This window comes from Erithacus rubecula (assembly GCF_903797595.1).
Source record: "Erithacus rubecula genome assembly, chromosome: 1".
Lineage (NCBI taxonomy): Eukaryota > Metazoa > Chordata > Aves > Passeriformes > Muscicapidae > Erithacus > Erithacus rubecula.
The window spans coordinates 66,621,225-66,909,582 of record NC_136658.1 but is presented as its reverse complement, the minus strand read 5'-3'; the positions used below and the strand labels follow the sequence as shown (position 1 = coordinate 66,909,582).

The window sequence follows — 288,358 nt, the reverse complement described above, 5'->3', positions numbered from 1 at the left end:
CATTAAAAACCAAAGCCCCGCAAAACTTCAGGTGAAGTCAGGGCATCCCTCCCGTCCAACCTAGCGGCGAAGCCCTGTACCCCAAAAAGCACCCGATGCTCGGAGCGCTACCTGGGACCCCTCGCCCTGAGCGGCTCCAGTGACCAGGAGATGGCACAAGCTGGGCAGGGCACTGGGAGCGCATTGGCCCGACCCTTCTCAGAACTGGATCAACTTCAGAGACACTAAGTGTGCTCTAAAACTTTTTGTTTTGTTTTTTCTTTAATAAATCGCCTCGATCGCACCTACACGAGGGCCTTCCCCCCTTCTGCAGGGTGCGAGGCGGCCGCACTCGCCGCAGCGGGAAGCGCCCGCGCCAGTCCCGCTTACCTGCGCTCGGAAGTAGAGGAAGAGGGCGACGCTGCAGACCACCTGCCCCAGCCCCAGGAGGACGAGGGCGGCCAGGAGGGAGCGGGACGCGGGCGGCGGGTGCGGGTGCGCGGGCGGCGGGGGCGGCGGCGGGGCCGGGGCGCTCTCGTGGGCGGCGCCGCTGCCCAGCTCCTCGGAGCCGCGCAAGTACTTGGTGTAGTCTCGGCTGGCGCGACGCATCGCAGCTCCGCTCCGCTCCGACGGCTCCACACGGGCTCCGCCGAGCTCCCCAGCGCCGGCAAACAACCTCGCCGCCCCGGCCGGGCACCTCTTATAAACTGGGCGGCCAATCAGCCCCGGGCGGCGCGCCCCTGCCGCCCTCCTCCTCTTCCCTCCCGCCCGCCGCCGCGCACATCACCGCGCCCCCTCCTCGCCTCGCCTCCCCGAGCACAGACCGGCCCCCGCCGGCCCGGGTCGGGTCGGGCCGGGTCGGGCCCGCCCCTGCCCCTGCCCCTGGTGCCCCGGTGCCGGGCAGGTCGCCCGGGGCTGGCGGTGGGGCTGCTCCGCCCCGCGCTGCGCTCCGCTCCGTGGTGAGCGCTGCGCGGGCAGCGCTGCCTCCGCCGCCTCCTGTCCCCTCCTCACCTCTGCCCCGCTCAGGTCTGCGCGCCACCGTCAGCCGAGGCTTCCCTGAGCCCCTGGTTGCATCTGGAGGGTCCCTTTCCCCTAAATTCTCGGTATCTGAAATCAGCGTGCGCCTCGGGTGCACATCCCCCGGCCCCTTTGGTGGGTCCATTCCCTCGGGACCAAACGCCTGTCAACTCCTCCCTGTCTCTCTCCTCTTTCAAGCCAGGCTAAAACGACCACAAGTGCTGTTGGCTTGCGCTGTCCAAAGAAGCAGCGCAGTTCACAATCTTTTTGAAGGAATGAATTAAAGACATGGCAGAGGTGTGCTGGCACCTGGCTGCCCGTGAAACCAGCTCAGAGCCTCTCATCTCCCACATGCTGCCAGCCTGCTACACACACATTTCTGGACCCTTGGTTAGGAACATCTGGTGCTCTTCATGTCTCAGTTTATTAATACCAAAACCTCTTCTTCATAAAGCCATGCTACAGTTTGTAGGCATTTTTTTAAACTGATGTTTAGCACTGAAATAATGCAAATGGCAATTACTTCACCAACAAGACAGCACCTGAGAAATGATGATGAGAGGTCCTGCATCTCAACATCACCCACCACATAGTCATTGAGAGGAATAACCAAACCTTGAATATCTACCACTATTTCTTCTTTTTAAATGCTTTCTTTTATTCTCGGAATTGTTTGGAGCATTGGTCTGTAGTCCAATTGGAGGAAGTGTTCCCGTAACAGTGTCTCAACTTTGCTAGGAAAAAAAAAAGACAAAATAGCCACTATCACCTGTAAAATAACTATGAAAATAATCTCATGTTAGAGTGAGCTGCACCCTCCTAAATCAATTTTACATTGGTCTACAAAAACAAGTCTTTCAGAAAGAATTTTTCTAAAAGGTACAAATGGGATTTTTAAAGGATCGATATAGTTTTTAAAATCCAGTCACCACTTGGTTATTAAACAATTGATAAAGGAGGAGTTAGGATAGTAAAGGAGGAGTTAGGATAGTATCAGTGATGCTAGCACGTGATTTTCTAAGTTTTCCTGTGAGAAGGAACTCAAAAAAGACCCCTGATTTTTTACTCTGGAATTAAAATTTCTTTCTAAGGAAGATGGAAAGAATTTATGTCAGCTCCTACCACCTTAAGGTGCTCTTCTAGGTTCTTGCAGAAGGAAATGGAAGGAGACTTTCAGTGAAGAGCTATGAGGATCTGCAGACACCATCTTTAAATACTTTGTCACTTTCTCTGGACAAACATGCTTCCTCCAGGATCACTGATGCATTCACTATCTTCTGTACTGGCACCATCTTTAGTATTGCCATCGTATGCTCCACCAAGGAACCATTACCTCTAACCCTATGCCTAAGTGTCTTATATGTGCCAGTCTCTTGACATTGAATAACCAAGCCCATCTGTTTCATGCTTGCCCAAAACCATTCCACCCTCACAAAATCTCAGATGCAACTGCAAGCACCCAGGTACTCGTATCCAAGCGCCAGGACATCAGGCTCGTCGGGAGTCACCCCGCGTAAAACACGAACCTTCCCACCCAACCAACATGGGTTCCTAGGGTATGCTAGGGCTACGTAAATCTGTACTGAAAACTTAGATTCCCTTGTTGATTTTTACCACCAATTCAGCAGCCAGAATTGCCCATCAAACTCTTTGGAAAACTTACATCAGCATCAACTTTCTAGACACCAAGGTCAACATAAAAAATAGCAACCGTCAAAATACCATATGCAGAAAATCCACAGACCAACACACCTCCTTCCACAAACCATCAGCTATCCAAAACACACTAGAAAAACTGATATAGCCCACAGACATCACCTCATTTGCTCTGAGGAAAGCACTCATGACACGCCCTCAGAAAGCTAAAGATGATGCTCATCCAGCACTGACACTCTGCTAGGATCGCATATTTGAAGAAGCCACCTAAACCTTTTCCAAACTTACTATGATACAGAGAGGAAATTCCCTACTGGGTATCATATACCACAATATGCAAGAAATGTATACTGGAAAATGTTAACAAGTTGTAGCTTATATTGGAAGAAAATCATACCTTAAAATTATTTTTCCTAGAAACACCCATCCTTCCCTTCAAACCACACTCATTATCATTAGCTCCATCACTGAAAGCAGATTTTGGCAGACCACGCTGGCTAGAGACAGATAGCTCAGGAAAATCATACCCAAATATTGCTACAGCCCTCATGATAAACACATGCTCCAGCAGAACCATCCAAATATACAGATCCTACTCATGGGCATTCTGAAACACCATAAGCAGCATGAAGTGCATTCACTGCTCCTAGGGAGCTCTGTGGGTGAAACCAAACATCCACCACAGGACACCTAATTAGGAAAGAACAGTGACACCCAGTTACCAGTTGGAAAATTATATTCCCAAAACAACTACTCAATCTCTAACCTTGCAGTCCTGACACTGCAAGACCAAACATGGGCCAGAGAACCAAAATGTGCAACTCTGTCAGATGAATTTGACAAAGGCTTCTGAGTTTCCCTGTTTCTCAAGTCTTTCTGGTCTTTGATGACTGTTTGATCTGATCATTTAGCTTCTGTCACCACTTACACTCTTAATAGGGTCAGAATCATCCTTTGCTTCCAAAATAGAAAACAATTTTCTCTCAAATGTTTGACTGATTAAGATAATCAAATGGAATTCAAAGCAATGAGCTACAATTGTTTTCATATTTCCTCTATACTTTGGACTCAAAGAGTAGTTCATATGCATGAAAATTAATCTGCTTTATCTAATATCTCATTTACACAACTCTATCTGTGGCCCTAATAAAAACACTTTTTCTTAAAATATGTGGCATTCTTTGGGCTGTGTGAGGTCTAATGACATACACGAAAGTTCCCAAAAACCAAGTCCTGGCTCTGTAATGTGAACTCTTGGCCCCTGAGCAGAGCACAGCTCTTTCCTATTGTCTACAAAATATTTGTGTTGCAAGAGATGATCACAAGAATAGTACCTGTTGTGATAAGACTGCATAGCTGCTAGGATTTTTTGTTTTTTTTTATTATGAACCACGACAGGAAATTGTGTTTACATAAAAATGTTTTGTTGAAAGTAGTTCTCATTGCGAGGCTGATTCTCATAGCAAAGTTGAAAGTCTTGAAAAATCTGAAAATGTCAAAGAGTAACAAACCTGCAGGTCAAAGTAAAACATTGCAGGGGGGGAAATTTAGTCTTTTTAATTTTAGTTTGCTCACTTTCAAAACACAGAGAGTCACAAAAAGTTCTTGTCCTGACCTACACTTCAAATAATACAGTGCTTTTTACCTCAAGAGAGATTATGCAGCTGAAATATTCCATTTTGGTAAAGCAGTTAAACAGGAATTAAATTCTTACACCAGAAAGGTTTATTTTTTTCTTGTGGACATATGTTTGTAGCTAAAGTTTCTGGTATTATTATTGGTTGGAATATTGTCTGTGAAATTATTTCATCAGCCAAAGGTTGTTTTTGACCTAACACAAATGTTTAATTGGGTTGTATCAATTTTGAGCATGTTTTGGACAGTAAGGGTTCCAAGGAACAGCACAGACTCTTTAGGGGATATAAAGAGAATCCTGTACTAAAACTCTGAGCTACTCAGTGTGAATAGGGATGAAAGTAGTGAAAATAGGTAGAAATTCTATGTATGTTGGGAGGGGATGAAATTCTACAACTTCCAAAGTTGTCATGAAATGAACTTTACCTTTTTTTTTTCCAACTTCTTGACATGCTATGCAGTGGTTAATGTAAGTAAATATGTGAGTGCAAAGAGAAGGATGGCAAAATATGACCAATAACAGAGAATGATTTAGTGAAAACATAGGCTTTCATTTAAAATACTGTTCTAAAAAAGTCTGGGAAACAACAATTGATACACTGGGAAATAATTACTGTATTTTAAGAGTGGAAAAATGTATTAAAATGTCATTTATTTTTCCCAGCAAATTGCCATTCCGCTTCTTTCCAGTCTAGTGGGTATGACAAGGGTCAAAACAATGAAACTGATTTTGAAATATCAACAGAAATAATTAGTGTATTAGTCTTTTATGTCAATGTAAAAACACTTAAATTAAGGTAATAGAATCAACTTTGTCCCTGATCAGGAAAAATTGTCTGAAAGGAAATTGTAGGAACATTCTTACATTATTTTAGAGCTAAAAACAGCAATAGGGTGTAGGGGACAATACTGGGAGAAGATTTCACGTCTCTCTAGGTTTGGTAAAACCAGAAAAACCCACACTACTTGTCAGTAGTTAAAGTCCTCAGAGTCTGTTTAAAAGCTCAGAGAAATTGGTGAATATAATTTTCAGGACTTCAATAAGTTTTGGATCAGGTTTCTCCAGTAAGAGGGATTGAGGTCACCTCATATGGATTTGCACAGTTTATTTCTGTGTTGTACAGGTTTCACACATTAGGATTGCAGCACCTCGAGGAATCTTTGCAGAAGAGAGACTTTCTGGATAATTTTTAAGCCAGATATGCTGAAATTTTTCTGAATATAAAAGATTTCTTTAGTGTCACTTGACTGTCACAGCACATTTCTTCATGGTGTCTGAGTTGCAAGTATCCTAGTCTGTGTCCAAGTTACAGGTGACATGCAGAGCTGTGAAACTCCTGAGATGGAATCAAAAGACAGGTGAGAGTTCAGCCCAGTGACAAAATCCATACCAGGAGCACAAGCAGTAAAGCACTTCGGTCAGAAGAGTTTGATATTGAACAAGGTCTCTCTGGTCAAACTACACATTAAAAGTGTTTAAATTTTATTTTCCAAATAAAACAAATCTAAACATAATACAATGCAATAAGCTGAATATATTAAAAAATTGCAGAAATAGTATTTTTCCTTAAATGATGCTATGAGAACTAGTTGAACACTTTCTGCCTTATTTCACTGAGCAGTGTTTCCTTCTCTGTGATTTTATGTTGAAATGCACACAGGCCTAAGTTTTTATTGACCGTCTGCCCAAATTTAAATAGTTCAATTTACATTGCAGCTCGGAACTGTATAACTTTGTAACTGTCTAACTTTACCTTCTTATGGCTGTCTTTCAAGCTGCTGGTCAATATCTACTGCTTTCAGCACTACCTAGAAATGGTGGAATTGCTCTGATGCCAAGGAAGAACCTATTGCTGAAGGTATATGCAAGTGAAAACAAATTGTTTTTGGAAGGCAGCTGTGCCGCAGGACAGCTTTCTCACACGGGAGGGTAAGAGCAGCACTGAGTCAGACAGGGCTCCATCAACTCACACTGGCCTGTGTGGGTGGCAGCTGCTGTAGATTTGGAGTAGCCATGTCCAGCTGTGGAGAGCAGTGTGGCTAGCCCAAGCCCTGCTCTTTGGAAACCAGACTGCAGCTGCCTGGAGCCTGTCCTTCACAGGGACGGTTTTGTTAATCAAGTGGAGTCTGGAGCTCCAGCCATGCTGGAATTTCTGGATCTGAGACTCTTGAACTGGCTGGTTCAGGGAAAAAAAAATACTCCTAACCCAAGATTATGCACTAGCACCAGCAGTTCTGCACTCACAGTGACAGGGAGTAGAACAGCTTCATGCTCATTCAGTATCCAGACTCCTGCTGCCCAAGAAACCAATGGCCGCAAAATCAGTAGTGAGTAAACCCAGCTAAGACAAGAGACTAACGTTCTGATTTCAGAAGTAGGAGTGGCCAACAGTTTATGCCCAGGAAAGAAATAAAAGAACAGGGCAAGCATGTAATTAGACTTCCCAGTACACTCCAGCAGCTTGTGGCTCAGAGCTGCCCTAAGTCAGTGGTGGTAGTTTTTGGTGTTTAAGTTTGTGCCTGAAGCTGTCTGAAGATTCTGATGGTGTGTGATGGAGCCTTGGTGGGACCTGAGTCTTGGATGGGGCAGGGACAAGAAGATGTGACACAAAAAGAAAAGGCATAACCCAGCAGTGATCACAACAAGGAATATGAGTCAGAAGCTGTCAGACATGCCCAGCAGTACTTGTGGCTCACAAGAGGGAACAGAGAGTACCAGATGATGTAGCAAAGATCCTTTAGAGAGGATATTGAACAAAGGAGACCTGGAAACAAGGAGTACTGGATGAAGATTCACGATAAAAGAGCAAGATGAAACATTTGGAGGTCAACAGAAAAAAAAAAAAAAACCAAACAGCCCTCCTTCTTAAAATTAAAACTTGGGTTCAAAAGGCCCTTTAAGATTATCTGCTACAAAGGGATATTGGAAAGGAAGTTGACTGCAATAAATTATGTGTCCACTTCATGTTGACAAATCTTCATCTTACAAAAGGGATGTGCCATTCCAGGCCATATGGGAGGACAAAAGAGGATCTCCTTTTGGAAGAGGGAAGGCAGTGCCTCCACACTTCCCATTAAAGTTTTGACAGTGCTCTCATCAAATCCCATCAAATTTCACAAAATACTTTATTCCCACTCATCTTGGTGGTGGTGGTCATGTCTGTAGGTGCTCTCTGGGCTTGGCACAGAACAGCCATCAAGGAGGGGATGCTGGGCACTCCCACAGTCACAGGATGTGGGAGACGTTCCTTTACATTTCTTTTTCTCCAGTGGGATTCAAGCCCACAAATATTCCAGGATCCCTAGGAAGAAATACTAACCACATATCTGTGTGTTGGCTGAAGGATTTACTCTCCCAATTTGCACATTTTTAATGATTTTGAAGACGAAGGAATTGGGAACAAGAATAATATGGGGAAGGGACATGGTGCTTAGGTGTGTTCCCATGGAAAGCAATGTTTACCTTAGAGATAATATCTATCTATCTGGAATATCTGTCTTCATCTCACACTTCCTCTTTTCTCCACATATTTCAGTGGTTTAAGCATAGGGCAAGAGCATCTGGTTTCAATTCTGCCTCCATGAAGGCACAGAAGCATGTCCCACGTCCCTAAAAAGAATCACTATCATCCGTTCTGACGTAGGAGCAAATGTGTTTCCGTGAGCCCACCTGCCAGAACTGTTCCACATTGCTTGGAATGGTTAGAAGGAAAACAAATAGGGATCTTCCAACTTAGCAGGATGCTGAATGCAGAAAGGAGATGGCATGGACTGGAGAAAGGTTAAATGCAAATTATGATGTTATGTTGAATGTATACCGTGAAAGCAGCGATGCAGGTCTGAGGCGTTTCGCACTCATCACTGAGCCTTGTGAGCTTCACTCCAGGTACCTTCCATGGAGATCTGACTGCAGACCCAGCTCAGGACACGTTCCAGTGCTTTGTTAAAGACAACATGAATTCTGGTGTCACGGTGGCCAGCATGCCAGTCCCAGTGCACTGCAGATGATCAAAGCTTGCACAGTAGCTGAATTTACCTGCTGAAATGTACATTCAATAATTTTTTCCTGCTTTATCACCTTATTTTATCCTGCAGCCAGTAGCACTTAACAGTTTAAACAAATTCTGTGGTGAAAGATGCCCAGGAGCATTATAAAGCAGAGGCAGGTTCCACAGTCTGAGGCCACCTAACATAGTATAGACTGTAGCACAGTCAATATCAAAGAAATGCGCTTATACTTTTTTTGCATTGCTCAGTTACCAGTAAGGCTGTAGTGTTAAAATTTGTATAAACCTTCAACAAATGCATCAGATCTGCACAGAAACAGCGGTGGTTTCAGGAAATATTCAAGTAGAAAGCAGCAACTGCCACAGCATCACTTGGAGCCTGAAGAAATAGGATAGTTTCTTCATTAATGATTTCTTGCAGACGATTACACCATATTCAGCTTCATCATACAAAAGCACAATAAAAGAATGAACTGAAACAGGGAACAATGCTGTTTATTCTGCCACATTTTTGAAGATCTCAGTCCTAATTACGTATCATAAAATACTTTGATGTCTCATATAAAAGCAAAGTGTGAAAATAATATTTTTCTTGTTGAGAACTTCCTACTAATTATAGTTTGAAATGTTTGCATTTGCTTTATTTCCTCAAAAGCAATTACCAGCAAGCTGGTGAAGTTGGGTGACTCCAAATACAGTGCTCTTGTTCCAGATCTGTTTATGCATGGGGATAAGGATAAAGCCCTGATGAAAGCTCACAATCTATCCTAATCTGGTACCCACACTGAAAAAAAAATTCAAACAGGAAGCAGAACAAAGATGTGCTATCAGAATATCAGAGGAGTGAAAAGCTTTCAGTCAAGGCTAAAGGGGTATAATTACTTGTCCCAAATACATTAGGTATATCCTAGTGGAAAAGGATCTTATTTAAAGTAAAGATATACAGACAGACAAATCAGTATAAATTGTCAATTATTATTTAAGCAGGAAATCAGAAGAAGGCTTTCACAGATTCATAGAATACTTTGGGTTTAGAAAAACCATTAAGATCATTGAATCCAACCATTAACCTAACACTGCCAAGTGCACCACTAAGACATGTCCCTAAGCACTACACTTGACTTGTCTTTTAATACCTACAGGAATAGTGACTGAAGCACTTTCCTGGGCAGCCACTTGACAATCCTTTTGTTAAATAATTTTTTTCCTGATATCTAGTTTGAACCTCTCCTCTTGCAATTTGAGGCCATTTCCTCTTGTCCTATTGCTAATGCTTGAGAGAAGAGCCTGTCACCCACCTCACTACACCCTCCTTTCAGGCAGTTGTAGAGAGTGATAAAGTCTCTCCTGATGCCCCTTTTCTCCAGGCTAAACAACTCCAGTTCCCCCAGCTGCTCCTCATAAGGCTTGTGCTCCAGACCCTTCACAATCTTTTTTATCCGTTTAAGGAGAAATGTTCTGGAATTACTCACCAGTTAGAGTAAATGGAGCAAGGAGTTTCTCCAGAAACCTCCCTAGACAAACTTTATCTGTGAAAGGATATAAGTGTTTTAGAAGTCTTGCAATAGCAGGTGTCTTTCTTGAAAATCTTTTCCAGTTCTCCTGCGGTGACTTCTGCTTCTAGATATCAAGAACTTCTAAATACAAAAGAGAAGATGATCCTCTGCTTGTGCAAGGTGTGAGTACCTTGAAACATAGAGGAGTTAAGTGGTTTCTTGCTTAGATCTATAAAATAAGGCTATTTCTCATGCAGTTTTAAAATTATAATAGTAAATAGTTTTATGGGAGTAAGGCTTAATATCTAGTTACTGTTATCAACATGAATAGAGAGGTTTAGAGAATCAAACTGTAATACAAGATTTCAGTTTTAAGTTCTGTGCAGCTTTTTTCTCAGACACAAGTACCTATAGTGGCTGTAATTAGCAGAAAACTGAATCCCTTGAAGAAAAAGGAAAAAGAAAATTTCAAACTCTTGCAGTAAAATAGATTCCACTGGTAGAAAGACCTCCATGCTTCTCAATTCTGCAAACTGAGAAGTGAATCTGGAAAGGAGCACATATTCTGCTCCATGTTAATGCTCAGGCATTGCAGCCAACATGCACTGCAAGTCCTTGAACTGTTTATGCAGGTGATGGCTTTATCTTCCTGTTTATGGAGCAATACCTTCCCTGGTAACAAGTCAATGAATTTTATTTATTTTTTTTTTGCTCTCCAGACATCTTGTAATAATAATTAAGCAAACACAAAGCCAAAAACAAAAACAAAAAAATGAGCACTTGTCCCAAGGTTCATTCTAGCTACAAGACTCATCATTAATTAAATGGCAGCTTTTCTATCCCATCACCACACTTATGGACAGCAGAGTTCAAGAAGTTCATGAACTGGTTCCCCACAGTTATCTTGAACATGAACTCACTGTTTAGTCAATGGCTTAGAAAAACAAGGTTGGACAGCTGGTCTCTGTGCTACTTACCACAGTCTCAGGGCAGGGACAGAGGAAATTTAGAGAATATTTCCAAATACATTCTGCCAGATTATTCAAATCTACAATGCATCCACATAGATGTTAAGTATTATTTGCTCTGGAATTTAATGTTCACTGTAATATGCTCTCTGTTTTATGGGGTGTGAGGTCTGACATTTGAAATTAGTGCTGTTTCATAGCCTGGTATCTGGTTGCTACATCTGGCTGTGTCATGTAGTCTGGGGAAGTGCTCTACCACAAGGACTTGAGCCGCAGAGGATGGTGAGACAGATGAAGCTAGATAATCTTTTTTATGTCCATGAGGGTCAGTGTTTCAACACCAAGAAGAACTAAAACAAATAAACAGAAACAGGACTCACTGTAATTAATGGCTCCAGAACACAATAAATCCAAACAGCTTCTTATTTTCTATCCGTGGCTTGCTTCAGACTAATATGAAAATTTAGAGGGCAAAAAAAAAAAAATCTTTCCTCTTAACTATTGAATTGGAACTTTCTTACAGAACCCCTTTCAAACTAAATATGCACACAGACAGAGCTCTCCCCCCACCTAAGGTCTCTGTCTCTATGTATGCATGTCTGTGCCAGCATGTCTTTTGAGAGGGTTCTTCCTTTCCCAGTGTTTCCTAATCCTAAGAAAACACCATGTCCTCACATTTTAACTGTGCAAGAGCATTTCAAAAATGTTGCCACGTGGACTTAGATATCAAATACAATTTATACCTTCTCAGTTTTTTCATGTATTTTCTGGTGATCCAAACCAATTTTCACTTTAAGGTCCTTAAGTATTAGTCTTGAAGTGAAGATGGCTGCAAAGATTATTTTCAGCACAGATTACCAGATTCTTACACATTTCACTGTTGATGTATAATGTGACAGGTTTTGCCTTATGAAAATTAAAGATTCATCCAATGGGTTGTTAAGCATGATTTATTAGTACTGTTCCTGGCCCCAAATACATGCACACATGCACAAACACACACATGAAAACTGCAGTCTGGACTCAGAATCCCTTTAATCTTCACACTGAAGTCAATGAAATATTTCCATTTAGAATCAGAGACTGCCTCCTTCTCCTATAAATGCCACCTCCAGCACCCCAAGGCATCAACTCTCCTCCTCTTTGTCTTTGTCACTGGAGAAAGAAAGGAGGAAATGCAGGGAAGGCGTAGGAGGAACAAGGTGAAATTCCTGAGAAAAGCTGTGTTTCTTGTGCAAGCTTCATGTTCTGATGCCTGTTCAAATCAAGCCTGCAATTCTGCACATTATCTGCTAAACATATACTGAGTGATTTGAAGAAAAATGTCTGGTTTAACATCATTCCTTGAGGCTGCTTCTTTACAGCTGATTTTGAAGCAGTTTATCTCCTTTTATTAGGAAAGTTCAGGCAGTATCTCTTTATGAGATGTGTTACATCCCCACGCACACAAGTTTGGGGGTTTTAAAAATTTATTTTGAATGGCTGCACTCATGTGGATTGTCAGTGTGCCAGCCCTTGTTGCAAATAGCATGCTGTCCTTCTGTGCCCTGGGCCTCCTGGTTGGTCTGGGAAATGCAGTGTGCTAGGAGTTTCTGGCCTCCTTTGGGGTTAGGTATGACAAGTTGTGCGTAAGCAAGTGGTTTGAATCCTTAATTGCAATGGGGAAGTGGTCAGACAACATACAGTCCTGGCAGGATAATGGCAAAATGTCTTGGAAGAAGACCAGAAAATAGCAAATACATTACATATGAAGTGAATATGTATTTCGAACATAACCTGGAAAATGTGTAACACATAGGAAAGCAAAACACAAATATGTTTTTGATAGTTTTTCTTTGAAACTTATGCTATTCCCTTATTCCTCTTTACAGAAATTAAGGAAGTGATCTAAAGGTTTTCTTCTTACATCACAAGTACACAAATTCAAACACTTATGAAGAAATGGATGTGGGTTTTGACTATAATTATGAATTGAAAGTGAGCTGTCAGTCACCAGCAGTGAAGTACCAAATTACAGAATTTTGCTTTGTTTTAGCTAGGAGATAGATTGCTTCATCACATATGAGCACTAATACCTTGCACTAGACAGCTCACCTCTTCCAAAGAAACAGGAAATCTTTCACAATGTCATTTTGGTAACTTACTACATCCTTCTGAGATATGTTTTACTTTGCTCACTTTACAGAGGATTAAACAGAGACATGGAAAACTTAGCAGCTCTAAGTCTCTCTATAATTCAACATGACAGTTGGGAATTGCTTCCAGGAATTGTGTTTCCAGTGCTTTCTTACAATCACTTTAGTGATTCTCTCAAAAATGTTCTAGCCAGGATGAAAATCCAGTTTTTGCTCCTAGTCTTGTCTGTGAAACTGATTATCTGAATAAACACTAATTATCATGTACATCCCTGAAGGAAAAAGAAAAAAAAAGCCAGCCAGCCAACCCAACCAAAATCAAAACAAAACCTAAAACCAAACCCAAACAACAAATAAGGAACAACCTCTCATCTGAGAGTTTCAAAGTGAGCTTTTTGGCCTTCCAGCTCCCACTGCTACTTTCAGACAAGGCTGCACATCACTTACATGCAGACACTTCTGTGCTTTACCTGGGATTTTCTTGCAGGTGTGGATGCATTCTCCCACCTGCTGACTTTACCTTGCACCCATGTATCCACACAGACAGGAAGGTGGCAGGACATTATGTGTATAAGGTAGAAACAGCACTGAAGGTGCTGATGCCCATTTCTCAGCTTCACCCTCTGAGGTGATACACAGGAGATTTGTCCTCTTCCCACTCCTCTTGCAGCTGCTTTTCTGCTCTTTACCTAGTGAAGCTCATGCACATACATGAAAAATCATACATCCATGAACAGCATCTCTGGTTTTAGGTCATAGACTTTCCTCTCTATGTAATAAATCTTCCCTCTTGTTCATTAAAGGTGGAAGTCCATTTCTGATTTTATAAAAGTTTTTACAGGAAAAAAAGTTTTATTTTTTACAGAAATAAAAGTAACTCCTATCTGGTCCCAGTCCAAAATAAAATATCAGTTAATACCACTTATTAATCAAAGACTCTTTTTACAAGACAATAGAAATTACTTCTTTATTCTCTTATATATGCACAAAAGCAAGCATAAGGGTTGCAGCTTAATTCAGCAAGAAAGGTTTTAGCTTACATTACCTCAGAGGTAGTGATGACAATTCTTACAGAGCAGGCCATGGTCTCATCTTAAATAATTTCTGTCTTCAGAAATAGCAGAGTTGGCATCAGATGCTCATGGGACTGTGGAGTCATCCTCCTCTACCAGAAGAGGGGTGTGTAAGCCTTCAGCTTTTCCAGGGCAGGTTTTGCTCTAAATCCACTTTGATTCTGGAGGATGTGTGTGGATCTTTATAGATAAAAATATTTATGGTACCCTGTGTTACTACCTGTTGCCTGCTCATCTATGACAACATGAACAGCATATCTTGATGTACCCAACATTACTCCAGGTACTCCAAGAGAAGCTAAAACCTGAAAATTACCTTTCCTTAGTCAGTCTGGTGCTGGGTAAAACATCCTTCCACAAGGCAACAGCCTAAGACACTATAAAGCCTGGTATGTGTGTAAATGACTACTTCCAGGGATGGTTTGGGTCTATTTCCCTGTTTCTCTATGCACCTAAAGTTTATAGTTCACCTGAGGTTCACTGATATGTTTGAAGCTCGGTCACCATCATGTGGGGAGAAAGGAAATATCCATTTAAACAGGCTCTTTGTCTCCCAAATGCCTTTGCTGATATTGAGGGGGTCGCACTCACAGGCTCTGTTCAGTCTGACCAGAGAATGGCAAGTGAATGAATTGCAACTGCAACTGTTATGTCTACATAAAGAACAAAAATATATAGAGGAGAGGAGGGTGTTTATTACTTTAATTATATTTCTGAATTTAAAATACAGTACTTTTAATGCAGTATTATTAATATTTAAAAATTATTCTTTTAGGAAAAAAATCCTGAAACAACATCTATATATTGTTGGGGAGTGGGGGGAGGGGGGAAAGACCTGTTCTACTGCAGACACTGCTTCTGTTTTTTGTAACACTTCTCACTTAGGATTGACCAAGTATTGCACATAAAATATCTTGGGGAAATATCACTGCCATTTTCAATATATTAAAATGGTTTCAGATGGCTAGAGAAGACTGCTGAGACATTTTCAACCCAAGATGACATTCAGAGCTCTGAAGCATGAGTGAAAAGTGCAAATTGTTTTGTGCAGTTTCCATTTGCTCTTTTCACTTGCTTTCAATACACCATTTTCTGTATTAGACCTCAATACCTGGGGAGTTAGTTATCACAAAACAAGCATATCTCTCCATTCTGGTAAGAGCCTCCCAAAGGTTGAGAGTTGTTCACTCTAAAAACATGTTAAAATTCAAGTTTCATGTATGGTTTATAGAAGTTGAAATACACAGTCTGTATTGGAGTCCCTATCGGTTGAGTTTGGGGGATAAGAGGTGAATTATGCTTAAAATTAACCTGAAAGGAGTTCTGCAAGGTACAGTTAACACACTAAAAATATAAACCAAAAACCAACAAACAAGATGGAGTGGGCAATTAATTTTCCCTGATACATTTAAAATTAGTGGAATTTATCAAAGAAATTAACTAGATCTGTTTTTTACCAGCACAGAATATCTACCTGTCCATATGAAGAATACCCATCTGCCAAAATGAGGAAATATTACTTTCCCAGGTAGTGACCAAATTCAAAATGCTGAAAACAAACCCAGAAGGAACTAAGTAAAGACAGCAGCACCGCTGCTTTTTTTTTGTGGCTCTTCGTAACTCAGTTTCCTGTTCTGCAATAAATTGCTTAACCTCTTACAAGATTAAGCTTATTTTCATCATTAACCTTGTCCAGTAAAAGTGAAAGCAGATTGGCAGATGCAGGTTAGTCTGTTCCCACAGTAACAGGTAATCCACTCCCGGTGAATTTGCATAGCGTCGATGAGCCTGCAGCCCAGCACGTCTCGTCTCGCAGCACAGCTGCAGGAGCCAGCTCAAGGACAGCTGGCAGCAGGGAGGAATTGTGTGCAGGAAAGCTCCCATTCTCCAAGCACAAACCAGAAGGAGAGGAAGGGGTGGTGGGAAGACAGCTGATTACCTAAAATGCCCAAACACAGCTTCCTTTCTAGATGTCATCCTGAGCTTGCTGGTTTAAAAGGCTGCATAGAGAAATCAGCTTTGTCTACACACCACAAAGATGCAAATATTTGAAGTCTAGGCTACAGTTTTTTGGTTCTCAGTGTGAAGTCAGTGCCAAGTCGGGTACCTGCAGTAGGGGTCTGTTAACACCTTTCTGTTTCTTGAATATAAAGTCATAGTTTGGCCATCTTAGGTAGCAGCCTAATCACACCTATTGAGCTCATAAACTATGGTCACTGCTGCACCAAAATAAGGCAGCTGTACCAAGAAATCTGAATGTGAACCACAGTCACCAACTCCAGCTTTGTAATCCGGTTTAAAATATGCTGCAATGATTATCAAAGAATTCAAGAGAACAGAAGTGAGAGAGGTCAAGAGAAAACAAGTAAACAGGGTCATTGAGATTCTTGCACAAAACAGCATCCTTGTGACTTAATGCCAAATTTGGAAGTGCATTTGGGTTTGTTTCTTCACCTAGGTAGATGTCAAAGGTGGTTCTGCCTATCTCTAGTTTCACTCAATGCTCTTTGTTCTAACATTCAGATCTAATTTAACTTTTTATCAATCAGTAGATCTTTCATTGTCCAGGTTGAAATTGTTGATGTTGGATATGAGAAGGGTAAGTTTAAAAAAAAAAAAAAAAAAAGTCAAAACCATTTATTTTGGACTTGGTTAGTATGATATCAGCTGGCAGACAAGAAGTCATTTTGCACTACAGATGTTTCAGTATCTGGCTTTAAAGGGTTTTTTCCCCTGCAATTATGTTACACTACCCACAAACACAGTTTTTTCCTTAGTTCAAATGGCAGAAGCCCATGTACTGGATTGAAATGTTCCAGTCCTTCAAATGCACATTGCACAATGCTTCTGAGCACTGGGACTTCTATCCTTTCATTTTCTGCCTTTAAAGATCTAGGAGGGAGACACACAAATCTGTTAAGAACACAGAAAAGATAGCAAAGGAAGTTAGGAAACATGGTGGGCATATATACACTATAGTATGTTTTGTATATATCAGAATCATACACAAATGTCATATCTAGAGTATTTTGTTATTGTTTATTTTCTGGCAAGCCTTATTTGGAGATACAAATATTTTGGGCAAGGCATCAAAAGACAGTGTTGCACAGAACTGGCCAAACTCTCTCTCTCTAGAGTCTCAAGCAATTCTAGACCAGCTCCCACAATGAAAATGTGCTGTGTGACCCCATGGAAGTGGGCAGAAAAGTACCTCCACGATTTTTTTAGTCCTCTGAGCCTCAGCTATGCTAAATCGGAGTCAGAGGGGGGATATCTGATTATCTCATAGCTATGGCTCCTAGAGGTCCTTTCTTTTTCCTTTTTCTTACCTTGCCTTCTCTTGCCACCAGACTCTCATTCTTTTAATGTTTTTCTACTACATTTTGCTCAAAACCTAACAGAAAGATAGGCTATTTTCCTAAAGTGTAAGTTTTGTCTCAGTATATATTGTCCCCAAAATGTTTCAAGATCTCAGGAAAAGAGATTAATGGCAAAAGAGAATATGTAGTCCCATAGCTAGAGGAATAGGGATAAAAGATGGAGCACGGTAAGGAAGACAAGGTTGAGAGTGAGAAACAGTGATGACATTTGTTTTCTCAGATGAAAAGCTGTCGTCCTTTGAGAATACTTAGCATATTTATCTTTTAAGGGAGGAAAAAGAATTCCCACTAGATAGACTGAAAATTTGACAACGGTCTGAGAAATAGGATCTTCTCAGAAGATCATTGTCTGTAGGTGGGTAAAGTCATAATAGCTCTGTTTTTCTTGGTTTTCTTTACATGAGAAAAACTGAGTAAGAATGCCTTACTATGCATAATTGTAAGGATATTCATTTCTCGGAGTTCTTTCTTACCCTGCATCTCTGTCAATGGAAAGGTCAATTTAGTTATTTTTCCCTCCCTCACATCCTATACTGAGGGAAAAAAAACCAACATCAAAACATGTAGACAGGTCTTTCAGATTTCAATGAAAATAACAGCTGTTACCCATACAAGCAGCTTCTACCCAGAGCAAGGATGACATAGCTGCAGTGACTGAGATTTTCCTCCCAACAGGCAGAGACAGGCACTGCTTTGCTTAGCAGAAGCAATTGTCACGATTTCACTGTCAAACATCCTCTGCTTTGGGACTGAAAGGAAACCTTTGATCTGACTGCATCTCCCAAGTTATCATGTAGATAATGGAGCATATTGACTGCAAAATCACTATGCTCAGCATTTGTTTGTTTGGTGTGGCACATGCAGAAACTTTGGTTTCGTATTGTTCTGGTCAGATGTAGGTTTTACATTCCCTTCTTATTGCCTGATCAGTGCACTGGGAAGACCACCAGTCTTTTGGGTGGGCTCTACAACAGTCTCTTATTTCCCAATTTATTTAAATTCAGGGTATGAAATCATTGCAACAAAACCACAAAAGCCATGGCTTTACAGACAAACTAAAGTCTCTTCTCTAGTGACTTAGATGCAATTACAGTATAATACTAAGCAAGCAAATATTGTTTAGCAAGGACTTAGTTTCTCCCCTAAACCAGTGCATAGCTATGAAGACAGACATTTCACGTGTGCCAAATGGCAGGCCAAGCATGGATGCAGTAAAACAGTGAGTCAAATTCAGCAGATAAGCTGGAAACATCAGGGACTTCCATACTGACATTAGTCCATCAGCGTGTCTTGGGCCAGATGTGAAGATCATAAAACACTGTAGGGCAGAGAAGCAAGCACTGTGTTCATCAGTAGCTTGGGACTGTGGGAGAGGTGGGACTCCTTGAGTGTGCATGGAGTTTGGTGTATTTTGACAGCTCTAGAACTCCCTACACTAAGTCACCATGCTGGAAAATAGGTTTGATAAGAACATTTCAGCTAGAAAGGTGTTGTGTTTCCCACTGACACTCAGTAAAAGAGTCTTAGGTTGAGAGTAGTGAATTGCATAAGAGCCATAAGAGATACAGAGTTTTAATAACTAACTGGGGGTAGACCCCTCTATTAAAAAAAAATCTAGCACTAGTTGGAGGTGCATGACATGCTTGAAACTGTGATCAAGGTTGTTAGAATGAAAGTTTTGCTATGAAAGGGATGGGGGATGGCAATAGACAACCCAAGGCCAGCCATGAGTAAGGACATTTATCTGTGTAAAAAGGCAGCAGCACCTTTAATTTTTTCTCCAGCTGCTGGCTTTCAGACAGCCTTCAGCAGCCTGGCAGTGCACATTTGGGTCCTGGAGTGCACAGTGCTGTTACTTCTGTTCACAGGCAGGGCATCCCCCAGCAGAACTAACATTTCAGATCCAGAACAGCTTTCACTAATTGAGCTCTGCACATTAAGTGTGCAGCATTAAGGGATAATGTTGTGGCTTTTTACATTGTCTGCAAGTATGCAGAGCTGCTGTGCATTACCAGGGCTTCTCAAGAGACCTGTTAACTGCTTTTTAATATTTCAACCTCTGACATGGGTGTTAATGTGGTGTTATAATTGGAAAAGTCTTTCTCCCTTACTCAGCAGTTTCACTCCATGTGTGTGTTCCAAGACTTACTTGCTGACTTTATTGACACACATAATAACTTTATTGCTTCTCCTCTTGCTCTATACTGTTATTGCCAAGTCCCAGGCATGCAATCTTCAGTCTTGATGGAAATACATAAGCTAGAAAAGCATAAAGTCTGACTTCTTTTATCCAGGCCTGGGGTTGCAAAGTTGTTAGGTAGCAAAATGAAGGGGGGGGGGGGGGGGGGGGGGGGCGGGGGAAATTCAGCATTTCAAAACCAAAAAGAATTGATCCAGCCCAGAAGTCTGTCAATACAGTTTGACAGAATACTGTTTCTTGGTCTGCCTCTGGCCATCAGCCCATTTATCCATCGGGCTATCTCTTAGTTAATTAAAATTAGATTTGTCTGGTATTTTATACTTTCCTGGTTTGTCCACAAAAGCCTGAACCAGAATTCAGAGGAACAGAATCACAAAATATCTTGAGTTAGAAGGCACCCCTAAGGATCATCAAGCCCAACTCCCTGCTGGTAGTTAGGACTACCTAAAACTAAACCATGTGACTCAGAGCATCATCCAGACACTCCCTGAACTCTGACAGGCTCAGTGTTGAGATCACTTCCCTGGAGAGCCTGTTCCAGGGCTGACCACTCTCAGTGAAGAGTTATTCCTTGCCTTGCAATCTGGCCATGCTGATTTCTGATGAAGCATGGCCAAAAGTAGCAAACTGGGCATGTGCTCTGAACACTTAGGTTTAGGAGGAGCAATGTCACCTTGAATAAAATGACATTTTAAGAAGGGAAAGAATAGAAGAGTGGCTGGGAATAGTTAGGATCAGTAGAAGTGGCGATTTCCTACCGTCATCCAGAGAGCAGTAATTTGAAAAGGATGGATTCAATAAAAAGAAACTCATTTGATATAAAAATGTTAGCACATCTCTAGACAAGTAACTTACTACTGAAGCACATTTCCCTGCACTCATTAAGATCTTCTTTATTTTCTTCTTTTTATGCTCCTTTTTAGGATTTCCACAAATTGACTTCAACATCAGCTCAAGTCTTTCAGCAGAGTAGGGAAAACTGAGTTTGGGGATTTGGAAGCTGAGAGCAAGGCTAAACCTAGGATCTGGCCAGTGTCATGACAAAAATAAGGCAAAGGAAGGACTGGTACAAAAGAGGCAGAGGAGGGGGAAGTCTTGCAAAGCCAAGTTTGTGGCTTGTGTTGCTGCTTAGGAGAAACAGCTGTAAAATGATGACTTGTAGGGGGTTTCTCTCCAGCAGAAGTTGCCACACAACCATGCCAGTTCAGATTTTAGTTACATCAGCTTCCTGAAATGACTTGCCACTGTTCACACTCAGTGATAGCAGCACTGGAAATGGGTGGGAAAGGACATTCAAGGGCAGGGGAAGAGGAGCTGGACCACATCATCTTCATCTCACATGAGCTTCAGCTATTACACAAACATAGTGTAAGAGCTGTGGCTGTGGGAGAGGCCTTATAGCAAGGCACACACCTGCATCACTCTCTCCTAGTACATCATCTGGCCATGAATCTCGTCTGATGAATGTCATATCTGATTAACCACTCTGAGGGCAAGGTGCAATTTTTAAACAATGAATTTCATGCCACACTTACCTACACTGGTAAGACCCACAGATTACTCTCTAGGTTTCATTTCCTCTGTGTGGTCATGGATTTTCCAGACAAGCTCAGCACCTTTCTGTTCAGCCCAATCAAGCAGTACTAAAATCCCACAACAGAGATTGACATTGTGCTCTCCCTCCAGTTCAGCTTCCATTTATCCCAGCAGTGATTCACTGTGGGGTTTCTAAGCAGTGGATGGGTCCTCAGGTTCACTTTGACCATGCAGAACTGGGCCCCATAATCCCAGTATATGTGCAGAGCAGTACTGCAGCATGAGCCATCTTGGCACGGCTCTCATGCTAAAACACTGCCAACATCCCCCAGCAGCCTGCAGGAGACAGCCACATTCCCTTCCCACTGCAGTGCTTTGACAAGGATAAAAGGAAATACTCAGATGTCCTGTGGGAATGTGGGTGATCTCAGATGTGAAGGAGTGAAGTGTTAATCAGTCATTGCATTTTCTTAATGAGGAACAGCATTAACTGTGTCATTTGGTATTATTGCTTGGAGGGCTGGGGAGCTGTGTTACATCCATTCAGCTCTGATCCTGCACACAGTGAACATTCTGTGCAACTGCACACCTTGCCATAAGTCTGCTTGAAAAATGCTGTGATTGATTAAGAGTGGTCTTGTTAACTAGAGACCTTCCCAAATGGCAACATCTGTTTTGATAAACCATGAGAAATATAAGTACCAGCAAAAACAATAATACCAAACTCACAGCAGCAGGTGCTGACTTTGGAACCGTTGTTTTTTTCATTTTTAGAATCTGTTACTAGTTTGCCAATGTTCTATATGTATGCCGGATGACTCAATTCTCCTTTTTTTATTATTTATTTTTGGCAAAGTGAAATAACATGATAATTTTTAATAAATCTGACTAAAATAAGAAATATGCTGTGAGTAAAATGTATGTTATAGAACTTATGAAAAAGTTGAAGGTCTAGTAGGAGTTTTAAACAAAATATTTTTGTTACAGGAGCTATTTTTATTTTAACCATTTTTGTTAGCACAGCAAAAATAAAAAGGACAAACAAATATTTTCATGCTATTCCACATGCACCCTTTTTCTGCATAAAAATAATTATTTTAATCACTCAAAGATGCAATGCTTTGGATCTCTATGCAGCTCTCAGAGTATCAGTCTACTTCTGATTCCAAAGCACTGTGCAGCAAAGGGGAACAGCACTTTTCTGGCCTCTTTCTGCTCTGTGAAGAGCTGGGATTTACTGCAAAGCCAGGTAGCACAGAAGTGAAATAATTTGGAGAAATCCTCTGCCAGGATGCTGGCTCAACATCTGCCCAAAGTCTCCTCTGTCACTGAGAAGAGGCTGCTCCAGTCAGAGGCAGCATTTCCACCCTGCAAGGATGAGCTGAGGGCAGCAGACTCTGCCTGCAAGAAGGTCTGGCTACCACATCAGCCTGAAGATTGAAGGTGGTGGCTTGCTGCCAGGAGGAAAAGGCTGGGAAAAGCTGATAACTTTGGGAAAAGTAGCTTGCTGTCAAGTGAAGAGCACCACTCAAGGCCCTGCCAGCTGCAGCCCATTGCTCGGTGGGAGCTGCAGTGAGGGGAGGGACATTTGAAGAAGGGCATTTTCTCACTTCCCAGGACTGTTTCCAGTTAAAGGAAGTCACCACTTGGTAACTAGATGTTTCATGTTTCCTGGGGGCCCAGGAATATCCTCTGTCCTTCCAGAAGGCAAGGATGCCCACACACACTTGGGCATGTTCATTCAGGGAGATCAGGTCCCTCTTGGGACTTTGTCATATGGCTTTGCCCCCTTTTTTCTTCTGGCACCAGGCAGAAAACTCTGAGTACCTGTAGCCATTATATATTTGGTTTGTGGTTTGGGGTTTTTTCCCCAAAACCATGGTGCCATTCTTTTCAGGAGACCCTGCTGTGATCCCCTGATGGTTTCACACTGATGCGGATGAAATCATCAGATGTGCCAACAGCCTGACTCAGCTTGTGGGTGTGCCTACAAGAAAGGGACTGCTGCCCTCTTAGTCTTGGGCACACCACAGGCAGGGGATGGGGCATGGTGGCACAGTTTTATAGGGCAGAACAGTTTCAGCCAGGCAGGGTTGAATCTGTGCCCTTTCAGCACAGAGACAAGCAGGAGGTTTGTTGGCTCCTCTGTTCTTTTTCCTGCCACTGAGTATAATCTAAGAAGTGGGAGACTGAAGCTGAGCATTGATCTTTGGGTAGAAGCCTGGGTGTCCAGGAGCCTGGGCTGAGTTCTGTTTTCTCAGCAGTTAGTTAGCTGCATCTATGAAATGATGTTCTGAACAAGGAGAAGTCATACTCTCTATTTTTAGATATTTAACTTGGCATGCTCTGAATGGCTCTCAAACTAAATAATGAAGATGCTTTCAAATAAAGATGTTGTGCACTGACTGGGAAAATTCATTAAGAAAAAAAAGTCTCTTTAAATATGCCATAATACAATACTGCTCTGCAACCATGCAGGAAATACTTGCATTTTCTCTATTACCAAACAAGCAGAAGGAGAAGCATAGAGGAGGCTAAGTCAGTCTGTTTTTTATCTTACACACTATTTGGGAAAAAAAAATCCTACAATTTGGGTATGTTTAATCTTGGAAGCTCTTAGCCTCAGGCACAGACAAGAAATACGTATGTATGTATGTATGTATATATAAATTACAAATTGAGATGAATTCAGGTGTCATTTTTATTTTCTCTCTCTGTTTGGAAGATTAGCTTGCTAAGCAAAACACTTCTGTATATTTGGGTAACAAAGCAAGATTTGGCAGTTCTTCAGGATTGTGGATATTCACTGTGGATTTTATACACACATTCTTGTGCTCTTTATGGGGAAATTGTCTTAGTGTGGGATGGGCAGAAAGACTAAGAAGCCACTGATCTTGTGTGTAATTTTTTTTTTCTATGTTCCATTTTCACTTTACAGCAAAATAGTTATTTTGCTTTTGCTTGTTAATGAACTGAGCACTGCCATCTTGTGGGGACTTTCAGCAAGTGAAAATATTCTTGAAAACCTGCAAAGGGCAGGAATAAATGCTGTCCATGAAGATCTTGACAATGGAGTCCTTTCCACTTCTATTATGATGCCTCTGTTTACATCTATAGACTTTGGCTGTATAAACCTAAAAATGCAATTAATAAATCTATATTAAAAGTAATATAATTTTAAAAACTGGTTTATATCTCTTCCTACATTGCTTTTTTTTCTCATTTTGAATGGAGATTTACCAGTACCATGTGAACTTTGCAATCAGGAGCATCAGTATTTATCTGGACATTTCTGAGACCACTTTCACAGACCATGAATTCAAAAACTAGTAATTGTATTTAAAGTTTATTGACTCATGGAGTCATGGTGGAAGGATGATTCTGTGAAGATATCCTGGATCCAAACTTATCAGCTCTTTCTGACAGGTATTAATTGAAGGGCCATTCTTTGAATTCTCCTTTAGGCAACAGCTGTGAGACAGCATAATTGGAAACACTGTAAGGTGAAACCAGGAACCTGAGATATTTCAGTCTCAGGACTGCTTGGCATGGTTCTCCAGCACCACAGAAAGATGCCAATGCAGCCTCCCTTTATGAAAATCTTTGGGTAAAGCATAAATTTAAAGGGACAATTTCTCTTGGTGTCTAATGAATTACTTTTTTACACAGGCAGATAATGATGGGACAAGGGAGAACAGTTTTAAAAGAGAAGTGATTTAGATTATCTATTAGGAAAAAAAATGTTTACCCAGAGGAGGGTGAGGCACTGTCACAGTTTGGCCAGAGGGGCTGTGGATGCCCCATCCCTGGCAGTGCTCCAAGGCAGGTTGGATGGCACCCTGAATCACCTGGTCTAGTGGAAGGTGTCCCTGTCCATGGCAGGGGGGTTGTAACCTGATGATCTTTAAGGTCCCCTTCAACCCAAACCATTCTATGATTCTTTGAGTTTAGAGAAACACTACAGGGAGAATTGTCAGTGTAAGAAGATCAAAGCATACCTACACAGTGGTGCTAGAGAAGTCAAAATACCTTATAGAGGGTCAAGAATATGAAACATACACACTCATTAGAATTTCTTCTCTCCAAAAGGCATTCACAATGAAAGCATATCTACATCAACACAGGCAAATGTATGGCAAGAATGGGCATTGCTACTTCTGCATATCATAATTGAAAAAAAAAGGATAGTTCTCCTACATAACACAGAGATTGCTGAGAGCAATTCAAAATGGGGAGGCAAAGCCATGTCTGGTGCTTCAGGTAATGTCTAGACCACAACAAGGCACCAATTGGCTCAAAAACCTGACCATTGCCAACAGCCTAGAACAACAATGGTGTTGTTCAAGGCAACAATATTTCTTACCTCCTGCCAGGAATAAATTGTGTGTCATTTAATGGTGAGGGACTTTTCCTCTGACTCAATGCCTGAGGTAAAATCTTCAGTGACCAAAGTCCCCCGCTTACAATCCCTCAGCCCAAGAACAGTGCCCTCACACCTGTCTTTCGGGCTGTGTTTGGGCTTGTGGTGAATACTACAGATCCCAGACCAGCTCTATGGACCATTTCCAAAGAGAAGACCTTCAGACTTGAGGCAAAAGATGAAAAGCTGGATGGAGCTCCCCATGTCCACCAAGCAATCCTACTCCCAAAGCCTTTGGAGAAACACAAGATAGATGGTTGAGGTACATGCGTATGTCCTTTTATTTAAGTATATAAATACACACACACACACACACACACACATACACACACATATATATATAGGGATCTGTGTGTACATATACGTGTGTGTGTATATATATATATATATATATATATGCATGTATGTGTGTATGTATGTATATATATTTTGGAAGCATGTCAGCCCTGAAGAAATTGGTGCAAGGCTCTGTCAGTACCAGAGGCCCTATAGGAGAGATGTGCAATGCATGTGGGCTTCCACTGTAGTGAGAATGTGTGCAACAGACCAATGTGAGGACATACATGGGACTGTCAACTTTGGGATGTGCTCCCTGAACAGGTTCTTGGAAGCAGCCTAAAAAACCCACACTGACATAACCACAGGAAGGCTGCTTCTCCTCCACTGACCTTCCAGTTCTTCCTGTGAAACCCCCCCCGACTGGTGAAAGCATTTGCACAATGTACATGATGCATGTGCATGGCATAAATATCATTGCCTATACATCCATCAGTCAGTCCTGGTTCTTTTGAAAGCACTCTTCATCTGTAAAACATGACTAATAAAAAAAAGCTTTGGGGTTTGTTTTTTTTTTCTTTTTTCAAAGAACATGGGAAGCCACAACTCAGAAGTCCTTCATGTAACAGATAAAAGCTATTAGCAGTGTCTTCATGGATCCAGCCAATAGAGCTGAAATAAATTGCTTAGCTAGAAAGTATTATGAATAGTTTTATTAACATTTGCAAAGTGCTTTGAGGCTCTAACATGGAGAGTGGAAACAAATATTGTATAAACATGCTGCTATTAAATGACTGCTCATCTCTGGGAAATGGCATGGGAGCGGTTTTTCCATATTTGTCATGACTCAGTAATTCCAGGTAAAACACACGCGTTTCACAAGTTAAAAAAAGAGAGAACTCTCAACTGTCAGCTCTGTCAACACATCCGAGGAGTCAAAAGCCAAGCCATGTTTTTCCTGGCTTGCTGATTAACACCACTAGCAGCGATGTTACAGGGGAAATGCTCCTTGCCATTGCCTTCCATCCTATTCCAGAGGATTTTACCCGAGCATGTGAGTATTCAGCCTGTAGGTGAAGGGCTGAGACACTGTCAGTCATTGCTTATTTAGCAGTGCTTCTGACAGGCAATGAATCTAAATGCCTTCAGCTCTCCCTTCTCATTCAATTCTGGCTCAGCAGAGTTTCTACATGTAAAACTGTCAAACATTTCATTCAATTAATAAAGGCAGCATTGACTAAATTCACATTGAGGATAAGTTGGGTGAGAAACACCATTTTCACATAGTCACTCTGAAGAATGCAATTTGAGGTACTAAATTGCACAATTATTTTTTGCCAAAATACTGAAAATTATTCATTTTGTCCCTGCCCTAACAACCCACCAAAATGTCAGTTCTTTTTCAGTGCAGCTTCTAACCAGTGATACTTAACACAGGTAATTATGCCTTTTCAAATGCAAAGGGGTCAAGTTTCGTAAAGCATGATGCAGGAAGCAGTTTCACCAGCTGTTTTCCCAAGCCTGAACTCCTGAGCTAGGCTGATATATTGTGATCCTGATGCAGGACTTCTGGTGGTTTCATGAAAAGCATCGGCAGGCGAAAACATTGTTGTATTGTATTTCTACTGTGTTTGGATGCTGGCCCATGTGGGCTCCAACACCCCCAGAAGCAAGCTGAAGCTGGCCTTGTGGCCATTGACACTGCTCTGAATATGGCTTATGGAAAAGTTTCATTTAGTTTTACACTTGCAATAACATTGTGCCTTGTGTGTTGTTGTTTCTCTTTTTTTTTGGTTTTGTTTTTTTTTTTTTGTTAGCTGAAAAGCATATGTTTTGGCTTTTCCCATCAATGTAGGAGAGAGGGCTTGTATTTTAAGTCATGGGACAGAAAAGGAATAACAAAGTCAAGGCTTTCTTTCCAAGCTGCTTCACCTACGCAACATTTTTATAAGCTTTTTTGTTAATTTGCATAATTGCTTTTTGCAATTTTTTTACTCACTTCTGCTAATTATCATCACTCAATTTTTGCACAGAATTAACAGCTTGTGAGGACATTTTCATAGCACAGAAGAAAATTTTCTCTGTGAGGGTTTGTAATTATTCAATTCTAGCCAAAAAGTGCTGACATGCATAAAACGCATCAAACATATTACCCTCTTCACTGGTCCATAGAAAATCTAATAAAATCAAGAGGCACAGAAAACTTTTTGCAAGGTGTTCTGAAACTGGAAGATTGGGTTTCATAGTTTATATGGATTTATTAAAGACAGTTGATTACCTATGAATTGATTACAACTAACTCATGTCCAATTTTACATTAGTGACCAACAGTCATCACTCTTCAGACCTTGCCAGCTGATGCACGAAAAGCAGAAATTTGCTCTGATGAGATCAGCTGTGAGGCAAAAACCTACTCAAACTAGTAAGGGTATGAAGACTCAGCACTGGGTATAAATGGCATCTTGTTACATGCTGGACTTAAGGTAATGTTCATCCAGTAAGTGTGAAAAATATCAAAAATGTACCCTTTTTTTCTAATACTAACATCATACTTTTTGAAAAAATAATTACTCCAAAATTGAATAGCTTTAGATTTTACTAGCAGACTCATCAGCTACTCATCTCTCATTACACCAATTTCTATTATGATTGTAAAAGCAAGCACCTTCATGATGCTGAAGCATAAATAATTCTTGGCAAAATGCTAGCAAAACCCACAAGATGTCTAATAGATCTAATTCTGGAAGTATACTTACTTGACAGTCAAGTAAACTTTTGATGTGAAGGGAAGGACTTTTAAGCGTGAACTGACTAGCGTGATTCCATTTTATTTAGTTAATGACAATCAAAATTTAAAAAAATTCCCCGAATTCAGTGCTGGTGTATTAATACATGCTATGACCCAGCCTGTCTTTTTGAAACCACTTGGGGTGACAGCTTGATTCTCTGAATCTCTCCAGAGGTACTTTCCTCTTCTTGGTGAACTGTAGAGAGAATTTTAAAACCCGGTTAGGAAAGAATGTTTCATCAAGCAAGTCAAATTTAGATACCCTGCTAAGCTGAGCTGTGCCCACTGTGCAGGCAAACCAGTTCAGAAATCATGAACTGGCTTCCTCCTAAACTAAAGAGATTGAAGGTGTTGAAGGTGTCATCACATTCAACAGAACAGACACTGGAATACTGACACAGGAAAAGACAGTGATTCTTTTACCTAGCAGCAGGGAGCTTTTTTTGGAGAAACCATCCATGTGCAGAACGATTTGCACTTAAAGTTTTATCCCCAGTGAGTATTCTTGGTTTTGTTCACAGGCTGCAAGTAGATAATACCTCTCTCTTAGTGACACACCATACTACACGCAGAGGAGTCAGACACAGCGGTGATTATCTTGTGGACAATCCCTTGTTTCTCTTGGAAACATTTCAGGGATGAAGTAACAGTAACCACACTGAAAAAAAGTCAAATAAACAGTACAGTATTATGGCAACTGATTACATCTTGTTCAAAAAAACATTAAGGGTCCTGCTCTATCCTCTTTTTTTTTTTTTCTTTTTTTTTTTTTTTTTTTTTTTTAATATATGTACTTGAACATGCATATTTCCCAATCCCTGTCCTTCATCCAGCATCACCTCTCCAAAATCTTCCTGCTGGGATTCATGTACGAAACAAAATAGCCAAATTAACTGTTCAATACTGTTCCCAGAGGAGATCCAAACTGCAGGATACACACTGGTTTAAAGGCTGCTAGTCAAGTAGTGAATTTGACTGTGAAATTAAAGATGGCCCTGGGGATTCCTTCTGTGGTCACACAGATGAGTAGGGTAAATTTCAGTATACAATACATAACATTCAGAGCAGGATGATCACTAAGGTGGTAGTTAAGGAAAATTAATGGTCAGGCAAGTAAAAAAAAAGATTGTCATGATCATGCAATGATCACTTATCACTTCTGTAACTTCACAGATTGTTCCAATTCCTAAACAAAGCACTTTAGGGTATCCCAAAACTTAAATTCCACCAATAATGAAATCATTCTTGGAAATAGCCACAAAAATATTAAATTCAAGGCTAGCTACCATGTTCTACCACAAATTATCTAGCCTTAAGTACACATCTGCTTCTAAACTCCTGGAATTTATACACAAATGTATAAATATGCATTTACCCTAAAACTATTTGGTCTGGGAAAGGAAAAGCTCTAATTTAGAATACAACATGAAGAATGCAGTTCTGGAAGCTACATTTCTTTAAGTCAGGATAGCCTTGGTTAAATGCTTCCTCTGATTGCAAAGCAGTATGTTATAAATCAGGAATCCATTTTTTAATAGACCAAATCAAACCAGAAATATAGAGTTAACTATACTGGAAACCATAAACTCTGGGATGAATGACTGTGAAACACCATTGTCACGAGCTGGCACTAAACTACCCCATGTGATGATTGTGCTTTGCTTCATTTTCTGGAAGAGGTGAAAGTACAGTTTTATGGCAGGAGGGCTGCCTAAACTTCAGCTGGTGTGTACACAGCTCTTGGTATATGAGTCTAGACTCAGAAGCAGACATAGCCTCCTACCCAGACTGGCTGAAAAAAAATTACTGAGCCACTGCCACAGGGATGAACATCCACCACCCACTTATGTCCATTTGGTAGTGCTTGGGCATCACCAGATCAAGCCACAGCTTGTGTCCTCATTCCCTTCATGAAGAATAATGAAAAAGAAAGGGAAAGGGGAAGGGAAAGGGAAAGGGAAAGGGAAAGGGAAAGGGAAGGAAAGGGAAAGGGAAAGGGAAAGGGAAAGGGAAAGGGAAAGGAAAGGGAAAGGGAAAGGGAAAGGGAAAGGGAAAGGGAAAGGGAAAGGGAAAGGGAAAGAAAGAAGAGGCAAGGGAGAACAAGAAACAGAAGATAAAAACTAGAAATAGCTGTACTTCTAGTCAACCATTTCTGAAGGTAGCCAGCACTTTAAAAAATAATACATTATTTGAATGCTTTTTGTCATCTATGTTTAAATCAAATTTCACTTAGAGCAGCAGATTTCTATATTACTAATATTTTGCTACAGGGCTGCCCGCTAAACCAAGGGCTGCTTTCCAGCAGACCCCTCACTCTGCCACAAATTGCACAACAACACAAGCAAACATAAATAATACATCTAGAAATACATTACATATTTCAAACCTGCAATCAAAGAGAGCCCAATGGGGAGCAAAGAGCCCTGGTATAGGCTCTAAAGCACTTATATAGCATGGACCCTTTGCCCCCGAATACAATCTGCCTGATCCATGCTGGAAAACCTCACCGGGCCAGCCCTTCATTCCTGATTGCCCTCGGCACAGATCCAGGTTTAACCATGCTGGCTTCAGCCAGATAGACTACTGAGGGAATGAGGGAAGATGGATAAATTCACCCTCTGGTCTGAAGGCCAAAAACATCTGCTGGAGTCATGGAGTTGTTGGCTGGCTGAGTTGACATAAAGGAAGCCCCGCTGGGAGTCAGTACCAGCTCTTTTGAGTTTTGAGGGCTGTCCTCTCAGACCGCAGCCTTCTGCTACCTAGGGGCAGCAGAATGTCAAACTGACCAAGAAACCTTGCAGGCTATTAGCACAGCATGACACAGCCAAAATGCTCTTTGTCAATATCAAATAGACGTTAAAATCGGGAGGGATTTTTTAAAAGAAATCCTTAAGTCTGCACACAACCCAAAGGCTGAGCTCACTCCTCTAAATTAAAGGTTTCAGATGTGCAAAGACTTGTAGTGCATCCATCTTGGGAGATGTGAATGTGGCACCAATGTGATGGGCAGCTGCACAAGTGCTGAAGGCAGTTAAAATATAGCAGCTTTTCTTTTTGAGTAACAGGACCCAAACAGAATTAATACCAAGATTAAGCAGGAAGATCGTTTCTCTGTTAGGAAATTTTCAGAGGAAGTTTCTTATCCCAGATATTTGGTAGATATTTCATGTGATGGTGTTTGGCAACAGTGTTATGTCAGATTGTCAGATTCATTCATGTGATTTGCTTTCCCAGATTTTGGAATCAATGAGTGCTACAGAAATAACCCACTAATCCACAACATTGTGGATTGAACAAATCTTAGAAACATCTTAATCTTCAACTCCTAGATAAGATTAATCTTAAAAATCCATATGTTAAATAAGGAAATTAATAATCCAAAAGCTGCATACTGTGACCCTGAACCAGACTTTACAACTGAGTTTCACCAGTCTCCGATGACTAAAGAGTTGCAATAAGTGTTGTCCTTGTGGTATAAATACAATTTCCTAGCAGTCTGCTGTGTCTGAGTCATCCCAAACACTAAAGGAATAAAAAGACTCTCCCTTCAGTTTTTGCTTCTCATATCTGAGCAGGAGGCACAGAACATTTTTAAAGACCATTCCCTGGTTCAAAGCCATTTGAAATCAGTAGGAGCTTTTCTGTTGAATTACTTAGTCTTGGATCAGAGCCACCACCCTCTAATACATTAAACAGTGAAGTTTAAAATTTGCCTCCTTCCATTACTCATCTCAAAATATGGAGATGTTTTATAACAGTTATCTTTATAATTTGAGATTGCAAATCCCATTAACCTGGTCACTAATACATATATAGGTATGAGGTAAGAGCCTGATCCTCTACAAATATTAACTCATTTTCAACTAGAAGTTATGCCTTTGGCACTCGTACAGATGTTTCAGGTGGGAGTTAAGGCAGGAGTTAAATGTGCATTTTAGATGTGCATGCTAGAATCTTTTGAAGAGTAACAGCACTCTGTAGCATGACAAATTTGCTGCTGTACATTAAGACTGCTATTGCCTGCCAGATAGAGCACAAGCCATAGAAGTGCCACACCTATTTTTCCTGGGGTTTGCACTTCACTGGCTGTGAAGCATTGGGAAATCTGCAGCATATCTTGTGGTTCAAACTCAAGCCCCTTAGCAAAGAGATTGAAAAGCAGGAGCTCAGATGTTTGGACTATCATCAAACACACTCTCTCTCTGCACATGAATTTCTACTTCTGTAAAAACGGAACCTCTTCTGAGTATGGCAGAAATAAAAATTTTGTTAAATGCTCTGTGAGGTTTCTCAAATATTCTTTACAGAAAATAATTTAATTAAATGATTTAAAAGTATAACTTTATTTCACATGTCAGATTAAAGATCAGACTGGATTAGAAGGGGGCTTTTGTTCACAGACATGTTCTCATTAAAACTTCACTCTCATGCTATGACATAGACAGCAAGAGTGATTTTCCCAGACTTTTAGAAGAATAGGAACGAATTCTTATTACGTATTCTTTTAATAAGGGAGGGAGAAGATAGGACATATGATCTGTCCTTCGTAAATTTACTATGTGGTTAAAAAAAATGTGGAGAAACAATCCTATTTTAGTGAAGTGCTGGCTAAATACTGAAACACTGAAATACTAATTCCACAGCATTTTTAAGTTACTATCCATCCTATTTCTGTAAAATGTCTCCTAAGAATTATAGTGTTGAATCCTGAAATATTTATTGAAGCAACACTATGTTTTCCCTGGGTAACAACTAGTAATGACTTCAGCACATAATTTGTATTATTTAAGTCATATGCAGCATCCATATTTTAAGCAGTATGTCAGCTCCTTTAAATTGTATCAACACTGTGTTGTATAAGCTTGTGGCAGGAATAGAAGCAGCTTTTGTTTGAAGCTACTATTTAAATTTTCACCAGAGAAAGAGAAGGTAGTAATTTATCCATGGAAATAAGATGTTTCTGAATATTACAAAATAACCATTATTTATGGTTAACTGCATCCAGAATCTTTTCTAAACTTGATGTGAACTTCTACAGTCCTTCCAAAGAATGTTTTTAGTCAATCCTGTATGACATCTATAGCCATAATCTGGGGAAAGCAGAGTAACTGGATACCAGTATTTAGTACCAGTAGGATCTACTCTGTCTCTTCCTATTTATCTATTATGTTTATAATGCCCAAGTAGCCAATGCACACAATGAAGACACTGATTTCATTCTTGAGAAATGAGACTTTTAAATTGTAATACTGAACTGCTGAGCTTACAAGCAGACATATAAAGAATCAGATGAATATTAAGGAAGAGCTTTATTATACTGTGATTAAGATGTGATGCAAGAAACTATTTGCAAGCCAAAAACATGAAAAAGTTACCACCAATATTGCTTTTTCATTTGTTGAAAGAAAATAGACTGGATTTTTTTCTATTAAAAGTGAAGTAAAAATCTTATTTAGTTTGGGATGAGCATATGAGCACAAATTAACTGATTTTTAGGTCTATGAAGATTTGTGGTGGCACTACTCATGACATTCCCATCTGTCAACAGGAGTAGGCATTATTTTCACTGTGTGCATGTGTGTCATTTTCCTGGGCCTTGTCTAAAAATATAAATAAATCCAGGTGCTTTTGAGAGTTAAAAGTCAAAGATATGAAGAAAGATAATGTTCCTGAAAAAAAAAACCCAAACCACCCAGGGTGATTGCATCAGGCTTTCATTTTTAACATGGCCATGGTTTCATCACTCTGTGGCTGGCTAGACAGATCACTAACATTTTTGGTAATTAACACCTTTTTTTGTCACTTTGTGGAATTGTTTGCAAATCTATATTTACATAATTGCTTCTCCAAACTGCAACAGAATCTGGCACAGGCGTGCATCACGGAACGAGCTGGTTTTAGACCCACTCATTGTCTGACCTCTCTGATTGTAACACATACAAGTTTTTACCTTCATCATCCTAATTAGCTGGCCCATGTTGTGTTGAGGTCTCTCACAAAATTGAAAAGAAGTGGCTTCTGTTTCCTGGTAACCAGTCTTTAACTTTAGAACTGTCACAGACATTGCAAAAGAGATTTCATTTTGAGCTGCAAAATAACATTCATGCAGATATTTATCTTGTTTATCTGTTTTCTGTAGTCACTCATAACAGTAAACCTGTGTGTAAACTATGCATTGTCAACAGACCAAGCCAACACCTCCAGTGCTAGTCCTACTGCAATCTGCCTGGGTGGCATTAAGTCAAGGATCAAGGCATTACTGGGGTGCTCAGTTTCACTCTTATTTGAAAAATGACTGTATTTTTATTCAAAGAGATACCCTCAGTAATGAGGAACCACATATATGGCACTGAGCTTTGGCCTTCTCATGGCCTGGAGACAAGTGCTCTGAAGGTCTGGAGACATGGTGAGAGCACTAACACAGAAAATACATCCTTTGGAAAATCAGAGTTGTCTTGTCTCAGAAATTGCCTGTACAGTCTCCTGTTATGGATGTAAGCTTTTCATGTTTCCATTCTAAAGTCTATTGTGAATGTTGAAATCCTGTCCTTCTTTCAGTCCTAATGCTTTCTGTAAGGCAGCTACAGAAAGGAAATTTCAGGCTGTGCCTACTTCTTTCTATGTGAACAGAATATTAAACTGTGAGAGAAAAATAACACCAGGGAATAAAAAAAAAAAAAAAAAAAAAAAAAGCATTGTGAGAAGGAAAAAAATCCTTGCTTTTAGTCTTTCTATTGGTAACAGTCATACAACAGTAAATTTAACCCACCTTTTCGAGGTCTCATTGATGGGTCTGTCATGTTTCTAATCATATCTCAGTCTTTCACAAAGTCTGGCTCCCTGTCCACTACACAAATAGAAGATGCATTAATCCCAATAGCAGAGTGTTAAATTTTGTGTTCTGCTTCTTTTCACAGCTGCTTGCCATGGAGGTACTTTTACTTAAGGCACTTTTAAAGCTTGGAAAGAAAAACTCTCAGGGCATAACAAGATGTTTACAGGTCTTCCTGTGCCTTAACATCTCATCACCACTTCCACTCCACCCTTACACGACTTTTTATGGCACTCCTGGCACATCTGAAATTACCACGAATTATCAGACTGTTTGCTCTGCTCTTCCCACCATGTGAAAAATCATGTAGGATGCAAATGGCCATAGGGCAGATCAGGAAGCATTGGAGTAGTTGCCACACTGACATTCAATATTTCCTCCATTCCCAGCTGCAGGGTCCTGGATGAAAGGCTGTTGAGGGGGGAAATTCCACATTTCTTTATTTGTTCAATGTGTTCACTTATGTCAGATGTGCTGAGAGGTTTCTTAAACCACTTAAGCAAGGGTTATCCTGTTTCTCAATATCTGACTGGTATTGATGCAGATGTATCAGAAAAGTATTTTAAAACAACAAATTTAGTAAAGAGTTATGGTTCAGTATAAATTAAAGAGCAGCCTCTCTTTGGAGCATTGTCATTCCTCTGCTGTCTTTTTCTCTCTTGATTTACCTGGGCGTGAAAGACTTCTATTTTGAGGGGCATGAATTGCCCATTCAAGGAGCCTCTAATAAATGTACATCAGGTAAAAGAATGTTCTAGCTTCCTCTTTGTAGTTGGTCATATTAAATTTCTGGCTTTACTGATGATTACATAACCACTTCATATGGAAAATTTGGAATTTGAAAAAAAAAGGAAGCCAAAGGAAAACTAAACAGAAGAGACAGGATGAGAAGGTATCTGTAAATGTGAATTATCACTAAAGGCTCAGGTCTGTTGCTCACACAAAGATATTTAGAGGTACTTGATGTTCCCTCAGAGCCCTGTCTGCACTCCATCTCCTGGCCCACAGCTCCCTTGGAGTCTTTGTGTCCTATCCCTAAGTACACCTTGGATGTCTCAAACACCACATAGCATCTATGTTTAGGCAGCCTAATCTCTAAGCCACAAATGTTTGATATTCAGGTTCCGACTGTAGATACATAAATATACTTTCTAAATGTGGGTGTTTTCATGTGATCCAGCTCCTTTTATAGCAGGTGGGGCAGGGGAGTCAGGAGAGCTGTTCTTCCCTCCCTAAAGAATTCACCTGTGCCTGGCTGGTTGAGCAGCCCCTCTGACTCTGAGGATGGGGCTGATGAGTCACTTCACCCAGCCAGCAGCTCGTGCATGGCTGGGGGATCAGTGCTTAGATGGAGAAAGTGTTCACAGCCAAGAACTAAATCCTTCCCTGAAAACCCAATCAGCATTCGTAAGAAGCTCTTGGTGAGAAGGAAGGTTCCAGACTGAAACCTTTATTCCACACAGTCTCAGAGTTTTCTGAATTTCAGTGACATTGGCTGTGATGAGCTGAGCCCCTGAAGAAGTCTCTAGAAGTATTGCCTGAGATTATACCTGGTGGGCTTTGCAATATGCCACACACATAGAGGTAGAGGGGCAGGGAAGACCTGAGATGTCCATTAAATCATCCACTAGTGAATGACCCTCATGTCAAACACGGCAAGGCCAGCAGAGAGGAAGCACCCTGGACAACACGGTGGTACAGTAGCTCCAGGGGTTTTGGCTTCAGCTGCCATTTACAGAGAATTGCAGACCTGGCAGGGGCCAGAGAGAAAAGCTGCTAAAACCTATTTTCCACTCTGTCTGTTCTTCAGGGCTCTTCAAAGTTGCACTGACCTAGTGCAGTGCACCATACCTGCAGGGTCCCTGTCAAAAACTGTATTAGCTCTATCAACACCACCAAGAAAGACCTTGGGCAAGATGCAACAAGTTACAAAAGCAAGTCATTGCTGTGTTTTGCATATAACAACTCTCCACAGGACCAGGTAAGATTTCTCTTCATTAATCTCCTACTGCTCTGTGTCTAAGAGGGTAATTTTTTAAAATCTGAGATACATTTAAAAGCCCCAGAAAATTAAGGGCTAACCCACGACCCAAAGTAAAAAATGTTTATCGCTAACTGTAAGCTAATTCAAAACCATCACCCATGCTCCCATTTTCAGAACAAGTACTCCAAGGAACAGCAAGAGACATTGACATCAGCAGAACAACAGGGACAAAAAGGGGGAAAGCAAAAGAAAATGTTTCCTGTTGTTCATCTCTTGCTGCATAGAGTGAAGGCTTGCAGTATTGGTGCTAAAAAATAGTCAGTGCCTACCATTAAATGTGCAAAGAGGAAAAACATGAGAAGTAGCTGGGGAGAATGGGGATTTTTTCCTCCTTTCCCTTACTAGTTCACATGATTTATATGTCTTTGTAGCCACTTGAAACTAGCCTGAATACCAACATTCAACTCCTGCATATCAACAATAAACTAAACAGTTTTTGAAAAGCTTCAGCAAGTCCTCTGAAATTCAACATGACAATATCCAGGAAACAAAACAAAACAAAACAAAAGGGAAAAGGGAGGAAAGTGTATTTTCTCCCTATCTTATTGATTTCTTAGCTAGACATTCTTGTGGACTCTTCACTGTGACAGAATGTTGTCTTGTGAATTCTTTCCTCTATTTTGATAAATTCAATACAATTTTCACCTAGTCTAACGATATTCCTAACACCTATTTACTTAACCTTGTTTTACTTTCTTTTTTAAGTTGGTTGTTTTTTTGGGTTTTTTTGGTTTTTTGTTGTTTTTTTTTTTTGTTAAGGTAGCTTTAAATGGAAGGTTTATGAACATTTTTATTAGTGGGGAAAGGAAGTTTTGGGAGGTTTCTACTGCCTTTGAAAGTGCCTTTAAAATATATCCCACATTTGAGAATAGAGCAGCCAAAGGAGAGCAAAGTACATTTCTGATCTTGCTCAGAACCCAGGGGAATGCCTCATATGCTTTAAGATGATCCATATTCTGTGTTTGGCTGGTTACTGAAGCATCCAATTTGCAGAATGAAGCTGCCACAGAAAATAGGTGGATGACAATACATGATATTGAATGCATATGTATTAATTGTTTTGATATTACATTTCTTTTAAAATAATGTTTCCAGAACTGGCTGTTTCAGTATTTATTCTGAATACCACATGCAGTGTTTAGCCAGGCAGACACTGAGGCATCAGTATCAAACTGAATAGATGAATGTCTGCTCCACATATTTCCTTTCCTCTGTTTCACATCTTAGACATGGGCACATGCTTACTCAATGTTCACTATGGTTTTCTGACATGTCTTTCTAAAGTCCCAAAAAGTAATTGATGTGAATTTGCTGTTGAATACTGGTTTCCTTCCTATCAATAGAGAGGCCTCTAACTCTTCCTAGGAAATACTGGTAACTACGACAATTAAATAATCATTTTGGTTATGCTTAATTCTACAAGAGAAAACAGAGAGCATACAGAGAAAACTTTTTAAGGAAAGAGGATCTGAGTAGTCTCAGCAAAGTTTGCACATTGTTTAAACATATATATTTCTACATTTAAAAAGTCATTCAAAGCACCTCGGCTAACAGTTTGCTGCCTGGTTTGAGGCAGTTTAACCTTAAGGTGTGGCAAGCTCTGGAAACTTAGTGACTCACTGAGTAATAACCAGCTACAACATAAAACATCAGCCTACACACAATTTTCCAACCTCATTCTGTAAATCTTTTACTTGAAAAGAAAAATAAAACAATTATCTCATTTAGTCTGTTTTTAATCTTTATGGCAAAAAAGTAATATACTTAAGGAATATTATTCTTTCTTGAAAACATACTAAGATACTAAAGAAAAACACAAACAAGGCCTTGAAAACTTCTTTGAAGCTTTGCTCTCCATTTTTTTCATTTTAATTTTAATTCAAAGTGATATAATATGCAAGTATCTACAGCACAGAAAAAATAAATTTGTAATATCTGTGGCATTATTATTATTGGCAAATAAAACAAGAATGGGGCACATGGATTTTTTAAAATAATAATGCAATAAAAACCCACAGAAAATACCTATTTTCTTTATTCTTCCAGACAGAATGTGTTATGTTGCCCCCCACACACCCTCATGTGAATAATCTTTGTTTGCAGAAATATTCCAGATAGGACCAGATGAAGAATGCCATTAGTTCTCAAAGGTTTCTCCTCACTAAATTTCCTTTTTCCAGTGGAAAACCAACATTTCTGAGGAGTGAGAAGGAGGAAGAGACACAGAAAAGGCAGAAAATCTCACCCAAAATTGTAGTCAGGATGTGGCTGGATGCACATCTGGATCTGAGAACTTCAAAGTGCTCCTAGAGTTCTCTGTTCAGGATTTAGTGTCAACAAACCTAGATGTATAATTCCATTAAGCCCCAAGTGAGTATGGAGTAAGGGTACCCCCAGGCACAAATATTCTCCATTTGCTAGAAAGCAGTCAGGTAGCAGTGACATTCAGGATATGATCTTCCCTCCTGGAGCTGCTCTAAATGCCTTTGCCAAGAAAAATAAGGTTGTTCAAAGGTAAGAGAAGATGGGTCTGGTGGGAAATATCCCCACAGCTGAGGGACTGTGGTGAGTTGCCCCTGGCTGGATGCCAGGTGCCCACTCCATCACTCCCTTCCTCAGCTGGGCAGGAGAGAGAAAACCTAACAAATATAACACTCATGGGTCATGGTAAGGGCAGGGGGAGATCAGCCACCAGTTATCATCATGGGCAAAACAGGCTCAGCTTGGGAAAATGGATGGAATTTATTACCAATCAAATCAGAGGAGGATAAAGAGAAATAAAAGAAAATATTAAAATACCTCACTCCTACTCCTCCCTTCTTCCCAGGCTCAACTTCACATGCAAATACTCTCCCTCCTCTTGCCCCACAGCACAAGGATATGGGGAATGGGAGTTGTGGTCATTTCATCACGTTTTCTCTTCTACTCTTTCTTCCTCAAAGGGTTGTACTCCTCTGCCCCTCCTCCAGCATAGATCCCTCCCACAGGAGATAGTGCTCCAAAAACTTGTCCAATGCACATCCTTCCCAGCTCTAGCACCTGGAGCACCTCCTGCCCCTCCTTCTTCAGCAATCTGTGTGTGTCTGCAGGGCTGCTTCTCTCATACTCTCATTCCTGCTCCCAGCTGCTGCTGTGCAGCATTTTCTCCTCTTTATCACACTGTTGTCCCAGAGGCACTGCCACCATCACTGATGGGCTCAGACTGGGCCAGTGGGGTGTCCATCCTGGACCCACTGGGCATAGACTGTGGGACACAGCAGGAGCTGCTGGCAGCTTGCCACAGAAGCCACCCCTGTAGCCTCCCACTACCAAAATCTTATTTTGCAAACCAAATACAAGCACATGCTTTGCAAAAAGACCTGAGAAATGATTGAAGGGATGTCTTTCAAACTAGAAGCCTTTTATCAATACTGAAGCAGCTCATCCTACTCAGAACTAAACTTAGACACGAAACCGTGAAACATCAGTTTTGCTTTTCTCTATGACCTTGGATACCACAAAATATACTTATTTTTAAAGACTCTGGGATATAATTCACTGTTGTATTCTCTATCCCTTTCCAGATGCCAGGATGAATGCAGCCATTTCCAGTTTCTATTCCAGGATTTAGATGAACAGGTCTGGGGAGGCAATTTCCTTTCAGGTAAGAGCCTCACCTCTCTTGGCTTGACTTCCTTTACTGACAAGCCTTTGGTTCCTGTCTTGGACAGCTTCTTCTACCAGATTATACCAAATGAAGGGATTAATCAGTGTCAGAAAAATAAATAAGCACAGAGCTCTCCGCAGAGTTTAAATTCTTTTTTAAAAGGAGAGTTTTGAGTCCAACATCAACTGCCTAATTTTGGTAGGAAGCATGAGGTTACTCCAGAGAGGGGAGGCAGTAAACCATGTATTTGTGGCATTCAGATTGGTGATACAATCATGTAGCTCCAAAACAGGAATAATCCACACTGCCAAAAGCTACAGAATTAAGTGTGGTGCAGATGATGGACAGAGATGCAGAAACTCAGCAGACATCATTTCCAGTGCTGCTCCATTATGTTCCAAGTGTACAGGTGAGGTAATACTGGAGCCCAGCACTTTCTAGAAAGAAGCATAAAGGCAAAGTTTGCCAGTTACAAACTGGGAAGTATTAAATACACCAAATTATCATACTGATCCTTTTGTTTGTCTCACAAATCACCACAGCTTTTCCAGTTGTTTGTTAAAATACCAAGTGAAATTGAATGGCTAATTTAACGAAATTGCCTTGGCATGTGTGAACTAGGTGACTATGTGTGCAAAACCCCTAAACCAGCCAAGAAGCCACAAAGGTGGTCTGCCTATGCCTGTAATTACTTTAACAGCACAGACACAGTCTGCACAAGCTGTCTTTTGTCCTTTGGTATTTACTTCATGAATGTTACATATTAAAAGAAATGAAAAAAGAAAATAAAAAAAAAAAAAAACAAAAGTAAAAAACCAGAAGTTTTCCAAGCCTATGGAATGACTTACATAAGGGTTTGGGGGATTGGGCCCCAAATGCAGGAAACAATGTTATGTTCTGGTTGTAATCTTAAAAAAGAAAAAGGAAAAAGAAAAAACAACTCAAAATATTCTAAATGTATAGATGGCACAGGGTATTACACTCTGCAGCACCTCACATGGATTTTGCTTGTGGCCATCTTGAACACCTACAGCTCCAGATACTCTGTAATTACCCCAACCCATGTGATGCCCCGTGTGCTTTCCTCTGCCAAAGGATAAATGTCTTTTCCATACAGCAGTTTCCTAGCAGTATGTTCCACGTGCCAGAAAGCTCATTTTCAATACAGTAGGAGGATGATAGGACAATGCAAAAAGAAAGCAATTAATCTGGATAGATTCAAGCCTTCGAATTTGCTAGACATATTTAATATGAAGCTTACATAAACACTGTAAGAAAAGCTAAGCCATTCCCTACTTGCTCATATAAAATAAGTCCTTTATGTGTGCTCAGTGTAAGAGCAGCACAAAACCCACATATTCAGTTAGAATGGCATTAAAAAACAGATTTATTAATACATTAAAAAGGAATTAAAATATAGTCCCCCAAGACTGTAGGTAAATGCTTAAGAGAATCAAATCTGTAATCGAAATTGAAATGAAAATTGCTTTGCCAAGCATGATAAGCTTCAAGGATTTAATGGCAATGATCTTAAGAAAGGAGAAGATGTGCTCAATAGTCCACCTTTCCTCAGCCAAAGAAAATACAGACAAAGGCAACAAGCCACAGTACAACATAAAGTCAAAAGATGTAAAGAAGCCCATGCAAATATTTACTGCTGAGCTTGAAAGAAAGCCACTGAAAATTGCTATCAAATACAAGAAAGTTTGCCCCAAAAATCCCAAGAGTCTTAATTCTCTAGCTAAGCAAGGAAGATTTCCAGTCCCAAAAGTGTAAATATTTTTAAGTGCAGTGAAAAATGCTGTAGAATTATATTGGGTTTATTTTTATAAATGACAAGTCACTGTGGTTTTCAAAATTAATTAATGTATGCCTAAAAAATGTCCATCATGCTTAAATTGAGCAGCATGAAATAGGTCTGTTGGTATGTAATATCTGGAATCTGCACTCCTAGTGGGGCTTTGTTGCCTAAATGGATAAATTCCATTCAAACATTTTTAGCTATTCATTGTCCAAATTTTGGCTCAATGAAATATTAAGGAGCAAGGCAATGAGTAATTTTATAGGTACATGTTTGCATTACAAGAAATAGACCATGGGAGTAAAGTTTTATCATGGATGTCAAATTCATCTATGCTACTCAGTGAGGCTATGTTTTGATTAACTGTTTAAATTTCTGAAGCTTAAGCTATAGGACAGCAGCTTTACCATAACAACAGAACAATTATAGGAGCAAAAAAAAGAGTGCCTAAAGAGGATTTGCAAAACTGAAAATAGTTATATCCCCTTCATAAATGCACACACAAATATTTAAAAGCACAGGAAATGATCAGTTGAGGCACATGCACATTTAACCTCTGCTTTTCTCAAATATGCAATTGCAGATGAGTCAAATCTCTTTATTACTTAAAGCTGCAGTTGAAAAATCAGTGTCCTCTGGGATATGTGACAAAGGGCTGAGAGAAACTCCACCACTTTCAAAACATCATACAATTTTTTTTTTCCTATTTTTTAAATGACATCTTTCTTTCAAAAGGTACAGACACACTTGTGGGGTTTTTAAGTAATTGAAAAGGGTGTGTAGCATATGAAACTTAACACTGTAGTATGTATAAAACATTTAAATTGATGACTAATAATTCATTTATTTAAAAGTTCCTCTTTTCACCAGTAAACAAAAAGAAAGAAGAAAACCAAAGCCATCTTTGCCCAAGCTTCCTGTGGATGCACATTCATGTTTTGCCTGCTTGTTTTGAAAAGCTGTCCATAAATTCTGTCCAAGTGGCATTGTGGCTCCAGGGTTCCTAGAAGTAAGAGATAACAAAACACTCCTAGATCATGCAGTTCATCTCATTGCTAATGTCAGACAAAATAACAACAAAATAACAGCTCTTACTGCCAGGAAGTTTCTTACCAGCTACCAATGGCATTTTCTTTCCCTGTTTCACTCCCTCGTGTATGCCTCATGCACAAGCTTGAGTTATTCCCTCATTTTCTGATATTCCACCCACCCAGTGACTTGTGGCTGTAAAGTAAAGCTACCCTCCACTAGGCACTCATAACCTGTTAACCTCAGATATTCAAGAATCATAAGGTGTGACCCCAAAATTACAACAGGTTAAGAAGAAATGCAAAAATTTTTAAAAGTTATCTAGCTGAATTCTCTTTATGCAGCATTCAGGCTCTTGGGGCTCACAGTTTAAAATGTTTTTTATTTAGCTCTGAGGGCTTGGTCTTCCTAATATGTTTCTAATTGAAAGCTTTGATTTTGTGCATTTACTCAATGGAAATATTAAAATTATAAAGTTAAATGTGTGAATTCTTAAGATCTGTAAAATACTTACCAGTTTTGAAAGTATCTTACCCTTTTTTTCCACATCTTCCCCAATACTTTTGGATTTATCAAGAAATACGGCGCAATCCTCCTGGCAGATACAAGGACTGACATATAAACTTTGCACTTTACTCTGTGTTTCCAAGACTCACGTTTACTGCAGAAACAATTTCCTGGGAGTTTCCTGCACCGGTGGAGAGAAAGGGGAGGTGGCAGCCAGCTTACTGTGGGAGGCACAGTCTAGTTCCTTCTCCATACAGTTCTGATTTTACTAAAACAGATTAATCTCTTGAGCTTGTGCTCACCTTATTCCAAGCTGTCAATCAGGTGCCAGTCTCTAGACCACATCCCACCACCTCCCATTTTTAATGAAGACTTTTATTTTCCTGCGAGCGCAGAATGGAAACAACAATTGAAACCTCAGAAGTTGCCACACAGCAAATTTTTTTGGCAGCTCTGTTGACATGGGAATTTTCAAAGAGCCTTTAATAGTCTTAAATCCAGAAATAGTCCCGTGAATTTGTGATTATCATCCACAATGGTCAACAGTTTCCATGAATTGCAGTGTAGGAGTAAGTCTGTCCAGAGGAAGATCACTGCCTTTTTTCCCAAACCTTTGAAGGAATAAATGAAAGAGCCGTCTCTGAGGAGGGTTTCTGTCTCTGCTTGTTTCCAACAAGAAGAAATCCTATCCCGCTGTCTCGGTTAGGACGACACTTCCCCCTTTTCAATGTCCATTCCCGACAAGGATGAAAAAGTCAGCAGAAAACCACAGCTGGATGTTGGCTTGATCCAGAAGTGTTGACTGGGTGGAAGGAAGGAGGAACCAAGGGAGGTCAGGGAAACAGCTGGGCAAGAGAGAGCAGGATTTAGGGACACGGGCGTGTGGAGCAAGAAAATAGATTGCACAAGGGAAAGCGGATGGAGCTCCAGCAAGAAGTGAGTAGAATGTTTTGGTGGGGGCAGGACCAAGCAGCTGAAAAGTGACAGCTGAGTGAAAGAGCAATGTGGGAAGAAATGACAGATTTACAGTCTTAATTACAAGCCGTGAGCAGGATCTTCTTTCCTAGAGAGCGGGCGCGATGGCTGGACCTGCATGGACACATTTGCCTGGCGATCCCTAAGCAGGCAGAACAGCAGCAGGATGTGTGTACTCATTTCCTTCTCACATCCTGGATTTTAAGGCTGATCTACGAGTATCTGAAGGCGGTAACAGCGTAATGACAAGGCTGAGGACGCTCAAATGACAATTTCAGTTTATATTATTAAAACACCTGCGTGCCAGCTGCTGTTCAGACGAGACCTCAAGTGTTCCAGCTGGAAATGTTTCTGATCCAGGAAAGACTGAGGTGCTTGGGGGAAAGGGAATTTCTCTAAATAGGGGAAAAAAATAAAATGTATTTCAAAGTTTTAGAACCATGAGCTGACATTTTGTCCAGGATTTTATGGAATCCTGGAGTCCAGAAAAGATCCATTATAAAAGACAAATTGGGGACATCTGATACAATGAAGTGGAAAGGGTCATATTTTTGTTGAATTAAAAAGTCTTTCCTTCATAACTGAACATTGAGTTTTGATAAAATTTTGATGTGTACAGGAAAAATCTATTGTATTCCATATTGAAATGTCCTTAAGTCAAGAGAGTGAACACTGAGACTTTGGAATGACTTTTTACTATTCCCCACCTTCTGTAAAACAAGATTAACATCAAGCTAGGGAATTGCACTTACTTGCATCAGAAAACCTCATTCACATACCAAGATGTCAGAGCACATCAGGAAACCCTGAATTGCGCAAAGCCACAAGTAGCCTACTGTGCATTATATTTTTACTACGATGTATTAATACACAGTGGTTTTCCCTATTTGTTTCCTGTTCAGTATTGTCTTTAAAAAAAATTACTCACTTGTTTGCTTACATTACTGGAGGGAATGAGCACATTCTACAGAATCTAAAGGGCAATAATAACACAGAGCATAAAGTCAGGCAGCATTGCAATTCTCTAGCAGCTCTGCTTCTTTCCATTGGCTGCCAGGAGGTCCTCAATGTGGAATTGTACCACGGTTTCTATGGTAATATATCACATACATATCTGCTCTTTGTGGCATTTGCAACCTTCTGAGGATTCAGTTTAACCTAAGGTGGTAGGGGTAGATGACTGGAAACGCTCTTGGCAAAGGTGACTGGCTGTGACTGGCTGTGGTTAAATGCTGGTGTGCACAAAGCTTTTGGAAACAATGAAATGTGACTCATCACTAGATGGTGTGGGACTTTTCCTCCCTTACTATATCAGCACTTGATTTTATATTGTAATTTGATTTATGTTTTGGTATTTCTAACATTAGAAATTACTTAAGCAAGGTGTTTCAAGGGAAGATGTCCCCATTTTGTCTTGTACTAGAAGGTAGTTACAATATGATGACATGTCAAAATTTTCTGAGAAGAAGAGTTCTGCTTATAATATCTCTATGACTTTGTAAGAGCACATGTTTGTCCTTTCCTGTATTACATATAAAACTGTTTGTCAGGGAGTGTGAATGACATTGAATCAGAAAGACACTTTTAACAAGGGACTGCACATCACTGGTTTTATGGCATCATTTGTCAAAGCTGAAGACCAATTTAAGCAAAATGACTTCACATTAATTTGAGAATTCTGAGTCCCTTGAAATCTCTTTTTTTCTCAGAATATTAAAAAAATAATAAATGGAAGTAGGAAAAGAAATAAAAGTACCCCCCTGCTATAGCAGTGTGAGGAGTGCACTTTCATCATTACATGCTGAAAAAAATATTCCTAACATCTTTAGATAGCCAGAGCTCATTTCCCAGCAACCAAGTACATATTTATCAGGATTGTCTAGTCATGGTGGGAGGAGATGTCACATTTCTGAGAAATATGGAAGAATTGTTATGGTTCCTACTTGAGTGACAGATATTCTCCCTCAGTGTCAGAAGTGTAGGCTTGGAAAGTAGAGTTGAGTCCCACAACTCTAGACTTACCCTCTGATCAACAAGGATACTTATGGAGACATCACCCAAAGACACCAACCCAATCCTAAAATCACTTCAATAAATTGTTTCCCCTTTAACACCAGAAGTTCAAATGTCACTTCAAGCCAGTCCTCCACGTATGCAGGAAAATAAAGCACATCAGGCAAAGTTTCCAAAGCATGGTGGGTTTTCCTGCCAACCATGGCCAAATCATCAGGCCATGCAGGTGTTCTCCAGCCAAATGTCCACTCTGGCACCACCAGACCACTCAACTTTTGGAAAGTGGAAAACTGCTGGAAAACTGCTGGAAAACTGCTTTACACATGCAGTCAGCATTCATAACAATACTTTCCTTGCTAATATTTCTGCAGCATCTAATCCACCACAAAATACTTGGTCCATCCACTTGACTGCATTTTACTTTTAGCAACATTTGTAGGCTATGGGCTGCTTTTGCTTCTCGTGTTCAATCCACACAGCAAAATGAGGTTCCTGTTTTGATAGCAGCTGCTGATGGTTACAAATAATAGCAAAAATAAACTGCTACTACTATTTGACATGACCTATTTCCAGATAGGAAATGGTCTATCATAGCATAACTGAGAAGATAACCCATTATTAACTCCTGTCTCCAAAACTTCCAAGAAGACTGATTATATGGTTCACCCTGAAACACTGCAATTTCAGTAACATATTTGTTGAAAGCAATTATAATCTATACAGTACTTCATAGATCTTGGAATACAATAACTTTAAATGGAGTAAATGGCTTACATATCCTGATCTCAATTGAAATATGACACTATTATATCTTCAGAGGTTACCAACAAATCTCTTTCTCCTGGGTAAACAAAGAAAATCATGAGGAGGAGAGAGAAAGAAAATATTTTGAAAACTTGTGAGTCCAGTTGTTCTCTGCCAACAGCTATGCAGACACTGGGGCTGACTTGTTGCCAGAGTCAGCACACTAGTTAGAGCTCTCACATTCTGCAGGCAGCAGCTTGACGATAAAAAAGGAAAAATCTTTCCCTTCTTGCTGCCTTCAGCAGATGCCTCCAGCTTAAAAGGGAGTCAGCCCAAGTGTTTGCAACAGCAATTTGTTGAGTTTTTGCTCATTAAAAGCTTTGCCAGAGCTTTCCTCCGTGACCCCGAGCGGCTGGCGGGCTGAGTGCCTCTTCCCGGACTGAGGAGCCAGGGAGGCACTGCTCCCTCAGCCTCCTGTCCTAAACGGGCTGAAGGAGGGGGTTCCACCCCTCAGCCAGACAGGGCTATGACAGAGAGTGCTGGGTGGCTCACAGGCACCAGGGGCCACCTGGGCACAAGAAGAGATGCTGTTCCAGCATCAGGCCATCCCTTGGGAACAGGCAGCATGGGTCCCAGTGTAGCACCCTGGTCTGTGTTCAGAGCACACTGGAGACACAGCAATAGCTTAGGAAGCTACAGAGTTAGATGTTTGTCCTTTACTCTCTCCTGCACTAGGGCACTACAGGACAGCAGGGATCATAGAACCATGGAATCAGAATGGTTTGAGATGTTAGGGACCTTTAAAAATAATCTAATTCCAACATCCTCACAGGAGCAGGGACAGCTTCCACTCAGTCTGGTTGCTTGAAGCCCCATCTAACCTGACCTTAAACACTTATGTGGGGAGCAGCCCTGCAGAAAGGAATCTGGGGAGGCTGCTTGGCAGTAGGTGCAGTGTGGGCCAGCTGTGTCCTGGCAGCCAAGAGGGCAAAACACATCCTGGGGTGCATCAAACACAGCCAGGCAAGAGAGGTGATTATCCCACTGTAGTCAGCATCAGTGCAGCTCCACATGGGGTGCTGCACACAGTTCTGGGCCCCCCAACTTAAGAAGTACATGAGGGTACTTGAATGCATCCAGAAAAGTGCAACAAAATGAATGAAAGGTATGGAAGGAATGTCCTATGAAGAGCAGCTACAAAATTTACAGAATTTTGGAGAGAAGGATGCTGAGCTGTGACCTCACTTGTCACAGCTTCCTGAAGGGGAAAGGGAGAGGGAGGTCTGACCTTTTCTGCCTGGGGTCCAGTAATGGAATGTGTGGAGAAGGTTGCAAGCTGCATCAGGTTTAGACTGGACATTAGGAAGCATTTCTTTACCAAAAGAGTCATCAAATGCTGGAACAGGCTTCCTAAAGAGGTGGTTGATACCCCAAGCCTGTCTTAGTTTAAGAAGCATTTTGACAATGCCCTTAATTGTATGCTTTAACTTTTGGTCAGCCTGGAACTGGTCAGGCGGTTGACTAGATGATCGCTGTAGGTCTCTTCCAACTGAACAACCTATTCTGTGCTTTTCTATTCAATTCCTGTCATTTCCAGTGATGGAGCATCCACAACTTCTCTGGGCAACGTTTCAACATTTCCCCACCTTCACAAAAAATATTTCTTCCTTATATACAGTCTCAGTTGATCCTCTTTTTGATTAAAACCACTAACCTTGTCCTATCTCAACAGGCCCTGCTAAAAATTTTGTCTCTGTCTTTCTTATTAGCCCCCTTTAGACTACTATAAGGTCTCCCTGGAGTTTTTTCTTCTTCAGGATGAAGAAAGTCAATTGTCTCAGTCTTTCCTCATAAGCAAAGTGTTTTATCCCTCAGATCATCTTAGTGACCCTCCTCTGCACTCACCCTAACAGATCCATGTCTTTCTTGTGCTGGGAACATTCAACACAGGACTCATAAAAGCAAAGAAGAGGGTGAGAATTGCCTCCTTCACCCTGCTGGTGTCTCTGCTTTTTATGCAGCCCATGACATTGCTGGTTTGCAGACTGCAAGCACATGGTGCAGGCTTATGTCCAATTTTTCATCCAGCAATATTCCCAAGTCCTTCTTGTCAGGGCCACTCCCAGTCTCTTCATTCCACAGCCTTTTTTATACTGGTACTGATGATTTCTCCATTGAACCCATGGTTCAATGATCTTTATCTATATAGCTCCCTGCCACACCTGACTGAAGATCTGTTGCCTTAGCTATTGATCCCACAACTCTGGCTGTGTTATTGAAATCACACAGACTTGGAAAAAAAAAAGATAGATTAAGATTACTAAGACTGGGGATTTGAAGGCACCCCTTCCTCCTGACTGGGTGGAAGTGGCTTCACAAGAGCATTTTTGATGCCAAGAGCTGGCCTGTAACTCCATGATAGAGAACATCCAGAATGATCACCTCAGAGTTTGGCCCCCTCTCCTAAGCACCTAAAGCTTACAAGCATCTGTATCCCTATCCACTTCTGGTTTTTGACACCTCCCCAACATGGAGGTCTCCTTTTCCTTCCAAGGCTCAGTTCCCAGATAAGGTGAAATCAGGGGTTTCTGCTGCAGGGCCATGGATGTGAAGGAGAAACCTAAAGAGGCAATGGCTGCTTCTCCTTTGGTGAAATAGATAAGAAAAGATTTTTATCCATGTGGTATGGTTTTGTAGCCTGTTTCCCAAAAGCATCAAGCAGAGATGTACCCAAAGAGAGTAATTTGTCATGCCTCTTCCTGCCTGCACACTGTGTGTGCATCATGGGGCAGACATGCTATGAGGAAACTCAGGGAGGATGTGCTGTACCAAAAAGAGTCTGGGGAGTTTTTGGTGGTTAAAAGACACACCTCTGTCATCAGTTCTTAGCAGAAAATGACAGCCAAAAGACCAAAGTATCTATGAGGTAATTTAGAGAAATGAAAGGTCCTCAAAATAACAGAGGTTTTGTCTCTGTAATCATGGTACCCTGAGGAAATCCATTATCTTATTTATGGTTTGTTTTCCAGGGTCAGAGCAGACATGGTGCTGTCCATTGAGAAATACAGGTTGTGATGCTGTAACAGGTTGGGCCACCTCTGTATGTTTGCCATACAGTCCTGTACAGTTTGTTTTAACTAGGGTGTAGTCATTGAGTATACAAAATCAGTTAGAACTTTATTGAAAGCCACACCAGGATCCGCTAACTTGCACTGTTTTATTTCTGTAAGACAGTCCAAAAGAGGCTTTGCAAACCTATTCCAAGAAACAAGAACTCAAGTTAAAGACAGCAGCAGATAAAAATGTCAGGACACTTAGTGTGTTTCATTTGGCCAGGAGAAGAGTCAATCAATTTAAATGAAAACATCTGCAAGGGATGGATAGTATCTGCAGGGCTCTTGAAACAAGATTCACCAATTCCATCAACAGCTATCAACCAGATATTGCCACTCAGAAGCAAAGTGGCATTTTGCAAGCACACCATGTCTGCACAGGAGGGTTTCTCCCAAGAAACAATTCAGTGTTTATAACACCTCACAAAGTATCCTGTGCTTCCTCAGCTGTTACCATTATTTCAGTAATGGAAATACAGACACTGGCTGTGCCTTGCATCTCACCTGGCTTTACATCATGCAGTAGTCAGCTTCTGAGTTAGGCTCCTATTACTATCATCCACCCTCATCTTCTGACCCATTTTAAGTGTCAAGGAGATTAATATCTCTATAGAAGAGCTTCTTCATTGACCAGAAAGTGAGTCGGGGGTGATGAAGATGACTGAGATTAGCTAACACAAAATCTACACAGAGAGATGAACATTCATCTGTTCAAAAGTGCAATGGCATCACTTCTTGGTTGTCTAACTTGGTGGATATCAGAGAAAGTTAAAGTATGTCTATCCACACACTTTCCTAATGGCCTTTCATGGCAGCTTCTGAGGAGTCATTTGAACAGTGTTCTTTTCCAGAGGGCTTCAACATCACTTTCTGACAACTTAGAAATGAAAAAACAAACTCCTAAATTACTCTTGAAGTGTTGCCAGCACTTGTGGTTTAATGGTTGGGACTGAGCATGTTTGGTTGTTTTCTTAAAGCCCTAGACCCGAGAATCGGGTTATTTATTACCTGAGAATTGCACTTCCTTTCATCTGAAAGCTCTTGTAATCACAGGGACATCACAGGAGAAAAGCCACAAGAGAACAGAGGGGAAAGGATGTGAGCACAAAGGAAAAAAGTACAAGTAGTTCAGTAGTAATGATATTGGGAGCCTGATGATTCTAAAGCAAGTGTTGTGATTTGCTGAAGTCTGACCCAGGTTTTAGGCAGATTGGCCCATTGCTAGTCACTATTAATTTGTCTGGTTCTTCAAGTCCTGAGGTAGGACTTAAAGAGTCCAGCCCTCTATCAAGGTTCAAAAAATGAAGGTGTGCACCTGAGAAACATATCCTTCAATATTAGCCAACTTTTCTTTTAAATTAATATCCACAGATAGTGGATCTAATTGCATTCGTTGCTCTTCTTGTACGTCAGTGTGAATTGACATTGGAAAAATATGGAGGAGAAATTGGTGGAGGAGAAATTTGAGGTTTGCTACAAGCAAACCTCATGCTGTGAAGGAAGTGGCACATCAAGGACAGAAAGTTTCCAGGTTTCTTACTATGAGGAATTTCTGTTGCCTTGGGGTGGTGGGCATATGCCATTTTCAGAATTTCCACACCCCCCACTGCTTTCAATCTGAATAAATCTGACCAATACTGTGACTAGGCTGGTTTCAAGAAAAGACAGAGTGGGATGGGGTGGGTGGATAGGGTAGAAATTAAGATAGTTAGAAATTGAGCATGAGATGGTTGGTGTTCATTTGTATCAAAAACCCTTGTCCATTCCAGCTTCCAGATACAGGATCATGATCCCCTGAAATTCTAGAGCCTGCCTATAGCTGTTTTGGCACCAAAATATCCTGGCACAGGCAAGATGTGTCATAACATAAGAAAAGTATGTCTTCCATCCATCTGGTTTACTGATAGCAGCCTCCAAGTGCTTTGAAAAGTGCTGACTGAAGATACAGAACAATAAATCCACAATTTGCCATTCAAAGCCTCAAGAAAAATAATAACCTTGAACCCTGTCCTGAAATTTTATCACTTCATGCTCCAAAAGGACCTCAGTGTCTCAAATGGGCTATCCATCTTGAGATCCATGCTTTATTGGCAGCTCACTCTGACACAAAAGGGCTAAGAGTGCATGCCTGGCCTTAAAAACACCCACTTGAAAGTTTTCTGAAAAAAAGCTTAAAAGTCTGCCTGGCTGGTGGCTTGGTTTCTTGCTCCACTACCAGTAACTTTGTCACTCAATAAATTGATGGGCCAAAAAGTTTCTCTTTGGAAACTTCATTTCCTCCCCAGCAAGTGACAGCCTTCCACCTTCCTGGTAGCAATCCCCAGGTCAGCTCTGTGGGGACACCAGGCCAGCATGAGAGTGCTCTGCCACAGCAGAATGGGCTCTTTTAAACAATGTTTGATCAATTAATATTTAAGCAGTGGAAGGGAGCAGCCATGGGCCAGCAAGATCCAATGCCAGTGTGACAGAGGGTGCAGGGTGGGCCTGGCAGGGGGCAGTGGTGTGCCAGGAGCAAACACTGATGTGAACCCCCAATTCCCAGCTTCCCAGGGCCAGCCAGCACATCCCACCTGAAGGCACCCACTGTGCAAGCCTTGAAGCTCTCAGTCATTGCTTACCATGCACACTACCAGAGCCAACAGTACTGCTGGCTTTGCCAAGGCTTGTGAACAAATTTTCTACTTATAGAACACCAGTACAGAGCAAAACAAAGGCCTCCTCATCCATTTGAACCCTTCTCTCAGGGTTCCCATACCTCATTTCAATCCCTTCTAGTGTCCTCACAGCCATCTGTGCATGAGGTTCTGACCAACTACCTCATTGTCTTACCTCTGAGGCATGCAATTATCTTTGTTTCTGGGTTATTGCCTTTGATATCAGCTGCTCCCACAGCCACACGCCATCAATCTTTCTTGGAGCTGAGACCAGCTTTCGCTCTTTCTCTTTTTCTCCTCTGCTCCAGCCAGCTTTTCACTCCAGTCTCTACCTGAGAGCTGCTCTCAAGTCCCCTCAAGTGCTCTCAGTCCCCTCTTCCCATTGTATTTCTTATCCTGGCAGCTCTGCCTTGTTCTGTGACCCTTCAGTTCAGCCATCAGGCCATGCCCAGTGTGCTGATGGTGTCTATAGGTAAGCTAATGGCCTTTTCTCCATCTCATCCAAGTGCTTTTTAATTCTCTTCTGTGGCACTAAATTCTGCAAAAGACAGCAGTTAAAAAATATCATTCCTATGCATGATTCATTTTATTTGTGCTGAGAGTTTACTGCTTTCATATTTGAAGATGAGTAAATTTGTTTGTTTTTAAATCTGGAACTTTAGGCTCATCTTTTGTCACAATATTTATCAATAAGTAAATAGCATGGCTGCCCACCATCAGGAACCAGCAGTTCTAATGGCAGGGAAGAGTATGAGGGTTTTCAAGGATGAACCAAGTTACTGAAACACAGTAATAAAAGCAAGGTATGCGAGTATGTAATTCCCCCAAAAGCACTTAGACAATCTGCAGGTCAGAACTGTATCACTTCTCCTCTAAACACCATCCTTACAATAGGCCACCTAAAAACTTCCTGAATATTTTTTTCTTACAGGCAAGAGTACTTCCAGCACATCATCTGACTGGAGAAGTCTCTAAAATGTTCTGATGAAGGTAAAGCTGAAGGACATGTTCCTTCAAAATCTGAATGTTGTGTAAGGGCTGTGATACGAAGCATTTGTTGCCCAGGACACTATATTTCTCTAAATTACTGCATGCCCTGTATACATCTCTACTAGTCCTGTCAGCCCAAAGACAGGAAGCACAGCACAATCAATCTCTGCACATATGAACTCTTCCATCCCACAATGGCACTGATTCATCTATATCCTCCATTTGAAAGGGTGCCTTGGCCACACCACCCTCCAGTGCCTGCACAGTATGTGCTGATCACTGGTACCAGTGTTGCTAGTTGGTAGAGCCCAGATGGCATTTTTTAATCTTTCTCTTTTGATTTCTAAATTTCCAATGGCTAGTGATAAAAACAAGGCTCAACAACTACTACACAGTTCCACTCAAAAGAAATGCATCTTTCCCTATGGGTTTAATTCAAGTAACTGACAGTGTGTGGGAATCAGGCAATACACTGTATAATACCACTACTCTTCTGATCAGTAAGGTACAAGACTCAAAGACAAAAATCATTTGGTTCCCAAGCATGCACTGAGAAAGAGCAAATGCATCAAGGCTCAGCTAAGTGCACAAACTCAGCCATGGGCTGTGAAATCAAAGCTTGAGGCTGAAGCAGGGTTTTCCACCTCTGTGGAGGGATGCAGGAGCCCAGCTTTTTTTGATAACACAAAGTATACTCAGCTGCATAAAGGCTCCAGTTATCCATGCTAGGTCAACAAGAGATGAGACAGGGCAAGACATGCTCTGACATCTGCTCATAGGAGGGAAGATTTGGGACCCAAATGCTAGGGATCAGACAGCAAGCCTGTCATCATATCGGTTTAGTGATGCAACACACTTTGCAAATTTTGCCTTGGATTCCCTGAGTGAAAAACCCCATATTTATGAATCTTCCCTTGGATTCTCTGGGTGAAAAAAAAAAAAAAAAAAAAGAAAGAAATATGTATTTAAAGGCTTTAATCGGATTTTCAGCTGCTGCTGTGTGTGCTATACACAAAGACCAGTGCAAGACCCAAAGCCAAAAGGCAGACTTTAGTCAGAACATTGGTGTTTGGCTACTGTAATTATTTGCAGCATTTAAAATCCATAAAGTAGTTTGTGGACCCCCATGATACACTGAATAGCTTGCTATAAAATAATTCTTGAAAGAAGCTGAATATCATGAAAACCTAGGAAATCAATAGAAAATCTTTTGGTTTAATTTCTTTTACCTAATCGAGGTCAATGTATCCATCTCTTCCTGTATACATAAAGCCTAAAATGCCTCCTACCAATGAAAGTAGGGGAATGCATATGCACCAAGTCCTCCATAGCCAGCATCTTCCATCTAAGAAGCTGAGCAACCTCTTCACTATCTCCTTGTTCAGAGAGTTTAAAAATCATGCTTCATTTAACCCTGGTTGCATCAGAGGTTAAATTTGTTGGAGTCAAAACACACTACTCGGAAGCCATCATTCTTCATACCTCAAGGCAACAGGGTTTGTTCTTGTTTACAGAGCCCCCTTCTAGAGCTGAAAAAATGTGCCTGAGCAGAGAGGAGATGACCTGCTGGCGACTGCCTGTCCCCCTGACAAAGAGCCAAGACTGGCTGTGCAGCAGGGCGGAAAACCTAACAGGAGACACGAGAGGATGTCCTGCACCGCAGACAGGGCACAGGCTTTTAGTGGTTAAGATGACAACAAATGCTCACCTCTGTCATCAACCCCTCCTAGCAAGCCATATCCATGGAGAAACTTAGGCAAACCAGAAAGGTCCTCAAAAACAAGTGAGGTTTTGTTTTTTGAATAATGATAATGTACTGAGGAAAGCCATTATCCTATTTATGGTTTGTTGTTCAGACTCCCAGCCAACAGTGCACCATACCCTGTGAATATATACATTCTAATGATATGATGGGGCAGCACACAGATGTTACGGGTTTGTCACACAGTCCTGCCTGGTTTGGCTTAACCAGCATGTAATTGCCAAGCATAAGAAGCACTTGCAATTTATAATGACTGCCAGGCCAGTGTAAACTAATTGCTGTGCCATGATTGCCCATGCCAACAAGAGAGAGGGGGGAATAAGAAGGAAGTGCTAAAGGGAAGGATTCAGGGGACCAGTCCAAAGAACAACAAAACTGAATTCAAAACAATTCAAGTTGAAGCTGTGTAGCAATTTTATGTTGAAGCTGAACTGCAACTAATTGACTAAAGAATGAAAGGAGAGTCTGATCTTAAATACTGTCAAAGACCACTTGCTGTTCTTTTTGGGGATGGCCAGGCAACAGAAAACCTAACAAATTAGGATTATGTATCACTTTGCCTCTTCCCAACAGAACCCCTGAGGTGGAAACATGTTTCTGAATCACCAATCTCATCCCCCTTTGCTTGCTTGCTTTTGTAGCCAAAGTGTTAAAAGATTTTAAAAATCTGGGCATTTTAAGTACACATACCTTCCCCTCAAGCCCATCTAACATGCTACTTCCCAAGCAAAGCTTTGAAAGGTAAGAACTATGTGCAAGTCCCCTTGACTTTGATTGCAGATTCTTGTAAATTCTTGGTCTCTAGTCAATTCTCTAGATATCTGAGGCACTGAAAATGAGAGGTCATTGCTGTCAAATGTGTTTTTCATGAATTATCTATGGCTATCTATCATGACAAATTCGACAAATGCTCAGAAAAATTTGATTAGAAGAAAAGTGAGTTGTTGATACAGCACAAATAGGGATTTGCTTGTATGTGGGGCTGGATTTTCAAAGGGCATTAATTTTTGCAATGTTTCAGTGTTAGATTTCTAGGTCTTCAGTTCAATTTGGTGTCTTAAGAGATAAACAAAAAGGTGAATGGCTGAACTGGGATCCAGTTGGGTGTTTGTCCTCACTGCACAAATCTAGCCCCCTCTTTATAGCAGATTTGCCCTGGAGAGAATGTCTGAGGGATGTCTGAAAGTGTGATGGAGAGCGAGCCAGCTCTTCAGCACTGTGGATAACTGGGGCTCAATTCCCAGCCCTTTTATATTTGGCAGTGTAGGCATACCCTTAGAATCCTCCCACTGTCTCTGCAACTAGATCAGCACATACAAAAGCCAATTCAAACTTCGGGAGAGCTGCCTTATCTTCTTTTGGATATGCCTCTATCCCTCCTTGCATATAGGGAGAGCCAAGGGAATTTGGTAGCTAAATCTTCTTGTAAATCTAGCCACTTAAAAGAAAGAAACAAACTGAGATTCTTGGGGGACTTAAAACCTTTTTGTTTCCAAAATATTTGAAGATTGCTGAGGAATACATTTGGTCCAGGTAGCTCAGTGTTGAAGATGAAGATGTTGAAAAGTCAATTACATTTTGAACATTTTGCTTATCTGAATATGTGCTTATCTGAAACTCCATCCAGAAATACATTATTTGCTTTTGTTATTGTCTGGTTCTGTTTGTAAACATTAAAAAAACAGCATTTTGTGTAACAAAACTATATTGTGAGGAGGCAAAATGAACCTTTACTCAACAATCTATATGCGGAAGTGCTTTTATGCAAACAGATTAAATAAAACCTACAAACACAACTGATGAAGAAGAGGAATTTCTCTCTAGTGAGAAAATGGAGTATGACCAATCCCATCACACTTCCTAATATGGGAAGAAGCGTGCATTCTGTATTTTAGGGAAGTTACAGCTCAGGCAACTACCTAGGCACTCAGGTCAGACCATACCCCCATGCTGTATGACAGCCACAGATATTTGTGATGCATCTCATAGAGAAGATGTATGTCAAAAGCAGCTGGAGAGCTCTACTCTTTGAAAAAAAAAAATGAGGCCCTAGAACTCAAAAAGAATCCTTTAGAACTTCAGAGGACATGGGTTAATATTAATACTAAATTAATCTTTTTTTAAAAAAATTGGATTCTGTCAAGTAACTCACCAAGCATCCTGGATCCTCCCAACCTGAGGCAACAAATGCTACATGTTAATGGAAACATGTCAGAAAAAAAAAATAAACCATCTTCCTGTGGTAAATTTTGATTTTTATGAAAACCACTTTTTCCATTTTTAAGATAGAATTTCCAAGCAACTCCTAAGTATGGATAAAAAACATATCCACAACCATCAGGAATTGTTGGTTAGCAAATGGAAAGAAAGCTCAGGTTCAAAACAAACAATGTGGTTTTGCAACCTTTTGAGGTTTCCTTGCAGGTATCACAATAACCATCCCTTTTACATCCCTAACACCCAACAGCAAGAATTTGTTCACTGTCTCAAATCTCACAAAGAAAACAAAAATGTGAGCCCTGAATGCCCAACCACCAGCAAGAAAATAAAAACAGCGCAAAGCACATTCTTTGCACATCTCTCAGTTTTGACTGGTTGGGGTCCTGACTCATGAGTGTTGAAAGTTTGGGGTTGCCAAAACTGCTTTTGTTTGTCACTAATAATCACTCATCCCAAGGAACATGTGGTTTACTGTCTCATGCCAGGCCTCCAATGTAGGGGCTGAGGTTCCTTGGTGAGACAGCCTCTCCCAGCTCCAAGACATGCTCTTCCGCATTATCAGAATATTTTATTTTTTTAAGCATCAACTGTAAAACAAATAGGTCTTTCCCCTGATAGACATTATGATTTTTATTTTTTTAAGATTAACTTTGTTACCCACAGAACTTTTGTAATGTTTCAATACCACTGATAACTGACCAGGATGGAAAAGAACACAAGTACATGCAGCCTGTTGTTTGCTTGGTTTTAATTACTTTCTCTGCTATGGCTAGAGACTTCTGGAATTATCCTCGTGGTGGAAATAAAGTTAGGCAGTTGGGCTTTTCTTATATACTTAGCTGAATCATAAGGGTTGAGGGAAAAATGTAACACAGGGTGAGTTTAGAGTTGTATTGGGTTGTCTGGTTAACAAAGGTACATTCTTCAGAAGTGCCCAGGTAAATTGAATTTTCTAATGTGTTTTCATTCTCCACATTCTCTCCCTGATAGAACACTCTCAAGATTAGTAATTTGGTTTCTATATTGCCTCTTACAGGCAGATTCAAGCAGTCCACAAATACATTTGCCACAGAGAAAGCAATGCAGAGTCCTTTTGCAGTAGCCATTCTAGGAAGGAACTCCCATAAGAAAATGCTCCCGTCCATTTTCTGCTTGGCATTATCTCTGCACGAACAAGCAATTCCACTTCAAGCACTAATTGCAACTGATGCCCATTCCCTGCTCCAGTTTCTTCCTGGAATGTGGTAATGTCAGAAGTACTCCAGAAAAAGTCCTTCAAGTAGGTTATATGGACAGAAATTTTGTGCAAATATCTTATGAGTCTGAGCACTTAATCCAAAGGGCCAGATGCCCAGAGCAGGACTCAACTCTACTAACATCAAACAACTGCCATATAATCATCCCAGTATAAGATGGAAAAATTTTGCAGGGAATGTCATCATTCATTGGAACAACCTCCACAAGGGCATGGTGGTGTTCCCACCCCTGGAGGTTTTCCAGTTATGACTGAACAGGGTGCTAGATAACCTCATTAAAGCTCCCTTTCCCCAAAAATATTGGACTAGATGATCTTTTGAGTTCTCTTTCACCTGGACTAGCCATGATTCTGTGATGCCTATCAACACATTAACTAGTAATCCAGACTCCTCTTTGGCTTAAAGCTGGTGAAAGGACTGAGAAACAGGTTATATGGGGAGTGACTGAGGGAGTTGGAGCTGTTTAACTTGGAGAAAAGGAGGCTCAATGATGATCTTATCACTCTCTAAAACCACTGAAAGGAGGCTCTGTGAAGGTGGTAATCAGTCTCTTCTCACAGGTAACAAGTGACAGGACAAGAGCAAATGGCCTCAAGTTGTGCCTGGAAAGGTTTAGATTGGATCTGAGGATAATTTTTTTCACTGGAAGGGTGGTCAAGCATTGGAAGAGGCCTCCCAGGGAACTGGTGGAATCTCCATCCATGGAAGCATTCAAAAATATGTGGATCTGGCAGTTAGGGACATGGTTTAGTGAGGGACTTGACAGAACTGGGTTAAGGTTTGCACTCTGTGATGTTAGAGGTCTTTTTCAATTTCAGCTATTCTGTGATTCTCTGTTTTTGTGACTGCTAAAAGAAATAGAGACATTTACTCTGTTTTCAACTGTCCCCATGAAATGAGACAAATCATTCTCCAGAAGGAGGTTTTGTTTGCCCTGAGTCCTACAGGGAATTCATAGCAGCTGATTCCAACATAAATGCAAGGAGAATCACATTATGAGAAATGTGCATGCATTTCTCATATATTACATTTCAGCTCTGACAGACACTTTGCTTATGGAGTAGAGTCTTTTATTACATTGCAGGTTTTATGGCTGGGATTTCAGCTGTACCCCAAATCTCTGTTGTAATTCCAGACTGGAGAGGGAAGAGATTCAGAACCTCATTAAATTCACTGGGGAGGCCAGTACCATTCTTCTTGAGAAATGTCTAAAGGATGTGGACTCACAGGAGATCTGTAGACAGCTGAGACACCTCTTGCTGTTCCCATACTTGCTTCTTGGTAGGAATATTGCTCCCAGAAAGAATGCACTTGCTCCTGTACCTGTCTCTTCTGAGGGGGGTTTAAATCACCAAGGCACTTGCACTCCAAGAGTTGCTCCTTATTGCAACAGCAAAATTTGACTTTACAGTTCTAACTGAGCCTTGCTGCAAAACATCCTGTGAATGTGAATGTCAGAATAAGCAATAGAAATGAGAGGAGTGTTCTGCCTATAGAGCTAAAAATTGGCCTTGGCCTCCCTTCTAGGCCTGCTTATGCACTTTACACGACCCATTTAGGCTGCTTTGGAGAAAATGCATAAACTGTTGTGTTAGAGTTGACAAAAGTGGGTCCCAGGCCCATTCCTGAAATTAAGTCTTAAATGCCTTGGAAAATGTCTTTCCATGTCCACCTTAGCATACAGATCTTGGTCTGACTATTCATTGGCTGAAGCTTTATGCTAAAAGGAGTGGAGGGGAGATGCCATTAGAAAATAAAGATATCCAGCAGCAGATCAGGTATTTCATCCTCTCAGCCATTCAGAAATTCACTGCAGAAGTTTGCAGTGGGCACACAAGAGGACTCATGGCAAGTCCTCAGCCTGTCCATCAGTGGTCTCAAGCTGCCTTCATACCTGAGGACAGGCAAACCAACAGAGGTAGCCAGCAGTGGGCTTTGGGCTGAGAGATGTCTGCATTCCTCTAAAGGGCTGGCAAGACCATTTTCAGCATGAAGCAGTACATGCTACTGTATTGTCATATACTGGTTTTGATACACAGGCCAAGGACATTGTCCTGCATGTTTCTGGGAAGTAAAAGGTAAGTGCTGTAAAATTAGCCTCTAATAGAAAAAGAAATAGATTTTTTTCTGCATAAATACACTGATTTTAAATTCTGATAGTAATTTTTTGGTCTCATAAAGTAAATCTAATGACACTGCTGTGTGTTTATTTCTGAATATGAAACCAAAAAAAAAGCCAATAACCCAGTAAGGACTCCTAGCTATTTATTTTCTACTTGATTCATACCCATTAGTGTATCAAAGTGGCAATTTTCCAAACAGGCACTCATTTTGGCAAATGCATTTTACAGACCCCTTTTAAAGAGGCCAGACCTTGGAGGATATATAGAAGTTTCTGTAGAAAATTACTTCATTGTTAAGTAGTAAGGATGCCAGATATCTGCATCTCAGCCATCCATAAGTCATCTTATTTGTCAGATGCATTGACTGTTATAAAAGCTCAAGGTAAGAACAGCCATGGGAGTAACAAGCCTCATCAGCTTCATTCTGTGTTTCTAGCTACAGTCAATAGCAAAGGTGTCATCTTCCCACATAATTCTTGTAGTGCCAAAAATCTCCTTATTTACATAATGTCACCAATTTTAAAAGATTTTCCACTATGAATTCCAGTTTAAATAATTATCTAATTGGAAATTAGGAACAGGATTTTTGGCATTAAAATCCTTTGACTGCAGACATCTGTGATCCCTACACAAATGAAACTCTGGGTAACTCAAAAGCTTTGTGAAACTGCAAACTTGAGAACACTGTTTCTCCTCCTCCTCTGTCCATCTAAAAAATCCTGCCAAAAACTGGGATGGGCAACTGCACATATCCTCTAAAGAGCTAGAAACTGTGGGCTGACAAGCTCTGAGCAGCAGAGTCCATATCCTAGAGCTAGATATGCAGAACTCTGTTTATACCACGTACACATCTTCAGCTGGGCTTTAAAACCCAGGTGTTTGCACATCCAGAGCAAGTTCAGGTGTTCAGCTAAATGTGAGCTTATGTTTATAGCCAGTTTGAAGAACAAACAGACAGGCATAAAGCAGACAATGCCAAATTTGATGACATGAGTAGTAAGCTCATCCATCTTTGAAAATCTGTTGCTACTCTTGGGCTTCACTAGGTTGGTAGCCCAGACCTCTGTCTGGACTTTTATTTCTGGTTCTGCAAAGTTTTCTACTTTGGTTGCACACTGACTGGAGGTGCACAGACACAAGCTAGGAGATCCATGCCTTTCTCCAAAGATTTGTTATTGAGCACTCACAACAAAGTTGTTGATTTCATTTTTGCATTAAAACTCTGACACATTATGTTGCCTATTTTTGCTGCTACTTAGAATTCCCCAGCTTCAACACCTCTTCTTTTTTTTTTTTTTTTTTCTAGTAACCTCTTCCTTTTCACTGACCCAAATACCCACAGTTCAGCAACTGAGCCATACTGAGTACACCACTGGTGCCTGTGGGTAACCTCATTCACCTCTTGGCCAACTGCTCTCTCACTCTCTTACAACACTTATCAAATGGGAAAATCCCTTTTGCAGAAACCCACCTCTGTCTTCTTCACTGGTTAAATCTGCATTTTCTTTAATTTTAGCATTGCAATCAAAAAAACATAAGAAATCTCCTGCAATCTGGAATTGCCACTCCTACTGTGGTGAGAAGGGTGACAGGGTTTTAAAGCAAAGCAAAGATTTTTGAAAGTAAATTCAGTCATGAGCCAGGTTTTACTGTAATTTCCAGAGCAAAGTTATTAAAGGAGATGCAGAAAAATGTAAAGAACTAAATATGGGCCAATATCCTCTAAGGGTCCCAGGACATTACTTATGGGATATTGCAGATGCTGAGTCTCTAGGACAGTGTTTTTGGTCAAGTGAGGGTGGGAGGCAGGTGGAAGATGTGGAAGATCACTTAATGCTTCTGAAAATAAAGATGCATCTGTCTCACAGATACAGTTCACCATAAGCACTTGACAGGAAAGATTTAGTTCACAAAATGTCAAAACCCATAATTTTACATTCAGCATCCAGGTTCTATCCTTAATGTAAAAGACATGAACAATTGAATCTTCTTACCTACTAAGAGAATACATAACCAAAGGAAAAAAATAATCTGAGTATTGACAATTTTCTTAGCATTTAAAAGTCTTACTTTTGTGTCATTCTTTTCCCTAGAAGGCTGCTGAAATTGTCAGTGATTAATACAAAGGTTAAAACTGAGCAGAAGAACTGGTATAAAACTATGTCTGAGCCAGAGAGGTGCAGAAGAAGGGAGTGAAATAAAACAGCAATAAAAACAGACCGGATGTACTCACTCGTCACTAGACATGTTACATGATTAATCACTTGTCCTCATTGTAAAAATGAAGCCAGGAAATCCACTAAACCTCAGTATGTATGTAATAGTGCATTTCTAGGTAACAAATTACAGCTATCAAGCTACAGAGAGAAGCATGCACTACATTTACCATAATTTAACATACTGGCCTCGCCTGAAAACCTGGCAAAGTTTGCTGCCATGCAAGCCCATAGCATCAAAGCTCTGTATTTCTATAAGGGTGAAAATTCAAGCATTCAGCATTTACATGAGATTCAGCCAGAGAGATCACAGTTGGAGCAATCTGCACATAGTTCATCGTGAAGGTGCTTGTGATGGTCCCAAGCACCCATTGCTATCCATAAACACAGCAAACATTCTAAACGGGTTGTGGTGGTGTTACCTGGAGCCAAAGCACAAGCCTGGCTGCATTTCATGTCAAACCACTGACCAGCCCTGCTGCTTGGAAAGTATGGCTGACATCCGATTGTGGGCCGCCCGAGAGGTTCACCAGCAGGAGAGTGGTTATGCTGCTTTCTTCAAAACATTCTTGTGGCTTTCTTGAGAGCACGATATTTGTCAGGTGAGCAGCGCAGCCAGAATGGTTTTATCTCCTTGTTGCCATTATATGTGCTTCAGTAGCATCCCAGAGGCCTCTCTTCTGCTCAGCTGTAAATAGAGTGCATGAAGAACCATCCTCTGGAGGAGCTGCAGGCATCAAAACACATTTCAAGGCTAACAAGGAGCATTTTCAGTCTGAGCTCCCATACACTGAGAGGAAATACCCAGTTATTTATATAACTCTTCTTAAAGAATTTTTATTTCTTTCAAACATAATACTAAGAACATTTTTACCTTTTATGCTGCAATTTTCAATCACATCAACCCATGACCAATATTTTCTCAATGGGAGAGGACTGCAATTGTGAAACAGTTACTTCAGGTCTTCTCAATGGGTGGTTAATTAGCTGTTAAATTAGCTCTCTGCACCTAAATTAACACGTGACCACCTAACATGCCTGTTAACATCCACACATCACCCTCTGCCAATGACCTTTCCCCTGGAGCTTCATCAATCAAATTCAACTTGGCAGGAGACTTCTTGATCACGTAGAGGAGAGGGAGACAATTCCCACAACCTCCCTGAGTGAAGGGCATGAGGCATCAGTCAGTTTCACAAAATGAGAAACAAGGAAGAATAAGATAGGAGACCTACCCAAAAGATCTTCCAGAAGTCTCATGTAAGAGTTGAGCAGAGAATTCCCTTATTCCAGGCAATCACAGAGTTTTAAACATCATGCATCTTATTGCAGTCTTTACTATTATTGTGGCTTTTATTACAAAGTCATGCCCTTGGGAAAACAAAATAAAGAAGGATAATATCATGTGGAACCTTAGATCCTTTCATTTCTAGCATTATCTTTGGGAATTCCTTGACTTTCACATAGCCATGGGTTTGTTTTGAAGATGAGCCATCATTTAGAACAGGGTGAGACTTTTCATCCTTTTGAAACCCCACAGAGAAGCCAAAAAACCAGAGTCAGGTACTTAGAAAGATAGGATGGTTTGGCTCAAAAGGGACCTTAAACCTCATCCAGTTTCAACCTCTCTGCTGTGGGTAGGAACACCTTGCACTAGACCAGGTTGCTCAACTTGGCTTGAACAATTCCAGGGAAAGGGCATCCACAAATCCTCTGAGCGACCAGCACCTCGCCACCCTCACAGTGAAAAATTCCTTCCAAATATCTGATTAAATCTCTCCTCTTTCAGTCCAAAGCCATTTCTCTTGTTGCTATCACTACTTGCCCTAATTAAAAGCCCCCCCCCCCCCAGCTCCCCCCAGCTCTCTTGCAGACCCTTTTAGGTATCTGGAAGGTGCTGTAAGGCCTCCCCAGAGCTTTCTCTCTCTAGGCTGAACAGCCACAGCGCTCCCAGTCCATCTTCACAGGAGAGGTGCTCCAGCCACCTGATCATGGTAGTGGCCCACAGTTTTCAAGTGGTATTACAGGAAAGTATCTGAAATTCAAAAATATTACTTTGATCATATTTGCAAGAATAACAAAAATGCTAACTACTGCAGGATGTGGCGAATACAAAAAGTCATTGTGAATGTCCAATACTCTTCAGAAGAGCCCAGGATCATTGTTCCATTTTACAGACTGACTCCTTCCAACAGATTTCACCTTCTTTGAGGGTATCAAACCTTCTTCAGGGCCAATGAAGTGTCTGCAGTTACTATGGGACTTGAGGCTGCGAGACCTTTTGGGAGCAGAGAGTAGTATCAAAGCAAGTCAGGGAAGCAAAATGCAGAAATCCCATGGAACAGGTGCCAAGGATGCTATGTGGGGTCAATGCAATCCACAACCCCTGCTGAAAGTGCTAGACTGAGAAGGTGGACTAGTTAAAAAGTGCCACGCACTTATGTCACTATAACCAAAAACAAAGAAAGAACTGCAATCCTTACTCTTCTTAACAACTCAAGACTGTAGAAACTGCACATTTAAAAACAGATATGGAATTTAGGACATAACTCTGTTTGAACATTTGCCTTGCAAACAAAAGACAGTTGGTAGGAAATTAATTTCAGTTCGAATTAAGTGAGCTCCAGGGTCAAGACTGTGTTGTGACCACAGCTCATTCTCTTTCTCCTTGTTAATTAGAGACAATTTCATGAGCTTTAGCTTTACTGCACTTCCAGTTTAATTACTGGAAAATGTTTACATTTTAAGAAAGAAAATTGAAAATGAATGATGGAAAAAAAACAACTTTCTCACTGCTGCCATGTATTCAGATTAATGGTTATTTCCCTAATTAATCTAAATCATTCATCCAGTGTAACTTGGATGGCAGCAGGAAGGATGACTTTTTTGTGTACTTAAATTTTTCTTAACAGTTCTGGCAAGGTAATACATGGAGAAAAATATAGTAAATAATATTTTAAACATGCAGGCTACAACATGGGCATATACCATAAGCAGTGTCATTCCAACACTTGAAGATGATGAAAAAAAAAAATCTCACAAGATAATTTTAAGCAAAAATTACCAAATTCTCTAAAACCATGTTTCTAGGAGCCTCTGAAAAACACTTTGATCATACTGATGAGGACTCCTTGGGGAATTTTCAACACCCACCTCTTTATTTTCTCAGGCAGTCACAGGAAAAGAGGTTTTGTTGAAGATGTCAGCATGTACTCGGCTTGTCAGGATGTTTCAGGCTTAACCCTTTGAAGACTCTGATTGCCCTGAAGATAAAATATTCACATCATGGTTTACAGCAATAAATTAGGACGCAAGCCAAGTTCTGAACCTCCTAAGCTAAAAGAATGAAAAATGTGTATGATCTGTTGCCACAGAAATATTAGTTAAGCATCTCATAATCCTGTAACAGTTAGCTTGGAGGCTCTCCTATTCCCAGTGCCTTTTAACTCCAATGGATTTAGTTGTGAACTCCAGCTCCTCTCTGATACATAATGCATAACATCCTATAAAGAATTCAACAGGACACCTGAGTATTGCCATTTCTCTTGACGCAATTTCTCTGCTTTTACAACTTGGTTTCCACCAAGACATATTTTAATTTCCTACAGAAACCTGATGCATCTCCTCTAAACTACAACTTCCAGCAGAAGCAGATGGTTCTTTGCTGTATTTCTGTCCACATTGTTAGCATTTTCATAGAATCATGTCTGATTTTCTGTGGTTATCAATTCAGTTGCAGCATCTGTTCACAGCACAATACTATGGGGCAATAATATGAAAATACAACCTTCTTAGGTCTTGACTATTTGCCATTAAAAGTTACTATCTATCTAAATTGAGACCTGATGCAACTGGATGAAACTACTGGTATTTTGCCAGTTTTCCAAAGGACTGAGTTCTGCCCTGTTTCTGGAAGCCAACCAGCAGCACACTGGCAGCAAGAAGCAGGAGTATGTTAGAGTTACATTATACTTCGGTATCAGCTTAAAAGTTACTTTTAGATCAGCATAAAATCCAAGGGTTTTGCAAGCAGTAAATTGGGTTCCAAACCAAAGCAACCACAGATTACTTTCCTACAGGAGTGAAAAACTCAGCCAAAAGCAAGTTTAGCTCTTCTTCACTGCTTGATGATTTCTGGTAGGCAAGCCTTATTCCATAGCCTCACAGCTAAGACTCCCCTTGCTGGTTTTTAACCACTTCCACCAGACAAGAATGAGAAGGCCAGAAGTCACATCAGGACAACAGAGCAGGGTCAAAAGAGAAGCTGAAAACGACAGCTGTACCACAAGACTTGACAAGGGATAGAAAAGAAAAGAGGTAGAAACCAACAACAGCCCCAAGGAAAGTGTAGGAAGAGCCTCTGATTTAACTTAGAATCTAAATGAGGTGGAGGCTGTACAAAATAGGTGATTGGAATTAAGTGGGCTACAGGGCCAAACAGCAGAAAGAAGTACCACATTATCACAGACTTTCTTTTTTCAATATTCATCTGATTCCTGGCTGAAGCACCAGAATTTCAAAAACCTGAGTCAAATGAGTTGCACAAGTGTTCTCTTTCGCCCTTTCTTAATTAAAAACAAACAAACCAACCCAAGTAAAGGCACACAAAGCTCCCTCACGGTCCTACATGCAGCAGCAAAGTTCAGAAGGATACACGCAATGCAGACTATATGCTCTGACTACACAAAGGTCCTGATTTCAGTTTTTGCAATTTCTGTGGAAAGGTGTTGTGTGGTCACGGACTAGATAGCCAGTACCCTGACCACAGACATGGCCTCATGCTTGTCACCATCAGTTCCCTTGCCCCAAGCAGTCACACGCTTCATGGTTTGCCTCAACAGCAGGGGAAAGAGACAGCATTTGATTAATATGGTGCTCAATAACCAGTAAGGTCAGTGATCTGGGTACATTTCTGCAGCCTTGGCATGACTCACTTTCCCTAGCCACCTTCCAATGGGAGGCTCGGAGCAGTAGCCAGCATGGAATTCAGTCACACCAGAAGCTCAGGCTAGGGACTGAGAGGAAGGTCTGACCAACGGCAGCAAGAGATGGAGTAGCACACATGTTGGGTGAAGCCTATGGACTAGCTGGAGACTTAACTCTCAATTTAATACACCAAGGTTAAACAAAGTGCATGGATACTGTTCTGTGGTTGAATGAAGCCAGCCAGAACCAGACTGCTGAATGAAAGAAAAATAAAGACCAAGGCAGGAAGAAAAAAAGCTCAGATTTATCTTCCACATGAATATCTTCTTTCTCTTTATGAAAATCTTTTGTTTCCAACTTGTTACTTGCCTTTTTTTGAATGTACAGTATTTGTAGAGTAAGTTATTTACTTGCTTCAGTTAACATATATTTTCCACGTGATTGACCATGAGGCACTACCCAAACAAAAAATCTTTGAAACAGATATGGTAATGAAACACAAGAATGCTGCTTTTGAAAGCAATCTCAAAATACTAAAGAAACCTCCTTTAAACAACCATTGCAAAAATAATCAAGGAGAATTACTCACACTTACTGGTTTTAAAGTAACTTCAGCAAAAATTTCCTAATCCTTGAAATGAAACCCAGCTGAGAATAGTAGACTCACAACTTATACATCAAAAGGCATTAGAACAGCTATTTGCAACAGCAGTACCTCTAAATCTTAGAAACAGTACCTGTGCACATCATCTCTGCTCAGCATTACTATTTTAGAGTACTTGACAATTATGCTGTTTGGTGGATTTCACAAAATTCCAAACACGAAGATTGTGAAGAAGCCTGTGAAATGTCCTGTTTCACACATTTCATTAGCAGAGTATTCTTGTATTTGTCCAGAAGTCTAAAGCTGAGAACTAAGCTAATTTCCCAAATACTGAACAGAGACCAAAATCCAATCTCAGTCCACACAGAAATATCAAAGTCACTGTACTAAGCCAGCTTCCAGGCAAGATGAAGCTGACTGGCTCTTACATCCCCCTTGTGCTGTGAGTAGAGCCCATGTGACACTGCGTGTCACTGCAACTGTGGGTTCATTTTTCAACCCAAAGACAGTAAAGCAGGCTCCTCACCCCTTGCAGGACTCCAATTTAACTCTGTAAGAAGTATGCCATCTACTGATGCACTGTTTACTATACCCCTCCTCAAGTGCCTTCACACAGCCACTGACCAAGACTGGTCTTAGCTGTGTTTGCTGAAAAGAAAAATAATATTCCATGAATTTAAAAGAAAGGACAGCACTCTCAAAGCCAGTGAAATGTGTTTTATTTTAAGCCACTGCTAAAACAAGGACAAATTTAGTGCAACCTGGAGTTCATAATCTGAAAACTGAATATAGTTAAATTACTAAAATGGCAAAACTTGTCACCATTATACAGTACAAGACCTTCATATTCATTGAGTACAGTTACATAAACATTTAGTTATTCAAACTGCTTTTGGTATACAATTGCATCACTAACTGGGCTGTGAATTACTGTAACACTGCACAAATAAGCAGCAGTTCCAGCAAATTATAATAAGTTTAATTATTAAATACTGTTCAGACATTAGAACAAAGGCCCTCTAAAACTACAACACCAGCTATACAACAGGAATGTACAAAGATGGTACAAAATAAAGTGACTACAGTGGCTGGGTTCTGTACCTGCCTCTTCAGAGCTCAAGTACAGCAAATGCTTGACAGTAGTGGCTCTTGCTAAAGCCAAACTTCTTACAATAAAAACCATTCCTGAATCTTGTATTTTTCTTTGCAGGTTGACTGTCTAGAACTACAGGGCTTTGCGCTGGTGTTTACTACTCTCTGTGATCCCATCTCCAACAATTTGTCTCTCTTCATAGAAAAGGTCCCAGACAAAATTACATCAGAAAATTAACATTTAAAATCTGAGTCTTGGAATGTGGGTTTCTGGGTTTTAGTTGGTTTTTTTTTTTAAAAAGCTTAAACAATCTTCTAAAACTCAAAAACAAAGATTATACAGAAATTGCATTCATGTACATCATCTGAGCTGCCTTTTTACATCCTTGTTTTGACACAGCAAAACCTCTTTAATTTTAGATTATGGGTTTGAGTTTTGTTTGGTTTTTATTTTAAGGCTTTATGCATACTTTGTATTACTTATGTACCCCATTCTGAATGTTTAAGCTAGTTTTAAAAATGGTCACTTCTAACTTACTTTATATATTTCTCAAAGTGCTTTTTCTACAGAATCTTACAAAATATCACAACATTTCAATTTTTTAGAACACCAAAGGTATTTATGAAGTGTTTGGGTGATTTCTGAAACAGTAACATTCTAGGATATATTTTTCTCAACATAAAAATTAAATTACCAGGGTTCCACATACAGAAAAAATGCAAGATGAAACAAACTCTACCTTATAATGTTTGTTTATAAAGCAGAGTTGTCTGCTTTAAAGGGACCAAAATGTGGTCTTTCATGTTTTTACAGCTTTCACTTAGATTTCTGTATTTGTGGTCAGGAGTTTTAAACAAACTCAGTAAAAGTGTAATTTAAGACTTGCATTAGCAAGGAACAGCTTTCTCACTAATATGGCAAAGAGCACCAGTTAGATATAGACTGAGTAAGGTTCTCAAAGATTATTAAAATTATTTAATTGTAATAATTTTGCCAGGCATGTTTTTTAACTTCATACAGAAGGAGAAAAATCAAGTTATTCAGAACAAATTTAAAACTAATTGCGTAGAAAACTGGCCTGGTTATTTTGCTTGTTATCAGTAAAATTGAAGTATTTTATAACATTTTTCTGGTGAAAATTTGGAAACTATGCTCCTTTCTTCAGAGGTGAATAAAACCATTTCTTCCTTAATATCAATAGTTTCACAACATATTTGATCCAGTCTGAACACAGGATTCCATTTATAAAGATAATTTTCAGTAAAACTGTTGTCCAGTTAACTTTCTGAATAGTTATAAGCTTTGTGAATGGCATGATCTTCTGCCTTTCTCCAAAAAAAGAAGACAAAAAGAAAAAGCACTTCACCAACTTTATAAAATCCATAATTCTGAATAAATTAATTTTAAAATGGCTGTTCCTGCAGTGTTTTTTGTTGGTTGTTTTATAGGTTTTTAAATGTATGGTTTTGTACATTTGCAATACTTTCACTATCTTTCTCACTGTACAGAAACACTTTACTATACTGTACTGTATCCTCATGCCCTGAAATTCTAATTGGTGAGCAAAATTTAGTCATGAGGCACTGCTTTTAGCATTTTATTTCCTTGACATTTCAATTTTATAGGTAAATTTGTACAAGTATATTATTGCTGTGTTAAGAGAAAGGTATATAATAACAGGAATATTACTTCAAATTTTTGTCTAAAACAATGTAGAAAATCAACCTTAAAAAAAAAAATGAAAATTAATACATTTGGGAGAGGAAAAAAAAATCCAAACAACTTTTGTACAATTCTTAAAAAATATTTGCTACTAGAACTATCTTCCAAATATAGGAATTGAATAACTTCCCCTCACACCCCTCACATGCTTTGGGCTCTGATGTCCTGATGTCTGGATTATATTACGTATAACAATACAAAAGACCTTGAAGTGATTTTGGTCTTTTTGTCACATACATCGATTTTTCAATCAGTGAAATTATATATGAAGTGAGGAAATAAACTGAGCATAACAGAATTTTAATTTAGTGATAGAAGCTTGCACCAGGAGTTCAGAGGGGTGAGATCTCATGCACACATAAATATATCTGTGTGTATTCACATGTGTGAACACATTATGTACAGATATAAAAACATGAAAAATCTTTGGCTCGTGACAAAGGTGAACTTTGTGAGATCCAAGGCAGAAATCCAGATGACAAAACAGGACTAAAAAAACCCATGTCTCTGCAAAAAAGGCCAGTGGAATGCTTTCCTGAAACACAAAGACACTGCAAGAAGAGCGCTCTTGAGTTTGCCAGTGTGACACTTCACAGCAATTCATGGAGTAGGGGAAATCAGAATTGTACATATGCCATTAAAACTCAGGAATAGATTTGGAGATCACTGCTCTCTTTGTTTGGGATCACAAAACTGTGCACCATATCAGTTTATTTTTCTGAGAAAAAGCTATTAAGATTTTTTGTTCATCCAAAATCAGCAATGCTCTATGATTATTTGCCAAGTTTTAGGTGGCAACGTGGTAATCACCAGTGCTTTCTCCTCTCACAGGATATATATAAAAAAAAACAAATCCAAAAAACATTTTCAAACCACAGGATAGGTGAAGGTCCAGATTTCCTTTCAGACAGAAAGGCAAATCAGGAGCATTGGTGATAAAACTGACAAGACTGTTAAAAATATTCAATTAAAAGTGCCTTTAAAAAAAAAATCAGTGAAGGCAGTTAACAAAAATGAAATATCAACTTGCCCAGGAAGTTTCCCCTTCACATTTTATTAGCTTTCTTTGCTAAACACTTCCATGCTGAGTAACAAAATTATCTTTATTAATGAAAAGAAAATTTGTATGTAGCTGCTTTGAAATAAAGAATTAAAACTATTAAAAAAGATGGCTGAAATCCTCTGAAATCTCTGTCTTCTATTTTTAACACATCTTCTGAGACTAATGTACAAATTCTTTGACACAGAGCTACTGTCAGAAGTATCTGTATACAAAAAGCCTCACCAAAAAATTTAGCAATTTAAAATCTGATTGGTAAGCTTCAGGAAACGTTGCTGAAGAATTACATATGAAATCATGCTCAACTTCTCACTCTGCCCTTCTACCAGAAGTTACCAGCTCTACAGGAGTCAACAGTTTCATGCATTTGCACCTCAGCAATTTCAGAGCAGACTCTCCCACCTTTACATAAAGTTAAAACTGGTAAAGATGGTTATGAAGCCAAACTGTATTAAGGGGCTGTTCGGGCAGGTCACAATTTTCTTCCTGGCAATGCTGCTCTTGGGCATATTACACCTGGCCAAGATGAATAGTTTTTCCACTGTCTGCAGCAAGGCATTCCAGAGCAGATTCTTGCTGAAATCAGTGCTCTTAGTCCTGCTGTAAATACAGCACACAGGAGTGGGAGAAAGAGCTATCCTGGCACAAGGGGAATCCTGAACATCATGTCTGAGACTGCCTCCTGTGGACTATGATTATAGATGAGGGCTGTTCATAAATATCTCAGTGGTATGAACACAGCAGTAAATACAATTTATGCATGGGTGGACAACACCGATTATGGACTGAATAAAAATACCATGTGCACAGTATCACAAAGCACAGCACAGCTATTTTGACTTTCACCTCAAAGTCTTTTAATGCTGACTATTACTTAAACATTCACTAGCTGAATTTTACTTCACACATCTGTGTTCCTTCTATCTCCTTTCAGAAGAGGAATGGAGTGAAGAGTGTTGTATCTTTGGATTTTTCAGACATTTTCCAGAAGCCAGCCGACCAAAGATTTACTTTGAGCTTGCTCTCCATCAGATGCTGTCTCTATCATTTCACAATATTTCAGCACTGCTTGCAAGAGATCTCCAACTTTCCAGTCCTTTTCTCTCAGTCTTCTGGAAAGCTAAACGGGAGACAGGAGAACACAAAACAAAATATTTTGACTGGGACATCCTGATTAAGTTACAGAAGTTATTATTGAAACATGAAGTCATAAGAGATCAGTTGTAATGAGTTAATCGTTATTCCCACATCTATAAAAACAAAAACTTCCGCAAGATCCAAGCACTTTTCTTTAGGGCAGTCTTCACAAAACTTTCTTCTGGAGGGAGCACCATTTTCAGATTATGTGGTGCCACAGGTATGAGGACTGTGGTTCATCAGGACTGCAGAAAACAGGAAATTCTGAACACAAGATTAAGACATTTGCCAACCCTCCTATGCCAATAATGCATGTATAAAAAGACAAAACTCTGTCTTAATAAAAGGATGTGGATTTTCCTTTCACAACATATAGTGTGGTTGGGGAGACAGAGACACTACCCTCAATGAAAACAGTGTCTTCAGAGTTGGGAAATTATAACATCTTGGGGAAGAGGAAAAGGTGATGATTAAGTTAAACTACCACTCAGGAGCAGAGAACAGCATAGCTGAAAACATTTCTTTTCCCCCAGGATCCAAAGAAAAAAATCTTCCGTTGCTGAAGTGTCAAGCTCAGCTATATGTGTAACAAAGCTGACCCAAAGGGAAAAATTAATTTGACAGCTTGTCCAGGAGTAAAAAACTTAACAATTTTAAGTTTAAATGAATGAATAAATAAACAAATAAATACCCACACAAACAAACTATTTTCTGTAACTTTCTGGACACCTGTCAATGCTGCATTTTGGAAACACTGTTTAGACATCCTACTTATGCTTTGAAGCTGTAAATTTTTGTCCCCTTTTATAGTCCCTACCAAGGCATTCCATATATTAAGTTTAAAAGAAGTCATACACAGTTTCAGGGAAATATTTTTCACAGCTCCAAAATTAAAAATTCATATAGTTTCTACTATGAGATCTGCCAGATTGCAACATAAAGTTCTATAAAAATAAAAAGGAAGACAATCTTTCCCTGCTTCTTTACCTAGCTGATGTTCCAACTGTAACAAAGCAGGTGATAGGACTGACAGAAAGAACATGGGCATAAAAACATGTATCAAACAATTAACTTCTTGAGAAAACCATTAACTTGAACAAGCAAAAAAATTCTCTCTAATCCTGATCATAATTTATTCTGAACACTGGAAACTTTTTTCATTGGAAAAAAAAAAAAAAGATATTTTCTATACAAGAAGAGACTGAAATCTGTAGCTATTTCTGTGAATTTTAAAGCAGAGCTCAGGAAGTAGGAGTTTTATAGTCTACAACATGCAATTTTTTAAATGATGTTTGTTGATTTATAAAAGAATGGTCATTTTTCTTTCCTCTGCCAGAGGAAAGTGTGGCTAATGTCCAAGTACCTACTTCAGCAAATACAATATAAAAATTCTGTCTAAAGAAGTTTTCTACCATGGTAAAACTACGGAGCTGGCATCTACATTTTAATTTTAGGTTTAATCTCACTATTTCTTTAGATGATCAATCTGTTTCTTACTGCCAGATAAGTGAAACATTAAGAGTTTACTCAAAATAGGAATCTTAAAAGAGCTAGGTAAGGAAAACTGAATACATATGATTTTTTCATCTAGGCACCTGCATATCCACATTGTAAGGCATCTCTCAGAAGCCAAGAATTCACTGGCACAAATACAAATGTATTCTGTATTTACACACAGGTATTTAACTCCTTTCTGCCTTGCTGAGCATAACAAGCAAGAGTTAAGTAAGAGCTCACACCCAGCTGCAGCAATACCCTGCCTGACAGTGCTGGGAGCACTCCTGCCTTTCAGGCAGCCGCATCGCATCGGTGCCTCACGACCCTGCTGCGATCAGCTCGCACAAGCCTTTCCTCCCTTCCAGAGCTCCCCAGCCGCTCTCCGAGGATAGAGCTGTTCCCGGCCGGTTCCCAGGAAGCCGGGGCGGCTCCCGAGGGATGCCCAAGCCCCGGGCGGCGGCACCGGGCGCGGCGGCGCTTCCCGCTGGGCGGCAGCGCCCTCTGCAGGGCCGAGCCGGGACCGGCTGCGCGCGGCCCAACGCCCGAGGGGAGGCGGCGTGGAACAAAAACCCACAGCCATTCTCTGCCTCGGGGAGGGAAACAGAATTTCAATTTATTTTAACACAACTGCAATCATCTACAAAACTAACTGAAACAATTAACTACTGTCGCATTTTCAGGACTGTTTGACTACTGCCTGCCGAAGATCTTACCTTCAAGTGGCAACTCAGTATCAATTTATGACTGCATTGTCAAGTAGAAAAATATTACAATTTTTTAGGAGGGCACACGTAACAGACACTGCTATTTTCCAGAGTGCTCTTCTTGGTATGTCCTCTTATTAAGGTAGCTGGAGTCACTCACAGATACATAGGCAGCTAATAGTATCTTCCCTATGTGTCCTGGAACATTGGCTCAAACCTCAGCACCACAATTTTGTAGTCTCTTAACTCAGAGCTGGCCAAAGAATGAGAGACTCAAGGAAAAATCAGAAAAAGAGGCACCTGCCATCTCTTCTCTTTCATATTATATTGTTAGATACATGTATCTCAGATACATAGAAAATAAATTATTATTAGCACTCGTGAGTCCTACCACTATCCTACCCAAGTATTTGCAACAAGCATGAAACACATGAACATATCTTCAAAAGAAGACAGAAAGATTCATGAGGTTAGAATGAGTGCTATCCCTAACTCTGACTCGTTCACATCCACACCTTTAGAGAATGCTCAGCCAAGAATGTGAGAATAGAAAGAGTTATTTTCTTCATTGTGTTAAGGCACTTAAAAACTGCAACAAAGAAGAAACATGAATATAAGGACTAAAACCAACAACTACAAATAGCACAGAAATGTAGAAAAGTATTCTCAAACTGCCTTCCCGTTTATGGAAGCACAAAGTCCACTCTTTCAGAACTAATGTACATTAAAAAAACATTCTTGAAATAATTCTAAATCAAACATACCAAGCTCCAGAAAAGGAGCGTAGGGCATGTATTTCTACATGCTAAAAAACATTTCCAAACTTTCTGGGTTATTTGAAATAAGAATGCAAAACTTGCTAATCTTAAAATCAAATACACATTCCACACAGTTACACAGGCAGAAAAACACCTCAAAATTATCATTCTCTTTGTATGCTATGAAGGGAGGAGCCTCTCTTAGGAAAATGCAGACCAGGTATGATCTGAAGTGGCCTCTAGGCACCTTTCACATTTTTGCCACAAGTCTCTAGTAACTGAGCAGCACCACCATACACATCCTTCCAACTCAGGGAGTCTGTTTTGTCATACTGACCTTCACTTCCTAGTAACTCTGCTTTTCTCCTGAAATGATGATGTAAGCTTTGGAAAGCCCCAAGCTGAAGAGTCAATACTACACTTCAGAACTGACAGCAAGCCTTTTCTTCCTTAATATACTGGTAAGTACGTTAAGTCATTTTTGCCAAGATCTCAATTGTTAAAATCCTATTAATGGCATCAGGGTAACCTCTTTTCATATTATTAGGTCCCAAAATATAAATATTTTGTAATTACCATTCCTATGAACCTCATCATTAGAGACAATGCCTATATATCTATTAAGTTAACCTTTCAATAATGAGGTAATGTTAATTTCTTGATTAAAAAATATAGGTCTAATGCAAGAAGTTCCAGATTATCATGTGTAGTTTGGTGCGAAGCCATGAAAAAAACAGGTTTTATGATTTTATTGGAATAATAAGTTTCTCTTATATATTTCTGATGGAAATACTCAGGACAGTATGCACAACAAATTACTGCTCCTTTCCAAAGAGAAAAAAATTGCCAAAGGGCAGTTCCTTTGAAGTTTGATCAATAAAATGAAAGTAAAGGCACCTATGAATAAAACAATCTTATTGAGAGCTCTTTACAATAGCTTTGGGTTTAGTTGCTTACAGAATAAAGACAAAATATTTACCTCAAAACTAAACTTCTTTCTAACAAGATAATGTGTCTTTCAAATCAAAAAACAGAACAAAACAAAATAAACCAACCCTAGGCAGAACATGCTAAGTTAGAAAAAAATTTGCACAACCAAGTTCTTGGAAAGAGTCAATTTATAGACAATTAAATACTAAGTTAAAAATGCTTGAAAAAACACAACTTTCACCAAACAGAAATTATGTAATTGCATCCTTTTTGGAGTAAAACACTTGTAAGTGAAGAAGTGAAACAATCTGATTAATACTGGTTTATCTATGGTATATTCACAGGCTAAACATGCTGCTACACTTTGACCTCTCAGGATTAAAATAATGACTTTCCTCAGCAGTGAACAGCAAATGAAGTAACAGCAGGTGGTATAGCAAAGGAAATGGAAGTCAAGGAAATCCTTCTCCTTCCCACCTCCCATCAAACCCGAGTACTTACAAACACAAACTCCCTTGCAGCAGTGTCACGGAAGTGAAGGTCAGCCACCTCTGTTTCAGAAGCTGCCAGCCACTGGAGTGCTGCTCTGAGCTGCAGGTCCACTAGATTTGGTTCCAGGTCAATATTCATTATTGATAAAGTCTTCCGCATTTGCTCCAAACCTAGCATTAAATATAAAATAATCAAATCTATAGCTTCAAATTGTTTCTAAAAAAATCTCTGTAGTTCACTGTTTATAGACTGTATTATCTTAAAAACCTCAATTTAGTATACACAGATATGAAAGGAAATATGAAAGGAAAAAATTAGATTAGTCTCAAGTGTTTTAGCACTTTCGCATTAGGAAATACTGTTTATCCAATTTACAGCTGTGTGCAAACATAGCTAAGTATTAAAAGATACCTCAACTATAATGTATATTCCAAATGACAAGAAATTCAGCACAGACTTTCATAAAATGAACAGCAATGGCTCTCACATGGTCCATCAGTTCCTTCCATTTCTAGCTGCTATTTTTTGCTATGCCTTCATTTAACTGATCTTTAAAAGTGTGTATTTCTGAATTCTTTCCTGCACTGATCAGACTGCCTCTTGAACTTTTCCAAAATATACCATTGGTTTTACTGAGGCGTATCCAATTTTTCAAAAATTCCTTTATAGCACAAGTTCCAAAAATTTTTACAGCATTGGAAGAGTAGTTGTGTTTAACACTTAAGAACTACAGTATTGTCAACTTCTGTTCCCAAGCTGAGTTTCTGGATACAGCTACCACAGAGATGCTTTGCCACACACTCAGAAACAGCTAGGCATGTACATAGTGCTCTCCAAGCTGAAGTTACTACTTCCAGACTACTGAACTTGACTCCAGAAATATGGAATATATTAGTAAAAAAGCCACATATTAGTGTTGAGTTTACCTCAATCTCAATAGTATTCCAACTTAGGTAATGAAAATTGAGGTACGTAAGGTATTCATTCCCAACTGGAAAAATCAAGCAAGTTGAAACAGATTCCCCCAGAAGTAAAAGCAAGAGAAAACTAACTAGCAAAACTGTCAAACAAAACAGTGCTTTTACTAGATAACAGTATTTGTCTAGGAGCCACAAAATTTAACTTCTATATAGGAAAAATAATAATTTAAAAAAATATATGACAGTGGGTGGAAAGCATTGCAGTAACATTGTTTGAAATTTTGGTACAATTTTTAGTCTTTTAAAATAGATGTACATTTGATAATAAGGCTCTGATTCAAATTCTTTGGTGAAGAAGGAACAGCCAGCTTAGAAAAATCCAGACATTTACAGGTATGACATGAACAGAACTTCCAAATGTAAAAGACCAGGTACAAAGGTTTTCTACCTAGCACACTGTTTAAATAGTCCTACAATTCATAACAGAAAGAGCCTTTTCAAAACAATAGTGACAAGGTGAGGAGCTTACACTATAAAAATTTCACTAGAAAATCCTTAATACAATAGAAAGCAGTCTGTTGCACTACAGACAGTAGGTGACACCTAAACCATGTAAAGAAAAAAATCCAATCACTATCCTAACTGAACAATTTGAGTATTTGAGATGCCAGGACTTTTTAAAGTTGAGACCAAAAGAAAGCAAAGACATATTGATAAAGCAGATGAAATGTACAGAGTAGAAAATATTTTAATTACTATTATTCTGAGGAAAAAATACTCATTAATATAGCCTTATTTGCTTATACCCTTACAATCACTCTAATACAATTAAGAGATACTGGTTGCTTATATAAATTTTCCAGGAGCTGTAAAAGAGAGAAAAAAATCTCAAACCAACCAAAAAACCCTAAACCCACACATCTTTCTGCTTACATTAAGACTACTTGAAGATGTGCAACAAGGCTGAATATCCTCTGTAAGAAACTAGCAGAAGTTTCTGGAAATGCTTACTTTATCTTCAGAACACACCCAACACAAAAAAAGAGTTGTGTTACAACTTGTTCTAACATCAGCTCATCTTAAAACCACCTTCACACACTGTGTGTTCAGGCTGTTTTCATTTCAGTTAACAATCTTGAGCATATCAATCAGGCTGGAACCAGAGCAGAGAGATCTTCTAACAAACCACAAAGTTGTAACAAGATTCTAAATAGACCCTATGTTATACTTCACTACAGAGAAAGAGAAAATAGCAAATGCATTGAATCCAAGATTTTTATTGTTTTTTATTACTCTCTTCCAAGATTAATGTGTCCAGGTTGAGTGACTACTTCAGCATGTTGAATGCATTGCCATGGCTCCTTAACAAATATTTTAAAAAGTTAAAATATAAATTCACACTTTCAACAAGCTGATCAAAGTTCCCTAGCTTATGTTATTAAATTCATGTAAGCATCATTAACTAGCACTTCCCAAAGGCTGCAAATTTCAGTGCATTAAGAGGATTATGTAGGGCATTAATCTAACATTCTGACACTTGACTGACACTCATTATGATGAATAGGGATAATAGAGTTGTCACCTTGCTTTGCAGACTACAAAGACAAAGAATTAACAAAATAATTAATGTACAGTGCACAGAACAAGAACAGTAGTATATGCAGCATCTGACAATACCTTCTACAGCATCCTTGGAATCTTCCTCTTTATCTTCTGTTCCATCACTGTATTTTAATTAAAAAAAACAAAAATATGAATACAATCCAATATATGCATTAAATGTAGTAAATTCTAAGACTGTAATGAAGGTTAAATGATAAGATCATAAAAAATTAAGGAGTGATCATGAAAAGCAGCTTGGCTTCTCACACCATTTCATGCTGTAAACAGACATCATCAACTTCACAGGATTTTCTCTTAGGAAAAGGGAGAAGAGAGAAACAAGAGAAAGGTGTTAAAGGTGCTACTTATTGATTTTAATAGTTTTGCTTCATATGTGAAAAGGTTGAGCCACTTTATGTCACAGATATTAATAGCTATAGGTAAGCCTAAGTGGTCTATAAAAACCAATTACTATGCAATTCTGAAAGTTTACACAAGCTAAAGGGAAAAAAAAGCCCCAGAAATCCTGTAGGAAGCAAGCTCTAGTCTGAATGAAAAAAAGTAAATCTAAAGACTTATAAAACTGCAGGCAAGAACATGCAAAAAAGGGACCTTTTTGCAAGCAAAACACATTAATCAGTTTTAGCACAGAAAAATTTAATCATTCAGCGTGGATTAATTAATGAAAAAATCATATTGTGATTAAGTGAGTAGAGTGTGAATAATGTATCAGCATAAAAAATGTATTGTATTTTTATTTTCAAAAATGATGATTTCATGCATTAATTATGAGGAACCCATCTGGTTTATATTTCTCAACTCAACCAACCTGTCTGATGTTGGAAAGGATAAATTCTCCTCATACACATCCCCTTCTAAACCAAGACTGCTCCAGCTACTGCTGTTACCATTACTGCCAGGAGAAGAAGAGAAGACAGCTGAACTAGAAAAGAACAATAGCTCAAACTAGAACCTTCATTTTCCTTACAACTCTTTTATTGAGACATTTAATGCAAGAGCACTGAAACTTTCCAGACAGGTTTGGTGGAACAAACATGACTTTCAGTGCTATCCAGAGCAGAACTGTGCACAATTAATGTAAAACTAGCAGGTTTCAGTGCACTGGTGAAAGTATTAATCTCTACTCATTAATTTTTCAGATCAGTGCTAACAGGAATTTTGTCCTCAGGTCTAAGCACATGGCTTGTTATTTATAAAAGCTCAATAATTTCAAAAGGATTACTCATAGGAAAATGGATTACATCTGTAATATTTGCTTAAGAAGCAGCTAATAAAATTATGCATTGTGAAGACAACTTCACACACAAAATCCTTCCATCTCACTCCAAAAACCCAGTAATGATCCCCAACAGGCCTGATGAGATGGAATTCCTAAATATTTCTTTTTAATTTTTATTACTGTTGTACAAGTTAGTCTTTAAAAAAAAAAAAGGAGGCTTATAAATCTATGAAAACAATACTGAAAAGATTACTTCAGTCACAGTTCACAAAAATACTGCATTTATTATATGACTACATTCAAGCCAATGCAAAGAACTGAAAAACTGAACATGTTCTTACACTCATTAATTTCAGTCATTATAAATAGCACAGTTTGTTAAACCTGTCAATATTAAGCAACTCATATGATTAAATCTTCATTCCCCAGCTTCATACTTCCCCCAGAGCATGTCTGGAAGCCTTCCAAGAACAGGATTTCTAAATATCCAGCATTCTTCAAGAAAGTAGACTGTCTACTAGAGATGGCATGAGAAGCTGCAGAGTAACTGCAGAGAACAGCTGCTGTAAGAAGATGCTGTCTCCACCTAAGTTTTATGTGACTGCTGAAGCTCATTTCCACTCCTGGCACGTAGCAAAATGATGGAAGAAAACATCAAGAGACAGACACTGATCTCTTTCAAGCATTTGCCAGTAACATAATCACCTATCAGTGTCCCTTGCTCTCCAGCATGCCTGCATGGATACCAGTTTCAAAATAGTGAACAAAAGGTTAGCAAGTCTACAATATAAACACACTCAGATAACAAGAAAAAAAGTTTAAGAAGTTGAAATGCCTTATTCAGTAAATTGTTGCTTCTTTAGACTTCATGTCCAAAGAAAATTCAGAGTTTTCTTGTTAAGTAGACAAGAAAAAAGAAAAACAAAGAGCAGGAGCTTCTGAAGAAACCAGCTTGCAGAAAATGCAAACCTGGTCTAAAAAACATTTCTCAAGCTACTGTGTGAGACTATCACACTCTACATGAAGTATTAAATTTGGTTTAAAATCATTAAATTACAGGTATAAAAATTTTTCATATATCCTATTGGTATGCATACTTTGCACTCACAGCACCTCTTTCACTGCAAGTTACAGATGTAGAACATAAATAGAAGTAAAAGCTGCCCTGGTTCTCAAACTAAAGGATAAAGAATTTGTAATCTAACAGAGTAACCTCTACACACAACCTTTCTGATTAGGTAAGAGACTTAATGCTCTTTACAGAGATCAATCTGGGTCTGAAATAATAATATATAATGAACCATATGATTACAGTGAGGTATGAGAAAGGGAATTAACAGACAAATTAGCAGTCTTTAAAGTAAGCACCTGTAACCACAAAACAAGCAATAAACAGACATTATAATGCCTCTATAATGGTTCATGCAGCTCTTCAACAAAAGCTAGTAGAATAACAAGAAAAGCAAGAGGCTTCTGCTCTGAGTTTATAACTCATCCTGGATGCTGGATGAAAAGCCTAAGTCTACATGATGCTACACACCAACTAGAGAGAAAGCTTAAGAACTTTTTAATTCTAAATTTAAATCACTCGATTTAGGCATGAAAAGCAGAAGACACAAGCACTTCTCTCCATAACTAACTAGCAAGTTCTCTAAATAGAGTTCTCTCTTTCATCTTAATGGGGCTGCCCACAGGAAACAGTGAATTAACTTCTTGTTTTGCTTTGCTTGTGCATGGCTTTTGCTTAACCTGTTAAACCATCTTTATCTCAATGAGTGCTCTCATTTACCCTCTTCCAATTCTCACCCCCATCCCACCTTGGCAGGAGTGGCTGGGTGAGGCTTAGTTGTCATCTGGGGTTAAACCACAACAGGGTATTATTAGTGAACCTGGTCTTGTTACAGATCTCCCCTGGCTATCTGTTTCCACACAGGGTAACAATCCCAGATCCTTCCTTCCAGCGATAAACCTCAGCAACACAGATGAACACACGTGCTGTTACCAAGCCACAATTAGTTCTGTAAAACCAGCTCACCAATTTGCACATGCTCCATCAACACCTTGCTATTCAAATTATGTCTCCCCTTCTAAAATACTGCAGACATTTAACTGAGTAGTTCCACATTGGTACCAAATAACCTATTTGAACATTACTTAAGCAAGCATATCTCCCATACTTTCTTTAATCTCAGCAATGCTGGAAGAACTAAGTAAAGAAAAAAAATCTCTCTCCCATTTCTACTATTCTTCAACAGAAATGTTGAACTTTTTTATGTCAATCATAAAAAACTAAGTTTATTTGTTCCTCATACATTCCTTATATAGAAGCTTGGGCCACAACTCTCAGTATAATTCTCCCTGGAAACAGGCAGAGACATTGCAAATTTTAGAACTGCCATTCTAATCTTTGTTAGTTATCAATCAGCCAGGGGCAGTGCAGTGAGAAGATCCATGTAAAAAGCTACTACCCCAGTATTCAGGTAAGTTCCAGGATTCCACACCTGCAAGTCCATGGTTAGCAGTATATAAATATTCCACCAATGTCAGTTAGACTAGCTTATAAATTCCAGTCCCAAAAAAGACAAAAATAGCTGTAAAAGCTCATCATGTAAATTAAGCCATTATTCTTCTTCAAAAATAAATTAATTTATATGAAACATTTTCTCAAGGCTTAAGTTTTAATATTTTAGAGCACAAGTTATAAACTGTATTCTCAAGCTGTATTTTACATGTGGTTGTTTTTAAAATGCTTATATATTTTGCTAATACTTAAATTTCTTACTTGATATGATTCCCTGGCATCAATGACACTCTCTAAATATTTTACAGAGTATGAACATTCATGGCCAACAACATTTTGTAAGAAAGCAAAATCATCATATTAGAGCCATTTCTAGTAAGAAAGTCATTGTGTGTTGAAGACAAAAATAATCTCTTCTCCCCCAAACCCTAGGAGAAATACCACTTGGTGACAAGTTATTTCATGTCAAGGTAACTGTTTAACTAGACTAACATCTTTATAATTACCTGTCACTTAGGTGAAGAAAACTGCTGTTCTCATCAGGATGTTCATCTTCAAAACTTAGATTGGACCAACTCCCAGTGCTATCATCACCAATACTAAGACTCATCTGCTGGCTAACAACAGATTCAACAGAGTGAAATCCTTCTCTTCCAACAGAGCTAAACAAAAATTTAAGACAAAAACATCACTGCATTTCATGCTGATCTGTGTTAGTTCATTCACAGCAATTTAAAACCATTCCAAAGACATCAAATTCCATTGGAAAAGAAAAGGTGAGGAATCCCTTAATTTGTGTCCTATTCCTAACACAAGAAATAGTGCAAAAAAATTAATCTGAAACATCAACAGGCTTGGGTCAGGGATTGCTATTTGGAATTCTTTCATTAGAAATCACAGAGTGATACAAAGAATTCTCTCATTTGGAATATTATTTGCTATGAAGCACAGAAGTCACTGTAGCTCTGCAGACAGTGTATCAAGGTACACTTTTCAAGCAGAAGACTTACCATTTCTGAACTTGTTCACCCTAGGACAGTTTGGCTATTTTCCTTGGTGTGCCTTCAGTACAAGCAGCTAAGTGGTCTGCTACTGAGGGCAAAATGCTTAGGTATAAACCAGTGTCTAAAATATTAGAATTTCATTTTTTAAAAAGTTATCTGCAGAAAAAGATTACTTTTTTTCCTTCAAAAAAGTGCAGTAATGCATGACTTGTATAGAATTTTTCCCCTCAGGAAGTAAGTTTAAATTTTTTATCCAAAAACCAATACTACCCCATAGAAGTTAATCTTTAGAAGACACTTAAAAGAACAAAGAAGTTTGAACTCCTTATTAAAAAAAAAAAAAAAACAAAAAAAACTTTACAAAATGAGAACATGCAGTTATGAGCTAACATTCATGTGCACACTGTGATTATCAATCTATATATATATGAAGCAGTAGGAAGCTCAAGAAAAATGATCAGCCTACTCCCACATAGCAAGCAGGCACAGTAACATCCACTATTTAAAAAGCCAACCTTAACCACATAATTCCTAAAACTTTGCTCCAGTGAGTATAAATTTGTACAAATATGTAGCTGAACCAGAACTCATCAAGGTAATAAAAAAGGTAATTTTTCCCATTTTTATTAACAATTATACCAACACCAGTTCTCTACATCACACAAGGCAGTTTCTCAAGGAATGTAGGCATTGCATACCACACACTAGATGATAATAGAAGAAACATTTTAAAATTCTGTCAGCAAAATTCTCAAATCTCCTCCTTGCCCAAAATTTAATAATAAACAGTATCTCTTTAAACCCTGCACTTTGCTGTTGGCATACTCTAACTAGAAATTTTCGTAAAGTGTCATCTTTGATACCATAGGTATAGAAAAACATTACCACATGACTTTCTTTTTTTGTCACACACTGAGTAAGGACTCAATGCTATTGTGCAAAGACCAACATTATACTACTCCAGAGCACTTTTATGCTGTTAGTATGTATGTGTTTCATATCAAACCTCGAGAAATTTAGTTCAGTCTCACTGAGGCCTTTAGCCACTGTACATACAAAAATCAATATTCATCATGATGCCCCTCCAACCACCAGAAAAAGAAACCAGTGTGAGAAACTCCCATAAAAAATAATAGAAGGAATATAAGGATTACTTCAAAATTTAAAAAAATAAATAAAAGGTATACAGATTGCTCTTGGACTTGAAAAGATTTCACTCTGATCACAGCACAATCTGTTTTAGGAAACAGTTGTTTGCCACAAATTTAGTGTGGCAAATATTTCCTATTTATAGACCTGTTAAAGGAAACAGTATGTTACCCTTTGCTAAATACACAAGGGTTTCAAAGTCAATTCCTTTATTATTGTATTAGTATTTGATAAGCTAAACTGTGGTTTAGCAAGTTGTTTTTCTTAAAGTAACAAGTTATTTTTCTTTTTCTTTCTAGTAGTAAAGACACTATCACAACACAGCCATAATAAAAAAATGAAGTCTTCATACTACAAAGCAAGGGCTCATTTGACCAGCATCAGATGTTGAAGAGGAAGTATGAACAGGGAACAAACCTGGAATCTTCTATGGCTCATAGATCAACAAAACCTGAAAGAATTAGTATGTACAACTGTAGGAACTATTTTGAAGGTGAAACAGTAAGTTCCACTTATTAGTCACCTGCTGGAACATAGGTGTGCTGATATACATAGTATCCTTCATTTCAAGCTGACATAGGTGGAATAAAGCATTTTTTCCCTAGTTCTGAGTAATTTAAATATAACCAGAAGAACAACAAGAAAGCATTGAGAAAATAAAGTGTATCTTTCTAAGAAAATATATATTAAAATTCCTTCTGAGCACATATTTGTACTAATAATCCCTTTTCTGGTACAAAATGCAATAAATAAGAGAAAATTAATATTACCTTATGGTAACTGCCTGACCAATATTAGTCATAGCTGATGTCATTATTTCAGTAGTAAGGCTTTCAGCAAAACTGACTCCATCTTGTCCGATACCACTGTCAGCTGTCAGACTTGTGTAACTCAGCTCTCTTTCTGCTTTCTCTACGGCTGCAGTAGCCCCCTTGTCAGAAAACACTGTCCTCTGTTCTACGTCAACGTGAATTTTGGGAATATCGAGCTGAAACACGCTTGAATTTTGACAGGCACCACCCAATCCAGAATGAAGAAAATTCCTCATTGGAATGCAGGAGTCTTGTGCAGGTAGATGATGGGACATGCTCTCTGTACAGTGCCGATGCTCCTTCACACTGCAGCATCTACAGACAGTTCCAGAAAAAGGAGACAGTTTCTCAGTATACGAGAGCTTATCCCCATTTTTTCTGTTTTCAGCCACATGGAGAACAGCTGACTCTAAACTCATTTCTAGAGTATCATCTGCTACTTTCCTAGCATATTGTTCTATAGCTTGAATTATGCCTTCACTGTAGCCATTTTCATTTATATTACCTGTACTATGATAGAGTTTATGATCTGGGGAGAAAGGAAGAAATGTTCTAGAAAACCTTGTTTTAATGAGATCCCCTGTGACTTCATCAAATTCAGTCTTTTTATATAGACAGGAATCTGTTAGAGACTTTGGCAAACATGTTCCCGACAATTTCAGCTTCTTCCTGACATCACAAGTGATGCTGTGAGCAAGGGATTCGGAAAAATGTAACAACTCCATACATTCCGTTCTCTGTGTGCAGACACTCCTCTCCAGCATTTGACCTTCACAGTGATGAATGCTGCTTTTCACTTGCTGTACTGCATCTTTATTCCCTGCTGTGATCAGCTCCAGCTTGCCATTGACCTGTGCACTTTGCCCAGGAAATGTCTTTCTGCTGTATCTGAGTTTGGTTTTTCTAGCAGCTTGCTGCAAGCCTGACTTGATAGACCTGTAAGCAAGTCTGCTGGCATACTGATCCACTAACAGCTCGGCGCTGCCTCCTTCCCTTCTCAGAACACGGATAACATGATCTGCGTACTCGTCAGTCACACTTTCACAGCTCGGGTACTTGGAACTCAAACCAGTCGTGCCTGAACCTTGTGGTAAAGGAAGCCCAGATGAATCTCTCTCCCACAGGCACTGGTCCTGTACTGGACCACCACACCATTCTTTTGAACTGCCATCCTTATCTCCTCTTCTCACATAAAAGCAATCCACCTGGCAGTTAACCCGCTTCAACCTCAACAGCTTGCAATGCCTTGATTTCACTACTTTCTTGGCCTCATTGATGACTTTTCCTGCCATATCACCTGCATAATTCCACAAGGAATTACACGTCTCTTCTGGGATATTTACAAATGCAGTATATCCACATCTTTTCTTTTGCATCCCTAGCTGAGCCGGCCTGCCAGCTTCTCTTTCATTTGTTTTACCACCTAAGTGGGAAGCAGCCATTTCAGTCGCTACTGAAATTATGTTGCTAGCTAGGCGATCTGCATACTGAATTGTTTTTGCTGAATGCTCCTCTTTCTCAACAGGCATTCCAGAATGATCTTCATCTTCACTACTTTCCACTTCTTCAGAAAGCGACCGCATGAGTTTCAGCATAAATTCCTCATTTTCCAAAGAGTCGGGTTCAGTTTCAGATGAACCTGTAATGGATGGATAATAGGGTGTAGAAGGTGGTGTTGCAGGTGCAAATTCCTTTGCTAATTCTCCCTTGAGTTTTTTGGACAGTTTTCTTAGGTTCCTTTCAGAACTACTTTGACATGGTACTAGAGGAGTTGGTGGGGGTGTATCAGGCACTAAACAGGTATTTTCATGTTTCAAGTTTGATTTTTCTTCCATCTGCGAAGTACTTTCACTGCCAAACATCTCTGAAGAAAAGCTGTTTGCTTGCAGAAAACAATCACTTTGCCTGTAAGTCAAAGCTCCTGCTGATAGTTTCCGGGTATCGCTTTTTTTGGAAGGCTTATTTAAGCATGTTATTGAACAGCTACCTGTGTCAGTACAGTCCTCTAGAACATGCCTAGCAAAAGTCACAGTGGAACAAGGCGGTGGTGATTTTGAAGAAAACTTGTTTCCTTTTTGTTCCTGCCAACAATCTTTAGATTCTAAAACACACTGAACAGAATGAATTGGAGTAAGAAATTTACATGGATTATTCAAAGGCAACTGTTGTTGTTCCACAATTATAGAAACATTACTTTGTTTCTCAGCGTCTTGCTTCTTGATCACACATTGTTCTTTTCGACTGGTATCTCTATAAGTCTGTGAGCTCACACTACATGTTAAATTCTCACTGGTATTGCATAACACAGTTTTACTTTCTTCCACAGATTGTTTTATAACATACTTGGCCAAATGATCTGCAAACATGCTCTTGGGGCAGTCTTCACCAGCTCCTTGCACATAAGGTCTTTTATCTATTACTTTTCTTGTTAAAAAATCTGAATACTCTTCTACTGCTTTTGTTACTCTAGATGAGGTTATGGTTTCATAAGCTTCATTTACTATCATATCTACCATAGTTCCAGAGAAAGTATTAATGCCTTTAGAACCACTTGTTAATTCTGAATTAGTGTTCATTCCAGACCTGTTATTTGTTAGTTTGGTATCATTCTGGCTACAAAAGAGTGATGGAGTACTTTCAGTACTTTGACTGCGATCCGAAGTCAGGTAAATATTTCTGAAAGAAGCGACTTCCTCCTCTCTCGTTCTGCTTGTGAAAAACGGATGAGTGGACTCTTTGAATACTTTCGTACTGTCATCAGCACTTGGAACAGGGGACACTTTCGCTTTGTAAGCATCAGAGGAAACCTGCTGCTGACAAAGAGCTCTTCCAGCTAAGGGCACAGGTATTGAACTCACAACACCAGAGGTACAAAATAGAGCTTTCTGTACTGTATATTCATTCTTGGAGTCTTGGATTGGCTTTAGTGTTACCCTATCATTAAAATTAGGAGAAACTGTGGAAGTCTGTGTTGACTCTAACATACTTTCTGCACTTACATATTTGATATTGTCCATGGAAACACTAATGGCTGCTTGTGTTGTGAAGGTCACATCAGCCTGAGAAAGTTCAATAAATGCCTCCTGAATGACAGATTCAGACAAATCTCGGGCATAGGATCTTACCACTTTGTTTTCATAATCAAATGATGAGGGCTGAGTAGTAGGTGTTGATGGATATGAAAACTGGCATACTTCCATGATTCCTTCAAACACAAGTTCTTCAGCAAGGTCTGCTGCGAACCGTGCAACAGTGTTGGTAAATATTTGTTTCTTTACCTGACGCAATTCATTCAAAGCACCAGTTATAGCTTCACTCACCAAAAAGTTCGCTATGCCATTAATGGCACGCTCCTTCAGTGAGATTGCTCTACGCCTTCCAATCTCATAAAAAGCCATTTGAAAGACTGATGAAGTCAACCTAGCAGCCAAATGGCAAAGTGCATTCGTGCATGTAGAAACACCTTTTTGGAGGTCTTTAAATGCACTGCCAAAACTTTTTTCAACCAATTCAGTTGCAAATTTCTGAATGCTATCTCTTATCATTAGTGACTTATGTTTAGATTTCGCTTGCTTCTCTGGCTCCTTACTAGTTTTCATTTTGAGATCTGCTGCTTGCCTCTTCTTCACTTTCGAAGGAACCCTTTTGTGCTTTGAATCACTCCCTGCACACATTTGTTCTGATGAGGACTCAGAAAAAAAAACAGAACCCAGTATTTCACATGAAACACTGTCAGCATATGCTGAGTAACTGTTATAAGCTGCATCATGGTGACTTTGACCTGTCCCCTCTCCACCATGGTGAGTTCGACACAGGCATTCGGAAGAACTGCAGCTCCCCAGGGGGCTGAAGGCTGATGTTCTGATGGGGCTGAAGAAGCCTCCACTCTCTTCCCCTGATGTTTTCACCGGGCGAGGGGAATCCGGCACCTCGAAGATGCTGCTGTACGGTGATTCCGGCTTACGAGGAGTTGGCTTCTTTACATTGGCTGGGAGAGTGGGACGATCAAACTTGAATTTCTGAGGATTCATTGTAATGCTTCCAGAAGACAATTTTTCATGTGCAGTCCTCCTTTTCTGGGCAGGATTCCCTAGGATAGGATCCCTAATAATTTTACAAGTGTTTTCCAAGGCTTGCTCCAGCTCATCAAACTGATCAAAACTATCAAAAAATTCACTCACTTCTGAGTCTGAATCCTCTATACCATCTTTTACTACTGGAATTTTTGGCAGCTGAAGTTTTGCCTTCAAGCTTTTTTGATACCCTTCTTCATCTAAGAAGATGATGGGGCTTGGGCTGGAGCAATCTGACTCAGAGGATTCAGCTGGAGAGGAAGAAAACAATGTTTTACGTAAAAAATTAACACCTTGATCAGAGGGATTATATGGCTTATAGAAACTCCTTTGTATCCAAGGATCAGAAATTGAGGTTGTAACTGAATTCTTTACTGAGGGCAGCTCCTTAAGTCCCAAAATATCAATAAAAGTAGAAGATCTGGCAGATGATTTCCGACGTGCAGAACACACAATAATCTTTGAGTCAACAGCTTCTAAACATTGAGCAGGGGTGGTCTGGGAAGCAGCATCTCGATGGTTTTGAGAAGTAAAGCTGCATGTACCTGAGCAAAAAAAAAAAAAAAGGTAAAAAGAGATTGCTTCAAAAACCAAGAATTTCCTTTCCAAGAAATAGAACTAGAGCAAACTGATCAGATTTTAACGGCAATGCCTATTTACTATTTGTGTCACTATTACTATTTATGTTTCAAAATACTAGCTCATCTTTCATGATTAAAGCAATCTTTCATTTTCTTTAAATCCTATTATACAAATCTGATAACTGAGAGACTAATGTATTTTTTTAGCACACAAAGTAGAACAAGATTTTATTTGATATCCATATGACACTGAGATTATAATCTTTGGTTTATGAGTTAGTAAGCTGTTGGTAAGCTGAAAAGAGAAAAAATTAATCTTTCAATTGCATAATATCCCTTTACAAAGCATAATAATTGCAAAAAATTACAATTTATTTACATATGCTTTCATATTGAATCTCAACAGCCTAAATTTCAAACACCAATTTCTACAAGCATGCAAGAACTCACCAGCACTTTGTATCTTTGAAGGTTCATCTTCATCTAAGTGTTCAAAAGCAGTGACAAAATCATCCTCAATTGAAGAAACTGACTGATTAGTGTCATCATCTTCACCATGGGTTGTCTCTGTTTGATGTTTTTGTGAAGAGTTTATTTCCACTGCGTATCTTATGCCTGTGGTATACTTGCTTAGCAAGGTAAATATATAATCAGCTTTGATCCTTGGGAATGATGGAGACAGTCTCATCACACAAAACACTTCAGGAAGCTGATTCTTGAAAAAGAGAGCAACAAGAAAACAAACACAAGAGAAAATAATCTTCAAGAGATTCCTTCAATGCATTTTTACGAAGAGTAAATAATTTTCAAATATTTTAAATACATGAAAATGAATTCAACAGTTTGTGTAGAGTGATAGCTGGAAAGACTTACTCATTTTTTAATGTATGCATTCTGAATAAATCATTGTAATACTATAACAACCATGATAACATGTACCCAAGAATCTATTAAAGAATGCATGTTAAAAATTTGTGGAGGAACACAGTATTTCAGAGCATGTTTATGCCATATAATATATCAGTTTATAGCATATCTGTTTCTTTGAGATACCTTTACTCTTATATGCAATGTTTGTAATTGGAAAGAATATAATTTGCATGGTAATAATGGGAACAATATAGAAATAAAAATCATGGAAATTATATCATTAACAGCATGTATAATCTTTTCTAAGAAAAGGAATCACTGAGTTTTACGAACACCAGACATTCCTTTAATTTTGGGCACCTCTGTTTCAACAAAAAAAGTCTGCTGAAGATCATAGCTATCTGAGCACAGCAGAGATAGGTAAGCTGAAAAATTTCCTATTCTTCCCAAATTGCCAGTCAAATGGACTATAGCCTAGCAGAAGCATGGGATCAGCATCATAATTAAATATTTTTAATCATTTTCTGCAAACAGTATAGCACAGTTTATTTTCGATGAAACAACAGAAATATAATATTAATACTACTGTGGCTAAGATTGCCCAAAACCAAAAGCAGGATGTGGTGAAATAGGACTAAACTCATTAGAAGGCAAAATGTATTCTGACATGCAAGATACAAAAATTTTACCTGGTGTTTCATGACATAAGGTTTTGCCAAGGTTTTCTTTAAGTTTTTTAGAAATACAGCCTCATTTTCTTTTAGTTTGCACAACTGGAGCGATTTCAGAACATCTGGAAGCTCTACAGAAACAGCTGACAACTCCTGATTTGACATAAAAACATTGAGAATACAAAATAAAAAAATAGCATGCAAATGACAGTGGGGTTGATTTCATACCTCCCTTACATCCTAACAGCTGCTTATTCTGGAAAAGTTTTTCTTTTCTTCCCTATTTCTTACTCTATCCCCCACTCACTCTCTCAAACTGTGATGTAAAGTTCGTGAAACAAGATTTAATTCAGTCCATACTTGGAAGATGCCTAAAAGTCATAAAGTAGAATCTCAAAAGTGTTGAAAAGCAGCTGCACATCCTACAAAATACCCAACTACACTGACCTCAGCTAATGACAGTTCTCAGTGGATTTCTACTTGTTCTGTGTGTTTTATTGGAACAGTGTTCTAGCTCCCTACCACAAAAAGAATCAGCAAGGCACTTCTTTAACACGACCTTGGACAACCTTTAGATTTAGCTAATACAGAAGAGGCATATGAAAGATTTACAATTTTTTTCCAACAGTCCAAGCACCACCAAACCCTATAGTTCAAAGCAAATCTCCATAAACTTGTTCTGTCTAACTTTCTCTAAATTCCATCCAACTGTAAACTCAGACAGTTCTTCCCATACCTGAATATCTACTATAATGTGAGGAATTAGCAACATTGATCTAATATAGAACACAAATGGATTCAGAGTTTGTTTTACTTTTCAAAACATCAGCAATCTCTACTAATATCTAGATAGAGTAGAAAAATGGAATTTTACTGTGAACATGTATGTTATGAATTATACTGATATTTAAATTGCACAGGAAGACTATATTCTTAACTTATGAAAATGGCACATCATAACCCTCATCATTTGCTACACCCCACCTTTAAAAATAATATTTCCTTATCAAAATCTCCACAATAACATCTTAAGGCATAACCATAATAGTGACTCCTTAACCCCCCACCAGCAGCTCACAGCTAGAGGTCAGATCAGTAAAGTTTAGTTTCACACATGCAAATGCGCCATATCAATAAGCACAACTCAACTAAGGATAAGATAACAAACCAAACTGATACACACAAGCTTTTAACAACAACAAAGCCCAAACCTAAAAAAAAAGCACCCACAAAAGCCACAACCAAGCAAGGCTTCCCATCCAAACACCCTCCTCAACCAATCATCCTCCCCCACTGCATTTAAGTTGTTCCAGATCATCCTAACATAAAGACGGACCCAGGTAACATTGTAGATATATAAAACACTGATTATCATATTAGAATAATTATTTTCAACCTTGCAATGACATTTGAAACTTAGGCTTTTAAATAGTCAAGATACATCTATTCCGTTTCTTGCACACCAATTTTCTCCATTTCTTCTCTACTTGGAAGAAATTTTCCAACACAGATAGACATATACTGTACCTGCAAGCGAGCAGCACCCATCTCTTCTGCAAAACCTACAAATGTAATCTGCAAAATAAATACATGAGTACAGTCAAGTACAGTAAAGATTTTTTTTTTGTTTCCTGCAGATATTTAAGAGTTGAAAACTCAGCAGACTAAGTTAAAGCTTCATTCTACTGCCACAAAAACCATACCTTAGGGCAGTAGAGCTTGCTTAATCAGTAGCACACATAAAGAATGTGTACATACATATTGAATGGTAATACATAAAGAATAGAAATGCTATACCATTTGACTTGAAAAAGGTCAGATCAGACTGAAGAGTATATACAACATTTAAAAGTCACTACACAGGAATTATTCTAGTGGCTTGTATATACAGAGCAACACATACAAGCCTCATTACATCAGTTAAAATAAAGATGATTTTGCAAAGATCAGTGCTTATCCATCTTTGCTTCAGGCTGGGCACATATAGAACAATTCCAGTCTGAAATCCGTCCATGCTGATAAACTGTTATACATTTGGATATGCTGAATAAAGCATAATGCCAACACATTATGCAATTTACCATGTAAATTGACTAGCCTAAGGCCAAAACACAACATATTACTTAAGCCACATGTTTGCATGACCTTGTAAAGTAAACAAACCCTAACATAAAAGAATTAAAATACTCAATCTACAAAAAAAAAAGTCTTGTCAGGCTCAGGAACCTTGAGTATGACAGAAATATCAGTTTTACCTCAGTTTTTTGTGCTTGTGAAGGTATATTTTATCACATATTGTCCCTTTCTTGAGTCTACAGGTGTTTAGCACCAAGCAACACAAAGCCACTGAAGAGAGTCAGGCACTGCTCAAACTTTGCTTCAAATGTCAGATTTCCTTAGTTCTCACTTATTATTTCCCTAACAATAAATCAATAGGCAATCTGCATACTCAAAAAAAAAACCACCAAGACATTTATTTTCAAAACAAGGGTGTCAGAAAACAAACTTTGCTTCCATTTTGTAGATATGGAATAAAGCATAGAGACAAAATATTTCCACTAATGTTTGAAATTTAGTTTTATATGGTTTGGATTCCATTTTTTCAGAGCACTATGCAACAGACTGATTTTTAAGCTGTAACTCATAAATTTGCAGCAGCTACTCCAGTTACTCCAAAGAACAGCACTATTTTTCTATTGACATATTAACTGTTTCAGCTACCAGCTTGTATACACACAGAATCTCTGTAAGCACAGAGCTAGAAAAAAGAAATGGCCAAAATTCTATTTTAAACTGTATTTGTGTTTTGAATATGTCATTTCAAAGTGTAAAAAAGAAACCCCAAACTTTATTTTCAACTGAAATCATACTGTAAAAAATTCTGTCTTGTTTATTTCAGGGGGGGTCTCATGCTGGAAAAAGATCTTATGCTTCCAAGTTAATATCTTCCTGCTTGCATCCACTTAACCTTATGGCAGGTATGACAATATCATAAAGGAAATAATGCTTCTCTGTAGCATTCCAAATAGCTACAGACAAATTGCACATCTGCAGCACCATATTCACTGTGTTAACAGTGAAATAATCCTGTTTGAACAATATTACTCTTCAACTTCTACACGATTCATCTGCACAACATCTGCAAGACATTCTTCAGTTTCTACATTTTTTTATCTGTACAGCATGTACAATATGCACTGAATTCCTCCACAGAAGGGGCAAAATATCAAACAATTTAAACTACCTGGGAAGAAAAATAGTTCTCTGAAGAACATTTTGAGAGGCTTCAGAGTTTGTTGCTGTTTGGGTTTTTTGGCAGTTTCGCTTTGGCTATTTAATGGGTGTTTGTTTTTGGCCTTCTTACATGCCCCTTCATCTTCCTCAAGATAATAATTACAATTCTTACCCTCTCCCATGGGATAACTCATTATGAAAGACAGGACAATAAGCAGGAGTTATAGTTTCACACAAATAAAAGGCAACATTATGCTGTGAGATCAGCAAACAGATGTCAGAGACCCCAACACACAATATTGAGTCTATTTTTGCCTCTATGACAAGGCTAATCTTAGATCTATTTAATGTGGTGGAACTCCAGCTTTCCCCAGAAAAAAAAAAAATCACTTTTTAATACCTTAAACATGTCTGAAGTTAGTACATCAGTTCAAAAGTTGCTGGGGAGTAGGCCAAGGAAATAAAAAGGTCATCACTAACACAAGTCCTTTCTTTAAATTAAAAATAAGTGTATGAGACACTGCATTCAAAGGCTATCTTAAGCCATAGGTACAAATGAAATGCTACAGGGAAACCTACATTCTGGTTTTCTCAAGTCTGAGTTCTTCAAACATCATCCTCCATGTAAGTATATTTTCCTGTATTTTCACGAGGAAAAAATACCTGTTCTGTGACAGGATATTGACCCTCTTACATTTCAACCAGAGGGCTCTTAATTGCTTGATCTCATAAGGCAACTAAGTATAGTCAGCTATCTTTTTCCACAGGGACCATCACTGCAGACATATAAAACATGGTCTCAGCTATTTTTCAGGTATTTCTACAAAACAAAAAAAACCCTTCATAGATTCTAAAGCATGGTCTGCCTGATCAGATAAAGACAAGGTTTTGCTCACACCTCCACTGCATAGCTCTTCCTCCTTATGTTAATCTGTCATAGCTTTCACCCTTCACAAATTCAGTTTCTGCCCCACAGATGTCTCAATGCCTGACTGTATCCATCCAGTTACACAACTTCTAGTGTTATCCAGGCAACTCTAACTCATCCATCTGCCTCTTGCTACTGCTCATGCAATTATTAGTCTCCCCTAACCACTTCCTCAGTTGCCTTTGCTTCAGTTCTCCCTATCTCAGCTCCTCTGCATGGCCTGTTCAGGTCAACCTCTCCTGCTCTAAGCTCCTTGTCAGACCTGTCAACTACTAATTAGAAGTCTTGTAAAACCCATAATACAAGTTACATGTACCCTTGCTTTTACTTTTTTCTTTTCCCTTTGGGGAAGTTGTTGTTAGCCTTGTAACTCAAACAGCTCTAGTAACTCCTCCTTATAGCTTGAGATATGCCCAGATAACCCCACATTCTGTCAGGTCTACTTCTCTCCAGACCTTGTCCATCTTTCAGACCATCTACAATCACTTAAAGTAAGTCTAGATCTGCAATTCTGATGCTTCAGCTTTTATCTTCAGACCTGAATTAAAGTCTTCTGCAACTTTGTTAGGATACAACCTTGACCACAGCAGTGCTCACAAATGCAGTACACCCCAGTCATCTATTTACAAATCTTGGTTTTCTGGTTTCACAAATCCTCCAAAGCTGAGAAATGTCACCTTGAAACGTCACAGCCTTTTTAAGACTTTAGTGACTAAATTCAATAATGACAATAGGGGACACAGATTGTAAGGCCATTAACTTGCAGCATTGTTCCTATCTACTATCCTGCAGCTTTCCATACTGTTTCAAAAGGCATTGTTTTCTATCATAGCCACAAAATATATATAAAGTGAGAATATTACGGCAAACCTCGATAAAATTATCTTGTTCTTCCTGATTTAAGCATTCTTCTGCTGATACATTGCATAACTCTTTCCTGCTGTGTAGTAGTGATTTCATAGAGTGCAGGATACTTTCACCAAAACTCTGAAAAACAATGAAAAAAAAAATTTAGAAAAAATGCATGTTCAGTTTCAAGTACATGGTCCATCCATCTATTCTCTACTCTCCACAAGTTTTGCTACTCTGATTATTATTATTTCAAATAATTTTTTACATAAATCACCAGGTTTGAAGTTTCAATTTACTTCAGAACACCAAGTTGAAACAGGTACATTTTTTAAGCAATGCTTTTATTTCAAAATAGTTTGATATTCTGTATTTTAAAAAGAAACATGAGAACACATGGAAAAAAAAGAACAGATGAATCCAATAAGAAATCCAAATCCCATCTATTCCTTGCATTGTAGCCTGTATATGGAACTTTTCCATCAGCTTCTCCTTTAATAGGATGAAAAGCAATTTTAGCCAAGAAGAGTAATGGAGGTGGCTTCAAAAGTCAGAGGAGAAGAAAACAAACAAACAAAAACGTCCAAGAAAATCTACATACACTCTTTCCCACTCCATGAAGAATATCAAACAACTGTAACTTAATCCCATGTAAATACTTCTTGTAACATTTCTTGTAATTACCCTTACGGTGATATGTAAGCACCCAGGATGGCTAAAAAAGGCTGAAGAATCCAAGACCTTCTCCCAGTGTAACAAATCACAGCAGAATAAAAGAATCAGCACTATGGAGGCAAATAAGACTACAGGACAAAAAAAACTGGTTCACTCAGTTTGTGAAAAAGACAATATCCCTTCAAGTGTTTAAGGAAGTCAGCAATCTTTTCTTAATTTAAATTTCTCATCTTCCCTAGCAAATTGGAAGGTTAAGAACACAAATAAAAACATCAGATGGTTAAAAATTGTTAATCCAGTAATTATTCTCTATAAGACTGCCCTGTTAAAAATAACATGAGAAATCAGTGTGTCCAACTTAATGACAAGGTATTTCAAATTTGCCTTGCTTCTCAAACAACAGCAGAAGTGCTAGACAGTCAAATTGGACAAAGGATGTTTTGCACTTCTGATACTCCCACAACAAAAACAATCCCTTTATAGCAAAAAGTGCATAGCAAAAAGTATTGTTTTCCTCTGTTAAAAAAGTAGTATCAAATACTACTATGTTGAAAGCCAAATTATTAGAGCAGAGCTAGTGTCACTGTGCTCATGGCAACACAAAATTAGGAAAGCACTACCAGAATGAACAGACAAAAGCAAAACAGAACTTCAGGATCTTTGAAATTGCCAAAATACATTTCAAAATGCTAGCCAACAAGTTTCAGACTGCCAGACTGACAGCCAAGGTCAGGAGACATTAAAAAAGTCAAAACAGGTACTTTTATAGAACTGAAGTATTTCTGAAAGTATTTTAGGCAGTTATTGGGTCATTTGAAATAAATTCATGAAGCGTTCACCTAATTTCCATTTTTATCTATTCCTTTGCTCCCACGTGGTTAGCTACAATTTGCTCCCACTTTGCACTTTCCAAAGAATGCTGTCAGTGCCTGTCTTTGATTCTCTGGATCTTCCAAATTTACAGGAGACTGGAACAATAATTGTTGCTCAGAGACTGTTCCCCAGTAATTCCTTCATTCATCTTGTACAAAAATAATTTGTGAAGTCCAAACAAGCATGTTGAAATGCCTCATTTTCAGCTTTTACAATAATTTAAACAGTCACAACATTCAAAACAGTAATTAGGGAAAAAAGAAATCCATATGACACGACCTGCTAATTTTCTGCAAGCCAATAGTGCTCCAGTTTGAGAAGGGATCATTGTTATTCTGCAGTTGGCATTTCTAAAGCTACAAACTATTACACACATCTTATTTATAAACAAGCACCTTTCCCTAGTTTAACATCTCAGAGGCAGAATGGGTAACTAAGAACCAGAGCATGTCCTTCATCCAGAGATGAAGGATAATTCAACATTTTGGACAATACTAAGTTGAAGTGGGAGATAAAAGAAAGATGAAACAACTGGAAACATCTCCCTGAGGTCTGGAAGGATCAGCATACAAGACTATATGCAGGTCTGGCAGCCCATGGTGGCACTATGCAACTGAAGATATAAAATATCCATAGCTAAAATGAAAAGGAATGAAATGACATATGTTTTTCAGGTCATATTAATGAATATAGAAGAACTCAGAATGTGAAAATAATAACCATATGGAAATTAACAGGCACACTACATACACAGAAGAAAAAATCCAATCTATCTGGACTTACATAAGTCACTTAAATATATGAAGGGTTGACAAAATCAGATAAAGACAGAATTAACTAAAAGAGCTGGATTTGGAAATGAAGACACTGTCTGGATGGAGATAATAAAGGTGGATTTTGAGAATAGTTGATACAGGTCAGTAAGCAACTTCCTCAGAATTTATCTTGAGACTGATGTCAAGCATAATCATCATGAATAAATTTAATGATGGGGAGAGTAAATATGAAATTAAGACTGCTGATAATTTGAAGTAAGCAGGTGTCATCAGCTAAGAAGGAAAACAGTAAATTATATGGGAAGAACTTGCTCAGCATGAGTGTTTTAAAAAACCGTAAGAAGCACAAAATTATGTCCTTAAAAACTACAAGCAAACTTTTAAATTGAATTGCAAATTCACAGGCTGGGAAATAAAAGACCTTAATGGACTTCTTGATCATGAAATATCAATGGCCAATATGATATTGCACTGAAAATGGCAAGCATGCATCCTTCAGTGAAAGAACTGACATCAGAGTCACTGAGAAGGACATCCTGTGTAATTGCACATACAGTATTATCCACATGTAAAAAGAAGATTAACTCATAACAAGCACAGAAAGTAGGACTATGAAGGATAATCACTGGAATGCAGAGGCTTTCATACAGAAGCAGACTAAAACCTTAGTTTACACAGTTTCCAAAAACCAAAGCCAACAGAGTACAGATCACCAAGTGTAAAAAAAATAAGAAGGGTGAATATCAGCAAAAGAAAATAAACTATTTAGGCAGAAGAATAAGGATATCCATGTGCAAAGAGGTATAAATTTGCTGTGAGTAGCTTCAGCCTGAAATTCTTAAGTCTTAGTTATTACCACTGTGTGGTTCAAAAGACAAAACCAGCAGTAGGTTTGGGGGGAGGGGTTTTAAAGCCCTCATTAACTGAGAGACTATATTTAGTAACTTTTTGATAGTCTTATCAAAATTGTGCTTGTGACAGCAGAGGACAGGACCCAATTTCAGAGAAATCCTCCTGTCCAACGACACAAATTCTCTCACAATCCTGAACTAGGAGACACAACTACATTAAAAACTGAAAACTAGCAAGATCCCAAGACTATCAGCTCAGTTTAGGTATGGACAAGAAGTCATCTTCAATGAAAGGATGTAAATTTTTTTTTATAAATAGTACACTTCCAATGTACATCAACAAATAAGCAATAAACACCCAATCAGTCTATAAAACTCTACTTGGTAGGCCTCCAGGACTTGGTAATCTTTCCTCACAGAAATTCTTGCAAGAAATCCTATTTCATTCACAATCACAGATTTCAAATTTACTAAACTGTGCCAGGGAAAACCAAAAATACTGTCAAAGTGCTCAGACATGAACAATGGAAATCCTTGTCACACCTCTAGCCCAATTGAGCAATTCAAAGATATGCATTGTTCCAGCAAATCGAGAAGTCATTATCAATGAATCCATCAGAGTACACTGGAGGAGATATTCGTCTCACAAAATGTTTTAAAAAACCATTGTTTTCTAATATTTCAAACAATCTGTAAGATGCCATAATCTCTACAGAAATGAAGTGCAGTGCTGGATAGTCATGTTTCCTCTGCTCTTAAGTAACAAAGCATTTCATCTGCTGTAAGATGTAAAGGGACTGCATATTCTGAGGTAATTTTGTAAAAATAGAAACTAAGGCTTTAAATATGCAAACCATATCTGTGCACTGACTTTTAAGAGCTACTACTGCAACAATTCCTGTTAGCCATGACAAAGTATTACAAAGAGGACAGGAATCAGACTGCAATTTTCTGTAAATCAACAGAAGGTGAAACAGAGCGCAGTTCTAACCACCCTACTGCCTGGCTTTTTGAGAATGGAAGTTACACACCATAATCTAAATAGACACCTCACAGGTAAACATCAAGAAGAGACAGCCACAGATCAAAACAATGGAGTCTGACTGCAGGAAAATGCAGAATTCTGCAAAAAGGGTAGAATTAATATTTCTAGAACCACACAGTCCAGAATGCTTTATAGCAATTAATGGGGCAGTTCACAGAGGCAATATTTTAAGCAACTATTAGAATCAGTGAGGAATCACTGGTCATTGTCATTATTAGAAAGATGCTTTTGTAACCCACAGGTCAAAATCTGTTGGGGCAAGGAGTGTGGTATTTGCTTTGTTTAGTAAATTGAAACAAAAACAAATAAAGGGCAGATTTGAAAAGTCCTCTAAAATAAGTTTATGCTCAGGTTAAGGATGCCAAATTACTTGACTGTAGTTGAAGATCTCTAGTTGAGCTGGAGAGTTCTCATAAATCAATAAAATACAAGCTATTATACCATGTGTCTTAAAGTGAAAGATTATTACCCATAATTAAAAACTGTATGGCAGTGAACATTCTGTGTCAGGATCTGGAACAAATGATTACCTGCCTGTCTCACAACACCTTCCCTCTGCCTTCAAACAGGACATATAACACAGACACTGCTTCTTTAAAACTACAAAATCTGATTATGAAATAAAATAATGCAATTTTCACATGATGCGATGCTTCCTTGCTCAGTTTCTCCTCTTACTATTGCAGCAACTTACAAATAAGGAAATTATTAATAACCAAAAAAGACCAAGAAAATTACTCATCTGTGTTCAACTACCTAGAGAAATATGATTAGATAAATAAATTTATTCCTTCAGGATAAACTGCAACTTTCATTTCATTAAGCACTTGAAGTAGATGCAAGAAAATTTTAGGAACAGTATTGATGTTTTCCAAGTTAAAGTGAAAAGACTTTAAAAAATAAATAGACTTAATTTAATATTAAAAATTCCCAATAATATCCTTTGTAAGTGCTAGACATATTTTCTTTTTCAACAAAGCACTTCCTAAATATTTATGTGAACAAAGGGATAAAAGATCTAAAGATAAAGATATCACAAGCGAGCCCTAACACAAGCTTCACAGAATTCAGTAAGACTGTATAATTGTATTTTAATTTATTACATATGAATTCAAAAAATTTGCTCTAAAATAAAAGCTATATTCTAATAAACAAGGTAAATTCTAGGAATTCAATACATCACAATTTTATCACATCATCTTGAAAGATAAAAGCACCCTTTCCTTAAATTATGCTGTCTCTCAGTTCAGTTATATGAAATATACCAAAACACAAAGCAAAAGCAGTTTCTTTGCCTCCTTGAAATGTCAAACAACCAAAATTAAAACATAGTTTAAAAAAAGAAAAACCCACACAAGAAACCCACATAAATCATTTCCCTTGCTTTATTATTAGTTTGGAAAGCTCTGAAATATGTTTTATATTTAAATACAGGTAATTACCTTTTCAACAGATATTCTTGATTTCAGGCGATTGCCCTGAGCCCTGGCGTACATGTCCATGATCTCACTAATCCTGGTACTCGATGAAAGATGTCAGCTCAAAAATGCCTACAAAAAACATTTGCATTTCATTATTCTATGTCTTTGCATTTAGATTGCATCCACTCTAAAAATGCAAGAAGACAAAACAAGAACCAATAAAAACAATTAAAAAGCATTTTAAAACTGGGAAAGATTAAAGAGCACACCATCCTTACTGACAGCTGCATTTAAAAACATAGTGCCTTAATGACCCTCACAACCAGGCATGAAATGCAGAGCACAGACACTTAGCTGTAAGTTTCATTGTTTTCTTCTAACTAGAATTTCAAGGCTGCATTGGGGGTAGGGAGGAACATTACAATAAATATTATTTCACTGTCACTTACTCTCTGGAAGGTTTTCCAGCAGGTTCCTGCACAATAAAATGCACTGCAAGCACCCCTGAACAATCTTGGAAGGCAAATGTTCAACTCACCCCCCCAGCCAAGGGGTCCAGCCATGTCTGCCACCCTGAGGTACTACAAGCTAACATGGATCATCACTCTTGTCCCCAGTCAGCTGCCCTTATTTATCCTAAGTCTAATTCCAACAACAAGAAGATAAAAACAACAGCTATGAAGGTATTTTTTTCAAGTCTTCCTCTTTAACCAGCAGCAATGGATCAGTTTGTTTCATTCATCTTTTCATCCCCCAAAACAGGCAATAAATATAGTGTTAATAAAGACAGAAAGCGTGTGGTGACCTTTCTAGTTCTATGGAAGTTTTAATTCTTCATCTTTTCCCATGGTCATACAATTTAATCAGGAAAAAGATCTCCTAGACTATATAAAATAAATGACACAAGGAGCAACTGCATGTAAAAATGACTGCAAAGGTAAAGAAAATAAACACCATGACATCAGAGTATGGGTGTTCACACAACTGACCAGACTGATTTTGTAGATCTCATCTCAAACACATATTAAAACTTTATATGGGAAATAAAGTTTTATATGGGTTTGGTCTTAAGTATAAGACATTTAATTAAGAAGATCAGTGGTGTCATCAAGTAACTATTCTTCCTCTTCCTCCACCCCAGCACCTCTAAAAGTAAAACCTCTTCAAGAATACAATAGCAAGAGATTATTAAACTTCTTCAAGAATACATAGATTATTATTAGGTACATCTATTCATATTTCACTTTGATTTCTGCTTTTCTTCATGAATATGAACTTGCTAGAATATTAGAAAAGAAGCTACACTTAGGCAAATAAACTGCAGCATTTTCACCTCTAGAGCATAGCTTCTCTCAACTGGATGTCTGAAGTTTGGAAAATTAAGACAATTACATAAAGCAGCCAGGCACATGATCCACAGATTATATATATTATTTATAAATAAATAAATACAAATAAAAAATTCATTTCACAGTAAACTATGGCTAGAAGACTGAACACAACAATATTTCTGCTAAAACTCACGTGTTTAAAAGAAAAAAAAAAACACAAAATAGTAACAGGCAATAAAAAGAAATACACTTCCTTATGGCTCTGTCTTAAATGGTTAATCTAGTAAAAATACAAACCACATTGGGGAAATAATCTTAGACACTCCTTGTCCTAAGAAAAGCCATTTATAGAAAAAATTGGGTTTTCACACAGGTACTTCAGCTCCACATTTTTTAATGCATCTCTCCTTGCAGCAATTTTATCAAAGCCCAACACAGCACACTATGGAGATGACCTTTTAACCCTACTGGGTGCTGTAGTGCTTACTTAGGTACAGTACTTCACAGTTACACTGTAAACTGCCTTCAGGTTAAGTATTTTCCTGTATCATCTGCTACTAAGCTCTGGAGACCTGAACATCACCTGTAATGTGCCCTAGCTACAAAACAAACAGACTTGCAAATCACAGTATGATGACTCTGAAAAATACTAGACAAACCATACAGGCCTGTCACCATAAGAGCACAATGTTTTGTCTTCTCTGCATCCTGTCATTCAGTACTCAAATAACACAGGTCCTAATATATACACCTATATCATAACAGCAACAGCATCTCTGCTCTCCATTGCATTTCAGAGAAATCTGAAGGGCCCCACTTGTCCAACAATGCAGAAAAACCTGAAGGTTTTCTCTTTAATATGTAAAATTATTATTCATTTTCAATACAATAATGGTCCAATCATGTGAGAAGTACACAAACATTAACATTAACTGAAAAGGAAGTGAAAGCACTGACAACAAAACAGCCTGGAAATAGCTCATTTGTATAAATAAAACCTGCCTACCGTTTAAAATTGCTTTTACTTCTGGATATTGAATTTGACTATTAATTTCCTTCTATTGTTAACTCAAAAAAGAGAACAAACAGCAGAAGCATCAGATATAGAAGGAACAAGACCTTCCTGTCACTGAGTAACTATCATCAGACACCAAAAAAAAGGGAAAAAAATTATCACTCGACTAATTAATGAATACCCACACCATCTTTCCCTTTACCTGGATCACCTTAAATATACACAGCATGAGCAACATACAAGAGGATTTGGAAGCTCTGTGCTGCTGGGAAGCTACAACTTAGTTGCCATTACTGAAACTAGGAGGGAAAAATCCCACATCTGGAGCGTGGCTGTGGATGGCTACAGGCTGTTAAGAAGGGTCAGGCTAGGAAGGAGTGGCTGAATGTTGCCCTCTAAAACAAGAAGCCAGAGTGTGAAGACAGTCTCTGAAGAACAGCCATGAGCAGGTTGAAAGCATATTGGCAAAGGAAACAAAACAAGGTATCAAGAGAACCTTGTGGTTGTTTCAGGGAAGCCCAGTGAGGTACCCTTCTTGCTCCAGCTAGACGCATGGTGCTCACAGGCTCTCATCCTGCTGGAGGCCTTCAACCACCCCAAAATCTAGTGAAATAGCACAGCGAGCTATTTCAGAAGGACACTCCTGGAATGCATGGAGGATAACTTCTTAAGACACATAATAGACAATCCTGACCAGAGGGGACAGAACATTGGACCTGTTAGTCACCAGCCTAAGTGAGCTAATCATTGACAACAAGACTGGGGAAAGCCTGGGCCATAGGAGCCACAGACTGGTGCTGTTTGCAGCCCTGGGGGACATGGAACAGGCAAAGAGCACACTCAGGATCCAAAATCTTGCAATAGCACACTTCTAACTGTTCAAGGAGCTAAATCCATAGGAACCCCTGGGAAACTGACCCCAGAGATATGGGAGCAGGACAGAGATGGCAGATCTTTAAGGACACTTTCCATAAAGCCTAAGAGCTAGCAATCACTGGGTGTAGGAAATCAGGAAAGGAAGGCATGGGACTGGCACTGCTGAGTTGAGACCAAACTAAGAGCAGATGAGTTCAAACTACAGGGCAAGTAGGAGATGAACAGCAGTGGAAGCAGGGACAGGTATTCTGGGAATAGTACAAGGACCCTGCCCTGTTTTGCAGGTATGAGGTCAGGAGGCCAAGGCAAAACTGAAGCTGAACATGCAAGTGATGCAAAGAATAAGAAGGACTTCTACAGGTATGTCAAGAGAAATGTCAAAGAAAATGCATTCCCACCAAACACAACTGGCAAACTACTGATAACAGATGGCATGGCTGAGGTACTCAACAGCTTTTTTCCCCTCAGTTTTCACTGGTAACCTTTCTACCTATACCTCTCCAGATGATGGAGTGGACGAGTAAAGAGAAGATCAGGTTTGCAACCACCTGAGGAACCTGAATGTATGTAAGTCTATATGATCTGTTGAGACACATCCAGAGTTCTGAGGGAATTGGCTGATGTAGCTATCAAGTCATGCCATTATATCTGAAAAGTCACACAATCAGAGAAACACTGTAGCCACCTCAACAAAGGCTAAAAAGGCAGATCCTGGGAACTACTGACCTGTCGGTCTCACCTCTGTGCCTGAGAAGATCACGGAACAGGTGCTCCTAGAAGCTGTGCTAAGACACATGGAGACAGGGAGCTGATTTAGGACAGCCAGCACACAGTCACTATGGGCAAGTCTTGCCTGACCAGCCCAGTGGCCTTCTATGATGGGATGACTGCATCAGCAGTCAAGGAAAGAGCTACAGATATCCTCTATCTGGACATCCACAAGGCTTTTGACACAATCCTCAAAAACATCCTCCTCTCCAAATTGGAGAGATGTGGATTTGGTGGGTGGAATGTTCAGCTCAGGCACTGACACAGGCTGCCCAGAGGTTGTAGGTGCCCCATCCCTGGAAAAATTCAATGTCAGGCTGGACAGAGCTCTGAACAATCTGATCTAGCTGTAGATGTCCCTGCTCTCTGCAGGGTAATGGGACTAGATGGCCTTTAAAGGTCCCTTCTAGCCCAAAGAACTCTATATATTTATAAATACATTTTTCCACTACCTGTGGAACAAGAACACTCTTCTCATCAGAGCAAGTAATGAACCTTTAGCTAGCTTTTCCATATACAAGTATCCTTGTTTGAATATATGTAAGGAGCAAAATTAAATAATCAGCTTAAGGGAATCCAACAGGAAATTTGCCATGGATTTAATCTCTTTAAACCCCATGCCTAAATTTACTTTAAATCACTGTGTATTGACAAACCTTAGCTGGCAGAAAAGAAGAAACTTTATCTTTTCTGTAAATGTGCTGAGTACATCTCTTCAATTGCATATGGACATGTGCACACCTATGTCAAACACATACAGGTTATCACAAATTTGACAAATTTAAAATATATGCAATATGGCCTTATTAAAATTAAATTTCAAATAAAAGATTCTAGGCAATGACAATAGTATATCTATATTATTTTAAAAAGGAGGTGTTTTTAGTACTTTTTTTGCCCTAGTACTGGAACAAAAATAGACATCTTTCTTCTGAATAAAAATTACTTTTTTATTTTGTCTTCAGCACACGAACCTGAATCAGCCTAGAGAGCTCTGATTATTTGCAAAAGCCAGGCTTAATGAAGCATGGAGTTTTGAATTATTAATTCCAAATATGAAAATCAAAAACACCTTAAGAACAACACTCTTTTCAAATTATAAAATCATCAAGGTTGGAAGAGGCCTACAATATTATCTAGTCCAACTATCCAGTTCCTCTTGCTCTCTCACTGCAGGCATGGCAGAAGAGCCTGATCCCCACCTCATGACACCGTTGTTTCAGGTGGTTATAGGGAGTGATGAGGTCACCCCCAAGCCTCCTCTTCTCCAGGCTAAGCACCCTCAGCCACCCCCCATAAGAAGAGTTCTACAGCCTTCCCGAGCCTTGCTGCCCTTCTCTAGATGTGCTCCAGTGTCTCAATGTCCTTTTGGATGTGAGGGACCCAGAACTGAACACAAGATTTGAGGTGTGGCCTTACTAGTGCCGAGTACAGGGGGACAATCCCTGCCCTGCTCCTGCTGGCCACCCCATTGCTGATCCAGGCCAGGATGCCACTGGCCTGCTTGGCCACCTGGGCACAGCTGGCTCATGTTCAGCTGCTGTCAAGCAGAACCCTCAAGTCCCTTTCTACAGAACAGCTTTACAGCCACTCTTCCCCCAGCCTGCAGCATGGAGTGGGGTTGCTGTAACCCAAGTGCAAGACCCAGCTCTTGGCCTTGTTAAACCTCATACCACTGGCCTCAGCCCACTGATCCAGCCTGTCCAGGTCTCCATGTAGAGCCCTCCTACTCTCAATCAGATCAACACTCCCATCAAACTTGATACTGTCAGCAAATTTACTGAGGGTGCACTCAATCCCCATGTCCAGATCATCAAGAAAGATGTTAAATAAGACCTGCCCCAGAACTGACCCTGGAGACAACACTACTGAGAAGCCTCCAGCAGGGTTTAGCTCCATTCACCACCACTCTCTGGGCCCAGACATCTAGCCAGTTTTTCATCCACTGAAGAGTACTCCCATCCAAACCATGAGCAGCCAGGTTTTCTAGGAGGATGCTGTGGGAGATGGTGTCAAACACTTTACTGAAGCCAAAGTGTTACCACTACCATCCACAGCCTTTCCCCCAGCTAAGCAGGTCACTTTGTCATAGGAGATTGGTCGAGCAGAACCTTCCTTTTGTAAATCTGTATTGGTTGGGGCTGACTCCCTGGTTGTTCTGCATGTGTATTTATAACCTTACCAAACAATTGCTATTGAAAACCAAATTAAGCAAGTCTACACAGACAAGCAGGCAGAATAGTTTAACAGATCCTTCTCTATTTCTCATTTCTAATGATTTATCAATTTCACTGATTGGGTCAGCAGTCTTGAAAAAGTGCAGATACAAAACACAAATTGTCTTACCCACAGCCAGAACCACACAAGCAAAATATATCATTTATGGTGAGCATTAATGACAGGCTGGGTCCTCCTTTTCTTGTTTGGTTTTAATTCTCTTACATTGCACTTCTGTCACATAGAAGCAGTAATTTCAAAAGAATCAATCATTTTATTTTCCTAGATCATCACTAGCAAGTCATCACCCACAGCTTCCTCCCAGTCCTGGGTCTCGATTCTCAAACATTCTCGACTTCTTTCTGGGGAAAAATGTTACTTGATGTACTAGGGATATCAATTGATCTGGATTTTTTTATGCAATTAACTTCAAGTTGCTGTAGTTCAGTCTGTTGTGTATATTGTACATAACAGAATCACATCAAGTAAGGTGGGACTATTATTTTCTAAGCTGCAGCATTTTCCCAAGAATACTTATTTCCACCTAGAGAAAATTTCACCAGAGAATACCTTTCTTGGTTTTCAAGGATTTATTAAATATAGGTAGTATCTATCACTAAAGTCTAACTGTATGATTCTGAAACAATCTTGCAAACATGAAACCATGTAAGACTCTTCCCAAATGTAATCTGGATAAATTTGGAGCACTGTTATCATTTATTTCAGTGCCACTGATCTTTTCCAGATACAATGTGAATGGATTTTTCTTCCTCCCTATCTCAGTCTGGCAATACATCAGAGAGGAGAAGGCTGCATCTTTAAATACAGTTTGGATTAAATACAGTTCGGATCTACAGTTCACCCTTTTCCCCCCCTTTTTCATATTGGATTTTAAAAAACAAAAAAAGCACAGAGGAAGGTGGTTCGGTTGTAATAAGAAAGCCTCTCAAAAGAGCCAAGAAAGCAAAGGAGGAATACTCCTTATTCCTCCTCCCTTGAGGGAGAAGAGGAACTGGGAGGAGGACGCACGGCGGGAGGGAGGGAGGGAGGGCGAGGAGACACTTTTACAGCGAAATGTTGAGAACAGGCTGAACTTCCTTACCCCGTGCGCGCCGACCACAACCCAAACAACGCGGGAGGGAACGCAAACTCAGGGAGCCCCAGCACCAGTCAGTCAGTCAGTCAGTCAGTGCCCAGCCGAGACTGCGGACGGACGGACGGTCGGACAGACCGGCCCGAGGGGCACCGGGGGACCCGCGGCCGCGCACCCGGCACGCTCGGGGCTGGAGCCGAACCCCGGGTCACCCCCTCCGAACCCCGGGTCACCCCGCGCTGCGCTCCGGGGCCCGGCCTCGCCCCGGCCCCTCCAGGAGAGCGCGGGGCCCGCGGGAGCCGCGCTGCCCCAGGGGAGCCTTCCTTCCCTGGGAAGGGCGGCGGAGGATGCGCTGCCCCGCGCCCGCCGGGAGCCCCGGGCCACCTGTGGCAGCGAGCCCCCAGTGACAGGCCGGCGGCGGCGCCCCGCCCTGCGCCCAGCTCCCCAGCAGGGCGGCCCGGGGGGAGCGGCCGGAGGGCGTGAGAAGCAGAGCGGGCGCTCCGTACCTGTATCCGTAGCTGTGGCTCTGCCCGCCGCCTCCTGCTCAGCGCCCGCCGCCCGCGGCCATGGCCCCGCAGCGCAGCGGCCCCGCAGCGCCCGACCGGCCCCGCCGCCCCCGCCCCAGCCGCCGGCCCCGCCCCGCCCCGCCCCCGCTCTCGCGACGCTTCCCGCCCCGCCCCGCCCCCGCCGCCGCGCGCTCTCATTGGCGGGAACGCGGCGGCCGCCCCGGAAACGGAGCGCGCGCGGCGCCCGCGCCGGCCCCGCCCTGAGGGGAGCCGTGCGCTCCCTGTCCGTGTGTCCCTCTGTCCGCGTGTCCCTCTGTCCGCGTGTCCCTCTGTCCGCGTGTCCCTCTGTCCGCGTGTCCCTCTGCCCGTGCGCTCCCTGTCCGTGTGTCCCTCTGCCCGTGCGCTCCCTGTCCGTGTGTCCCTCTGCCCGTGTGTCCCTCTGTCCGTGTGCCCCTCTGTCCGTGTGCCCCTGCCCCTGCCGGGCCTCTGCCAACCCCCCGCGAGCCCGGTGCCTGTTCCTGCTCCGCCGCCCGCTCGCTGCTGATCGCCTGTCGTGAGGGCAATGGAGGCTGCTGCATTTTCATTTACCCTGAAAATTACTAAGCTGTGCAACAAAGCCATGCAAAGACTACATAGATAAGAGGGACAGAATGTTGGTTCTGAACTGTGTCACACTCTATGCAGAAGTGGGATGAATAAAATGTTCCTCATATTCCCAGGGCCTGTGGGTCCCTATGGGATGGAGAAAAGATAATAATAGCCTCAAATTTATCTCAAGTTTGTCGTCATTTCAGTGCCCATTGAGACCAGCCTGATGTAGAAATACACCGTCTTTTGAATAAGGACATTTTAACAGTTTGCTTATCTTCAACAACAAAATACCTCCTTTTGACCGACTCCATCATTAGATACACTTCTTAGTTTTCATGAAAGATACAAATTCTGTAAGAGACTTTTGTTGTTTTCAATGTATCGTCGGTTTTTATGGATCAACAGTAAGTAAAAAATCCCCTAAACAAAATAGCTGTGGAAGCAATCTAAACATGAAAAAACATGCTTTGAAAATAAATTCAAGCCTTTTTTCCCCCTTTGTTTTGGAATTCCCCTTAGACTATTAAGAATAATGAGTTCCTGTGGCTCCCTGCCAAAACCTTGAGAAAAATCAAGGTTTACCTTCATCAGGAAACTATGAAACATAACCCATGGCATGCCATTGTTTGTCACAAAAAAATGTTCTTTTTTATACAGTACTAAAATCGGGGATAGCTTTGAAATAATGTCATTTTTTCTTTTTTTTTTTTTTTTTTTTTTTTTTACAATTCATTTAAATACTGCCTATAGTAAAGCATAGGAAACTTTTCTGAAGAAGCCAACACTTCTTAAAATTTATATTAACTATGAGGAAATACAGTGTTGGATTGTGGATTCTGGTATTTTCCATCCTGTTAATTTTATATTTTTCAGGGCAGGGTCTGGCCAGTCAGAGCCCATCCCACTGAGCCCAGCCAGGGAAGAGGGTCAGCTCAGGACAGCCCCAGCCTTGGGGCATCAGGCACCTGTGGGGACAGGGAGGGGTCTAGGCCAGGCTGGGACACCAGTCCACGTGTGGGGGTCAGGGTCAGGCCCCATGAAGGGAATCAGCATCAGACAGAGCTGACCATGCACCTCTGGTGTTTTCTGCCTGCTTCTTTGTATGAGAAATTAGAATCTTTTTGTCAAAACTACTGTCACATCCCTGGTACTATCCTGAGTCACTGGCTGCACCTGCTATTAAGCTTGATATTTCAGGATCACTGGCTTGGAACATCTTGTTCAACGACTGTCTCAGAGTGAGTTGTGTGTCATCTCTCTCAGGTATTGAATGTCAGTTCAATGAAAGGTGTTGAAGATCTATGAAAGGTGTTGAAGAAATAGTCTGTGGCTTTATGTGACTTTTATTTTGTCCATTTTTTACCAATGTGTTGGGTTGATGTGGCCAGAAATGTGTATTCTATCTCCATCTGTTGAAACCAGGTGGGGCAGTGACCCTTATCACCCTGGCACATACTCTCTGCTAATGGGTCATCATTAAGACCAGATGCGACAATCATCTTTATCTTTTCCACAACCCATTCTCCCTCCAGGAAGATATCATCTGCTGCTGGGCCATTGAGTCCCACTGTATGACTGATAAAATTACATCATCCCACTGGGAGATGCTCCAGCCAGGGGGAGGAGCCAAGTCTTTCCTACCTAGATAAAAACTGACATTTTGGACAGCAGTTTGCCATCTTTCCACTGGATTCCAGAGGAAAAGCTGGACCTTTCCACATCATCCCTGACCTCCAGAGGAAAACTGCACCCTTCTACAGGAGCACTGCTTCAGCTGAACCACATCTGCCACTGCAGGGGGACTGTAGCCACCATTTAATGGGACTGCTACCAACACCCTGACTGAAGGGGTGTCAGGTTGTATTCTGACTGTCAATGTTTTGGGATTGTTCTTTGTAATACTGTATTTCTATTTTAATTTTCCTAGTAAAGAACTGTTGATCCTAATTCCCCTATTTTTGCCTGAGAGCTCCCTATTTCAAAGTTATAAAAATAACTTGGAGAAAGGGGGTTTACATTCTCCATTTCAAAGAGAAGCTTCTGCCTTTATTGGCAGACACCTGTCCTTCAAACCAGGACAACCAGTCACTTTCTTATATTTTTCTCTTCAGTACATGAAAACTACGCAGTTGCACGATTGTGTCAGTGTTGTTTTGTTGGGGTTTTTTTGATGATACTACCTCTAGAAAATGTCCCTCTATAGCTAAAGCTTTATTAAGTCCTAGTCAGACCTGAAATTATATCCTATAAGCTACACTTATAATAATAAGGATTGTCTTCTCAAGGGCAGATGAGTAATTTATAGTCTTATTCCTACCTTTACCAGGAGGACCATATTTTTCCGGTCCTAAAACCTTTGTAAGCCTTTTCCATTGATCCCCTTGCAGCAAGCTGGGAAGGATCTGCCATGCTTGAAAACATCCCACCCTCCTTCTTCCCTCCCCGCCCCACCGAAACAAAAATCGAAAGCTCACAGCTCACCATGTAATAATTTCATGAATGACTTCTAGTGGCTTATCTGTTTGTAACATACCCTTCAGCTGTCCAGCCCAGCCCCCTGCCCCTGTGCCTGCCCTGCTTCTGGCCTGTGCCAGCATGAACGTTTGTGAAATCGAGCAGTAAATGAGATTGCACTGAGAGGACCAGAGAACAACCTCCTTTCCTTCCGTTTTGCTGGTCCAGTTCACCAACATAACAAATGTGTCAGCGTGCCACTGAGGACACAGCTGAGAACAGACACAGCTGAAATGGTTTTGTTCTGCTGCAAGTGCACACCCAGGCATTGCCTTGCTTTGCTGTTTAGTGCCTGTTCAGTCTCCTGGAAAACCCTCCTGACACCACCTCCAAAACTGCAACTCTGTGTCTCAGTGGGTAATTCTATGAGTCATTTGTCATAAACCTGGGCTGGACCATGGTGTTTATCTCCAACAAGGATTGGGTTTGTAGCATTATGGTGTAATGTGATGGCATTTTTTGGTTTCTCTTCATCAAGTCCTTCACAAATCTGTTGTTTCCAGTGACATGTTTGAGGAGTCATTTTTATTTGCATATTTATGGGTATTTTAACTCCTTTTTTCAATGGCAAAAATCCAATAATCTTAATTTCTGTTACTATGTTGCAGTTACTACTGGTTCCTCTTTCCCTGCAGTTTGATGTGTAACCTATGTAAGTTTCCAGAACAATATGTATAGAGGATGTCATCCAGAGATCCTGTCCTGAACTGGCCAGCCGTGTCCTGCTGACAGACGAGTTCTCAGAGCCAGCCTAGGAGGCCTTTTAATGCAGAATGGAAAGCGTCACACGCTAACCTTATCAAAAAGTGCATGGTACTCCACAGTGATGGTTGCAGATGCTATGATATTATTATCCAAAGCCTTGGAAAGCTCCCTGAATTCACATCCTTTTTGTGCATTGTGCTTATTAGAGGATGCGATAAACGCTGTCATTGTGTTACACAAGACCATACAATAACAATCAAGCTGGCTGGGAAGTGAAATTTTTATTCTACAGGAAATTCCTGCTTGTCAATATTTTGTTTCATCAAGTGCTGGAACAAAACGAGTTGGCTGCAGCCTTTCTGGCAAATGGAACAATGTGTTTCTTTGCCAGCAGACAAGCCTGGGAAGCCAAGAAACCAACTGAGCAGTCAGCCCAATGCCAAGGAGCTGGATAGCCAGTCAGCTGAGCTATGGTAAGAAGCCAGCCTGGCCAGCAGCCACAGCCACATCATGGCTAGAGCTTCTGTAGGAAGTTTTGATGGAAAATCTCCAGTGCCAATCTGTTCAATTAGAATACAACCAAACACTCTCTCGATAATTGACTTCTGTCAGGAGAGGATGTAACTCTACTGCACTTTCTGTTCCTTATGTGTTTGTTTCTTCAGCTTTTGCCTTGTGACTTAGGCTCATATCTATTGCTTGTATGAGAAGATTAAATTAGATATTTTTCCTTGAAGATTAATGATGATATTCAAGCCGTGAGGGAATTTTCAGAGTGTCTCTCATTGCTAGTTTTGTGATTATCATTCCAATAACCTTGTGTGCCAGCAATACCTCATGGTGTCTGCCTATGTATGTCCTGCTAATGAGAGTTATACAGTTACTGCAGGCAGTACAGTGTGAGATTGGAGTAAACGCTTCTCTGCTATCAAATAACACTCTCTTCTTGTCTTCAGCCCATATTCACAGATGAATTTGAGATAAACTTGCCAAAATGCAATAATGAGGCAAAACCATCTGAACTAGAGAAGTGAAACTAGTGTTTGTTGGGAAGTTGGTGATGTGGCGATCAACACTGATATGGAGAGCACCCTTCTGTGTCAGAACCAGCTGTGCTCAAATACTGAGCTGTTTGTTCAATGCAACCCTAAACCTAAACACTATGGCAAGGTCCTTGTAATGCTCCAGTTATTTTTCCCTTTTGGTGTATTTTTAGAAAAGTATCAGACCAGTTTGTAAAAAAAAAAAAAAAAAAATTACATCTTTGCCGTCCTGCAGTTCATGGTTATGGCATCATCTTAAAAGGTATCTGCTGCTTTTTTCAAATGTTCAGATAATTTCTATTATAGGAGAAATCTTGTAATTCCTTAAATCTGCAGACATTATACACACTATACACATCTCTTGTTTGTTTACAACCAGTTGCTTCCTATGTTTCCTCTTTAAAGCCCAGAAATGTCATTTACCATCCTTACCACAACTGTGATAGCTCTAGGGACCAATGAATTTTCCCTTAAATGTTCAGTTGTAATTAAATTTTCTGCAACTTTATCTATTTAAGTAGTCTCTAATATTTCTGCTGTGAAATAAGAGGAAAACCAGATGCTTTACTGAGACACATTTAAAATCTTGTGCCTTCCACATGTAAACAAATGTGATTTATTTTCTCTCCCAAATTCAACTACTGTGGAGATGCTACAGCTTCTGGATTCCAAATGAATTCAATGTCAGTTTTCAGTGACCTTTATATTTTCTAAGGATGGCCCAGTTTATTGCTGTTTTTATAGAGTTTATTCTTGAACTGGAAATATTTTTGGTAGTATTTTCTCACAATTAAAGTAGTTCATTGTAATCCACATTTCTTCTTGGCAGCAGCCACATCTCACAAGGCCATTGCAGCTCCTCCTAGGGTTAGGGTTTTGAAAACCAACAACCCCAGAATTTTCAACCTACTGCAGTGACAAACAGCCCCCCAAGTACAACACAAGGCTGCCACAACATGGCACCACTGACCCCTTTCATTTAACAAAACTTTCACCCAGGAGGATCTCCTGATCAACATGGAGATAGGGTTCCACCCAGGGTGAGGGTTCAGAAAACCACACAGCCCAGAGCTCCAAGCACTCTGCAGGTTAAAATGGCATGTTTATCAGAATACAGCTCTGCCACGACTTCACTCCATCCACACTTTTCCATGATGTGCTTTCTCCTTCATTTCTGCTGGAGTTGTTGCACAGTTTGCTGTGTGCTGCTGCAACATATCCCAAAATGTGCTCTTCCTCTCAGATGAAATCTAACTCAAGCGGATGTCTAAGGTTTAGGTCAGTCTCACTGTGACCATTTGGCTTGTCTTGTTTATATTTCACACATGAATAACTGCTGCTCTGTGTAATTCAAGTCCTGATTCTCAGTTTCCTCAGAGTTGCCACATACTCAGAGGTTATTTAATTTCCCCTCTGGTTCTGTCTATAACAGAAATGCTCTTTAAACATGAGTACACTTTAATTGTAGTGTTACTGTCTTTTTCCATCAAAATATTGATTGAAATATTGATTGGAAACTACCAGGTCCTTGCATGTCTTGGTGGTACCTTTTCAGCAAAATAGAAATATTGATAGCTTCTTCCAAACTTAGTTTTCAGTTCTCTCTCTCTCTTAAAAAAAAAAAAAAAAAAAAAAAAAAAAAAAAAAAAAAAAAAAAAAAAAAAAAAAAAAAAAAAATTAACTAGTAGTAAGACAAACTACAAGTGCCTCATTCCTCCATCCATATGATTGTATAAAAACTGCTGAAATACAAAGGATCCTGAAAACCTCATGCTAGGGAGATGGAATTTTTATCATGTGGGAGTTGCCATTGTGAAAAAGTCGCTGTACACTCCTTTTCAAGGACTTATCTGTAAATTGCTGTTTGAAGACAAAATCTTGGCCAAAATGAAGCACAGAACAGAAATAACTGAAGAAAATGCTCCGAGTTCTTCCCTGCCACTGTAAGATTTCTGAGGAGCTGTTTCTGAGCTCCCTTCGCTGAAGACAATTTCGTTTTCCCAATGAAATTTTTGTAGGTACATTTCTCAAATCAGAAATGTTACATTTATATGGCCTACTGAGAAACAGATAGATTTCAATTTTAAACTGTTTTCAAATTGAAGCTCACTTGATTGTGACAGTAAATTGCATTTTTCAAGAGTCAAAATGTGTCTTAAAATTATACATCTGGTAACATTGTATTTTACTGGGTACTTTAGACTATGTAACATTGCACCATTGAAGTGTTAGCTTTTCTTCTGATTAAGGAAGTTAATTTTTAACTTTGTTGAAAGGAAATTATTTTCCTTGTGAACACTTGTGCTTTAAAGCCATGTATATGTACATATATATATATATATATAATATAAATAAATATTAGTATGAAAATAAAAATCTTTTTCCTCAGTCAAAAGGGAACTAATCAATTGCCTGTTTGCTCAGTTGCAAGATACTGCATTAGGAATATTTGAAAACATAATAAAAGTGTTTTAAAATCAAACTGTTTGAATTTCGTGTCATCATTTACAACTGATAAGACATTATTCTGCCTATAAATGAATGGAAAATGAGAATTAATATTTGCTTTCAGATAAATGCCTGGGTCATACATTACATAATAAAACAGATGTGCTATAGATAAATCAGAATTTGATCCTGAAAGCTGGGTTGTAAAAGTATTAATTTATTTTTTTCCTTGTCTGCCAAAAAGTTTCCAGAATTACCAGCAGCTTTAAATTTCATCAACTTTGAATACATGGAAATGTTGAGGCTTTTATCTGCAAGTTGGTTATCTTGAGAGATTGCAGTCTAAAGGCTTATTGAAAAGTTTCCTGTCACTAAAAGTTATGTAAGGATTGACCAACTGTGATTTTATGCTCCCTAGGGCAATGAAGATAGGATACAGGAAAGAAATTAGTGGCTGAAGTGCTGATAATATTTATATCTCATTACTTTTTTCTAAAAGATCTGTGATATTCATAAGTGTAGAACCACACAATTCTTTATGAGTATAATAAAGCCACTGAAGAGTAAGTTACAATAACATATCCATGATAGATTCTTTGGTAATATACCCCTTGAAACACATTATGCCAAAGGAGAAAAATGGAAATGGATTTCCATTTCCCTACAAGCCCAGCTTTACTATTTTTGTACTAGAAAATGAAGTTATATTGATCTGATTTAGCTCATTCATTGGAAAATGTGTCCATTTTTCAGGCCATGGAAAGGATCTTTTTGTGTTCAAGAGCTGATGGATATGGATGGTTTGTGTGGGGAGGAACTCCAGGGTTTCAGAAGAATCATGGAGGACTTTGGATGTGGCTCCTGTGAGGAAGCAATCCAATGTTTTGTTTTCCCATCTTGGTTCCCTCAGGCTCTGGCAAGAGAGGTTTGCTCAAAGGCACCCTTTCTCCTCCTGCCTCCTTCATTATCCAGGGAGGAGGAGCCTTTTGCAGCTTTGCCCCTTTAGGGCTTGATTTTCCCTATCACAAAAATAGAAGTTTGGGTTTTTTTATGAGGGTCAATTTCAGAGCACACAAGGCCACTCCTGATAGCTGGTATGTGAAATGAAAAATGTACCAGAATCCAGAGTACAAATTATAGCTTCCTCCCTTTTGGCTTGTTTTTGAATTAAAGGCTGATTTATTTGGTCCCCTTCTGTCTCAAGTGTGTCAGGGGAGGATAATTTTCTATGTACATTCATTTGATGAGATTGCAGGAACCTGATACATATTGATGATTGATTATAAGGCTGGATTTCCAAGTAAACTTAGTTACAGCTTTATAGGTGATGGGTTTTAAGATATTTGAAAATTTGAAATTAATATTTATAATTAATATGAATAATAAATTAAAACAGCTTATCTATATGGTGAATTTAAGGGTAGTATATATGTGTATGTGAGTGAAAAATACATACTGTGCTATATTTATATATATTCATTAAAATAAAATGTTCTGCTGAGGGTTTTTGGTGTGGGTGTTGTCCGGTTCTATTCAGGAAAGATAATGATGCACACTGCAGGTGAAGAATTGTCAGGATGATACAGAACTAATGTGAAATGATCCTTAGTCAAAAGTAAAGTTTTGCCAACAGGACAAAGCACTGAGGAGCAAGATCACAACTTTTTTTTTGTTTTGAAAGGATCTTGTTTAGAACTCTTCTATTAAATTTTCTACCAGTATAGAAATGTCAGGATTTCCATCCCAGGCACAACAGTCCAGCTTGTACTTTTGACAATAGTTAACAAAAGATATGTGAAGGTGCCCATTATCCAATGCAGACCAAAACCAGAAAATATTTATTTATAACTTCTGTAATTTAATAATTTTCTAAAGTTTTGCAATCTAAGTCATAGCTTTTCCATAAATGTTCTTGTTAGTGATATAGATTGATCCTCTGGCTAGTGTTAAATTTTCTTTTTTTTTTTTTGTCTTTTGATAATAAAAATAAGAGTTCTACATGTCCTTAAAAAAAATTCAGAATGAAAAATTGCTGATTTTTCATTTTAACTAAAAGGCTAAACCCCTACAATAAAGGGAGAGTATTGCCAAATACATTGGCAGCCATGCAGGACTGAATTTAGCTGTGCTATACAATATCCAGGGCTGCATAACTCAGTATTTACACTTCTTACACATGCACAAAACACTCCAAAGTCACCTATCACCAAGAAATTTTTCCATTTTATCCAAAACAAAATTCAAACAGGATTTACCTTCACCAGAATTTAGATATTCTATAAGCCGTGCCACAGGACCATTAATAACAGCAGGTGTCTGAGTCTTCTCCTTGTCTCACTGAGAGGAGGAAAGGAAGCTCCAGCAAAATTCTGGGATAAAGTATCTTCCTGGGACACTGGTTACGTGTCTAGTCATACAGCTATGGAATTAGTAACATCATTCCAGACTGTGCCTTCCTGCTTTCTTTGGAGATGCCCCATTCCAGTATGGATACTACTGGCTCATCATTTTTTAATAGTCCATCTAAAGGACTGGGGCATTTTTCTTTTCCTATTATAGTGCCCTCATGTCAATCTGGAGGATGAGAAGCTTTCAGTGTTTCTACCTTAATTCTGTTTTTCTCTGGTGAACCTGAGGATGCAGTTTCTGCTAGTTTGCTGGTGGTGGTTAAAGGGGAATATTGTCCTCTCTTTCCCTTTTGGCTTTCCTCTTTTCTCCCAGTACTGCCTCCTTACTGGGCCACTCCTGATGCTAGATCCTTCTACCCTTGGCTTAGTTCATTAATCCAGCTGATCCCAACCACACTGTCACATTCCTTGATGCTTCTGGCCGTATTAGGACATTAATGCTGGTTGACAGAGGGGTCTGACAAAACCCAGTGCTGGAGCAAAGCAAGCAGCAGAGAGCCAGACAGGAAACAGGCCTGTGAAATCAACAACCTAAAGTTTCTGTTCTTTAAAGTTGCATGGTGGCAAAGTGTGTTTTGAAAAGTAGGTGAGCAGCTCCATGGTCTGAAGGGAGTGCAGATGAGGGGGGAGCAAACCACCGTGCTGGCAGTGGGCTTCTCTCTGTGCTGAACCTCTGCAAGCACTAGGTGGCCTGCTTTTAAAGGAAATGGGTAATCCCATCCGTTTCTGGGAGAAAGAGAAGATAGAAAGTACAATTTGCACAAGTTGTGCATTTATTTTATACATCATGCTAGTCATGCTAAAACTTCATCTCTGTAAAACACTAATCCTGTGTTAGAAGGAAGAGACACCACCAGTGCTGGGGTTGGGTGCCCTCAAAGACACCGAGAGCAAAGGAGAATGGAAGGTAAGAGATGGACCTGACCTGCAAAGTGTGGGATTCAGACACAGAAACTGCATTTTAGCTGTGGTATTTGATATCTTCTGGGAAAGTCCTCCTAACACTTGTAATTTGTCTATTTCTCAAAGAATGACTTCTATTCTGGGCCAGTAAAAAGAGTCAATGCAAAAGGAAAACTTTGATTTACTATACAGGCCTTGAACAACTACATAAACAAAAGAGAAAATTAGTTAATATTGAAAGCAAACAAAGCTTTGGTGAAATAGTAAGTGATTTAACAAATTTCAACAGCATCATTACACATATCTTATGCTCACTCATGCCTTACACATCAGAGTCACTCAGTGCCCAAAAGTAAGGTGCAATAAAATTTTAACATGGCATACACCCTAAAAGTCTCATTTCTCTCTGTTTAGTTTGGGAGGTGGGAAACTAATAGCAACAAGTGAGCCTGGAAGTTAGAATGGGAACATTAATGGATGGGTAAAATGCCATGTAACATCTTTTCAGCACTGTGATTCCTCTGGGCAAACCCCCTCTATCAACCCAAAGGCAACCTGATGGTCACATTCCCACAAATCACAAAGCAAGTAGGTCTACAGAGAATAGGAGTCCTCTCTAAATTAAGAAAAAGTGTTATTTTTTCCACTCCCCCAGGGATTACTCTGGATATCAGAAGCATTTAAACTAGATATTAGCTAAACAGATGTAAAAGAATCACAAAGGTTTATGTTTCAAGTTTTTCTCCATTTAATCCAGCAAGGGAAAAAGTCTTTAATAAAAGCCCAGATTGCCCAGCCAGCTAAGAAAACGGAGGATATCGAATCTTATTTTCAAAATATATACATTTTGAGAGGGGATTTATATTGAAAAAATAAGCCATGATGTATTTTTGGTCCTGCTAGTAAATGACACAATAATTTAACTTCCATTTAAAAACTAGCGCTTCCATCAAACCTTAATTGAGCTTAATCAGCCATTAACAATGGTTCTTATTGACTGAGAAATAAATGGTGATTGATTGGCCTGACATAATTAATTGTTATTGTAGTTTTCAACAATTTAAGCTCATTTGCCTAGGCTACTCTTTTCACAATGTTTGAAAGATTTAATTAATACTCCTGTCAATAATTTAAAAAGGCTTAAGATTCTGGGAATTACAGAGTAATTGTTTTTATGGCCAAGTGCTCACAGAGAGATATATTGAAATTTTAATTCTGAGAACATTTGATTTGTAAAACAGTACATACCTTTCTAAGAAAACTCTGTGAAGGTTTTACACTGCAATTGTAAAATTTATGCCATTCATTTCTTCATGTTTTGATGGAGCAGAGCTGGCACAGGAATTGTCTCCTCTATCTCTCCCTGTGTAGCTGCCTAGTTCCTTTATAAATTCTCTAAGGAACATATTTGATTTTAATTCATATAATTATCATTCAATTATTTTCTTTTTGATGAGGTAAATAAGGTAAGAAATTAAAGATATGAATTCAACTGGCATCTGGAAAGCTATTTTGCAAGGCAGTCAATATTGTTTGATGCTCTCCCCTCCTCTTGATCCGGAGCGTCGCCCCTGTTCCTACATTACCCTGGATTTACTGTCTGTGGAGTACCTGAAAGAAGATACCCAAAACACGGTGGTGTGGAAGGTGATGGCCCAAAAGAGAGGAAGTGAGAGATAGAATGCCAGAGCACAATTACACAAGGCTCATCTTTGTAGAAAATCAGTGCTAAAAAAGAAAACCCATTTTATAACTTCCAGTTTAATTCAAGTGCATGGGTTTTAATTTCAGGAAGAAGTTGCCCACACACTCCAGGTAAGGCACTCTCCTCTAAACTGCTGCTCTGCCTTGAATGAGGGGCTGGTCTCAGAACAACCTGCCCCTCCCACAGTTTACAGAAGCTGGTGAAGGAGAACGAACAGCATATGCAAACCTTTAGGGCAGGTATCTGAAGTGACCTCTGAACCCACAATCCTTAAAAAAGCAGCTTCCCCTCTCTCCAAAAAAATCATGTTTTGAGAAGAGCTGCACAGCATCTTCAACTTTTCCAACATTTTTTCCTTTTTATTCACCTGAAGTAGCCCCCTAAGATTTCTGATTGGCTGGATTAATGTTTTTAAGCAAGTTAGGTGGAAAACAAGTCATCAGGCATAAATCAGAACTTACTCTTACACCACTTTCAGGCCCCTGTGTGACTTGACCTTCAGAGTACTGATGGCTTCAACAGCAGGCTGGAAATGCTGTGCCCAGGAAGTCTTAGCAAAGCTGTGCTCCCTCAGAGGGAGAGAAAACATGCCACAGGTTGAATTGCTACAGCATTAGCAGATGATTATTATTACCCTTACAAAGGCCATGTGTTAGGGTTTCAGAGGAATTCCATGTCTGAATCTAATTAATGCACTGCTCTACTCAGAGGATAGCCTGACTGCCAGGAAACACATATCTGCTGTTACATTAATGTCACTAGCCAGCAGACAGAATTTTTTAAAAAATTTATTTATTTTTAATGAGTGAATGAAATTGAACTTGGCAAAGTGTAATTGGGAAATGACAGTAGGTACCTGAGAAGGGCTGAAGCCTTTGAGCCGTGGGAGATGCAAATAGCAGCAAAAGGGCAGAGGGGAGGAATGAGTTCAGAGGGGCAAGTGCAGGCACAGCTGTGCACTGCTGTCAGGGAAAGGAAATGAAAATTAAAGCTAGAGTAAAAAATCCTGCTGCCTCAGTGAGGCATCTGTCACATCCTAGGATGTCCTATTTCATCACCATGACATCTCTCATCTCTCCCTCTATAAAAAGAAAGATACACTTCCATGTAGATCCCCTCACTTCTCATCTGAAGGAGGAGGGCATGGGCCAGCTGCTGCTTTCACTCATCTGCAAGCATTTGGCCAGAACAGAAGCTATTGCACCTGCCTTGTGTTTTGTCATGCTTTCAAGACAGATCCAGACTTCATCATCAGCTATGGTGCCACTGACATGAACGGATTGATTATATGCCATGAGTACTAACATGTGGTATGAACAGTTCATTCATTTACCAAACTTTTCTCAAAATTATTAAAAACCTCTTTCGGTGCATCTTCCATCTTAAGTCTTATAATCCAATTACTTTTTTTCATGTTCTTTGACTTCTTATTCACAAAATACTAATTTATGGTCAAGATGAACTGTGGAAAGCTACCTTACTGTGCAGTCTAACTTCTAGAAGAAATTCTGGAGAGCTCCCAGTGTCCAAGCACCATCACTCCCAGTCTGCTCATGTAGTTCAGTGCCATCCATAGTGGTGTCTCCTACTTTACCTCATAAGTTATTTCTCCTGCTACAGTCTCTCATTTATACCACAGCTTTGATTATTGAAACCAATCATTTCAGTTTGGTTAAAAAAATTGAATCCTCCCAAAACACATCTAAAATTAAAGTACAGGCTTCAATCCTAAGACAAATGTAAGCACCTATAATTTTCCTTCTGTATATGCCCTGATTGGGTCACTTTCACATCATGTCTTGTGCTAAGTACCACCCTAGCAGCTCACTGACACCAACATGGCAGCTGGTGCTTGCCTGTAGAATGGCCCTCTGGAATCAATCAGTGAGTGTTTATCAGGGCTGGTGCTAGTGAGGCACTGCCATCCTGCCTAAGGAAATGTGTTTGCTTTACTGCCCGTGGAAAAACGGGCGCTACTGAACGCTCTGTTTAATGGCTGTTGTTACCATGGATGCAAATGCAAATCTGTTTTTACACTTCATATGCTGTGTGGCAGCAAGATCCAGCAGAAGATCCCAGCAAATGTAAACACTTACATGCACAGTGATCTACTTACACCTGGGTTTGCATGTAGACATGTAGAGGATGTATAAAAGCTGTATTCAAAGCCCCTAATTCAAAACAATTTTCAGGCAGTCCTGGCAGACTGAGTAGAAATGATGCTTGATAGTCATTCATCCACATTTTATTCAGTTTTAATCACTCAACTCTTTAAAGAGTTAACTCTTTAGAGTTTTCTTTTCAATTCCAAAGCCTTAGATTGTGCCAAGGAGTTGACACTGCATTGATTTCAATGAGGAATTCTGGTTTAGATTTGATGATATTGGTAGCAGCCCACATTTTGAGTGGATAACATCTAAAATTCAGTTTCATGATGTGCAAGCATTTCCACTGATTTCTGAACACAAAATAAATTCAAGGACTTATATACATTGAATGCATTCTGTTTATTTGAGAAGGAAGATCTCATACGAGTGCCTGTTATGGAAGGCATCTCTTATCATGTACAATAAAATCAACCATTGCTTCCAGCAGAATACAAAAATACACATCTCAGTGACTTCCATACAATAATAAATATGTAATCATGCATCCAACAATAAAAAGGCACAGAAAACTGGTCACTTAGTAGTCATAAAAATTACTAACTATATTAACAAAGCCACCCAAATTATCTGTACAAGGAAATGTAACAATATATTCCAAAGGTGAAAACACATAAAACATCTTTAAAATAGTATATGCAATAAATACCTCAATTGTTTTTATATATTAAAAATAAAACTGTGCCATTGTAAACAGTATGTAAACAAACAAAATTCACTGTTCCTTACCATTATTACAAGTAAATAAAGCCAAAAGTTACACCCCTGCTCTGTTAGATATACTTCATTGGCAAGTTTTGTCAGGCAGTTTAAAAGTTTTACTCTTTCCTGCAGCAAACAGAGCCTGCTATGTGTGTAATTCTAAGTATTAGAGCAATTGCTAAGCTTCAAAACTGACTACCCAGGACTTAGTAGGTCATCAAAGAGAACTGGAACTAGGAAAAGCAATTCTTGCAGTGTTATGGACAGAAGTAATTTATTTTCTCTACCTATAATAGTGTGGGTAAAACTCAGCGGTTTCTATAACACTGCTCTCCTACAGGACTCAGGGGGGCTGTACAGAGGTGATGAGCATCCCTATTCCCTTGGGCAGAGAAAGTGAGGCACTCCAAGGTTAACTACACTGCCCCCAGTCTTGCACCAGCTCCACTGGCAGGGAACCAAAGGCAGAACCCAGACCTTGAGCCACTTCCTCCTCATTTCCTCAGACATCACATGGCCTTGCAGACAAATAAAGCTGTGTCCTGAACTCCAGTCCTGATTAGAATTGCAGACAGCCAACCAACAGGCAAAAGGAAAGGTGTCTGTTCGCTTAGGCACCCACCTGCCCCCACCAACAACCACGGAGCCTTGCCACCGAGTGAAGCAGGAGCACCACAGGAGCTTTTTCCCCACTAACCTGTGATCAGATCCACATCAGCAGACTAGCAAGCACAGACACAGCCCTATGTATTCTTTGCAAGCCTACTGATTGCCTCAAATGTCTATTATTTTGACGTCTCTTTCTACAGCCAGCAAACTCCTAGAAAGTTCTACCAAGGTGCAAAACTCCTGCCTTATTAGCAAGGGGAAAGATAGGAATCTGAATATGATCCTTTCTTAATGAAACTATAGAAAAAGATTCCTTGAAGTGGTGGGCATTTGCACAGATATCTTGAGAAAGAGCCTTGTGAAGGAAGGTGTCTGCTTTGTTATTTCTTCAGCTTTTGATAACCTTGACATAACTACCTCATTTTACAATTCCGACGATCCCTGGGATGGCTATCTATGATAAAGATAAACTTACCTGTTCCCGACACATGTATTTCAAAGTGCATGACAGCTCTTGTTTGAAAATTATATTTTAGCCTTAGATGAAGAGATTAGGATGCATTAGTTTAGCTGTTTCACAGCCATATGGGTTTTTTTACAGGAAGAATACACTTTGAGCATACGTAATTAGAAGTTACCCTGGAAAGGGATTTAGGAAGCGCTGCATTATGGTATTTTTCCTCCCTTGTGCTATTAAAGAACTGATCCTTCTGCCATTAGACAAGTGATTTCTCTAATATCAAGCAGTTGTCTGACTTGCCTCACCACTTAACATTTTCGTCATTTTAATTGATCCATGGAATATTAAAAGTCATTTAACACACTGGCTTTGAAGATACCTCCATGTCTTGATGAGAAGCTTAAAGCCACATACTTGTTATGTAACATTTTTTCCCCCAATAGGGTACTTTTGGATAAGGTTCTTCAAGTGTCTCATACCAAATCTACAGAGACAGGTGAGCTGCATGAGACCAGTATGTACAGAAAACAGACAGGACTACTTTTTGTTTATCAATGAATAATTCCTCATGTTCACCTACCACACTGCATTCCCTCTTTGTGGAGAGAGGCATGAAAGGTGATCTCTTTTTAGATGATTCTGTATTAAATCTTACAAAACTTATTTAAGAAGGTATTTTCTTGGGCATATTCAAGGACCAGATCAATGAAAAATTCTGTACATTCTCTGAGGCATATATTCCCACCTGTGTTGTAGTTTGCAGGTTCTGTAGAAAAATCCAAATAGAAACTGCGGATTTCACATTGGGAAAAAATAAATACATTTCACTCATTTAAAAAATTATCACAGTAGGAAAATAGCCAGTAAACAATAGATTCAGAGGGATTTAATCTTGGCCCCAGTGAGATCAATGGGAGTTTTGCCAAGGATTTAAAAAAAGCCAAAATATCACCCAGAATCATATACAATTCTTTAGCTGACAACAATCATAAACATCCTGCCACCCCATTGTATAAGTTAAATATTAATAAGCATCTGTAAACATCCTGCAATTCATCTGATATAAAAAATACTATAATAAAAACAATGCAGCATCTCAAGCACTGTATAGTTTTAAGTTTTTTTGGCTCTACACACAAGTTGGCATCATTATATCGGGCACAACCAGGGTATGTATATACATCTCTATGTACAGGTGTGCTCTCACATACACACTACAAACTAGGTACTACACACATTCACACAAATACTGGCAAGAGAATGACATTCATAGGTATGGCACATAAAAGCCTACCCATGATCAATTTGAGGATCACTTTTTTGTGAGGAGCAATTTCTTTCCCAGAAAATCATCTGTAGGCTTACATGAAATGCTGTAAGTGAAATACAAGAAGAATCTCCAAAGGGCCTAAAGTACTGTTTAAAGCACAGCATATGTCGAAGTCCCAAAAGATCTATATGACTGCAAAGATGATGGACTTCCTTGTGAAATGAGTGCAGGAAGTAGGGGAAACAAAGGACAGAAACTACTGAGTACACACCAGTTTCAGCCTAAACCCATGCAAACCACGTTTAGATGTTTTCATTTTCAATTACTACAGAATTAACTAATAGCTGTACTTGACTGCAATACCAGTGTAAGATACAAGCCTGGCTAATAACAGAAACCACTCATGCTGGGCTGGGATGCTCTCAGAACCTTTAGATTTAGGTACCTAAAGAACTTTAGATGAAACTTACCTTTCTTAAATGCCAGAATATACATTAAAAATACATTAATGCAATCCCACAGCACTCAACGTTTGAAGATACCTGCTCTAGACAGACAGATGTGACAGTGAGAAGTTTCATTAATAGTGACTGATAGGTTTGCCATCATCATGAACTAAGACAAGAAGCTAATATCATAAGACATTAAATTATTTGTGTGTGATGACAGCAACAAAGGAGAACCAGAGGGAAGGTGCAGAGATCAGGCCCCCTTCACCTTTCAGGAGCACCTCAACAGTTTGTACCCTTTATGCACAAAGCCCATCTATTTCATATCTCATCTGCCACTGTGAATATCACCTTGCCCTCTGATGATCCCATCAACATACAAGCATATAAAATTCCTAATGTAACTGGCAGCTTTAGGGAGTTGTCATAGTTTCAGCTCTTTTAGGATACAAAGGATATGGTGTAAAAAAAAAGTGGCTAGTGAAACAAATTTTTTCAGGACAGGTTCACAAGCTGTGCTCCATGAGTGGGAAAAATGGTAATTTTTGTCATATATGGACAACCCCGTTTTCAAGGTACTTGATTTAAGGAGACATAAAACCAAGACAGAAAACACACCAGAAGTGACAGATACCTTTAAAAAACCTTCTGGAATGTGGCTAAGCACAGTCCAAATGCCTGTTTCAATGTATAACCACGGCATCTTGTGAGAGCACAGTGCTACTAGGAACCTTCACAGTGAGTATCTGCATGTGTGCTCCATCTAAACCTTCCTAAACTATCCAACTAGAGCATCTTATATCCTTGGAATTCTCATTAAAAGCCTCCAGGCTCTACTTTTCAGCACATGTGCTCTCCCCATCCTTGAAAAGCAAGACCAAGCAGCTTTGAATGGCTGAGGTCTTCCACTTCACCAAATAATTGACTGTGACTGCAAAGAGAACTAGTCCCAAACAGAGCTTTCTTCAACCAACACCATGAGAAAAACATAGTGATGTCTCTAACTCTTTCCCTGTTAATGGCATTGTCATTGTTTTTATCCAGTAAATGCTTTAGTTTAAAAAAACCCTGGGACTTACAATGCTAATTCCCTTTAAAAAGTCATAGAAGAGATTTGGGGTACTGTGGAGATTTTATTTTTGGCTACACACAATTTCCATAATGAAAACAAACCATCGAATTTTACTCTTAGTTAATTTCTTCCTTTTTTCACCTTCCAGCTCACATGCTCTTGACTAGCTATACCTGGATCATACACAGCTCCCTAAAATAGTTGTTTCCAATGAACTTGGAAAAAGATAGTTGCAAATTACTTTAAATTTTGTACCACATTGCTTTTATATTCAGTAACTTTTCAATCCTAACACTAGTCTTTGAATAATATTACAAACTATATTTTTCCAAAGGATTTGTTCTACAGAATAAAATATTCAATATGGCCACTTGGATACTTGTCCTAGTCATAGCTACATAATGTTCAGTATTTCCAATGTCTTACACAGCTGGTAGAGTTAGCCAAAACACTTCTCTTTCCAAGGGCATTCCTCATAGAGGAATTCCTCTCATAGAGGATAGCTCGTGTTAATTGTTAGAGCTTCCATCAGGGATTGCAAAAATACAACTTAAAGGATTTTAGTCCACCATGGCTATGCTAGCTTTGGAGCCTGAAGCCTTGGTCTATCTCCTCAAGCATCCTACAACTTTTTCCTGGCCAGCCCATCCAGCTCTTCTGAAGAGAAACCATCGAGAGACATGCAAGTCTCATCTTGCCAGAAGTTGGGAACTCATCCAGACACAGGAGATGGGAAGAAATGTAAAAACATTAATAAAGGCATGACTGGTGTTATAAATGAGGCACCAGTTTCTTCTGCCCCACTTATATAAGCAATAGGTTATAATAACTCAAAATCCCATCAGAGAGCTTATTAAGTTTTTGGAAACTGGGAAACACGTCTTTAATTATTTAAAAGAAATGTTTGAAATTCTACCATGTGCACATATGAATTTTCTGTTCACTGTTCTGAAGGTGATAGGTCTTTAACCACTACAGCTAAATTGATTAAAATTTGTCCAGGAATCCTCTAGGGTATGTATTCATCAGCATTTTGCTTCTTTGCAAAAGTGTTAACAATGCTAATATTTTTTAATTTACATGTCAAGGGGATGATGTTTTAAGATTAATTCTATGCACTGAAAAACTCACAAATCTTTCAGTTTTTTCAGTGAAAATATTGAGGGTGATCACTATTAAACCTACAGAATTTTCTATGAATTTTGGTATTAGCTTCAACTGGCTACAGAAATAGTCTTCTCAAGGTCTCCAGATGGCTTCCAAATGGATTATAATTTCTGAGAGAAAGGCTGGGCTTCTGTATGGCAGAAACAAACATTTCAAGTACATAAGATAACATTTAACAGAGCTATGAAACCTAATGCAACAGTAGTAGAAAACATCTAGAAGATTGTTTTTCTTTTTGTAAAAAGATCCATTCCACACTATACTCTAGATATAAATACAGGAATTTATACAACCAGTAAAGATTTTATATTGATAATTACCAAATGATGCTTCATCAATTCTGCTGATGCTACCATTTATCTCTGAAGAAGCAGAGAGATTTTAAGTCCTGTCCAAAGATTAAATCCTGTCCAAACTACTATGTTTTCTCAAGTCATCAAAAACTTGTTCTTTATGACAGTGATACAGTCATGTACAGTTCTTGCAAACATTAAATCTTTGCAGTTAGAATAAGCAGCATCAGACCCTGATGACATGAAAATCCTACCATAAAACATACAATCCACAAAAATAAAATCAAAAATACAGCCTGTGTTATAAATGTATACAGGATGCTGCAGTTGAGAGGTACTTAAGTTATTGGGGTGAAAAAATAGATTGAAAATTATTTCTTTAATTTTATTTTCTGTGGCTCTTTACTTACTCATACAAGTGACAAGACGATTTCCTGGTTGTAAGCTAAACAAATTGCTCCAGCTCAGTTAGCCCCAATGAGATATATTCCTTTTGACTTTACCTTTCACAAAGACTTTTTGCACTGTTATTTATTAATTACCAGAACTGTTGAACTCATATGCAAGAACTCAATATTTAGGGACATGGAGAGGCCTGTGCAGAAACAGCTGTAAACACTATTAATGCAATCATTAACAGGAAGCATCAAACAAAATGGAATCACCATAGGTGGTTTTTGTCTTGCACGTACATTATTACAATTGTTTTTAAAGTAGGACTATGGAACATCTTCTCATATTTGCTTTATATATTAATTTTCCATTACACATGAAAAAGGTCTCCTGCCAGTCTTCCTGAAATGAAGACCAGATGCATTGAAAAACACTGATAATTTTACCCTTGAAGTAATGTTCATTATCAAGGCTTTATGAAATTTTCATTAATAGCATGAGCGAGTTCAATTAAAAAGTAAAATTGGCAGGTTATCTATTTCACTACAAAAAGCATAGGAAAATATAAAATGGATATTTGTGAAGGAAAAAAATCAATATCTCTCCTTTGAATTACAGTGATGCAGCATTTCAGTATTAATTACTTTGGGCAGGGATAGAGAGAGAAAGATGATTTCTATTCATTATTTACAGGACCAAGCATGTCAATTCCAGTCCCAAAACAAGAAATACTGGAATGAAATAGTCTGGGAGTGTTTTTGATCATATGCTTTACACTTTACTGTTCTTCCAAGTTCAAAGCATTTTTCTTGGAAAGAAAGAGACATTCAGGAGAAACAAATAGTGATTAAGGGGAGAGATATAAAAATGTATCAAAGAAATTTTTCACTTGCCATCTTAAAAAAAAAACAACCTTGATTTTTGAACCCTTTTTTCTTTGAATTATTGCAAAACATCCCCAACACCTACAACCATGATGAGTTGGCTTGATTTCATTCAGTTTCTAAAAAGAAGGCATGAGGCTCTATAAAGGCAAAACTTGCATGACCTAAATCAGAGGTTGCTACAGCAATCAAATACAGTAAAATGAGAAAATCCTATTTGAAAATGACAAAACAGCAACATACATTTAGCAACCTGCTGCGATTTTAAAACATGCAGTTCTCCTGTTCCTCTCTCTGAGGATGAGAGTTTTTCATCTATATGAATACCAGTCACTCCAAAAGAATGCAGATTACTCTGCATTCCTTTTAGGCTATAATGCATACTGACCACAGAAATCACAACCATTTGACTGGGGGGAAAATAAATTAATCCAATAAACTTTGTATAGGGATTGTCTTGATAAATCTAGCATGCTGAATCTTATTTTCTAAATAGGAGGATCTTATTTTCTAAAAAGCTAACTGCTTTGAGGGATGTGTTTACCTTGGTTTTGTTGAAATACTGGGATGTGTGCTTTGAAGCACTTTTTACAGCAGGATTAAATTAGGGAGCATACAGTTCATTAAAAAATATAGCTATTTATGTACTTAGTTCTAGGAGCTGGACTTTTACAGCAGTGGGGATAAAAACCCAATACTTAGAATAATCATGAGAGAGTAATACTGTGTTCAGGTCTTCAGCAAAGCCACATCACTTAAACACAGTTACAACCCACAACCTCCATAGAGAACCACTGTAAAAATACTTTGAACCTTCTTATCAGATGCATTTGCACTTCATAGCCAACACTAGTCTAAGGCATAGAGTTGCATAAAATTTGCTCTCCTGGGCATCTAATAAATACAGCATAAAGGATACTTAAAGTTTTGCTTTTTCCTACTCACATGTTTAAAAAACTGCTTAGGACAATCAAAGTTAAATTCTTTGGTGGTCATTTAGAAAAATGATCATTGATCAATTGTCCTATACTGAGGTAATTTGAGGAGTGCCATAAGAAAGTTGTGTTACAACCAACATTTTCCCTGCCCAAAAGCAGCTCCCATTTTTCAATTTACTCAGCGTGGACCTCTACAGTGACTTGAAGAGATCTGGTTCCATAGCCCATCTTAATGCATTACATACAGCAAGGTTGAAAGTTGTAAAGAGATTGTATCTTACAATCAGGAAAGCAAGGAAAGTTCTGCTATGTATTATGTCCTTGAATAGACCAGAAGATTAGCTGTGTTGTCTATTGTAACCCCAATATGCTAAAATGTTGCCACATGTTAAAATACAGTGTAGCTTATGGACAACCAAAGAGAAAAGAAAATAAAGCTTACAAAGACTTGTCAGATGTCACCTGAACATCATTAAAGGGGTCAATGTCAAGTACATTAAAATAAACCCAAAACCAACAAACTTTCCATTGTTTGCCTAACTTTCCATTTCTGTATATCCTTTTCATACAACAGCCTGAAAATTATATCATTTGTGAAAGGAATTTTGGTTTGTTTTTTTATACAAAACCTAATAGAAAATAGCCTTTTACTTTTGTTTGTTTACCAGAATAATCATTATATCCACAGAACTGCAGCAAGAACATAAAGAACTACAAGAGGATACAAATTAATCTGTTTTGGGTTTGGGGTTTTTTTTTTTTTTTTGGGTTTATTTTTTTTTTTCCAATAAAACAACTACAATAATAGATTTTACTTTCCAAGGGATGAGTCCCAACTACATGGAACAACTCCTTTCATAGGCATGAGAAATGGAGGGTGAATCCAGGATGCAGTACTTGACATTGGCCCCTTTATACAAGAAAATAAGTTTTGGTAAAAACCAAATGAAACCTTACTCTGCTGCCCATGAGGAAAACATAAACAGATGTTAAGATACTCATTAAAAAACAAGAAACATCAAAACTACTTGATTAAGTGAAAAGTCAAGTGTTCCTTGTGCTGCAATGACACATTGCTAGAAACAGCAAGGAGACAGCAATTCTGTGCTAGTTTTTTGGCAGATGGTGCAAAGTCATCTCATCTCAAACATTTAGGTAGGATTTTTTTGTAGATATCTATAATTTATTTTCTGACTAGATTAATACTTTTGTGAAAAGTTAACCAGATTTAAATTATGAACCTGTTTCATTTAAGTAAAGTATAAATAACCTTACAAACGCTGGTCTAGACCAATTTTTAAATAAAGATGGTTTTAACTTTTTTAACCTGTTTACACCCATGGATTACTGTCTTGCATGTGATTCATCTTAGCATGCATAGTCTAAAATCTTCAAGTCCAGGTTTTTAAAATTTTTACAGTCTACTGATGGCAGAGTGATGTCAAGAAACAAACTGATACCTTTTTAAAGAAATGCACACAGATACATTTTAAAATTAATAGTTAATTAGCAACGAGTAAAAGTTTACCCCACAAAAATCAAATCAGCTGCTACATTTTAAATATCTTCTTATGTATGATAAATAAAATTATATTTTCCTTTAAGAAAATTTCATAATATTTAAACCTGCTTTTGAATAATAGAATAAATAAAATCATTAGTGCCTACAAGTTCAAATATGCTACAGATTTTCAAGATAAGTGAATAACTACATTAAAATGCACCATGAGAAGATTCTTTAACATTTTCCATGCAGGAAGCCAATTGATGTTTTTGTGAGGTACCGGTCTTTCAAAAATTCTCATAAGTTAGTTACCTGATAAACCTTCTGTACATGACATATTTAAAAATCTAATTGTACAGCATTTCAATCATATATAATCTGCTGAATATGGCACAAATGCTAAGTTTCCACACCCACACACCCTTTGCCATAAAACACATTTTAAGCATAACACAACACTGAAGAATAGAAAAGTGCCTGAAACTGGAGGAAAAAAAACAAAAACAAACAAAAAAAACCTCAAGTAGCAATAAATTAAATCTCATTCAAACCTATAAAAAAGTTGTTCAAGTGTTTAAAGTATCAGATGTGTCATGCAACAGAACAACAGACAATTCAGGCAGGCACACCATGCATTATAGTTTGCATTCATGGTATCACAAGGTATCTCTCCCCTCTTCTGCATGGCCAGCGAGTGCTGGATACCTGCGGCACTGCCAGGCTCACGTGTTGGACCTTCCAAACTTCCTGCTCCTCCTGCACAGGAGCTTTCACAGAGCTACGCCTCGGAAGGATGACCAGATGACCTCATGCTGTACAGTGGCATCTTGCTGCAGCATAAAGAGAGGCATACTGAGCTGCATGTAAGCAAAGCAATCATTTCTTGATTATATTTTCCAGTCAGTGCAGTTCACCGTCAACCAACCAATTTACCAAACTGGGCTTATCCAAACTGGCCAATTTGCACACCAAGAAAACATCTTCGCAGATCATATCACCTTTTCCTTTTTGTTTTGGCACAAATCCTTTTGTACTCTTGCTGCAAGTTCTTCACCACACATGAATTCAGAGATGCTAGCCTGTAAAACACCAGTGCTTATTCTTCCACAGAGTAAACTACAAGGACAGCCAAGTGCCTGCAACAGCTTTGCTTCTCCAGCAACTTTCTCTTCTCTCTTTAAGAAAAGCACCAGCATAATTACACTTCAGACAAAGGGGTGTTCTTGCTGAGCTCTTTAATTCCCTGGAGAATTCGCTTCATATGACCCACTTTCGTTATCCCCAGGTCCTAGAGAAAATTTAAATATAAAAAAAGAAAAGAAGAAAAAAAAGAAGGAAGTTTACTTTTAAAAAGAGAAAAAGAAACCCCACTGATTATGATCTATCCATGCAACAGATGTCTAAAAATGTGCTCACTGCAATCAACATTAACCAGGAAGTGTTAGCAAGAATTGCTTTAGAAAAAGAATGTTTAGAGCACACAAGGAATCCCTCTCTGTCTGCAGACAAAAAATTACTTACCTGCAATAGTGACAACTCAGGGCATTTAATATACATCAAAACCATCTTTGGCTTTACTTCTAAACACAAATACCTTTCACAATTTCTGGCAAAATAAAGAGAACAATCTCCCCCTCCTCTCTAACACAGCAATCAAATGCTTGGTAGAATGTGATGGATTGGAACTTCTGTCCAGCAATGTCACTTGATATGAGGGCCTGTGATGTCTGCCTTAATCAACAAACACACATATCCCCAGTTTCTCAAGGGAAAGTGGATGTAATGGCTACAGGAATGTAGGACAACTTCCCTTTAGAGAGCAATAGAAAGAGTAAGCATTTGTTTTTCATTCCAAAAAGTTTACATCTCCTAGCATGGATGTTCCTGATTAAAGAGCTGGAAGAAAAATTCTCAGAAACATGATAGTCATATCCCAAAGGAAATGTAAAAAACATAATAGTAAATCTCCTTGTAGCCACTAAATCATTCACATCAGCTGAAATGTTTCTATATTGGTTTCCAGACATGAATTTTTTGCAGCAAACTTCTTCCAGCATTAGCAATAGCTTTAGAAGCATCCTTTTTCAATTTTGGCTGGTCCAATGATCAGAGAAGCAGAATGAGATGCCCAGCTGTGCTAATGATCTCCCACCACACTAATGAATTTTCAGCTCAGTTTGGTGGAAATCTGCTTCCCTTATCTGTAAAACTCAGCCATGAAAAAGTCTTTTAAATCCATGTGTTAGTGGTGTTGAGCAATCAGCAGAGTAAAAGACTAGTTATTTGTAGAATAAACATTATAGATGTGGTTAAATAACTAAAAAAAAAATTTCACTATTTTTATGAAATATAAATAATTTCATTTTAATAGGAACATTTTTTCATTACAAAGACATTGAAAAGAAAGGAGTGCAATTAGGCAGCTTGAAAAACATTTTCTCACAGAGAGTGGAAAATGGAATAATAAATATTATTCTGTACATACTGTGAAAAAGACTTTCTACAGCCACAGAGACCTCAGAAAATCTGTATTCTATATTACTTCAAAATGTTAGCATGCATTTAATTTTGGAAGAAAGAGGTAGCAAAATGGGCATGAATTAATTATTTTATTATAAAGGTAGCCAAGATTAAACAGATGGTTTAATCTTCAGAGAGTCAAGACTGAATTCTGGTTATGTTAGAAAGTAAAAATACTTGGTTGTTTGTTCAGTTAAAAACCATCAGCATTATAAACAGATGGTCATCCTTTACAGAACAAAGGTGTCAGCATTAAGGAGTTCAACATTTGCTGATAAAAGTTCCCAAACCAAGTGCTGCTCATAAACCACATGAAAAAAACCTCCTGATTTTCTACATCACATAAATATATTTTTTCATTTTTGCTAATATTCATCTCACTTATAAACAAACGTACTAATTTTTAAGTTAAGATAATTAATACAGGTAATAATATTTTATATTAATATAGTAGTCAAATTCACCCTAAAATGACAGTAATATTTATAATTCTACATTTCTGTAATGTTGTCCTTCTTATGTTAAACTTAAGGTTAAGAACCTAAAATTGTTCAGAAGAAATATATTTTCATGAGTAGAACTTCTGTTGGATAAGCAATATAGTGGGATGCTGCCAGAGTTCAAAATCAGAAGAAAGAAACATATTACGAAATTCCAAAAACACTCTGCCACTTTTCCCACCAACCATTGTAAAGCATTTCACAACACCTTTGATTCAGAGGCAAGACATTTTGGGTTTATTTCTGTTCCAGCTGAAGTTGCTGTAATGCATCCCAGAACAGCAAGTCTCAAGAGCCTCATAAAAAATTTTGGGGACTCCTTTCAGCTACACTTCCAGGGGGAAAAATCCCCACCCAACAACTCAGAATTTTTATGCTTTTGTAACAGTTTTTGGTTTGGTGGAAACTAGCATTTATACAGTCATGACACTAGATGCTACCTGGTATTCTCAGTTTATGCTCATGCAGAAAAGTTTGGTAAATTCTCTCATCTCAGACTAAAAAGATCTCCTACATCAGCATATCATGTACCATTTAAAGAACAAGATCCTCAAATATCTCTGCATATTTGTGCATGAATGGCTACATAATCTGTTCATATCTAACTGATATCTAATTAACAAAAAATCAAATTGACTAAACTATAGTTTTGAAGAAGAAACTCTAGCCAGAGTCTGAAGAAAAAAAAATAGCCTCTCTTTTTTCCCAGATACAGCTGTAAAACTACATCACCTCTCCTCCTGCTCTCCCTAACCACTGTGCCATTTCCTGGACATTTTCTGGCCAAATGTAATACCACTAGCAAACAACTTATGTAAGAACTCCTTAATAATAACATCTTCCAAATGTGAAATTTACCCTACTTGCATCCCCAGTGTAAAAAGCCATTTAGCATGTCTGAAATCTAACAAATCTTACAAAGCTTCTTTCATAAAAGAACTTTTCCAAACATGCTACTGCAAAACACAGGGAAGAATTGTCACAGTCCTTGGCACCTTGGATTTTAGCTTGACTGACACTGCTTATCAAGTTGATCTGTGGCATTGAAAGTCTTTCTCCAAGGGAACCAACACTTCTATGGAGCTTTAAGGAGACATCATCCCCTTGTCCTACCAAATGTGCTGCAGTCCTGATTGTGACTAAGTTGCATGCATAGGAACATTGTCATCAATGCTAAGAATGCCAATATTTATTTCAGAACATTTGGTCAAGTTTTCAGTAAGTTCGCTTGTAAAACAAGGTTTAAAAAAAACAAAAAACCACACAGCCTTCTTTCTACAGTTTTCTGCAGAGTAATTCACAATTTACTGCCCAGTCCCTCATCAAGCAAAAGAAAATCATATGAGTGTTAATTTCTAAGATCCCCCTAAATGAAATCAGGCATAAGAGGACTGGGTGGAGGTATTCTGGTTCTTCATTGACAATTGTCACAGAGCTCTCTGACAATGGGATCCACAAGCTATGCAGAAATATTAGAGGTGCCCTATTGTTTTGTCAGCATATCAGTCTGTTCCAGCAATGCGTGCAAAAGAGAGTGTTACATCAAATCCTTCTCCATACTGCTTTATATCTCTACTTTTGAACACAGAAAGATAGGTGGGATCAGAGGATTCAATTAAAACAGGCAGCAATTTTTCCAGCTGCAGACATGAAGGATAACAGAGGTAAATGCATTGCACGTGAGTTGGGAGCTCATGAATCAATGGTGATCTCAGCTTGTCAGGAAGCACAAGCCTTGCAGTGGAGGAGAGGCTGTAGGCAGATTAGAGCTTGCAAGAGCACTGAAGGCTCATCTGCACACCTCAATAGCCAAAGGGAGGAAAGATTCACAGGGCAGCTTGTGGTGCACTCCTCATTTCCCAGGTACCACATTACACATCTTGACACCAGTTCAGGTCACTGGCAGAAACCTGCAGGCTGCCTGAGCCATCCTTAATTGGCTCCCTGCAGAGACCATGCCCTGTAATCAGCAGGACGAGCACCAAACTCTGCTATTTAAGTTCAGTGCTGCTACACAGAGTGTAAGCCATGCCTGGCCAGAAGCCTGGCCCAGCTCATTCATGACACTGATTTGGAAGCTCTCAGCATCTGCTAACGAGCCCATGGGGTGATTCTGGAGCAGGATTTTGGTTAGCTCAGGATATAGCCTTGGCAACTTGTCTAGAGTGACTCCTAATCTTATGTGTCTCCAGGCAACACTGGGTAGGGAGACAGGAGGCTCTCTGTAGGACCTCTAAGACAAGCCTTTAGATACTTCATGGCATAGACCTTTGTGATGGGGTTTTATTTACACTGAACCAGCAGGAGCTTAGCAACAGGGATAACGGGTTGATAATTACCCTGCTGCAGATATTTACTTGGTTTAAGTGCCAGTCCACTGGGCACGCAGTCAAATTGGTACTTATGAGAAAAAAGGCATGGCCAGGAGCCATGTCCAGTTTAACACTGATCTTACCCACCATCATTAATTCCAACAAGTTGGACTTTTAAAATTTTCTTAGCATTTTAGCAAACATATGCATCATGTGATGCTGAGTTTCTCAGTTGAATCTTAAGTTTGTTCAGTACCCATTCAGAATAGAGAGTTGCAACATCCATCACTGGAACATTGTGGTAGATTGCTTGGACAGTCTTCTATCTCTAAATTTTGCAGGGAGGGACTGTCTTGAAACTGTCCCTCCCTGTCAGAAACTATCCTGAAAGAAATTAATTTAACTTCCATGGAAAGAAGCTTAGGAAATCTAATACCAAAGAGTGAAATAATACACAACAGCTAAACAGATTATCTCAAACACAGCTATTTTCAGCAGCTGCTTTCTACTGCAACAGCCATACAATGCAAGCACTACCTTATAACACCAGGATTTCACACTATATAAAAAACTTTACATAAAATAACACATTTGTATGAAAATACTGTCCCTACCTAGAGACCACTGCACTATAGCTAGAACAATGACTTGCACTCTAAATGTAAATGTTTGCAATTTATACAATATCCTATTTCCTCTTTTACGTGCTAAAAGCAGTTCCAAAACCCATTACCAAGAACTCATTACTACTGAGTTCCTGGAAAAAGTAATTTAATGAATCCCCAAAGAAACAGCCACTATTACATATAATGGATGCACTTAAGTCATTCCTGAAAAGAACCAGCGAGCTCAAATAACAGCCTCAAACTACTGGATAACATTTCTCCCTGCAAAACTTATCTATCTGACCTCAGAGGGAAAAGGTTTTACAATTTTGCAGTTGAAATAAAATACTCTTTCAAAAAAATCTATACAGCCAAAATCAGAGGTTAGTCACCAATGAGAAAACCTATTTTGACACGCAAACACCAATGCCATGTAAGCCAAATACTGCCATTTATTAAGCTATTTATCTCTCTCACACCCACTATATCCAACATATACACAATAAATCATGTGGAGCAGATCAGCTCCTGCATGGGATGGGTTTAAAATTATTATGACCACCATCAACTGATCCATACTGATCACGTTTAATGGAAACAGTGAACTTTTGAAGAAAACATTCTATTACACCGATGCCAGTAAGATATCAAATGTGCTTTTCCTATGCCTTCTGACGTAAACTGCAACACTATCATTGTACATAAAGTAGGAAAAAAAAAAAAGGAAATTTTGTATAGCACACATATTCACATATGTGAGTTCAAGTCAGCACTTCAGAAAGTCAGGCCCAAGGACAGCGCATATTAGTTTATTGCATATTTGCACAGTGTAAGCCAAGCTACAAGCAATGACAAGTGCAGGGAAAGAAGAAAAGTTGGTTGTTTTTTTGTCAAAGAAAATGGTCAATAGCAGAAAAGTAGCACAAAGGAAATACCTTAAGATCTCGCCTTTCCAGATGTAAAAGCTCAGAGCCTCGGATGTCATGGCTGATGAAGATTTCTTTGTACTCTCCCAAACTGAGCAGATCCAGCCAAGCAGCAACTTCATCTGTGCCCCATTTTTGAACTACCAAAGTTAAGAGCAAAACCCCCTTAATTTCTACATGCTCAAATGCATCACAAGCAAAGGTTAGGCCAAAGAGAGTGGAAAACAGAGTAGAATTGCCGTGCTAGCAAAGGGAAAGGTTAGAGGTGTCTTTTCCACACAAACTGACAATTTCCTTTTTACATGCAGGCTACAGGTTAGCAGTTAACACAAGAAAGTATCTAAACAAAGTTGGGGTTGTTTGCTTTACAGCCATGCTTTCAGCTTTACTCCAGTTTCTTCAGTAAAGCCTTTAAAACCTCATATCCCAACAAATTCACATTAAACCAGCTTAGGATCAGTGACACAGTCTAATGTTGTTCTGCTTTATGCCATTAATTTATTAGTAGTCATCCAGGGAGAGGAGAAGCCTTCAAAAACGAATTTACATGTAAAATTAAAATGGCAACCATACCTCAAATACAGCAATGGCAGCAAGCAAGTCCAGTTTTAATTAACAGAATCTAGTATTCTTAATTAAGACAAAAAGGACTCTTTAAGCTACTGTGTTACACAGGCCATTAAGAAGCTCTCTGTAAAACATTGTTCTCTAAGGTTAGTTGCCCACATTAGTCCCATTAAAACCACATAGATTAGCAAGTTATGCTACTTATTGCTATAATTTTGCAACTAAATTTAATGCTGATAGCTTCACTTTATAATGAAGAGAAATCTGATGTCTAATCTGAAACTTAAATCTGATCAACAACTGCAAGATTTTGCAGATTGTCATCAACTGTTCATTTCTTTAAAAAAAAATAAAAATACATAGAAACAGTTTTAGGATCATCTAATCACTGATTAGGTCCTGGACATAATCTTAAGGAAGTAAGTTCGTGAATAAAAATAGGAAGAGAGGAGGGTGGAGTTTGTTCAACGTCTAATTAAAAAATCAGTATTGACTATCAATTTTTTGCTTGATCTGTCTCACTTACTGAACCTATAACCCACCCAAAATTTAAGAATAACTGGTTAATTAAACCAGTGTGATAAAAGTTATTTCACACCTAAAATTAACCTGAAAAACCTGAATTTGAGCTTCCCAGGGAAACAATGTGTTTACCCATGGCTTGTAGGGCTATGAGTAAATCAAATGTATCCACCAGTGAAGACACAGATCCTGTTACATGATAAAACTTTAAAAAGTATTTTCACAGTAGTTCTTTGGTTCACTTGAGTGTATTTGGGTCCTACTGAATGCTTTCTAAATGCACTGAAACAAATATGTATCCTAAAGAAGATGCCGGTTATCTCAGGTGCTTTCCATTTTCACTTTACTCTTAGGTAAGTCATGTCACCTCTAAAAAAAAAAAAAAAGCCCCAAAATCACATTTACTGCAAATGCTACTACTTTTCTTGCAATTTCAAAACACATACCAGGCTGAGGGCTGGTCTTATGCTTCTGAATTTTTTCTTTTTTAAACTTTGGCACTATACGAAACACCGTACTTCTATTGTTTCTTTTAGCATAATCCAGAGGGGGGTCCTGCATAAGAAATAAAGCATAGTTACCTTTAATTAAGAGAAAACAACAGTTAAGTTATATGCTTGTGATGGTTATTCATAGTTAATCTCAAAAAGTAAGACCTAAATTTACTTCTGTAAACAGTAATGTCAGGATTTAACTCTATACATGTTTGAATTATTTAATATAAATTAAATATATATGTTTCATTCATTCATTTATCAATCAAAACCTTTACATTCACAAATGGGAATAAAACACCAGAAAAAGTTCACAGCAGACAGAAATGATCCAGTATCACTACTGAAAGTGCCTCAAGAGATCAATTGTTAATCACTTGATTACAATTGAAAAACTGTAACCTACTTTTCTTTATTGAAAGAAAATTCAGTTAAAATCAGAACGTATTAATCAAACTTACCTCATCATCATTTGGTTGAAAAACATAATAAAGCCAAGGAATCTCAGCAAGTTTTCTCAACTCTATTTCCACACTGTGCAAAGCATCAGACAACAGTTCTTCATGGGGAGCTTCTAACTGCTGTTTATAAACAGGCCAGAAAAATAGGACTTTTAGTTTCATAAGATTTAACATTTAAGTCTAGATATCTTGTTACCACACACCAACAGATGACTACTTCATGGTGAGTGTCAACAAATGGTGGAGACTATAATCTTCCAATGTTAAAGACTTTCCTTCAGAGATGTGTGAGGCCACCCTCACACTACATTGTGGCTGTGTAAAAACACTGGGACATGACAACACATGTGAATTTGGCTCTACTAAGAGACTGAGAACCCCACAGAGATACCTATTTCCTTAAACTCTAATCTGAAAACTGTTCTGCAGCTGTTGTATGAGTGAACCCACGTGGAAGAGGTAAGGCAGGCAGCTGATCCCTTGGAAAGCTGTTTTGAGCAATTCTGGGATTGCTGAAATACCATTTTGAGGCACAATTGAATCCTAGACCATGTTGTTTGGAATCATTAATAAAGCAATCTGAACATCTATTTCTCTCTTTAAAGTAAAAGTAGTCCTAAAGCAGTGCAGAATATCCTTCTGAAAAGATCTAATTCTATCATGTCCTAGTAAATGCATATCTTAAATGGAGTTGCAAGAAAATCTTGGATCTGTAGTGCTGGAAAAAGATTTTGACGTCGTTGGAGTTTGGTGATAAATTACAAACCCACTAATTTATCCTACCCAACAAAACAGTCTTTCCTTTGCTTCAGTAGTCTGCATATGTTCCCATCTTTCAAAGGAGAGACCATCTTTGCTAAGATATTACTGTCTAGTATAGTGATACTGGAAATACAAGCTGCCTTTGCTATCATGTTATTTTCTCTGCTAAAGCTAAGAGAATTCAATATCTATAAGCAGACTTTGATCTTTCTTTTGACTGATCTTTTTTATTTTTTTTTTCCATTAATTTGGAGCACAGGGAAAGAGCCACTTTTCTTTGAAGAAGTTACAACTTTTCTTGTGTTTTTGTTTCTGAGCAATTACTCAAGTCATCTATTTTCTATAAAAAAAAGACAAAATTCTTTACTTCATTTCTCAATAAGTACTTATCTAATTGCTTGATTCTCACAGAAAAACATTTTGCCTGGGGACAAAAAAATGCTCATCTGATGGTGCTCCTGAAATAAATCCAAAATAATAATTTTGTTACAGAAAGAATCAGCAATTCAGGGTAAATTCTCCTCCTACAACATCTTGGAAAATCTTACTTTCAAGATAAAAATTCACACTATGAATGAAGAAATCAAAGGATTTTTCAATTCCTTCTCTATTTAAATTTTTGCTATGAAAATATTTTATTTCAGTGATTTTAGATAATTTCATTAATTTGAAATGAAACAGTCTGTCATACTTTTTCCTTAATTCATTTGAAAAGTGTGTTCTGTTCCAGACTGGAAATGCTTTGTAAAATTAAAAAATGGAAACAATGCCTTTGGAAAGTACCTAGACAAAAGATGGCATTTTTAATTTTTTCCAAATTGTATTCTAGCCATAAGCATCTGAGAGATTCCATAAATCAGCTTCATTGTCCCATCTTGAGCAACCTGGTCTTGTAGAAGATGCCCCTGCTCATGGCAGGGGAGTGGGGACTAGAAGATCTTTAAGATCTCACATCCACCTCAAATCATTCTGTGATCCTACCTAATTATCATTTCACTAAAAATTGCATTTTACCACTTGTTGTGATTTAATGCTCCTGCTGTTGCATGAACTTTGTTAATCATAGTTCTTACAGGAGGTGGAAGGAACAACAGACTCATTTTATGTTTATTTACAGTTTTTTCTCTCTTTCTCAGGAGCTGTAAGAGCAAAACTCAATAGCCAGTAAATGGCAACCAAAGAAGCAGCATACCAAGTGTCCTAATTTAGTTGCTGGCTGAGTTAAATCAAGTGATATAATCACCAAAGACATGAGTTTACTCCTCTCAAGAGCTCTGATCACAGGAAAGTGGAATGTGGGAGAAGTAAATATGCCAAAAAATAGAGGAAAATATGGAAAAAAGAATATCTGTTGTTGTCAGAGGAGAAAGATCCTTAGGAGAACACTTTATGAAGGGAGTGGCTGATGCATCAAGCAACATCTTACACTTCATCTCTATTTTAATAGAATGAGGGACCAATATAGAGGTAACTTCAGCATAAAATACGTGGCAGTAAGGTTAAACAGGGTGCCTTGTTACTGTGACTGTGAAATGCTATTCTAAGTGAGCAAAATGTCAAATGAGCATAATGGAAACCTCTGGAATATTACCTTGGTACCTTCCAAACAGCTTTTTTATTTAAAAAAGGGCCTGATGTAGCTTCATGAAGACATTTGCACAACCATAATGAGAAGCAGAAGTACAACATGTAAAAATTCAGAAACGGAAAAATGAATCAAATTAAGCTTTAGAGCCTGAGCAAGGGCCCAGTTCAAGAACACAATGAGATCACAACCTGCAGAAAACGTAATGTTTCAATGGGAAGGCTTCCATAATAACATTATTTCCAAATGGTCTTGATAAATTTCACCAGTCCTAGTATGGCATGACCAACTTTAATGTTTTCTTCTAATTACTTTTATAAAAGGATTTTTTTAAAAATCTCTATTTTAATTCCCCACTAAATCTGAAATATATGGGATTAGCAACAGCGATTTGAAAAAAACCAGCAGATATTTTTTCCCCTTTCTTGGACATAAGCATCTAATGAAATAATTTTCCCTTTGAAAACACATGAAATTAATCTTTGACTATTTCTATAACTTAAACAATTATTAGCCTTTAGACTACATTCACTTTTGGTTACTTTAAACCAGATTCATACCATTTATCACTTGTTTAAAAGGGTATGTGAATCTGCAGTAAGTTTTATATCCTAATTCAGCTAAATTAAAATATTCCTATTAATATCCATTTTTAATTACAATACTTAAATAAAGAAGTTAGTAATAAATCTGCTTTTGAATCTAAAGAAAATGCAACTGCTCCTACTGAGTATCTTCTAAACGTAAACTGGACCACCTTAGAAAACCTGACATCTTTTTTCTCTTCACAATTTCAATAGAGAAATTTTCTAATGATACATCCAGATACAACTGTTGAGAAATCTTCATCATTTTAGGCACAAACACTTGCCAAAGAAGATGCAAAGTCTCCAAGTACCATTAGCGGTTTACTGAACACCCACCAGTTAAAGATTATAAAATAACTCCCAACAGGTATTAGAACTAGAGCAATATTTACTTGCCCAGATGAGGTCTGTAGAAGTTGATTGCATGAGTCTAAACAGCTCTCACCCCAGGCTCTCCTTAAACTCAGAAGGCAGTCACATAACGGCTCTGCAGAAGTTCTCTTAAATGTTTCATCTTCAGAACATAAATCATCTTTGTCTAATATAGGCCTTCAAGGCAGCTGAGTGTGAATCAGCCTCACAAGGATACCTATTTCTCTCCACTGACTATTAACAAGAAGAGTCCAAGCAATGATTTAGCTGTCTGAAGTGAGGCAGGATGGATGCCAACCTAAGAGAAGATTTCAAAACTCATTCTGATCTTACCACAAATGCAGTGTAATCTTCTATCAACCTTGCAAAGCTTCTTGCAGTGTGTCCTCACTTTGGCACCAATTTACAAAAATCAGCAAAGAACAAATAATAGATGATCGGAATGAAGGAATAAAACCATGTGCCTTGTGACCTTACCAAAGGAACTCTTCCTACTAGCAGAGATTCTGTTTCATTGTGTAAAGCCTTCACATTGACAGCTATCTCCATGGCAGTGTTTCTGGTAAGACTCTGGGGAATAAAAAGCATAAACATTCTTTGAAGGGATGCAAGTCAGACTGAGGGTAAGTACTTTTGCCTTACAGCACAGATCTTAAGTGCCTTCTCCTAGGAGAAATACATCAGTTTAACTCTAAACTGACAACCTGTTCAGCACTGAGAATAGAAACCAAAAATGTACTCAACTCCATTTAGTATGACATTAATTCAATCCTGAAGATCATCAGGTGATCAGCCACCATATCACTCCATATATCACAAAGACCAGCAGAAAAGTTGTGAATCTCATTTAACAATGACTACTGATTTCAATTTTTCACCTTATCCTCAGCAGAAGCACAATATTAACCATATTTAAAGAAGCAAAGGTCAATTAAGATATTTACCATGTGTCAATTTAGGTTAGATATGGACAGCCTCTAACTAATTAATCATTTCTGGGTCCAATCCCTGAAAACACCCAGATTATTGAGTGTGAAGAGAGAAACCAGGAAACTCATTTCCCCTTAGCCCCTTTGCCTTCTCTGCATAGCACTTGGATAGCAAATAAGCATAAAAATCTCTGTGAAAGCATCCACAGAAATAGACCTTTATATAGTAACAGATCTGGTTCAGCCTTGCCATGCCTCCACCCTCTCTGAGGATAAGCCTGCAGAGTCCCAGGTGGGGAGGACACTGGTGAATTCAGACACTGCATCTTCTGCCTTCTCATCCAACTTGTTTTCAAGTGGGGACACAGAATACAATAGAGCTCCCATGCTACAGGCTTGGGCACCCAGATGTTACAGTTTATTTACATAAATCTTTGTTCTTCTTTACCTCGGGGAACCTTGGGTTGGCTTTATTTAATGCATGTGAACATGCATTAACAGCATGAGCAAGCTCCTGTTCCAAGAGGCCATGTACTTTTGCTGCTTCACAGATCCTACAAAAACATTTAAAAAGGAGAATAATATTTCTTAATTTCTTTAAATAATAATTCCTGAGTACACAACCTGATCAGGTGAGAAAATACACAAGAATGTGTTTCAAAAAACACTTAGCAAATTATAGTCCTTTACAACAAAAATTGAAAGGCAAGTATCTCTTCAAGCAATATAGCACCTCATAGAAATTATATCCATCACATATTATTTATGATGCTATAAAATGCTGAGATATATTTATTTGTCTTAGAACACTAATGCTATACAAAACAAAACAAAACAAAACAAAAAATGTTGGTCCTATTAATTCAAGTAAACTACAGAGGAAAACTCTAGCACATTGCAATAACTTACTTGAAATTATCTTAGAAACCCTTACACCTCTTCCACAAGGCATATTCTTCAGATGTGACATGAAAATTGGCTGCCATCATTTAAGATTATGGGAGGTCCAGCTGTAACTACAACCTCTAGATCATCTCTAGAACAGTAAAGTTTTAAAGATGCCTTGGCTAAACATCACTTTGGATGATTGATAAACTAAATTATTTGTCTATGACTGCAGTATAAGGAGAGTATGTAGCCCTTCCTTTCTTATATTATTGGTCATTTTGATGCTGAATTTTGATGCTGTTCATTATGATAAAATGAATAACATAAACACTATAAAATGTTCTGATTTTTTAAAAAAAAATCTTTTCTTTATCTTAGCCCATATGAATGACAAAAGCATCTATCCTGCAGACTTTCAGAGCTGATTTCTAAAGGGCTTTTTCAAATAATTCTCAATTATATTTTTGCTTCATCATAAAAAGAGAAGCTTCAATGTTTGCAAAGAAGCTTTCCAGTTTTCCATTTCTGTTGTTACTTCAGAAAGTTGGTTTTTACAAGAGAAAAAACAAAACCACATGAATTCATAAATAAAATTCTAAAAAATCTAAAAATACAAAAAGAAGTTGAGTGTTAAATACAAAATAAAATTTTTAAACAGAAAAAACCCAACAGATATAGTGGCAAAAAAACTTTATATTTTAAAAACCAGCGAAAATGTACACTTCTGAGTCTCTGTATGAATTTGCATTAATAATTCAGTCTTGGTGTTTAGGTTGCCAATCCAATTTATTAATTTGACTATACCTGGTAATAAGTTCTTCTGCAGCTTGTGAGCACAACTGGATCTGTGCAACTTCTTCCTCTGTAGCCAACTCCACAGCTTGCTGAGGGTACAAGGGAGATCTAATGACAGGTTTGCAAGAATCATACTTCTGTTTGTCCTCCCAAGACTTCAGGGTGTTTTCAAAGGCCTAATCAAAATTAAATATACATTCAATTTACAGCACTTGGGAGTATTCTTACTCACTAAAAAATTTAATTTTACATTTTACATAAATCAAATTATATATTATTTTAGTTAAGATTAATTTAACAAATAAACAAGCACTTGATATAATTTTATAGAAATAGTATTACCTATTAAATAATTATTTTACACCAAAAGTTTTTAAAACTTAGTATAGAGCATAAGCCACTTCTGAAAGCCTGTTCTTTGTCTCCTCCCCATGATCTTCAAAATGTGTCTTCCAAGCCAATAAGAACACAATGACAGTGATTATGATTGGATTCAATGGTCTTAGAGGTACTTTCCAACCTAAATAATTCTAGAATTTTGTGATTCTCTAATGCAAGCCCTTTTTGTATGCATAGCAAGGTTGAAAATCAAAATTGACACAGAATTCAAACATTAAAAATGGTGGAGAAAAAAGCAAATTTACTAAACTAGAACTCAAATTCCACCTCAACTCCACCCTAAATTCAGGATCCAGCTAGTGGCTGGTGAACTGAGGGACAGTTGTACCTTTCACACAATAGTCCTAAACAAGCATGAGCTCTTCAGTGGCTTTATGAGTAGGTTGTACTTGTGTCTCTCCTGCCTGAGACTGGCTCATGGGGGAGAGGGAGGATTGGTAGGACAGAGAGAGAAATCTGCAGAAAGCTATTCTGGAAAATGGACAGTATAGAACTTTGCTATTTATGCAACTGTGCTAACATCTCCAGTATGTGACTGGTATAACACACCTGGAGAAAAAGAAAGAAGCAGTAGGAGGGGAGGGAGGGAGGGAGGGAGGGAGGAATAGATAAAATGTTGACCATTCTTACTATATATTAAGAAGAATTTAGGAGTTGCACCAATAAAACAAAAATTAACAAAGCTTTGCCACTTATACAAAATAATAATCCTCTATCCAGCTCATTATAGAAATTGTATCACTGTAAGTAACTGTAGGAATTATATAAATAGTTATAAAACATTTTTATAAGTCCTGTTTTGTTCACATTATAATTGAAACGAATTATTACAGAAACAATGTTAGCAATAGTAGCTCCTTCTGCAACATACCCTGTCTCGTGTTAGCATCTGAGCTCTGTTTTTATGGATGATTTTAATAACTCCTGGGGGCTGGATCCATGCCTCTCCATCGACTTGCACTGGAACCCCTTCATCACCAAGTATGGTGATCTTTACTGACCGACACTGGAAAAGAACAAACACATTATTTTACAGGGCAACAAATACTGGTGAGACTGACAGGCCACCTGTAATCTGTTGATTACTAGGAGCTGTGGCTTCTCTCCAGAACTGTCTCAGGAATTAAGCTCTCCTATACTTCATTCATCATTGAAGACAATTTGTTACCAGCTAAAACCAAAACACTGTCAGTGCTTTATTAATGTACAGGGTGGTGGTCATTAAGAGTTCTGCTACTTGCCAGAATCCCAAACTGCTGCCAACCATCCTGCATGCTTGCAAGTAAGCAACAAACCTGAGCTATCCTGTGGTGCTGCAGTTTGATGACTCTGGACACTGCCATCTGCATGCTGCCAAATACAGCAACAACTTCTAAGATTTTATCATCAAACGATGGAGCTCCAAATATCTGTGAGGAAAAGAAAGTATTCCATTTTTGATGGCAAATCCAGTGCTTAGATTGCAATGAAACACAGATTCATTTACAGATTTGTTTTCAACACCGAAATGCTCTAACTACTTTACTGTAGAATAACTACACTGTTTCTCCAAAGTCATAGGAGTAAGACACCACAGACAACAGGCAGATATAATTTAAAACAGCAATGCTGATACCATTAGAAATATCTGAACTATAAGGAAGGATGTAATTTATATATGACATTATATATAGGAAAGGATAGCATGTTTCAGCATGCAGATTAAAAAATGTTTTCCAAGATGAAAGGCCAGTTGAAATATCTGCTCAGTTAATGTACTTAATATCTAAGAGGTTCTTAAAGGTGAGAGAAATAAATGCTTTCCTTTTCTTCTCAGAAGTGCTTATTGGTTTGAGATTCCGAAGAATTCTGAATTCTCTGGAAACCAGCATCAGAGTCCATGCTCTGCTTTGTTTAACACAGCTTTGATACTGAAGACAATCTTGTTTGTGCTGTATAGAATTATCCACTGCAAACAGGAAAACCACTTCTGTGTGGAACAAACATCCTTCTGTGCAACCCAGGTGCTGAGTTTCCACACAAGGTGCAGGAAGTCTTGCCACCTGGTGTGCTGACAGAGCTCAGGCTGGACTTCAGCTGGTCTGGCAGGTGATATAATGCAAAAGCCACTTGAAGCTTGGCCATTTCATCTTGATATGCAATAGGGAGCAATGAGGGAGAAAAATCAGCAGGAGAAATCACTCCAGTAAGAGTTTAATGGGTAGAGAGATGGGCTCTCTGAACAGTCCTTGGACTCCTTCAGTTGGCACCTTAGGCAGAGTGATCTGCATCAGTAACACCTGAGACCAGACTGGAGAAAATCCCAGTTTCTCCATCTGATTTTTTTTTTTTCCAGTTTCCATGGAATTTTTCCCATTTTTCAAAGGAATATATGAATATCATGAAAAGAACCAAGATGATAATTCTGCTGTTCCACGAGAAAAAGTGTGTAGAGTTCTTGACCCACTAACTGACATTTACAGGACTAGTTCTGGCAGGTGTTAAGAAAAAGCAGTCATAAAATTTCATATATTTTGTGTGGCCATTTCAGGAAAAGGACAGGAAAAACTCAACCCAGTCTTCAGCTGTGTCTCTCTACCAGTAATATCTGTACTGAAAACCTACCCCTTTTTTTTTTCTTTTTTTTTTTTTTCTTTTTTTTTTCTTTTAAAGGCAACCAATCTCTGTAGATCAATATTCAAATTGACTCATTTCCCTTTGCAGGTCATGGGTCCAGCTTGTCTTGTGGACACCAAGATAGGATGCCTTAACAAGCCATGCTCAAGCCAGTCAGGGTGCAGATGCTTTGCTTGGCTCTCTGCTAATGTTTCAGCAATAGTCAGAACTGTCAAGGTAACACCTTTCATTTGTCCAGACAGGCAGAACCAGCAGCACTTCAGACCACCATCACCTCTTGATGAAGAGTCATTCAAGACTGCACTAAAGCAGTGAATAATGCTCCTAACTTTGTTCAGAAAAAAACATGTCACTCTGCTGGTACATCTGTTCACTAGAAGACTAATAATATCAGTAAAATTGCTCCAGGACACACACATTTGAGGTATACCAGTATGAAAGCTGAGACAGATCTCTCTCACTGAAGCAGTCCAGTGAGAAAAGAAAAACTCCTGAACAGGAGCTGAGCAGACATTAGAACAGCTTTCAAGTTCTGACTATGAACATGGAATATATAGAAACGCTTTAGATATCCATTGCCAAATATAAACAGAATTTCCATCCTCTAACATAACCAAAAAGAAGAAAAGGACACTAAAACATATGTGAATTTCTTTTTTCACTTTTATGTATGTGCATATATATATGTACATATATAAAACATGTACATATGTGTATATATATGCAATTTTATATTTATTATATAATATAAACATGCAATTATATATAATAGATACTATATTAAGTTACATATGTTAGATTATATATTGGTATGTTTGCATGTATGTATTAAAAAATGAAAGGATAACTACTCAGAAGAAACCTAAAACCTTTTGGCAAAGAAGTCCTGGATTGTCTATGTCAAAATCACAAGCTAGTTTGCAACTACAGTTTTAGGTGATTCAGACATCACACACTAAATCAGGACATGCAGGATAATCTGCTAGTAATTACAGTCAGTGCACTGTGAGTGAAGTGGTGAGATGTTTCTTAGGAGTCGAAAGGAAGAAGGGGAAAAAAGAACCTTAAAGTATTTTAAAGGTTCACTGAAAATAGTATTGAAAAAGCAATTTACTACCCCCACTAAATTATCAGTCACTAAATGCATCAGTCTTCATTTTCTGAATCACAGCAAAGCTGCTTGAAGAACAGGAGGAAAACTAAGGTATGCACTTTGAGTTATTATCCTGTCTACCTTGTTTGTTGTTCAACTATAGCAAACAGAGGAATCTATGCTTTGGAAAACCTTATTTACATCTCTAAAACAATACAGAGAGGAATTATTTATGCCTCCATTTATAAAATTAGTTTCTAAAAATACTTATAGAGCAATTTAAAAAAACAAAATCATTATGCTTTATTATGATCAATTTGCTGGAATGGACAAGACAGGAGGCAATGGACAGCAAAAAAATAATGGAATATATTTTCATTTAAAAAAAACTAAGAAGACAGGACAGTTTGAACTGAAAGAGCCTCCTTAAATAAGAGTTGTTATGCAAACGATATGCTACTAGTATTCAAATCAAGTGAGAAGAGCAGTTCATTATATTTATTGCTGGTTTTGCCCAGAAGGTTAAGTCTCTTTAATGCTACTTACATCATCTTCTTTGGTTCCACCCCAGAAATTAGTCCCACCAGCATAGCTGGGAATGTTCAGCACAGCTATGCCCTGCAGGCTTGGAAGGGGGATGTACTGTCCGTCACACTGTAATGGATAAAAGCTCCTTCAGTACATAAATAATATGATAGAAGTGATCAGTAAAGAGTAATTTTTAGCACATGAAGCTTCAACAGAGCTGGCAGGGAAGTCATTAAGAGATCTGGAACAAGACTACTGCCTCCATGCAATGAAGCACCTCTAAAATAAACCTCTTCTTTCCAAACTTAGCACTGACTTTTGCAGAGGTGAAAAATATGTAGATCTACAAGCTGTAGTATCTACAGCAGTGGTGCTCCATGAGTCTTGAAAGAAGCATTTTCACATTCCTTGTTATGAAACTTCTCATGCACTTAGACCATGGTCTGTCCATCGAGGATTAAAATTCTTTTTGCAATAAGAAAACCAATCTCCCTGAGTGCACACAATAAGATTGCCAAGAACATTACAAAAATATTAATTTATACATTCAGTAACTAGCCTTCCAGCCTATATCAGCATTCCCAAAATTGCAACAGACTTGTTATTTAGTCAAATCCACTTAAGTCAGGGGCAGGTTGTGTCAAGAATATGTAAGAATATTTCTAGCATAGCCACAAACATGTGGTTAGCTGCCAGTGTTTGCATGTATTGTTGACTTCCTGTAAAAAAACCTTCACTCTCCTCCCAAAAATGCAAAGACAAATCCAGGGCTGACCCCACAGGTGTTACCCTGGCTGTAGAGGGGAGTTGTTGATTTTGCAGGTAAGAAGTCACTCTTATGTCCAACTGTTCAGTCCTTCCTTCTTACTGCTCTATCTCCCAAAACAGATAAGCAACTTCATGTCCTGCTCAACACTATCATGGGATGACATCAATCTCACTTTTGGCCAAGAGTAAATTTACAGATGTCAGAAATCACTCTTGACTTGCAGCAGTACAACTGCCTGCAGGGGGGAGCCCAAGGTTCTCAAACCATTCCACTGGGAGTCAAAGTGCAGTCCTGCAGCAGTGCCTCAGGCATGGAACTGAAGCAGGTTAGAAACACAAGGCTGTAAATGCTGGACCCAGGTGTCACTTTATGGCCTGTGAAGCTGCCAGTCAAGCTGCCTTTAATGAAGATTGCTAGATGACTGCACATTACAAGTCCACTGAAGGATCTTAAAATTATACAAAAGAAAAGAAAAATCTAAAGAAATAAGGACAAAATCTGTAGCATCTCTTTCAGGAGGAGAAAGAGATGCAAATTATTTCCAGAAAGTGCTTAGTGCTCTCTTTTCGTGATTTAATCCTAGCAGCAAGACAGAATGTAACATTTTAGTCAAAGATGTGACAGTATCCAATATACAGTGTGATATTAATAAATGCTGCACAGGCATCAATATTACAGTAGAAGTCTGCCTCTAATGCCTGAATATGCAGGTAATATATCTAATACTATGCAAGACAACAGTAAATGCGAAAATTTTATTTGCTTATTTACTTACAGGAATATTAAAAAAATAATTATGGAAAGGTCAACAGTATTACTGAATCCTATTTGAATCCAATTCAAAAGATCCTTAAATTCAAATTCTATCTGTAGCATACATAACATTCTCTCCTGTCATTCTATTTGCTAACTACTGCATAATTCCTTGGTAATTACTCAATCCTTAGCTAACAGCAATCTGCTGCCACCAGACAAAATCCTCCTGAATCTCAGAGTGAGAAAGAGCTCCAGTAACCTAAAATTATTCTTTCAACTTAAAAAGTTACCCTCATAGAAATATCATCAACTTCTATATGAAATAGTTGGCATGAAATAAAATAAGAATTTTTATATGTTCTCTGTCAAAATCCACTTCAGATATTTTTTGGGTGAAAAGAACCATCCTGCAGTTTTTTTATGAATTTGAGAATCATTTGTATCTCCTTTAAGTTCCCAGTACCATGTGGAAAACTTAGATTTTATGTTAGAACTTAAAAGCTAAAAAATAACTATGTTTAAAAATTGAATTTCTTGTTGCTTTGATAATATCTTGCTTTTTTGTGTGACTACCAGAGAAAGTCTCTACTGGTGCAGCTGGGCTTCTTGTAATGCATACTCTTTTGTCGGGGAATTTTTTACTATTTACATGCTCTTCCTATATGGGTATATTTCAGATACTCTAAATTGAACCTGAAAGATTAAGACTCTTTATCTTTATTATTTTTTTCTCTTTATTTTATGGTCATTTCTGTTGTTACCCTTAAAACCTGGTCTGTCTTTTGATACAGTGAACACTGAGAAATATATCCTACCTACACAATTTATTATATTTTTTCAATCCAGTAATTACAAGAAACATAATACTGGATATTTTGTGATCTTAAAGTACTGACATTTTACTCAAAAATATGACTTGGAGAACTAACTATTACATAGCATATCTTTACACAGTGCCTTTCAGGTCAGCTTGGGTTGACATAAGAACAATTAAGAGGTTTCAAAAATAAGCACTAACTCTTCACTGCACATTGTGCAAGCAACTCTCACCACAAATAAAATTTACCTCAAGTTGAACTTTTTGTTCTAAGTTCTTGTAAGTTCTCTGCAATAGCTCTTTTGTGCCAAGAACTCCATACCACATCATGTTCTTTGTCCGACTTCTGAAAGCAGGCAAAACAAGATTCACATATTGACATATGCACATTATTGTGTCTTGTATTTGTAGGAAAAAAAATTAAGAAATTAAAATACAAATAAAGGAGTAAGGAAAAGCAAAAAATGGAAACATCTTGGGTCTGATACTGACAGAGTAAATATATTACCTGCATTTTTCAGGGTGCTCTTCTCGCTTGTTATTAAATTCTAATGAAATTTTTGCATCTAATCCAATTCCAAAGTAGTTGTTCATGACACATTTTTCTGAATATCCCTCCCTGTTAGAGGAAAGGAGAAAATCAGGTGTACATTTGTACAGAACCCGGACATGCAAACATATTTGACCAAGAGTGTAATAGTTCATATTCTGTTCTGTGACCAAAGATACTTCAAGAGATCTTTCCTCTGAATCTTCCTGAGTAAACTGGTTTGGGCTGAAAAACACAGTTTTGAAAGACTACTGTCCTCCTCCAGGTAAGGAAGGGATAAGTGAAAAATGTCTCCCATTATTTTCAGCTGCTGCAAAAAAATTTTCACTGCTCATAACTAGCCCAGCACAATCCAGCTTATTTTCAGACATTGACATCTACTGCCAAATGATGGCAAACAAGAACTTCATAATGCAAAAAAATAAGAGACTACAAAAGTGTAAGGATGCCCTTAAGGAAAGCAAAACAGTGCATTTAGAAAAAAATAATTTCTTACAAGGAATCTGGATCCGGGTCAATAAACGGCGTAGCACCAAATGGATCGATGTTTGCTAGCAACATTTTGCTAATAATTGAACTTCCTGCAATGGAAGCAGCTAGGCCAGCCCTTAAACCTGATTAAAAAAGAAAAAAACAAAACAAAACAAAACAGAAAGAAAATAAGAAAAAAATTTGTATTTTATAAATAGACAAACATATAATATAAGCCACATACTGGGAAACAAAATTCTGTACAGGAAAAGATTGTGATTCTACCACAATTTTTACCAAAATTGTTTATCTTTTCAAGTCTCTGGCTCCCCTAAGCAGAAAGGCAGCTGTGTTGTGGTGGTTCTCTTCAGGACCACCATTGAGAAAGAAAAAAAACAAAGAAAATTAAGGATTTCAGGCCAACACTCGCTGGCTGGTATAGTAACCAAATGGGTGACCTAATATCCAAAACGACTGCTAGAGCTTTTCATTCAGTCTAAACTTAATTTCCTCTCTTTTGTCCTATCCTTTGGAAGCATACATAAGGAATATTCTTACCGTTTTTACAACTGGAAGAGCCATAGTTTAACTTAATTTGTGGGAAAATCATGGCCTCAACATGCCTGCTTTGATGAATATCAATTTCACTCTACAAAATACTCTGTAATGCATGTAAACAAAGCAAAATACTAACAGTTTTTACTTAAATTTGTCTGAAGAAAAACTGTAAGCTTGGTTCCACTTTATTTTAGCTATACTAATAAAGTTAATTAAAACAGAATTTTACTAGTGCTCTTTAATATCAATTGCATTTGGAGCAGAACAGATATTTTTTCATCAGTCAGTTTCATTTGGGTAAGAAGATTTTTTTTCTAAAAAAATTTTTCTTGTTTTACAGAGCAGCTTTGTGTGATTTCAGTTATCCACTTCCAGACAGCCATCTACAGACAGTTCTTACTCAGAGGGTTGAACTTTACACAGCTTTGTCCCTCAGCCTCTTCATCCTAATCCATTGATTAGGATAAATGACAGAAGGATTTGGGGGCACCTGTGGATGAAAAATTGGATGTGACCTGGCAATGTGAGCCTGCAGCCAAGAAAGCCAAATGTGTCCTGGGCTGCATCCAAAACAGCATGGCCAGCAGGATGAGGGAGGGGATTCTGCCCCTCTGCTCTGCTCTGGTGAGACCCCACCTGCAGTGCTGCATCCAGCCCTGGGCTCTCCAGCATAAGAAGGACATGGAGCTGCTGGAATAAGTCCACAGAGGGCCCTAAAGATGACCAGAGAGAGCTGGAGCACCCCTCCTGTGAAGACAGGCTGAGACCCAAGACAGACAGAGTTGTTCGTCCTGGAGAGGAGAACGCTCCATGGAGAATTTATTGGGCCCTTTCAAAATACAGAGGAGATTTATAAGAAAGATTGAGAGACTTTTCACCAGGGCCTTCAGTGAAAGGAAAAAGGGCAGTGGTTTTAAACTCAGATAGGGTAGGTTTAGATCAGACCTAGAAAATGAGGAAAATGTTTGGGATGAGGGCAGGGAGACATGGGAAGAAGTTGCCCAGAGAAGCTGTACAAGCCCCACCACTGGAAATGTCCAAGGTCAGGCTGAATGCTTTTCTGAGCAACCTGACCCAGTGAAAGATGTCAATGCCCATGACAGAGGGATGTACTAGATCATCTTTAGAGGTCTCTTCCCACCCAAATCACTCCACAATTCTATGATCCTGAATTTTACTTTTCACCCTCCGGAATCAAATGAAACACTTCTGCTACTTGTGATTTGTCCCAAATGGTCAGACATATTCTATATTATTATGCATTTCTTCCTATACAATACAACACAAAGATGTGTAGGTCAGTTCAAACAAATTCAGGGCATGAAGAGAAAGTCATTATTTGACAGCAAGCAGGAGATTACAAGACAATATTAAAGTAGGGTAGGAATAGCAGATTTCAAAATCATAGTTACCTGGGCAGATAATCCTTGTGTTAAGGACTGGAAGGTTTTCCTTGCTTGCTGCCAAAGCTGGAGCAGAGAAAGAACCTGTCTGAGAATGGATACCTCGGCTTGTACGTCTGTCAGGAGATCTTGGTGCAGTTTTAGCTGTGCAGAAAAAACAGAAGCAAGAATTAATTAGACGTATTATGACATTACCAATACATATTTTTACAGTCCTGAAAAATGTCAGAAGCATTAATTTAATCTGTTTTCACTCCAAGACAAAAGTCCTTCCCCCTTCACACCACAGTTTTTCTTCTAAATACAGTAAGAAAACTCAGAAACAGATCAAGGGACAAACACCAATTAAGATGACCAAGTGTACATGGCACTAAACATTAATTCCCAACTTATACTTCAAGCTATCAGCAAAAGTATTTTAAGTATTAAATGTAAATATGTTAATAAAATCTATCATATACACCTTAAAATGCAACAGTATTTAACACTGCAGTAAGCTCCTGATAAACATATTACTGAAATAATTAAATTTCATCTATGTTTACTTATAAATATGCACATATCACACAGTATATTATAATTTATAACCATTTTAATATAGGCAGTTCCATGGCCTGTAGGTAGAATATCTATCTCATCAACACCTACATTATTTTCTTTAAGCAGCTAAAACAGGCCCATGCCTGCAACAGATTCTGAAGAAAAATCAGAGAAAACTCTGACAGCTTTATTTACAGCCAAACTGAAAACTGCAAGGGCAGGGAAAAAGCCATTCACCTTTGCCTTCTGATTTAGAGAGACTGTGGGGGGGAATCAGTTTTCCATAATAATTTTTCACAGAATACCTCCGAAAACAGACAAACCAGCAATTTCCCAAATAATTAACTTATTTATTAAAATTCTCCGGATGATGGATCATCAAAACCTTGACAGATATTAATGCGCTGATGTAACTGTTATTGAAAAAGGCTTAGGAAAAGGAAAGGGAAGAAAATCAAGGGGAAAGAGAAGATATTCACAGAGTAACTGGTAGCTCAGCGAGCCCAGTTACCCTTTGGCTGCCTCTGGAGGTGATGAAGAAGAATCAAGGCAGAGGGCTGACCTTGGGTGCTGTAATTTACTTTCCTGGCAGAACTTGTTTCATGCAGCCTGAGGAAATATGCAAGTGCCTGATTCAGCCTGGTGAAGTTAATCTCTGTGTAAATCAGCCCCATCAGACATACCCAGAAACTGGTGCCCCAAGGAAAAAAAGTTTGGGTATTACCAAATGCTTTGTTATAGCATTTCCATGTGCATGTAGAAAACTCTCGCACAACAGATGGTCACAGACACTTCTTGGCTATCTCTGCTCCAAATTATCTCACATGTTAAAACTATTTCAGCTTAAGACAATTGCAATCTTGACCATCTGAGGAAGCTCAGAACAAAAAAATGAAATTATTTCAAGATAATCTGATTCTTCCTCTCAAAACATGAAAACTAATCCAGCAAAAATAGAATCAGTAGGACTAGCACCAAGACAACAGCAGGGAAACATCAGGTTTGTGGTGGGAATTATAGAATGCTTCCTTTTCAGTGGCTGCCAGTGGGACAAACCAGGTCATGTTAATAATAACTTAGCCTTAGAGTAACATGGGTGCACTCTATGAAGATACTAATGCAAAGAAAATGTTGAATGGGAAAATCTTGAGACAAAAGGAATAACTAAAACAAAGGTTTAGACATTGTGCTCTCTTCGGGCCAGGATTTTTCTTTTTTTTTTTTTTAAGTGATGACAATCTAACATAGAACTGTAAATGGAATGGCAAAGTGTCTACATTCTTGTATACCTAGAGTAAGATTGCACACCTTTCTGGATGACTTGCTGAAGTCAAACAGAAATTATTATACACAGGACAAAAAAAAAGTGGGCAAATTTTTCTGGGATGTTTTATATGAAAGGTTCGACCAAAAGAACTAACAGCTCCTTCAGACTTTCACACCTGCATAACAGCCATAGCAGTTTTCACAAAATGCTACAACATTGCATAGTAGCAATACAACACATTGATTTGCATCTATGCAAGACAAAAACACTGTAATAATAATGTAAAAAATAACAAGGAATAAAAATGGCAAGTGATATCTAACAAAAGTAATTAAATATTTAGATGATGGTGTTAACATATGGAAAAACATTATCTCCATCAAATGACCAGGAAGATCCTCAGAGGGTAAAATATAATACTCAGAACAAAACTAACATTCATTTTTCATAATACTACTGAAAAATTCACAAGACTGTTCACACAATCTATTCTCTATGTACTTGTGAATTAGGGCAGTTGTATTAAATAGGAAAATCATCAGAGCAGCTGCTCTTTATTTGACAGATGAGACTCATGGCAATAACTGCAATAAAGATAAACTTTTGCTGTGAATGCTCTGATAAAAACAACAGAGCCCTGGTGCAGATAATTGAATTCATGTTTCATGCTTTGTCCCTAAACATCTGTCATCCACTAACAGCATTAATATGAACTCTATTCCACACACATGAATATAATTCAGCTCCCCACTAGATGCAGAAATTATACCATCAAGAAACAAGGGGTTCAATAAATTTCTAGACCTGTATATCTTTATTATACAGTTAGGGCAGTGGGATCCAATCATCTGTAGGGCCAGCATCCCCTATGAGCTACTATTGAAAAGGGATAACCAACGTGCATTGATTCCTATAACCAAGAAAAAATAAGAGGGACCAGTGAAGAGGCAATCACTGGAGAAAACCTGATGTATTGCTGGAAAAAACATGAGATCCTGGGTCAACAGAAGCTCCAACAGCCCTATGTCTTGTTTCCAAAGTAGGAGCTACAAACACAGGCACCAGCTTCAGAGCAGAGCCTTGTGACAACAACTTTTGAGCATTTTAGTGTGAATTAGGGTGAAAAAAGGAGATACAAATCCCAAAATAATTTTCTCCTTTAGCCCCAAGAAGTTGCTCACCAAGGATCTAGTGGACAGTCTTTGCTGCCTACCAGCTACCACTGTTTCTCTGTGACTCACAGATCTCACCAGCAGTGCTTCACTGTCTATTTTGATAATATGGAAAAGACTGAAATTTCCACTGCTAAGAAGCAGCTTTCCTAAAATTTCTATGTAGCTTGAGAATCTCAGTCTACAACTGAGACATGCTATTGCCACCATCACCTAGGCTCTAGTTTTTGCTCAGGTTCATGTAGAAAGGTGAGTGTAAACACTGGATTAAATTCAGCAAGTGTCTTCTCAGCTTTGTAAATACATTCCAAAAGACTAATCTATTATTTTCCTCATTTTTCCATTAACTTTTATTTATTCAAATCTATCAGAATTTGTGAGTAGTTTCCAGTTCAACAGGATGCTAGCATTTTTAATTATGGAACCAATTATACTCCAAATACAACTATAAGGAGATGAAATATTTCTATTATATTCTTAATTTACTCACTTGATGGAGACTCAAGTTCCTTTGTATCTTCCTCTTTTTCCTCTTCTTTGGATTCATACAATTCTTTGCTGTATTCTACTGGAGACTGATTTACTTGTTCTTCACTATGAGCATTCTGCTCATCCACAACTGTTATTAAGAGAAAAGACAAAATTTCAAGGATTCTAAAGAAAAACTGCATACATCAAAATAAGCACTTTTTTTGGTAGCTTTTTTGTTTTAAAATATCAACAAAAGAATCTATTGTCAATTCAGTGAAAGAGTCGGTCAGTTCTTTAACAGTTCATAAAGATTTGCTGTCAGAAACATTTATTTTGTGGAGGTAATAGTTAAAAGAAATGCACTTTTATATATGCACACACATACATACATAAGTACTCACACCTGCAGAGTCATCAACATTCAAACAAGCTGTATCTTTTTTCTTGCAGCTTGTAATATGCACATAATTTTATCTATATAAGAATATAGAAATAAAATTTTATAATGAAAACTTATTCCAGTTAGACAAGCAAACATCATTATCCTATCCTATTCTACCACTCTGGATCAAAATGTTGCTGATGTGCACCTTTTTCTGCTTGTTCAATGATCTGCCTCACAGCTTTCTTCAAGCTGTTTGCTCGGAGCATTAACTGTTCCCTTGGTTTGAAGAGCTTCTGGGAAGACTTTGAGACACATTCTGCTAATTGCTCTTTGCTTTCAGACAAGGATTCTTCACTTGAAAACTCCTCTGGTTCTTCTTCCACAATGGGGGGAGCAATGCCTGGGAGAATGGGAGCAGCCTGGGCTTCTGTGTGGAGAGCCTGGAGCAATAGGTCCAGTTTTTCATTTAACTCTGAACACTAAGACAAAGTGGGAAAGACACACACACATTAAAAAAAAATTAAACAGCAAACATGTGAATATTTTCAGGAAATAAAGTACCAGACTATACTTGAAACTGTAGGTGTCTTTAGTGTCTGTGTAATTCCTCATGTAAAAACCAAACTGTGGTTCAGTGTTTCAGAATATCAGACTATAAGTAGGTCTGCATGGGCTGGTTGCAGACCCTGTGACACTCAAACAGATTACAGCAATTATGATACAAATCCCCTGCACTTAGATCCAAATACCATTCCATGCTTAACTCAGCCTGTCCTGTAACTATTGATTACATCCTACCCTACTCCCAATGACTCACAGCACAGAAAACCATCTGAGGTTTGTCCATACATGGGTGTTCAGTACCCCAAATTTGAGAGGCATCTATCAGCTTTTAGGCTGAGACACATGGGGTTTTTTTGCAATACAGCTGTACATTTAGGCAAGTGAGTAGTCACAGAGCAAGTAGATCAAGCCAGAATCAGACACTGTCAAATGCCTCTCCCCAACACTTAGCAATTGTTCTCTCTAGGTACATAGGAAAAGAAAGGATTTTCTGTGCCTAAGGGAAAGAAAACACTCTTTGGCCTTGAAACAGTTAAAAAGAAAAACTAATTTTCTGAAATGTGCACCGGATAGAAACATGAACCACAAATTGCCACTTAGCAAGTACATTTTCTGACTCTGGGATTGTCGAGGATTTTGCTTCCTTCTTTTCTTTTCAGCTCATGTAAATTTTGTGTTGCATACCTAATCCCTCTGTTGTTTTCTTTCCCAAAGTCTTTGCAACATGATCTCTACATTTTGCAGTGTAAACCACTAGTTTTAAAATTGTGGTCTGTGTCCCCTTCATTCTTGCAGCATACTCTTCATTATCCCATTTTCCTGTAGCTAACTTAATCCCTGGAAGTATAACTAATGCAAAAAAAAAAAATCCTTTTATCTCTATGTATGCTACCATGAACTTTATCCTTTATGAAGAAAGTATAAACACTTTAAAGAGATCCCAGAGTTTAAAGATGGTTTTGAAATAATTAACTCTATGCAATAAGAAGAGAAGACTTTTGAAGTCACTGGTTGAAATGAAAGCCAAGCTGGGCATTCTAGAGAAATGTAAAAATTAAACATCCATGAGCTATTAACTTTAAGAACCCAACAACTTTAAACCTGAATGCAGTTGTAGTCTTACTTTAAGGGCCATGGCATCAGCTTCCTCTGCATTTTCCATCGGTTTTTCATAAGTCTTCCCTATTTTGGCAACAAAGTCCTTTACAGTTTCACATAATATTCTTCAAATAAAAAGAAAGGAGAGGGAAGAAATCAAATGAAATAAAATAGATTTCTTTTGAATATTAAATTCTCATGGCAATTTATTTATATGGACACTGGATAAATCCTTCATGTTGGAAACTGAAGCAGTGATCATACTTGCAAATCAGATAGCACTCTTTCCCATAGCTTCCAAAATTGAAGGGATAAGATTTAAAACAAAAACTCTTTCACTTAAGCTTTGGCATACACCGTATCTCAGCCTCTTATCTGAAATAAACATGACTGATTTTATCCACTCCCCTGCTTGTACACCTTCCCTAGGAGAGGACTTAGCAAATTTGTATTGACTTTGGTAACTTACAAACACAGTCATGCAAAATCCCATGCAAAGCTGGAGCTTTAAAACCATGGAGAAAATCTACTGACTTTAGAGCAGCACTTCTTAGATGAAAACATATGGCCACACACATCCCACAGTCCAGCTTGTGCTTTTGAACCGACCCTGAAGCTTATCTGTGGAAACTACAGTGGTTGCAAAGAATTTTCACTGTGTAAATCAGAAAAATACGTGGTTCTTGTTACCTGCACTGCAGACAGACAGCAACCTTACTAATGAGGGGAGGATAATTGCTTAGTCCTGTTCATTTGGTTGACATTTTTCTGACAGAAATTAAACAGATTTAACAAGGTACAGAACCAATTTAGAATCTGGAGTTAATAATATCCTGCAGTTTAATCTTCCATATGTGCTATGTATAGTTTAAAAAACAAATTGTTAACTTGCTTTTACGATAAAAAAAAGATGTAATGATATTCAGATATATTCTAAAAGATTCTATGACTGCTCTTTTGCATATTGCAAAACAAGATTTTTTTCATAGAGAAGGTATATGCAGATTCCCGATGATATCCATGATTTGCCAAATTTCTCTCATTTCAAAGAATTTCAGTTAGGGGAAAAAAATCCCATTAATGTTGTAGACCACTATTGATTGAACTGATATAGACAGGCCTACAACAAAGCTACATAAGCTAAAGTTCTGCTTCACACCGGTGAAATTGCTTGCCCTCTAAACATATACATTACAAAAAATAGCTGGAAGAAATGCAGTGTGAAGTAGATCACATCTTTGCATTAGTAAGAGTAAGTTCCATATTTAAGCCATGCACTGATTTAGAATGATTTAACATAATTTTATATAGATCTTGTGTGATTATTTTTTTTTAATTTAGTATTAAGCCATCCATTACAACTGTATCATCTAAAAATTTTGTAGAAAATAACATCCACTCTAAAAGATGTAAATCAAGATATATTAAGCCAAGCCAGTTGGCCATCCATAAGAAAATCAGGCTTAGACAGAATGCTATTATGGTGATGATGTTACACAGCAAATTTATTCCCCACGTTGTACATAAAATTGATTGACTCACTTGGCAGATGATATGACAACTGAATGCTGATCAGAATTGAGAATTTTTGCAAGATGAGCAGCAACTGAATCTTCATAAGCGGATATCTGAAAACAAAGAGAAAAGAGACTCCAATTTCCATACAGTCCAGCAGTTTAATACCAAGTAGTGAGTTTAAACACCTCAAAAATAGCAGGATTTTCATTTCTTATCTAAAACAAGGCCAAGTGTCTGGCAACAAAGATTCTACATGCATACTTTATTTTATGTACCAGATTTTTAATATATGAAGTTTGCATCTGAGAACTTTGTCCACAGTTCTTTTTCTCCTGTAGAGAAAACAGCAAGTTATTTCTAGGCTAAAATCAGTCTGGGAGGCAGAAAAGACTTCTCAGATTTATAACAACCTACAGTATTATAATCTAATATATTTTACTTCTAATATAAGCAAGGCTTTCCTCAGACAAATTGCTTAATAAGAATAAATCAAAAGTTTGCAGTTATAATCTGGAATTTTCACTTTATTGTCAGGTGGGCTCCCACTTCTCAAGAGCCACAACTGACAACAGCTGCCAAACTGACATAATGTTATCAAAACCAGTTCTCAAGGAGCAAACCATTTATGGCTTAGTCTTTACAAGAACATTAAAAATTACAAGTTACAAAATACTAGGAAAATTTGGACTGGATCAAAGATGCATCCTCATACACTACATCCTATCTTAACATAGCTCTGGATCCAGACCTCAATTTTAAAAGAAAATTCTAACAAAATTTTGAGTCCAAAGCTAAAAATGAATGCAGTTCTGACAGCTCCCTTTAAGAATCAATTGAAATCTCTTAGCATACTTTTGTGTTTGATTTTGAGCAGGCAGATATACCACTTCAGTTTTTTCTCCTAAAACCCAGCCTTCAATGTAGGACTCTGACACTGAATCAGTTTTCATTTCAAAGGAGAAAACAAAACAAACATCTGATCTGTAAGAATGAATTACAGTTTTTCAAGCATCAGTACAAGATTTCTGGAAGCCAAGTGGAATTAATGTCCTGAAACTGCAGGAGGAAGGAAGGGGAAAAAGAATCAAATATATACTTTCATTTTCAAACAGTGGTATAATCCAACACCTACTATAAGGTAATAATTATTTTTTCTGAAATAGCCTCAGTCAACAATGTAAAAAAAAACATTAAAATAGAGATTGAATAGTGTACTCAAAGGCAAATGGCTGTCCAATTCAAGTAATGGCAGGCAATATAGACTATAGAATACATTTTCTAAAAAAGTTTTATATGAGCAAGCAGTTCCTTCCATTTTCAGAAAGGGCTAAAAAAAAGTTTCAAGGCCAGAAATAGCTAGAACAAAATTATGATGAAGATACCCTTGAAAATTTTAACTGTCTTGAAAAATTAGAGGCAATAAAGCTTGATCTGCATTGCTGACACCAGAAGCAGAGCTGTGTGCAAAGCAACTCCCTCAAAATCCCAGCCTTCTTGCATCTCTATATCCAGCAATCCATCAAAGGTTATAACCTCCTTGCCAATTAAAAGAGCCTGAATTATTAAATTGTTCAAGAGACTGCTGATTAATTACTGCTTCTCAAGTACTTTTGAGATACAGTTGATATGCATTAAGTTTCTTGGGAATATATTATTTTCTCATTTTTAGTCAGACTTTTGGTGCCAATTAATTTGATTAAAGCATCTCCTTCTCTCAAAATTGAAACTTCATCAGCTGGTACAAGCACAATCTAGTCTGGAAGACAAACTAAGCTTTTCTTTGATGATGCTTAGGATTTTGAGCTCTCTCAAGAACAAAGAGAAAGTCTAGTGATTTCACCTGATAAAACTCAAGCTGCAAAATGCTTCAGTCTTTCTTTAGGAATGCAATCCTTGCCTCCATAATGCTGGGGGCTTTTTTTCAATGTTTAATCCAAACTCAACATAGCAGATATTTGCTTTTATATATATTTAAAAAAAGTTTTTTTAATATTTATGTATATTATCATAGCATATATATTATGATACAGTAACTAAATTACACAATTATATACAAAACTATATATAATATACACTCATATATAAGAATTATCTAAAATATATTGTATTATTATATTACATATGACACTAGACTACATTCTTATCCAACATGCTATATAAATATACTTTCTAATACATATAAAAATATACATATATATATTCAGGGAGAAATTTTTCAGACAGATTTGCTAGAAACTCCTTACCTGCATTCCTTCTAGGCAAATAATACAGAACTGTAAACCTTACTTGAGATACACAGCAAGAAAAGGTCTTAATTCAGTTCAGTTAGCAGATCACAAAACATCTGCTTTTCACACAAATGCTTCAATTATGCCTATTGTCATCCCAGAAGCTTCAAGTTAAGTACTTGAAACAACAAAACAAAAGTAAAAGTGCACCTGGCACTCCTCTGACTCTTCTGCAGTCACAGGAAGAATGGAAGGCTTTGCTGGTAATTTCAGTTCATATGACATTATACTCCACCTAAAAGAAACATAAGTATCCAGACTGTTAGTTTTATACTCTCTCTACTACATTAACAAAAATCAAATTCATTGTCACACCACAGAATAGCTATGTATTAAAAAAAAAGGAGCTTAACTTGAAGTTGTAAACTATATGAGTGAAATAATTGAGATTAAAGCTAATAATCTGTTTTATTGCTTAGACTACTTTTTAGTGATTAAATTATCAGTCTCATTTGTGAAAAAATCATGAGGCATTCAATATAGACAAAGATTTTCTGGAAAAAACATTCACATTATAAAAGAATTTGTGCAAACATACTGCAGAAGTAAAAGGAAACTAGACATCTTCCTAAAGAAAAATCTTTGAAGTGACATTAGCTTTCCATCTCAACTAGAGGAGGCAGGCAGGAAAACAAAGCAAATGATGAAGTGTCTTCCTTGACATATATGTATTTTTTTTGTCTGGTACAAGACAGCATTTGACAGAATAGATAGTATGAAACCACTAATAGCTACAACACCCTTCAAAGCCTGTTGAAAAGAACAAGTAATCACTGCAGATGAGCCTTGGGAGCAAGTATACTGAAATTAGACCAAAAAATAAAACAGAGCATTTTTTCACTACAGATAAGAGAAACATGATTTAATCTACAAATTTTTCAGAATCTTAAGATCAGTAATAAGCATTTTTTCTACATACTTTGTTGTAAAGCAGTCAAGTAGTCTGCAGAAAGGAGTAAAATAAAAAAGGCTCCTTTATTTCATAAAAATAACTTAAAGTAAAATCCCTTATGATGACATTTGAGTGTTTTAACTAGAGCAAGAAGAGAAACACTCATGGAGAGAAAGGAATAGTGTAAGAAATACTTCTCTCAAAAACTTCCAGAGCTAGATTGGAACAGCATGACCATCGTCATCACAGATTTTTTTTTTTTTTTTTTTTTTTTTTATGGAGATTGCTGCTTTCTTTTATGGATGAAAATGACATGAAACAACGAGGGGGAATATATCAGGTTTTTTACTAAAAAAATGCCTCAAACAGAAATATTGGTTATGGAAACAATTAACCCAGTATCTTGTCAACAGCTGATGCCTTGGGAAAGGATGAAAGCACACAAGGTGAGTTTTCCCCACATCCAGGGACAGAGAACTCAGGTGTTTTCTAACTAAAGGTGCTACCATTAATGGTGTTTAATCAGCATGCATGGAGTCCCTAAAATTGTTCAAATCAGTTTTGAGTCTACGTCATTTCTTAATGCTCACAACTTGCAAGAAGCTGTCAACTTTTGAACATATTTGGAAAGCACACTTCCCAGTTCCATCAACCACTCATCCCTCTGACTCTTTAGTTTAAAAAGAAGGCTAAAGAGCTGTCCCCATTACAAATTCTTTCATGAAGTAAAAAAAAAAAAAAAAATCCACTGAACACCAAGTCTCCAAGATGAATTTTAGGCCATCAGAAACCCAAATAAATAAAATTTTAATCCCATAGTAAGCGATGTATATACACATTTAGGTTTACCTGTCTAACATTTTTGTGCTGGCTCGTTCTAGCTTTTCCAAAATCTGAGGAAGTTGTGTATCATCATCACAGGATCCTCCCCAGCCAAGGACACGAGCAAGGTCATTTCCAGTACCAAGGGGTAACACTCCTAACTGACACTGAAACACAACACAGGAACAAATCTACTGTTGCAAACTAGAAAGAAAATATAAGTGGCTACAAATGCTTGTTATTTCAATCAACAAATCTTAATTTCATAGCTTATGTCTAAAGCCTGTAAGTTAAATTTTGCTATTTTGCTACAACTAGTCCTGTTTATAACAGTGAAAACTTTCATTAAATCATAACTACTGAGTTTATCCCGTACACAGAGATATAACAAACAACCAAATCAAGGGAAAGGTAAGCACACAAAATTACACCTAGTCAGTCTAGGCAAGGAAAGTAAATATGCACACTTGCCTGCTTGTGCAAGCTGAGCTTATCAATTTCTGACAAGACCCAACCCACACTTCCATCGCCACCGCACACAAGAATCCTGAAGTTGTCAAACTTCTGGAATAACCGCAAACTGCAGAGAAAAAGCAGAGCTAGTTACATCCATTAGCAAGAGATCAGTGACATTCATTAGCAATTGTTACAGGAAAATATTGTGCACAGCATTTTTATGATCCTTTTATTGTTGTGGGGTATGGGGATACAACCATCTACTTAATTAACCTATCTGCAGCCCATCTGTCGCTGTATATTCCACTTACACTGACATTTCTGATAAATAACATGCCAAGTTATTATTTTAAAAAATCCCTTGATATTGTTTTCAGGATTTTAGAAGTCTGATTTTATTGATTTTATTAATATTAAAAAAAAAGAAAAATAAGTGATAAAATTGCAACTGCTCCATGCTTCTCACTTCAGCCAGAAGCATAATGCACTAGTGGGGACTTTTCACAAAAAGAGGTTAAGACACAATGACAGGATGTGCTTCACAGTATGAGTGGGCTTTTGTTGGTGTAGGGCTAACTAAATGTAAGGACCATTGAGAGCAATTCACAAACAAAAGGTGATCACAACAATATAACACAAATAATACAAGTATTTCATATTATATCCTTAAATCCATATGCTGCTTTTGCTTTCTATTGCTATTCCTCCTATTCTCTGACTTTTAACACCTCCAGAATACAACATTTGGACAGTACAGAAAAGGAAGACAAGAGAGACAGAAAATGCAGAAAGGTGAAACATAGAAGGAAAGGGAAATGAGATGTGAAGAAACAGCCAAGAGGTAAAAACAACAGAAACATAAACTAAAAATAAATAAATATTTTTTTTTAAATGAGAATTATAAAAACTTTAAACACCAGCAACAAAAATATTTATTTTTAATGCATGTTATTTTCCAGAATATGTGTATTTTCTGAATCATTTCTAAAAAGCAAAATTTCAAGATCACAATTTTTTGAAGAATTTTTATTTTTTCTTGAGAAAATAATGCTACTTGAATATGAGGGGCACATACCTACTCAAAACAAAAGAAAAGGATATTTAAGGGGAAAAAATGTTCATACCAGAGCAATTTATCCTATGCCTAGAAAAAGGAGAAAACCCCTAGAAATACACTGTCTCATACAATGTACCTCTGCTTTTTAGATCAACTAGAACAAAAGAAGACATCAATGTGACCGAATAGAGTAACTGCTAAGGACCTCTCCTTGTAAACACTTTGGGAGTAAAAGCACCCAATATGAACTGCAATTTCTGTGCAACATCAAAGTGAGCCACCTCAGCCATGGTAGAGCTATATGAAGGAAGAGAACTTGAAAATATATTTTTCAGACTGTCTCCTTTTAAAGACTGTCTAATCAGTTAAGACAAATGTAATTCTAATTACATGTACAAAATGCTAGCTAAAAATTACTTAGATTAAGCTCAGATTGTCAGGTTTATAATGAAAAGAATATTACAACTCAAAGAGTAAATATGAGATGATTATAACACAGTACTAATTATTATAATCTACAACTGTAGTAAATTATATTTGTATTACTTATGCACTGCTTGAACTGAATTTTTGTGGATTTGCTTTATCTACTTTTTATCATTAAGTATAATTCCATATCTTTAGAGTACAAAAATTAGTACTTCTAGTTGCTGTAATTGATACTATTAGGCCATTTAACCACATCACTATACCTGAGTGGAATTGACTGAGGCAATGGAAATGTGGGCACGAATTTAATCTTCATAAATGTGCAAAGACGCTTGAGTTGTGGCCATCACTATGTAAATTTCATCCCTATCTCTCCAACAATCAAGCCTTAGATTTTGGGGAGAAATGCCTGATGGTTTTAATTTTGTTATTGCTCCAAATTCTGTGGGCTAGTAATTTTCTTGACTATTTGCATATGCTGCATAAACAATATTTTGGATATACTTTTCAGATGAAAAATTTTTCATGTAATTGCAAATTACCCACTGCAGACCCCCCTACTGACATTTGTGTTCAGAATTTTAAAAGATGCAGAGCACATTCATACAATAGCTTCCTTCCATAGCTGCACACAAAAAGATCAGAGGAATATTTGAATTATGCACGTGAAATGAAGAAAAGCACCTGGGCAACTGTTCAGAAAGGTAAAATCAAAGTCCCTGTGATACAGGAAAACATCTGAACATTTGTAGCAGTTTTGAGCCTTACCAGTTAATAGTAGTCAAAGCTAGCCAAGAGCATTTGGTTTTGAATTTTTGAGCTTTTCTAGAACGAAAATGTTATCCTACAATCCCTTCACGCACCGGAATTTATCTTTAAATTCTGCTGTCTCTTAGATTTTAATGAGGAAGTCAGAGTAGATATTGGTGATAGAATTATAGCAACAAGGAGATAAAACGCTATAAAACAAGGGGAACACAACACTATACTTTGCACCTAATTCCCTTGTGGAAAGGCTTGCTCAAGATTTCCAAGGTCATTACCCTAAGTGAGGTCCTCCATTCATTAAATCGAAGACCTGAGCTGGATTTAACGACTGTTTGAATCGACGAAGAAACTTTACTCCCTGATTGTCTCCACTCTTTGAGTTAACAAAAACTAAAAGAGGACTGGCACAGGATGGCGGGCATGTGGCTTTCCAGAAACCTGTAAACATAGTTAGAAAGAATGAAATAAATAAGGCTTCCTAAAATGAACAACACAAAAAGAAATCATGGGAAAGAGGAAGATAGGGATGAAGGACAAAAGGAGTACATTTTATCATGCATAATTAAGTGCTAAACTGAGTATTAGTCCTGCAAGGAAAACATAATTGCACAAGATTTACCAGTTATTTTTGTTTGTTTGTTTCTGGTATTTCAGTGCCTAGATTTAGTAAAATCCTGAAGACAATAGCTTTATTGTTTTTCAACTGCTATTAACTTTTTAGAATGCTTCTTAAATCTCATTTTCACATATTATTATCATATAATTGAATATCTATTTCAATTACAAGTGTTTGGTTTTCAATCTTATTATGCTTTAACTTTACTGGGTTGAACTGGATCATCCATGTCTGTATCAGCTTTTTAAGAGTACTCACAGATTTTAAAAGTGACTTGTACTCAGTTCTCCCAGGTGAGGCTTGGCGTAAGAGCCTTGTTTTCAGACTGAGGTTAAACTATTAAGTATAACAGAATCACTGAGCAACAGAAGACGTTCAGCTGTGATTCAAAACTTATTAAAGCCAGTGCAGATCTTAACTAATTACCGCAGGCTCTCTGTAAGGTCCTTAGTCAGAAGCACTAATGGACACTGTTGTCACTAATGTGACTGGTCCATAGAGGTAATGGCTTCCCAGCAACACTTCAAAATCAGACATCACACGTATAGGTTTTGACATTTGTCTCCGGTAGTATTAAAATGATTATGTTGTTTTCGATTGCTAAAAAAATACTAAAGCTACAAATAAAAAATTTCATTAAGGCATGCTAATTTAATTCCACATTATCATAATGTCTCGTTTCAAATAAGGTTTGATTAATTAATTTAAACACCAAGAAAACTAATTTCACATATTGAACAATCTTCCTGGCATGAGTAATAAATGACAGCATGATGCCTAAGACACCACACAGCAAATAAATAGAGTGAATATATACAGCATACTCAATCACTTTTACTAACTTCATGTAACAAAGTTCATTGAATTGCATTCAAGTTGTTGGTCTACTTTGCCATCAACACAAACTATAAAATTAAAGCAATTAAGATTTTGTTATACTTCTTTTTAAATCCATTCTCTGCCTTGAAGTGCAGTCTCTCACTGTTGATGTGTCTCTATCCTGAACCATGAAAAATCATTTTGGAGTTCTGAGCATTTGCTGGGTTTTTATCTGTGCGTTGCAGGACTTTTGCACTGCCCATATTTAAAAGAAATAAATTAGAGAAGCTATGGAAGCAATTCCTCTCTTAAGCCTGATAAAGTAGTTGATAGATCTGAGCTGTTCAGCTAGCTTACCTCTGCATAACGCAAAATTATCCAAAATTTGAAAACCCACAGAAGGAGTGGTATATGCCAGGCAGGCATCAGCTCACTTCATCTGAGAACTCTGATCATTCACTTGAAATGTTTCTAAGGGTCATAAGTTAAATGGAAGAAAATTTCTGCTGGGGCAACTTTAAAAAAAATTACAGTTTAATACTTCTCTAAAAGCCTACACAGAAAATTATACTTCTCTCTAAAATTGCAGACTGCATTCACCTGCTCAGCAGAAGGATTTTAGCCTTGTTTGTTTGCATGGATCTCAATAGGCACTGGAAGTCCAGAGGTAGCACTGAACACCCTACAGGACTACGTACCATCGGAGTCTATACTGTTTAGTGCTGTTGGAGGGATGATCGATACCTTACATTGGCCAAGTGGACATTTACGAGGGTACAGATCTTTACAGGCCGTGTGAACCTACAAAAGAAACAAAAATTACTCTCCTTCAGCAGAATTTCAAGGGGAAAATGCAACTAATACTATGGGATACTATGCTATCTATGTAACAAAAAATGGACTGGTATATAACATTTAGGTGTAGAGGGAAAAGGCATGAGACTAGGAAAATAACCTAAATGTTCAACCACAGAGCCTTGTAACTAATTCAACAAAACATTATTTTGGAGAACTTCAGCTACCCCTATAGCAGATAAGAATCATCCTTGAAAGGGAATCACTTGTCCCCACCCACAAGGAAGAAAAAAGCAAGCACCCAGCATCTGTGCTGGTGGCAGCAGGCAAAACAATAGCTCTGTACTTGCCTAGTCCACTGGAAGACATATTTGCATTAAAATCAGCACACCTACCAAGCAAGATCCATCTCCCAAAGTTGGGTCCCATGAACTCAGTATTGTAAAGGTCTCTACCAGAGATATTGGAAAGACAGGCACACGCAGAGGGGGCCGCATTTCACCTAAATTTCAAGTCACCTCTGGAGATGCCAATCATTTCCTACTGCTTGCACACACAGCCTTAGACACCTTTATGCCAGAAGCTTCAACAATAAATAAACTGCTGACTTGCATAAGAAATCCATCTTTTTAGACAAAAAGAGAAAACCATATATTGGGGAAACAGCAGTACTGAGGTAGAGAATTTCAATCAGCAACCTACAGATTGCCCTGAAGAAAAGAAAGTCAATATTTTGCAGTAAGAAACATGCTTCTACATTAATATTAATAAATATTAATATAAAATATTACTAAAATATTAATAGAGCAATAGCTACAATAAAAAATACAAGTAACATATGATCATTAGGCATAAGGAACAGGCACCTGAACATTCATTTAACAGCTAGAAGAAAGCAGAGAAAACACATTGGATGACAACACCTATTAAAGAAAAGCTGCATCTGGGGGTGTATTAAAAATTAACTGTGCAAGTAGGATAGTCATCTGAAATTCTGAATGCTAAAGAGACCTGAGTTTGCAGAAGCTGCCTGCTCCTACTTAATCCAAAAGCAGGCTGTGAAATGACAAAACAAAAGAATGGCAAGCAATAAAGCTGTCAAACTGCAGGATGCTTGGCTGTGGTTCAGTGCACCTACCATAGCTTTACACCAAAGGCACTTCCAATCCTGCAGGCGTAGAACACTGCCACAAGTCTTGTCACAGACTGCGCATTTGGCACTGACAGGCAGGTTTCCCTCTAACCATTGGTGAGGCATAGCTATCTGTGGAGAAGGAGACATTGGAGTTAAATACCTAGAAACAGAAATCAAAGGCTTGTGTCCCTCAAATACAGGTGGATTTAAACTATTTCTCACAGCTGTACTCTTTCATCAAAGGAGCAGGCATGATGGTCAGCCAGGATAAGGGGCACTGACACTCAGAAGGCAACAGCAATGAATGGATTACTCTGTTGTTCCACATGCTAGGCAGAAAACATGACATCTAACGAAGGGAGACTTGTCTCACTCATGGTAGCAACTAACCATAACACAAGGGGGCAGTTAAATCCAGAGACCCCATCATACAAACAAGTTCCCACTTGGTTATGTTGACTACAAGACACAAACCAGTTAAAAATACCTAAAATTCATTAAAAAAGGCAGGACAGCAGAATTCCTCTCACTTCACTTACCCACTCACCATGTTTGGTAAGTCATAGATCTATAAAGCAGTCCTAAATGCAGGGCAAAGCTTTACTCAGTGCACTCTTTGTCCCATTAATACCATGGGCAACTCAAGACACTAAGGTGTTCTACTTAGTACCAGCCTTCTAGGAAGAAGCTTCCCACTAGTGGTTCATACACAGCTGTGTTTGTAAAAATAGTCCATTTATCACAATCAACCTCTCAAAAGCTTTTGTTGTTTCTCTTGCAAATTTTAAAATTCCTGCTTTCATTGCCTCCCAATTTAGTGAATTCCAAACGGTCTTCCTGGGGAACTGCTCCAGGTAAAGAGGACAAAAAATAGATTGCCAAAATAGCATGGTAACAGTGTAAAATAACACCTTTCCTTAAGAGCAGTAGGAGCTTCTGGGAGCAATTCTCCAGCTGCAGAGTTTCTCTGCATGTGACCTTTAAAACCTTTAATACATCTACAATCTCGTGCCCACAGTTGTTAGATTTGCCTTGTGAGATAGGAATACAACTTTTGTTCTACATACCATGATAATCTTTGAGCAGTGTTCAGAAAAATAGCCACCTACCATTAACTTCAACAGGTCACATAGCTATACCTCTGGGCTCTTTTTTTTTTTTTTAAGAAACAGATTTGGAAAATACTGTAAATATGAACAGTACTTACACCATCTTCATCTTCAATGATGTCTTTTCCAATTGAGGCTAATGTAGTCCATTTGCAGTTATTTGTTGCTCGGACAGCACATCGTTTATGTGCTTTAAACTTACACACTGCAAGACACAAATAAACACATATATCCTGTGTTATTTGCTGTATTTCAATGATACACATATTTTAAAACATTAAACACAGATATCACATAAAATAGCCAAGTATATGTCACTTAGTGCTTCACACATGACACAAAACAACTAAAAGAAAATTCAGTTCATAATCACTCCAGCTTTAACTCTCTAAACCAGGTTTAATTGCTTAGCTGTAGCCCATGCTATGTGTGCCCTGAAATCCACATGGGTCCCCATTCTCCAGGTGCAAAGTACAATACAGTTTTAACTATGAGTTTGCCTTTTCCATTCTTCCAGTAATATGACTCAGATACCTGACTTAAATCTGCAGTAAGTCATGGGAGAGTGTTATACAAAAGTATTTTGATTCAGGAGCTCTGTTTCTTTGCTCAAAAGATGCTTTTGGAGCACCATGCTGGGCCTGTATTTCTGAGAACATGAGAAAGTGAAGGGTTTATGTGGTGATATTTTTATTAAGGACACTGAGGATTACACAATTTCCCAAGAGCCTATATCAAATCAGGAAGAACCTTACTTTTTACTGCATTCTTTATTAAAAGTCTGCTAATTGGAATACCCAGCACAAGTTGTGTAGTTAGGCAGACATTCTGACAACCTACTAACTATTTGAATTTTGTTCAGCTCAACTAATATGCCTAGTTAATGATAATATCTAAGACCAAACAGACTGACACACCCAAACTGTGGGTATTTCTTCTACTGGAAGTGCATGATGTAATTCTATTTAGAGTGCATTATATAAATTATTTTGGCAAAGACCATTAAAGGTTTATGAGAACTAGCCAGCAGATCAGAAGTAGTAGTCTCTTTTCAAACAAATATTTGACAGGAAATTATCAAGGCTTTGGCCCATCGCTTATCTACCATTTAAAAACATTAAGCCATAGCACAAAATGTCTTGTGAATAATAAATTTCCCATTTTAATTCCACTGATCCATTGCCAGATCAATTTAAAAAGTGAATTGAGACTATGTAAGCAACATCTGAATTTGAGAGCAACCCTCACTGTTCTGGGAGATGTGTGAAAGTAAGTGCTCAGCTCTCACTTTCTTACTTTCTAGAAAGAGAAGGAAAGAAAACAAAGAAGCTTCATTGCTTTTACAGTAACTCCCCCAGTCATTTCAAAAAGCAGCATTCATAGAATCATAGAATTATTTGGGTTTAAAGACACATTTAAAGATCATTTAGTTCCAGTCCCCCCTGCAGTAGACTGGGACATCTTTTACTAGACCATGTTGCTCAGGCCTCCATCCAGTCTGGCCTTGAGCACTTCTGGGAATGGAGTGCTCACAATTTCTCTGGGCAACCAGTGTCTCACCATCATCACAATAAAGAAGTTTTTCCTACTATCTAATCTCAACCTACTCTGAGTTTGAAGCCATTACCCCTTGCCCTGACCCCACATATCATTGTAAAAAGTATCTCTCCATATTTCTTGCAGGCTCCCTTCAGGTACTGGTGGGCTGCAATTACATCACCCCAAAGCCGCCTTTTTTCCAGGCTGAACAATCCCAACTCTCTCAGCCTTTCCTCACTGATCATCTCCATGGTACTCCTATGGATTCACTCAAATAGTCAATGGCCCCCAACGTAAGAAGGCCACGGACCTGTTGGAGCAAACCAACACAGACTCAAAGTGTGCAAATATCCCATAACTGTTAACAAACAGGGTAGACTCGCTTTTTCTAAATAGCTCAGCATCATACTGTGTGTTTGCCAGCCTAAGCTGATTCCAAGCATCTAATGAAGCCAGGTCTCACAGAAGCACAGAAATAAAGGCTGTATTTTTAATTGATGGACTATGAGCAGTTTTAAGCATTTGAATGTTTCAGAGAGGATATGCCACTGAATTCAGCTCCCTACTCATAAATGATAAGCACTTGCTTTGCCACACAGATCAAAATACAACAAATCAGAGAGGAGGGGGAATAGAAAATTACAAAGTAATAGAATGCTCAAACCCTACTGAGCTATGATTGAATTTGATCTTAGGAACCCTGTATTTAGTTTCTTTTTCAATAAGGCAATGAGAAAATCAATCCCAGGCTCTGAAGAGTTGCAGCAAGCCACTCTATAGATGCCAAGTGACAGGTAATGTTTTTGTAACTACTATAAATAACCTACCAACCAAATCTCAGACTAGACTCTGTGGGTCAACCCCTGCAACTTCAGTATCATGAAACAATTTATGTTAGTCTAAACATTAAATATTACCAACAACAATAACCTTAAGACACAAATGTAACTTGCAAGCAAAGAAAGGAAAACTTTAAATCAAACCTCAGTAGTAGCTACCACTATGATCTAACTTCTTTTGTCTCAGATTACACTGAATCCCATTCATGAATCAGTCTGATAGCTGAAGCCTTTTGGAAAATATGCAGACATATGGCTAGACATCAACTGCCATTACTTTGCCAATTAAAGATAATATATGAGAAAAATTACTCAGGAAACTTAACATTTCAATAGAGTTTCTGAATGCAGGTGTGTTGTCCTTGGTAGTACAACCATACACAGTTAGAGAACAGGACCCTCAGTCACTGCATGTAATGGATGGTTCTCAGTAAGTGTAGGGTTGCACCATACTCTGCTTCATAATAATTGTCAACAGGTATTTGCCTTATTGACTGAAAGCTAATGTGATACTGCTTTTTAGCCAGCAGTATTAATTTCTTCCCAGCCTTTTAAAATTATTGTTATTATTGGTGTTGTTATGCCCAGTAATACTATTACTACAATTAAGACAATTAATGTATCTTCAAAGCATCAGGGACTTCAGAACAGCTTCAACTGATTTTTGTAGTTACAGAAAACAGCATGGCTGTGATACAGTTTGCAAGTTATAAACAATGCACAACTATTTATTTGTTCAAAAATCTTATTTAAACATTTTCCCCAGCATCACAGAAGGGTACATGTGATACAAAGCCACAGTATAGTTTTCTACTACTCCTTCATTCTTTAACAACAAACATCCCTTCTCTTTCTTGCTGCTTCATTCACTATTCACTCTCCAGACTGTGCAGAAAACGTGGCAGAAGTATCAGAGACAATGACTATGCAAGTGGTGCCTGTACAATTCCCTGGGCAATGGGTAAGAACAACAGGGTTTTGTGGGCAAAACCCCACAATCATAATGGAAAAAGACAAAGTGCACAAAGTGCATTTGCAGAGGTAATTTAATCCCAGCATTTTCTTACTGATTGATCTCATCATCCTAAAGTGTTCTTACAACATTGTGCGATTCATCACAGGAGAATGTTGTTTAAGAGAGAGGTTTTCCCACTTATTACCTATACTTGATTGAACAATCAAGATTCTGTCATGATAAACAAAATTGTACATGAAAAAAAAAATTTCTGAGAATAATCTCAGAGGCAGTGCTCCACTGGCAGTGACATAAATAGAAACGCAGTATTGATATGGAGTAACAGGTTACAGAGCTCTGGAAAAGTTTCTCTAGACAATGATATGTCATTCTTCAAGCTTCTTTACCTAAACATTCCACATTGAAGCTAAACTCTGAGGAGCATAAAAACCAAAACCCTTTCTTGATTCAACTAATTTGGAATAATTTCTAAAGCAAGGCACAGAGATCATAATTACTCTGTCCTAGTAAAGACAGGATGAACATTGCAGAGATCAGTCCTTTAGCTAGAGCAACGCAACACACAGACAACATTGGAAAAGTAGATTATCTTTTGACAAGACACAAAAGAAAGAACGTGTGGGAAGAACAGTATTGTAAGCCTGGTTTGTTGAAACTTACATCTTCAGATTGATACACATATCAATTCTTTGACTTCTAAAAATGTGCAAGTTCACACTAGTCTTTTACCTAACTAAGACATTAACCTACCATCCTTTTCTACACTGGTTTCCACAAGACTTAGAATATCTCTGGGGTGGCCTTCAATTAATTTGGCCAACCTTTGCCAAAGGCTGCTGGAATGGAAGGTGCCCTGAAGAAAAAAGTCACCCATCATCTCCCAAAAAAATGAGGTTTGATTTGTTGTCAGACTTTAAAAAAAACAGTTGTGCAGGGATGCTGGAAAACAGCAATATTAAGAGAATAAAATATTACAGGACAGCTAAAGCTGCAAGATATCAAAAGCTGCAAGATATCAGCAGTGGGTTTATTTTTACCTATAGTTAGGAGTCAAGAATCAGACTCCAAAGACTCTAAGCTACTTTCAAGTCAACTTGGTGTGCCAGCAACCCAAACCATTAAAAGGAGGAAGAGCTCAATTATCTCCTGAAAGAGTCTCTCACGCTTTTCAATACAAGGCATAATAGAGTAGCTTAGGATCAATGACCACACAAATAATTGAATTTAGTATAGATATAAATGGATTCCCAGTATAAAGCAGTGCTGGAGGTTTCAGAAGCCAGGCATGAATATTTAAACAGGTTTTTAAAATTATGTAATGGGGAAAAGCAGCACAGAACAAGTCTGGGGAATTTGAAGACTCCAAACTTCCCATATTGTCCTCTCAAACCATACAGACTGCAAATACAGCTAAGCTAAAGAAAAAAACAGGTGATTAAATGCATTGGAAGTGCACATAGCAGAAACAAGTATCAAACAAAAATGCAATTTTTAGATGAAGAAAGTAAGAATGATGAGTTTTAGCATGTATGAATAAATGCAGAGAAGGTATAAAGTATTACAGTAAAAGAGTCCAATTTCAAATTATTTCGATTAGATATATATATATAACTGAAAAATCTTATTTTATTTATAAAGGAAGACAAGAATAGATGTAAAATACAAGCTAAAAAGTAAGAGGAGGTAAGCTTATTAATAGACAATAGAATATCACAATATGTACATATAAAACATTCCAGGTCATACACGATTATGAAACTGTGGAACAGTGAAACGAAATCCAAGTCACTTTCACAAGCTATTTGTAAAAATTGTCATCAGAAATGTGGATAAATGTAGCTTTAGCTTGTCATAAGTCATACAGGAAAGTGACAAACTGTAAATTATGGGAACTTCACTGATGTAAAGTTAATTCCAACACCCTGTATATTAAAAATATAATTAGATGCAAAATTAGGCACTGAAAAAACATAAAATGGTGAACTACAGATATTAACGCTGATAATCTTACAGTAGTAATTCTTGCTAAACAGCCTTTTAAGATTGCTATAATATCTCAGGAATTGATAAATTCTTTATGAAAGTTCTTCCTCTTATTTGCCTGAGCAAATATAACTGTATTGGTACACACAGGCAATACAACTGCATCTTAGTTAAGCACATGATACTTCCATCTGCCAATATCAGACACAGAGAATACCTTAATTGCCTTTAAACTGTCCAAAGGACTAACACACAGTGGGAAACATACACCAGAGAAGCTGGAAGTAACCATGCTACTTCTGATTTCTATGAAATGGGTTTTTCCTGTTCCTTGGCAACTGTACCATTAGCTACATTAAAAGCATGGACAATTCAGGACAGTGGGTTAATGTTTCCTTTGTAAGATTTCCTTAACACATATTATTATCCTCAAGTATTATAACAACATCAATAAGAGAGATGCATTTGCAGTTGGGTTACATACATCCAAAGAAATCAAATCATGAATGGTGAAACTGTTAACTCTTTTCTGGGCAGTCAGCTATTTTAGTAATTAAATATCTCTACATTTCATGTATCTCAGAAGGTCACACAGATGCTTTATTTTCTGCTGGCTCCTAACACAAGCAGACTTGTTATCACTTTTACACAGAACTTGCAGGAACAAACAAATATGGTGTTTCAGGCATATTACAGTTATTTGTCCATTAAATATAATTTCTAGCTAAATGCTGAAGTCTTAGGCACACTTTCTTTTTCTTTGTGCTGGATTTCCCCTGTTCAATCATCAAATGCAGTCATCTTACATGTCTACCCCTCACAGCAAGAGAGAATTTTTAAAGCAGTAAAAGTGTGTACTGCAGGATCAGGCAGCAGCAACAGAGCAGACAAGAATTGAAGGGGAAATGTCATAACACCTTGTTCAATGTTAAGAATGCTTTTAAATTTGGGGCAGAAAATACAATAGTGATTTTTTTTTTTTTCTGAGAAACGCTGATTCTGCAAACCAGTAAGACTAATTTGTTCCACATTTTTGATGTGCAAATTAAACAAATCCTATCTTTTCCTGCAAACCCACCATCCCGTACACTCCAAACTGATTGCTGCAATAAAAAGAAGCATTCTATTAAAAAAGGCACCTGGAGCAACAGGAAGGTGAAGCAGATCATTAGCAGCCCCACTGCCCAGAGAAGGGTCACTCTCAGGTAGTTTTCTCCCTTCAGGCTCTTTCGTTCCTCATTATTTTCAGGGTCATGACTCACTGAACTTGAGCCATCTGTCTATACACACAGCATGATAACCACGGGGAAGCAAGCATTGCTTTACCTTCACAAGACAGGCCGTGAGAAGTGACTCCAGAGAGGCTCTCTCTGCACACGTTACAGAAGGTGGGTCGGGCGTGGGAGCAGGCGTACCAGTTATGCATCCCTGAGAAATGTTCCACATTAAACTGTGCGGTCTAGTAAAGGAGAAGTTAAGACAAATTTGCAAGTACAGAACACAGCTACGGTGACTGACATTACGCACGGTTCCATATTACAGGGCACGACAGTGAAATGCTCACCAAAAGGATTTTCCAAAGGGTATTTAGCCTGCTCTCCCTCCAAAATTCTAAACCAAAGTGTGATAAGAAGCTCTCATTTTGCTAGTGAAGTTCTTTACATGAAGCTTCGCTCTGACATTAGACACACTTTTCACACTAAGGTGGGTGAATACTCAGTTCTGTGTCCTGTAGCTTGATCTGTTGAGCTAGAACAGGTTGTACCAAGAGAGATGTCAGCTTACCTCATAGTGTTCTCTGGACTGAACAGACTTCAGAGAGCTTATCCAGTCCTCCATTTCTTTTCTGTTCTCAGCACACAATATTAGCCTCCTAAATGGAGTGATTATCTGAAAAAGAAAACACATCCTGATCAATCCAGATAATAAAAATTATTATAGACTATGATGTTTAATATACTCTTCCCTGTGAGACGATGTAAAGCGATGACACACCCTACAAGGCAAAATACTAAACACTTAAAAACGCTTTCATTAGCGCACTACCAACAACAACAGTCTGCTTTTCCTTGTACAGTCCCCAAGATTCAAATCAAGCTTTGTTACAGGTCTCTGGAATCCACATTGATCATTACCCCTTCTCAGCTCTTTGCTGAGATTCAAATGCTCAAATGGCAGGCGCTGAAATGCTAAAACAACCATTCTGGAAATTGCTAATTGACTAAGACTGCAATCCTATTTCATAACAGCATCATAGCAACTGCAAGGTCCATTCCAATTGCTAGAGACAAACAAATATCAAAATCAAAAGCCTGTAAGTCTTAGACATCCACAAGAGCTGTCATCATATTTCACTATCTTGTATATTGATAATATATTTACACAAATTCATACACAGAAAAATTTAAAACAATACTTTTTATATCCAACTATAGCATCTCAGCATAAGAACACATACAAATCTTTATAAAAAGGCACAGAGAATAAAAGCAAACAGTTGAAATCATATCCTACTAGGACAATTGAATGAATTCCTGGAACAAGTTTATGCTGGGAATTTTTCAGTGGTCTGGAGCTGCATTCTAGAAATCTGAAAATACTGTACCAAGGAGGTTCAGAATACAAGCTGATCTCCCCCTCCCTAAACACTAGAAAAATAATCAAAATAACAGGAAGGCAGCAGAAACTATCAGCTAACTCCCACTGAAATTATTTTGAGCACTGCATTAAAATAGACAAAGCAGTTAGTTACATGGCAAAGAATTTAAATTAAGTACAAAAAAATAAGGAAAGTTATTAGTTTTGTTGTAGAAAGTCCAAAAATAAAATTAAATTCTTTATCAGAATTATGCATTAATCTATGGCATAGTAAGTACCATCACATTTGCAAATCACTTAAATAAAACAGAGAAAGAACCATAAAAAATGGTAATTCTGAGTATTCTTTTGAATGCCACAAGCTAGAAATCACAACATTTGCACAATATTAGTAAATACTTATCTACAGCTGCAGTTACTTACCCAATCCCCTGCTGTAAATTGTCTCTAGCCTTGATTTGTCCTATCCACGCCTTCATTAAACTGAGCTGCACTTTAACATATCTCAGAGGCGACGTAACTGAAGTGCAGCAAGCTGCAAGTCACATGGAGGGGAGGCAAAAACCCTTTGGGCTTGCCTTTTCTTTTTTTTTTTTTTTTTATGCACTCACTTCACATGGAAGGGAATAGCTCCTTTGTTTTCTGTTTCCTTCGATCTTCCTTAAGCTACTTAATAAGGTTTATTAGTAGCTCTCCATGGCTTTTCCTAAAGAACAGTTTATGCAAAGAGCAATGCTTCTCTCATTAGTTTAGAGCCAAACAGACGCTTTATTACTTCAAAATGTTTTTCTAGGCCAGGTCATCCAATGAAGCCAAGAAAAGTCATTAAATCATAACATAACCCTGGCTCCAACAACAATCAGCATTCTGCTGAAATTTTCAGGTTTCGGTGGACACAGAAATCTTATTTGAGCAAATACATGCCACACATTATTTCCTATCATATAGCATGAGATTATAATACAGATTAAATAATGATAATTCCACCCTAGACTTGGCACATTACATCCATCCTTCTGCCACAGTTATTACTGGTTCTAACCAGTAACCAGACATTGTGAAATGCCATTTAACAACAGCAGCTGCAGTTATTGCTGAAAACTCCTGGCTAATCTTGATCTTATCGAGTAATATTTATGTATATTACTCTTGTCTTCAATACTATTGACCACAGAAATCCACTGTGCATCCTTCCACCCTCCCCCCTGAAATTAAGGCACTGGCTCAGTTGCTCACACCTAGTTACCTAGTGCCGATGAAGACACCCTTCAGTATCCAAAGTTTTGGCAGGGGAGGGGTAAGTATGGCAGAGGACCAGAAAAGTAGTTATAAATAACCGAGGTGAGACACAAAACCTCATCTCAAAACACACTGCACACCCATTTCTTGGCAATCAGATCTCATCATCAAACATTGCTAATCAATGCATGTAAACACACCAGAAATTCATATATTCCAGCTCCTTTCTAAAATCACAGCACAAAAATCTTAAACTATATAGCATTGCAACAGTCTAACAACTCAGCAGGAGTTGTTGTCAATCACATGAATATAGGATCAATTATTATTAGTGCTGCAAAAAAACAGTGGGGAGTTGGAAGACAGGCATATTTGTAAATACAGTTAAACTACATATTCTCTTTGATTTACATATTTGCAACAGCAAGCTTGAAGAAGGTACCTGGTAACATGAAAACAGACAAAATCCATCATATGCATGAAGTATCAACAATGTTTGGAATTTTTCAAATCAAATAAAATCAAATCGAAACTAAGAAGCCCATTTAACTTCTCATCTATTTCAGTCTACAAAATCATGGAGAAAATGTGCTGTTATTAATTTTTAGATAATTCATGTAAAATAAGAACTCAGGGAACCAAGGGAACTGTTAGCAAACAAGAAGTATTTTTCCCTAAATGTAAAGCATTCTTTAGACTTGAAAAGTAATCCCAAAGGATGCTGAGGAGATGAAAAGTAAGAATGCCCAAAAAGGCATTTGAAAAATTAATCACAAATAAATACATCATATACCATAAAAGACAATATCTGAAAACTTCAGCTTATCAGGTCCTCAAAAATCCACCAAGGAGTCAATGCTGGGTAAGAATCATGTATATTCTCTGCTGTTTCTACTTCATTCTTTAGTATCTACTACTATTATAATTATACTTTGATTCAACATGGTGTTATGAGCTTTAATTAATTCAGTATAGCTTTTCTTGTTTATCCTAAATTGAGATTGACTTCCTAAACCTTCTTATTTGCATTCATACAGATGGCATGCTTTCTTCTGAATGCTTACACAATGCTATGATTAACTAAGTGGGATGTTTGAAGTTCATTCACTAAAGACAACTGAACCTTATACAGACATAATAAAAATTAAATGGATGTAATTTACCCCAAAACAATTTTCATGCCATGTAAATTTGAATGCAACTAGTAATCTTATCTCCTTGTATGTATTCATATTCAGAGCCCTGTATATTCTCTTCTACTGACCCAAGTCAGCATCTTTTTTTCAATTATATTACATTTTTGGTCTTTGCTGCTCCAAATACTACTATTTGTATATCATTCTGAATATGCTGAAAAAGAAAGAAAGAAAGAAAGAAAGAAAGAAAGAAAGAAAGAAAGAAAGAAAGAAAGAAAGAAAGAAAGAAAGAAAGAAAGAAAGAAAGAAAGAAAGAAAGAAAGAAAGAAAGAAAGAAAGAAAGAAAGAAAGAAAGAAAGAAAGAAAGAAAGAAAGAAAGAAAGAAAGAAAGAAAGAAAGAAAGAAAGAAAGAAAGAAAGAAAGAAAGAAGGAAAGAAAGAGAGAGAGAGAAAGAAAGAAAGAAAGAGAGAAAGAGAGAAAGAAAGAGAGAAAGAGAGAAAGAGAGAAAGAGAGAAAGAGAGAAAGAGAGAAAGAGAGAAAGAGAGAAAGAGAGAAGAGAGAAAGAGAGAAAGAGAGAAAGAGAGAAAGAGAGAAAGAGAGAAAGAGAGAAAGAGAGAAAGAGAGAAAGAGAGAAAGAGAGAAAGAGAGAAAGAGAGAAGAGAGAAAGAGAGAAAGAGAGAAAGAGAGAAAGAGAGAAAGAGAGAAAGAGAGAAAGAGAGAAGAGAGAAAGAGAGAAAGAAAGAAAGAGAGAGAGAAAGAAAGAAAGAGAGAGAGAGAAAGAGAGAAAGAGAGAAAGAAAGAAAGAAAGAAAGAAAGAAAGAAAGAAAGAAAGAAAGAAAGAAAGAAAGAAAGAAAGAAAGAAAGAAAGAAAGAAAGAAAGAAAGAAAGAAAGAAAGAAAGAAAGAAAGAAAGAAAGAAAGAAAGAAGGAAAGAGAAGCCCTATAATACAATGCAAAGGAAGTGTTACAGGAACCACTGGAAGATCACTGAGGCAACATAAGAATAAGATAACTCTTAGGTCTGGAAGGAAATTAGGTGCCAACAGTTCACATGCTGACAAAGCAGGAGACAAATCACAAAAGATGAAGACAGTCAAAATGTCTTAAGTAAGATTACATTCCTTTGAAAATTTTCACCATTGTCAAGTAGCCAAGAAGTCATTGCTGATTTTGAAAAAGAGATTTCCCAAGAGCAGATATTGCTGTATATTGGAAAGTAATAAAACAGAAATAGTTGGAATAAAAACACTTTAAAAGCAGTAGGCACTGGGAAAGAATGAGCATATTCAGTCTTAAAAGTTGAAGATAACTAACACAACCCTAAAAAATCCCAGGAATTATAGAATGTCTGAATAGGAAATAAAACACCTGCAATATATATATATATATTACTGCAATAATATTCCTGTTCTGTTCAGAAAAGTAGGGGAATTTTTTTGAGTGGGAAATGACAGAGAGGACAAGAGATCACTGTTCACTCTGCTACCACATAGGTCTTGCCTTAAATTGGGATTTTCACATAAACACTACAATAATTTGGCTTCTAAAAATATACACATACTCATATATATATGTACATATACATCTTGAAATTACTTGGATTACATTTCTACAGTCAAGTTTGGGGCCACTACTGCAACTTTTCTTTCAGACAACACTTATTACGAATAAGCTTAACATCTTGAAAGGAAATAAAATTGTCATAAAATTCAGAATAAATTTGAAAGTACTTTCTTCTTTCAGTGGGAATAACCTAACCAGTAACAGCCTTCAGCCCAGTGAGTTTAGACTTATAATTTATAAAATAAAATCACAGAGAGTTCAATTACAGCCTTTTGCCTGTTTTTTAATCCATTTTTTTCCTATCAGAAATATATAAGAAAATACAGTTCTGAAAGCTTGATGGCTCAATTTCTGGGTTCTTTTACTAATTCAAAATGCAGACACAGTGTTTGCTAATCAAGAGAACAGTATAAGAGAACTCTAAACCTAAGTAGCAACAAAGGCATTGTAAAGCACTCTGCTTCCTGCAACATGATATTTGCACTAAGGCACCTTCTGCCATTCACAACTATTATCAGGCATTATACTAATAGCACTTTGTATGGCTGATCTTGAATTAAATTACTAATGTAGAAATACCACTTAGAATCCAAAAGGGGAGGGGAAATGGCTTTCCTGTTCTCTGGACAGATACTTTTAAAATATCTTTCTGGAAATATTGAAGAGAGGATGATACAGAGAGAGCACCCCAGCTCTCTTCCTGGGGAGCATATTCAATGCCTGGGGCAGGAGTGTGACATTAAATGCTTCCTGACTTCTTTGTGATTATGGATGTTGGTGAGTCACTACAGGCAAACACTAGGATAACATGCTCTGCCTCCCTTGCTTTTTGTCTGCCCCTCCTGTCCTTGTGCAGGTGGGCCTGTATGAGTGTGGCAGGTGAATGCACCTCCATCAATGGTGGAAATAGACTGCTGGGGTCATTGATGCTCCCACACCCCCCAGAACTTGTCTTCAAAATCACCGTGCTAACAGTTGGACATTTCTAGAGTATTCATAATTTCTTGGTTTCTGTATACTAAATAAATTATGACACTGTCAAAGGTGTACTTGGTGCTTTATGGTGCTTTATGGTGAATCGTCACAGTTATTCTTCACGATGAGTCAAGCCAGGCAAAAGTATAAATTACAAAGACAGGGGAGGAGTTAAAAGCAAGGTGGGTAATAAATGGTTATTATATTTGCCTGAGTACAATACAGAATTTAAAATCAGAACAATTAGCTCTGTCTTCTCCACTAAAATGTTGCTTCCCTCTTTTCCCTGGCCTTCTCCTATTTCACTGTTCCCAAGCTCACAAATTGATGTAATGTGTGGGTTTGGCTCCCACAGCAAAAACTCTTAGGAGGAAAAAGAAAAGGGTTAGTCCCACACAGCATCTCCTGCACCAGTACAACACCAGAACAAGTGAGCTGGACTTCATTCTGCAGTAGAATCCAGCTGGGTAATTTAGGTGGCTTCTCTTACACCACATTGAGCAAAAATGAAGGAGCATCTCCCAGGGTACAATCAGGAACACGGACAAGAAAGCAGTTGGGAATAGTCAGCACGGATTCATTCACCAAGGGGAAATCATGTTTGATCAACCTGTGATGAAACAACTGGCCTGGAATGAGGAGACAAAGGTGGATATCATCCACCATGCCTTCAGTAAGGCTTTCAGCACTATCCCTTAAGATCCTCCTAGGGAAGCTTATGAAGTGTAGGCTGGATGAGCAGACTGTGAATGTGTTGAAAACTGGTTGCATGGCCAGGCACAGAGCATGGCTGTAGGGCAGTGATTAGCAGTGTACCTCATGGAACAATACTGTGTCCAGGCCTGTTCAACATCTTCATTAATGATCCAGATGATGTGGTAGAGTATATGCTCTGCAGGTTTACTAATGACAGAAAATTGAGAAGGAGTGGCTGGTACACCCAAGGGTCACACTGCCATCCAGAGGGACTTCAACAGGCTAGAGAAATGAGCTGGCAGTAACTCACTGAGTCCAACAAGAAATTCTATGTCCTGCAGCCTGGGACAGAATCAGGCATCAGTGTACCCTGGGGGCCACCCAGTTGCCAGGAAAGCAACTTGGCAGAAAAAGACCTGGGATACTGTTGCATAACAAATGGAGCATATGCCAGCTTCATGCCCTTGCAGCAAAATAGGCCAGTGGTATCCTAAGATGCAGGTCCAGGGAGTGAACCCTTCTACTCAGCCCTGGAGAGACCTCACTTGGAGTGCTGTGACCAGTTCTGAGCTGCTCAGTACTAGAGATACATGGACATACTGCAGACATTCCAGCAGAGGGACTGGAGTATGTGGTGTGTGAGGAGAGCCTGAGGGACCTACAACTGTTTAGCCTGGAGAAGGTTCAGGGGCATCTTCTATATGCAATTTCTTGAAAGGGAGATGCAAACAGGACAGAGCCAGGCTCTCTCCAGTGGAGCCCAGTGAAAAGTTAGGAGGTAATAGGCACAAACTGAAACATGAGAGGCTCTCTGTGAATATCAGGAAACAAAGTTTTACAGCAAGGGTGACTGAGCACTGGCACTGGTTTGCTCAAGGCACTTGTCAAGTCTCCACCCTTGGAGATACTAAGATGTCACCTAGACATGGTCCTGGGCAGCCTGGACCATGGATTCCAACTTCCAAATCACTCCATGATTCTGTGAAAACAGAATCCTGGTTAATCAAGTCATCCAGTTACGTGTCCAGCCTTGAACTGCAAAAGTATCAAGCAAAGATTGCTTTGTCAGAAATCCAGTTCCCCAAATTGACCTCACGTATTCAACGCCAACCAACTGCTAACAGAAAAACATTATTCCTGCAGAAGTAGAACTTCGAGAAAGAGGCAGTTAAAAGAACCGGGGTAGGAAAGTTCCATGGATTTGGACCGAAGAAGTCTAAATTTCTTTTAAATCAGCATTTAAATACAGAGAAACCAATACACCATTCTTGTAAATGTAAACTGGGAACTGCCATATATAGCTCAAGGCCTGAATGTTTCTTTAAAGATACATAAAGATTTATTAAGCATATTAATTTTGCACTGCTGTACCCTTAGCTCTGGTTTCACCAGCTCACTACACATCTATCAGATGGGATGGCTTCTCTGCTTTAAGGAAAACATGCAGTTATGTATTAGTTATATATTTAATGGCACTAAAGTGCAAATTTGTACAAAATAAACCAGCAAAGGACTATTTTTTTTTTCTGCCTGTAATAACAGATTCCTGTTTAAACATCGTTCAGCTGCCTGAAGCCAGGAGTCCTTGTTCTCTAGAAACAGGAATTTTTTTCAAAGTTTACACCAGTGACTTTATTTATAAAATTATTTGGTAAACAGGAACTGCAGTGAGGGATACTTTCTGAGGTTTATCCAGATATTTTAACCACTTCTAAAGCAAGAATAGAGAGAAATGTCAGAGAATGGTTTAAGTGTAAAAGTGCAGGAAGAATGAAATCTGGCAATCCTCAGTGCTTATTTTCCACACATCCCAAATACTTTACCAGTGAAAAAGGGAAATTTTATGCAAGCTATTTTTGAAAAATTTCTGCCAAGCATGAAATGTGTGGAAAACAAGCTCTAGGCAAATGGAAAAAATCAAAATGTACAATATAGACCAGAATGGTCACATTTTTAAGTATTCCCTTTTTTCCTCTCTAAAAAGTGTTCAGCTTCCTTCTAACAGATCAATCTCAAGCATCTTATCTATGGATTTTTAGCATCACAGCTGAAATGCTTTGCTGCTTTTTTGTAAAGAAACTTATAGCTTCAACATCTCCAGATGCTCTTGGGAAAAAAGACAGAGATAAGGAGCTTAAAAACTTGGAAGTCCCACCCAAAGAGCTCTCAGCTTCAATACACTTTTGCCACTGTCAGAGGATGGGAGGGGAGGGGGAGGGGAAATGAGCAAGTGCTAAATGGAAGAAAAAGCCATAAAAGCATCACAAGTGCACACTAATTGCTTTTGTCTAAATTTTCTTTTCCTAAGCATATTAATTTGCTATTTCAGTTTTGTCTTACTTCTAAAATGCCTGAACATAGGAAAAAAAAAATCCCAACCCTGAGTAGAAAATTGAACAAAATGGAATCCAAAGCACTTCTCCTCTCTTTCTGTGGTTTGGGTGTTGCTCAGGCTGGGAGCACCAAAAAACCTTCATCACTTAGAGGCTAATCACCATCTGTATGAAACAGCAAAGAGTTCACAATGAGGGAAAAACAAAATCCATTCCAAGAATTAGCTACCTGTGCAAAGCTGAGTCATGCTGGTGAAGCCAGCAGAGAAACTTGAGCCATTTCCAGCCATGTTCTACCTCTTGGAGACAAGAAGAAGCCCCAGCACCTTTGCAGATGTCACTGCAGGGCCTGTCAGGCTGCAGTCTGGATATGCATTACCCCATCTTTAAACAGTGCCATGCACTGACCCTTCTGGTAATCCAAGGGCAAAATTTAAAATATAATGCCTCTAAGACTGGGGTTCAGCCCACCAGAAGATAGTACTTAAAGTACACGTCTTCAAATGTGTCTGAACTCCCAGCATCATCAGTATATACTATTAACAACTGTAAATCAACACACAACTGAAATGTACAGGAAATTTCAAAACATATCTAAATCCAGGAGATTATTGCAGAACTAAAGGATAAAAAACAGAAACATGGTTCCAAACACAAACCCATTCCTTTCATGTCCCTGTGGTTTATTAAAGGGAGAAGTCAAGCAAGAGTATCTCTCTTCAAGAGAACATCAAAACAGGCTATATATAGATATTTACTCAAAATAGATTTTTACAAAGAAAAAAAATTGTGCATAGCTGTGCTCCAGAGTATTCTCACAGAGCAAACCAGAAAGATGGATCAATCCAGTGTATAAACAAGGCCATGTTTACCAATAGCTGAAATCAAGGGAATTCACCTCAAGTTTGGAACTTCAAGGGTAGTTGCTGATCCTGTGATCAGGAGTAGCAAGATGATTTCACCAAACAAAAGAAGTAAGAAAGTCAGTGAAGAAAAGCAGCAGAAAGACCAGAGAAGGTCTGTGTTACCTTCAGGTAAGCAGTCCCTTGAAAAAAAGCAAACCAGACTGAGGTAGAAGAGCATCTGAAAGAGGCTCGAGGCCTATCAGCAAAGAAACCATCTCCTGATATCCACTGAGATGGAACTGCAGTAAATTGGATTTCATAGACATTCAGGACAGGAGCAGAGAAATACCTCCACTAGAATCCATAAGCTTTCTGCACTTAAATAAAGCTCAAGAGCCTGAACTTTGGGCAAATCAAGAGTCACTAATAAAACTGAACTGATGCGAGCTTATTTAAATGGAAAAAAAAAAAAAAAAAAGAAGCTTTAGGATAATTATTCCCAGCTTTAGGAACATATCTCTTTGTCTCTAATATTTGAAATGACAGAATAGAGTGCCCAAATCCAAAGATGAAAGGTTTTAAACTCCTTGGGAAAAAGCTCTTCTTATTTCTTCCTGATGTGGCTTGGGGGAGGTTAAGCAGTTCTCACATTCCCTGAAGTTTTAGCAGTCCTGAAGAAAAGTCTCAAAAACAACTCTGAAAAAATCTCAGTGGCAAGAAAGAAGCAAAATATGTCCAGGTTCAGAGAAATTAACACTATCTCTGAAATATACTGAAAATTCTGGAAATTAATTCCGTCTCCTAAGCCTAGAGTGAATATTAAAAGTTAGTTCTTTAAAATCAATTTGAAGCTATTCTCTATGACTAAAACAGAGCTGACTGATACCAGAAGAAACAGGACTGAAACAAAGTGCTAAAAGCAATATGTCTTTCAGGACTGGTTGTAATATTCAAATTGAATTCCCGACAAATCACAAGAATTGTGCTTCCAGTACAACTCTGCCATCTCTCATTGAAAACAGCATCTGTACAAGAGGATTCGAAGATGAAAGGAATTACTTTATCCTTTAAGCCAGTTCCACATAAGTCATATGCCAATAAACTTTACATCCCCAACCAAGACATAGGATATGCTACATTCAGAAAAATGGACAGGAAATAAGGTAATCAGAGGTCTGTAAGAAAAAAAATAAAAACTAGGAGACAATATAAATTTTAACCCCACTTGAAGCACAGTTGCTCCAATAGAATATTTGTTTTCACTAATCTATAGAAAACCTATAATCTTTTAAAAATAATACATTCAAGGAAAATCAGTATATATAATTTGTTTTTTCAAAATTGATCCAAATTTATATAATACCAAGAAAACCATAGACATCTGCATAAGGAACTTTTTGTTGTTGTTGTTTTAAAACATACTATGCCAAATTCCCTATTTTTCAGTCTAAGTGAACTGGTATGTCTGACCACAAAAGGTAATCAGAGAAAAAAAAAACTTTTCTTTTTTGTAGCAAATTTACACTCAGGGACTAACTTTAATGAAATGCCATTCATGTTTTGTCTAGGCATTTTTTAATATAATATGAAAAAATACATTAGAAATTAACACATAAAGGGTTTAATGAATTAAGCGATTAATTAAATTAAGTACTTCTGTTCAGAAAAGTTAAAGCATCAGGCTGAACCATAATAATGTTTAATTCAGTCATTGAACTGAAAAGACCAATTATTATAGTCACCATTATGCAATGTGATGAAAAACTCAAGTATGTAAAAAAGTAAGAATGAATAACAAGAATTTTTAATATGGAAAAAGATAATAAGCAGCTTATTATTCGCCAACAAATTTTTGTGGTATGATTCTTAAATAGGAAGAGAAGTGTAATGTAGCAATACAGAAAGATTTGCAGACAGCACAAAATTTTGATTACTTAGTTACTTTCTTGATCTCCAAGGCACTTCAAAGTGAGCCAAGCAATGTATTAAGTAAAGAGTACAGTGACTTGAAAAATTTCAGCCTTAGTAAAAACAAAGGTATAGACACCACAGAAGTACATATTAAATATTTATGTAGTACAGACAGCTCCAAATTAACAGAAGGATCTTAGTATCAATACAGGGGACACAAAAATGCACACTATGCCACTGCAGAAAACTGACAAAACTTGGGATCCATAAGGAATGCAAATGGGCATTAATTTATAAAATAATCCCAAATGTCTGCAACTTGGGCTTCCCTGAGTGTCAAGCATGTAACTTCACTTACAAGACAATGCTGCAGAATAACAATCAGGAGAACAGCAAGAACAGGTAAGAGTATAGAAGAATGTTGGCAAATATTATTTACCTTGGAAAACAGCCAAATCAAATGGGAAAAAAAATATAAAATAAAAAACTGAGATAGTTTGTAAGTTTCTACTGCCTTTGCATCATAATACTAGGTGAGAAAACTTTATTAAAGCCCAACACTTTAAAAGTTCTCCAAGGAAGTATTTTTTTCACAGAATAAATTATCAGGACTCTATGGTCTAAAGCATTGTTATAACCAATAAATCAGCAAAAATGTACTATGTTAGACATTTCTGCAAGCATATCCAGAATCCTAGTAATCAGTGTTATTAGCTGGAATATAAAGTCTCCTTTCCAGCCAGTTCTTAATTGCTCAAAATCATAGTAAGCTTTCCAGGATAGCAGATCTGCCTACTGCAGCTTCTTCCCCCTCAAGATGTCAACTTCCAGAAGATGCACATTCAACAAAAAGCACTTGATTCAGCACCTGATTCAGAAAGCAAGGGCCTTCATTTTAGATGCCCTAGATGACAAAGCTGCTATTGTAGCTAAGGGAGAATCAGTTAATAAATGATTAGAGTTTAAACTAAACTGAGCAATTACAGAAATCTGCTTTTAAGAGCTATTAATTCTCTTTTAGATACTTAAATTTAGGGGCCTATAAACCCATCATCAAGTGCCACCCAGAAGTTAGGACAAGCTGAATCCCCATCCTGAGTATCATACAGTATATTAACTCTCATATTCCTGGAGGGGACTTTCCAGAATGACAGAGAAATTATTTCCTCTGTTACTCTTAGATGCAATTAGATAAAGCCAGCTATACAAAGCAGTGCCTCAAAACCAGTATTTTACCATAATATTATTATTTTCCATCACATTTATCATCAAAAACCCATAACTGAATTAAAGGTTTCAAACAAAAGTTTGGAAGGATCAAAATACAGGTGCTGCCACATGAAGCTTGTGTATTTAACATGAGACTCTAGCACAGATTTATAGTAACCCAGAGCACTTTTTACCACCATGTGGCTCAATTACTGAGGGGCAGTGTACTTAACATCTACAGACTTTTTTCTCAGCTATGTGCATCAGTTCTTCAGCATCAAAAGCAAGGCAGAAGTAGAAACTTAAGCCCAAAACTCACCTACAATAATTTCCTTTTAAATCACAATCTGTAATCACCTTTGTTCCATTGAGGAACTTCATTATCTGAATATGCTTGTTCAAGAATCCTTTTAGTATTTAAAAATCCCCTTCCTTACACCTGTTGGAACAAAAGCACACCAGCACTGCTCTACAAGCCCACACTTGCACACCAGAGAGAACTCTTCAGCCTCATTTGTTCTCGAGTCTTGTTATGAGAACAATAAAGAAGGGTTTTCTAAATTCACTTGAGGTATCAACAAGCCAGCTTCCATCCCTGCAATCCAAAATGCACAAGGAATTACAGCTCTCAGCAGAACTGATCACTACCCCATCTGCTTCTGTGCAATAAGGGTGGGAGACTGATTCATCCCAGAAGCCTCCCCAAAGAGGTAACATGCTGAGCAGCTCCACTCCTCTGGCTGTGCTGAGACAACAGAAACCACTCTCTGAGGCAGAAGCAAAGTTCTGGGGAAAAACATCTTCTGCAGAGTACCCAGTATCATTATGAGGACTCAACACTCACCCAAGCCACTGAACTGAGATGGGCTGGGCAAAATCCCCTCGGAGTTCCTGATGTGGCTGATGGAGAGGGTGATGCAAATCTCTCATGGGCTGAATTGGCTGCTTGAACCTCTACTCTCTCTTCCCATAGGCTTGGGACACTGGTACCTGACAAGGCACTAGGAAGAATCCTGCCTTGAGTGTCTTACGTAAAGGTTCTGAAGCCAAGGGACACCTTTTCTTCTAGGTTACCTATTAACCTCTAGGTAAGGATGCTCAGAACTACAAAACACATATAAACTCTTAAAAGACAAGGTTGGGCTCTAGAAACTAATTGCTAGAAGTGAGTTGATCATTCACTGAAAGGTAGTATTATCAGCAATAAGGAAAAAAATGAAACAAATGAGTTGATTTATCAGCTCTGCCTTTTAATTAGCAGATATTATGTACCTCAACTTTCCCTTTAACCACAACTTGTTTGCAGAAAGATAGCAAAAGTAATTTCAGTGAACAAACAGTGGTATTTAGTTACATAAAATATTCTGCAAGCTTGTGCATTACAAATAAACCCAACCTTAAATCTGTGTGTTATGACTAATTTTAGGACTTGAATTTTATCCAGAAAAAGAGCATGGGAAAACTTGACACATACACCTCTGCCTTCAAACAGACAAACTAGAAAGGGCAAAAGCAGGCAAAATTCTATAAGCTGGGGTTGGAAAACTGAGGGAAGAGGGTGAGATTTAAGAGAAAAGACAACATTATTATTTTTAAAAAATAAATATTTTTTTTAATATAAAATTTTAAAGGTGTGTTTTCCTGGAAAAGTTGTCATTTGGTGTATATTCCATCTATGTCACTTTGTGTTAAAAAAAATATTATCTACTGGACAAAGAAACAAGAGTACATTAACTAGGGAAGGCTAAAGTTAAAGATTTAATTTTTGCTCTTTTGAACAAAGAGAATGTTAACAGATCACTTAGAACATAAATAAAAAACCCCATAATTTTAAGAAAGGCCGAATTATCTTTTTAAGATGGAAGAAAATAAAAGGCAAAAAGAAAAGTTTATTTTTATTTACAAGGATTATTGCTGGAGAGCTAACCACCCACTCCACCCCCAGCCACTGAGTCCAACCCAGTGCAGGCGAGGTCAGCGATGTCTCACTTCACAGAGCTGTGTTGCTGGGAGACTGGGTTAGGCAAACACAAAGAAAGAAGCCAAAAGATTAAGCAAGATGACGACTATTTACCATATTTCACAGTCAAATCAGATGACTCTTCAATCCAGGAGACTTTACATCCAAATAATTTTTCAGAATTAATTTGAAGATTCCTTAGAGAAAACACTGTTTGTCCTAAAGTACCCAGGACATGAAAATAAACAGTGTCTCTGAAGCTGTTAAAGCTGCAGCCAGAGATTTTTTTTTGCTACTGTCTTCCCTAGAAGTCTTGATACTAGAGAGAAAACATGCTTTTGGTGAAGAATGAGATGGTGAATGGGCCAAAAGGATTATAAAGGATACCAAGACACCACGTATTGAACAAGAGAAAAAAAAAAATAAAAAACCCCAACATCCCAGTTTTCTGAAGAAACAGAACTTCTAGGCAACAGAAAGAACCAAAAAGACAGGCTAGTATCTTACACAGACATCACCTCATCTGTAACCTTCCATCAAAGAAGTCTTTTTAATTGCATTCTTAGCCAGTAAAGCAGCTTAGATTGACAACACACTGGGCTGTCAAGGCCAACCTGAGCATGTCTTTGAAGTGCTCTGACTGCCTCAGCAGCTGCCTGGGAGGTACCACAGCAAGCAAAAACTATGAACCTGCCACGAGGCTTGTATCTGACTGCTTTAGAGAAGAAAAACCAAGACTAGCAATAGGAACTAATTTGGATCACCTGGGGAATTAAAAATATCAGGAAAATGACAAAATTAACACTTTAATAGAGAATAAAGGGACATGCCAGTTTAAGGATGACTGATTACAGTCAGTGGGACATCTGCAGTTGTCCTATCAAAGAGAACAACTTCACCAATGGTATCCACATAACTAGCTTATGTTCAAGATCTTCTTTTTCCAGAGATTAAGAATCAGCAGGAGGAATTGTGTCAGATATTATCACTTATGTCTAATAGATAAGGATAATTTGTGGAAAAAATACCTGAAGAACTTAGCAAGAAATGGGGATTTTATAAATTGCTCTATGTTTCTTACAGTGTATCAGAACCAGGTGCAACTTGAGAAACCAAAAATGTTAAGAAAATTATTACAAGAGCAAAATGTACATTGATTTAAGTCAGCATGTCACCTCAAAGAGGAAACTGCAGCACAAAACCCATAAAAAGAACTAAGTACTAATACTGAATCTGAATCTGTGCATTTTTAACATCTTCTATCATCATTACTTTTTGAAACAATAGTCACCTGACATTTCTGCTCACCGAAATAATATGTTCTATAGCTGACATGGTATTGTTCTCATACATTAAATCATTTGCCAAAAAAAGACATTTTATTTCCAAACAGAGAAAATAAGCAATTGAAAGGGTTCTTGATTTTCTTAGTAACAGCCTATCCACAGCCCTCAAAAATAGTGTTAAAATTGCTCCATACCGTGAAGCTGTTGTTGACATTTTTTGTGCTTGATTCAGCTACACTGGCATCTGACAGGTCAACTTCATCAAATATTAGAGACTGTGAAGGGAAAAGAACATAGAAGCATTAAATTAAGTCTGAGTCCACTTTCAGATATGCTTACAAAATGTGCCTTAATTCCATTGCATCTATTCCAATTAGAAAACAAAAATAGAAAATAAAAATACTGAAAAAAAATAGAACACACTAATGATGTGATAAAATTTCATAGCTGGCCCCTAAATACAGTCCTACTTGTTATCTGAGTGACAGATGAGATAAAAAAAGGGCTCAATAATTTTATTGCTTTAAAATCTCTCTTAAAAGAAGGGGGTTTTCTTACATAGATGAAGCTTTAGTGTCTACTGTGTAGCATAAATGTGGTGTCAGAGGAAAGAGATTCACACACAGTAAAATGTAAATTAATTATTTAGTTTTAGGATGGAACTCCAAAGTAATATAGGAAGTTATGATATAGTATCCATATGAGAAGATGTACCTCAAAGACCTGATGAGATCCCCTCCACTTCTTTGTCTGATGTTCCAACAAGAGAAATATATGTCTACTCTAAACACTCCAGCCTCTGGCAAAGGATCATTAGGTTCTGTTATGCTCATGAAGTGTTTTGCAGAACAGAAGAACAGTTCAACAAAAATGCCTATTTTTTTAGCCCTACCATGTTTTTCATCTTCCATGCCACAGGGAGAAGAATTGATATGGGTGGAGTTTCAGCATGTCTGGATACAGCATTAAAATATTAGCACAATTGCCTACTCATAACACCTACTTTTCTCATCTTTAACATAGAATCACAGAGTGGTTTTAATTGGAAGGGACCTTAAAGATCATCTATCTCCAAACCCCCTGCCATGCTCAAAGCCCCATTGAACCTAGCTTTGCAGGCATGGGGCATCCATAGCTTCTCTGAGCAGGCTGTGCCAGTGTCTCACCACCCTCACAGTAAAGACTATCTTCCTACCTAATATCCAAATCTCTCCTCTTTCAGTTTAAAGTCATTCCCCCTTGTCCTATGACCACATGCCCTTGTAAAAAGCCCTTCTCCAGCTCCCTTGTAGCCCTTCTATGTACTAGAAGGTCTCAGGACTATAAGGTCCCAGGTCTCTCAGTCTGTCATCATGAGAGCCCTCTGCTCATCTTTGTGTTCCTCCTCTGGAACATCCTACAACAGTTCCATGGCTCCCACGATAGCAAGGCCACAGACCTGTTGGAGTGAGATGAACAGAGACCCAAAATATCCCATATTCTTCATCTAACAGGGTAGGCTCACATTTTCAAAAGTCTCAGCATCATACTGTGATTTGAGGTTGCCCTTCTCAGAGCTCCTATCTGCCATGCTTATCCTTTATCTAAACTGCTCCTGGTGGTACCAAGTGCTGAGAGGTTTGACAGCAGAGGTACTGCAGTGCTGGGCTCCCTGGAGCAATGGTGCTTCCTTGATTCATTATAGCCACACAACTGTGCACCATGCAGATGCAGTCCTACAGACCCACAGGGAGTGATCTCTGTGTCTTTACTAAGAGTTTTGTTGAGAAAGCAAGGCTACAGAAAATGAGAGACCTGAAGCACCTCACCTACAGCTCCCCTGAGATGCTGCAACCCCACAGGGTAAAGGAAAGTAACACCCACAGCTATGAAACTGAACAATCCGAGTCAGCCAAAATGCTCTTGGCTCCAGCCTTGGGAGGGAGGAAGAAAATGCTTTTCTAAGAGAAGATAAGTATTCCCCTCTGCCCACCCCCAAATCTCCCATCAAAAAAATTCAATAAATGGGAAACAGCTTTTTCCCTTATATATACATAAGTTTTGGCAGAAAATCAGCCTATCTTGATTTCACATAACTATTTCTATGGGCATCAGAGCAGAAGAGTGTTAATAGAATGCAGTCGTAGTGATAACTTCTAAGCATTATCCAATTTTTACTTTTTTTTACTGTCTCAGAGTCACAAAAAACTCCACAATTCCTTAAAATTACTTCATTATTTGTCTGAATAGCCAAAAAAACAACTGTGATAAACTTCATTTTTAAACAATCAGGAGAAATTACCAATCTTCCATAAAGTTTAACACATTACATCCTATATACAGCAATTTTACATAAAACATCCGTGAAAAAATAATTAAATAATAATAATTATTATTATTGTTAAACTTACTAAATGTATTAAACTTATAAATCTAAACAAAGCTGAAGTCACAAGTAAATGGCATTAGACACTAATGGCACAGAATTACCTTTGAATCCTTAGCATAGTAAAGGGTACGACCTCGAAGTTTGAAATAACGCTTTTTCCACCTTTGAAAAGAGCTGGTTTGCTTCAGTAGTAATCCTTCTTTTATACTCGTCTGAAAAATATTAAAATACAGAAAACAAGGTAAATAAAAACATGTAGAAACAGCTGCACATATAGATCAAAGTTATGCTTTTTTAAATTTATGTTACACCTCATATAACTGTGAATTTAAACTTTATTTATTCACATCAAATAGAGACTAATTCTTTAGTTGCATTGCTATTTTTTTAACAATGGCAAAACAGTGACAAAATGCTAATTTTACATGTAAACTGAAAAGATAGTTAAGAGGCAAATAATTATTCTGAAGGCACACACAAAATAATTCAATTGTCTGGATAGCTGCAAAGCCACAAATATTAAAGTGAGCAACAACTGATGGTGGCACAGCTTGGAAAAAAAAAATACTAAAACATCAACAGAAGGTAATTTCATGTTCCAAAATTGATTATGTTGAGTAGAAAAATAATTTCCACACAGATACTAATTCAACAGGCTACTTAATCTTGTCTGATTCAAGCACATTAGCTATTTTCAAAAAAGAGGGAATTATCCAGTTTGATGCAAGCCATGCAAGACTTTGAGTGTGTTGCTGAACTGAAGCCTTCAGCATGAAATCAGCTAACCATTAGAGATAATTATTATGTGGTAAGTGTGAGAACAGTAACAGATAAGGATATTTTTACCATCCAAATATTTTTAGGCAAAAAATGATCCCAACCTTTCCATTGCATACTGAATCCTGTCTATATAAAGACTATTTTTGGAAATGAATAAGAGATAAATTAGTATATTTTAAAGGTGTATGCTGTTTGTATCAATGCGTGTGGGATTCATTTATTGCAGAAATTCTCCACTTAATCAGACCAAACAAGATGAACACAGCATACTAATTGCTTCAGTGTTGAAGCACACAAGAAGTATGAGGAAAAGTGAGTATGTTTGGATATTATATAGCAAATTTAATATTTTCAGAGTATTTCCAATTTGTAATGCAATAATGTGATAAGTATCTCATTATACAATTTCTAGACAATGTGGGACAGACATAATTTGAAATTATTCTAGAGCTTCTGGAAACTTAACGAAGATTTGACCTGAAGCTCATAAGCATCTTCTATTATCAGATGTGAAATTCCTCTGAAGTTTAGTGCAAGTAATAAAAACACAGAAAAAGCACTTTACTGTTCCTACCACTTCCTTGAAATGAGAAACATTGCTGTTATGTACAGAGATCCTACCCTCCATTTAGATAGTCCTAACGTCACAAACCAAAAATGCAGTCTAACAATCACAAAGCAATTGAATTAATGCTCTCAAAAAAGCAACCCTCTGATCAGACATTGCAGCTGAAAGTTTAGATTTGTCACAGTTTGCTTCACATGCCAACAGCCTGGACCAGTGCATTCAGTCTCAGCCCTCCTGCTCTAGCTAAGGGGTAGCAATTCCCAGTGGAAAGGGTCTGCTCACCACACACCATTTTAAGACACTTTGCAATTTTCTGATCAGACTCCAAGATAAGCTAGTTTTCCATGACATAAATAGATTTAATCCATCAGCAAATACAAGCACTTCTTCAAAACTGTTTGCTGCAGCCATGCAGCACCTGTGCTTCATATGACACTCTGAGATTTTGGAAGCTCATCACAAGGACAGGAGTAGATGACTTGTGTGTTTATCAAGAGTCAGATGTTAAGGCTAGAGAAATTCACTTCCAGGGAAATGGTACTCCACATTCACTGACTTACTGGGAAAATTTCCAAGATGGAAGGAAATCCACACTCCCTAAAGTGCGCTAGGTATACTAGGAGACCCAGAACATATATTATGCTTAATACTTTTGGGAATTTTAAACCCTGTTAAAAAACAAAAACAAAAACAAAACAAAAACAACATAAAGCTCTTTAAACCTTCATGTATTACTCACTAAAGAATTAGTTAACTCTTTCTTGCCATTTTCATGCCTACTAAACCACTGCCTCCTATTTCGACTCACTCCTTAAATACCAATATCCCTGATATTAAACAAATACCTTCAAAATTAAATCTATTTTGCAAGTCAGCCATTTGAAATTAGCTTCCTAAAGCTGGCAGTAAATAACCTTGCAGGCTCTACAGAATTTATTTTTGCATCAAAAGTTTCAAAAATTTCTGGTAAAAATTTACCCAAGAAGTAGAAGCACTTAATGAAGTACACACATGAAATTTAAATTTTTCCACAAATAACTATATTGGGCTGAGATTTGACATCTTAAATAGAAAAATCCATGTCTGCAGGCATCAAAACTGAGCACAAAGCTTTAGCCCAATACTCTTAATTAACTTTATTTAGACTCTAAAATGTTTAAAATTCCATTTGCCAATTGAGTCACTAAGTAATCTGCTAATAATGCTTTCCTGAGTCTACACCAAGTTAGAGCATTTCCAGTAATTTGAGAATGGAAGGGACCTCCCAGGTTGTTGAATTTGGGTCCTCATTATTGCCTACACACAAGTCATGTTAAGTTTTCCAAAAGCAATGATCAGGCTATAACTACACCTTAAGAAAGTAGCATTTTTTCCTCTCCCCATGACAATTAAGACAGTGCTTCAAGATCTCACTGTTCTCAGAAGCCTTTTTTATAATTAATCTCAGCTGGACATTAAATCTAAAGCATAAGCATCAATCACTCCAATTATATTAACTCCTTTCCTACTGTAATTTAAAAGAAACAAGAAGTACAGATCCCACAATCCCACACTACTTCTCACTTTTACAGAACTATGTGTCTTCAGCTTGCCAAAACCTCTGAACTTCCCCATCCTGCATCTCATGTCATCTAGTAATACAATGTCCCTCCAGAAGTGTGGGACTATAATTAGAACAGAATAGAACATAACCCCTAATAATCTTTGCTATTTTAGCCATTGGTAAAGAAAATCACTGACAATATTAAAATCACAATACCACAATGTTCCACTGTAGTATATTTTCCATAAGAAATCTAATTATAAAAATCACAGTCCTTTTTCATAAAATTAAGGAGTACATATGTGTTCAATTATCCAAGAATGTCAAATGCAACTCTGCATCCCCAAAATCGCAATGACAAAAAAAAAAATTCGATTTGTGGTTTTTTGGATCACTAAAAATGAGAAACATCCTTTTTTCTATCAGCAGATTTTAAAATGTCCAGTATATAACACCTGAAAAGTCAAACTAAGAGCTTTTATTTCAAAGGAAGTGAACCACATTGCCTTACTTCTGATTCACTCACTTTGTAAAGCCCCATATTTCTGCAAAGGTAATTTTTTACTTCTGCTACTGCCAGAAAGCTAGAAAGAAAGGAAAAATATTCTGAATTTAGAAAGTAATAATTGTGTACTCATTATTGGCAACTACAAACTAAAACAATAAATTATTAAAGATAAAAGTCAACCCTCTACTTGTTGTCATGCTAATAAGTGGACATGCTGCTCAAAATGTGTCAGGAGAGAGAATAAAAGAACGTGAGAAAATTTCTGAAAGTGAGGAGGATGAGAATGAGGAGAGGAAAGGCCATGAAACAGGGCAGTCAAATGCAAACAGGAAATTAAGAGAGTGAAGAAAAATTTTAAGATAACCTTGCAACAGATGCTCATGCTGAGACTAAAATGCTCATAAAACTTTGAAAGATGAAACACAGCTAGCAGGTTGGCAGGATCATTTTCAACAGAAATATGAAAAGGGTACTCAAGGATAATAAGGTCACAGGAAAGAAGCTCATCAAATCCTCAGCATCTGTCTTTAGCAATGAGGATGATGAGATGGTATCTCACACAGCATGTTCTCCACAACATCAGAACAGCTGCATGGACTGTATGGGAAGTATTAGACCAGCCAAATCTCTAAGTCATGTGGGCCAGGTGGCATTACCTGGGAGCCTTGAAGGTCCCAAAAGGACCATTGACACTAATATCCACTCCTGGTAGGACAGTACAGTCCATGCAGAAGAATATTGCTGAGCCCATACATATCCAACTGTCAAAAGTCAACAGAGCTTTTGTAAAAAAAAATACAAAATACTTCCATTGTTCAGGAGGTCAAAGAAAGCAAGTAGATAAATTAAGACCCCATAGACCTGGGTTTTTAGAAGGTCTTTGACAAGGCTTCCCACCAAAGGACACTTAAGAGATGTTATCAGTACTAAACTGGGAAAAGGGACAAGTTGTGAACTGAAAGTTTTTTCATGGAAAAATATAAACCTCATTAACATTCTCATAACAACTTTGAGTAAAGAAGAGATCTCTGAGTCACAGCTCAACCATAGCCAGAAATGCCATACAATTTTGCCTATCACTAAGAAAAGCAAAAAACCCAAGACAGAATATAATTTTCCTTCTCTATAGCACTACTGTCTCACACAGTTCTCTCTCTAACTCAAGAAATGGGGTTAAGAGAAGGTACAGAGAAGGGCAACACAAATTATTCACAGAACAGTAGCTGCTTCACAACAAGAGAGACTGAAGAGCAGAAGACAAAAGGGGTGATATGAACAATGTTTAAAAAACTGACTGCAGAACTATAGCTCTCCAAAGCTCACAACACTATAACAAGGAGGAATGTGACAAAACTATATTGAGATCAGTTTAACAAAGGTAAAAAGTAGCACATCTTTACATAGCAGGTAGTAATTTTATGAAGCTTGCTGTCACAAGAGATTGTAGAGGCAGACAGCATCAGCAAGCACAAAAACAAAAACCAGGCAAATTCAAGAAGAGTGTAGGAACGTGGTTACTTTAATTTGCCATGAGGAAGTACCATGGGAATGGACAGCCACAAGACTCAAATGCTGCTCCTGAACAGCCTTTTCTATTCCACTGAAAGTGGATCATTGTGCAACCAAGCAAAAAATTTCACAGGTTGAATTTCTCCTGCTATGTAGACAGCGTCTCTTTTGCTTTCAAGACTGGTGTTTGTATTTGCAAGTGGGCCTAGACCCTCATTTACCAAAACAATTATTTTTTTTAGGATTCTTGACAAACCAGGTAATTAAAGGAAAGAAAATGAAGAGAGAGAGAGAGATTATACTATTTCATATTCACTCCTGTAATACTTCTTATTCCTGTGACTTTGCCAAGTTCAGCATTAAAATTAAACCAACCCTCTTATTTTCAGCATTGGAACATTTTCACAATCTACACAGGTATGGCTTCAGGCAGACAGTGTCTTTGTTACTTTACAAGGTAAAAATCTCACAGCTCATATTAGCTCAGAACCCCTTAAAATATTATATGTGTTCAGTGGATTGAAATTTTTTTTATTATTAAAAATGTGACAATCAAACACTTGATTTATATTAAAATTATGACTCGGAAACTCCAAGCCTGTGATTTTCTTGACAATCTCTATATAGCAGCTTCCATTACTGTCATTTAGGCAGACAAATTTTTCATTAGTTATGTCAAAATAAAAATAGATTTTATCTACCAAGAATAAAAACATCAGCAGCAGCTTACTGCAAGGTTACATTTTTATTGAAGACTCCTGTTCACAGTGAAGGGAGCCTAACATTCCAAAACTAAAACCAAACAAAGAATCTATAAATTTATACAGCTAAAAAGCATCAAAATAAAATTGAAAATCAGTATGTTGATTAAGCAACGTTGTTTTAATATCAAGAAAAATCTAAATAAAACAGGTCCCACCAAGAACTGGTAGCTCAATGGAGCTGTATCATGGGGTGCCTAAAGCACGACACTTGCCTCAACTGAGATGCCCCAGGCTGTTGCTAACACATCCTCCAGGTTACATCACTGACAGAAAACACAAAATGCAGCAAGTTGCACATGCCTGGTCTGTCACTATTGATCACAGTTATTCCTGTCCTATTAAAGAAAAAAAAACTGTGAGAAAACAGCTTTCCAAAATCTCAGCATGAAAATCAGCCACAGACCCCACCAAAACACTAACTTGTGATTAAGCACACATTTCTGTGCAGTAATAAACACTATGTTTCTTCAAAGTTATTCTTATGCTCCATATTTTGGGGTCATTTATGTGGATGGACTTTAGCCTAAGTGAAAGTGTAATATAAATAAATGCAATTATACAGCTTATTATTACAATTATGCAGTGCCCTTCTTCCTCAACCTCATTTTCCCTTCATGATCCCTTCCAGCCTATGCTAAGGAAACAGATTTTTGCACTATTACTGTTAAAATAAATAATGTTTTAAAGTTTTCAGCTTCCTCTGATTGGAACATAAAGTAATGTAGCAAGACATGAAGTAAATACAAAATTACAAAGAAATTGCCATAACAAAAATATCTTAGTAGCAATGTGAAGTGCAATTAGCAAACTCTAAACATAGAGGTTGTAGCACATAACAAATATGAGTAAGATATTTCCATGTTAGGATAAAACATTACACTTGGAATTAAAAAAAAAAAAAAAAAAAAAAGAAACAAATAAACAAATACCCTATTTTAGATATAAAGTTGATAGTAGATTGAGGATGGAGAAGAAACTTTATCTGCAGTTCAAGTATTTAAACTCCTAATTTCTACTATGTACAGCATGTTGCTCTCACTCTGTTCTCATTAATCAGCACATGAAACAGCTGCAATCTGCTGAAAAAGGATAAAACACTTCATAGGACTGTGACTTGGTGCCAAAGATTTAAGAGTTTTGGTGCTGTAACACAACTCAGCTAACTTTGAGCAGTATTTCACAGCTACCATTTGGAGCTTCAGTGGTTGCTCCTTTTAAATTACACTTGCTCTGAGCAGAGATTTAAACCAACTAAGTCTAACTGTTTTGAGACAGAAGAATTTAGATGGTACATATTTCAGGAATAAAAAAATATAAAAACTAAAGCTCATAATAGAGTCAAAACATTCAGTTGGAAAGTTTTTTTGCTTTATCAGAATAATCTAGCCTCTCTCTCAACTGCAGTGCCCAACACACTTGCCAATCAATAAAGTATATGCAGTGTAGGTCCAAAAGAAACCATTTTGCCACCTCATACAGCAAGATACAGAAAAAAATCCCAATACACTTCCACAGAAAAGAGCAAACTTCCTCTAGCTCTGCCTAGTGATAATATGCAAATAACAATTGATCAATTGCTTGAGGAAGTTACAAAAGTATCATATAATTAAAAAACCTAAACACCACTACAAACTTTTTAATGATCCCTTCTTGAAAACAAACCCAAAGTCAAGCTAAGTTAACCATCTGTGTTTTAATTCTTGCAGGTTTCATTTCTGTCATTTTGGTAATCTTTAAACAAATTCCAGTTATGCTGTCAGACTTCCCTTCCTAGGTAGGAGCTACACTCAGTAGAGAGGAGCCTACACAGAGCTTGTGGCTCTTCAGGGAAAGCTGGGGAGAGACTAATTTCGTTCCTGCAAGCTTTTTCCATACCTCTATCTGATTTTTGCTGATCAAGTTAGGAAAGATAAAAAGCAACAGAAATCCCACAAGGACAAGAAGAGCTGTAAAATAGAACAGACCTGTCCAGTTGGAAGGTACCTAGACTTTATTTTGTCCAAAACATACACATTGTAAAGATACAGGAAATTTCAGTATCACACAAATGTGGTTTTAAGAAGTAAGTTCTTAGCATCTTTATCACTTCTTTAAAGAGATGGGGGGGGGAAAAAAACAACAGTACCATCTAATCTGTTCACTCCTTAACCTTTGCTAAATTACCAATTGCTATACAGTGGTTGGTCACTGTACTTGGTATCTTACTCAATATTCAAGTCCACAGAGACATGGCACCAGTCTCACAGACGCTGTAGGTTTGTGTTCCACAATATCCTGCTATGTCTAGAATAAGAAAAGTTAATATTTATTAACTGAATAGCCAAGCACTCCTGAATTTCTATTGTGTTTCTGATGCCTACAGATATATAGAGACTGTATACTTTAATTCAGTGGCTGCACTCCATTGGAAGTCTCTATTGGCCCTAATTTTGGTTTACTCTATGGCAGATAAAATCCGTATTTTGAGTTACACTTTCTAGTACTCTCTCAGTCACAGTCTTCACTTAACACTCTACTTCTAGAATAGCTAAATCAACAAAACCTTTAATTCCACAATAACTCAAATGTAAGGCTCTCTCACTTACCTGTATATATGGAGATAAATACTAATATACTTCCCACTATCAAAAAATTCATCCTAAAGTGAGAAAGCTGGAAATCTAACTTGAATGATGACAGTAAAATTATACTGGTGAAATATGCCACATGGAAAAGACTGATAATGTTCAGCAACAAGCACTTAAAAGAGTTAATTTAATGAAGACAGTGAAAAATCTTTTTTATTACAATCAAAAATACTTAGAGAAAGCAGAAATACAGGATAGCTACTCCAGAGACTGGAAATCTATTCTAATTTGACTATAGATTTTACATGTGACCTGAGGCAAATCAGTTCTGTGTGTTCTATGAGCTCCACACTGAAAAAAATAACTACTTTATTCTTTTTCACATGAGTCTTGTTGTGATTTCTTACCATTTTATTAAGAATCCTATTACAGGGGGCATTTAATTTTAATAACAAATTTTCATAAATGGCTTTTTTAAAGATATGGACTTCACAAGTAATAAAAGCAAAACTATAAAGCAATTAACAATTCCTATTCTTACAGATGAGAATTATAGGAAAAAATGTTGAAAAACACAGACTTGTAAACAAAGGTGCAGGACAAAAAACTGCATTTCAAGACATAATGTAGCACAAAACTTTTTAAATACTTGTACTCTATAACTAACTCTGGTACTGTAGGTTCAGGTTCAATATATTTGCAATTAAGGAGCATAGCTGTTGCAGAATCACAGAACAGTTGAGGCTGGAAAGGATCTTTGGAGATCCATATAGTCCAGCCCACCTCACAAAGCAGGTGTAACCTGGAGCAGTTCACCCAATGATACCTATGTATCTCTACACATATATCTGAGTATCTCCAAGGACAGAGAGATTCCACAACTTTCCCAGGTAAATGTTCGACCTGTTTGAGTGCTCAACCACCCTCAAAAGAGGGAGAGTTAAATAAAAAGTCAAAAATAGTTTTTTTCTTGTGTTTAAATGTTGTGGTTTATGTATTTCAATCTGCGTCCATTGTCTCCTGTCCTGTCTCTGGGTACCACTGAGTCTGTTTCCCTTACATTCCTCAGATATTTGTGCACATTCATATGATCCCTTTCAGTCTTCTCTTCTTCAGGATAAGCAGCCACACATCTCTCAGCCTCTTGTCATATCAAAGATGCTCCAGCCTCTTAAACATCGTTGTGGCCTGCCAATGGAGCACATCCATGTCTGACTTGTACTGAGCAGTCCAGAACTGGGCACAGCACTCGGGACGTGTCCTCACCAGGGATGAGTAGATCACCTCCCTTGACCTGCTGGCAATTCTCCCAAACACAGCCCAGCATCCTGCTGGTCTTTACTGTCTCATGACCTTCCTCTGCCACACTGCTTTCCAATCAGTCAGCCCTCAGCCTGTCCACGGCCACAGTGGGAAAGGATTCTTCCTCCTCAAATGTAAGACATTGCCTTTGTTGAACTTGATGAGGTTTCTGTTGGCCCCTTCCTGCAGCCTGTCCCTCTCTAAATGGAAGCACAGCAACTTGGCACATCAGACATTTCACTTTGTATTGTCCATACACTCTGCAGATATCCTCTGAATTATCATCCAGGTCTTAATGGAGATGCTACACAGCACTGACCCCAGTAACAGCTTCAGGGGTAAACCAGTAGTGACTGACCTCTAGCTGGACATTGTGCCACTAATCACCACGTTTTGCTCCATCACCTCCAAGGAGTAGAGAGGAGGCAGCTGGTCTGTGCTTCCCCAGATCCTTCTTCTTCCTTTTCTTGAATATGAGTGACATTTGCTTTTTTCCAGTCCTCAGGATCCTCCCCTAGTAACTACAACCTTGGAAAGGTAATGGAGAATGGCCTTGCAATGCCATCAAGCAGCTCTCTCAGCACTGAGATGTGTAGCCTAGAAGGATCAGTGGACTTGTGCTCATGCAGTTTAAGTGTTCCCAACTTGATGTTCCTTCACCTTCCACCACTTTCCAATTGGTCACAGGCACCTGGGATTGCAAAGGGCTGGTGTGAACAGTAAAGACCAGAATAAAGAAGGCACTGAGTAGCTTGGCTTCCTTTGTGTCTTCTATCACCTGGTCCTGTTCCTTATTCAGCAACAGCCAGGAGTTTGCCCTACTCTTCCTCCTTCTACTGATGTGCCTATAGAAGACATTCTCATTGGCCTTCACATTCATTGCTATATTCTACTGCAGATGGGCTTTGGCATTTCTAGTTCCACCCCTGCATGACTGCCTTCTGGATCACTTGTCATTGCTTCCAGTTTTTGTATGCTTCCTTTTTATGTACATATTTTCATAAGTGTCCTGTTCACCCATGCTGTTCAGTGCTTTTAAGACTGCAGGACTATGATAAACTCATTCCCTCTGACTTTAATTTCTGTTCTACATGTGAAAGCCCTTGCAGCAAAACTGTACCTTTCTTTCTAAGATTATTTTTCCTAGAACTCCTTACAAATATTACTGAGGAACCTACACCTTGGACAATTTTTTCCAAACACAGATTTTCTTCAATGAAAATCTAGGAGCTCTAGACAATGTCTGGAGACCAAACTGGCACCAGAAATTCCAGTCCCAATTACTGTATTCTAATTCTTTAGGAGATATTCAATTTAGTAGGTAAGTATTTTGTAGTTTGGTATATTCAAATTAAAGTTTGTGATGTAGCATTAAGTGCCAGACAGATCTGAAGTTTACTTCCAGGCCACTAACAGCCTTCTGTCACCAGACACATTATTCTGATACATTCACTTGTTTATGCAGCTACTAATAAACATTACACATGTACCTACTGAACCATTATGAATTTAAGAAATAGCTTATTACCTGTGCTGATGAGTTTCAGTACTTAAAGGGGCTTATGAAAGAGGGACTTATTACAAGGGCATGTAATTTCAGGAATGGCAGACAAGGGGGAATGGCTTGAAACTGAAATAGGGCAGATTTAGATTAGATACAAGGAATAAATTATTCACTGTGAGACACTGGAACAGGTTGTCCAAAGAAGTTGTAGATTCCCCACCCCTGGCAGTGTTCAAGGCCAGGCTGGATGAGGCTTTGAGCAACCTGGTCTAGTGAAATGCGTCCCTGCCCATGGCAAGGGCTTGGAACCAGAAGATCTTTAAGGTGCCTTTAAACACACACCATTCTATGATTCCATGTAACAGGAATTGGAGAGCACAGAAGTGACACAGCTAGACACAGCATCTCATAAGCCTGCATTCATTGCTTCTGTAAAGATAATCTTGACATGTTCAGTTTCCAATCATAGAATCCCTAGACAGAATAGTGGAGGCCATAAAATCTGAATTTTCACATGATCTGTCATTACAAAAATACACTGTCCTTTTCCTATTATTTGAGTGAAGTCCTCATCCACCTTTATCAGCTATCCTTGAACTATTCCCAAAAGACCTTTTCCTAAGATGTTTGCAAAGCCCTCATTACAGACATTCTTTACCACTAAAGTTTCTTGTTGCACTTTAAACTCAAAGTGCTTTGGTAGGACAATGCAGATGTAAAACATTGATAAATTAACTCAAAGGCTGTTACTAACTCAAAGTACTTTTAATGACAAAGTACTCGATAGGACAATTGTTATGGTCTTTTACTTGGTACTCCAACTTTCTTTTGTTAAAATCGCCCTAGCTTTTGAGAAGGAAAAAATAATATGGACACACAGCTATTAAATGAGTAATAACATTCTGCTTTTTGATGAAAGTAATTCACAATCAACCAATCAATGCCCAAACCAAATTTATATCTAAAAGTATTTTTAAAGAGAACAAAGATGGAAAATTGCTTTCCATGGAGGATGTATTTTAGGGAAGTATTCTATCCAGTTATGTACTAAGATTAAGCTTAAATTACAGCCCCAGAGGGAAACATGATTACGCTCCGAAACTTCTCAATGAAATTTCTCACATCATTTTCAACAGTATTTATGAGTGAGCAGCTCTACTCTCCTCTGGAATGCAGATCAAGTGTCCTATTTATTTTACTGGCCTTTCACATAAATGTGAAAAGCATGGAAAATATTTTTTAAAATAGATATGGTTAATCAGATTTCCTCTAAGATTTCCTGATCACATTTCTTTGGTATCTACTCTATTCTCCTTAAAATACTTTTATCCTCATAATTGCTTGTGTTTAATACAGGTACAATAAACTTCTGAGATTCATCCCATTTCTAAGCATCAAGTACTTAAGGAATATCTGCTGTCTTTTCCCTGTGACAAGAGCTGGAGGACTTTGCAAGATACACCCTAGAAAATCTTGCTGTGATAGTCATGGAAGGGAGGGTGCAGCCACTCTGGAGTGTTTCAGGTCAAGCAGCCAACAACAGCCAAGTCTGAGCTGAGATGCTGCAATGACTGATGCACAGCATGCATGCCTTGGGACCAGTAATTTGCAGCAGAAAGGCAGGGCAAGGTCTCCTGAGCACTAAACCCACCAAAACTTCTGAGCTAGAGCATCTCATTATCTTTGCACTGGAGGCTGAAATACATTAGAACTTTTCCCACAGGCAGAGAAAACCATAGAAAACCAGCTAAAAATAATTAAAAATATATTAATCAGATTTAAACTGTATGAGAAAAATTTTAAAACTACAGGATGATCTTCACTCTTCTTTAAATTAGGCTCCAAAGATAGATAGGCTAGATAATTGTGGTCTTATGCCCTCTTAGTTCCAGAAAAAAAAATAATTCTAGCTACTTTTTATAATACTTTTCCTGTTAGAAAACTCTTTTAAGTGGAATATTTTGAGAAAAAAAGACTAGTTGAAAATGTCCTTTGCACAGAGGTACTGTGAGTTTAGTAATTGGTTTCAGACAGTAGACAGAGGTGCTGATCACAAAGACATGAATGACAGAGACATGACAACAAAGTCAATGCATCCATATCAAAAGTCAATTTCTGAGTCATCTGAACTTATCACTCAATTCTTCCAACCAGATTCCTAATATGGTCTTATACCAGCAAGAAGTCTGGGAATAAATCTGATTAATACTCCTGTTTTTTTTCATCTCACCAAAGAGATGCTTCTCAAACAATTTAGCCATCTGTACACTGTGTAACTTGCTAGCTAGGCAAGTTATTGTTGCAATTTTTACAGTTACAATATAGACCTTTTTATAAATTATTACTTATAATCCTCTATTAAAGACTTAATTTTAATGGGGTGATAGGTTAATGAAAAACAGAACTAAAAATTAATATTCTGATATATAAAGCACAGTGACTGAAGGCAGGGAACTGTTTTCTTTGCATGTTAGTAGGTTTTTTAAAAGAATATAGAAGTTTTACTTTCTGCTGCTTTAAACACCAAAGATGAAGGCAAGATGCTCCTGCTGTGACCTGGAGCATCCTTTTGATGCCATTTATATTTGGACCAAAAATGGGCTGAATCTGGTCCAGAGCGCAAAACAAGGAATTACCACCCTAAAGATCAGCTTTAAACAATCCAGATATTAAAAGGATTTACTAAAACACCCTGAGGAAGGAATATGTCAGTTTTAAACTAAGGCCCAAGAAAATTATATTACTGTTTGAATGCCAAAATTAGACATAGACAGTTGAATGGAGCGAAAAAGGTGAGTGAAATGAGACTGTTAAGGCAGAACTGGCACAAAAGAAGGGCAAGGTATAAGAATATTATTAAGTTGAGTATCATTGATAATGAAGGGAAGAGTCACACACAGATCAACAAGGGTCTCTTGCAGCATGAGACTACATCCTCCAATTTACATCAGCCATTCAGATATGCTATGAATAATCAAGAGCTATTCATATGAACAACAGTATTCATTATGAATAATCAATGATTGACAAAAACTGTACTTAGGAGTCTCTGCATGAATTTGTTATTGGATACATGGTGTCCCTGAAACCATACAATTCAGCTGAGCTACTTAACTCACCTACCTAGAAACCTCTTCAATAAGCAAACAGGATCAATACTGAACCATAGAGAGAATGTGCACTATCAAGAGTAGGGACATCTTTCTGGATAAGCAAACCCCACCAGTATTAAACAGAAGACTGCTTACCAGTAGTGAGGAGATGTACTTTCCTGTTCTAAGGCTAGCTTGAAGCTGATTCTAAGCACTTGTCTGAAGAAGTTCCACAAAAAAGTAAAAATACAACCAATTTTAAAATTCTACTAACATTCCTCTAGTATGAAAAATAAAGCCTATGAGATGAATCCAATTAGAGTAGAATGAACAGTAAAACCTGGGGTAAAAAATTAAAAAATGAAAAGCACTGTTTATTTCAGAACAATTGTTGGATAATATTAATACACCTCTTAGGTGTATTTTACATATATATTATATTAATATTTTACACCTCTTAGGAATGATTCATGTATTCTTATCTACAAATCAGGACTTGAATAAGAAATTATGACTACTGACCACCTTTTTGTATGTAATGAAGTTCAAGACAGGCTTTTAAAACCGACAGAAGAAAAGTCCCTCTCCACAAACTGTCCTGGCATAGCACACAATGCTAATTTCTCTGTGAAAAAGGCAGCAGATTCAGTCAAGGTCTCAACAGTTGGCAAAGACTATAATTAATCCTAGAAAGTAATCTCTATAATTGCACTAATAATGAGGATGGAGATAGCATGGAAGCATTATATTGGAAGGAAGAAAATACTTTTCCATGGGACACACATATAGGTGAGAATATCCACCCCCAATAACCAAATTAGTACACTTACAATGCAAGACACAAAGACAGCTCCACTACCAAAATTATCACTACTTCTAATAAATTTTGATGAGATTTAAATTTAGATATGACAGTGATGTTTTGGACTTAAAAGGAGCATCAACATGCACAAAAATTACTAAATCTTTTATAAGTTCTAAAATATATCATTATGAAGCAAGAAAATACTGCAAAGCAAAGATTTTCTGCAGTGTTTAAAAAATATGTTGCAATTATTTCAAAATTTATTATATATTGTGACAGCAAGAAATTTCTAGGAAACAATGAACATTTTTGAAGTCTCTTTCTGAGTACTCTTGTTCTTTACTTCACTCTTATACATAGCAGAATGTCATGGATACTTCCAATGCATATGTGCTGTTCTGCACATAAAAACTACTTTGAGAATAAATACTGTGCCTAGTACTCTAATACAGAATAGCTGATACCAATGAAATCTCATGTCAATATTGTTTGCATGCATTCTGGTTTATGTTTTACAGATTATTAAAATTACCTTAGAATCTATGCCTGAAATCTCCAGATGTTGTTTCTCTTATGCAGCCATAAAAACTGTTGGAAAAGGTAGTTTTTCGAGCAACTCTCTAAGCAATATTTTGTCACACTATGATGTGAAAAGGAGAACACATGCTGAGTTTTGCAGTTTACCAATAGTCCAGCTAATGTCTTAAACAAATATTAAGATAAAACACGAACACAGTGTCCCTCTAAAAAATATCCCTGCCTTTTAAGTTAAAGTAATCGACAAGAACTTTCATTTATTTTCATAAAAATTGTTCTATAGCAAATGACCACACGGGGGTAGTAGCGTCATGCAATACTCAAGCAGCAAACCACAGTGCAAACACTCAGGCTGGGTGAAATAAGTGCATTTCTGCAGTAGTTTTTTCATCTTTATAGCACAAATACTTTAACTACAGAACGTACACACAGAATGTGGACAACTGCAGCATCAAAACCTGACATTTTTGAGACTCAAAGAAGGAATGTAAGTTATCCTTTCATTCTACACAGGTTTTGTTGCAGAAAACAAGAACAGCCTCAAATTAACGTTTAGTAAGAGCATACATAGAAGAGCTTTGGCTGCCATTTACTGAAAGTTGACATTTTCAATTGCTAAATTACAGAAGTGTGAAGATTTTTGCTAAGGCAAGTTGCTAAGTTTTATGTGGTTAAGAGCTTCTGCTCTTACATATTTTGAATTCTACTCTTTTGAATTTTCTATACATGGAGGAGGATGCTCAGGCCTTACTGATATTAAAAAACAAGTTATTTCCTATTTTTTTAAGTGTAAAATATGGTCAGTCTTTTTTCCCCTTAGTTATATCAGCCAATATCATAAATAACTCAAAAAAGCTGGTTTTCCGAAGGTCACTTGCTTTTTTTTAAAGTAAGTATATAAATATTTATTAGATTTGTACAGTACACAACATAACAGAGGGAAAAAAAGGTGAAAGTGGCTCCTTGCTGTATAAACAGCTCTAAGTACATAGAAGATTCAACTCAGCTAAGCATTATAATAAACTGGTTGTGCCATATCTTTTGTTGTTATTAGCCACATTGTTTTACTCTCATACATTCTATTTTTGATATATAATAGAATATATTGCAAATATGTATCATTTTTACACATATAGGGGTCCCAAATGCATTTGATATCACTGTTATATAGTCAGAGCTTGCCAAGAGAATACAGCCAGGAAAATAAAGGAGTCTTGAAGCTGCAAAGCCAAGCTAAACTATAGCCACTGGACATTGACTTGTTCCTCTCCAATCATTTTTTCCCTCAGTACTTTCACAAGTAATACATTACCAAGTCAAACTCCTGTCTTCCTACAATCTCTGAACAGTACTAAATCTGAAAGAAATATTGTTAAGGGCTTGCCCAAACTTGAAATTTGGTGCACATTATGGGAGTGTTTGACAAAAAAACGTAACAGCCCAGTAGTAACCCAATGTGCAGTCACTCTTACCCCCAAGCAAAAGCATCACATTCCTGTTTGCCTTAATCCCCAGCTAACAAACTTCTTTGCTGTCAGGATGATTCATTAAATCAACACTGGAAGAAATAAAAAAGCTCAGAATGGGGCAAGGTATCTCATGACTTAAAACGATGGAGTGGACCAACGAGGGTAGCAGCAGCAGTTACCAACAAAATTCAAGAGCACGAAGCTTATTTGCCACATTAACCCTCTCTGAAAAAGAAGATATTTTAAATCAGGAAATTCAACTGTCTGGTTAAATACAATGTTATCTCACTTTATCTGAATTATTTTACCCTTTTTAATAATAAATTATAGAAGATATTTTAAATCAGGAAATTCAACTGTCTGGTTAAATACAATGTTATCTCACTTTATCTGAATTATTTTACCCTTTTTAATAATAAATTATTAATTAATATTAAATAATATAATATTATCACTTAGGAACTAATTTGCTAAGTTAATTCCTTCCCCTTAAGCCAGATGAGGCTGAGCAGTTTGTTCTGGCACAAATAACATGGTAACTAAAATGTTAAATATTATCAAAGGGGATTAGAAAATTTTAGTTTGTGTGTTTGCTAATTAATTTACTAATCAGTTGCTTTAATTGTAAAATAAGGCAAAGAGACAATTCTTTCCCTTATAAAATTCTCCATGGTGCAGCAGAGAAAGACATTGAAAAACAGTAATAAAACAGGAAAATGCAACTTAGAGAAACTAGAGAGTGTTTTTAGAATAAGCTTTGAAAATTTCTTATAAATTTTTTAGGTACTTCTTGCCCTTTCATCTGCAATAGTGAAAGCTTGCAAGCAAAGGTGAGAGGAATAGCATATTTTTAGGCTGAGTTGCTGATATGTAGAAAACTTTACTGACTTGTGTAAGGTCACAGTGAGTCAGCACCAAGAGAACAGTCGATCGAAATCCTAATCCCATTCTCAAACTACTGAATTGACTCATTTCCCACATCCAGTTACTCTGTATTTTATGCAATAACCCACTCAAACCATGAAGCTGCTTCTGTAAGTGGAATTTTTCATGTTACAGCCCACTCTTGTAAATCAACCAAGGAGACATTTCATTACTTTTTAATGAACCTCTCTGATCTCACTTCCCATGTCTTATTAGATATCCTTGCTTAATGCTAGATAAATGAGTCAAGTTGGGCATTCCTGATGACTGATATGAAACAGTTTTAATGTATCTTCATAGGAATATATTTCTACAAAAAAGATCCCAATCACAAAATACACAAGCTAAAACATGGATATTACATCTGTAAATTTTGTTCAGGAATCATCTGTTCTAGCTCAGGGAAAAAAAAATAACATATCTTTTTTTTTTTTTTCCATACAAAATGACAATTTCAAATCTCAAAAGATCCCAATAAATTATGCCAGAGATCCTGTTCATTCTCCCAACTTCATGAGAGTCTCAAGGAAAAAAAAACACTTAAGAAGTTCAGAAAAAAAAACTATCTTGGCCTGAATCTGATCACTGAAAGCTCCAGTGTTATCTGCTGAAAGTAGGGTAGTGCCTAATGCTGCCTCCAACTGTTATAGACAACTCAGATCAACATACTGCACAAATGCCAAGGGCTTCCCTTCTACACTGTATCTAAATCTGTCAACCTTCCTGCTTCAAACCTCACTGAGAGTGATAAGAGTTGCCTCCCTGCAGTGTCATAAATGCAGCGAAGCCATCCCTGCACAGCAGAAGCCATGCAGGCATTAGGGCTGGGAGAAGGCAAGTGTTTGGTTGGTAGGTAACCAAGGACCTGGCAGCCAGATCAAGAAGAACCCAGAGCTTGACTCTTAAGGGTACTAGGGAGTCACACAGCCCTTTCTGGCATTGCCTTAGATGTAGGCATTTGCCAACCTTGGTCCAATTACAAAATTCTCTTTCAAGTCTTCATTCACAAGTGAACCAAAAGGAAAAGACTAAATACTCAGTTGTTAATATATTTAACTGCTGCATGTGGAAAACTGTTGAATTTCTTATCTTTCTGTTGTGATTTCCTTGTATCTCCCAAGGCTACAGCAGCACAGACTACCAGTCATATTATGAGAACTAGGAAAGATGTGAAATTCTGCCTGGAAATAGTCATCACACAAAGGTTTCTTAAGGTGTATGTTACGTTACTAGAGCAAAAATCAAAGGCATGATACACCTGGTTGTGTTAAGCACTCTGAAGACTATGAAATGGTTAATGTACTACTTAAAGAATGTCCTTGTGAGTGTGAAGCCCTCCTAAAGTACCTGAAAGACTATAATAAAATAATTAATAGATATATTTACATATAGTAAAATATTTAAAACAAACCTAGTATGTGAGGAAATTAAAATTTGTAAAACTAAGGAAAGGAAAATATAACAAAACTCAGATCAGTAGAGAACAGACAGTGGTTATGGGGCCACATCACCACTTCACTCTTCTAAAGACACCAATGTGAAAATTTCTGTTATCAATTGCACAAGAGCTGAAAATTAGCTGCCAGATGGGAGCACATGAGGGCTGTGAACTCACAAGTGCTATAGCAGGAAACATTCAAAACCCAGAAGAAAAGAAACAGAACAAAAATCTATTGACAACTTCCCCCAAGGTTTTTAAAATAGCACTTTTAAAACCACTCAACTTTAGTTGCACTGGAAACAGGTAGAGTTGTAATGACACGTGTCTGTATGACAACAGCATCTATGAAAGTCACACATATACTAGCAAACTGAATTTTTGCCAGCGTAAACTACATCAGTTGTCTGAAGAATTATAAACTGTACTAGGAAATAATTTTAACAAACTGTACTAGAAAGCTTTTGGTGGTTTTTGATAGCTTGTTTAGGTTCCTGATGAAAACATTAATCACACTCTGATTCCTTCCTCACAATGACAGCAGTTTCTCTTGGGTTTCACAGATTCCAAACCACTGTGCAGATGTGCAGACACTGGCTGAAGAATTCCCTAAGAGCTTTTGTCTAACCCTATTCCTTCCCTTGAAGGAATCAAGTCCAAAATGGTTTTTTGCACAGTTAAATTTTTGACAAGTTAAAGTCAAATCGATGGTAAAGAATTATGAGTCTGTATACTTCATTCACTTGATAATTATAAATAGCCAGAATGGTTTCAGTTATAAATAGCCTGAAATGGTTTCAATTAGTTTGAGCCAGTATCCAACTTAAAGACCTTCACATTCCATCTCCGGGAGAACAACTCCAATATCAACTGTCCACGAATCTTTAAGAAATGCAATGCATTTAATGTGAGAACACTGAAACAAGTCCCATAAAATGCTAGTGCAGACTACTCTTCCACAAAAAAATACCTCTGATTTAAAGACTACATTATTTAATTTAGAGGTAAAAGCAATCATCTTGCTCAGAAATAGACATAGACCTGTCTTAAAAAACAAACATCAGAGCACAGAGTACCCTATACCAGCAAACTGAGCACTGATGTGATTATACTATTCATTGGTTGGGCAGTTACAATTTTGAAACAAGTCCAAAAAACTTAGGCCTTTCCAATTATGATTCTCGGTGTACAGAAATGTTGGGGTTATTCTTTAGAAAACAACTACCAGAATCAACTTTCCAAAATCAAAAATCCTTCCCCACTGATTCATTTAGCAATCCTGGAATGCCTTTAACATCTTCCAACACGCATGTCTCCCATGATATGTATTGTAGACCTTAAGGAGAAGACAACACCTCCACCATCAGAGAAGGCAAAGAAGTCATTATTTAGCCTTTGTACACAGCTTTGATCTCCTTGTATTTTACAGTGTCCCAGGTTATTTTCAATGCATCCTGCAATTGATATAAGCTAAATTATCATAACTCATAGAGAAAGCATTACTTTTTCCTTATTAGAAGACCCAGCTTTATAGTCATGATCTCCAAAATCAGACACATTAGTCTTACACCTCCTTTTGTGTTTTTCTAACACAGAACCATGTATTTTAAAAGGAATGTTAAAAGATCCACAGTTTACCAAAACAAATGATCTTTCATTGCTGGTTCAAAATATTTTATGATCAATTGTTCTAGAAAAGGGACTACCCATATCACGAGACAATCGTGTTTCACAAAGTCTAACGGAAGACAAATTTTGCAATTAAAAAAAATCTGAAAACATTATGAGAAGTGTGTGGGGTTTGTAAGACAAACGTCAATTTCAGAAGGAAGTAGAGGTGTGATACAGTCATCAATGTGTAATTTTAGTTCTTGCTTGTGCATAGTTTCCATATTCTGGGGCATCTGACAAAACTAGGCTTTGTGCAAATTTTCTGCTCTTGTTTCTCAGTTACCCCAATAACGTAGACTCCTGCGGTAGTTAATAAAAGCCTTCAAATGTGTAGAGAACAGGGTTTTTTCTACTGATGTGTCACGTGACTAACTGTGGAATAAAAAAATCAGTATATTCTATTTACTGCCATCAGAAATTTGCATCTCTACCTACACAGTAAAATTAGGGGTTCAACAGCTGCTTTGCTAAATCACTTCCTCCATTTCTCTTTAATCCACAAGGGAGCTAGATCTACCTTTCACAGCTGAAAGAATATATTCCTAGGTTATCCATCTTCCCACTCCTCAGAAGGAATGCTGATTCCAAGGAAAGGGCACAAGATAACTCCATGTACATCACCCCTTGCAGAGGACTTCATATGAAGATTGCTGAAAGTACTACAGTAAAAAAAAAAGAATAGGCTTGAACTACATTTGAAGAATTATTACTTCCTCAAACTGCTACATTACTTGTAACAAAATATGTGGAACAGCAGGTACTTAAAACCGCTTCTGCAAATTTCATAAAACTATGTGCCTATGGCACCACGGAAACCTAAAGACAGATATTATAGGTGCCTATAAATGAAAGTCATGTTGCAGTGCTAAAGACACTAAATAACCTGATTCACGTTGCCTTAGAAGACAGAAATATAGATGCAAGTAGCTCCTCTCGTCATGCAAAAACTAACACAGAACCACTCCCTGCTTTACAAACATTTTTTTTCTGATTAGTTCAGCCAGAGCACACCCAAACTGCAGCCACGCTCTCCCCGGCAGCATGACCTCTCACAACCTTCCTGGTAGGCTTATGCAACCAGGAAACCAATAGCAATTCTGTGTAACTTGGCTAATTTCAACCCATCAAGCCATTTAAAATTAAAAACAAATAACCGACCCCTAATTTAGAATCAGCAAGAAAAAATTACTTGGAAAATGAGTATGAAAGCTGAAGGCTCTAGCACTTCTTCCTATTTTCATTCAAAAATGCAGAAGTGTTTTACTTCAGTTAATTGCTCCTTTCCAATTGTGAATTAGAGCACATTAGAATTCAATAATATTTTACAAACTGGAAAAGTTTGGATGCTATGTGTGCATTTCTGTCACAATTTCAAATGAAACTTTGACCCCATGGTTGCAATAATCATAAGCTTTATGACAGATTACTTCAATAGATCTTCAGATCTTCAGAAATTGTATTTAATTGTTTTTATTTCAACTCAACAATATTCTTCATCAAAAGATCACTTACAAATCAGTTTAATAATAGCTTCCTAAGGAAATACAGCCTTTTTGAACATTTACATCCAGACTAAAAGTAAAATTCATACATGGTGAACATGGCAAACAGTGTTGCTGAACTATGGAAAAAGAAGTTTTCATACCAACACGAGTGTGAGCTGCTGAGCACAACTGATACACTCAATGCTTTCAAAAACCCTCTATGCTACAAATGTGTATCTGCACAGAGCAAAGCCACATCTCCTCTGTAAGTAACACTGGGAGACAGGATGGGGTTTCTTTTCCACAACAAAAGAATATCGTCTCCTTGTGGCACCTGTCTTCATCTGGGATCAGTAGGTTCAAACCACTCAACAAAAAATCCTTAGTGGTAACTGGGACAAAAACCACCAGCTGTAGACAACTTCATGGGAAGTTTGAGAAACTTCCTGGAAATCTGAAGAAGTTGTGGACAATTTCATGATGAGTTTAAGGAACTGCACACCACATACATCCCACTGCTGCAAAAAGCAGGGAAATTCTGGTTTTGGGAGAGGATGAGAGGAAAAATCAGAGCAAGAACATTCCTCATTGTATATCATGCATATTGATCCCTCTTCAAAACAGGCAGATGAACAGGAGAAGCAGGGAATTTTCTACACATCATAAGAGGGAGAGTATGAAAAGAAAAAGAAAGGCCATCATCTCATTTATTCCACCTGAGTGATCTTACACAGGAAGAGATAAGATCTCTGGCAAACAGCTAAATCTTACCATATTTTGTTAAAAATAGCAGCTCATCTGAAGCACTGGACAGCTGAAAATGAAAATGTATTGCTCTTTTAAGTGGAGGTGACTGCAGTTTGGTTTACTTTCTGTCTCCATCTGCTACTAAGTCACACTGACAAGTTATATAATTCAGTATTTTAAAACTCTGATAAAATGTCTTTAAAATATAATAGGGCGGTATAATTTCCATTAAAATCAGTAGAATTACAGATGAAGGTTTAGGGGAAAAAAGTCCATTCAAAGTTTTGCCTCTTCAACTTCATTCAACATTGCTTCAAATAGAACAGTCAATGGTGGATGCCTGGAGCTGAAACAAATACACAGTCTCCAAAAGGCTCGTTTTTATCACCTTCAAGTAATGATTTACTTTAGAAAGAGTAATTAACATTGTTTCTTTTGGCCTTAAAAAAAAACTTTCACTGTTGCCATCATTTTCAGTCTACTTTTATTTTCTCACATAGCTAGAAACGATTCAGAGAAAATCCTCAAGTTTATACACTGAATTATCAAGTAATAACAAAACTGAAACTTCTATACACACATACAAAGTAACTGTTTGAAGAATGACTATAAAGCACCACTGCTAACTGCTTTACTATTACTTTACTACACAAGAGGCAAAGAGAAATCCCTGGCTGGCCCCCAAATTGCTCTGTATTCCCATTCAAGCTTTGTAAGATAAAACCTATGTCATAAACCTGTTTATAAGCAAGCTCCTGATAATGTCAAACTGACCTTAGATTCATTGCATCTGAATTTATCAAGCACCTATTTTTGTCATGACCACATTTATAATAAGCATAGCAGGTTATGGGAGGATAATACAGCAGGGGAAAAAGGAAAAAAAAAAAATCAATACACTAAACAGATACACATTAGTATAGGTAGTCACTGGAAGAGAGGCCAGCCTACTCAGAGATTTCAGTTGAAAAATTGATTTTCATTTACCAGTCAGTCATTGAGCTTTCCGTTAATCCAATTATTTCTCTTTAAAGTACTGAAAAACAATAATTATTTGGAAACAGATGGGAAGCAAGACAATTTGTGCTTAACATAGTAAAATAATTGCAAATAAAAATTATAATTTATCAAAATCTGCGTGATCTATATTCAGCTTCTTGTCAGGTTGTATGGTTTGGTTCAAGCCAAAAAGAAGATTTCCAAGTAATTTCCAAAGATTTTCACAGTAAACCCTGAAAATAAATTCACAATTATGCACACTGACTTAGTAAAATTAATTACTTTCCTTTTTAACCCATTAATCATCTGGTTTTTATTCTAGAGAAAGAGTTTCATCTTCCTTTGTACTGCAACATTAAACCAAGAAAATTGCCAGTGGCAAAATAAACATCATAATGCTTCATGTAAGGTTTCCAAGATTCTGGTGGGAGCTCTGTACAGAAGTATTTCTGTACTCTGGGTTACGACATTCTGTTATTTAAATATTAATTAAAAAGTGATGCAAACCACATTAGAAAAGAAAACAAATCTTTTCAATTAAGTTTATTTTTAGAACAAGTCCTAGGATTCCGAATACAGCAGCATTTTCTGAACACAGTGTTTTTCCCTTAAGATTTCTCGCTGGCAAGATTCCATCACCTACTCAACTCAGTGGTGGGAGGTGAACTTTTGTAGAGAGAACAGGCACCTCAGAACACTTCTAAATGGCCAGCCAAGACATTAAATAGCTGCTCTAAATGTTTAACAATTAAAATTGTAATCAAAAGTAAAATTCTAATTTTTTTTCATAGCATGAAAGACCAAGTTATGAAAGTACCAAAGGAGTACTTCCAAGAGCATCTTGTAAGTTAACCTCTCAGGTATACAACCAAAAAAAATATTAACTCACACTACAAGGAAAATGGGGCTAAGCAGTGCTATACCAAACCTAATTTATTCAGGCAACATGCAATCTGGCTTCAACCAGATTGTATTATCACATCTCTGCATGGAAAAAAAAAAAAAAAAAAAAAAATCAACAGCTGTTATTTTTAGGGGGAAAAAATATTTCTTTAAGGTTTCTGGATAATAGCCAGCAGCACAGGGCTATGTCAAGATGATGGAATAACTCAACCTTACATCTCTAAGCATCACGGTCACAGGAAACAGAGGCCAAGGCTAAAATGTGACCCATTGTGGGAGGATTTAGTTAAGGTCCAAATTTAAGTGGAGCAATTTCTTTCTCAAAAAAGACCCCAAAACAAAACATTAGTGACGAAGTGCATGGGTCATACTACATTTTTTGAGTATCCATAAAACGTCCACTCCCAGTCTCTGTCACACTTCCACAAGGGGGACAATGTGCATATATTCCCTCAAGTGATCGGTCAGAAGTGGGACGGAGCTTTGAACTTCGTTACTCAATAAGAGCAAACATCTCTCCAGAAAACACGCTGCCCACAGTCGAGTGGCAAAGACCCTACTGTACATTTCTTAAAAGCAGGGCTTTTTCATTCCCATGAAAACACCCACTGCTGATGGACAGCTGGCATTTTAACAGCTGCATTAGTAATGCTTAAAGCTCAATAGCAAGCTTTTCAACAGAGGACCTGGAAGGGTTTGCTTACATGCATTTACAAATTCAATTAACACAGGCTACAGGGAGCAAGACCCCCACCCCCTGCACAATTAGGAGAAAGAGCAGAGTTCATGCCTAGCGTAGGGTTAAAGATGAAGGCTGGCAGGCAAGAACCAAAGGCAGCTGCCAAAACCTCCACTTCTCCACTTTACAAAATCCATTCCTCCTCTGCAGCCGTGCCACTCCCACTGCCCAGTTAACCGAAGGTGCACGCGCGGGTAAGCACGAACAGAACGTGGCTCCATAAAGGGATTCATAAATAATGTGCTCCCAAAGAATGCACAGCATGTGTAAATACTCCAAAACAAAAACTATCTGGCACTAGTTATACAGAGAGGCTTCCTGGTGGGCAAAATTCTGACACTGCTGAATCAAACAGGCAAATTGCCAAAGATAAAGTGAAAAAAGGCAAAATTTAAAAAATAATCTCCCCCTCAAATCCCTAAGTATGTCTCAAGTCTGTTTAATGCTTATGGTTCACACAGTCATGCTTCTGAACACATTGACGTGCCAAGGTTTCCATTCTCAAGTGGTAAACTAGAGAAGTTATTGGTCCCTCTTACTTTCCTGGAAAATCCAAGCATGAAAAAAGGTACAACAGGACCTATTGGAAAAATTCAGGGTTTAATACAGACCTTTTATTTTTATGGTTGCACCAATAAAAGTGAGGGCAGAAAAAAAAAGGAGTTGAATTTTTGACACGAGTTATTTTAATAAAGAAATACACAGAAAAGAAAAGTAATATTTCACAAAACAGAGCTTAATAATCAGGCACATCACTGAGGACACTTCTTCCAGACTCTAGTTGCCCCATACAGACATAATTGGCAACATTAATTCAGTGAATAGCCACAGCATTTGACAAGAAACACAGTCCCATTCAAAGCAAAGATTGAAGATTGGGATAAATGTCAGAAATACTCATAAGAAAAGCTAGCTTTTCTTCATTAGAAACTACATATTAGCAGCAGTATACAGGCTACATACCTTACATGCATATATCTCTCTCTAAGGGAGAGGAAAATAGCAACAGGCATGATACTGGATTTCATCATAGGTCTTGAAGGTAAGTTATCAACCAAAATACATGGGGACAGAGAAGAAAGAAGGAGAATTAACAACCTCTCAAAAAAAGGCCCTAAGGCAAAAGCAATGTTCATACAATCACACTATCAACAGTCCAAGCCTAGAACGCATGTTAAGACAAACCTCATATGCATATACTTCCTAAATATGAAAAAATTGAGTAAAACTATTGACTTTCAGCCATAAACATAACTTCAAGACATCTTTGTAATAGTTTTCTGTGTAGTAAAACCACAGAAAATATATCCTATAGAACCTGAATGCTATACAAGATTTTAACCTACACATGAGTAACAGCCTGAACAAATATGTTAACAAAATTAAGCTAAATAATACAGAAGGATGCAAATGTCTGCACTGCCACCCATCCCAATAATGTCTGATCACAGCAATTAAAGGGAACAAGCAAAATCACGGGCTTCTTGACAAATTAGGGAACCATACTGGAGGTTATGTTCCAAAGTTTTTGTATATTGCTTTTTTCTACAATGCTTTATGCTTCTACAGAAGCATAAGAAGTAAAGGAATAGACATCTACAATCATTGAAAGTATACCTGCTATTTTAGCATATCTCTAAGTACCACAACTGATGCAGGTACTGTTTTTGCACTTTCGAAAGTACAACCACACCAATCAGTACTGAAGATAAATAAGGAGCACATCTTTATAGCTTTCAAATCCTCTTATCCTGTGTACCAAACCTTCTAAAATCTATGTTCATTAAAACACACTGACCAACACAAGTTTTAAGAAGTGTGTCCCCTCTGCTCTCCTCATGTTCATCAAGCATGAAGGGGGAAATACAGAAGCAAAACTTTCTCACAGACACTGTGCATTTGGGTGAAAAAGTACCCAAGAAGTGAAAGATTTTCTCTCAAGAAAACCAAAACCAAACCATGATCCTGACAGCTAACAAACACCCTCCATAGACATTTCAGCTGATGGAATAAGAAGCTAGTTTTTCTGGCTTGGGACAAAACAGATTCTATTTAAAGTCCCAAAACATGACTGAATAAAACTCCTCACCACCTGGTTCTTCAGGTTCCTCAGCTTCCAAATAGTAAAGTATTGTATAGCAGGTTAAAGCTCTGAGTCTACAAGTGCTCACACTGGGCCACATCTGCCTGGTTCAGACACACACATCGAAACAGGCTTGGGATTCCCATAATATCCCAGAAGTGTCTGACCTGGCAGGTGTTGTCAGCAGAAATATGCACAAAACCTACAGCCACACCCCCAGGAAAGCACAGAAGAGCCATCACAATCACTTATATTGAGGGACATACAGAAGCACTGATGGTCCAACAGGTCACAGTTTAATCTGTTGTGCCATGATGCAAGAAACCCATGACAGCACTCCTTTCTTCAGCTGCAGGGAGCCCAAAGTTGCATGTCCCTTTTGATGGGAGCAACTTCACTAGAAACTGTTTGTTTAGTCATGAAGCAACTGCCTACAGTAAAGCTGAAGGTGCACCACTTGGCAAAAAATACTTAGCAAGATACAAAGGTCTTCTGAAAAACCAGCATGACTCCATGAGTCAACAGACACTTTCCCAGAAAGCATTCTAAAAACAAAACAAAAAAAAAACCCAAAAAAAGGGACAGTTTTACTTCTAGAATTAAATAAAAATGTAGTTTTATAGATGTATGTAGACCATAAAACCTTGTGAATTAGCATACCAGCTTTACATCTGCACATTTTCAGTTTCCTGTCACTATTGTTCTTACACTGTCAACATGCCACTTACCTTAAAATAACCACCAGTACCCAAAAATAACTTCATTTTAAATGTGTAATGCTATATTTGACACTCATTCGTCAATTAATAATCTGGTTTTAGCACATTTGTTTATGACTCCTCAAGTCTCTTTTAATCTCTACAAGTTCTTTACTGAATTTTTTCTTTATTTAAATGAACTATGGCAAAAAAGCCCCACAAGCCTCTTTTACCAGTTTAACTAATATCTAGGCTGCAGACAATCCCAAATAGATGCTTCCCTGAGTAACTGAGCTATTTAATGTCAATGAGAGGATTACATCTGTTTAAGGCACAACAAAAGCACATGACACCCTGTGTTATGCATCCGGATACTACTGTCATGAACAGGGAAGCAATTCTAAGTATAGCTGCCAAATTCCTCTTTTTTTTTCCAGCAGGAACTCCTAACTGGAAACACAGCTTCTTCCTTTTCTGCATTGATACAGCATTCCCAAAGGCAGACACAGCAATCTGTTATGCACAGATCTCATTCAAGGTCTGCTCCAAGTCAACAGCACAAAATCCCTTTGTTTTTGATGGGAGAAGGAAGGCTGGGTTCCCACAGAATTCACAGTTCAGCTTCCCTTTTTAAATACCTTTCCATTCCAGGACATGCACAGCTATTCACAGCATTCTATCTCCCCACATTCCTATTCTCAGCTCAAGTGTATGAACAGAAGAATCTCCATTTTGGCATACTCCACTTAGATGCAAATCTAGGAGCACTCCAGAACTTCATGTTAACTCAGACACACATGAAGAATTAACCATCTGTGTTACTCCATCTGTTGCCTACTGTACTTTAGACTAGTCCAGAACAGCTTACCACATCTCACTTTCTTGTGACCTCAATTCTGAATGTTAGGCTTTTTTTGTTACAAAAAACAATGCAATAGACTAAAATCATATGGTTTTCTGGGTTAGTAACAGCTGTTTCAGACAGTGTTGCAAACAGATTTTCTCTGGCAAGTTACTGATTGGCAAATCGTGTTTGTTAAATTGTTTGTAGTCTGCAAGAAGCAAATAAAAAGGAAGTTTCACACACTAGACAAATAAAAAAACATAAAAATAATTGCATTTAAAAAACTCTTCTGTTTTAATTATTTCTTTAAATAAAGATGGATACAATAAATCTACTACACTGCATTTAATAGCAGCTTACATGTATAAACTCTTAAGAATTAAAATAATATCTATCTTCTGAAATATGTTTCTCAAACTTTCTTTTAAATGACAAGCAACCAAGGCCTAAATGTCAATCATAAATCATTAGAAAACAAAATTACTGCTACATGTTTATTTCATTAACATTTCCATCAGTGATACCATTTAGGACCATGGCATCTTGGCTTTCACTCCTGTTGTGGACAGTAAAATGCTCACATATTTATGTAAAAGTTATTCTCAGTAGAATCAAATCTGATCCAAGAACATAAGAATGTCAAAAGTTGTTATTCTATGGCATTTGGTCTTAATGAACAAAAATTTCAAGAAGAGACTGTGCAAATAATGTTTATATTCTGCACCTGTTTTTCTTAGCTTGTCTTTATCACTGTAGTTCTAAAATTAGCACCTCACATCTCTTCCAAATGCTCACATGAACATCTTTGATAATGTCACCTCACAGTAGAGGAACCTGAAAAGAGTGGATGGAAATCATTTATACACTACCTAATCTTATGTCAAAACTGAAAGTAAATTAATGACTACAGACTTCTTATGTAGTATAAAAAGTACTGGAAAATAATTAATTTTACAAAACTGTGGAAGAAGCCTATAAAGATCAGTGTGCAAGGGCATAACTTGTGATTTGGGAACAGGAACTCAGGTCCCATCTGCTACAGGCTTCTTGATGATTTCATTAAGTAACTTTTCACTTCTCTTTTATACCTTCACTTCAGAGTTAAAAATAGCAAAACCACTTTTCTATTCATAGAACAGGGAAAAGATAAATTCAGTTATTTTGATGATTCATTCAGATACAATAACCATGGGAGACATTCTATTATCCACAATGTAAGACAGGCAGAAGCTTCAAATAATTTTTATGCAACATAAATATATATCACAGTCTAACAAACATTTAGAAGGGAACCATCTATTTTTTTTTCTAAAGAGTGTTCACATCAGATGAGAAGTGAAAAGACTGCACGGCATGATGACTTTAACACAGCATTAAATAGTATTTTGTCCTATTAAATGTTTTCCATATATCTTCCTAAATAATTTAAGAAAGTTGTTTTATATTCTGTGTTCTGGAAATCAGTTCAGTGCCTGCACATATGACAAAGCTTCTTAATTTACTACATAGCCTACCCATGTGGGAGCATTGCTTTACTTTACACAAGGGAGAAAGTATAACTGTAATCAAGACTTTAAAGAGTACCATACACAGTTTATTTCTAAATATACAACCTTTCTGTTAGTGTTTAAAAAAATTTACACAAAGCAGACAATTTTCACCTGAACTGTTTAGATGAAGAGCACAATTTTAGCTGCAGGACCCCCAGAAAGAATGTTTTTGAGACTGTTTAGATTAATACCTGGAAAGTTGCTGAAATCTCAACAGAAATTAAAAATTTCAACAAGGACAGAAAATCTAACATAGGTAATACATGAAACAAAGCTCAGATAGACAGAATCTCGGAGTTTTAATCCAAAGCAAAGCATGAAATCAAGTACCTGATTTAGGGATATTCCCAGTAGTACTTACAACTTAAATTAAAGGGTTATGTACAGTTCAAAAGTGTAATCACTCAAGTTAACCTGCAATACAGTCACCTGAATTTGCAGATTTTTACTATGAAATATTTGTATTTTTATACATTGTTATAATGATTTTGAAAGTGTATATTGCCACAGAAGTACCTTCACCAACAACTTCAGTAAAGCAAGTGTTTATGCCTAATTGTCCTAAAGCAATGATTGGTTCTTTGTCAAGTCCTCCAACTATTACCCTTGATGTTTCTCTGACTAACTGGACAGCCCAGCTTTTTACCTGAATAATATAAAAGCTAGAGAATTTATGCATTGTATTAGGACACCATGGGCCTAACATTAGCTTGAACTCTCCAGAAGAGAGGACAGAATGTGGGGGAAACAGCCCTGCAAACACGCCTAGGTCAGTGAAGAAGCAGAGGGAGGAGCTGCCCCAGCTGCTGCAGCGAAGATTCCCTGGCAGTCCCATGGTGAGGTAACTCTGCCCCTGCATCCCATGGGGGTCCCAGAGGGGACAGAGATCCACCTGCAGCCCGTGGAGGACCCCAAACCTGAGCAGGTGGATGCTCTGCAATCCAGTGAGAAGCCCACATTGGTGCAGGCTCCAGGCAGGACCTGTGGCCTCACAGAGAGAGAAGCCCATGCTGGATGAGGTTTGCTGGCAAACCTTGTGAGCCCATGGGAGACCTTTGCTAGAGCAGTCTCTTCCTAGAGGACTGTCTCCTGTGCAAGCCACCCAAGGTGGAACAGCTCTGAAGAACACTACAAATCTCACATCAAGCTTTTTAACACTGCACAATGCACACAGCAGTGTAAGCAGTGTTGCCAACAAGGCTTCACACACAAGCAAAGCAAGATATTTCCTGGCAAGTGATCCTAAGAAAGAGTCCCTTTGGCTCTCAAACCGTTCATTAAACAGCTCATTATGCTGCCCATCTTTCCCAATATCCACAGGCAAGGATCCTTGCTCTCAGAAAAATCTTAACAAAACAGGACAAAAAACCCTGAAAGCAAACAGGAAAAGGCAGATCAGAGTGTGGCCATCAAATACCTTAGTTCAATTTTCAGTTTTGCAAATGCACATTCCATTCTAATTCATCAACTAAGCTGCAGCACCTTTCTCCCACCCATGTGTCCTCACCAAAAGGCTACAGAAGCACAATTTTGTCACTACAAAGGAAACACTTTTGAAACCATTCAAAAATTTCACCTTGAGACTCCTTCCCAGGAAAAGACATGGCAATGGTGTTGATAGAACTGGAAAGCTCAGCTTTAATATCCTAACAGTTAAACTTTCCGTATGGCACTCCAGCTTGTGACCAGGAAAGAAAAGTATCCTTTGATAACAATGCAGACTTCCTCAATACAGTAGCTCTGAATTTCCAACTATCAGCATTAACCAGGTCAGCTATTCATCAGAAGCACACGGAAAGTAAATTAGACATGTCAAGGTGAAATTTTCATGCTCCTTATCTGCTTTAGAGCACTAATGGGTAGCCTGTTTCTGTATTTCTAAGGCACAACCAGGTTTCTGGGAAAGTGTTTCTAGTATCTGTGAAACCCATCTCACATTTTCAGGACTATCTACTTAGTAAGAGTAGAAGAACTCCAAAGCAGCAGCCACTGATGAACTGCAAGTTTTCTGCCAGCCCCCAGCTGCTGTTTCTGAGTGCACAAGTCTCACAGCAGCCCAGTTAACATTAGCACTGAGGAGGATAATTTCTGGCAACTTTTCAGCTCTGTTGGCTTTTTACCCACTCTATATCCATCCTCTCTCAGTCAACATATGCTACTAATGTCTCGAGTATAGATTGAAATTTTTTAAAGGTAAAGTCTCATTTAAAGTGCAAAGTCAACCCAAATTTGGATTTTGCCAAGGACATACACTAGTTTAAAATGCATACGTTCAGATGAGTATTTTTACTAAGATAAAATACACTGAAAAGAACCAAATTTAAACTCACTTGAGCACAGGATTGCTCAAGTTAAACTAGAGTGGTTTTATCTGCTGTTTTGTATTAATCTATACAAGTTGTCTACAAGTCCAGACATTGGGATGTCAGATTTTTTTGTTTTAATTTTTTTTCTTTTTTTTCTTTTTTTTCTCTCTTTTTTTTTTTTTTTTTTTTTTTTTGTTTTATTTGAGCCCAAAAGCAAATATTAATGGGGGTCAGATTTAGTTTTACTGAAGTTGTACAGAAAAAAAAATTGTGGGACACAGGATAATGATTTAAAATTACAAAAGCATAGATTTAGATTAGAAATAAACAAGGTATTTTTTACAATGAGGGTGATGAGACACTGACACGGGTTTCCCAGAGGAGCTGTGGATGTCCATGGGTAAGTGCTCAAGGTCAGGTTGGATGGGACCCCGAGCAACTGGCTCTACTGAGAGGTGTCCCTGCTTTTTGTAGGGGAGTTGGAAGTAGGTGATCTTTAGAAGATCCCTTTGAATTGAAACCAAATCATTCTGCGGCTCTACAATTCTCCTGGTTCAAGACCTAAGTAACTTCATACATAACCATGGAAGGTACAGACTAGATACACAGAGATCAATCAAAATGGAGAAAGGAAAGGTAAAATGATTGCATTTGAAAACCCATTCCAAGAGCCCCCAAGAAATTTTTTGTAAAATGTTTCTGGATTCATTGGTTGTTTCAAAGATTGAAGAAAAGTTGAAAATTGATGTTTTCCTTTTAAAAGCATTGACAAATTTTCTTCAAAATCAAGTAGAAAGTTGAGCTACTTTTCAAGATTCCATAGAATAAAACATTAATGCAAAAAACATATGAATGTTTACCATTAGCTGACAAATCTGTAAACTATCATATAAAAATCAATCAAGTCAAGAAGGAGTAACTTAACTTCTTTTCACATTACATTTTATCAGATCACAAGGCTACTGGCATTTGGACCATGGAGTATGGACTAGACATCACCACATTTTTATATAGTCCAGACTGTCACATGAAATGTTTTGAGCACTGTACATCCACCAATATTAATGCTGAAGAATGAATGAATGAATGAATGAATGAATGAATGAATGAATGAATGAATGAATGAATGAATGAATGAATGAATGAAATAGGATGTGGCTAAGTGGTGACGTTTTCATGTTATAGACTAGGCACAGTCATCCCAGGTCTATGAAAAAGGCATAACAACCTTCCAGAACAACACACATAGACCCCAGCTAGGCAGGGATCAATTCTGTGTTGTGAGCCATTTCTTGATATGGGAAGGGCTTTTACATTCTTTCAGGGGTTCATTCCCATTGCATGAGTTTTGATACAAAGACACTAGCACAAGATGGGCACAAAACCTTCACAGATTCTGGGTGCCCAAAGACAGCCATCACAGTGACTGATGTCTCAGAAGAAATCAAGCCCCTGTGAAGTGCAGCTAATTGAGTACTGATCCACAGAAGGGAAAAACAAAGAAGAAACAGGCATTACTAGTTAATCTTAAAATCTGATTCAGAACACTACTAGAAATTAACAGGGCCTCTTTGTATATGTTATTTTTCAAAACATCTTTGTTAGCATCCACTAGCCACCCTGATATACCAAACCTTCATTCCCAAACCCGCACCTAGTAAGGCAGCTATGAAAAAGTGAGGCTTAAACTTTCCTACCAAATCCCCCTTTCACGAGCAGAAAACTGAAAAGGCTATTGAGAGGCCACACACTGATGCAATCAAGAAAATCAAGTTGAACTGTGATCATTTCTGTGGTCAGCACTATCAAGGTAAAATCAATTAAGACATTCTATATACATACACACTATGAGCTTGAAGTCCTTTGTTTCAAACCCAATTATGCTACCAGTATCTCCCTTTTCAAATATTTGTCTGACATTGCCCTTTATTCATATTATTCTGAGGAAAAATCTCTTTTAGTTAATATTTATCCTGGCTAAAAATAAATTAGCACTTAATTCTCAGCTGTTTCAAGCTCTAATTAAAATCAGTTCCACAGCCAGACACAGACACTATGGTAAGAAGAAACAGCCTCAAGTAACACAATGTTCATTGTTAAAGAAAGTGGTTCATAAGCAATTATATCTTGTCAGCTCTAACAGTTAATCTAACCTCTTCAATGACACCCAGTTATTTTCACACTCAACATCCTGCCATGAATCAGTAATTATGGCCTGTACTTGCTATCTCTGCTGACACTGACTTGCAGACTACAGAGACATAGGCAAATGAGCTTATAACCTTAGCATAACCAAAGGACACTAACAAGGTTATTCTTTGCAACGTGACAATTATTCCTGAAATCATTTGGCCATTAAACAATGATCATTTCATCATTTAATCTAATTCTAACCAAGACTGCTTCAAATGTAAAGCTTTTCAAGTGGAAAGCTTTTCCACTGGATTTTTTTTTCCTATTTGCAGCAAGTCATTGAAACAAAATTAATACATGATTAAAAAAACTGCAGTGAGAAAAAGAAAAAGAAAAAAAACCACAAAACCGTGTAGATCTTACTTTGCTCCAGGGAGATAAAGTGTTCTCGTGCTGGAGAAGGGGAAGAAGGGAAAAATAAAGCTGGGAATTCAGTGGCAGCAGAAGACTCCAAATCCCTTCACTCACCTTCCCAAAAACAAGTGGCAAAATATATCAGTTCTTAGCTGATATTTGTTTGCACTGTGACACAATTCATGACAGAACATCAGCAATAACCTTGAGAAGTCGGGGAAATACCCCTCAGGAAGACCAAGGAGAAAAACATCATCCTTGTTGTTAAAAAGAGGGGTAAAGAAAGAGCCAAAGAATAATTTTATAAAATTATTTTTCTTAGTAAAATGCAGAAAAATACAGTACCCATGGGTATAGAAAAGCAACATGTTCTAAGACATTTTGATAATCCTTCATGACATGCTCATCACAAGACAAGAAGTCACTCCTGCATGGTTGCAAAAGTGGCTGGGAAACTTTCCTTGGGAAAAATATAAACGGAAACATGACTTTTTAAAAAGCAATATGGGCTACTTAAAGACTCTTGGAATTTGAAGCTCATAACTGAAAAATGGACTCTCATAATAGCCAGTATCAGCAGATATCTGAACAGATTTTTCAATTAAATATTGAAATGCCAACAGTACATACAAGCAAAATACACTATAGGATATATCATTCTACAGATTTGCCTGAGAACACAAGGTATAAACTGTGCCTGGAGAGACTGCAAAAGATTTTAAGGATTTTAAGCACTAAAAGAAGGAACTAAAGAGCTGGCATGATCCTCTTCACGTGCTATGTACAGTTAATGGTTAAGAGCCAGGGACTTATTGTATTACATCAACAAAATTTGGTATCTCACCTGTGATTTAAATTATTTACCTTGGAGTCTTTTCCTATTGGCAGATGACAAGCAAAGCCACAATACAGCAGATTTTTAAATTAATGATAAATCAAGTAGTTATTTAATTTAGAGTTAGAAGTAGTGCAACTTTGCATTTAATGCCTGATCCTCCAATTTTACCAGAGTAGGGTACATCTTTGGAAAGTTGTGCTTTAGTTTATTGATTAAAGTTTCACCTATGTATGTCATGTATAACCAATTTAACACATGACTATAATCTAAAGAAGTCTAAAGCCTGTACCTTGGATCTTGTTAAGTACCAAAAGAATTTTCTGTTCTCATGAAGCAAATCTTCCTGATGTATTTGGTCAGAAAACAAAATCATTTTCTTCTGAAAGACCTGAGAAATTTGAACAAAGTCTACCCAACAGACTACAGCTACTTAAATTTTGCTGATTAAGCCATCTGTACAAAGGGGTCAACCATTTAAGGAAAGGAAGAAAATGCACAATATTGTTTAAAAAAAAATTAAGCTTTAAAACATCGCCCTAATCCCAAACATATTTCATTCATACACTTTTCTTTTTTTCCTGTGGTTCAGTGATGCTATTAAAGGTTTAGTTCCAAAAGACCAGTTCTCTTGTTCTCCACAAAATTTAAAACTTTTCTATTCCAGCTTTCATTTTCCTTTCTCATACTCACACTCTGTAGTTTGTCAATTATCCTTCAGTGCCCAAATTTCAACTGAAAAAAAGTTCTGAGAACTTTCAAGAGAACTGAAAGAATTTAAATGCTTCACAAGTCATTATATGAAAACCATTACAGGGAGACATTAAATGCTCTCTCACTTTCTTTTATAATGAACAAGTCATCCAATGTTCAGTCAGGGTGCCATAGACAAGGGCATATCTAAAGAATCAAATTCTATTTAAATCACATTGACATTTATTTATCCTCTACATAAAATGAAAAAAAAAAGAAAAAATTCACCAAGAAACCAAAGAGACATGAAGATAGTGTTTCCCACCCTGCCTCTGCATCTTCAGGCAATGGAGTAATTCTTATCATACATTATCATACAGTAAGTAACCAAATTGCAAGAGGTTCATAAACAAATTTAGTCTAGTCAAACAATAAATGGTGGTTCAGCAGCTAAACAGGTTTGGATATCCATGTGCAGCTTGGACAACTGCCTCACAAAACAATTCTTCAGAGTTCAATGCCTCAAGCATTTCACTGAGAGACCAGAAAGTGATTAAATCAAAGCATAATTTCAAGTATTTTTTAACTTTTCTCTTCCACAGAATTTTTCTTTTAATAAGCAAAATACATTTTCTAGGAATTAACTAAATACAGCGAAGAGGAACATCAATTCTTCAATACAGGGTACACTCTGGAAAATCCTGATTACCAGCTCCATTCTCCATGAAACAGAGTGAGGAGGTCATGAGTTTATAACAGGAAGCTGTTCATCCCTATTAGAAGAAGACTGCCTAAAAACAGGTAATGTCTTCTTTGCAGAATAAACAGAAGATAGAAAGTCTGTTTAAGGAAGACTTTGTTAGATGTATTTTCTCTTCAATCCTAGAGCTCTCTAGGAACTTAGCAACAACAAAAAAACCACCAAAATATGTGAGTAGAAAGAGCTAAGCTATAAATAGAAATTTTTCCTACTAAAATGATTACCAGAATTTCTCAGTAAAGAGCTTTAGCTGAAAGAAGCCTGAGAGAAAGTTTGATACAATTCCCCTGCAGCCTGCTAAATACCCACTTCTAGCCAGACTTACTAAATACCAAAACCAAATAGAAAAGCTATCTCCTGAAACAAGACAGACCAGTGGAGACATTTAATTATACTCTGTAGCACTTTAGTATTCACACAAAACAATTTTTTAAAAAAATCAACTCCCACTTTTCTTACAGAAAATTAAAAGCCCAGATTGTACAATCAGCAGTAGCAACATAAATGTTACTATTTCGACCATGAGAAGCATTGTACAATTATAAAGGAGAGAGAAACATAGAAACAAGTATTTATACTGGCTCTATCATTATTTCAAAAATATTGTCAGATTACATTCACTGAACAATTTTTTAAGTGACTAAGTCAAGCACTGAGAAAACTAACTAAACCAGAATAGTTTGGCTAAGCAGTTATTTAGCTCTGTAAATGACAAAAAATATTTTTACAGATCTGCAATTACAAGACGATGCACTGTATTTTCCATTGAAGCCTCAACTCTAGGCAGGTGAGATAGTGAGAAGGATACAGGCTGCTCAAAGAGCAAGAAAATAATGTATTTCTTTTCATCCTGATCATTTGGGGATGCTACACTACCCAGCCTTTCTGTTGGCTTCAGAACTGTTAATTTCCTTTTAAGAAGACACTTTTCATCATCACATCATTCAAGCATCAGTGCATGTTATTTTCTTACCTGCCCTGTGGAATAAGAATATAATTTTTGCCTTGTATAAATAAGGGCAGTGAATCACTGATGGAAATGGGGACAGAACTTTAGAACTTGTCTCCAGTCACAATTTTACAGACTGTTCATTCCTATAGTTCACAGATGGACATGTAATGTAATGTTCCCAGATACCTCAGGAGAAATTGTAAGAGTCCAATTTTGCCATAAATAACATCCAAAAGGCAGACAACTTCCAATTTTAGTGGCTATCCATGCTAAAGTTGTTTTAGTTAATCCTTCAAGAGAAAGCAAGGTTCATATACAGCCTCCTTTGTATACCACTCATCTAATTCATATGATCAGCTTTCCTACCCTTGTAATCACTGGCTCCCCTACACACATGGTGAGACATGGCACTTTCAAACTACTGCCCCAGGATCTTCCCTTCACTCACACTTTTTGAGTCCTGTCCATCTGTTAACCACATATTGTGAAATAAAATAAATAAAAAGCCCTGCCCTTCTTGGAGAAGTGATACTTTCTTCTTCCAGGAGATACCCTTTCCTCTGTGCTTCCCAGTAAAGCACTGTACACTGCTGACAGAAGGTGTGGGATCAGATTTTGATAGGAATATTTGTGCTCAGGCAGTATTTTCACAAGCTGCCAAAATTCTGCAGACAACAAAAGCAACTAGAGAAAAAGAGTATTTGTTTTCAGTCTTTTGTAACTTCTCTAAAAAACACTCTAGGATTTCAGGCAACAAAGAAAAAGCACTTTTTTGGCTTTATCACTGATGATTTCCAAAGGCCTGCAGTAAATAATAGACGTACAAAATTCTTTTTTTAATTAAAAGCAGTAGACAACCTAGACAAAAATAAAAGGAGACATCAACTGCAGACTTTTGATGCCCTTAAAAATAATGAAAAGTGTAGTTCATCAGACAGCAGCAGTCTGAATTCAAACAGTAACCATGGGCCAGATAATATACAAATCCCAAATTCAGCTCAGTGAAATGATACTTCCACATCTGTGCAATGTTGACCTCTTTTCTTCCTTTCCCATCCTGCACTGTTCCTGGTCTACCAACTATATGCAATTAAAATAAAGTTGTCTGAGGTTGTATCATCTCATGCCTATGGTTCATTTCCCCCCCCACTCAAAGATAAGGCAGGGAAAGCAGAGGGAACCAGCTACAACAGACAGACAATCGCTGAATTGTAGCTACTAAAAGTGTATCCGCTGCCACCGAGAACCAGCAAAATTTTGATCCCAAGTGTTGAACTACAAAGAAAGCTGCACAAAGACATCTCCATGGAGGTTTCTATGGAAAATATTCTACAATGCAGCTTCAAACAGCTTGGCAGGGGGAGCGGAGGGAGGGAGAGGAGGAAGGCAGGGAAGTGTCATGCAGTCAAAGTCTCCAAACTTTATGTAACGTGACACTGAAATCACCTCGTTCTTGTGCCGAAAATATTAAACACAGTGAGAAAGCAATACCCCTTCTTCACCAGAAAATGTGGACTATAGAAGATAATAATGAATTTTTTCAGAAATGCGTATGACTGTATTTTCAGTAATCCTGTCAAATCATCCTCTTAGCATTGCAAAACACCACACAGAGCCATCTTTCTTCAAAACTTTCATTATTTAAATGGTTTCAACAGGTCTGATTTGGCTCTGAATTGTAGGGAATTCACTGCTCTGAAATGTCAATATAACATTAGACTGTCCTAAAAGAGACAGTCATTGTTGCTAATGACTCAAGAGGGATTTGTTTCTCTGCACATCTAGTCGTATTGTGGGACGGGGACAAAATGCACATCCTTAGCCTAGAAACTCCTCAAAATTCAAGCTCTTTCCTTCCAATGCCTGATTAGCTACTAGTATTAAACTTATTTTGCTAAGCATAGACAGAAGACAGTCTCTGATCCAGCTATGATTTGGTCTATTAAAGTCTTTCAGAACTGTGATCAAGGCCTCAGCTGTGCCTAAAAATAAATTCAGGATGTTGAATATCCAATTGAATAGGACAAGGGAGAATGGCTTTAGACAGAAAGAGAATAAGTTGAGATTAGATATGAGGAAGATATTCTTTATTGGGAGAGTGGTAAGGCACTGGAACAGGTTGCCCAGAGAAGCTGTTGATGCCCCATTCCTAGAAGTATTGAAAGCTAGGTTGGATGAGGCTTTGAGCAACATGGTCTAATGAAATGTGTCCCTGCCCATGGCATGGGGGTTGAAATCAGAAGATCTTTTAAGTGCCTTTGAACACACACCATTCTGTGATTCCATGCAATAGGAACTGGAGAGCACAGAAGTGACACAGCTGGACACAGACACAACGTGGATGTAAAGAAATGCTGTATAAGTGTTCCCCCTATGACAATCAGTGGCTCATATGTAACAAGGGGGACAATAAAAGGGGTCTAGTACGTCCTTTATCCCTCTCATAAATATTCCCCAGCAGTGGTATGGGAAAGAAAATCTATCAAACACTATGCAAGAGGAAATCACCTCCCATTCTTCACATCAAGCACAGAAATAATTTAGTCAATAAAATACTCAGTCACAAAAGAGACACAGGCTCTTTCTCTAGACTAATACACCCAAGAAAAAAAAAGTAGCTGATGTTTAACTGTGCTTTCGACATGTACTGAAGAGTACAGCTGAATTCTCTTTTGGAAGGATGGGATGAACTCTACTAACACGACAAAGATGGAAAATGTTATTTTACCCACAGTCATCACTTCATTAGAGTTCTCCTTATTGTTGAAAGATGTAAAACTTTTTCCTCTAATGAGTTTTATTTTGTGAGTCTTTAGGCTGCTTCCTTTGCAACTCAGAATCCTATCTGTGATTGTACCACAGGCCTGACTTGAAGAAATGTGATAATGATCATAGACTGGAGTGGGTTGGAAGGAACCTTAAAGACCATTTAGTTCCAATCCCACTGCTATGGGCAGGGACATGTTCCACTAGATCAGGTTGCTCCAAATCCCATCCTATCTGGCCTTGAATACTTACAGTGATGGTGCATCCACGACTTCTCTGGGCAACCTGCTCTAGTGCTTCACCACCCACATTTCTCTCTAACATCTAATCCAAACCTGCCCTCTCACCCTTTAAAACAATGACCTCTTGTCCTGTCACTCTCTGCCTCTATAATAAGTCCCCCTCTGTCCATTTTATAAGCCCCTTTAAGGTACTGTAAGACTGCCATAAAGTCTCCCTGGAGCCCACTCCATGCTGAACAACCCCAACTCTCACAGCCTGCTCTGCTGTAGGGAAAGTTTTCCATCTTTGTGACCCTCCTCTGGACCTGCTAAACGAGGTGCACAACTTTGTGCTGAGCATTCCAGACCTGGATGCAGCTCTCCAACTAGGGTCCCACCAGGGCAGAGGAGAGGGAGAATCGCCTCTCTCAGCCTGCTGGCCACACTACTTCTGATGCATTCAAAGATGTGGCTGGCGTTCTGGGCAGCAAGTGCACACTACTGGCTCATGTCCAGCATCTCATGTCCAGCTTTTCACCCACAAGAATCTCCAAGCCCTCCTCTGCAGAGCCACTCCCAGTGACTTCACCCAGTCTGTACTCATATCTGGGATTGCCCCCGACACAGGTGCAGGACTTTGCACCTGGACTGTGTGGACAAAGCACCTCTCTTTTGTTCTCCTTGCAAAAGCTGATGCAAGTAGGAGGCAGCACTGGGAGATCTGCCCAAATCACTCCCTCTAGCCTGCCTGGGTAGACAGTGGAGAAAATGTTAGAAAACCCTTATATTTATATAATAGAAATATTTGATGCACTTTATCCTCAAGTGTCTAAACCAGACCAGACATCACCCTAATGGTACCCATTTCTCTCTGCTTATTATAAAGTGGAAGTGACTGGCTCAATATTAGGAAAGATGAATATTAGCTGTGACTGTCATTTTTGCTGGTCAAGACTCATTTCTGCTTTGCCTTTTTTATTCTGTTTGCTTTTTTTTGCCAATTCTCTCTCTGAGTTACAAACTCCAATATCAGATACTCATGCCTACCAAATGTCAGTTGGAGTCTCTGCATGAAAAATACCATATCTTAGTTAAATAAAATAAAGCAAGCAATCAATAAACAACCAAACACAAGCCACCCTCATCACCACCCCCAGCTCAAAAACACAAAGGCTAATTATAAATGTAACATTTAGATGGAGAGGTTAGGTTACAGTAAACTTCAGGATTTATTTTGATCAAGGCAAATGAAAGTCAATCCTGACAGTGAAAATCCAAGCAGATGACTTGTTTTTGCAGAATTCTGTCTGCATACAAATTGCCAGAGAGATTGATGATGTACCCAATGCAGGGTTTAGAGTCGCTGCAAAACAGTGATAAATAAATAAGAATATCTAGGCTTTATTTATTACTACCCACTGTAGGTATTCATCAATATATTTCCAACTCCTGGGATTTTTGCATGTACATTATATGTGTTCATTTCTCCTTTGCTCCTAGATTGTCTGGCTACTTCCTCCCTTTGAAGATGAATAAGGAAAATGGTCCATAGGAAAGATCAGACTCAAAGCACTTATTTCTTACATTCTTCCTCTTTAATAAAGTGTATTAAGACTGGGATTGAAGTAGCTGAAAAATTTATTTGCAGGTATCTTAGTGATCAGGCCTCAGCAGACTGCTAACAACAACTGTAAGTTGTTTACATCTGAGGTCTCTACACTTTCAGAAATGAGTGACTATCAATCCCACATTTCATGGTTAAAGACAGTGAAAACAGGAAGGGGATAATATAATGGTCATCCACAAAAACACATACAGAGAATTAACAGAACTACATTAAACCTCCCTGAAGAAGAAATTATTTTATGTTGTTTTATATATGCATATATATTAACTCCAAATATCCTGGTTTGAAAGGCAGGTGTCCGCTAAGGAAGGCAGGAGCCTCCCTTGGAATGGAAAATGCAAACCTCTTCCCTCCAAATTATTATAATTTTGAAGTTAAGGCACTCTCAGGCAAAGATATGAGAATAGGAATAACAGTTCTTTTCTAATATGTATTAAAAGAAAAAAAACCAAAAAACGAGAACTCCTAAAACCCCAACAAAATTAGATCTCAGTTATTTTTCAGGGAAAAAAACTGCTCTAGAAATCTCAATAACAACAATTCTCAAGAACTGGAAATCTAAGATTAACTTCGTCAATGGTTAAAAATACATTCTCTGATTTCTTGCACTTTCTCATCATCAGAAATATTACATGGACCATCAGCAAATGAGCTGATGGATTGACTATTTAAAGCAATGTGATTTTAAACTCTTTTCACAATGTACCATCATACGTCTAATAAAGCCAAGAATGTCAAGTACTCCTTCTGTTGGGGAGAGACAACCTTTAATCTCATGCTTCAGATCACTGCAGGCAATCTTCAGAAATCTGTCAGCCTTCACACACCCTCACATGCTCAAAAGGGAAGGTACATCCAGCATATGAGAGCAATGAAGAATACACATAAAAAAATTCCAGTCCAGCTCATTTGGTAAAAGTTGCATCTAGCAGGATGTTTAAAAATGAACTGTTTGTTCCTTAAAGTAAACCACTGGAACATTAAAGCAGAGTTTTTAAAATAGCTTTTTCTAACATTCAAGAATTTACATTTTATGTCATTCTGTATTTACAAGCAGCTTTTCTACCAAAACATCAATCTGACATTAAAAAAACATTCAGATCAAAGGAACGATGTTCAGAATGATCACTGAGCATCAGTGAACAGAAATTAATTTTAAAAATAAGTCTGTTTGAATATCCTAGTTATTTAAACATGTATTTTTTTCTTAGAAAAAAAGTAACATTAATATTACATGGATGACTCCTCCAGATGCTACGAGCTGTTATGTGAAAGTATCTGCTGCTGTACACATACAAATGTAACACAGAAGACAAAATTAATATAGCAGATAACAGAGAAACAGATCACTTCTTAAACTTCTGTTTAATATCTCTGACTAATGCTAGAAGTGCACATACTGGCTTACAGTTCTTAACTTAGCAAACCAAAACATGCAAAGATAAACCCAAGTTTTTAAAGGTTTGTGTTTTTTCCCCTCTAAAAGTTACCAAAGTAGATTATGAGCAAAATCAAGGAGCAAAATGAAGGTAGAATATGAGTAGTATCATTCAGTAGACTATGAGCACAATAAAATTGAGATGATCAAAAATGCACCAAACCAATTTTCTTCTCATACCACCCAGAATACACTGCACAGTGAATTTAAGATTAAATCTGAAGCAGAGATCAGACCACAGTTTATATATTTTAAGTCAGCATACAACCAGTTTTGAAAAGGATTGTGGGCTGTAGGTAAAGGTGTTTTAGATGGAAAACAGGCACAATGCTAAACTATGAAGATTAGTATGGACTGTGAGGAACATGGCACTAATGACCTCACAAAAATACTGCACTAAAGACTTGTTTCTAAAATACACATCTTAAAATTATTTGAGATAGCATGTCAAGTTGATACATGAAAAGGAAATTTCCATTTATCAGTCTGATTATCCTACTTAGCTGACTCTATCACTGAATCTTATATGGTTATTCATCAGTTTGTTTAAGAAAAGGCATTTGTCCTCAGAACCACCTTAATAGTTTTAGAATTTCCTTACAATGAACTGACAGGATCCCAGTTGATGCACTAAGATCATTTAAAGCCATGATTCAGTTTATTCTCTCCCTTCCAGACTGAAAGGAAGTTCCCATTTGTAACTAGCTATTCAATCCCCAAAACAGATGGAAAAATTGGTTGTTACTAAACAGTGCCTAAGCAGATTCTTATGTATAAGACATATACATATGCAAGGAAAATTCAGTAACTAAGGGGACAGTTATACCTCTAATAACTGTCCTAACCACATAAACACAATAAAAACTTTAATTAAATTAAAGGCAAGACACTGGAAATAGATAATTAGAAAACAACCATGATCCAGAAGATGCTGTCAACTTTTCAGCTGTAGTGACTCACAGAATACTGACAGAAAGCAGTCAACCCCATCCTCCAATTACACATCTGTTTAAAAACTGTAATGAAGACATGGCCTTTCTAACCAACATTAATGTCCAAACAATTTTCTCCTCTTTGAGGTAAAGCAGGGATGCCACTACATGTCGATTATTCTCAATTACCTTTTTGGGGTGAAAAGAAGAGAGGGTAAAACAGAGAACATAAAAAATCCTCCATGTTCCTCTCCTGGCAAAATATGTCAAAAATCCCTAACACCCTAAATCCCTAAAAATTTTCATGCATGCATGCCTAATGCACACACTTAGCATGCACAGATATATATACACACAGACACATGTATGTATGTCTATGTACAGTCTATATGTGTATAGAAGGCTCCATGTATGGTCTATGAAATAAATCTCTAAATATAAATATCTGTAATAACTAATGTGCTGGTTTGGGCTGAGATAATGTTCTTCACAGTGGCTAGGGAGGCTTTCTTTTTGCTGAAAACAGTATTAACACAGGTATGTTTTTATTACAGTTGAGCAGTGCTGACACACTGCTTCTCACACTACCCCAAGGGTGAGTGAGCTGAGGCTGCACAAGGAGCTGGGAGGGGACACAGCCTGGACAGCTGACCCCAAATGGCCAAAGGGATATCCCATAACATGCAACAAAATCACAGGAATATGCTGGAATGGACCCTCAAGGATCATCGAGTCCAGCTCCCAGCCCTTCAGAGGACATCCCCAAGAGTCACACCATGTGCATGAGAGCTTTGCTCAAACACTATTGAAGCCTGACAGCCTTGGGGCTATGACCACTTTGCTGGGGAGCTGTTCCACTGCTTCCCCCTCCTCTTCACAAGGAAGTTTTAACTGCAGCAAGGGCTCCCCTCAGTCTTGGCCAGGCTGAGCAGGCCAAGTGACCTCAGCCATCTTTGTTGCCATTCTTTGGATGCTCTGAGTGTCACACTCAGCACAGAAACCTGGGGGGTAGAAGGAGGAAGGGGGCAGAAATTCATTATCATGATGTTGAGTGACCATTGCATGTGATGGAATGCTGCTGCCCTTGAGATGACTGAAAATCTAACTGTCCATAGAAAGTAGTGACTGAATTCCTTGCTCTGTTTTGTTCATATGTATCTTTTGCTTTACATACTAAACTATTTTTGTCTCAACTCATGAGTTCTCTCACATTTAGCCTTCTCCTTCTCTTCTCAATTCCACTGGAGAAGAGTGAGTGAGCAGCTGCATGGTGCTCAGTTGTTGGCTGGGGGTAAACCACGACAGCCACTGCAAAAAGCAGCCACTAATGAGCACTAGACTAACAGGCCAGCAAGCCCCATGGCAAATATAGAAGCTGCCAATTAACAGCTAAACAGCAATAACAGCTATAAATTCAACCCATCACTCCTCTATCAAATGTGTTGTCATCTCGAACCCTTCAAGCTCCACAATGGGCACCAAAAAACACTATCCCAGCCAAAGGGAACACTGCTATGCTTATTTTGTAAATATTTTTGTATAGCCGAGCATGTATATAAATGCATTTACATATATGCACACACAATCACATCTCTTCCTCAAAATTTACATCCCAAGAATAAGGTAAATTTTGGATGAAGAGAACCAGATAGTAAATAAACAAATATATACATAGTTAAATAAAATGCAATTAATTTAATTTGGACAGTGGCCTGCTTCCACAGCAGAGCACATTAACCATTCTTATTTCTAGTCCTCTTCTTCACACTGCTGCTCAATACTGACAAGCATGGAAATGAGGACAGATACTACACTGTATTCCTGTCTCCAAAGTCCCTGAAAGCACTAATTAATTCATAGGCCATAGCTTAGAAATTTATGAAAGTGAATATCTGAAAGTTAATTGAAGCAAAGAAAAAACTCTACCCTTTTTTTACTTGCAGGGATTACTCACTGGTCTCTTTACATCTCTAACTCAACTGCTTTATTTGATTCAAGTATTAAATTTTTTAAAGCTATCAAAACATATGAGAAAAAGCCAAAAATGAAAATGCTTTTAAAACAAGGAACACCAGCTTTAATTATTAGTTACACCTCAAAAAAATTAATGTCACTCCTCACCCCATACTTTTAAATTTAATTTTTCTTGACAACACAGGCTTTTTACTCCACATGTCAGCTGCTAACCCCCTACTTTTAATCATGAAGCACCTCATCCACTACAGACAGTAGGTAATGTAGATGAGTCAAAGAACAGTATAAATAAACTATTTTTTAAAAAATTAAACCAAGCAGAAGATTTGGGTGCAGTACCAATTTATCTCCAATTCACTGGACCGTCCCATCTGATGTACTTGAGCTGTGCTCCCATTCTGTGGGGAAATGGAAGGGTATCACCACCACTGATGCAGAGTTTCATCCAGCTGTGTAAAGCACTAAGGGAAGTTGAGCAGAGTCTGGGGGCTTCATTTGACTCTTACCTTGGAGTTTCCACTAACTGCACTGGGACTTTATTTACTGGAGTTGAACTAAAATTTCACAACAGAACTGGAAAAACATAACAATGGATTTGTTCTCATCAGCTTAACATCTGTTTTCTGAATTAACATGAGTTATAATTACTAAACCAGAGTATTCACAACAAATAGCAAGAGCTGCCTGTCTCCAGAGTGATCAGCTCTATTTCCTACAAGTTACTGCTTTTTGCTTGCATTCATCACTTTTTTTCATACAAATTGTAAACACTCAATTCTTTCTCAAGCAATTCACGTTTCATGTTTTTATTGATCAGCACAGTCAACTGTCTCAGTTCTGTGCATAAGAATTTCATACACTGTAAAATGCCTCAGTGCAATATGAAGGTACAGTTACTTTATGTATCGACCTATGCATGCAGTTGATCTCTTTTGGATGAAAAAGGAAACATTCTTTTCTTTGGTAAACTGGTTAGGACAGGCTTTAAATTAAAAAAAAAACAAAAACAACTCATAAGAAATAAAACATGCCAGTCCCCAAGCATCATTTACTCAATGTGTAACAGTCATCTAATCTGCTTTTTTTTTTTTTTCTCAATTAGAAAAGAAACTTTTTCTCTGTTTTATGTTCCATATAAGCTGAAATTGTTCCCCTGAATAATAGGTCAATATCCCATAAAAATATACAAATGAAAACTTCTTCAAAAGTGGTTTTCTGGGAAAAAAATTGCAAAGATACTAAGACTGTTGGCAAAAATTCTCCCCTTTGCTCATACTGCACCCAGCTCTGGGCTCCCTGGTACAGGACAGACATCAACCTGTTGGCCCACCTCAGAACTCAGAGCAGCTGCTCAGTACTGCTGTCCAGAGCCACCATGGATGCCCCAACACTGGAATTGTTCCAGGCCATGCTGAATGGAGCTCTGACCAACCTGGTCTAGTGGATCTAGCAGGGAGGTCGGAACTGGATGATCTTTAGGAGGTATGTTTATTAAATTGTGATTTAAATTAAATCCAAGATACTGGAATCTACTCTATTGCCAAGATACTACCTTATTTTGATGGAAATTTTAACCTCATCCTTGCACTAGTGACAACCCAGAATGGCAGTTAAACCAGGCCTTTGTACAAATTTCAGCCCTTGGGTTAAATGAAGCAGAAAGATTGGACTTTATTCTCCTTCCCACACAATTCATGCTCTACAAATAATTGGTCTTCACTTCCTGGTACACTGCAGGTCTGTTCCAACTTGCTGTTCCAACTTACCAACACTGGTAGCACAGATCATGCCTTTCCCTCTTACTCATTCCTTCTAACCTTCCGCCTTTTCAACAAAATGTATTTACATTTTTGGCTAGTATCCTTTTCCCCCATCTAATTTCAAAACAGATTGTTTATCCTTTATCTGACCTTTTTAATTAGACCTAATAATCCAATAAAATACTTAACACCAGTGGGCAGAAAATGTTCCACCTAGATGAAAACATTTCCTTTGACAGAAAAAAAAAGGATTAAAAAAATGTGTGCCAAAAATATAAAAACCAGATTAAAGTATTTGTCCTGATGGTGCCATTGAAAGGCACCATGAAATCTCTAATTTATTTCCCAAATTCCAATCACTCAACTGGAGATACTCTATTTAAGTTCACCACTAGGCTGATATGGCATGAAAATAATAGATATACAGACACACCCTAAAACAACATCCCAGCTTTCTTCTCACTTGGTTCTGCTTCCCAATTTTTCTCCCCCAATTATTTTTGAGCCAGACCAAGTTCACCATACAGGCTGCACAAACCTCCCTCTTCCTTTCTCCATTTCCTTGCCAGTTTTAAACTAAGAGACTGGCGTAGCTCCCCTCCTGTGTTAAAAGGCTGTTTATCCCCAGTTTAATTTTTTTTTTTTTTTTTTTTGGTAAAATAAATCTTCAGCATGTTCAACGGAAGTTTTCCACATGTTCTACTTGGATGAGTGTGTATTAGTTAGTGGGTCCTATTTTTAGCTGTTTTGCCTTACTTTACAGTTTATTTCCTTAAATAGCAATCTAGATATCAACATAGAGCACAGATGAAAATAAAACATATTCTGTTTCACATATATTTAGGGACATGGAGTTATATGTTTATAAATAAGTATATCTGAACTCAGGAGTGAAATTTAGCATCATTAGGTTAAAATAAAAATTATTATTATAATTTGGAAATTTAAATACATTTTTTTCATGGGAAACAAATGCACATAATTTTAGACGTTTTTAATGATGGAACTGCAGCAGTCAATCTGGAATTTACAGGTAATCTTAATTATACTATAAGCTTTACTCTGAATCCTCTTAAAACTTGAGGCATTTCAACTGAGGTGGACAGGATCTCCCTCTGGAGGCCTTCAGAGGCATCTTCCTCCCTCTCTTGACAAGGTAGGAAACTTAACTTGGTTGCACAACAGGTTGACTCCTGCGTGCAAACTCAGCCTAAAGATGCCCATCCTCTCCTTCCCATTCTCATTCACCCATATACTGGCCTGTATTCCACCCCTCTGTCAGCTACTAGGATTCAGCCTGGATCTATGAAATAACCCAGTTTAAAAGAAGAAAATCTTAATTTATTTTCATCTCAGATCATGTCAAAGATCTCATTTACAGAGAAAACCATAAAACTGCACCAGCATAACTAAGAGAAGCAAATGGCAGCACCAGCATAAAATAAATTTAAAGAAAATGGACCAAAAAACTTCAAAGCAAAGCACAATGGATGGCACTAATTTGTGAGTCCCTTCCCACTCAGAATATTGTATGATTCTATGATTCATCTCTGAATGCAGATACCAAAAATTAACAGAATCAGTCTGGCTTTACCATCCTGGTAGTTTGAGTAAAAAATATTGCAGTAAAAGCAGGAAAGAAAAAGAACCTGCAAAACCTCACTTGAAATCAGAGGAAAGTGCAATTCCTAATGGTTTTGCAAAACTCTGCCCCAACCACAAAAAAATGGTAAGCTTTCTGATAAAATGTGCTCTCCAGTGAAGCTGAGATGAGAAAAAAACAGATGGAATTTTCAAGCATGTTAGCAAGTCATGCAACCTCATTAGTTAACTACACTGCAGTAACTTTTTTAGCAAAGCAGATGTATCAAACACAGGACCAGAAAAGCTCCATCGTACAATGGAACTTGATAGCTTTCATACAAATTTGAATTGACCAAAATCTCCTGCAAACTGTAATGCATTTACTTGTGCAGTTTTTTGATGGATTCCTTTCAGGTCTTCCCTTTGTTTCCTTATCCAGCATTTTCACTTTACACCCTGACAAGTGGATCTCCCATAACCACACAAGCATCACAGAGACAACCTATGTGCTTAATCTGTGCTAATCTTTTGGAAGTCTGTCTGTTCATCTATATGACAGTACAAGATAATATAAACCTTTCCCTTCTCCTGGGGGGATACTTTATTGATTCCAAATAGGCTTCCCATTTTTACAGTACTTCTTGTAGTACTTACATGGAAAATTTAGTGAAGACTGAGATGGGAATTTTTTTCTTTGATTTAATTTTGTTTAGTATTTTGCAATTTTTTACTAGAACTCTTTAATGAAACGAACAATTTAAATAAGATATTTTTGATGATAATGATTTCAGAGGACATGCTTCCTTCATAGCAATGTAGACAGAATGTGCATAATAACAGAAACACAATAAACCAAACCTGTTTAATTGTTAATACTATGCAATGCTAAGAGTTGACATTTAATAGTAACTTAGGCAAAAGAAGAATGCAGATGTGTGTTCAACGGGCAACTTATCTTGCTTCATTGTGCTTTGAAAATAAAGTATTTTAAACTACCAATTTTTCTACTACTAGTACACATCAGTAAGTATTCTGCAACATAGCATAATACTTTCCTTGACAGCTTCTAAATACCTGCTCCAACAACATCAAGTACATAGTTATTTCAGTAAAGATTTAAAGTATCTAACTTTTGTGTAAAAAGATTAAAGAGAAAGCTGATGATTTAGCTGTTGGCAATATGTATTTTTTTAAATTGACATAATAATTAAGAAAATTAGAATGATGGCGGCCACAAACCACGGAGCATTTCTCTTGTAATAACTCATTATGCAATGTTTTACACTAAACATTCATCACTAATCATTTTCATCTCCATAAAAATTTGGATCAAAACTAGGATAATATTTTTGTACCTCCAGCAGCAACACAAAGATGTAAGTTTGATTCCTGCACAGCAATATTCTGGATCTTTGCTATTGTTGGTGAGTATGAAAAGTTTGAGAAGAAAACACGTAAGGAACAGGGTAAAATAGTTTCAGGCAAGTGACATTTATATACCTCCAATTAAAGCAAATGTAAGAAGACAGGTGCTACACCAATAACAAAACATCCACTGCTTATACTAAGGTAAATCAGTTACAGATAATGGCATGTATTACACAAAGACAGACAGCTGTAGATTAATACAAAAATATAATAAAAAATGGTAATGAAATGAAAGATAAAGCATTAATAGACATAAAACCAGAAGAGCTGAGAAATACTGAAATCAGTGTGCTTTCCTCCAACATACTGTTGATTACAAAACACATCTATTTTAGAAGAAATTATGTTCACTGCACAAGTTTACTGAACTTATATGTTACTGCTTGTATTAGCTCAGTTAAAATCCATCATTCTACTACACATTTGCCTTTATAGAGAAACCTGGTTTTATAGATACACGGCTAGGAATTAACAAGCTTAATATTCTTACAATACTTACGGCTTCACTGATCTCTAGAACTACATCTTCGACAAAACCAAAAGTCTAGTCTAACTCTTATTTCCCAGGAGTTCTCCCACAAATCTGCAAAATAGAAGATTTCAAGTATATACTGTGGCTATTCTGCCTCTCAAGGTTTTTATATGCCACTGCCCTCAGTCAGATTTATTACTCCCCACATAATCTAATATAGAAAGGATTCACCCGATTGGTTAAACTGCAGAGCGAAATGCTGCTATATAAAGCAATATTTTGAGCTTCCAGTTTTGGATGTTCATGAGCACACTTTGAAGGAAAAGAGAATTTCCATCTATGAGTAAATAAAAAGTTACACTCCAAATATTTTCAGCTCTTTGAGATATTTTTAAACATCTCCAGTTCTTATCAGTATTGGCATAGTTCAAACTGTAGGGAAACACGAGACTGAACCATCAGGAGTTGAAGGAGAGAGCAACCACTCCTGCTTCTCCTCAGGGAGTCAGGTAAGAGGTGGGGGGGTTATAAAGAAAATAAATGGAACACAGAAAAGAAAGCATTTCTGCTAATCTCCCAGCAGCTTTCATGTTCCCACAAAAGCCTCCTTGCACTGGATGACCTCTATCCCATGGGTAATTTAAGGGCTGAAATACGAAGGCGCAAAACACAGAAAAGGGAATATAATGACACATAGGAAGAAAAAAGGAGGGTGGGTGCAGTGACACAACTGACTGAAGTCCAAACACACTGGAGTGAAGGATGGTATGAAAAAGCATGGAAGCAACATGAGGAAGTGAAAATATTGTAATATTTACTGAACAGAAGCCCTCTGCCTTCCCAGGTCACCTCAACCACTTGACATGACACCCTAACTTGTCCCAAAAGCTTCTAGTAACATCTTTAACTAGTGCCTATATTTAAAAAAAAATCGTATCTTTTCTTGACTAAACCAGGAGTTCATTAAAGTAACCTTCTAATAAAGAAAAATCAGTTATTTATATTCTAGCACCAAGGAATGGCACTTGCCTTTGTTGTCATTAAATGTGCCTCTTCTACACATATTATCTAGTTACTTATGCATAAGGAAAGAAAAATGGCTCAGGTGCTCTTTACAAGATACATTTTCCCTATTTTGCAAACAATTTTAACGTCCAATATACAGTGTTTGCCTCTGCAGAAGTCAGCTGAGCTCCTAAGTCTTGTGGAAATTCAATTCTCTGATATACTTAGTAAATGAAAATGCAATTCCCTTTCCCTTACATACCTTCCATGAAGATATTAACAAAATAAATTATAAAACACTTGACACTGTACTTTTACACAGTAATCTTAAATTAGTGGAACTACCCTATTAAAAGTCATTTTCATGTAGTGGGAAAGGGCATGAGAAAGATTAGATCTGTGAGATTTGCCCTGAACAGGGAGTGAAAACCTGACCGTCAGCATTCAGAAAGTTATTTGTGATTGAATTGCTCTTGCTATCCAAATACACAGCTACCTTTTTCAGGTTCTTACTTAACCAGCTCTTCTAAGGTAATTAATACAGCATTTTAGGACATGACCCAAATGTTAGGTAGGACTCGGTAACTCCCTTCCTACTGAGCACCAAACCTGTCACCTTTTTGGAAGCAGAATTGATAATTTCCAACTTGGTATATTCCTACTTGGAGCAGTTATGTACATTACAGCAGAAGAGAATGAATGGCTAGTACACACCCAAACTACTGTGAAGAGGGATAAGGGAAGCAGCAACATCCTATAGAAATCCCTGACATCCATCATGCTTCATGTTAGCAACTCGTATTACTGACTGAAAAAAGTAAAATCTGGCCAGAAAATAGAAAGTAATGAAAAATAAAAGGGAAGCCCAAAAGATGAGGATTGCAAATGAGAGGTGCTTTGCAGAAGCACCTTTTTCTCTCCACTAGCTATAGAGGGAATATGGATAACAAAGTAGATGACCAACCTTGGTGTCACTAAAATGAAGAGACATGATCCCATCTTAACTACTCCTTCTAGAGATTATAAAGGAGATAATCATATTCACAACACAAAAGCTGCATTTCCCTATATTATCTTATGTTAGCTGTACATATTGCACAACTTTTATGTAAAACAATTTGGTTTAGCAAAATAGCTTTTTAATTAATTTTTAAAATAGCTTTTCTGACAATCAATTTTCATCTCAAAAAGCACTATAGTTTTATATTCAGACTCATGGTTTAAAGCATTTCAGATGACAGATATTATCTATATTTATTTGCATAATAAAGCAATTTCTTGAAGGCAAAGCATTATAAAAAGTATGAATTCTCTAATGAAAGATGTATTAATATTTGCATTTACGAAGCAATTACTCAAAAAAACTCTCTTAATAAATGTTGCATGGACATGATATGTGGACTGTGAACTTAAGTGGCAGAAGGCTTATCTGGAAAATTATATTGTTACCAAAAAATAGACTTCCTTTTTCTCATAGAAAACCCCCCAAAAACCCCATAGTTCAGATTCTTTTTCACTGTTACACTGTTTGTTATCTGCAACAAAACAGATGACGATCTGTTTTGTTTATCACCATTATTACCAGACACCTTTCCAGATACATCTGCTGTACCTCAACTCTGAAGGTTATTAGTTCATTACTTTATTAGAGAAGCCTAGGAGTAACCAGGTAGAGAGAATGTAGTTCATTAGCAGCTCTGAACAGAATATATACTAATTCAGTGTTACAACATGTAAAGTGAATGGAATTAAGGAAAGCAATTTTAGATAATTAAATTTTAAATACTTTATATTCTATTAAGTTGCTTCCAGACTCCATTGGACAAAAGACAGACAGACAGAACCAGCTGCAGAGTTAATTATCCCTCTTTCAGATCTTTCTAGTGAAATAGCCTGTTCTCTTGATAAATTGATTCACTGAAGTAATATTGAAGTTTGAAACTATGAAGTTCATTGAACTACTGAATTATGGCTCCATACAGTTTTTTCTCAGAAAATATGTTTCTGGCTTTGATAAATTTGTAGGATGAAAAGATACTAAGTGGGGGGCGGGGGGGCAGGGGGGAGGAACAACAACAAAGTGGAGTGATCATTGAAAATACACCTATTTCAAGGTCATCCATGAGTTTTTACTGCCATCCAGTCCCCGAAACCATTGACACGTTCACTGGGAAAAAATGCTGGGTGCTGCCAAGGTATATTGTTTATTGGCATAGAGACCAAGAACTCAAATGAGTAGTTCCATCAGGTATGCATTCAGCATAAACCAAACATCATTTGCAATGAAATGATGTAACAAATGTAGAAGCTAAAAGAATAAGCAGCTGTGGAACAGAAGCAAGCACAGTGCTCCCAGTAACAGATATGGGAGGAGATTCCTAGGGCACTAACTCAAGGCACAGCAGTATAATACTGAGTGCAGAGTGTGCCACTGTTCTTGAATTGTTATTCCCTTTGACACTGTCAAAGGTTAGCTGGCACCCGCTCCTGACAGGTGCAGGAATGCCATGGCCAATGCCAATCCAGCCCTGCTGACTCACTGTGGCAGGTGCTGCCCATCAGTTCCCGAAAAGGGAAGATGACCCCTCCGACCATGCCACCCATAGCTGAGAAACTGAGAGGAACCTTAAATGCCTGGCAGATTCCCAGTCAATGTGCTACATCCCAAGTTCATTCTCTGGGGACATCTTATTGAAAACTCATGGACACTTACTGTACATACATTTCTTCTGGTGAAACGCTTCCAATAGAAGGTGTCTGTGGATACATAAACAGGGACATTTCACAAGTCCCACAATAATAAACTACTTGAGCAACTGCAACTTCAAAAAGGACAGCCAGTTCTTACTCTGCCACTTTAATTTGCAAAAATCAAAATCGAAGTTCTCTTAAAGGCAACTATGCTCATGGAACTGATCTCTTTTTAATTGCTTTTCTGATTAATTGGTTTCCAAAGCTGTTTTCATTTCCTGCAAGGATAAGAGGGTGATATTCTCTATCATACCACTGAATTTGCCAAGATAAGGAACTTCCATTTACTTAATTCACTAAAATTCACAAGAAGCTGTTCACAAGAGAAGATTAAAGGTTTGGGGTTTGAATCACTGAGGCAGATCTACAGCAGTCTTTTGCTGGGAGTCCGGGATCCCAAAACAAAACAGACATCATCCCAACATCCTTTCCAGCAAGAAGTCATTTGATCTTCCTCTCATGGAACAGTTCAGAAGCTTCATAATGAGGTAGTAAAGACCTCTCTTTATTCCACTCCAAAATCCATGTAAATCTGGCTCTCTCTCCCCTTCCCAAGGGCTTCTATCTTGCCTCCAACTTCTCTCACAAATCATCAGATAAGCCAGGCTTGTGTATGCCCTGATGGGTAAACAGAAAGATTTTCCATGTAATGGCTTTGTAACAGCCTCTCCAGAATGCTGTTCTCTCTTTTGGGGAATGAAGTCTCTCTAGAGGAGGATCCAGGCTGTCCTTTGGGATTCCTGAGTTTGTCATAGCTGCCTCTTCTTCTTCTTGCCTGGGAATGGAAAAGCTTTTGATATTAGCCTAAATAGTCATGAACTGAGGTTTGATAGCATAACAGAACCACTAGGCAGCCAGTCTCCACCTCCTTTCTCTCCAGGTAGGCAGAGCAAAAGGCACAAAACAACTCTGAATCCTGGAAATACTTCATTACAATGTATAATAAACCTATAAACAGTGAAAATTCAGAACAACCAAGTGAAACATTTAAAAGTTTTGAATACAAATCTTTCCCTAAAAAGAGGTAAGGGTCAATCTTTTTGTACATTGGCAATTCTCAGGGCTTTCCTCAAGTGAACATGCTCTTCAGAAGCCCTTCCATCTCCTTCCATCTTTTCTATGGCTTCTCTGTTCTCCTGGAATTAACCAAAAACTAAAGGTACCAATTCCCCTTCCTCTCCTTACTCTTCACCAGGAAGCAAGCTGTCTTCTATCCTACTTCTCACACTCCCATTCATCTGCTGAAAAAATAGACAGTATTTGTGCAGGTAACTATGAATAAATCAATTTAAATACTTCTACCATCTGTCATAGTGTTTCTTGCTTCCTAAAGCAATAAGTGATCTGAAAATCTGGTATAAGTTGGCTCTTCTTGGAGGTCCAGACACTACTTGTGAGAACAGCACACAAAGTATGCTTTGACACCATGAAGTGTCAAAATGGATGCTAAATATCCCAAAGCAGTAAGTCTTATACCTTCATTTTCACAGCAATCAAAATCTCATCTCCCAAGAAATTACTGCTTTTTGGCAGCCCACACATTATCAGGGTATGAATATTAGCTTTGTCCTTGAACTCAGATTTCTGTTTAAGGCAAAATAAAGTTACTTGTTTTATTCTCCATCTTCTGCTCTGATCATTATAACAGACTGCTTTAAACACTCCCAAATTTCCAAGAGCATTCAGCACCAACAAGTCCCATTTAGGCATGCAAATGAGTAACTTGAATTTACTGGATGCTGAGTGTTCTTTAAGAGTTGACCCAACTACTACTTCTGTACTACTTTACACACTCTTCACTGAACTTAAAGATGATGTTGACAGACAGACAGACAGCACTACTTGGGAGCAACTTTTATTGTTAGGCACACAGGGAGAACAGTTCTGTTATGGTACAAAACTGCCTTTCGAAATGCTAAACTCTTCCCTATATCTCTGAACATAAGTGTTTAAATTACATACCTTGTATAGATTTCCATACTGAAAAGAAAACAAACTTCTTGAGTAGCCTCTTTTCAAATATTTCCATGATTCTTCCTTGGTTATAGCAGGTCATAAAAAAGACACTTGCTCTTTTCTCTGTACTTCTTGATACCAAAACAGTTGGGAGTGGTCATTATTGAATGGCTGAATATGTCATTATTAAAATCACACAGCTTTTGCTTCTGGGCCTTTCACTAGGAAGGTAAGAATTCACATTCTTCTGAAAACTAAAGGGGAGGCACGGACCGTCCCAGTTGTTGTCATGGATACAGCTGCTGAGAAAAATGTCATTGTACCCCTGCAGATAAATGTATGTGACAACTGCTTGGAATATGTGGTGGTAAAACACAGATGTTAAACATTCTCACACGGTCACCAGGTTCCTCTTGAAACGTACACTAAATTTTAAAACAAACTAAAGAAAAAGAGGGAAAAAAAGCTATTTTTAAACATAAAGGTTATAGCATGAAGGAAGGAAAGGCCAAGCAGTTAAAAAAAATGTTGGCACTTTCATAGTTCATGATGTCATGGAGGAAAAAATATTATGGAACAATAGTGTGAGTAAAGGATCAAGTGTCAGCCCAACTTCGAGTTATCTGGATTTTGTCACTGTGTGTTATAACAGTATTGTTAGCTACAATAATTGCATTTCTTAGGTCAATGGACAATTTAAAGCAAAACAAACAAATAAAAAAGGCAACAAACACACATTGGAAAATTCTGTACCAGGGAAGTTCTGATCCTGATTAGACCATCTCAAAGTGTGAGTATTTCTCCTTGGACTAGGACACTTTGAATCTACTTCTGCCTGAGCTTTGTACTAGCTCTTTACTGGAGACACAGGTTACCAAAAAAAAAAAAAAAAAGGCAAAGTTGAAAACAGAAGACAGTTCTTCATTGAATCATAGAGTGCTAGAACAGCTTGCGTTGGAAGGGACCTTAAAGATTATCTAGGTCCAACCCCCCTGTCATTTTCCACTTACACTGATCTCAGATCCTGAATGAAGTAAGGTGATTACCAGGATGCTTCTGGAGTGTTGCTGCACATTGCTTAGTGGTACTTCCTTGTACCATGCAAGCAGGAAAAGGCAAATACTGTTCCTACACAGAATACATTAAGCTTTGGATTCTCCTCTCCTGGTCAAGTGGAAGTACACAATACCCTCTTTCCTCCTCACATAATCTTTTAGCTACCACACTCCTAAATAAGCACAGAGAGAAGGAAAGGCAGGCTACTCCTAGGGCAATCATTACTTTGACTGAGGGAACAAAACGCTGAGGGCTGGTTAGGATGCAGAAAGGTGAGTTTGGTTGTCACACAAAAAAGACAAACAAGAAAAAAGGAAGAGTAGAAAACAGGCCTACGAGCAGTGTAGAAGAAATCCCTCCGAACTGAGGAGCTAATTCACCACTGTACGAAGACCAAAGAAATAAGGAAGTAGAACTGACCACCCTGTTATAAATCTCTCCTCCTAAGTATTTTGGGACTGGCCTAAACAATACAATGCTGTATTTTGCAGAGATGTGTGAGCTATTGCTAAATGAAGTACATTGGAACTGGAAGCAAGATAACTGCTGTAACATGATGTAATGTCCCAACTAATTAGCTCTGTTTGGAACAGAGCCCAAGAGGACTGCACTGGATTCAGAAGGCAAGCAGTTCATTTAGGGCTAGCGAGGATACCTCACTGCAGCACTGCTCTCCTCCAGAGAGACACCTCCTTGACATTATCAGCTGAAGTGGAAAAGCATGATGCAATAAAAATAATCATCATCATCATCACCATCACATGCAGAGGCACAGTTTTACTGGAAAAGTAAATTTGAAGTACATACTATAAAAAGATAGGTGAGAGCATCCACTTACACCCCCAAAAGGCTGGTCATTTCAAAGTTGGAGGAGAGCTCCTCCTTTTGATGAGCAGGCAGAGCACAGATCCTGCCTGAGCACAGATCCATACACTGTTGCTTTTATCACAGGTCATGACTCTCATCCCAGCCAAGAAAATAGCTGCTGATCAGTGTTCTGACATATCCGACCATCACTGTGGCCCAGCACCCTACCCTAGTGTTCACTGCAACACAAGCCCTTTGAAACTATCTAGTTGTTTTATAGAAGAAAAGCCACAAGAATAGAAAACAACTTCAAACAGCTTACTCATGGCAGTTCCCACCAGCTTATGACACCTTCCCTGTTTGTGTAGCAAATTGTTAGGGTAATAAATGTTTTGAAATCAAAATATGTTCTTACCTCAAAACACATATAAAGCTTAGAACATCATCATTCCACTCCTGAAAGATGGAAAGGGGGAGATGGAGTTTTAAGATGAGCAGTCACATCTTACTATTTGACCCTCAACAGCAGCAATTAGAAATATACTAAATTTATGGAGGAGACCCACTTGAAGAAAACAAGGAAAACAAACAAGGAGTGCCTCAGAAGCTACAGATTGCAAAAAAAGAATGAAAAATTTCAGAGACCAAGCATTGCCCTCAAGGCAATACTGTCTCTTTTAAGATCCACTCACAGAATAAAGTCTGTATTGTAAGCACCTCTCTTCCAGGAGAAAAGCTGTCACAAAGGCATTACAACAGGAAATACGGACATGGAACTGGATATGGATCTGGACATGGAACTCCCACAGGTCCTGATCAAGCTGCCCTATGGTATTTCTAGGTACACATATGCAGTGGCCAGCAAAATCTACAGGCACTTAAATCCTGCTCCTTATTTGCCCTAAAATTTTGCAGTGTGATCTGTTTACTATGAGCACAGGTTAAGTGCATGCTAAGAACTCTGCCCAAAGTATTAAAAGCACACCTTTCACTCTTACTTCTACTCCCCACATACTCCTTATTTCTGTCTGGTTCTCTGTCTGAAGCAGGAGCTTACACACGAGTGATTTAAGTACTACATCCTTCCTTGCACTGAACACCCTCTCCTTCACTAAGCTTCTGTTGGCTGTGATGACACATGAACACACCCTCAGAAGCTGTAAGTACAGTTCTGTTCATTGGCAAATTTATGCCCAAACAAAAGACTTAGAGGTCACTGAGACAGACAGTCAAGTTAAGCATTCACTGGGATGTGTACTTCCAGGACTTCAAGACATTGCCCCAAAAAATCTGAAATTACTTTCTTGTTTGCAAACAATCCTCTGCCTCTGCTTTGATCTACCTTCAAAAGGAAGCTGTTCCACACATTGAATTCAATTTCAACTGCACTGATGAAATGTGCAGAGTGCCCTTTGCATCCTGCACTCTTTTACATGGAAGCTTTTAGAAACGTTAAGCAGATCTATCCCCATTGTTCAAATCCCAGGATGCTGACATTTCAAATCAAACTCTCCCCTATGCAGCGTGTGAAAATAACAAAGATAACCTCCCACCAATCCTCAGGCAGCTGCTAGCCTATATGCAATGAACCCAGCACAGGTTGCCAAGAGACTGCAATGATGAGCAGCATTTATTCCTGAATACTCTCAAATGAGCTTTCACTATATATTAATTCTGAGCAATAAAACATGCAAGACCACATTCTTGTTTCAGTTTAGAATTCATTTTATTGCTGATACATAAAAGGACATAATTTTTTAAATTGATTAAGAACATCATAGCATGTTTGTTAAAACAGAGAATAAGCAATTTTCAGATAGAATGTATAGAAATCGCCCCTGCAAGCTCCATTCCCTAGAGTAAAAATAAAGTGCAGATTCAATGAAACTTAGGAGGCTCTAAAGAACAGAAAAATGAAGTCTATTAGAAGATACTACTAGTGATTATCAACCTTTCAATTTAAGGCAATTAAATAAGAAAATAATAAAATATATTTTAAAAAAGAAAAAATAATAATTTAGCAATTAAAACAAAAGCCACCATTAAACCATAGATGCCAGAACATTTGTCATTATTTGTAACTATCAAGATGATTTTATACACTGTGTACTACCTAAATAACAAATGTTCTTTTAGATGTGTTGCTAATACAACATTGCATACATCCTTAGGCCCTAACCATTGATCAAATTTTTCAAACAAAATTCAGTGCTACCAACTACTGTCTTTTTCTGTGGATACTGCACATTTTTGTCATATAGCTTACTATAAATTTCTTTTTGTTTAAATTAGACTACCTATCTCTCCAATGAAAGAAAAACCCAGAAGTGCTTTTCAGTATATGACAAAATTCTGTACACACCAAGAATCAGAAGTTTAGTATTGCTTAACTCCTTGGGGAGAAGAGCTGGGATCAGTATTTCTTCATCATCATATGCTGTGGTAAAACTGACGAGTGGTGTTAGCAACAACCGACAAAGTTTATGTGGTCGAAGGTCAAATAAAATGAAAGATGAAGCTTGGGCTCAAACAAAAGACATAGTCTATCAACTAAACTGCACAGCTTGAAAACTTGATAATCATTTCCATGATAAACAACTTACCAGAGGGAAAGCATTAAAAGTATAGCCAAAACATAAATGGCCGAGAAGCCAAGACGTCTACATTTTATCAAGTCCCAGTGCAACACATTTTGTTGCTGCATTTATTTGGGTCTTTTTCTGTACCAACTCATGACTTCGAGTCATCTGTCACCACCTCCAAGAGGTGAATATCCACCTCTATCACCAGACCCAATGGTGTTGGAAGAATGGTGAAAATGGTGTAGCACTATCCAGGCATCCTCAACCACCTTTGTCAAATCCTAGGTCATCAAATGTGATACAGAATGACAAGAGAAAAAACGAATAAACAAAATTTAAAAAATAAAAGTGGGCAATTATTTAAATTCTTGCAATTTCCTTTTACAGCACATCCCAGCTTCCCGGAGCCCTGAGTCCCTCTTCAAAATCTAGCTTTCAAGTATTAACTAAATCAGCATACATACAGTCTCACAGCAAATAAATCACAGTCACAGAAGGGAGACTTTTCAATAAAAAAGCAATCAGGAAGGGAGATTTAATTTAGAGAGAGAAGAAAGACTTTAGACCTTGATAAGGCGTGACATAATTCCATGCCATTGATCTGCAATCATATAGCTGTATCTGTAATGCAAACAACAAGTTATTTAGAACACTCTTAATTAGGTGTAATAAATATACACTGACACATTACTGAGTCTATAAATAGACAGCAACCACATCATTTCACTTCTGCCCCATGTTATGAAGCATGGGAGGAGAGAAGAAAGGCACTTTCTTTTTTTAAGACCTTTCCTAAAGTTTTTTGATTTTCTGGGGGGAGAGGGGTGTTTGTTGGTTGGTTTGGGGTTTTTTTTTTGCTCCTGAAAGTACTTAATTGGGCCTTTAAATACTGACAAATCTTTCCCAGCAGACACAGGTTATACCCAGCTGTGTTAAAGGAAGAGAGAACTCCTAATTTGCAATAAATCAGGAACAGTCTATCAATCAGTAAGACATTTAGAGTGACACGGTTCTGGGTAACTAAATATCACCTTGAAAATGTCCCTGCCCTAAGCATAGGGGTGGGACAGATGACCTCCCAAAGTGTATTCCTACCCAGATTACTATTACAATCCTGTAACAACAATCATAAATATTTTTTTCTATAAAAAGTCCCTCTCTATAACCTCTTACACCTACACACAGCAATTTAAACTACAAATCAGCTACAAACAACCTTGGAGTATATTTCAAAGGAAAGGTATAATCATCTGTAACAAAATTCAGCAGAAGCTCATATGCCTCTTACCCTGCCTATGACTTATTTTTTTTTTATTTTTACTCAAATAGAAAAATATAAGATTTCCCTGTCACTTCCAACACCTCACTGCGAGACAATTTCTCAGGGACATAGATTTATCAAAATCTCAAAGGGCAATATGAAATATAAGCCCTTTGTAAACCTGTTGGCAGCAGATCCCTGGCTGATGAAGGAATAGAACCTATGTTGTTAAGTCCTTTTATCTCCTCCTCAATGGTGCACACAGCAACCATATGAAAATTTTTTTAATTTTCTTTTTTTTACCCTAAACAGTGTAAGCAAAAGATAAAAAGTATCAGTTTGCATGCAGACAAACACATGCATAGAACTACTGGGCTCTAAATACTGTTCTCTATGCAAGAAGTATGATCGCCTGGAGCATGCATATGATCACAACTGTGGAAAAATGCAAAGCTTAAGGAAGCTGGAATAAAAATTATGTACAAAGAAAAAAAAATCTATTCACTGCAGTTGCATTTACCTGGCAACAGCAGGTAACATGAGATAACACACAGAAGCACTGACAGATCTTTAAACATACAGCTTGACATTGCCAGCACATTTAATAGCTTGCTTTTGACAGGAGCTCGTCAGAAGTTCTGCACTTACTAGTATCTTCAGTTCCTTTGAAAAGCTGAAGAAGAAGGAGAACAGAGTCTTGCAATGCAGCATCAGCATCATAGATAGAAACCTGACAACCCTCTGAAGCCTGAAGGATTTTTTTAGGCCTTTTACAGAACTACAAAGTTGGGCAAGGAAAAAACTTGTCATCTAGTAGACAGGATACACACACAGACCCTAACTCATGCAACGTGCCTTTAAATTTCTGAAACATTATTTGCCAGTGGATCGGGGATGGCTGGGGACCACCAGCCTAAGCAGCAAACCATTTCAGATATAAATTTTATTTTACCTGCACATAGTTTTAAGGCATATTTTGGTCAATGTTCTCTCTGCAAAATGTTAACCAGTGGACTCTGTACAGGCAAAAGTCCTTTCTTTGCTTCCAGAAGCACCACAGAATCATGTTTATCAGCCCAACATCCATTTGTAACCAAATTTTTAAAAAACAAACAACAAAACAAACAAATAATTCAATATGCAGTCAACTGTGCTACATGAAGAGGTTTTCCTAAATTCTGGTTCTGAAAGTTATTCCTGGTTTTGTCTGTAATGAGAAGCTGTGCAAATGGGGAAAGTATTTTTTACTTCCTTGGAAAGCTCAGATTTAATCAGAAACATTGGTTCTTCATCTCACACCCAAGTAAGTCACACTAATTCCCCATTACAGATCTGCATCACCTCTGCATTCATCCTAAGCAGAATCCACATATTATAAATGTATAATTTTATACAATTTTTAAAAAATTACTGTTTACACCATGAACCATATTCTTTCAGAACCTTGACTCACAAACCCCCTTTTACCCTTTGTGCTCTCTTTTATTCACTTTAATAGATCTCTGAGACTGAGGCAAATCAATGTATGTCTAGAGAGTAACTCATGTGAAGCTCCCTGACGCTTCAGGCAAAGAATGACAATAGCTGGAAAAACAGCAAAAAGGGTGCATTAATTTTCAAGTCAATAGCTCCACAGTGAACCATCTGCTCCCAGGATTGATCAGTACCACTGAAGGAGGGGGCAGTGAAGGGTGAAACTATTAAAAGAAGCAAACTCATATATCTGCACCTTCTCTAAGACTCCATGCCCAACAAACTTCACGGTCTTTGGCAGTTACTGTCTTTATGGGAACTATTGGAGAAATATTGCAGAGGCATAGACTAAAAGGAAAAGGGATGTCACTCCTTCTCTGTTCAAATTCCTGAAGAAACCGTGACAGCAGCAGGCAGGAAAGGAGGATGTCTCTAAGGGAGCATTAAAACAAACACAGAAGTATGTGCCCATCCTCACGGGCAACAGAGAGTGTGCATAGGGAGGAAAGAAGTCTCTGCCTGAGAGGCATCTGGGCCTGCTGGAGAGCCACACTGATCCCTTCCAACATCTGCAGCTGAACCAGAGCAAGCCACCCTTCCTGCAAGCAGAGAAGCCACTGACCTTCCTCTCACTCCAGAGGATCACAGCAGCAGTAAGGCCTACCAGCAGTCAAACTGAAGCTGTTCAAACTCAGTTACTAAATTTAAGCAACCACACAACAGGACATAACTGACCAGAGCAGCATGACAGTCCTTTAGAACCACTTAAATCTCTGCAGGCATGAAAAACCTCAGCAGATCTTCCCAGCAAGGAACTCTGCCAGAAGTGCAAAATGACACTGAGGGCACAGCTGGTCCTCCTCGGTGAGCACATCTAGGAAGACCCTGGCAAGTGCTGGGCACACATCCTCCTGCTGGCTGCCCGCAGAGGGGCTCCTGCTGCTTCCCACCCAGAAAATATATAGGGAGACTTGCCACCCACAAGCTACTACTCAGTTTCAAAACCCTATTCAGGTTGCTAAGTGACAATAAAGTAGTGCAATCTCACACAATTTGCAAACCCCAAGCGCTTAAAGGCAAGGAATGAATTGTCCAGATCATCATAAATCTCATGCTGCCCATCTAATAAACAAATAAATTATCATCAAATGTAAAAGCTTGCTGAATTCATTACAATAATGCTAGCTCTCCCAAGAGTACAAGCTCAGGTTTTGTTAATGTGCTTTCAGTATCTAAGTGGTGAAATATTCCTAAAGAGGGATATTATTCAAAGAAAAAACTTAGCTAGAAAAATGATTTTTTGCTCTTTCTTCATAATTATGCAATATATCATGATAATTCCTACACAGTAAAAGTTTTTTACATCAATTGTGATCTGAATTTATATACAAAATTTTTATGACCCACATCTGATGAGCACTTAAGCACCAGCTTAAGTTTAAGAAGTAATTAGTCACATAAAAGTGTACAGGATGACTGAAGTGTTTCAGTACATGCACGAACGGTGTGCTAAAATAAATCTCTTAATTTTAAATAGCATCTAATGTAGTGATCTTATTTTTAGCATATCAATGAAATAATATTTATTTTGGGTCAGCATTAAGCTTGTTTGCTGTGATAAATGCAATGTTTACATTAAGAAAGAATGAGGCTTCTTTTCAGTATGATATGGAGAATATAATTTATGGATGCCCCCAAGCCAGGCTTTTTGTTTTTTCCCTGACATTGCTAGTAAATTGAGTGTCATGGCTTGAACTTAGTATTATACAGCTATGGTAACTGCACGTATTTAGTAGCCTGCTCTTAGGTTTTTAAAAGAAGATTATGGAAAATGCAACTGATTTTTTCAAGGCCAGAAGGGAAAGCATAGAACAGCAGTGTAAAAAGGTGACAAATACAAAAGTGAAAGAGTTCAGATACCAAAGAATCAGACTGAAAAACACCAAACAAAACTAGCCATGTTGCCAACAACTTTAAGAAGTTGTTGGCATAATTTCTCCCTACTTTACAAATAATAATAAAAAAATCTCAAAAATTTAATGCCCAATGCAAACAAAATACTGGTCTTGTGGTTCCTTTAAAAGTAAGCTACTGAAGTATTCTCACAAGACATCAAACTATGTCTTAATTATCCCTGTCAGAGGAAAACAACCAAAACAGCATGACTACAGAGCATTTTTTTATACCCACAGCTTCATATTCTGAGCATCAATGAATCCACACATTACCTTCTTGCTTTGCTAAGATTTTGAGGTCTACAAACTATGTATGCTCTTCTATAGAGCCCCTACCAGAAGCATGGCTGGTCAGAGTTCAAAGAAAATGAGAGGAACATATTAAAAAAAAAAAAAAAAAAAAAAAATATATATATATATATATATATATATATATATATATGTGTGTGTGTGTGTGTGTGTGTGTATATATATATAGCCTTTTGGAGTGTTCCAGAGCAACAACACTGGCCTAAGCTGCCTTTTATTGTCTTCAGCTAGTCAAGAATTTCAAGACTTCCCTCCAGAAAAAGGCTTTCTGCTAGCCAGACAGACTGTTCTATTAATCACTACTTCAAATACAAAACCACTAATTCTAGGTATTCTGCTTTAGATATCCAAACTAATTTGGCTAGTCCAGCTAGTCATCCAGTAGTCATACAGCAGTCATACAAGAGTCTTGCATCCTGCATTCTGACGTAACTGCTGGAAACAATTCAAAATGTTTGCAAAATGATCTATATAGCCTTACATGGATAAAGACCCAGCTATAGAATAGTCCTTTCTTGAGCTCTGGCATGGCTGTTATGTGTCTCTGGGACTCTGCACATGAAGTTCACAAGATAAAGCATCTCAGAAAGGGATTCCCAGTTGTCATTTATTCTTGAATAGATTTCTTCTTTTGCTTCTTAAAAAACAGAAATTCTCCTTAAAGTACAAAATAAACTCAAAGTGTTTCACTCAATCTTTTTCATAAAAAAAGCACTCCCCAGCTCCTTGGAACAAAGCATTAAATAATCAAAATCTTGTATTAAAGATGAAAGTGTGATTATGTTTTTTCCACCTTCACAGCTCACCCAGCTGGCTGGAGTGGGGGGGCGTGGAGGGAAGAGTGGGGGGGAGAACCACAAAAAAGCCCCACAGAAACAAACACCAAAAAAACCCTCAAAAGTAACCTTCTTTAAAGAATGTTGCAAATATCTACTGAAAAATGTTACAAGCTCCTCCTTTCTGGTACTTAGCTAGCAATTTCAGCTTTGCCAATACATGCATCACTAAAATGCCTTAGCAGATTTCATTTCAGTTTTATACAAACATGTGTCAGAATTTGGAGTGGTAATGACCACTGTGCCTTAAATAGTGTAACTCTTTCCATTCTAACCCTGCTTTCTTCTACATAGTGTATTCAGTCATTTTTAACTTCCCCAAACTATCATGACTTTGCCTGAAATTTTCCTTTAATAGGCTCTATTTTGAAAGCATATGCAGATACATAGCAACTATGAGAAGCAATAAATACTGCACACCTTTTAATGCTAAAAACTGGATTGCTTTGTTCAGACATACTCTAGAACAGAATAATATATATATCCATATGAAAAAAAAACCACCATATTGCATACATGTGTATGTTGCAGGTATCAGAAATACACATTAATGAATATTTCACTTTTAAAATAGGCTAAAGTCCCTGGGGTGAGGTGAGGTGAGAGAAACAAATTTGCCTGATTTTACAACAGTTGTGGAGGGGAAAAAAAAAGTTGTTGAGATATTTTTGAGATATTTTACTAAGGATGGATATACAGGACATCAATTGAATTGCAGAAACAAAATTATGGAAAATATGAATACTGAAGACAGATATCCTGCAGCACCTTTCAGTCTGTTCTGTGACCACTACCAGGTGCCAAGAACTTGAGGAAGATTGCCGTGCACTTCCTCACTAGTGACACTATTCATACTACTGCAGTTGCAGAATACATTGCAAATTACAACACATTTTGAAGCTATGCAGTCTCACAAGCCTAATGTATATAAAGGATCTCCACTGGGGTAAACTTCACTACCATGGCATTTTCCTGAGAACTTCTGGTGCATTAAAAAAATCATGTTTCCTTAACCAGAAAGGAATGAACCACTACTTTGTTGAGTAAATTGGGAACCATTAAAACAAGGAAAAGCAGATTACATTGCAAAGAATGATGCTTGTGCATTTGAACACTCACTCACTCACTCACATCACTTTACATTTAGGTGAATTAACAAGCTATGGTAAACTGAGAGAAATGTATACCAGAAACAAACAGGAAGTGACTGCTGGGACTTGGCACTGTCAAATGTCACCATATGGAAAAGGTTAGAAACTTTTTGAAGGCTCAGTTCCTAAATGGCTGGTGTTAAGGCAAATAAAACCACAGTGGGGAATTCAATTAATTTACTTTTATTACTCCATTATGATTTAATATCTCCAAACATATATATATATTCAGATATTCATACTAAAATACAATACTCGGATAAGAAAATTCAAGTAAAACTCTTGCCATTTAACTAAACAACACTATATTATCTCCACTAATTATAACATAGTCATGCTTCTGAACACCTCCCATGTTACAGCAATTTCATTACTAACAAAAACCACTGGGGATGAAGGAGAGGAAGAAAGCTTTGTCCCACATACCTTACAAATGTATTTATCTTACTCAATACACCACATTTTCTTGTATTTCCTAAATTATACTTTCTGCTTTGGAATGTCTGCTTCATGCAAAAATAAACACAGGCCAGATACTCAATGCAGATTTGAGAGCAAAACATATTCAACAGAGCTTTTGCATTAACTGGACATGGACCCATTAAATTAGGAAGCCAGATCAGTGATAAAAGTGTTACTCTTCACATCCAGTTTTTTGCAGAGTACTCAAGACAAGAGTGGGAACTGTAACTGTGCTCATCTGACAACTATACTTCCAAGTACCCAGAGATTGTTTCAGTTATTAATCTTGTGCTGATCCTAAAGGTAAGAAGAATTCCCAGAGAGAAAGTGTGAGCTCTAATCTGAATGCTCCCTTCTCGTGTTCCTGCTATACAGAACTGAAGCAAGGCCATCTTTCTAAGGAATGTGCTTTGCACTACAGCAATTAACTTTAAAGTAACTAGAAGCCAGCTGATGACAGGCAGTTTTCGGGCTGTAGCCCCAAGAACTGAAGTCATCTGTTTAACGAAGGCACTAACTCTGCCTGTCTTAACCAGCATCTTTACAAATGAAGAAGCCAAATTTAACACACACATGGAGAACTTTCCATTACTTCAATCTCCAATATTACCCTGTTTGTAACCCAGTATCATCATATATACTACTTCAAAACTGTCTGACTACAGTTTTCCAAAGTTCTCATAAAACCAAAATGCATATTCTTAATTTTTTTTTTTTTTTTTTTTTTTTTTTTAACTGAGACACATTTTATGTACTAAAATTCAGGTCTCCCAAAATGAGGGGGAAAGATGAGCAGACATTACAAAACCAAGAGTTGTTTTCATCAGGAATTTTGTCTCAAAAGTGCTCAAACCTCACAGGGTACCTGTCACCTGTTTATTCACTAGCATTTCCTCCACAGAACACATACAAACTCCACAGATGCAAAAGCTTCCAGGATGATGCTTAAAGATGCTGGCCTTAATCTCATAGAAGTCCTAATCAGTTTTGGTCTTGATTTCCCTAAAGGTACCTACTGCTACAGTGTCACTCTACAGCCAAGTGTGGGGCTTTAGCAAACAGCTCCTAGAACAGTCCTCTAGTCCTTTACACCACCGTGTGTTCCCTCCTGCTCGAGTTAGACAGACACCAGCACATGTTGATCTTCAAGTTTTCTGTTTGAGGTAGTTAACAATTGGCCACATTTTAACACAGATATGCCTTTAAAGTATTATAAAAATGTAAAATGCATAAACTAAAACTACACCCATAACAGAAGTTACAATGATGTCCAGCAGTATCACCAAACTCTTTCTCTTAGCAACCAACTATAAAAGCAGTTCCACTGAAATCAAGTAAATAGCTTGCCAAGGAAGTTGCTATCCATGTGGGTAAGCTATGGCAAAACTGGATAACAGTCTTCCAAACAGAACTGTGAACCAATCATTAGCATATCACAAACAAGCAATAAACTTTGGTGTAATTACATCTGCCAATACAGTACTCTTGCTTTTCCTCTTCTCATTCTCTTATTCACCCCCTGTTCTCAGCTAAACAATTATTTGCTTTTATTTAGGAAGAAAAGAGCAAAGAGTAAAAACTCCCTTTGAGAACTACAGATGTTAGAAGTTTTTAGGCTTCTGTTTGTGCTAGTGAAAGGGGTTTGTTCTTGTACATATATTTCCTAAATCTTGTTATACACACATTTAAAAAATTCACTCCTGAGTGATTCTGTCTGCAAAGTATCACCATATGGTAGCTTTCACAAATGATCAACTGTACCAAAACATCTAAAAATAACATCTTCCTTAAGTAAAATAAAAACAATTACAGCAGAGATTTTGGGTATAGTTCTGAGCTAAGAAATCAATACCACATCACTGAAATGCTTCAAGTAAGTAAATAAGCAACCTCTGGAGAAAAATAGCACAGTCCTAAATGGCCCACAAGCATCAATGATAAATGTAATATACATGCTTTTGGTTCTTTCAAGAGTCTATTCTTAGATGTAAGACAAACCCAATCCATTTAATTAAAACCTTAGCTTACAAACACATCCACCAAGTAAGTGAAGCTTAACAAATCTAATTTGAATGAAAGGGACTAGCTGGGTAAAAGAGCAGCTCACTGATGTTCCTTGCTCTAGTGGTTTCATGTAACCACTGATCACCAACTACTACAACAGCAAACATACAACACCCTTAAACTAAATGGGAGTTGTCTGTCTAAATATAGCTACTTTTAAATAATGCATTGTGAGTTATAAAATAAAGTGCTACTGAATTATTTAACAGGGGTCTCATCTTTAACAATGATATATCACTTTTAATTAAATTGAAAGAAAGATGTTTATATTTGGAGTTGCATATTATTGTAAATTGCAGCCAGTAAAGCAACATTTTAACTCCAATTATGTCAGCAGTCAGTTTTTCCTATATATATCTGATTCACAGAAATAGAACTGGGACTCAAGCTAAGATAAGCAAAAGCAAGACTTGCAGAGCTGTCTTAGATCTTCAGGCGATCCCAGCTTAGCACTCATGCACAGCCTTCAGATACAGAATATCCCACCCGTCTGTAACAGTTGGCAAGAATTGGCTGGGAAATCAATCTCACAAACCTGTGTCAGTAACATTCATAACAGGCATGTTTTCCTGATGCAGGTATCAACCTCTATGAAAGCAAACACTCAAATGCACTTAATGCCACTACAGCTAATAAAAAGCATCATGTTCTTTTAAAACGTTCTGAAGACTGCCACACAGAAGGGTGTTAAAGCTGAAAGTTTGTGTAGAACCACGTTTCCAACACAATGTAACAGTTGTATATTATTTACGATAGTAACCTTTCAGCCAGACCTAACATCTGCAAATGCAGAATTAACATTTAGCAACAAAATGGAATGACACATCTTGTTTAGGAGGTTTCAGGAAAAAAATGTTTCCCATCTCACAGAACGGAGTAACATTACTGTTTAACAACCATGCTTTCTGTTTAAAGGTGGCTGCCTTTTGCACGTAGTGCATGGAGCAAAACCCCAAGGGAAGAACAGCACCAACCAGACAGGACCTTACAAACTGCTAACTTTAATGGGTGCTCTGTAGAGGAAGCAACACCACATGACCTATTGTGTAGAAATTAAACCCTAAGTGTGATCAGTCCAGGCCTGCATGGAATCACTTTGCCCCTCAAAACAGATATTTCCCAGAAAAACCCTGATCTTCATGTCATTGTATCAATAAGCTCTCCCCAATGGGGTTTTGTGCATATCTCATCACCAACCACGCTTTGCAGAAAGTCATGGGATCCTTCTATACAGCAAGTAAGTCTGCTTCACTATTTTTATGCTTTCAAATGTCTGCTTGTTGATACTACTGGGGAAAAAAATTTAAATAAATACACCATCCATGAAAAAAAAGTGAATTCCACTGGGACAACTTTGGCAGCCCGAGACAGCCAAAAAACTGCATTAACCTAAAATTTTGACAGCTGCTTTACGCATCCAGTGTCATGAGCGAGGATGTATAGAAGTTTACTTCTCTTTTCGCGAAGTGCCTTTCAAAGTATAAGCCGCCTTTCCCTCCTTGGCGGCACTCTCGCTCCCGAAGGGGAGCCCGAGGTGCCACCGCGGGCTCGGTGCACGGCAGGCACCGGGGGCGAGCTAAAGAGGGTGGGCGGCGGGTACGGCAAGTGGCGAGGAAGGCTCGCCGAGCCAGCCCACCCGCGCCGCGGGGCGGCAGGGCGGGATCCCCGCGGCAGCGGTGCCCGCCGCCGAGGAAGAGGAGCCGGAGGGAAGGAGGGAGGGAGGGAGGGAAGGAGGGAGGCAGCCCGCCGCTTCCCCCACACCCAGGACGCCCGGCAGGGCAGGGCGGCTGCCGGGGCAGGCAGCTTCCCCTCCGGCCAAGCGGAGCCCCGCCGCCCCGGGGGGCTCTTCCTGCCAGCCGGGGACAGATGTGGACGCAACAGCTGGACGGGGAGGAGGGGAGAGGAAAGGAAGGAAGAGGCACGGCTGTCTCACCACCAACCCCCCCCCGCCGCCGCTCCCGGGGATGCGGGCGGGATGCAGCCGCCGTCCCCGGCTACGGGCTAGCCCCGCTTCGGGATAGGGATGGAGAAACCGCCCGTGAAGGCGGCGGGGCTGGCCGGCTCCTGCCCCCCTTACCTTGCTGCGGATCTGGCCCGAGGTGGACACTTTCCGGATGAGTTTCTGGGGGCCCTCGTGCTCCCCTTCGCTGTCCGACGACTCGTCCGCCGGCCCCGCCGCCGCCGCCGGGGGTTGGGGCTGGGACTGCAGCGGGATCCCGGCGCCGCTCATCCCCGACTCGGCCCCGGCCATCTTCCCGGACTCCTACCGAGAGAAAGCACACGAGCCCGGCTCAGCCAGGGCAGCCGCTGCCGCTCCCCTCCCCGGGGAGGAGGAGGAGGCGGCGCGGGAGGGTGGGGAAAGAGGCGGTGCGGGGGGGCGGGGACGGGGGCGGTGGCGGCCGGGGCTCTGGGGAGCGGAGCGGAGCGGATCGGGGCCGCCCGCCCGCCGGCCGCCATCTTCCGCCGCCCCCTCCCAAGCGCAGGGGCCGCGGCCGCGCCGGCCGCCTCTGCCCCGCTGCCAGGGCCCGGGGCACGGCCCCAACCGGCGGGCGGAGCCGGGCGGACGGGCACGGCCCCCGCGCCCCTACCCGCGGGGAGCGGCCCCGGCCGGCCGCCGGCTGCAGAGGGCGCCGGTGCCGGAGCCGGGCGGGCCGCCCCCGGCGGGAGGGTGCCCGCCCCACAGGTGAGCGCCGGGGCGAGTCCTAGGGCGGCGGAACGAGCGATGGAGAGCGGAGAGAGCGCCCGGCGCTCCCGCACCTGCCAGGCCTTCGGACGTCCCGGCGTGGCCGGAGGTGGGACCGGGCACCGGAGCGAGCACCGCCCGCCCCGCCGGGCTGCCCGTGCCCCCGGTGAGCCTCGGAGGGCGGCGAAAGCGGGCGGGTGCCGGGCCCCGTCCCGGCCGGGGGCTGTGCCGCTCTCCCCTGGGAGCGCTGGGTGTCTCTCCGGCACTCAGACGGACCGCATCTAACGCGATGGGCTCCTTATCTGTCAGCCCCGTGATAACTATCCGACAGCGCCAAAGCCTTGGACGGTTTTAGTAAATGCGTCTATTGCTTTCCAATGATTTTCTCCTAATAGCCTAATTTTCTTGCTGTTCTATTCATTTTTGTTTTTGTGAAAGAGCAGCCCTTACTTCTGGGGAAAGAAAGGGTCAGTTTTCCTTTTTCATCTCATATCTGGCAGCTCGCACGATCTCGAAATGTCACCACATGTTCTGAATTGTGGGACTTCAAAATTATTGTGGCTTGTATGTAGTCCGTGTTCAAAATAAGTGTTTAAATCACAGCAATACTAAATAAAACACACAACTCCTAGCTGCATGGACCGGATTAAACATAAGAAAGCAATCGTATTTGTGGCTTCTATATTCCCACAATTCTATTTATATTTCCAGAAAAGGAACTGACATCTCTTAACATGCTAATGTAATGCTGCAGTACCTAAATACAAAGCATTTAATGAGGAAAAGTAAACGACTGTACAACCTATCCTGCACTGCAGACTCCTTGTCACAGTCTGAATTTCAAATACTCCAGAGTTTTTATAGTCCAGCCCATTTCTTTTCTTGGAGTTTTTATTTCTAGTAGTGTAAGAGAAAGCAAATATTTTTATGAAGCCTTGAGTTCTTGTGACTTAGTTCTGTGTTACTGCACCAGATACTTCAAATACAATTCTACTATCCACCTGGAGGATCCCACATTGGACCACTTGTGGAGGTTATTTTTTTTTAAATAGTAACATTTCAAAAGCAACATTTAAAAAATCAAAATATCTATTAAGTTATATTTAAAAATAATTTTTATGAAATTATCTACATGCTCTATTAAATATTAATAAGTCCTAAATCCTATCATTAATACCACATCTCAAAATTATTGTGAAACTAAGGACTAATTCTGTATTATCTCACTCTTCACCTGAGAGGGAGTTCTCCATTTTCCAAAAGCTGGGATCATACTTGAGCAGGTGGAAATATGCATTGCTCTCAGTAGGGTCATTTATTTTCCTAATTAATGCTAACGTATTGCACATAATAGTAACTGTGATTTGAGAAACACTTGGTGCTAATGGAACACAAGCAAAACTGACTACATTTAATTCAACTGAATTAAATACTGCTGGCTGAACTAGTAGTAGTAATTAATAATTACTGTTAGAATAAGTACAATTCTTCAACTTCTGTTCATTTTTAGAGCTTAACTATGAGCACTAGTTGCTGCACGCTTTCTGCACCATGCAGAGGGCTGTCCAAACACAAAAGTGTGGTTACCAGGAAAGAAGGCACTAGCCTTTCACTTCCAAGCTAGTCTCTTTCATCCTATCTTGGTAAATTTCAGAGTGTTATGAAAGAAACAAAATGTTTTGAGAGAACATAGAAATGTTCTCTCAGGTTTCTTAATGTGAAGATTTTAGTAGCAATAACCTAAGTCTGCAAACGGTAGGAAATGTCCCACAAGAACAGTTAAATGAGAATATGAGAACATGGTTTCTGTGAAGTATGTAGTACATTCTGTGAAATTACAGGCACTAAAGTCTGCAGTTGTTTAATGTTTACAGAGTTCTCCAAAATGGAGAAACCAAGTGTTAAACATTGTTGAAAATACACGTTACTCACTCATGTTAGCATGGAAAGTTGTTTCTACAAACATACACATTGCCCAGGCACAAAAACAGTTCTAAAGATATCACTATTTCCACTTGATCTTCTTTTCAAAGGTATTAATAGACAATCAGGGTCCAGTTGCAGCCTTTACCCAGATTAAGCTAGCCATGAAAATCATCTCAATAAGAACTTGCAACTTGACTTCTGTCTCTTCATCTCACAGCTGGATTTCTCCCAGGTGATCAATGTCAGACTCAATATAAGAAATGCTGGATAGCAATATCCAACTGAGTTTCAGCTCAGTGACCACAGCTACAAATACTCTGGCACAAATGGTACCACTAGACTTCTGCAAGTTGGGCTCTTGAACGATGTGGGACTATATGCAGCCATTAAAAACACATACAATTCTTGCATGTGCTGTGTCTTTCACTTAAGTTTCACACTTCTTAGTAATGACCTTAAACTTCCTAACTGAAGCAAGGGAGCAAAAAGCATAAAGAAAGATTGGCATTTAAAGGAAGATACTCAACTAGCAAAAAACAGCTCTGCTGACATCATTTGTGCTACAGCAATTAGTATCAGCTGATGAACTGCCCTTTATATACAATATATACATATTTACACTGTGATATTGTATATATTGTTCACTGTGAGAACATTTTAACTCAACCACATTGAGTCCCAATAATAGGATATGTCACTAAAATGCATATGCAGCACAGAAAAAAAAATAAATACACATACACTCTAGCATCCAGTACTGAAGATTATAGTTTATAATACTATTTGATTCCAACCCTAAAACTCATTCCCTTTGTAACAAGCATTTTTACATCTTTTTTTCTTCTAAGTCACTTTGGCATCTATAAACTGAAGGTTTTTCTACTCTTCACCTCAGAAAGTTGTTCTGAGGGAATTTGAATCAATAGTGTGTCAGATTAACAATGTATTATTTATCATGTTTAAAAGATTTTGTTGAATCTTTGCTAATTTTGGTGGCTAGTAATAGCTATGTTTTTTAACTGAGCTCCCCACTCTGAACAAGTTCCTTTTAGACCTGTCTGAACTCCCTCTGCAGATTGAATTAGTGATACTATTCTTTCTTAACTTCCTTACTTAGCAAAGAGGAAGCCAAAATATAACAACATGTATCCACACCACTGTTCAAGAAAGTGACTACATCACTTGTGGCTGGTTTGGGATCAGCCAAGGGAATCCTCTAATCTGTAGGTTTCAATATTAAGGAAACTACTAAACTATGTTGTATGTTTCACAGTGAAAAGGTCCAAACCAGGGCAGGTAATAAAAGCAAACAGATGCTTTGTGAATGTGTTAGGATTTATGTGTGCATTTCAAGAGTAAGGTAAAGCCAAGACTCAGATCTTTTATGAAATATGAAAGTGGTGAATAAAGCTTTGTATGTCATGTGTTATGCACATTTTTCCTACAAAGCCACCAAACCTTCCTTGCAAGAATGCAGGGTGAGCCTTACATTTTAAGTCACTTTTACTTAGCTTGGTCATGGGGGTCTTGCACAACTCTTACTGGATTCAGGAAGAGCTTTTCCATTTAAAAGTGTACTGTGAGTTAAGGAAAAGAGTTTGTAGAAATTTGGAGTAGTACACAGACAAGTCCAACTCTGCTTGGCAAAGGACTTGTGGTAGCATTTAATGTCCATCACTTATTTCTCAGAATAGCTGTAGGAAGAGCACTTCCCAATAATCTGACAATTTGCATAGTTATTAATTTGCACAGGTTCAAAACCTGCAAAAAAATATTTTTTCCTTATCTGATTGCTCTTTGTTTTGCGTTTTAAGAGCAGGGGGAGAGAGGTTTGTATACTATGTTTTCCCTTTCATCATTCAGGTCTTCACCTAAATCTCCCTTTGCCCCCATTATCATAAAAAGCCTGCTTATGAGCAGATGGAAAGAACAATGTGGCTCTTGCTACAAAGACCATGTATTTTACCATCAGGTTACCAGGTAAAGGATTGAGTGTATCAGCTGAAATTAGAGTATTGTAAAGGAAATCGGTGCAGTGGTTAACCTTAAAACTGCATTCATGGACGTACCCTTTAACAAATGCAGCAATGAAATTATAAACATGACCCAAATCCTGGTCCTTACTGGGGGAGGGGGAAATGGAGAAAAAAAGATGTGCTCCTTGTTTATCTAAGCCGTGCACACAAAAGGAAATGGGCTTGGATGCTTCAGCCAGGACTCTGCATTTCCAAGCGGAGAGGGGCTGCAATTCATCTGCCTCCTGAGTTTCAGCTGAGTTTTGGATGACGGCAGCAATTTAAATGTCACTGTTTAATAGGAAAATGCATTCACAGGAATTGACTTCGCTGCCTTCCTCCCACGATGTCTTCATCTCTACAGGCGAAAATCTCGGGTTTCCCTTGCCTGATCCTTTCAATGTCAGCTCCATGTTACCGGAACACACACACAGCTGTTTTCCCTATCACAGCTGCATCTCCGGCAACAGTTTCGGGGCTTAAGGACCGCAGAGGGCAGCGAAGGGGGTTGTTTAACTTCACAACAAAAATTAGGATAGTAAAAATATATTTGTGAGGGCTACAAATCCTAACAAGGAAGGGAGTGAACTTAGTTCATTGTGGGTATCTCCAGGGCTGGGCTGCTCCTTTCCTGAAGGTGTGCACACCAAACCTCGCAAAGAATGGGTCTCCCCCTTTTGCTCTTTAAAACTGGATTTACAACTAAAACCTGGACCAACAAAACGAGTTAGCAAAACATGGTACAGCCATCTAAATGGGAGCTTGGCAGTGGCACGGGTCCATGCTTCGTGTTGCCTCGCCAAGTTCAGGGCCAGAGGCAGCCTAGCCTTGACCTCTTAGATAGCCTGAAATCTCCCAAGCAGCTACCCAAAGCCTATTTTTAGCCCTCCCTGCCTGATGTGTGTGTGTGTGTTTGCACAATAGAGAAAAGCCCAGGAGCGGGACCAGACTGCCCTGAAAAGGGAAATCTGATTTTATCTCCTGCTGAGGATGCCGGTGACATGATTTCCTTTGGTTGGAAGGAGGGTCTTCGAGTTGCTTAAACAAACCGCAAAAACACCTCACCGCAGCTTTCCTCCGGGCCAGTTTGAGCACTCCCCTCCCTTCGTAGCGGTCCAAAGGCTGGCACTTTCCCCACACCCCACAAGGCAGGGTGACAGCAGAGCACCCCCAGCCCCGTCCCGCTTTGACGCCGCGATGGGAGCAATTCCCAGCCTAGCTCCAGAAGAAGAAAGGGGGGAAAGTGTGTGTCTCTGGGAACTGTCTCCCACCGCTGCTTGGACACTCCTCTTTGCTGCGCTTAGAGGAGTTTAACGGTGTCAACATCCAACCCACCCCCCTCGGCAAAGTTGAAGGCAAGGCTCTCGGTGCTAATCCCAGGCTTTCCACCCGGGCAGTGAAATTCAGAAAGGGCAATGAACTCCTCGTCTCCCAGAGGGACGAGCTCGTCAGCAAATGGCCAGGCACGGCGGGCGTGAAAGTCTCCCACCCCCCCGCTCCCCGCGGGGAGGGGACGAGCGCCGGCGGCCGGGCTCTGGCATGGAGCGGGGTCGGAAGAAGGGAAGGGGGGCTGGAGGGCACAGATAAGGATGATAGCCCGACCCCCCGACTGAACAATACAGGCAGGAAAAAGGGTAGGAAACGCCTGTGCAACGGCAAGGCACGCATGTACCTACCAGCTCCTCCCAGGCGGGGCTGCGGGCGCTATAGGAAGGGTACCCATGCTCCTCCATCACCCGCAGCAGGTCCCCAGCCTCCGCGGGGAGAGCGCCGACGGGCAGCGGAGCTGGGTCCGCCGGGCTGCGCCTCCCTCCCGCCGCTGCCGCTGATCCGGCTGGCAGCGCTTCCCCGGCGCCGCTCGTCCTCCCCCCACCCCGGCCCCGCTCCTCCCTTTTCTCCCCCGGCTCTGTCCAGGCCCCCTCCTCCCTCCCCGCCCGGCTCCTTTCCCTCCCACGGCCACCGGGCTCAGCCCGGTTCCCGGGGGAGCCGGCCTGCAGCTGCCGCGCCGCTCACATCATCGCCGCCTCCCGCCCCCCGCACGCCCGCCCGCCCGCCGCGCTGTCCCGGGCGCCCCGCACGCCCGGCCCCCTCCGGCCCCGGCAGCCCAGCGGATCACGGGCAAATCGCCTTGGCCGTAAGCCGGTTTACGGCCGCTCCTGCTGTCGGCGTCGCGGCGGTGCCGGCGGGCGAGGATGAGCCCCGCGGCGAGGGGAGAAAACCCTCGGGAAAGCCGGGAGCCGCTCCTGCCCCGCCGGGACAGGCTGCCTCCCTTGGCCCCCAGGCTGGCCCCCCTGGATATTGCGGGGCGCCCCGGAGGGATCATCGCTGCTCCCGCGTCGCCCTGCCCCGAACCGAGCCAGGAGGGGGCCAGGGTCAAGGCCCTGGGACAGCCCTCTCGCCCCACTCCTCCCCGAAGGCTCCAAGAGCGCAGTACTGGGCTTTTGACACCCTTTGGATGTTAAATTGAGTGTGAAACGGCTCCTCGCTCCCCCACGGCGGCGCCGGCTGGTCCCACGGGCACGTTAAGACGAACTCTCGGGAGCTGGGACACGGCAAAGCCAGTGTGGAGCAGACAGCACGGGATGTGTAGGCCATATCTGACACAGGGGGGTTCTAATTTCCACGGCCACCATGCCAGCCTTATGGAGCAGCAGGATTTCTCTGCCCTCCATTACACCTTTTATTAATACAGAGTGTGTATACTTCAGCCTTCTGGGTTTACTAGATACCGGCATCCCCTTGAACACCAGCCAAATCATTACAA

The 288,358-nt window shown here is 38.4% G+C and overlaps 3 protein-coding genes across 7 annotated transcripts in view; all 3 read right to left on the bottom strand.

Moving 5' to 3' along the window:
* TNFSF11 (TNF superfamily member 11) overlaps positions 1-800 on the bottom strand; it is a 21,884-nt gene extending 21,084 nt beyond the window's left edge. The window contains exon 1 of the mRNA XM_079301901.1: positions 370-800. Within this exon, the coding sequence (XP_079158027.1) occupies positions 370-588 (219 nt within the window). The 5' untranslated portion in view covers positions 589-800. The remainder of the gene's footprint in view (positions 1-369) is intronic.
* A 69,923-nt stretch (positions 801-70,723) lies between these two features.
* On the bottom strand, positions 70,724-105,638 carry AKAP11 (A-kinase anchoring protein 11). 3 transcript variants are annotated; one of them, XM_079307777.1, is made up of 11 exons: positions 105,531-105,638; positions 99,890-100,006; positions 96,385-96,432; positions 94,876-95,010; positions 93,767-94,031; positions 88,621-93,280; positions 86,204-86,359; positions 82,766-82,849; positions 82,012-82,058; positions 79,424-79,584; positions 70,724-75,016 (listed from the first exon to the last, which is right to left on the bottom strand). In XM_079307777.1, the coding sequence occupies exons 1-11, from the start codon at positions 105,588-105,590 to the stop codon at positions 74,870-74,872; spliced, it is 5,880 nt and encodes a 1,959-aa protein (XP_079163903.1). In that variant the 5' UTR covers positions 105,591-105,638; the 3' UTR covers positions 70,724-74,869. The 3 variants fall into 3 exon arrangements, with proteins under 3 accessions (XP_079163903.1, XP_079163904.1, XP_079163905.1); XM_079307778.1 differs by lacking the exon at positions 82,766-82,849; XM_079307779.1 differs by lacking the exon at positions 86,204-86,359.
* Positions 105,639-136,798: 31,160 nt separating this feature from the next.
* DGKH (diacylglycerol kinase eta) lies at positions 136,799-287,468 on the bottom strand. 3 transcript variants are annotated; one of them, XM_079301762.1, is made up of 31 exons: positions 287,271-287,468; positions 281,048-281,233; positions 206,081-206,191; positions 203,806-203,886; positions 187,647-187,751; positions 187,188-187,320; positions 180,623-180,729; positions 179,419-179,544; positions 178,184-178,286; positions 176,326-176,488; positions 173,812-173,920; positions 173,368-173,507; positions 171,777-171,861; positions 169,363-169,448; positions 167,846-167,945; positions 166,364-166,637; positions 165,793-165,921; positions 162,333-162,467; positions 160,388-160,505; positions 159,850-159,960; positions 159,591-159,687; positions 157,018-157,125; positions 154,058-154,171; positions 153,634-153,768; positions 152,373-152,539; positions 151,129-151,234; positions 150,229-150,321; positions 146,446-146,565; positions 145,937-146,045; positions 144,411-144,541; positions 136,799-138,826 (listed from the first exon to the last, which is right to left on the bottom strand). In XM_079301762.1, the coding sequence occupies exons 1-31, from the start codon at positions 287,325-287,327 to the stop codon at positions 138,737-138,739; spliced, it is 3,729 nt and encodes a 1,242-aa protein (XP_079157888.1). In that variant the 5' UTR covers positions 287,328-287,468; the 3' UTR covers positions 136,799-138,736. The 3 variants fall into 3 exon arrangements, with proteins under 3 accessions (XP_079157888.1, XP_079157889.1, XP_079157890.1); XM_079301763.1 differs by lacking the exon at positions 144,411-144,541; XM_079301764.1 differs by lacking the exon at positions 287,271-287,468 and having other exon boundaries at positions 187,188-187,289; positions 281,048-281,289.
* Between the last annotated feature and the right edge of the window lie 890 nt (positions 287,469-288,358).

Coding starts and splice junctions, on each gene's coding strand:
- AKAP11 (XM_079307777.1), bottom strand. CDS start 105,590: ATGGACATGTACGCCAGGGCTCAGGGCAATCGCCTGAAATCAAGAATA. Junction 86,360..88,620: donor GGTCAGGCAGTTACCATAAG/GTAATATTAATT, acceptor ATTTTTGTTTAG/CTCTGTTGGAAGAGAAGGAT. Junction 82,059..82,765: donor TCCTTTCCAACATCAGACAG/GTTGGTTGAGTT, acceptor ATTAAAATACAG/TGATGGAACAGAAGATAAAG.
- DGKH (XM_079301762.1), bottom strand. CDS start 287,327: ATGGAGGAGCATGGGTACCCTTCCTATAGCGCCCGCAGCCCCGCCTGG. Junction 281,234..287,270: donor GCCCCGCCTGGGAGGAGCTG/GTAGGTACATGC, acceptor TTCTCTCGGTAG/GAGTCCGGGAAGATGGCCGG. Junction 178,287..179,418: donor GCCTTTGGTGTAAAGCTATG/GTAGGTGCACTG, acceptor TTTCTTTTGTAG/GTTCACACGGCCTGTAAAGA.